Source organism: Phodopus roborovskii, unplaced genomic scaffold, assembly GCF_943737965.1.
Source record: "Phodopus roborovskii unplaced genomic scaffold, PHOROB, whole genome shotgun sequence".
Taxonomy (NCBI): Eukaryota; Metazoa; Chordata; class Mammalia; order Rodentia; family Cricetidae; genus Phodopus; species Phodopus roborovskii.
The window spans coordinates 31,322,362-31,542,768 of NW_026125052.1; the positions used below are offsets into that span (position 1 = coordinate 31,322,362).

General features: G+C 49.8%; 3 protein-coding genes and 1 pseudogene across 5 annotated transcripts; 3 read left to right on the top strand and 1 right to left on the bottom strand.

Moving 5' to 3' along the window:
- Positions 1-69,260: 69,260 nt before the first annotated feature.
- On the top strand, positions 69,261-70,565 carry LOC127221156 (alpha-enolase-like; annotated as a pseudogene).
- A 12,323-nt stretch (positions 70,566-82,888) lies between these two features.
- Positions 82,889-191,424, top strand: Tnrc6c (trinucleotide repeat containing adaptor 6C). The gene is made up of 22 exons (XM_051181604.1): positions 82,889-83,199; positions 124,665-124,764; positions 125,866-125,887; positions 138,455-138,781; positions 145,094-147,694; positions 156,208-156,420; positions 160,139-160,305; positions 161,604-161,684; positions 162,844-162,901; positions 166,492-166,634; positions 168,131-168,280; positions 169,350-169,487; positions 173,316-173,435; positions 175,542-175,625; positions 175,854-176,094; positions 179,278-179,445; positions 181,844-182,035; positions 182,383-182,526; positions 186,114-186,308; positions 187,255-187,325; positions 187,877-188,016; positions 188,545-191,424. Exons 2-22 carry the CDS (start codon positions 124,702-124,704, stop codon positions 188,903-188,905), a joined length of 5,679 nt encoding a protein of 1,892 aa, XP_051037561.1. The 5' UTR covers positions 82,889-83,199; positions 124,665-124,701; the 3' UTR covers positions 188,906-191,424.
- Positions 191,425-193,855: 2,431 nt separating this feature from the next.
- On the bottom strand, positions 193,856-208,014 carry Tmc6 (transmembrane channel like 6). 2 transcript variants are annotated; one of them, XM_051181387.1, is made up of 22 exons: positions 207,953-208,014; positions 206,899-206,985; positions 206,608-206,755; positions 206,391-206,509; positions 206,187-206,282; positions 203,719-203,877; positions 201,969-202,074; positions 201,782-201,878; positions 201,369-201,626; positions 200,815-201,005; positions 200,487-200,631; positions 199,647-199,802; positions 199,277-199,428; positions 199,003-199,182; positions 198,131-198,226; positions 197,871-197,946; positions 196,954-197,087; positions 196,695-196,871; positions 196,515-196,593; positions 195,243-195,310; positions 194,130-194,254; positions 193,856-194,024 (listed from the first exon to the last, which is right to left on the bottom strand). In XM_051181387.1, the coding sequence occupies exons 3-21, from the start codon at positions 206,661-206,663 to the stop codon at positions 194,155-194,157; spliced, it is 2,445 nt and encodes an 814-aa protein (XP_051037344.1). In that variant the 5' UTR covers positions 206,664-206,755; positions 206,899-206,985; positions 207,953-208,014; the 3' UTR covers positions 193,856-194,024; positions 194,130-194,154. The 2 variants fall into 2 exon arrangements, with proteins under 2 accessions (XP_051037344.1, XP_051037353.1); XM_051181396.1 differs by having other exon boundaries at positions 193,856-194,028.
- Positions 208,015-210,165: 2,151 nt separating this feature from the next.
- Positions 210,166-218,306, top strand: Tmc8 (transmembrane channel like 8). 2 transcript variants are annotated; one of them, XM_051181440.1, is made up of 15 exons: positions 210,166-210,441; positions 210,557-210,705; positions 210,917-211,066; positions 211,237-211,322; positions 211,736-211,872; positions 212,111-212,258; positions 213,141-213,311; positions 213,620-213,759; positions 215,524-215,647; positions 215,941-216,038; positions 216,151-216,334; positions 216,457-216,587; positions 216,670-216,828; positions 217,314-217,392; positions 217,757-218,306. In XM_051181440.1, exons 1-15 carry the CDS (start codon positions 210,242-210,244, stop codon positions 218,006-218,008), a joined length of 2,208 nt encoding a protein of 735 aa, XP_051037397.1. In that variant the 5' UTR covers positions 210,166-210,241; the 3' UTR covers positions 218,009-218,306. The 2 variants fall into 2 exon arrangements, with proteins under 2 accessions (XP_051037397.1, XP_051037404.1); XM_051181447.1 differs by having other exon boundaries at positions 211,240-211,322.
- The last annotated feature ends 2,101 nt before the right edge of the window (positions 218,307-220,407 follow it).

Below are 220,407 nucleotides of genomic sequence, written 5' to 3' on the forward strand. Positions count from 1 at the left end.
CTATTGGTTGCCTCAGGACTCTGTAGCCTGGAGTCTGGTATGGCTTAGCAGGTGTGACTCCTGCCTCGGGGTCTTCAAAGCAAGAGAAGATCAGGGACAGAGATGAAGCCACCAAACATGTGGCGGCTGGCAGTGGTCAGTGTCTTGCGGTCCACTGCTCTGAGTGCCCCAATGTTTCCAGGATTGTTGGTATGTGGGCCTCCCCAGAATGGCCTCAATACCTAGAAAGAGAGGAGGAGGGAGGGGGAGAGAGAGACAGAGAGAGAGAGAGAGAGAAGGAGGGAGGGAGAGAGAGAGAGATGAGAGAGAGAGAGAGAAGGAGGGAGGGAGGGAGAGAGACAGACAGAGATGAGAGAGAGAGAGAGAGAGAGAAGGAGGGAGGGAGAGAGACAGACAGAGATGAGAGACAGAGAGAGAAGGAGGGAGGGAGAGAGACAGACAGAGATGAGAGAGAGAGAGAGAGAGAGAAGGAGGGAGGGAGGGAGCGTCTACAAAGGGCACACTCGGAGGCAGCGTCAACGCAGCCTGGCTCTGCCCTGGCTGTTGGCGAGGAGACCTCACCACAGTGTGTCTCTAGGACAGAAGTGAGAGAGACGGGCACCCTGTCCCCAGGAAGGAGATGTGTAGCCCATTGCAGACACGGGTCTAAACTATACATGGCATGGCCAGGTGTTATCTGGAAGTTATGGACCAGCTTGTAGTGGTTGAGTTCGGGGATGGGGAGGGAGTGAGTGTGTGGTGTGGCTGTGTGGGTGTGTGGTTTATGTGTGGTGTGGAGTGGGTGTGTGGGTGTGTGATGTGGACGTGTGATGTGTGGTTTGGGTGTAGGTGTGTGGTGTGTGTGTAGTGTGTGTGTGGTGTGTGTGTGGTGTGTGGTGTGGCTGTGTGGCTGTGTGGCTGTGTGGGTGTGTGGTGTGTGGAGTGGATGTGTGGTGTGTGTGTGGTGTGGGTGTGTGGCTGTGTGGGTGTGTGGTGTGTGGAGTGGATGTGTGGTGTGTGTGTGGTGTGGCTGTGTGGCTGTGTGGGTGTGTGGGTGTGTGGTGTGTGTGTGGAGTGGATGTGTGGTGTGTGTGTGGTGTGGCTGTGTGGGTGTGTGGATGTGTGGGTGTGTGGTGTATGTGTGTGGTGTGTGGAGTGGATGTGTGGTGTGGGGGGCAGAGGAGAAACTGTTCACCTACCACCACCTAAAGGTGAGCACATTGCCAAGGCCTGCCTGTGTGTGACAGAAACACACCCAGTCTCAAGGATGTGCTGGGGGCAAGGCAGGCCCCAGTGGGTGCTGTGGGAGAAGACAGCCTGGTAAGGCCCTCCCTGGTTCTCTCCCGGGAAGCCAGCATGCTGGATGAATTTTCAACACCTGCCTCTGTCTATAAACACTTCCAGGCAAGTCTGACCTGGGAAACTCAGTGTGGCTCCTGACAGTTTCTCACAGACAACACAGAGTAAGGACCCAGCCTGGAGTCAGGCTAAGCGCTGGCCTCTGCCATGGCTAACCCAAGACAGACTGAAAGAGACAGACTCCCTCTAGGGGACAAGGGCCCGCGAGTTCTTCCTACCCTTGAAGCCCCCAGGTAGGTGAAGGGGTGTGGGTGAAGCAGGGGCGTGGCACAGGGGCGTGGCCGGCAGGCTGGGCTCGGTCTCCGTGAGCTTCCCCAGGCCAGACTGGCCGGGGTCTCCCTGGAGGCCAGGGAGACTAAGACTGCCCCAGGGTATGGGCGACGGGAAGGGACTGCAGCCACAGGTGGACGAGGACTAGAGAACAGAAGGAAGTGGACCCCAAGATAGGCGCCTGGGCTGGGGTGGGTACAGAGCTCGCCTCAGCACTCACGCTGTCCGGCATTGGAGCCCCAGCGCTGCGTAACCCTAACACGGGGTGCACACCTGTCATCTCCACACCCGGAGATGGCGGCAGGAGCATCATTTCTTCTTGGGCGCCAGGCAGGCTACTGGAGCTCTTTCTAAAGGCCTCGGAGGGGCACCCGAGGCCTGGGGCCGTGGGCACATGCCTGCTCTGGGAGACCTGTGCCACCAAACGCATGGACAACGGTCCAGGCGCTAGAAATGAGAGCAGCCACCCCAGAAAGGGGCTGCCACTGAATTACCATATAGAAGGGAAGGAGCAGAGGAGCGTGGGAGCCATGGTCAGGCCCTGAGCTGTGAGAGCACTAGAAAGGGGCAGGGAATCGTGTCAGACACAATATGATACGGTCTTAAAGGCAGAGAGGGGCTTCCCTTTAACCTGGAAGGTTCTCCACAGACAGTGAGAGCTTCAAAGTAAGGAAGCAGCTGCTGGCTCAATGAGGTGATGACAGAAAGGTCAGCAGAGAGCCCGCAGAGAAGGAAACTCTGCATACCAAGGGCAATGTCTGACTCTGACATCCGTCCAGAGGGTGGCAGAGAGTTCCCCACCACATGACTTAGCATGAGGTATGGAGGAGCCAGGTACTGGGAAGGACCTTAATTTAGGGCCTGTGGAGGATAATACAGCATGGCTTCTTATTCTGCCCCAGAGAGTGAGCTGTGGGGTGGGAAGGGCCAGGACCTGATTGCTTCATAAACAGTGACCAACGTCTTAAAGGGGCAGGACCAGACCATGCACCAAGACACCAGGATAGCAGCAGGGGTAACAGGCAGCACAGAAGGTGTGGAAGGGCCCAGCCAAGGCTTCCAGGGACGGTAGCAGGAAGACAACCCACACTCCTGCACAGGTGAGGGTAGACACCTTAGCACGATCGGCCTGGAAACATTACTATGACTTATGTACTCCCAAAGGCTTGGGAGAGCAAAGGCATCCAATTTGCAAAATTTGCATGGTGTGACCTGCATGTCATCTACATAATTTTATCAGATTGACATAAAAGAAAGAGATTCCTTGTGAAGGACGGAATTTCAATGTCCGATAGGCTCTCAAGAATTCTAGTTTTCAGTCCAACATGGACAAACAGCCACTTGGTATGATGTCGGGCCCTGCATGGACCCCGAGCAAGCCTGCCGCTGTTGGCTGGAACATTCTGCAGTGTCAGCTGGAACATCTTGCATCTCTTCTTGATTTGCTAACACACGTCTGCTGGGGAGGAACTGAGCCCGAGAACTCGCATGCTTGACCCTTGATTGTTTTCCACTGTGAGTCAGTGCATAAGCCCGCTCCTTCCCCTCAATAAACGGCATTTGGCATTCTGACATTACCATTGAACGAATGACCCTCTGCCTTGTCTTTATTTAAATCTCTAGGCCTTCGCCCGATTAGTGGAACAGATCGTAGTGCGGGCGCTACAGTATGAGAGGTTAAAAACAGCTTGAATGACCCTGCCAGTAAAAGAAAAGTGTGCACTGCCCTCCAGGACAGGGGCCCAAACAAACTACAGACTGTGTGTGTGTGTGTGTGTGTGTGTGTGTGTGTGGTGTGTGTGTGTATGTGTGTATGTGTATATGTGGTGTGTGTGTGGTGTGTGTATGGTGTGTATGGTGTGTGTGGTGTGTGTATGTGTGTGTATGTGTATATATGGTGTGTATGTGTGTGTATGTGTGTATATGTGGTGTGTGTATGTGTGTATATGTGGTGTGTGTGTATATGTGTGTATATGTGGTGTGTGTGTATGTGTGTGTATGTGTGTGTGTGGTGTGTGTGTGTATGTGTGTGTATGGTGTCTGTGTGTGTGTGTGTGTATATGTGATGTGTGTGTATATGTGTGTGTGTATATGTGTGTGTGTGTATATGTGGTGTGTGTATGTGTGTTTATGTGGTGTGTGTGTATGTGTGTGTGTGTGTATGTGTATATGTGTGTGTGTGTCTTAGCTCAGAAGTCCCCAGATGTCACCTGTACCATTTTCTTTCAGCATCTCTCCTTCCCACACACTGGCGCCAGGATGAATCTGACTCCGGACTGTCCTGGCAATAAGGACACAGCACCTGGGCTGGGAGCTCTCATCCTTGGCTTAGGAGACCCAGGACATCTGTTCTGCTGCCTCCTGAAACCGACTGCCCAAAACTGTCCCAGAAGCCTCCAGCAGCACCGGGACGCACATTTGCTCCACGGTTGCTCTCTGTGGCTGGTGATATTATTTGGTTAAGTGCAGCATCAGTATTATTTAGACACATAATTTTCAGGGCTGTTCCAAACACGTGTGTTGTTTTTCAGAACTTGTCTTGTGTCACTGGACTTGGGGTCTTCCTCCTTTGATCACTAATGGGGTCCCCTTTCAAGTGGAAGCCTGAGGCTATTTCTCTGTGCTTAAACATACTGAGCCCATGAAGAGAGAGGCCCACTTAACAATTGATCTACCCATCCTTCCTCCATCCAACAGCATCTAGAAAATCATCCACCCATTCCCACCGATTGCCCATCCATCAATCCATCTACCCTCCCATTCTTCAACCCAACCTCCTATCTACTTATCCATCCAATCACCCATCTATCTATCCATCCACTTACTTACCCAACCATTCATCTTCCAACCTACCCCACCATCCACCTACCCACTCACTCACTAATCCACTTTACCTCTCCCGTCCATCCATCAATCCATCCACTCTTTCATCCTTCAGCCCACCCTCTCATCTACCCACTCACCCATCTATTTATCCATTGGCCTTCTCATTCAGCAACCCACAAATTCATGCATTCATCCATCAATCTATCTAGCAAGATGTCCTTCAATCCCTTCCCATCCATCCATTCACCCATACATGCAACCAACCATCCCTACACCCGGCTGTGTCCCCGACAAGCCGCAGATACAACTCCTTCCCTCATCTAGTGGAGAAGGTGATGTTCGCACATGGGAACCAACAATGGTGAATGTGAGGTGTGCATGGAGACGAAGAACCAGGAAGTGTGAGGGACACCCTGTGCTAATGTAGACTGCCTACAGGGGCATCAAAAGTCCCGAAGCTGAATCTCCCCTGTGGGGAGGCTGGCTGGTGGTTCAATCCTCCCTTACCATCTATCCAAAAGACACAGACCATGCAACTATGAAACTTCCAGAAGGCAGGAGCCACCAGTACAAGGTGGCCTCCCTTCCCAGGCAAAGAGCTGTGCTGCAGGCCAGGGAAGCCTCCCAGACTCCCGGAGACCAGCAGCTGAGCACCCCGAAGGCTTCCTTCCTGCTGCTGTGCTAGAGCTGGGAAGAACCCCTTCTCCCCAGGGAGGCAGAGAGGCGGGGATGGGGCATCTCTGCATCCCATGCCCCTGAGAGGCCAAAAAACACTGTCATGCACAACCAATCCTAGTCCACTCTAAGACACGAAGGATGGAAAAGCAAAAATAAGGCCTGGCCTGTTTCCAGCCTGCATTTGGGAATCTGCGAGGCCCCTGGGGGAAGCTCACTGCCTCTCAGTGTCCCCTCTGAAGTTCTGGCTACATCCTGGAGATGGGCTCCCAACCCCAAGGGATCTCAATCGCTCAGCCTGTGGGGCCTGTGGGAGACACAGAGGAGGAAGAAGGGAAGACGGACAAGGCAGGGTTGACGGAAAACCTGACAAACGGAAGAATGTAGCTGCAGGAAGAGGGGGTTATGTTGGAGAGGAAGGAAGACAGGTCAATGGGGCAGCGGTTCGGTTCTGATGCTGCGACCCTTAATGACCCTTAATACGGGCCCTCATTTTCGTTGCTACTTCATAACTGTAATTTTGATGCTGTTATGGATCATAATGCAAATATCTGACATGTGACCCCAAAGGGGTCATGAGCCATGGCTTCAGGTAAATTCCAGATTGCATTCCTGGAGACAAACACACCACATAGCTCTCCCAGGCTCTCTGCCCTCCCTGACATGGTACTACCTAAGGACAAGGTGCACCCCCCCAGGCCAGAAACCTCTGCCTACCCTGGGTACAGGCTGCCCTGGGAAGTGACCTGGAGGAGACACCTGCTGGGACAGGAAGCTGTGATAGAATCGAGGCCAGGAAGAGCAGCAAGAGAGAGGGCTTCTGGGAGGACCACAGGGCCCTGGCTCTGGGCGCAGACAGAAAACCTCCCCTCCCCAGACTCCACGCAAGCTTGGCTTCAAGGTTTCAGACCCACAGCTGCCTCCCTCGGAGCCGGCGCTGTTCGGGTGCTGCCAGGCTGCCGGGCTGGAGAGCCGCCTCTATTTTTAGCCTGGCCTGCTTGTTTTATTTATTAGTGTTTAAGAGACGTCTCCAGCTTTGTTCTGCCAGCATGAGTCTACACTCACGCTCCCTCCCATGAGTGAGACTCCACACTCCAGCACACACATGCACATGCACACTCACACGCAAACACCCACATGTATGCACACACAGACCAACACACACAGATGCCCTCCTGTCCCCCCCTGGTCTCCCCAGCTCCCCCTGCCCCCTGCTTCACCCCCCCCCACTGCCGCTGAACCCCCCCCCCCTGCTCTACACAAAACATCCCCACTCCTGGTCTGATTTTGAAAATGAAGCCCTTAAAATAACTGGAAGTCCAGTCCATTCCGCAAGGGAAAACAGGATGAATACTTGTGTAAGGCCAAAAATGACTTTTGAAGGCACAGAACCCCCGTGGTTGCCAACTGGGAGGGAGTGGTGGGTGACAGTTTGTCTCGCAGTGTCTCGCAGTCCCACAGCCTTGTAAACGAGAACCCTCAGTAAGAAGCATTTCTGAGGCCAGAGGTGTTTTCTACTGCTGCTATGCTGTGGTTCATGAAGAAGCCATAGAGGTTCCAGGAAGCCAGGCAGCCCCAAAGCAGTTTGCCTGTTCCAGTTGTGGGCTTTCCAAACAGGTGTCACGCTCTAAGCTGAACACCTCTTTTGCAGACTGTGACTGACATGGGTGGTGGCCCCCAGCCAGTCGTGAGTATCTGTGTCTGGTATTTACTCATGGCTCCATTGCCTCAAATTCTTACTATGGCTCAAAGAGGGGTCGTGTGCATGTGTGTGTATGCAAGTGTATGTGTACATGTGTGTTTGCATGTGTGTGTGTGCATCTGTGTGTGCATCTGTGTGTGCATCTGTGTGTGCATGCATGTGTATTTGCATGTGTGTGTGTGCAGGCCTTTGCTACATAGTCTACCCAGGTTGGCCTCAAACTCACAGTGGTCCTCCTGGCTCTGTCTCCTGATTGCTGAGATTACAGGCCTGTGTCACCACACCCAGCTTCTGTTTGATTGAAACAACCTCACTCTGGAGCCAAGCAGTACTTGAACTCTCGATTCTCCCTCCTTAGTCTTCTAAGTGCAGGTTACAGATCAGTACCACCAAGCCTGGGCTCCCCCTCCCTCCCTCCTCCCTCCCTTCCTCCCTCCCTCTTTTCCTCCCTCCCTTCCTGCCTCCCTCCCTCTCTCCCTCCCTCTTCCCCCTCCCTCCCTCCTCCCTTCTTCCTCCCTCCCTTCCTTCCATCCATCCTTTCCTCCCTCCCTTCCTGCCTCCCTCCCTCCCTTCCTCCCTCTCTTCCTTCTGTCCTCCCTTTCTCTTCTCTTTTTTCAGTGCTGGGGTTTTCAGCCCAGGTGAGTAATCTGATTCTGATTTATCCTTTCTGAAAACTCCTCCTACTCACTTTTTCCCAGAGGAGGAGGAGGCAGAAAACGCAAATGGCCTCTGAAGCCTAGCCGCTCCTCTGACAATAGGATATGCTCGCCTGTGCTGGGCATAGAGGGGTGACTGGGCTGCATGGGCAGATTTCTAGGGGTGAAGCTCACCGTGACTCTTGAGAACCCACCAGCTCCTTCCCGCCAGCACACTCCCTGGGCAGGGCTGTGGGTTTATTCTCTCCAGGTCATCTGCTCTTGCTGTTAAAACAGAGCTGGCCTTCAAGAGGCAAAGGGCTGCGTTTTGGACCTGAGAGTCCAGCCCAAGAATTCTGTTCTTTCAGGCTGAAGATGCAGCTCAGCTGGTACACTGCTTGCCTGGCATGTATGAAGCCCTGAGTCCGATTCAGCACCACATATGCCAGGCATGGTGGCACGCTCCTGTAACCCTTCCACATGGGAGGTGGAGACAGGCAGGCCGGGAGTTCAAGGTCATCCTTAGCTGCAGAGCAAGTTTGAGGCCATCCTGGATTGTATTTAGCAGAGAACAATGTGTCTATTTACAGTGGATGATGACTAATACACAGCCCGGGCCCAGGGCCAGCCCAGTCTCCAAGCTCTCTCGCTGAGCTGGGCTCAGTCTGTCCTCAGTACCCTGGAGGACTCTGGGCCCATTGCTCAACTTGTCTTCCTTCTCCTGAGGTGGAGGATGCCTCCTGCTCAGCCTGGCCTTCGGAGTGGAGTTGGGGGAGCTCAGAGGGGAGTTTCCTTGTCAGGGTCCCCTTCCTGGAAGGACTGAGGAAGTCTTGCCCGTCTTCTAGCTGCTTTGTGTGTGTGTGTGTGTGTGTGTGTGTGTGTGTGTGTGCTGTGAGACACAGCGGGGCAGTGACTGGAGGCATTTTTGCTCTTGTGTCACAATAGGGGGTGACCTCATGTTCCCACTACCCAGAGGTTAAGAAGAACTTGGGGGATGCTAACGGGCCTCTCTCCTGCTCCCACCAGCCCTTAGAAGCCGCCAGCTCTCTGCTGTCTTCTGGGCACTCAGGAAGAGAAGTAGATGGCTGCCAGAGAGCACTCTGAGCAGAGGAGATGGGGATGGGGGACCATGAGCGACGGGAGCCAAGCAACCATACTCAGCCAAGATGGCACCTCTGCTGGCTGGTCCTCAGCTTCCTCCGCGGGTGAGCAGAGGGCCCTGCTCTGGGCACATCATCTGCCAATCACAACAGAACGGCTCTCACTGCCCCTTGGTCATAAGGAGGTTTTGGAGCTGGTTCTCTGTCCCCTGTGGGGTTGTGCCAAATCCCCGAAGGGCCTGCTGTACCCATGGCTCTAGGTAAAGTGCTTTGCTGGGCTGAATTTCTCCAGTGCAACAAGTTTGGCCTGTGACCGTTGGGGACCATCCTGCCCGTCAGTACTGAGACCCCACCTGCAGGTCTCAGCACTTCCTGTATTTTAGGCCCCAAGTACTTCCTGTACTGGGGACACCAAGGCCAGCTGAAGCCTGGATGAGAGTAGGGAGGAGGCACACGGCAGTCAGCTGTGTTCAGGCAGGCTGTAGTACAGGTCCTGAGAGTTGATCATCCGAGTCCTGAGGTCGCTGTGGATACAGGTGGCATTATGGGCTGGAGTCGTCTAGGTGATGGTTCCCATTCCTTCCTTCACATAGTGGGTTCGCTGTCCTAGTCACAGGCCTGCAGGAATCATACTCCAGGCGCCCAGTGAGCAGGAGGCTTCCCAGCCATTGGGCAGCTGGGCGAGCTGCTAAGCCTCCTCAGTGCCCAGGGGTACCCTGCTGCTGGAACTCCCTGTGCCCCCTCAAATGCTTACTTTTTACACTTATTTATTTTGTGTGTTTGTGTGTGCATGAAAGAGCGAGAGAGGGACAGAGAGAGAGCGTGTGTGTGCGTGCATGCAGGCACATGTGCATGTATGTGCTATGTCTGGTGTAAGGAGAGGCCAGAGAACAACTTTCGGGAGTCAGTTTTCTCCTTCCACCATGTGGGGCCCAGGAACTGAACTTGGCGGTAAGCGCCTGTTTCCCACTGAGCCACCTCATCTTGCTGGGCCTCAAATCCTTTTAACGTTCAAGACCCGGGCCCCTGCTGCGATTCCTACAAAGGCTGCCTGTCCATGTGGCTCTCAGACTGCTGCTCCAGTTTCTGCTTAGCCTGGCTAGATGGAGCGTGGGAGTTGGGGGAGGGAGCTTTGTGTATGTATGCCTGTGTGTGTCCACACAACTCCACCCCTCCTTCCCAGTGCCATGCACCCAGAGCCACAGGACATCTAAGCCACATCACATTCAGCTGGCTGCCCCATGTACCGCCACCTGTCACATTCCGCAGTGCCTAGAATCATAGAACAGCTCCAGGTATCCAAAAGGCTTGTTTTGGGCACCTCAGAGGTTTGCATCCACTCCCAGAGGCCACAGGAGCAGTATCTGGCAAGTGGGCCTCCTGTTCAGCAAGCAGACACTGGGAGTCTTCCCTGGGTCCCGGGACAGTCCTGCTCATCCAAGGAGGCCCCCTGTGTGGCCTGCAAACCTGACCCTGCTGCCCTCTGCCCTCCGTGAGTGAACACAGTAGGGTTCTGTGCTTGCAAGGACTTCCCCATAGCTTGCCTCACCCCGTGTAGCTGATCTTGCCTGTCTCAGGAACAAGAGCTACAGGCTTCCCATGCATTTAAGTGTCTCTGCCCTGGTCACAGAGAAGAGGTGCAGGGAGGCCAGGGGCTCCAAAGTGGTGTTGCACTGAAGGACGCGCATCTGACTGCTCACTCCACTGGGGGGGATGGAAGCTTCTGGGCTCTTTCCGGTAAGGTCTGAGCCACAGAGCAGCAGTCAGGAGGGACCACGCTACTGTGGTTGTTAGACGTCTTCCTGCAACACCGGGCGGCATTCAGTCTATTACCCAGAAGTCTCAGCAACTGTGCGAGACTCATGTTCAGCCTTGGGACGAGCTATCTTTAAGAACTGTCTTGTTTTATGCTTTTTTTTTCATTAAAATTTTTCATGCAATATATTTTGATCATGTTTCCCCCTCCCCCGATTCCTCCCTGATCCTCACCACCTCCCCACTCAACTTAATCTCTCTCTCTCTTTCATTAAAACAAACACACATACACACACACAAAAAAAAACAAGAACAGGAAGCCAAAATATATAAGCAAAATACCAGTAAAAAAGAAAATGCCCAAACAAGTAAAACGAGACCAAAAAGTCTACAAGAACACCGTTGAGATCATTTTGTGTTGGCCAACTGTGCCTGGGTGTGGGGCCTGCCCTGAAGCGTGGTTAAGATGTCCAATAAGGCTCCTCCAGAGAAAATGAATTGTCCCTTTGCCAGGGTATCAGTTGCACGCTGCTTCTTAGTTAGGGGTGGGAGCCCATGTTTACACCCCCCTCTCAATTTTCCTGTTGCAAATTTTATTTTTACAGTTACTTATTTTGTTTGTTTGTGAGCAGCTTCATGGGTGCCACAAAGCGCATGTGCGGAGGTCAGAGGACAACTTGCAAGAGCAGTTTTCTCCTTCTGCCATGAGAACCAGACAGAGATCAAGCTCCGGCCATCAAGTTCAGCAGCAAGCACCTTTACCCACCGAGCCACCTCGATGGCGCACTAAGAGGGTCCGTCCTTCCTTCCTTCCGTCCTTCCTCTCTTTCTTTCTTCCTTTTTCTCTTTCTTTCTTTCTCTTCCTTCCTTCCTTCCTTCCTTTCTCCCCTTCTTCTCATCTTATTGTACATGTATGAGCATTTTGTCCTCATGTATATCCACGAGATGCCTGCAAAGGCCAGAAGGCTTTGTGTCTCTTAAAACTGAAGTTACTGGTGGTTGTGAGACACCATGTGGGTGCTGGGAATTGAACCTGGGCCCTCGGGAAGAAGAGTTGGTGCTCTTAACCATTGAGCCACCCAGTTACTGAAAGAGTTTTCTAAGTAGATAGTGCGGAAGCCGTGATACGCACAAGCCAAATAAATAAACACTTATGGCAATAGCAAGATTGGCAAGAACCTCTTTTTCTCCCCGCCCTCCCCCCCTCCAGAGAGAGAGGCCTGGAAAGACTGTCAAGGGGCGGAAAGTGTAATCAATTCTGTGTCACTCTGAAGACCACGCTCGCAAGGCTCTCTAGGCCAATAACCATGATAAAACTTGAGGAGCTGACAGAGGACACATCCCCCTCTTGTCCCTTTAAAGACAAATCAGAATAATAGAATAGATGGCTCCAGGCCTGGCTGGTAGCTTTTCCTCTCCCGGCAGACCCGTGTGTCAATTCTGCACACGCTGGCTTGATTCAGTGACATCAGTGTCCCTGGGTGACTCCTAGAGGGATGAACTTTGTCTGGACACCCCCATTCTCCATGGAGGGTGAGGCCTGTTGCGAAAGGGGTCCCTCTGAGGTGCCTGCAGCTGACCCAGTACCACATCCAGTCTGGTGGGTGCAGTGTGCTCTCTCTCGCCACATTCATCCCCGGTCTCACTGAACTGCTCCATCTTCTCACGATCCCAGAGTGTGTGCTGCTCAGGCACCTTCAACGCTGCAAAAAGAACTGGGCAGAGCGGCTCTGGACACAACCTGAAAGACAGTCCCAAGCCCGGCCCTGGAGGCATCTGGGCAGGCTGGCTCCCACACTATGAAAAAAAAACTAAGCAGTAATTTGAATTTATTTTCCTTTCTTTGAGTTCTTTTTCAACCTGTATTGTGTGTTCTGCCTGCATGTATCAATATGCACCATATGCACGCCCTCGGAGCATAGAATTCCCCGGAACTGGAGTTAGAGATGGTTACGAGCAGGTACTGGGAATCAAACCAGGGTCTTCTACAAGCTCTCTAAACAGCGAACTATCTCTCCAGCCCCACCCCTTCTTTGAGATCGGGTCTACTAACTGTGTAACCCAGGCTGGCAAACTCCAGGTCCCCCTGCTCCAGCCACCCACTCGAGCGCTGGGAAAGCGGGCGCACACACTGCCATGCATCACCCGCCTCATGACATCCCATTTAAGACTGCAGGGCAGTACTCCCCACTGGCATGGAACTGCCCCGGGCTCAGACACTTTTGTGAGCTCCTGCTGCCCAGTCACTGCCTGCTAGTCAGCTTCCCTGCCATCAAAGAGGGGTCACAGGCAGCCCGCAGGCAGAGCGGGTGAGATTCGGAACCAGAGTTGCAGACAGAAGTAAGAACCCACACCGGCGGTGCTGGTGTTGAGGACAAAGGCACGCCCACACTGGCTTCGGGGTGGGGGGGTCTGCCCGCCTGCCATAGGCTGGGAGACCTGCCCATCACTCTAGCCTCCTCCTACACTCGGGGCTTGCCAGGTACGTTGTTTTCTTTATCCCCAACCTGTTGTCCTTGGCAGCAGATAATGATGGTTACCGGCCTTCGTGAAGCGCGCGCACCACATGGTGCTGGAGAGGTATCTGATAGGTCTACATCCAGAAAGGTAGACAGCAGGAAGAGAGAGACCCGGGCCCGGCTCGAGCACTTGAAACCTCAAAACCCACCACCAGTGACACACTTCCTCCAAGGCCACACCTTCTCCAACAAGGCCGCTCCTCCTAATAGACCCACTGGCTATGAAGTCATGGGGGCCATTTTCATTCAAAACACCACGGGACTGATGGGTGCAGAACAGGCCAGGAGCCGAGGGGCACCCATGTCCCACCTGTCCCTCTGCGAATGCAGTAGTCACATGGCCTTCCAGGGACCTTTTGCTGTTATGATTTGCTCGTTTGTTTGCTTTTACTTTCATCCTGGTTTGAGGTAGGGTCTCATGTAACCCCTACAGGCCTCAAACGCCCTGTGCTGTTGAGAATGACCTTTGACTTGATTACTTTTCCACTGTTGTGAAGAGACACCATCTCCAGGACAAGTGGAGCTTGCTCACAGTTCCAGAGGCTGAGTCCGAGACCATCACAGCAGAGAGCATGCAGCAGGTGGGCAGGTGTGCTGTTCAAGCAGTGGCTTAAACGTTGAAACAACCAGGAAGGAGAGAAAAATACCTGGGACCAGCGTGGGGCTTTGAATCCTCCAAGCTCACCTTCAGGTAAAGCTACGTCTCCCACCCCTTCCCAAACGGTTCCGCAAGCTGCGGGCCAAGCATTCAAGCATATGTGCCTGTGGGTCTGTGCTCACTCAAACCTCCACAGCCTTGAACTCCTGATCCTCCTGAATCTACCCTTGAGTGCTGGGATCACAGGTTCATGTGGTGCTGGGGATCGAACCCAGGAACTCCTGCATGCAGGCAGGTACTCCACCAAGCAGCCAGCCGTTACTGGTTTTTTCAGTGTTCCAAAGAAGACCTTTGTACTGGCAAAGACACACACACACACACACACACACACACACACACACACACACACACGCAAGCTTGTTCAACAGTTAATAGTGCACGGTCCTAACTCCCTTACCATTTGTTCCAAATTACCATTGCGTTCCTTTCTCCGTTATTGTAGCCTAGCATCTGGAAAGCACACATGTGACCCACTGACATGATGTAATGGGAGATGTACCCACCTACCCAGAGAGGTCACACACAGTGGATGTGCAACCTGAGCTTGGGGCATCATTTTCCTGAGTTTGTACACAAAGACCCTCTGTGGCAGGGCTTCGTTCGCAGACTCCAGAGGCCGGACTTTGTTTAACATGAGTCTTTTTTCTCCAGGCATCAAAGGGATTAATTTTGTAGAGCAAACAGACTTCATAACAGGATGCATGCTCTGAAAGCCTGCACCTGGCTTCCTAGTCCTGGCTGGGTGGAGAAGGAGGAGTTGAGTCAGTGCAAGCATTCACCGCTCTGCTCCTGTGGCTGATGCAGAGGCCTGACTGATCCGGCAGGGAGACCCTGGACAGTCCAGGTGAGACCGGCTTCCTGGCCCACTTTCCTGTGCCCACCCAGGAGCCCCATCTCCTGGATGACTGTGTGCAAGGATGAGTTTGCCACATTCCAGAAGGGTTTGGAGACCGTGCATAGGAAAGACAAAGATGCATGTCCCCTAGATTGGTGGGGTCCCCTCCCCAAGCAGCCTCCACTCACCTAAAGCCAAAAACTGGGGGCATCTTTGGGATCCTGAGCCCTTGGGAGTCCCCAGCTCACATACTCAGTTTCTAGCATGTTCTCCTTATTGACAGGTACCCACTTCACAACCGCAGGCTCTGCACAGCATCCTCCAGTCTTCAGGCTCAACTCCTTTCTCTTCCATCTTAAACACTAGCCCCTATATGAACATCCTTTTCTACTTCAGGACCTATCTGAGCCATCCCTACCTCTGGGGATCTACAGCCACCAGCCCAGGGGCTCTAAGAGGATAGAGCTGTGCTGGTAACTCCTTCTATGCTGGCACCAAGCACAGTCTATAAATGCTGAGTGAACACGTAAATGGAGGAAGAACTAAGGATGAATGAATGAATGAATGAATGAGAAAGCCCAGCTGCCCAAAGGCAAGCCAGTCCAAGTGTAGCAAAAATTAACAGAATGTCACCAGAGGCTCAGAAAGCTGGCTGGTTTCAAGGCTCAGTGGTAACCTCCAACACCATAAGACTTAGCATGTAGCATTGTGGGAACATGGCTACAGCTTTGACTGTGTGACCTGGAGGATCTGGGAAGGACTATGGAGGCTATGAAAGGCCGTGTTTCCTTCCAGGCCTCTTCTTCTGCCCTCTGATGTGTACACTGCTCGGAGGTTCCATGTGGCCAGCAGATGCACTGAGTAAATCTCCAACCCACCCTGTTTGCCAGTCATTCCCAAAGAGCCTTTCTGGAAATGGATCTCACACTTCCCTCAAAAGCATCTTTAGGGGCTCAGTCAGGATGAGAACCCCAGTCTGGATCCCCAGAGCCCATGTAAGGAACTGGCACTGTGGCCCCCATTTCAGCAGTCCTGGCCATGGGGAGAAAGGGCACAGACAGGCAGGACCCTGGGAGCTCCTGGGCCAGCACCCTAGTTTGATTTCTGTAATAAAATGTTCCAACAAAAACAATTTGGCTCCGTGTTAGGAGTAAGGTTTTTTTTTTTTTCCTGCCGACCTGGGCCCAGAGCTACGTCAGCCCCAAATAACACACAGAGACTCTGTATTTGATATAATGCTGTTGGCCAGGTACTAGTTTCTTATCAGCTACCTCTGTCTTAATTATTAACCCATTTCTATTAATCTAAGTATTTCCACGTGGTCTCATCTTACTGGAGAGAGGGACTGGTGTTCTGCTCTCTCTGTCTTCCATCTTGGAAGCCCTCCCTACCACTTCCGGAATCCTCCTCATCTCCTGGTCCCGCCTATCTTCCTTTCCTATTGGCCAACAGTGCTTTATTCATTAACCAATAAAAGAAACATATTTACAGAATGACATTTCCCATCATCTCCTCTTTTCTGTCTAAAATAAAAAGAAGGATTTTAACCTTAGCATAGCAAAATATATAACACAACAGTTATCAAATAAGAATCACAGTTAACAATATTTATTTCATTAACATTTAGCAAGAATTAAAGAAAATATTCCATCATCTATCCTATCTTTGTGAGTCTAAAGTCTTATATGTAATTTATCTTTAATCCTAACTAAGGGAAACTATAACAATAACTATTTGTCTTCAACTCCTTCAAAGACCACAGAAGGATAGTATATAAACTCTAGAAATGACAGAGACATCTTGCCTTGTCAGTCACCCAAAGTTCTTATGAAATGTTCCATCTTCAGCCTATAGGCCACAGTGTGTCTGGCAGACTCCTCAGAAAAGCAGGAAACTTTAAACTGTCCACCTGTATTGGCAGTTTGTCAGTCACTTTCCTCTGTGTCCTGCAGACTGTCTGGCAGACTCTTCCATGAAACAGGAACTCTGTAGCAATGTCCATCTTGAATCAGCAGTCACTTTTCTGTGGGTCCTGCATGTCCAGTTTATACAGCATAAAGTCAAACAGTCCAGACAAGAGCAGTATCTTGCTCAAATGGCTAGTCTTGCCATATTGAAAGCAAACTCCATAACGAGTTTCTTCAATGTCCATCTTCCTTTCTGACGCAGGTGGTGTTGCCAGGAGCAGTTGTGCCTCACTGTTAAGAAAATCCCTAAACCATTTTAAATGCCATCTTCTGTAAGTCTTTGAAAGGTTTGAAGAATGCCTAGTCATCTCAAATACATCTCTGTATATCTAGAAATCCTAACTAACTTAACTCTAAGTTTTTACTATCATAGGTAATTATCTATAATCTATGTTAAATTATACATTACATTTTTAAATGAGCTATAAAAACACAGTACCTAAACAAGAGGAGAAATATACATATCCCAAAATTGACCTTAAATTTGTATCAATGCATTCCAAAACAAAGTATTCATATATACCATAATCCCCTTTTTACCTTTAAAAAGAGATTGGTTGTGGTCATTAACCATTTATAACCAATCCCATTTAAATGAAAACAAACATTTATAAACAATATTTGGGAATTTGGGCATCGTTCTTTCCAAACTACTTCCTGCTGATAGGGGGCGCTGTCATGGGGATTCTATAAAGATGAAGAAATCCTGGCTGTAGTCTGCAAGGCTGCCTTGTCCCAACCTTTTTTGAATGTTGGATCACCTGGGACATTGTTTCAGGGGGGTCTTGCTTGATCAAACCATGTTAGTCTGGAAGGAATCCACAGCTTTTCATTTTCTGTGGAAACAAAAATAGAAATCCTTTTCCTCAGTAACTTGTCCTTGAACTTAAATTTTGGAGTCAAAGTATTTTTAAAATATATAAATTGGATTGATCCAGCAGCATATGTTTTAACAGTTGTTATTTCCTCAGCAGTCAAACGATTTAAAGATAACAGAACAGCATATAATATCCAGAGTTTCTCTGTGTTTTCCATCTTTCCATGGCTTTTTTATTATTCTATTTTTTCTACTTCTGTTTTTACATATCTTGAGACAGGGTTTCTCTGTGTAATTCTTATCTGTCCTGGAATTCACTCTGCATACCAGGTTTACTTTGCAATCACAGAGCTCTGCTTGCCTCTGTCTCTCAAGTGCTGGAATTAAAGATGTGAGCCACCACACCTAGCTATTCTCCGTCATTTTATTCTTTTTCTTTTTTCTCTCCCAAGCCTACATATATTTTAAAACACACTGTCAAACTTGAACGGTTTTTATTAATGTGAATCTGTCTTTACTGTAAATCTTTTTCTGGCCACGAGTCTTTTATCTGGTAAACAACAACATTGCTAAAATGAAAGTCACAGCTGTATTAGCCGCAGCCTATCAAAGATGGCGGTGGGTACTTTTACCACCAGAACTGAGAGCTGTGCTCACTGCCTTGGTCTACGCTGCCATCCAGCAGCATGCTGCTGGGTTGGAGATGTGGTCACTGCCATCACCACCATTCAGTTGTTAGCAGAGCTCTTTAAAAGCCTTGCGGTTTTTTGCCGCTTATGCTGAGTCAGGAAACCTCCCTTAAAGGAGCCGCGCAAGTCTCTGCTTGTCTCTAGCAAAACAGACTTCAACTGAGAAACATGCTGCTATCAAGCAGCCTTGCTTGTCTTTGTTCTTTTGTTTCTAAAACCATTTCTTTAGCTTTTCTTAGTTTTAAGTGGAAGTTCTTATTAGCCACGTTGCGACGCCATATGTTAGGAGTAAGTTTTCCGCCGGCCTGGTCACACTGCTGTGCCTTTTTATTTTAGACAGAAAAAGAGATGATGGCAGATGTCATTCTGTTAATATGGTTCTCTTATTGGTTAATGAATAAAGCACTGTTGGCCAATAGAAAAGGAAGATAGGCAGGACTAGGAGACAAGGAGGATTCCAGAAGTGGTAGAGAGGGGTTCCAAGATGGAAGACGGAGAGAGAATGCCAGCCCCTCTCTCTGGTAAGATGAGACCACGTGGAAATACTTAGATTAATAGAAATGTGTAAATAATTAAGACAGAGCTAGCCAATAAGAAACTAGTGGCATGCCAACAGAATTATATCTAATACAGAGTCTCTGTGTGTTATTTGGGGCTGGCACGGCAGTGTGACCAGGCTGGCAGAAAACTTACTCCTAACAGCTCCGGGCAGTGGTGGCACACACCTTTAATCCTAGCACTCAGGTACTGTGAGTTTGAGGTCAGCCTGGTCTATAGAGTGGGTTCCAAGACAGCCAGGGTTACACAGAGAAACCCTGTCTCAGAAAAAAAGCAGGAAAAAAAAGGACCTTAAAAACATTTGTTATTGTTTTTGCTAAATTCACAGGAGCATGTGATGGTGGTAACCCCCTCCCTGGATGCCTCCCAAGGCACAGAAAGAAGCCCTAAAACCCCAGCTCCTTGGGCCTCACAGGAAATCCACCCTGGCACAGCAGTGTGACTCAGCTGTGTGCTGGTAAATGCTTAAAACTTTCATAGTGAAATTATTTTGAAAGATTCTTGGCACCATGTTTCTGTAGACCTTGTTCTCAATTATGTACATATAATATCTATATTACACACACACATACATACATACATATACATATATAAATTGCATCTTCAGGTAGTCATTACTTCATAAGATAACCATGCAGATGTGTAAAATAGAGTAAATGATGGTGTGCAAGCTCCTGATAGGGTGGACCATCGGTAGCTGACTGCTGTTCTGCAAATGGCTGGCAGATGCTAAGCCAGGACCCTCCTGTCCTGTCCTGCCCTGAACCTCGGGAGCAATGCTATTATGTAAGGAAGAGGAAAGCCAGGCTATGGGAGGCCCTGCTCAGCCATCCCTGTGCTTGCAGTACCAGAGCCCTGTGCAGTGAGCCAACCTGGCCAGAATCACCAGACTTCCTCTTTGACACTGACCGAGTCCTGTGCTCCTCAGAGCCTGCTTCCACTAAAGGAGTGGAAATGAGAACCGCATCCCCCTGAGACTGAGCAAGGGTTCAGCAGGCGGTGGAAGCTCTTTTCTCTCTGCTGGAAGAGGGGAGGCAGAGCCTGTTCCTTGTTCAGGAATACCAGGCCCCACTTGTCAGCACTGAGGAGCTCAGATTGCAGAAAGTCCCAGGCCGGCTCCAGCCTGGCCGCCCTGACCACACGCATGCACCAATCCTGCCAGAAAGGCCAGGCTGTGGTTAGGAATGGCGGCCATTATGGTTTCCAGAAAATTCCTTTGTACAAGGAGAAGCTGCTTGCCATTCCTGGGGCCTCTCAGCTTGTACCAGTGTGGTTTCCAATCAATCTGGGCTGCATCACATGCACACACACACACACACACAGGCACACATGCACACTCACACACACACGCACATGGCACACATGCTTATACATTCTCAAACACACATGCATGTGTGCACACCCATACTCACACACAGGCACAAACACATGCACTCACATACACTCCTGCATACACTCACACACATATACACTTGCATGCATGCACACATGCAGTCACACATGTATACACATACATGTGCACATGTGCACATGCATGCACACACGCACGCACACACACACACCTTTACTTTAACTTTCTCTGTTTCCCCAGAAAGCTGGGACCATGACATTGTGACGAATTTTCTGCTCACTTCCTCTGTGACTCCCAGCTCTGGTTTCTGATGACCCAGGTGGTGTTTATTCTGTCCTCCAAGGATGCCCTGTGGGGCTTGGTGTGAGTAGGAAGCCTGGAAGATGGAGAGTAGGACCACACAGGACACAGACAATATGATTCCCCCTCTGCACTGGCTGAGTGAAGTTTTAATTCTGCCTAGGGTAGGAAGGGGACTGGACTCCCCAGACTATCACTATAGGTTGGCCTGGGAAGTTTCTAGGCACACACAGGTGAGACATCAGTGTCTTGGGGACAATAGGTAGAGTCAAATGAGAAAAGAGCCAAAGTTAAAATGAACAGAAACTGAAGGAGTAAAATTAGCGGAGTGGTTCTCAACCTGTGGGTCACTACCCCTTCAGGGGTTGGATGACCCTTTCACAGTATTAGATATCCTGCATATCAGATATTTACATTATGACTCATAACAGTAGCAAAATTATAGTTAAGAAGTAGCAACAAAAATAATTTTATGCTTGAGGAACTGGAGTAGAGTTACAGCATTAGGAAGGTCTAGCAGGGAAAGCAGGGGTGTGGGGGGGAGGGTGGGAAACCAGAGAAAGGGAGGCTTGAGGCTCAGGGCAGGCATGGCAAAGACAGGTAGGTCTTCCTGAGCGCTGGATTTACCTGAGCCTCAGACAGTTCACTGGAGCCAGCCAGCCATTCTAGTCTGGTGTTGAGGCAGCCAGCCTCTCCTACTTCTTCTTTCCTTCAGTGATGGTCTTCCTCATGGAGCTAACAGCCCTGGGGTGTGAGCACTCTGGGAAGTACAGCGGTACCTCCAATTGGCCCTGAGCCAAGGGACCAAACTCCAGTCACGCGAGTTCTCTGATTCCATCAAATCCACTCCTGGCTGCAGCTCAAGACCCTCCCAGCTGAACCCAAACACGATAATTGCCATGGTTGTTTTTCAATTGCTGTGACAAAACACCATGACCAAGGCAACTTACATGTTAAAAAAAAAAAAAAGTTTAATGTGGGACTCACAGTTGCAGAGGATTAGCATCTATGACCCCAGTGTCGGGGAGCGTAGCAGCGGACCGCGGGCAGGCATGGTGCTGGAGCAGTAACCTGGGAGTGTACATCCTTTTCCAGAAGTAGGAGGCAGACAGAGCTAACCGGAATGGCATGGCCTTTGAAACCTCAAGGGTGCACCCCCAGTGACACATCCCCTCCAACAAGGCCACACCCCCTAGTCCTTCCCATTCGATAATAAAATTAGCTTCTATTGATTTTTAGATCAGTATGCAAAATGATGGTTTCATTTTTAAGCAAGAAAAAAGTCATTTTACAACTTCACCAGAGTAACTCTGATGGCTTAATGGGTGTCTTAGTCCATTTTGTATTACTATCACAGAAAATCTGAGGCTAGAAAAATATGAAGAAAAGCCTTGGAGGTCTGGGAGCGCGTCACCCTTGCCAGCCTCTAGTGAGGGCCTCACACCACAGACGGTATCTCATGGTGGGAATGCAAGGCAAAGCACACACAGGAAAGAAATGCCAGGAAGGCTGAACTCACATGACCTGTACTCTCTTCCCGCTGATGGAGCCAATCCCAAGGGACCTGAGCCACTCAAGCCAGGGCATTAATCCCTTCTGAAGGCAGCCCCCCCCCAAATACCCAGTCACCTCCCACGAAGCCCCAGCCCCCCCCAAATACCCAGTCACCTCCCACGAAGCCCCACCTTCTCTTGGTGCCACTACTTTGGACATGAACCTTCTAGAGCAAACCACAACAATAAAGATAGAAACCCAGCTGAGGTAGGTGTGTGTGTGTGTCTGTGTGTATGTGTGTGTCTGTGTGTCTGTGTGCATGTGTGTGTCTGTGTGTCTGTGTGTGTATGTGTGTCTGTGTGTCTGTGTGTGTGTGTGTCTGTATGTCTGTGTGTCTGTGTGTCTGTGTCTGTGTGTACATGAATGTGTGTGAAGACCAGAGGTGGATGTCAGCTGTCTTCTTCAATCGCTTCTCACTTTTTAAAATATTTAAAATTACATTTTCTATTTATTTAGTTAGGAAGGCCAAGGCGTGGAGGTCAGAGGACAGTTTTTGGGAGTCTCGTCTGTCTACCCTGTGGGGCTAGGGATAAAATACAGGTCTCCAAGCTTGGCTGTGAGCTTGTTCACCCTCCTCCCATACCTCTGTCCCATTCTTCATCTTATTTTCGGAGTCAGGGTGTCTCTGAACCCAGAGCTCACCAACTCATATAGACTATCTGGTCAGAAAGCCCTGTGGCTCTGTCTGCCTCTGACTCCCCAGTGCTGAGATTACAGCAGTGCACAACGCCACACCAAGTTTTGTTTTTTTATGTGGATGCTGGAAATCTGAATTCAGCTGAGCTATTCCTGTGGCCTGAGAAGGATCCTTACCCTCGTTACTAGTCCACAGGAGGAGGCTGAGGGTACCGGTCAGCCCTGGGGTCTACTGAAGCTCACTCCGGGTGCCCACGCTTGGTGTCAGGCAAAAGCACTGTGGGTCCATATCTTCAGATGCGGGCTGCCTAGCGGCAGAGTTGATGCAAATATGTTAAAACTGGAAAACGTCTGAAATCCATAACACATCTGAGCACCCCCATATTCAGGTAAGGACACACAACCCACACAAAGCATTTATAGAAAAAAAAAATCATAGAATGATTCAGGCTGCCCAAGGTCCTATGGAGCCTACCCAGTCTTAAGCCCTCCAAAGGCTTCTCGGGGACAAATGCAAATGAGAGTTTCTTCTACCCATGGAACCTGTGGATGAGCTGGCTCCCTCTTGGCTCCTCATAACCCCAGCCTCTGCTCCCACCAGCAACACTGGTCCCAGCTGACAGAGCAGCCCCCAGAGCAAAGCTCAGAGCCTAAAAGCATCACCAAGCAAGGGCAAAGCCTTGTGCCTTTTTCCTACTGACCTTGCAGCTCCCCACTCACCCACCCTGTGCAAGAGAGGAGGAGATGCACCATGGGGGAAAATAAATAAAAGTCACACATCACACTAGGGAGAGGTGCACATTGCCAACCAATGGCAGCACCTGGGGGTGGGGGTGGGGTACTGAGCCGTTTCCATGGTTTCTGGTCCTTCATAATCCTCACCTAAACAGCACTCTTCCAGATCACCTTGTACAAGAGGAGAAATGAAGTTAAGTATGACAGATATGCTACTATGGGGGTGGGGTGGGGGGAGCGAGCATAGGGTGTTCCTCCAGGACAAGTGACCTGGGTTCCTGCCTGGACATTTATGAAGCCAATCCTGATCCAACTCTGATTTGTGAAAGTCCAGAGCCAAACACACAGTGGTTTAGTGGGGAAGGTCTGGGATGTGAACAATGGGCCGGGACACGGACTTCTCAGAGCCATGTCTGTATCTGTGAAAGGATGGGCAGGGCAGATAGAGTATTGAAACACTGGTGCTGAGGACAGTTCCAGCTGAGCCCAGAGCACCAGGAGAGCAGCCAACTGCAGCTTTTGGAAAAGGAAACAAAGTTTCATTGAGGTTCAGTGCACTTTGCCCCCACCCCCGCGCCAAGACCGGTTTCTCTGAATAACTCACGCTATCCTGGAATTTGCTCTAGCAGACCAGGTAGGCCTTGAATTGAGAGATTCCCCCTGCCTCCACCTCCCCAGTGCTGGGATTAAAGGTGTGCACCACCACCGCCTGGCTAAAAGGCACCATCCTTAAGGGTCCATCTGTCAGGTTTCAGTTTCATGTGTGTGGTTGTGGGGAGTGTGTCCAAGTCAAGGTAGAAAGCATCTCTATGGGCCAGACAGTGGTGGGGCGTGCCTTTACTCCCAGCACTCACTGGGAAGGCAAAGGTAGGCAGATCTCTGTGAGTTCGAGGCCTATCTGGTCTATAGAGCAAATACCAGGGCAGATGGAGTTACACAGGAGAACCCTGTCTTGAAAAAGCTCAAAGAGAGAGAGAAAGAGAGGGAGATGGAGACAAAAGAAGGGAAGAAAGGGAGGAGAGAAAACTTCTCTCTGACGCCTTGGAGTCCCCTCCTGGCCCTCTACAGTCCTTCCCATCATGGGACAGCACAGCTTCCATCCTGGATTTCTAGAACCATCAGCCTCTGGCTGCTTTCCCTTTGGGAGCTCTGAAGGCTCTTTGTTGTTGTTTCCATTCCTGGCTAGCTTTGCATCACATGTGGCTAAGTGGCAACTTTTAAAATCGTATTATTTGGGAGGGGCTGGCGTATGTGCTATGGCACACACGTGTAGGTCAAAGGGCAACTCCTGCTGTTACATGGGCTCCAGGGATGAACTCAGCCCATGAGGTTTTCATGACAAGTGCCTTGATCCAAGGCAGCATCTCATCTGTCCAGTGGTAACATTTAAATGTTTGATTATGTGTAATGATGCTTCAAGCTCTGATTCAGAGTGCTGGTCCTTTTATAATCCTACTGCTTCATCTCAGGTGTAGCTCAGAAATGACCCTGTGGGGATTAGAGAGAGGGCTCGGCCTTTAAGAGCATTTGTTGTTCTTGCAGAGGACCTAGGTTCAATTCCCAGCACTCACTGTCACCTGTAACTCTAGTTGCTGGGGTTCTGACACCCTCTTCTGACTGTATGTATACACACTCTGCACATGCACACACACACACACCTATAAAACAACATGTTTTAAAGCATTTTTTCTAAACATAATATTTCTCTGCAGCCTTGGCTGACCTGGAACTTGAATCCTCTGGCCTCAGCCTCCAAAGCACTAAAAATACAGGCATGGACTATCATCCCTAGTACTGAAACATAGGACATTCTTTTTAACCCTGGAGTTATAAAGGTTTTGATTTTAGTGTGTGTGTGTGTGTGTGTGTGTGTATGTGTGTGTATGTGTGTGTGGGCGTGTGTGCATACATGCATGCGTGCATGTGCGTGCATACGTGCGTGCGTGCGTGCATGCGTGCGTGTGTGCATGCATGTGTGTACATGCGTGTGTGTGCGTGCATGCGTACATGCTTGTGTGTGTGCACGTGCGCATGCGCATGTGTTATCCCTGAATACAGTGTTCAGGGAGAGCGCCAGCAACTGAAGAGTTGTGAGCAGCCCACCACGGGTGCTTAGAGCCGGCTCGGCTCCCTCTTCATGAGCAGCCAGCAGGTGCTCTTAACCTCTGAGCCATCTGTCTGGCCCGAGAAATTCTTGAGTGTTGGCATGTCTAAGGGTGGGCAGCATCAGGATGGCACTGCCCAGACAGCCCTCTCCATCCTCGGTGCCTGCCTGTCACACTGCTCAGCAGAGACCCAGCAGCAGAAGGATCCAAGAGGGTTTCCAGTGGCCTGCTTGCTAACCCTTTCACCCTTTCTAACTCTCCAAAATGCTCTTAGTATGAGTCAAGTTCCTATGAAAGGAAAGAGAATGTGAGGCTCAGGAAAAACATGCCCGACTGACACACTGCACCATGCGTGGGGTGCTCGGCTGTCCTGTGCTCCCCTTGACTGCTGGAGAAGCCAAGACCGGTGCCCTCAGAGCAGAGGTGGGAGGGCCTGGGGACTAAGAACCTGCCTTGCAGGGCAGAGACACAAGTGACTAGGGCTGCCTTCCGGGGACATGTGCTTCTGACCCGTGGCACACCAAAATGGGCACCACAGCCCTCCTGGCTTTGGTGAGAGCTATCCAGGGTCTGAGAGAATTGGTGTCAAGAGGACTTTTCTCACCTGCCCTAAGGCAAGGCTAGGGAAGGAAGCCTAGACTGGGGTGCAGTGCCCCTGTGAGGCAGGTTCGAGGCCCCGTCGGTCACTGTATGGGCTCAAGCCTTCACTAACTGCTCTTCCGCGTGGGCACAGGTGATGGGTCCCACTGCTCTATAGAAAAGCCAGCAGGTACCTACTGCAGGCTCCCCAGAGACCAAGTGAGTGTCCTTCCATGGCACCCCTGCCCTCCATCCCAAACTGATCCTCTCTGTAATGTCTCTCTACCCGTGAGAAGACTCAGATCCTGGTGGGTCTGGGGAGCTGGCTGGAGGAGACCCCACCCAGGCCGCTGGAGGGTGTGAGATGCCCCTGGCTGCCCGTCATGGAAGCCAGGGAGCTGGGCCAAACTGCTAGCAGAATGAAAGGGCTGTGTGTGCGCTTGTCTGCCTGGGCAGAGGAGGATGAAGCCAGCAAGCCTGGAGCTCAGGAGGAGACTGGGTGGTCCAGTGGTGAGAGCATGGAGCCAGACAGCCTGGGTTCAAGACAAATCTAATCTGCTCACTGCCGTTTAGTTGTGTCATGTGGACTGCGTGATCAAGGACGGCATGACACTTCCTCTGAATCTCTGCCCCAGTCACCACCCAGAACTCACGTGGAGCGGTGCCCAGTACACAGTAGGTGGCCAGGAAGGCCTGTTCCAAGCCCAGCATTATCTTGCAGCTAGGCCTTCCTTGACAAGCATGGAAGATCCCGCCCCAGCTGGCAGGGTGTGATGATGGAGGATGGGTGCTCCGCCACTCAGACAGGAACCTCTGACTCTTGAGGCCTGGCCTCCTGCCTGAGACAGAGGCAGAGCCAGGAAAAGCAAAAGCCACAGGAAGGCCCTAGGCTGCGGCTTGATACCCCACAATGCCCAACTCCTGGAGCCATTTGTATCAGTGATGGCCCCCGCCCTGGCAATAGGGAAGTCCCGAAGGCTGGTAGGACCCTCCCAACACTGGCCATAAGATCCAGAGGATAATGCCAAAAGGAAAAAGGCCGAGGCCCAGGTGACTGGGTGCCAGGCCTGCCTGGGAGATACAAGCGGTCCCTTCTCCTGGGGCAGGAGGCCTCCTCTCTTCCCTGGAGAAGCAGCTTCTTGTACTCCTCCCACAAAACCCCTACACACAACTTCCTCTCAGCCTCACCCCTCTGTTTCGGTCAGTTTCATGTAAGATGTTAACTAGTCCTGCACAGGGGAGACAGGCAGACGGACGGACGGACAGACGGACGGACAGACAGAAGGACACAAGGTTTGGAGTCTTCCAATGGAAACAACATTGGGAGAACCAAAGGAGAGACCAGGGGTCACAGTGACAGACAGGCGCAAGCCACTGTGTGCATATCCCACTACACACGAGTTCATGGGTATACATTTACTATATGTGCACGTGAGTGTGCACAAGTTGAGTGTGCACATGCATACACGCAAATACACAGATGCACAAGGGTGCGTGGTGTGCAAAGATACCAGGGTGATGTAAAAATGTGCAGGCAGTTCTGCAAATCAGATGTGTTCAAGTGTGTACACGAACATGTCTTGTGCAGCTGTGTTCATGTATGTGAATGTACATACGTGGCAAGCCAGGGGAGAAAGGGAAGGGAAAAAAGAAGGACATAAGCCCCACCCCCACCCCCAACCCTGCCCGCTGAGTCAACCAGCAGCCCTGATGGTCTGGTCTCTTCCCTGAGAGTCCATGGGATCTGCACACAGCCCCAGCAGTCCACTGTCCGACCCTTATGAGTCCCTGTGACAGGCAACTGGCCAACCCTGGAAGACCCACACACTCTTCTAAAGCCCTAGGTTTAGTGGAGTAAGGGCGCCATGAGGGATGGTCTCTCTCTTCCTAGAAACAGATGTCTAGGTCAAGCCTGGAGCCACACTCCCTGCTCCATCCAGAGCAGCTACCTACCTGTACCTCAGCTCCCTTATCTGTAACATTGAAGGTAGGGATGCCTTATTTGGACCTGACCCGGGGCAGACTTTCCCTCTCCAGATCCCAGGACAAGCCCAGCATGCTTCCATGCCCAACTGTGCAAAGAGCTCCCCTCTCTCTTCCACCCTTCTCCCCACCTAACCCTGGATCCTTTGTCCCCATTTTCTCTAATGGTCTGTTCCATCGTTCAGGAATGCCCCACAAACATCTGTCATCTTGCACACAAGTCTTATCTATACAGAGAGGGGACACCTCTCTTGTGAGCCTACACTGTGCCCCAGATACCCACCATCTTCCCTTCAGTCCTGGCAGACTTGGGACTGCCTAGCAATTAGCTTCCCTCCCTGGACTGTGTCCCCTTGAGGGCAAGATCCTTGTATGCCCCGTGTCTAACCCAGACCTCCCCAGCAAAAAACAAAACCCCAGCTGCAGGACCAGGGATGAACTAAGATGATGGCTGCTAGGGAGGGGGCCCTCCCACATCCACCCCACCCCACCCCACCCCGCCTCCTCCATGCACTCTTCTCCCTTACAGATCCCACCATGTCCAGCTCTTACTCCAAGGCAGCTTGAGGCTGGTGGCTCTGCCATCATCTGATACAGGCTGGCTCGTCAGCTGTTGCCATGGAGACCAGCCAGCAGTCAGCTCCATGCCCTCCTGCTGCTGGGCATAGTGAAGGTGTAGCCGCAGAGAGAATCCACCAAACAAGGGAAAGCATGTAGCTCCACACTCAGAGGACCCCAGGACTGGTCCCCACCTGCCTACCGCCTCTTCCCTGCAGCTGGTGACCTCAGGGAGTCACCTCACCTCCCCCTGTCGCACAGGCGGGCTGGTGGAATGTGGATGAGGCTGTCAGCCTCTGCTGTGAATATAGAGATGAGATGAGCCGGTGTGGTGTGTGGGGCCGACACCACGTCAACTTGGTGGGCTGATTTCTGCATTAGCGTTCTGGCAGGTGGTTGTGAGAGGTTTTGTCTCTGACCTTTACCCTAACCCATCACCCCCAGCTCAGGTATGGTTGCAGTAAAGAGGAAGAAATTTATTCATCACAGCACTTGAGGTCTTTGCGTGGCACCTGAAAATAAAGACGATGCCTACAGGCACGCTGGTCACATTTAAACATAGCCTGACTCCGATGGGCACCATAGTGTGGGCTGCCACGATGGCTACCTCCTGCAAGGACTAATGCACTAAGGCTGGCTGCCCAGCTTGGGAAGGTTTAGAGTGGCTTTGCTGTTTCCGAATGGCCTCAGAGCCTCACTGGAGAAGGGGGGAGGGGGGACTAACATATGGAAGCTCTTTCTGGGAATGGCTGCGGCAGGAACACATCAGGATGCTGTGGCCAGCCCTGGGCAGGAAGAAAGCTCTTCGGAACGCCATTTCCTCAGCTCTAGGACCCAGCATCTGACCCCAGGGCCTCATGTGTGCATGGCAAGCACTCTGCCTGGTCTTTCTTGTTTGTGGGCATGGGTCTGTGGGGACTGGGCTCCAGGTGCTTGCAGGCCATGTAGCTACTCCAGCCTGTCAGGACAAGAGAACTCTGCACCTGGATTAGGGGAAGGGTACTGCAAAGAAAGCCACCTTGGAAAAAAAAAATGTGAATTACTCCACCAGGAGGGATGGGGGTGGAGGGAGGCGGAGAATTGGAAATAAGAATACTGAAACCTATGGAAGAGAAACTGTGAAATAAGATTCCCCTTTCCAGGAGGAATGTTGGGTAAAAATGTTTGATGTGCACTCTACCCAAACACCCGTGTGCTGCAATGGCAAGGTGATCCTAAGCAATCATCTCCTTCTTATGGAAGAAAGCACAGGGGCCCTTGAGCAACAAGACAGGGGGACCCACCTCAAAGAGAGAGGGAAGCTAAAGATTTGTCGTGTGAACACAGCTCCTCTGAGGACTGCTCAGTGATGGGGACATGCTGAGGGAGCCAGCCTGGCATTTCAAATGTGTTCAGGGTACAGAGTAAATAGTGGATAGATTGCTATTCCTTTGGGCTCCTTGGCAGTGTACAGCCAGCTTCTGGGTATGTGTGGTTAGCATCAGAGCCAGAAGGCTCTGCCTTCCCCTCATTCCTGCCTGAGAAGCACCCCCTCCCTCCGTCTGCCCCCCTCCTCCTTCCCTCCCTTTCTCCCTCTCCTGGTCCCCTAGAGGGACTCAATTCCAAAGTGTAAATATCAGAGTCTGTGTAGCTTAGGGCTCCTGTGGGTGTCAGATGAGAAAGTGCCTTGGACAGTGACCTGAGAGGGAGCACACTCCGTGTGCAGGGAGTGTCACTTGACCCCAATTTTGCTCACGGGGAGAGAAAGAATCTCCAGCTAGCTCTATGTGTTTTTCGGGAGTTTGTCTGTTTCCTAGTTTCCTTTTATTCTTTTGCAAAGCTCTGCTCACCCAAGAAAATCATCTAAACACTTACAGTGGCATTTTAATGGCCCCAGGGGTATTGATCCTTATTGTGAATCCAAAAATAGCTAAGTTATTAATGTTCAACAGTGCAGGGTCAAGATATCTTTCATGGAGAATTCTGCTTGTATTTTCTCTGGATGGGGAAGGTCCAAAGCCAGGGTAAGACACTGGCCCCTAAGGAAGACAGCCAGGCTCCTATGTGGGTGATGCCCAATGCTCCTTAGACTCCTCTGTCCTTCCCCACGTTACCCCAGTCTGTGCATCCTCTCTTGAGTCCCACTCCATGACAGATACATCTTGGCTTAGGATATCCCTAACATACACCCTGGGGCTCGGGGTTGGAAGACAAACACAAAGCTAAGTGTCCATGAGTGGTTGTATGTCCCCTCAAAGGTCATCCCAAGTTCTGAACTTAGAGTTAGGCCTAACTGGGAACGGAGTCTTTTCTGGTGGGATCAAGTGAGGATGAGGTCATAATGTATCCAGGTAGTCTCTGGTCTGATGACTGGTATCCTCAAGAGAAAAGGAGAGTTTACACACAGATCACCGTGGCAGAGAATGGAGTGACAAGTCTTCAAGCCAGGACAGACTGAGCATGGTGAGCAACCACCAGACATAAGGAAAGCAGCGTGGGACCACGTTGTCCAAGAGCCAATCCTGCCAACGGACACCATGACCCTTGTCTCTACCAGTGAAGCTCCATCCATGGTCCCTAGAAAGAAACAGGGCTGCACTCGATGCATGCTTTTAGAAGCACTGTTAAGGGGACATCTGTGACCAATAGGACATAGGACTTGGAGTCGGAGCCCTGTGCAGACCAGCTCAGAGTCTCGGGCTTGGGCAAGTGTGATCGCAACATCCATATCACAGTATCAATCATGGCACTCACCAGGGCACCGAGCTTTGGGTGGGCACCCTGCTTAGGATACCCTTACTGTTTCCCCCTTCAGGGTGAGTCTGGGTGTCCCAGACCAGGTGAGCTCATTCTGGGAAGAGGCTCTCTGTAACCTCCTAGGGTATCTTTCCATGGGCTGAGATCAAGGCATCAGCTCAGCGTCACGTCTTGCCAAAGCCATGCGTTCCATTGGCAAGCACTGGGAAAGGCTGACTTTACTAAGACACGAAGGACTACATGATGGTACCGGGCACAGAAGTTCCAGGAGCCTTTAAGGCCAGCTTCAGGGTTCTCCAACTCCAGCCCACTTCAGCCTTAAATGCCAGAGCACTGGGTTCCCACCCTGCTTCTTCCAGCTGCTGGAATCACCCAGCCATGTGGAGAACACCCTGGTCAGGACAGACACCTCCTGGGTCTCTTCTTGCCTTAGAGCTGTTGCAAGGCACGGCTGACCAGGGCTTCCGGGGAGGCCACTGAAGACTGCTTGTGTATCAGTGGGTCACCAGCCATTAATCACTCTTTCCCTGCTGTCAACCCAGACAACCTCCTGTAGATGCCACGTAAACACACTTCACCTTTAAAGAGCCCGGGGTGCTACTCGGAAAGAGGGGGGAGAGTAGAAAGGGAGGGAGGAGGAGGGAGGGAGGGAGCAAGAAGCCGAAGCCTCCCCCCACCCCCAAAGGCCTTCAACGCCCCCTCCCCATGGGACTTTATGGGAAGGACTCTCAGGTCACAGAGGGGAGAAGGTTGAAAATAAGCCTGGGTGGTATCTGTGACCCCCCCTCCCCGCTCTATCCATTACAATGACAGGACCCTGGCCTCTGGAGTCCAGGGGGCTTCCAGGCATGACAAAGGCCAACAAAGACGTCAGCGTGCACTGAGGAGTCTGCCTGTCACCACTCTCCAGCAGCTACTGCCGCTGTGGTCTCCGGTGGCTACGCTTTTGAAGCCAAAAAAAAAAAAAGGGAGCCAAGGATGGGGAACGGAGCCCACCGCTCCCTGCCTTCCCCTCACACATCTACACCACCAAGTTGTAGAGCAACCGCCATGCTCTCGGTACAAAACTGAGGCAAAATAAAGGGCCACGTCTGACCCCAGGGGAAACTGAGGGACCCTAAGGCATCGTCCAGATGGGTTGACACAAACCACAAAACGGCAGGAGGGAAGCGCTGCGGAGCCTGAGGGGTGGGGGGGCGCTGCCCTCCGAGCTTTTAGGGTCGAATCCCAACAATCCGAGGTTTTGCTACTTGTCCCCACTGCTAATAAAAAAGACAAGTGTTAGAGAGATCAAAGAATTTTTTTTCCCAGTGTGGCCATGTTGGGACAAATGGGGTTAGTTTGGCAAAGGTGCCTGCCGGGACCCAGTGGTGAAGGACAGGACGGAAACTCACAAGCTGTCCTCTGACCTCTTACACACACACACACACACACACACACACACACACACACACACACACACCTCCGTAAATAAATGAACAAAATCTAGAAATCATATAAATCATATAAAAAGGGACAGATGAAGGGATCCCTCCCTACGTCCACCTTTAGGGTATGACACAAAGTTTAGGCTTAAATAGAGGGCAAGAGGTCTGGACAACTAAGAGGTCAAGGCATGGCGTGGCCCTGCCCAGGACTGACTGACCATCATTGCCACCCGTCATTGCCTCGGTTCCAGCGGGTCCAGCAACAGAATCAAATAGCCAGAACCGTTTGAAATCCCTTCCTGGGAAGCAAGCCTTCGGTCTTCCCCTCCCCCAGCACGCGACTCCTGCGGAAATGTTAACCCTTTGGGGCCCTTAGTCTCTATAGTCAGGTAGCTGATGTGTCTCTCTTTAAACTGTCCTCTCTCCTGCCAGGATGGTTACAGAGTTCAGTGGCTGGAGAAGCTAGGGGTTCTCTGTCTGAACAACAGCCACAATTGACCCTAGTTAGAGCAGGAGCTCTCCACACAAACACAGGCAACCTAAACAGACTAGAGATAGCTGTGGCTGGAATCCTGGTCTCCTTGGAGGGGTAAGCCAGGCCAGCTCCAAAGAGCTGCTACAGTCTGGACACTAAGTTGTATCAGGCACAGGGTGCTGAGAGATGCCTTGCCCATGGCCAGACCCTCCCCAGTGGCCACAACTAAGGGCTAGATGGGAGGTGGGTGGCCAGCTCAGGGTATCACCTGTGACTACCCACCTCCCCCAGCTCTCCAGATTCCTTCCCCCTTCTGTTCCTTGCCCTCCAACCCCAACCACATCCCCCAGGCTCCATCTGCCTCCCAGAAACCAAACCTGCAACCTCCCTGAAGGCTGAAGGGAAGACCCTGATTCAGAATTAACTAGTCCATACTCCAGATCCGAAACCAACTCCCCAGTGCCTGGAAACACAAAAGTTTCTAATTTCACTAGGACGAGACTCTTTCTGATGCCAGCAGAACCCCCAGCAGGGATCTGAGACCTCCCGGGGAGCTGCTCTCCACACGGAGCTCACAGTCCCTAAACTAGGACACAGAACCTTTAAGATGATGCCACTGGGCAGACAGGGACTGTTCTGCAGAAAGGCTGTGCATACGTAAGAGGTGGAAATAATAGCGTGTGGAGCTTTGGTGGTACAGCTACAGCCATGGCGATGCACAGGGCCCATGCTAGGACAGGACACGGAATGAGGACACAGAGTGTGACTAAGAACATCTCCAAATCTCCTCTGAGACAGCTACAGAGAACAAATGCCTCAGGGTGGGGGGACACTAGGGAGATGGCTGGGAGGGGAGGTTATGAGTTTGCTTTGCTCTGGCAAAGGCTCACTGAAGCTCCAGGGGAAGCCAGTGCCTCCGTGGGCATTGCACATGCCCACACAGAGACACACCATTTAACAAGTGAAAATAAGTCTTCAAAGGCCACACGGGATCTGATTCCCTGCCACAGCTTGCTCTCCCAGCCACAGGCAGAGGACAACTGAGTCACCTGAAGAGTGACACCCATCCTCTCCTCCTAGGTCCCTGTCCTGTCTGAGAAGTTCTAGGCCCTAGACAAATGCTTCACAGTGCTCCCGGAACTGCCCAAGATCTGTCAATCACACTTGCCCTCCTCAGGCCATTTCCACCGACTTTCCAGAAGCATCTGCTGTCCTACAGGTGGAGCATTCATTCACCCTGTGCTAGCTTGGAGCTGCTGGAGGATTGTGCCTGTCTGTTTATCTCCAGCAAGCTCAGTTGCTAGGGATTTGTTGAATAAAACACTATGATGTTCTGTTCACTAGTTCTGACCTGCCTGGCATCTTCATTTGCCCCTTGAAGAGAGAGACTTTCTGTCCTCTGGCTGTCTAATGTGCCTGGCTATGTGACAATGACTTACAGATTCCAGTCTCTGCAGGGATAACTGGTTCCTGTAACAATGGCCAGGTAAGCAAGTGTTTCCCCTGGATCTTCTCCTTATGGGATATGCGGGGTGGGCTAGAGAAGTCTCAGGATAAGGGGGGGAGCAGGCAGAGACACACCCCTCCGGTGAAAGCAGGGCCTAGAGCAGTTTAGGGAGTGCAACATGATGCTGTCTTCCTGGCTGGCTAGATAGGCAGGACCCTCCGGGGCAGCAGGAGCCAGAGTTCTCTGATCTAGAAGCACCTTACCCCACAAGATCATGCTGACCTTAGAGAGAAAGGTCATGGAGAAGCTTGGAAAAACCTAGGGGCAGACAGGAGGAAGAAGGGGCTTTGTGCCAAGGAAAGCCTGGGTTCCATAGAAGAAGAGCCTTCCCTCTCTTGTGGCGAGCAGCAGGACCCCAGCAGGGCCCTCACCCCACCCGGCACAGAGCTTTTACACCCTGAGCTTCAAGCCACCCACCAAACCAGGCTTCCATCCCAGAGGGCCAGCCAGCAGAACCCGCAAAGACCAAGAAAGGAAAGGCAAGGGGCAGGCAGATGTGTGTTCCTGTGGGAGTTCTGAAGTCAGCCAGGAGAAGCAAGGGAGACTCTGGTCCCCAGGAGCCACTCAGGGCTCAGCCATCTCTGCTGCAGCAGCCTTTGAAAGTGGCCTGAGTGGCATGTCATGTGAGATTGTTTATGAAGGTGGCTTCCTAGCTCCGCCCACAGCAGCCCTCCTATTGGGCTGCGCTGGGAGTTCTGCCAGTCAGAACCTGTAGCCTCTTGGCTCTCTGATCTTTAACTTGAGACCACAGCTGGGGTCAAGGGTCAAGTTCTCCATCAGGCACTGGACACCTGTCTGTCTTCTCTGGCTCACTGAATTGAACCTCAATTTCCCTAACGTAAATGAGGGAAAGGAATGATTAATGTTGGTTGTTTGAAGAAAATGGGAAGGTGACTCAGTCGTAACAGCACCAGCTGTGTAAGCCTAAGAACCCAAGTTCAAATCCCTAGGACCTATGTGAAAGGCCAGGCACAGTTTTGTGCACTCGAAACCCCAGAGACTGAGGGGGGAGGGGGAATCGCCAGGGTTTGCCTGCAGGGTTCAGTGAGAGACCCTGTCTCAAGGGAATAAAATGGAGAGCCACAGAACTGGACTCCTAACATCCTCCTCTCTGGCTTCTCTACCCATGCACCATGCACAACCATACACGTGTGCATGCATGTGCCACACACATACATCAGACAGAGAGAGAGAGAGAGAACATTCTAAGAAGAGAAAAAGGGAATGTCTCTCTCCCTGCCCCAGACACGTTAGCTGTGTTTAAATCCTTGATGGGGATGCCTCACAAGCACCCATCATTCCCACACCAGGGTGGCTGGCCCCGTGGGGTGCAGATGTTGTGCAGGTAACACAGCAGCTCTGCCACATCTGTGTCACGCCCAGAAGTGAGCATTGCACACTCCTATTCATTTTGTTACCAGGGACAGCTTTGGACCGTGCCACACACGGGCGTGGGAAAAACACAAGTACTCTTTCTCTCTTGAGCAAAGCGGTTCAGGGTGGCTGGTAACTCCAGCTCAAAGAAGCCACGTAGGAGAATGTGGGGATGCCAGGTGGCTCCGTACTTCCTTCCCCTGGAGCCGTGGTACTGCTGACGATCCTCCTGCCATCCAGAGCATAACAAGCCTGCCCCTGGAGCTGGGGGCACGAGTCCAGCAACATTCAGTATCACTGGCGATGATCCTTCCCAGGGAGAATGAACTACCTGTGGCCACCCTTGGGTGCCTTCCTTGGGCCCTTGTCTCACCTGGGAAGGAGGCCAGGCATGGAACTGGTCCCTGGGCCTGCACAAACTCTTGGGAACATCATGGTCCGATTGGTCCATCCTGCCCGATTGTGACTCACTGGATCAGCAGCTACATGTCTACTTCCAAGACTCGGTCCCTAGCCTCCATCTCTTGCCACCATGCCTGTCTCTGCCCAGAATCCCAGCTCCTACTGACCAAGGGACATTAGCAGCCACCGTTTGAGTCTCACCCTGCTCCTCAGTCACCATCCACATACCCAGCTTGCTCCAGGTACAAGGGCGAACGGGCTTGCCATCATTATAGACTATAGCACAAAAACACAATAAAATACCATGAATGTTTTCTCGGCATAAAAAAAAAAAAAAGAAAATCCATTAGATGAGTTACTGTTGTAATTTAATAATGGGATGGGAAACTACGGCAAATTACCGAAGTATATAATTAAAGTAAATCTATTTTAAAGTCCTTTATTGCTTGATATTTCTCAGCACTCACCCTCTTTCATCTCCACACCGCACTGTAACACCCCCCCTTCCCTTTTCTGAGCAGGAGGGGGTGGGGAATGACAGATGCCTGTGGAGCTCCCTACCTGCCTCCGCTGCAAATGCTGCTCTCCACTTGCCTCTCTCTGGTGGACAAGTCTGGTACCTGCAGTGAGATATTCACACACACCCCTCCCTCCCCCGCACCTGTAGCACTGACCACGCCCATCCGGGCGTGGCCACAGGTGTGGATGTGACCAGTTAAAAGGAATGAACTGGGATTAGGAAGACCCTTCTTTGGGTTGCGGAGAGCATTCTGGTGGCAGGGTCTGCATGCTTGGAGCAGCGGGAGCCCGCGACCGTCATTCATTTCCGGTGGAAGTTATTTTCTCCTAATAAAGCCCACCTCATCTTACCGGTCAAGCACCCTGATTTCCATGCGCAATAGATACCCCTCAGGTCCGGGCTGCTCCCTTCCAGGGTGAGGTGAGGTCTGCCTCCCATGGTGCTCAGGACCACCGTTCCTGGAACCTCGGAGCTCAGGGGCTGATTTTCGAAGAGCGCCTGGGCTGGGGAGATGGCTCAGAACTTGCCACACATGCTTGAGGACCTGAGTTGGGATCCTCAGCATTCATGTAGAGGCCGGAAGTGGCTGGACACACCTGGCATCCCAGTGCTGGGATAGATTCCCAAAGCAGCCTCGACAGGCAATCTAGGCAAATGAGTGAGTGCCATGTCCAGTGAGAGACCCTGCCTCAACAAATAATGTGAAGCACATCTGAGGAAGACGCCCACTATTACTGTGGTCTCCATGGGCGGCCACACGCGTGCACACCCACACAAACATGTACATACAACACACACACACACACACACACACACACACACGCACAGACCCGAAGCTCACACACGAGAAAAGAATAGCCTTCATGTGGGGCGGCCATTGACCTGTGGGCCTCAGATTTGCCAAAACTCTTCCAGAAAAGCTTAGCCCTCACCCGGGATCACACAGCAATAAGTGGCAGGACTGGGATCTGATCTCACCACTTGTGATTTAGCCAGGAAGTGCCCATCTGGGTGTTTCTCTGCTGAACAGCAGAGCTCTGAAGTCAGGGCTGCCAGGGGCTCTACGGAGAAAAACAGCAGAGGGGCAGCATGCAGCAGTCGCTCCGTGTTGTTTCTACTTTCTAGAACCCAGTGTAAGAGGGGGAGGCAATCAATGAACTAGACACGGCAGCTCATGACTAATTTCATGGAAGGCTGAGGCAGGGGGCCACTGAGTGTGAGGCAAGCCTGAATTACAGGATAAGAGCCTGTCTTAAAATAAGGACGGGGCGAATTACCTTCACCAGAAGGCCTAGGATATGTCTGTCACCCAAGGTCTCCGACCTTAAGCTTGAAAAGGGAGATTTCATAGCCCAGACAGGATAGAGCCAGCTGAGAATAATACGCCCACCTCAAGTCATCTCTGTGAAAACAATTTCTTTTGGAAGCATTATCTCCTGAGCCCAGATGAGCCTCAAACTCACGGAAGCGGAAGATGAGCTAAAGATGACCTTATACTTTTCCTTCTACCTCTACCTCCCTTGTGCTGGGATTATGGGATATGCCACCCCACCCAGTTGTATGTGGAGCTGGGAATGGAACCTTGGGCTTTTTGCATGCTAGGCAAGCACTCTATCAACTGAGTTACATTTCCAATCCAAAGGAAGAACGTTTATGGACCCTTCAAACTCAGGAAGACCGGTTCTCCCTTCCCACTGCCCCCAGGCTGCGCAGGGGAACCAATCAGCAGAACTGATGAGACAAAGCCATGCGCTACTTTGTTAGCATGGAGAGCAAGCACTTGGCTTTAGAGGAAAAAAATGCCCCCCAAGAATAGCAACTAAAAACAAGCCAGCATGTCCTGAGGAGGCTAGAAGCTGCACGGAGCCATCACCCCAGCTCAGCCAGTGGAGGTTCTGCCTGCCCTCTTGGCTAAGCACAGAACTGGGTTTATCCTATAGAAGGGACTCAAGAAACCCCAGCCACTAGGAGAGGAAGGAGAGAGCTTGCTTTAACAGGCTGGAGGTCTATGCAAATGAGATGCAAAGTGGTATGCAAATTGGACCTTGTGTTTCTGAATCTCTAGTGTTTCCTGGGATGAGCCTCTGCAGCCTTCTCTAATTTCTAAAGACCTCCTCTCCTCCCAGCTCCTTCTACATCAAAGCCAGAACCCCAAACTCAAGCTGGCAGGTGAGGGGGACTTCACAAAGGGCAGGGGGGGGGGCAGATCAGCTGCAGACTTAGCCCAGGCTGACAGGTTCTGCTGCTGCAGCCTCTGCAGCTTGCAGCTCTCCTGCCATCACTATTACACTTTCCAGTTCAGGCGAGTGCATAGAGATGTGCACAGAAAGCCCCGGGGATGCCCGAGAGCGGTCAGGGCAGGCACACGCATGCGCCTGAGCCTCTTTGCAGTCTCAGGACGGTGTGCTGAACCCGGACGCTGCAATATACGTGGCCTTCTCCACGAAGACACCCAAGAAACAGTGTAGCGTTGTTTCCAGCATGGAGAAAGAGAGCCGGGTGGCAAGTCTCAAGACAGGAAGGAGAAAGACTCATGGCCGTGTTCAAGGACAGGGAGGAGACAACAATCAGGAGAGGAGAGGCCTCCTCCTGCACCCCATCCCCAGGACTAGGTGGTATGGCCCTTATAGGAAGGGATGCGGAGAGTGAGGAAAAAGAGAGAGATGAGAAAACTTCAGAAAGGCTATGGGGGACATCCCCCTGCCCCATCCCACAGCATGGCTGAGGCCAGCTGTCCTGGCCACCGACCTGATGAGGGTCTAGGCTTCTCATGAAGGCCATGGCCCCAGTTCTATTCAGGGTCCTCAAAGTTGGTCAAGGATTCTTCAAGGATGCTCCTCACCCTTCATTCCTCCCTGAGTCCCTTCTCTGGGTCCCTCTGATACAATGGGCAAGCTCTCTGGATGCTGTTATCGAGCTAAGGCCCCGAGTGACATCAGAGACCACAGATGTCCCCTCCCCTATGCCAGTGTCACTCTGCACTTGGTCTCAGGAGGCTGCCTCAGAAACAAGCCCCACCCTGATGCTACAGATGCACCAAGCTCTGACAAGGACAGACACACCCGGACCACACAGATTTCCCTAACATGGCAGCAGGGGCCTGGGCCAGCCTCCGGTGGGAAGGCTGAGAACCAGGCCCCTCTCCCTTCCCCTGATGTCTACACCTGATCAGAGCTTGCTGCCATTAATTTCTAAAACACCCTTCCATCTCGCCATCGTGGGGACCACCCTCCAAAGCGGGTGTGAGCTTTGGCAGAAGCAAAGCCCTGGGTGACAAGGGACGCTGGCATCCTGTCATTGAAAACTGCACGCCAGCGATGACCTCGACACTGACCACCAGCCCAGTGAACAAAGCAGGTACTAGCAAAGTCCTCCTGCCACCCTCCTGCTCACAGCTTGCTTCTGGCTTCACTGTGGGTCCACCTGGGGCCGGAAACCGCCAGCCCTGTCTTCTGGGTGCACAGCTCAAGATGCATGTCTTTGGCCTGTGAGGGGAGAGGAAGGGAGCATGTGATGGTTAATACTGTCAGCTTGATAGAATCAAGAATCAACTGCCAGACAGTCCTTTGGGCCGGGGTCCTGCCCTTGGGCTGAGGTCCTGCACTGAATAACAAGGAGGAACAGAGCTGAGCACAGCATCATTTCTGCTTCCTGACTAAGGACTCCATGTGACCGCTGTCTCACAATCCTGCTGCCATGCCTTTCCCACCATGTTGGACTGTACACCCTTGAGCTGTGAGCCAAATAAACCTTCCTTTTGTAGGTTGCTTTTGTTGCAGGTATTTTATCAACAACAGAAAAGAATGCACTTCCCAGGCCAGGCTAGTTCTGAGCTGCACAGGGGAACAAGGAAGCAACAAAGGGGATATGAGCCACGATCCCCAGGCTCTAGGAGGGTGCCCCCCCTGCATCTCCTGGAAACCCCACCCGCTCTACAACCTGCAGAAACACAGCAGCTGTGGACCTGAGAAACACCTTGTGCAGGAGTCGACCCCACAGACCAAGTACCTCTAGGTGGGGATGTGGACGGTTAGTCGAGCTGGCCTTCTAATTAGCCCTATAACTCTCTTCCTCTAAATTTCTCTCGGCTTCCATTTCTGCATCTGTAAAGCACAGAAAACCATGCCTTACCAGTGAGCATCCCAAAGCCGGGACCTAACAATCAGGAACTACAGGGTGTTTAGTTAGGCGATTGCTCTATTCCTTCTATGAGAAAAGGGAGGGATCAGTACCACTTCCAAACTAGAAATGAGAAAACTCAAGCCCATTTGTGCATTATCACCCAGCAAAGATGTGATGGGCGGGGCTCTCTTCCAGGTACCCTGATTCAGATCCCTCAACTCAGACAGTTTCCTGGTGCCAGCCTTGCTATCCAGCACTGAGAGAGAGATGGACAGAGCTGCTGCTCTCTTAATACCACAGCTCACCAGTTTGTTTTAGACCTCCCATGAGGACCCGCCAGCTCCCAGATACTTTGTAACAAATGGCCCCAAGACAATTGGGGGGGGACAAAATAGGATCCAGGGGTCCAGGCGCTGTGGGGCCAGTTTGGAATCTCATGAAGCTGCCATGGAAGTCTGGACTGCCAGCCAATCATCTGAAAGAATGAGCAGCCTCAGACTCCCTCAGTTCTTTATGGGCTGTGGGTCTGGGGACTGTGCCGGCTGTTGAGCCTGTTTCTTTTGCTGGCTAACAGCAGGAGGCTACTCTCTACCTACTAGCTAAAAAGCAACTTAGAGCTTATCCAACTGCTTAGTCAAAGCCAGCACAGAGGGAGGGGGTGTATCCTGGCCAGACAGTATGACAATCTTATAGTAATCGTGCCCAATCAGGCACAGTCCCACCTTGAGTCCTGGGGAGAGGACCACACTGAGATACAAAGGTGGTAGGAGTCACGGAAAGCAATATGGTGGCCGCTGTGTGTCACACAGAAGCTGGAAGAATGTCAAGAACAGGCAAAGGACACATCCAGGCTCAGTGTAGTGTGACAATGCTCCCCATTCCTTTGATGCCACTGAGCTGTACGGAGGTGGACTGCTACCCTGGCTGCAGCAGATCCAGAGCAGAAACCGCACTGGCAATCTGTAACTATTCAGCGAGTCAGTCCTAGGCTGCTGGCTGTGGGGGCCGGGAGACTGAAGCGTCCCTTACTGCCGTGGCCTTACCACCTAGAAGCCACGGACTTCACAGGGTGTGCAGTCAGCACCGGCTGACTAAATACAGGTGGTTGAGAGTGGCCAGGGCCCTGCCTCTATCCAAGTGATCAGTGTGTGAAGGGAGGTCATCAGGCCTCAGCTGCACACTGCTGTGGTTTCAAATTTGCTTTTAATTATGTGTGTGAGTGTGTGACTGTGTACAGATCTGTACTCCCAAGTACAGTCCAAAAGAAGGCGTTGTTCCCCCACCAAGCTAGAGTTATGGGTAGTTGTAGGCCTCTTGACTTGGGGTGCTGGGAACTGAATTCTTAATCACTGAGTCATCTCTCTAGTCATCTACCTCCTGTGAGTGCGCGTGCTTGTACAGGTGCGTGTGTGCGCGCTTGTTCATGCATGTGTGTGTCTGTGTGTTCATGTGTTCATGCATGTGTATGTGTGTTTGCGTGTGTTCATGCCTGTGTGCACGCATTTGTGTTTGTGCGTGTATGTGCATTTGTGTGCATTTGTGCATGTGTATGTTCATGCCTGTGTGTGTGCGCGCATGTGTTTGTGTGTGTGCACATGTATTCGTGCATGTGTGTGCATGTGTGTGCATTTGTGTGTGTGTGTACGTGTGTGTGCCTGTGTGTGTGTGTGTGTGTGCATGTGTTCGTGCATGTGTGTGCATTGTGCGTGTGCATGTGTGTGCATGTGTGTACGGGCATGCGTGCGTGCGTGCGTGTGTGTGTGTGTGTGTGTGTGTGTGTGTGTGTGTGTGTGTAGGCCAGAGGGTGACCTTAGGCGTCATTCCTTGGGTCTGAATCATGCCCTGTCACACTTGTCTTGTTTGTCCATGCTGCTGTTGTTGTTGCTTAAACATGGTTCTGAGTAGCCAGCTGTGCTTGCAAACTCTTTGCCCACCAAGTGTGTCCCCGCCCACTGAGTCATGCCCCCAGCCCACCATTTGTGTCTTCATCACAAGTGGCTGAGGAGAGAATAAGGCTTCCAAGGAGGCAGACACATCCTTCCTTCCCACCTCACCTGTTCTGCCCCTGTTCTAGAATGGCTAGGTTCACACTCCGGCTCTGGAGGGCAGGTAGAAGGTTGAAACTGCCTGGAGCCCCAACCCGGCTCCCAAGCTGAGCCTTGGGAAGAAAGGCCTTGTGTGAGGCAGTAGTGGGAGGGAGGGCGAGCATTCTCCCTCCCTGAATACAAAGCCTGCTGCTGGTGATATCTAATGAAGACTTTTAGGATTGTAAAAAGAAAATCTTAAATCAGTCTCAGTGCTTTCAATCCAAGAGCTCATTTGTCCCCTCATTCATGCACTAAATAAGCCCCTAATTAATCTCGAAGCTTGAAGAAAGGCGACTAGATTGCTGCTTTCTCTGTAAGGACACACTTCATATTTTGGGGGAGTTTGAAGAGGCTCTTGAGCATTTCCTTTGGTGGTATTTTATCAGGGTTTTAGAGCGGCTTCATTAGGCTGTCGAGGTTGCTAATTGCATTACCATATTTTTAAGCCTCATAGGTGCGGGTCAGGTTTGACATCATCCAAATTCTCCCATCCATTTGCCAGTTTGGCATGTCAGAGACTCCCTGCACACTTTGCTTCCGGAGCAAGGGAAAGCTAGATGCAGCTGACACTTGCATCTCGGGTGCCTGCTGGCCACCACTGGGAGGGTAGCCAGGACCGGGCCAATCTCACGGTTCAGACAGAATGTGGCTACAGAATCAGCCTGGGAGTGAGTGGCTGTAACTTCAGCATTTAAGGAACTGAAGCAAGGGCTGAAAGATGGCTCAGTGGTAGGGTACCTGCCTCCAAGCCTGAGGACTTGAGTTTGATCCCCAAGGTCCCCATGGTAGAAGGAAAGAAGATAGAGGGAGAAAAAGCATAGCTTTAAAAGTTACTATGATGTCATCCTATGAAGAAAAACAAATCCCTCCAATACCCTAGCCAAGGAGAAAGAAGCAAAATCAGCCATGTGTGCATGCACGCATGATTGTGTATAGACATAAACTCACGTGCACACGTGTGTTTACACAGACATGAATATCTGTATATGTGTGTTTAGACAGACATAGAAATGTAGGCATACATGATAACTGTACATATTTATATGTATGTAGGTAGATAAAAATACATATGCATATATATGACTATGTATTTAGGTAGATATAAATATATGTGCATATATATGAATAATATAGCTATGTTTATGTGGATATAAATATACACATGTATGAATATCTATATATTGCATAGCTATGAATGTAGATATATGAATGTAGATATATATGCATATAAATATATGCATACGTGTGCATAGACATGAATATACATACATATGCTGTATTAGTTATTTCTCTCATTGTTGTGGCCAAAATAGTTGACAAGCACTGAATTAAGGAGACACAGAGATGGCTCCGCAGTTAAGAACACCAGCTGCTCTTGCAGAGAACCCAAGTCGCATTCCATTTACCCATCTTAGGCTCTACGCTGCCTTGTGACTCCAGCTCCGAGGGATATGATACTGTCTCACGCCTTCCATGGGTATTTGTACACGTGTAGTATTCACTCACATTACTTACAAACAAAAACTTTTCAAAGATTTTCTTAAAGGGACTGGGGAGACGATTCAGGAGTACAGAGCACTGGCTGCTCTTCCAGAGGGCCTGGGATCGTGAGCACCCACACGACCCACATGGTGGCTCACAAGTGTCTGTAACTCCAGCTCCAGGGCATCCAGTGCCCTCTCTAGCTTTTCTCAGGCACCAGGCACGAAAGTGGTGTCCATACATAGACTCAGGCAGGACACCCATACACATACATTTTTAAGCATTTATAGTTATTATTATCGTTATTATTTAAAAAGCAGGAAAGTGATAGGAAATGCCACTGGGCTGTGCATCTCAAGTTCTGCCTCCCCAGAGGGCCACTTCCCCCAGCCGCACCCCACCTCATAAAGGGTTTATAAACAGCAACACTGCAAGCTTCCGTGAGGAGTCACGAGCCCAACCCAGATGCGAGTTTCCAACAAGCAGCTCCGTCCCCTGAATATCCATTCCCCGTCTGCCTACAATGTAGAGAGGTGATGTCCACCTGCTTAGGTGAGAAGCTGGGTGTGAGACAGTGTGGACAGCAGTCTCTCTGCCCTGGCCGCTGGCCTCTCACAGGGCTCAGCCCCGACCATGCACAGCTGTAAGCAGCTGAGCACCCACCCCCAAGGCAGGGACCCCTTCAGGCCACAGATCTCACCAACAATACTTGAAGCTGGGTCCCGCTGACCAGCACACTGAAGACAGCAACTGGTTCCCCCGTTCCTGCTCCCCAGACCTCACCCTTGAGTCTAAATACACACTGTGGGGGTCAGCTCCCCATTGGGCAGAGGAGAGAGTCATCCTCCTGCCCCTTCTGGAGCATAAGACCAGCAGCCTCTGCTCATCAGGAGGCCCCCTGGCCCTGGGGACCGATGGGCCTTCTCCAGGCTATGGGTTCCTACTCCAAAGGAGGCTGCCTGGAGAGAGCCAGTCCATCGAAGGTCTGGACCACCCTGATGGGACTAAGGGAAAGTGCTCACCTGGGGTGGAGGCTCTCTGTGTTAACAAAAGGACAAAAGGACAACTGTCCATGCTTAGTCACTCTAGGAACACAAGGCTTTCGTCCCATTACTTCCCAGGGCTGCCTGGGTCTTTGTTAAAATTCCTGTAGATTTCCAGACTATGGGTTCATCAGGTAGCCAGGATAAGGCTTTGCCAATATTCCCACCTGCCAATGGCCTGCTTCCCAGGAGGCTCTCAAAGGGAGCCCCAGCAGCTACTGGGTAGGCTGAGAGGTGCTGGATGCCCTGTGAACTTGGCTGGTCCTGCCTCCGAGCTTGATTGGCAGGTCTAGGGGGTGTACAGAGAGCTCTTCAGTGTGTTCTGTGAGATGCCCCGCGCCCCACACCAGAGTGACGTAGTGAATGAAGTCGGGAAGCTGCTCTCAAACAGGTCCTGGGAGGCAGAGAGTGTAGTCTCAAATCTGGGCTTTGGTGTCTGAACTGCACCGTGTGCTGGGAGTGAGAGCATCCACCAGGAAGCCTGGGTGGCTCCCTCACCCCCTCCACAGCACCCTCCCCACTGCCACGGACACACGCACAAGTCTGCACACCACAGCCAACACCAAGGACACAACCCCTCCCTCCCCTCGGTCCCTTGCCCCCTTCTCTCTGTAGCCCGGGCTACAGACCTGCTGGCAGACGTGCACATGGGACTTTTTAATGACTATTTGCATGCTTCCAAGGTGATGGGCTTTTCAAAAGACATTCTGGGACCTTCCATTCTCTCAGAGAGTCTGCTTCCAGGTTCCTGGGGAGCCAAGGAAGGAGGGTCAAATTCCACACCCGACTCAAGATGTATAATTTATATGCCTGCCGCCTGCCTTGGGGACCTTCCCAGAGCCCACCTCATCTTCGTCTACGAAATGAGAGAGTGACAACTCCCAGCAGGCTGTGTCTTATGAGAAGTCAACGACCTGTGTCGCGCAAGACTTGGAGCAAAGCTTGTCTCACTGTGAAAGTCATTATTGCTTTTGTTGTTTTTATGTGTACGGGGAAACAGGTACCAAGAGTGGGACCAGCAGCACACAGCTACAACCCAGCACACGGGAGGCTGAAGGAGGAGGATCCTGAGTGCATCCAGCCCGGGTTACATGGCACGTTCTAGGCAGCTTCAGCTACGCGGTGAGACCCTGTATCAAAAAAACAAAGGCAGACACTAGGGAGGCAGCTCAGTCGGTGAAGTGCTTGCCATCTGCCCTGGCTTGCCTTCTGCTGATGTGACAGACACCAAGACCAAGGAGCAGCTTGGAGTAGAAAGGTTTGTTGTTGTTATTTTATTTTATTTTTTTTTTTTTTCACCTTACATCCCACCAGGCAGGGAGCCGAGGCAGGGGCCTGGAGCAGAAACTAAATCGCAGACCACAGTGGAGCACTGCTTACTGACTTGCCTCTCCTAGCTGGCTCAGTTACCTTTCCTGGCTAAAGCCCACCCACTTAGGAGTGGCCCCGCCCACAGTGGGCTGGAACCCCTCACATCAATCAACAACCAAGAAAAATGTCCTACAGACATGGCCCGCCCGCCAGTGTGCTGGATCCAGTTCCTCCGCTGAGGTTCTCTCCTTCCAGATGGTAGCATTAACCATCATACCACCCGCGACATTATCTAGCATACCACCCGCGACATTAACCATTAACCATCATATCACCAGAATGGGAGGATAGAATTCAGATCCCCAGCACCCGAGTAAAAATGGCATGTGACATGAGTGTTTGTAACTTCAGCACTAGGAGGTGGAGACGGGAAGACCCCCCTCTACTCCCCCAGAACACTGGCCAGCTGGCCCAGCCAAATCAGCAAGCTCTAGGTCCAACAAGAGACACTGCCTCAAACCCTAGGGTGGAAATCCACTGAGGAAGACGGCTGTCTGATGTTGACCTCTGACCTCCACACGTGTACCTGCATGCATATGTACACACAAACTAGTTCACACACACTTATACAAAAAAAAAAAAAAAAAAAAAAAAAAAAAATGGAAGCGTTGCGGTCAAAGATAGTTGCTCAGCTGGTCACCTCCCTCCTTCCTGAAAACCCTCCAGGGCTCACAGTACCCTTCTTTCAAAGCACTGCTGGCTGGAGATTTGTACTCCTCACCCGCCCAGCCACTCCTCCAACTCCATCCTAGGGTAAACACAGCTACTCCCCTCGAAAACACCCGAAAAATAAAACATGTGGGCCCAAATCAATTCAATTTGGCAGGACCAGTTTGCATCTGTGTCCAGCAGTAGCCTGTGGTTTTAGGGGGAAATGATAATTCTGGAATTAACAGAACCTGAGATTATTTCCCAAGCACGAGCATTCTCTCTGCAGGAAACAGTAGCAACCGTATGAGGGGCTGTGCATACCCTTGGCGGGGGGTGTGAGTGTTATTGCAGGTGTCTTATCTCCTTCAACGTTATTATTTCTCCAGGATAAAACAGCAATATGAGCCTATCAGAGCTATCAGCCCTCTACTGCGGCTATCTATACTTTGTATTCACGGCCGAGACAGAAAAACCTTCTAGGACTTGTGAAAGCAACCAGAATTGTCGGGAGGGGGTGGGGGGGCAGGTATATTAAAAAAAAAAGGGCGGGGGGGGGGACCAGCATGGGAGCCAAGTAGTAAAATATTACCTTGATTATGGTTAAGGGGGAACCAAGCACTAAGATTCAAAATGCTTCCCCCCCCAGCCCCCACCTCCCTGGAAATCATATCATAACTAATACGATTTCCCGAGGTTTTCAGAGCAAGGGAAGTCACCAGGGTTTCCTCTGTTATGTTTATACCGACAGAAATGAATCTCTGCCTTCGGAGGAAGGCTGCCCACTTGGCCCAGGCTGTCTGGGGAATCGGGCTGACCACACCCCAACTCCCCTACCCCTTGCCCTCATCAACCCTCTGCGGATGAGCCCAGAAGCCATGGAGCAAGACACACTTTGTCCTTATTGCTCACCAGGCTGTTTCATTACCTCTGTGGGCCCTAGATCAATAACCTCACAACAACATAACAGACCTTGTAAGAAAATCAATTAAACAGAATATTCTCTTTTTTTTTCCCCCCTTCAGAATTGAGTCTGCTCGGTCCTTGCGTCAATGTGGGGTTTAAAGTGTGCAGCGCAGCTCCGTCCGAGAGCCCTCCCCCAATGGGTGGGGCCAAGGCCAAGCAAAAGTACACAGGCAGCAATAAAAACCGGCTGAACGTGAGACGGAAGAGGAAAGCAGGAAAGCAGCCTGGCATGGGACGGCCTTGCTAGGGAGCTGTGAGTGACCCCACTGGTCACCTTGCCTGATCCCTGCAAATCCTTCTGTGGGGGAAAAATACGTCAGTGTGCCTCTTTGATCTTGATTTAAACGACACAGAACTGAAGCTTCTTGGGAAGCTCAGACCACCCTGAATTTCCCATCCGGAAAGCAGGAGGAAGCTGGGGGGGGGGGGTAATAACATGAAATGCAGCTGGCGAGGTTTGCCACTGCACGAGCACCCGGGGCTCTGGGGAGCTGGGCCCCGGCTTCGCACGAGACGAGGAGGCTTCTGACACCAGTAGCACCCACCCCTCAACTGCTCACACGCTTCTGGGGAGAGATGCAAAGAAGTGGGGGGGAGGGGTGCGTGTGTGTTGGTTTGTGTGCAGGTACACCCACGCACGGAGGTGCACATGTTCCAGGAGGCTCCTCGGACACCTTCCACCTTTTGCTGTTCTCCCAGTAGCCTGGAAATCTGCCGGGTACATTGTGCTCCTAGCTAGCAAGCTTCAGGATTCTTCCTGCCTCGGCTTCCCCAGGACCTGATTACAAGTGTGAGGCACCAGCCCAGCAGCTTGGGCCTTTAATCCCCGCACTCCCACTCGGGAGGCAGAGGCAGGCGGATCTCTGTGAGTTCAAAGCCAGCCTGGTCTACAGAGCGAGTACCAGGACAGGCTCCAAAGCAATACAGAGAAACCTGTGTCGAAAAACCAAAAAAAGAAAAAACAGAAGAACCAAGTATGAGGCCACCACACCTGGCTTTCCACTGGGGAAAAGTTAGGGTCCCCATCTACACTGAACTGACAGCGCTCTCTCCCCAGATGCCAGGCTTGTAGCTCGCTCACACGAAAGCAAATCCAAGGAGCGCCCAGGGAGTGGAGGGGCACAGAGGCCCTCAGCTGGTGGGGCGGCCCACTCATGATTCCCTCTGCTTCAGCCGGCTCCGCACCTGCTTCCTGGTCAGCCAAGATTATGCACGATGCACACTTTAGAAGAGGAGGAGGAGGGGAGGAGGAAGAGAAGGAGAGGAGGAGGGAGAGGGGGGAAGGAGAAGAGGGGGAGGAGAAGGAGGGGAGGAGGGGAAGGAGAGGGAGGGGAAGAGGGAGAGGACGGGGAGAAGAGGGAGAGGAGGAGGGGAGGAGGAAGAGAAGGAGAGGAGGAGGGAGAAGAGGGGGAGGAGGAGGAGGGGAGGAGCAGATTCTCTTCCTGCTTCTGGCGACGCTGAGATAAACCACTCAAATGGCCATGGTGACGTTGTGTGGAGCCCAGCAGGAGAGTGGCCAGAAGTCCACGGCGCTGCCAAATACAGGGAACCACGTGTCCCAGCCCATGTAGAATAAATAACGAAGTCGTAAACTCCACAGAGAAGCAGAGCGCTGACATTTAAAATTCTCCCTCCTGGTTCATGTCATCAAAACGCTGGGATGGAATCTCAGCTGTAATTTATATCCATTTCGGGGTGGATCTCACTCACCGACCGGCATTGCCTCCTGTCTGTGTCTGGCTGTCCTGAGCCTGTCCTTGGCTAACTTGGGTGATCTTTCTGGGCCTCCCTTTTTGACTCAACCCTGGGTAGATACTGAGAGTTAGCTTGTTTGTTTGTTTGGTTGGTGTGTGTGTGTGTGTGTCTGTCTGTCTGTGTACCCCTAACATGTGAAGGCCAGAGGACCACGTCAGGAGTCATTCTTCTAACACTGTTCACCTTGTGTTTTGAAAATGGTCTCTCACTGGACTGGAACTCATCAGATGGGCTGGGCTGCCTGGTCAGCAAGACTCAGGGCTCTATCTGCCTCTCTCAACCCTCCCAGTCCTGGGATAGCAAGCGCTTGCCACCACACCTGGCCTTTTTTCCCAGGTGCTGAGGATTCAACTCAGGTCCTCAGGCTTGCACTTTACCAAGCCCAGACCTGCTCTGTGACCGTCACCTGTATACATCAAGCCTGTGCTTTGTATCTTCTCCTGCAAGCCCCCTCCAACCTTCCCACCACACCTGTCTCGTTTCCTTTGGTGTTTGGAAGATTATAACATAAAACCTGCATTGCAGATGGGCCTTGGTGGCACACACTTTTAATTCGGGAGGCAGAGGCAGGCAGATCTCTGTGAGTTCCAGGCCAGCCTAGTCTACAAAGCTAGTTCCAGGACAGGCTCCAAAGCCACAGAGAAACCCTGTCTCAAAAAAGCAGACAAACAAACAAAACAAAACAAATAAAACCTGCATTGCAGTAAGAAGCTGGATTTCTCCATGCAGGGCTAAGAAAATAATCTGAAAGACTCCCAGACAACCCTCGAGCCTGGAGAGCAAGGCTTGACTGAGAATGGGGTAACACCCCATCATGCCTTGCTAGTGTGCGAGATGAATGGCTAGCTGCCCTGGTCATCGGCATCCCTCCAGAAAGCGGTGCTAGGGAGACTCCTGGGATGCTGGGGTACACGTCCTATTTAGGGCAAGGGAAACTGCTAGAAAGAAATACAAATGGAGGTCTTGTAGAGCCGGGGATTTGGGCGTGACCATCTCCAAGGCCGATGTATTGTGCTGGGGGGAGACTCCCTGAACAAGACAACTAAGAAAAGAAAGTAATTAGGTTTACAGCTTCAGAGGGTTAGAGCCCTTGATGGGGGAGCATGATACTGGGGACAGCTGAGAGCTGGAGTCTCCATGTACAAGCAGGACACAGCGAGCACACTGGGAATGGCAGGGGGCTTGGGAAACCTCGAAGCCCACCCCCACGGCACTCCCCTCCCCCATGACACACCCCTCCCCCACGGCACACCCCTCCCCCACGGCACTCCCCTCTCCCCACGGCACTCCCCTCCCCCACAGCACACCCCTCCCCCACAGTTCACCCCCTCCCCCAGGGCACACCCCTCCCCCACGGCACACCCCTCCCCCACGACACACCCCTCCCCCACGATACACCCCTTCCCCCAGGGCATACCCCCTCCCCCACGACACACCCCTCCCCATGACACACCCTCCCCCACGACACACCCCTCCCCCACAATACACCCCTCCCCACGGCACACCCCTCCCCACGGCACACCCCTCCCCCACAGTACACCCCCTCCGCCCACGGTACATCCCTCCCCCACGGTACACCTCCTCCAACAATGTCACACACACATCCCCATCCTCCCCAAACAGTTTCAACAATGTCTGGGGCAGGGGGGGGGGCACTCTCATGCAAACCACAGAGGGATTTTAGTCACAACAGTGTTCATAGTAACTGGAAGGGATCTTAGCCAAGGGCTGACCGAGCCATCCAAGGAACCACACTGAACCTTCCACACTGGACCACTCAAGAGATTCGGTGCCAATCCACACAAACACTGGGTTCTGAACCTCTCGGGGACCGCCAGAGGTAGACACAGCAGCATCCCATAAGAGAGGTAGAAACAACGTTCCCCTTTGTGGCCTATTGGTACAGTTGTCCCTAGAGAACTGTAAAATGTTGTCTTATAGGTCTTACTATGTATCCCTGGCTGAGCTAGAGCTCACTAGGTAGACCAGATGGACTCAAGCTCACAAGGATCTGCCAGCTTCTGCCTCCTCGGTGCCAGACATGCTCCGCCTTGCCCAGTGAGAACTTCTTCTTCTTCTTCTTTTTTTTAATTCTCTCAGAGATGAACTCAACCAGGCAAAGTATCACTCAATAAACATACAGAGGAACCTTCTACATGCCTTGAGTCCCTCCCAGGAAATATCCCCAGGTCAGCCAGGACAACGGGTCTGCCTGCCAGGGGCCTGTGTGCTTTGAGTGAGACTGACCAAGGCTCCCCAGCAAAGTGTTCCAGATTCATCACTCAGCCCCCGCCCCCAGCCAGAGGACCACCCTGAGTGCAGTGCAACTTGTTAACAAAATACCTGATGCCAGGTTAATTATATAAACAAAGTTTATTTAGCCTGTAAATTGCTTTTTGCTCTGGGAGTGCTGTTTGTTGTTTGTGACAGGTCTCTCTGTGTATCACAGGCTGGCTGGCCTTAGACTCATAACTGTCCTGTATGGACCTTTTAAGTGCTGAGGGGCTAAAAGTCCATCAGCGCTGCATCTGCCCTGGAAAGGTCTTCTTGATGATATCACAGCACAGCAGAAGCCATTTCATAAGAAGACAGAGGCCTGAGCATAGGAAGGGGTAGTAGCAATCTTCCACTAAGCCCTGCCTCCCAACGTAATCACAGTGAGTACCACACTCTCAACCCGTGAGCCATTGGAGGGCATCCTCAAACCATGTCCAGACCACAGCGCACCCCTGAATTTATGAGTTGTTCAGACTTTATATCACCCTGTATCAGGCTTATAAATGACACGCATTGTGGGCCAGGGGTGGGGAACGGCTTAGCTGGTAAAGTGGTTGCTATGGAAGCTTGAGGATCTGATTCCCCATCCCCAGCACCTGTGTGAAAGCTTCAAGTTCATTCAATAAGAGATTTTGCCTCAAAAAACAAGGTGTGGAGTGTGGTGATTTGAATGAGAACTGGCCTCTGTTGGCTTATGTACCAGTAGGTGGTGCTGCTTGGAGCGGCTAGGGGGCCTTCAGAATGCAAAGCTTTGTGGAGGTATATTCAACACTGGGGGTTGGCTTTAAGAGTTTATAGCCTTGCCCCACTGGCAGCCGGCTCTCCTCTTTATTAACATTAGATGTGATCGCTTAGTTTCTTGCTCTGACCACCAGATGCCACGGCTCCCCTCAGCATGGTAAACTCCCTCTCAGGGACCATAAGCCAAAATAAACTCTGGCTTCCACACACATGTGCACCCACAAAACACACATATGAGACACATGCATTGTTCTATAAGAGCAAACATAAGGGCCCCTTATTGGAGTTAGGCAGGACCGTATTTTACTGACCTCAAACAACCTTTGCACATCGTGCAATCAAGGTTATGGACCATAAGCATTCATGTGCAGAGTACATGCCATGCGTGCGCACATACACACACATGCATGCCAACTTATGTGCATGCTTACCTCTGGTTTACATTAAGTGCATTCTCAACTCCTCCATCCTAGGCATTTCCTGCCAGGTCCGCCTTTATTTCTTCCCATTCGGCCTACATCGGTGGTTCTTGATCTTTGGTTCTCAACCTCTGTAGGCGTCACATTTCAGATATTTGCACTATTGTTCATAACAGTAGCAAAATTATAGTTACCAAGTAGCAATGATATAATTTTATGGCTGGGGTCACCACAGCATAAGGGACTATAATAAAGGGTCGCTGCACTAGGGAGGTTGAAGGCCACTTGGTCTAGACTGTGTTTTGGCTTCTGTTGTGTAACAGTTTCCTCTGACATTGAAACAGTCCATCTGGCAGAGTAGCTCTGTAAACAAGTCAAAACATCTCCAGGAAGTTCCTGAAACTGAGCAGATTCACTAGGCCCCTCCCTGATGGGAGATGTCATTCTGTAAATATGTTTCTCCTATTGGTTAATGAATAAAGCACTGTTGGCCAATAGGAAAGCAAGATAGGCGGGACTAGAAGACAAGGAGGATTCAAGGAAGTACTAAGGAGGAGCCAGCATGGGGAGTCTGGAGAGAGCAGAACACCAGCCCTCTCTCCGGTAAGATGAGACCACTTGGAAATACTTAGAATAGTTAAGACAGAGGTAGCCGATAAGAAACTAGTGCCTGGCCAACAGCGTTATATCAAATACAGAGTCTCTGTGTGTTATTGAGGCTGGCAACGCGGTGGGTCCAGACTGGTAGGGAAAACCTACTTGTAACACCTCCCTGCCAGAGTAGTGAAAGCTGAGAGTAGTCCTCCAAGGAAAGGGAGCTGAGCTGCAGAGAAGACCTTGAAAGAAGCACTCAGCTGCCAGGAAGAGGTTTAGTCACCTTGAAAGGACACTCTGCAACCTGCTGAGCTACCTGCTGGCTGTGCCGTGAACTCCAGGGTCCCACCATCTTTTGTGAGCTGTCATCCATGCTGGGTGGGCTTTGGTGATGCCGCTGTTTTTGAGTCATTTCTGCTTCTGTAAGTAATCCCCATAAAATTCACCAGTTCACCACATTGGACTTGGGTGGTGATGTGCTTTGGTCTGTTGTGGGACCCCGGTCTGGAGTGAGTAGATGAATGTGTTGCATCTCCCACTCCTCTTCACAAGATCACTGTTAGGGTGAACAAAGGCCCCTGAGAAATCCGGGTCCTGTTGCCACAGCCCTCAGCTGCTGCTTATATGCAGATGTGATTAAAGTTGAAGATTTGGGGCTAGGGAAATGATGGCCCAGCTGTTCTTGCAGAGGACTTGAATTTGGTTTGCAACATCCACACTAGGCAGCTCTCAGTTGCCTATAACTCCTGCTCCAGGGGATCAAGCAGCCTCTTCTGGACTCCTTGGGCACCTATATCCATGTATACATACACACGCATGTACACAATTAAAACTAAATTCTAAAAAATTTAGCTGGGCAGTGGTGGCACACACCTTTAATTCCAGCACTCGGGAGGCTGAGGCAAGCAGATCTCTGTGAGTTCCAGGCCAGCCTGGTCTAAAGAGTGAGTTCCAGGACAGCCAGGGCTACACAAAGAAACCCTGTCTGGAAAAACCAAAATAATAATAATAATGATGATGATGTGAGGGTTTGCAATGGGAGGTTATCTCAGGATCACAGAGAGCTCTCAGGTAGACTAGTATGAGAAGAGTCCAAAGGGAATCTTAAGAGTAGACACGATGCCTTCAAAAACTTAGATTATAGTGGAGATGGAGGCTGGGACCATGAGCCAAGGATGGCAGGCAAAGTTGTGTCAGAATTCGCACTGGAGTCTCAAGGTTGATAAAACCTTGATTTTCTTCTGGCAAAACTCTGAGAGGCCAGGCGGTGGGTTAGTACTAGTATTTGTGCCTGTCATGCAGGAGTGTCGGGTTACATTCCTACCCCCCCCCCCAAGAAATGCCCTAGCCTGTAGAACTAGAAGATAATAAATTTTATTATCTCAGCAACCAAGCTTTTGGTAATTCGATCCAGCAGCTGTAGGGGACTAATGCAGCAGTACAGCGCGTCACAGTCGCTCTTTCTTTGATTTGTGATTTTTAACAATAATTTTAATAGGAGAATAAATTTTCATTTAAAGAATCAAATTCAATAAAATATTTCATGCATGCACTAAAATTTGCATTTACCAAACATAAATATTTCTCGCCACAGTTTGTGCTGTTTCATTGTTTTAAAGTTGAAACAGAAATAATAGCTATGTGTGCTCCTACAGATTGATGGGATCAGAGCCAAGTTCTGTTTCTACAGTAATGCCAGCACGGTGCAGTCCCAGTTCATTTCCACTCTGCCGTGGGGGATGGGATTCGAAGGGGGGGCCATATAACGACACCTGGGGGCGGAGGTAAAGCCCCTTGCCACAAAAACCTAATGTTGTGAGTTCAATCACACCAACCCAGTGCAAAGTGGGTGTGGTGGTGTACATCTGTGACCCTAACACTCCTGAGCGAGATGAGAGACAGAGACAGGCAAGCTACCCGAAATCTCCTGGCCCAGCCCAGAGTACACAGCACACAGGCAGGCAGAAACAAGAGAGACCTGCTTCACTAAGGTAGAAGAGAGAGGACCAGCTCCTGGAAGTTGTCCTCTGACCCCTGTGTGTACACCTGAATATGCTCATGCCTGCACGCTTAGGCACTTAGATGCTGCCTAAAAATTTTAAAATATTTGCTTTTGTTTTGTTTCTCAGAAAGGGCCTCACTGTGCTTCCCTGGCCAACCTAGAACTTGCTGTATAGACCAGTCTGTCCTGAAACTCACAGAGACCCACCTGCTCCTGCTTCCCCAGTGTTGATATTAAAGGAGTTAAGTCTTCATGCCTGGCTCTGTGTGTGTGTGTGTGTGTGTGTGTGTGTATGCACACGCGCATATGTTTGTTTATTTATGTGTGTATGTTTGTGTGTGTATGTATGTGTACAGTATATGTACATGTGCATTTGTATATGTATATTATGTGTGTATGTTTGTGTGTGTGTGTATGTATGTGCACTTGTATGTAGGTGTCCATCGAGCCTAGAAGAGAGGGCATCAGACCCTTTGAAGCTGGAATTACAGGGTATTATGATTTGCCCTGCATGAATGATGGGAACCAATTTCTGGCCTTTGCCAAAGCAACAAGTGCTCTTAACCAGTGTTCTATCTCTCCAGCCTTGACAAATATTGTTTTGAAGACAAGCTAGGCAATCCTCCTTTTTAAAAAGCAAACCATAAGGAATTGCTTTCCAAGTGAATACAAACAACCATTCTGGTGACAAGGGCCAAAGGTACAAAGTTTTACAGTGTGCTCATTCGAAGCTTACGTATACATTAGGACTCCACAGGGACACAACATGTTTCAGGGTAAACGACTGATGCCAATCAGACTTGGTCAGTATGAAGGTGTGTGGCGCTTAATAAAGAGCAGGCCAGCTTCCCATGGGTTTTATGATTGTTTGGAACTTGCTCCAGGTACTGCCTGTTCTCACTGCCGGCGTGTGGGACGGACAGCTCCCGTGCCGGCCCTGGTACCACACTGGCTTCTGCATGTCCAGGAAGAAGGAAGGGCGTTCTCTTGGCTGGGAAGCTTAGCTTCCCTTGGTCGCAGGGGTCTGGGGCACATCCAGGGCAGTGGCGGATCTCTGGGGGCTGTGATGAGAGAACATGTGGGCAGAAGGCCAGCGGAAGAGGGAGTTCCATGAGAAGGCCCAAGCCCTTCATGGGCAGAGGGCAGCAGAGGCACTTCTGCCCTGCGCAGCTTGCGAGGGGTCTATGGAAAGGGTCGGCTGGCCTTCCAGCAGCAGGTGTGTCCCTGTGCCGCCCCTTCTTCTGGGGGGGGCACCCAGCCTACTGAGCCCAGCCCCCCTGACAGCCCTGCTGAGGCCACCAACTCTTAGATCCCACATATAGGCCTCACCCCTAAAGGTGTGCCTCAACCAGGAGCTCCTGCCATGGGCCACTTGCTTCTGATTGGTCCTGCAAACCAGGGCATCTGGCTGTCTCCGGCATGTGCCAGGCCTGTGGAAGGGTGAAGTCACCAGGAAACAGAAACAAGGGGAAATGTAACAGCAGGCCACTCTGGCCAGCATCTCCACCTGGTTTTCCCCTCACAGCAAGCATGCTGTGACATCATCACAGTCACCACAGCCCACTTCCTTCTCTCCAGGGCTCCAGACCCAGGTGGCCTCTCTGCAGGAAATGGGGAGGCAGGCACCTGTGGGCTTCCTGAGCTGGGAGCCGACAGGGCTGTAGGATGCCCTGGCGGGCCTTGACAGCAAGCAGCCTGCACGCTGCCAGCTTCCCGTACACTGTCCCTATGACAAGGCTTCTTGGTACAACCAAATGGCATCTCATATCCCGAACCCCTTCTCCTGGTGTTCCATCCCTCAACCAAAAAGGGCCTTTGCATACTCCTTAAGTTCTTACATTTACATTTATTTATTTGCATCTGTGCGTGTGCGCGCACATGTGTGTGCGTGTGCGCGCGTGTGCATGTGTGCTCATGCATGTGCCATAGCATGTGCATGTGCATAACCTGTGGAGGTCAAGGGGCAATTCTCTTCTACTATGTGGGTCCTCACTGCGGTGGTCTGGCTGTTCCCATTGAATCACCTTGCCAAGCTTTGGCCTGTTTGATTTGATTTTAGGAAATAGGTCTCCAGATATAACTCAGGCTGCCCTGGAGCTCACTATGTAGACAGACTGGCCCGAGACTCTGCAGTCTTCCTTCCCCAACCTCCCCAGTGCTGAAATAATAGACAAGAGCTGCCACTCTAGCCACAGCTTTGGCCTTTTACCAGAGCTTTCGGGAGAGGTTCCGACTTTGAGCAGCACCCCTGCCGGGGAACACTCAGCACACACACCCTCCACCGTCTGTTAAAGGCTTGAGGGGGTAGTCCAGGAGTGACCAGGGCCAGCGCTCCATTTTGAATTGGGCTGGAGTGGGAACTGGATAGGATGGGGGAACGGCGGGCAGGAGTATCTCCCGCCCTGTCGGGATGCAAATCACTGGTGGCTGAGATGAATGACCCTGCGGGATCGCAGGCAGAGCTCCCGGCGGGAGACATTTGTCATTCCCACTCACCAGCAAGACCCCCACCTCTGCCCTCCCTCCTCCCCCTCTCCCATCCAGGTAGCTCCTCCGGGGCACAGGTGCCCCAGACAAACAAAGGCAGCTCCCCGCCCCCATCTCCTCCTGTCAGAGGAGGCTGTGCCTGACCCGGCGCCACCTTGGATGTGGATTGTCCAGGCTGTGCACCAGACAGCACCTCTCTGGCATCAGGCAAAGGCCCTTTGTCTTTTCAGGGACGAGATGAAGCCTCATACCTCTCTCCTCTGTGGGCTTCTCTGCTAATTGGCAAGTGTGTGTTCTGTGGCCATGCAGCTAAGATTTTCCATGATGTCAGCAGAGCTCCAAGGTGCCTGGATTCACCCGTCAGGCGTAGAGCAGGGAGAGAATGCCAGGCCTGGTTGCATCCCAGTGAGGATTAGCCTACCGCTCGGGCCCCTCCCGCTGCTGCAGACGTGGCTGATGAAGGGATGGCTAGACAACCTCCCTGAGACTAACATTGCCAGAACAACACAAACCATCCCGCCATCTCCTACTCAGAGTGCCTAGTCTTGAGAGCAGACAATGGAGAGCATCACACACGGGACAGGACTCAAGTGTTCCAGACCAAGTGCCAAGAAGTAACAATCTACAAAGAAGGAACCCTTCCTCAGTCACGGGGCACCGCTCCACCTGGCCGGCTGCCTTCCAGTGCTTGGAGCTGGTTCCCCAGCGATGGTGGACTGGGCTGGTGCCTCGAAGCCCTCCCCCTCCTCCCCTGCCCCTCCCACCCTTCCCTACTCACAGCCTGCCCACATTGGGGGGGGGGGAAACCTAGTAAACATTTCCCTGTTGAATCAAAACGCAAGCACAAAAAGCTACTTGTAGGACTGAGGCAGGGCAGAGAGACAGGAAAAAAGGCTAGAGGAGAAAAGGGAGCTCTGGGGAGCTAGTCTGCCCTTCCAGCCAGTGAAAGTCAAGGGATTTCAGGGTCTGCCTTTAGGATGGCTCAGCAGGTAAAGAAACTTGCCTCCAGCCCTGCAGGCCTGCATTCAACCTCTGGAACCCGCGGAGTGGAGGGACAGAGCTGGTGCCACAAGGTGCCCTCTGACCGCCACATGTATGCTGTGGCACATATATGCACATACGTGTAAATTAATATATCCATAAATGCGATTTTAAAAGAGCAAAGAAACTTCAACATAACCAACAAAGCCAAAATTTCCATAGAGAGAAGCCCAGAGACTTCTTCAACATGGGAGCTAAGGATAACAAATAGGGACCCCAAAGTCGCCCTCTGACCTCCAAAACAGCCCAGTGACAAGCATGCGCACACACACACAGAGCTACATGTATGCACACACATGAATACATTAACACAGGGTGGAGGGGCATGGAAGAGGGGTGCAGACCCTGCCGGTGTGCCCATGTGGCAGCTTGGCCTTGACCGCCCCTCGTATTGTCTCCTGCCTTCCTCCAGCCTCTACCCCAAAGCCCTTCTGGCTTTCATCTCCCCTTTTGTCAACAAGTGATGCCAAGTCTCTGAATTAATGAAGGAAACTCAATCTATTCCTTTCTTGCTAGGCTTGTCTCTCCCCTGCTGGAGAGAAGGCCGGGTCCACCTCACTCCTGTCACACCCCCAACTGCCCCAGCTCCCTCTGGCCCATCCCTGCCTCCTCTCCAACCCGATGAAGCCTCACCCTGCGAACACTCCACTCTGTGGAGATGGATGGTGATGACTGTGGGCTCAGTGGCCTGAAGAGAGATGGGGTGGGGTGCACTGAGAACAGGGAAGAGTGGGGGGTACTTCCGTAAATGCAGATGCTTTTAAGTCCCTGTAATTAACTGCAACAGATACTGTGAATTGGAAGCATGAACGCTAAATGAGCGTTTCGCTATTTGTCACATGCTTAAAGGGGGTCACTGGAGAGTAGAACACAGGGCCGCGTTCCTGTTTAATTCCAGGTTCTCGTTTTCTTCAGTTTGCTTCTGCCTGGTAAGTGATCTTGTTGGGCAGATGTACACACACACACACACACACACACACACACACACACTCCCTCTGTTTCACACTCGCATAGGAACACTCAGCACACACACCCTCCACTGTCAGCGGGTCTGCCCTGAGGCAGTCTTGGCTCAAAAGAGAAATGTGGTGACACAGGCTGGAAGTCTTGACTCTGACCTCCTCAGGAAATTTGCTCAGAGGCCCTAGAGTCTCTGTGTCCCAGACCTACCTGTGTGGAGAGAGGGAGTGTAGGGGGCATATTTCCCAGGGGACATACCCATCCAAGCTTGGCTGCTCACCTCTGAGCACTCCAGTCAAGGGACGTATCCATGGACTTGCTGCCCAACTCCTTCTGCAGCTGATAGAAAGGTACGGGCAGGCTGCATCATCCCCCCCTTAGTCAGGCACCACAAAATGCCCAGGCACTTTTCGCTTAGTTTTGTTCCTTCCTCAGTTCAGGGAGCAGGGACGAGTCTATGTCAGCTGTGGCCCGAGGAGCTCTGAGATGCTTTGTAAAATCCCTCTGGAGAAGTTCCTGTTCACACCTTCCTCTGAGACCCCGGTGCATTGGAGAGGCAGGACCTGTGGTAAGAGAAGGCAGAGGCGTTGAAGAGAGGAGCCAGGTAGCTCTCACTCACTCTTAGCCTAGAACCAGCCTCGTGGAAGGAAAGCCAGAACAGGGTTTTTCCGGGGACACCACCCTGTGTGTCCTTGACATCGATGGTTCTGCTATAGGATGAGGCTAGGAACCTGAGGTGTGGCCACTTAGCCTACCGCGTGCCCACACATTGTCCTCACACTAAGATTTTCCTCTTATGTCTCTGGCTCGGTTCTTTCTCACACACTGTCGCTGGGCCCAGGGGAGGGAGCCAGGGAGGAAGTCAAGGGCAACGCAGCAGCTTAGATGTTCTCAGAAGGCCTACGAGACTGGAAACTTGCTGCTCTTGCTTACGGCTGAGCCAGCAAGGCCCTTTGGCTCTCTGGTCCTGCAGTAAGGTTGTAGGGATGTAGGTACCTTCTGAGCCAGGCCAAGATCCCATGGCTTGAAGAATCAGGCTTTGGCAGAGGACAACCAAGCTGGGCAGACTCAGAGCTGGGAAGCTTAAGCACATGACCTTGTCTCCTTTTGGTGTGGCCGCGGGCGAGCATGCCAAACCCCAGCTGCCCTTCCCTGCACTTCCATCCCTCCCTCTACCTCCAGAGCAACTCCAGGGCTGCATCTTTCAGTAAAGGGCAAGACTCACAGTCAGAGACACACACAGTATCTCGGGAAGTAACCTATGCGCCTGCTTGTCTCTAAACCAGTGAAATAAACGTATCACAGAACTTCCCCTTCGGCCTGCGTGCTGGTATGCTGATTCATCCTGGCTTTCTCTTTTCCTGTTTTACTTTATGCACGTGTGTGCATGCTCATCTGTGTACAGGTGCATGTGTTGGGGCTGTGCACATGCATTGTTTTGGTTTGTTTTGTTGAGACAGGGTTTCTCTGTGTAGTGTTGGCTGTCCTGGAACTCAACTCACTCTAAGACCAGGCTGGTCTCCAATTCACAGAGATCTTCCTGCTTCTGCTTCCCAAGTGCTGGGATTAAAGGCATGCACTACAACCGGACATGTCCTTTTCTAATCTATCACTAATTTTCGCAATCTAATGATAAACCACCTGCACGCGGAGAGTCACCCCCCCCCCACTGAGACTCACACAGCTTCCTGTTCCTTTCCCTCTCACTGATGGCCCAGAGTCCAAACACAGATGAATGAGGTCTTTTGACAAGTACCAGCTTAGGCTAGGGAAAATATGTGGGTTAGGCTCATATGGATGTTGCCTAAATTCACAGGTCCTCACTGTCATCCCGAAGACCCTACTGCAGCTCTGGTGTGCCTCAAATATCCTGTCCCCATGCCTAGCTTTCGTCCCTGCCTTACATTCTTCCGGCCTCTTCAATGAGTTTCATTACATGGAGAACATGTCAACGCCGCCACCTTGAGAGACAACGGGAAGAAAACCTGTCTCCTCTGTATTTGAGGGTTCCATTTGCACATTTGAAACACAGCTTGACATTCATTACACTGCTCTAGCCCCAGCCAGTCAGAACTTTGTGGCAAGGGCTTTGCAGATAAGAGAGGAGTTGAAGCTGGCTGTGGTGGCACATGCCTTAATCCCAGCTCTCAGAGAGCTCCTGGATAACCAGAATACACAAAGAAATCCTGGGGGGCAAGGAGGATGAGTATATTTTCTCCTTTATTGTTGATTTTGTGATGTGTGTGTGTGTTCCGCCTGCATGTCTGTCTGTCTGTCTGTACACCACACACACACACTGTGCCTGAAGAGGCCAGAAGAAGGCATCGATCTCCTGGGACTGGAATTGGGAACGAGTTCTGAGCTGCCACGTGAGTGCTGGGAATTAAACCCCGACGCTCTGGGATATCTTTGCAGTCACAGACCTGAGGGCCCAGGAAGCAGTCACTTCCAGGCATCCTACTACATGTTATCTCCTCATGCCTTAGAATATAGAATTTTACCACCTCTGTCCTGGGAGAGACAGGGCAGTTACTCAAGACTTCGGATACCGCTGCGGTGAGGTGGTGAAGAATCACAGGTCTGCCTAAGGATATCAAAGTCAAGTTCTCTCTGCTGGGGCTGCCGCCACCACCATCACACACACCCACACCCACACCCACACCCACTCCCACACACACACACACACACCGGGGTTCGGTGCTCAGATGGCAGAATGTGCCTGCAGGAAAACAGGGTTATTCTGTTAAATGACTGTGAAACAGTGTTTCCTAAGGGCTCTCAGCATCCTTCCTAGCTTAAGCCAAGTGTTCCTACTGTATTCCAGAACTCTGAGGGATAGGAAGGAGGGAGAAAAGGAGAGGAGCTGTGAGAGGGATGATGAGACAAACCTTAGACAAGATAGAGGGAGAGGGAGGTCGGGGGACACTTGAGAACGCATGTTCGCTCTATAAACGAAGGTGCATTTTATAACTGCCATCAAAACAAGTTTATCAGGGGCTAAAATGTTATCTCAGTCTATAAAGTGCCTTCTGAGAAAGAAAGAGGCCCTGAGTTCAGGCCCCCAGAACTCTCATTATAAAGGAAAATGGAGAAATGGCTCAGTAGTTAAGAGCACTGGCTGCTCTTGCAGAGGACCCAGGTTCGACTCCCAGTTTCACATGGCAGCTCACAACTGTCTGTAACTCCAGTTCTAGAGATCTGATGCTTCTTCTGACCTCCATGAGCTCCTATACACACTCGGTATGCTGTACATCCGGGCACACACATTCACAAATAAAGTAAATATGTTTTTTAATTCAGGTACTGCAAAACACACCTGTAATCCCACAGCAGGGGGCAAGGAAAGCAGGCAGATCCCTGGAGCTCATTGGCCAGACAGACTAGTCAACTAGATGAGCTCCAGGTTCAGTGAGAGACCCTGACTCAAAAAAGGGGCAGTGTGTGTTTGTATGTGTGTGTGTGTGTGTGTGTGTGTGTGTGCGTGCGTGCGCGTGTGTGTGTAGTGTGGTGTGTGTGTATGTGTGAGTGAGTGTGTGTGTGAGTGTGTGGTGTATGTGGGGGGTGCGTGCGTGCATGCATGTGTGTGTGGTGTGTATGTGTGGTGTGTGTGTGTATGGTGTGTGTGTGAGTGGGTGTGTGTGTGTGGTGTGTGTGTGGTGTGTATGGTGTGTGTGTGGTGTGTGTGGTGTGTGTGGTGTGTGTGGGGGGGGGTGCATGTGTGTGCGTGTATGGTGTGTGGTGTGTGTGTGTGGTGTGTGTGTGAGTGAGTGTGTGTGTGGTGTGTATGTATGTATGTGTGTGTGTGTGTGTGAGTGAGTGTGTGTGTGGTGTGTGTGGTGTGTGTGTGGGGGGGTGCATGTGTGTGCGTGTATGGTGTGTGGTGTGTGTGTGTGGTGTGTGTGTGAGTGAGTGTGTGTGTGTGGTGTGTGGTGTGTATGTATGTATGTGTGGTGTGTGTGTGTGTGAGTGAGTGTGTGTGTGGGGTGTGTGTGTGTGTGTAGAATGACTGGAAGACACCAACTGAGCTGCTTGTGAGCTTCCAGATGAGCTGCCCATCACCACCTTCAATCTCCCAGGATTTTGGCACCCTGGGGACCACAGTGTAGAATCCAGCTTTTTCCGTGCATTCCTGGGATGTGGGCTCAGGTTATCAGGCTAGCACAGCAAGTGCCTTTACCCTGAGCCATTTATGGCCCTAGCTGGGTTCTACACCTTTCACCATTCCATCATAGAAAACAAAATTTGTAGCCACAATTTTAATTGATCTATAGGGGGGTTTTTGTTTGTTCTCTTGTTTTTTCCTGACGGCCGGCATTTCTCTGAGTAGCCCTGACCATCCCGGAACTCACTCTAAGGAGCAGGCAGAGAGCCACACTGCCTGGCCAATGTATTTGCAGTTTTATGTATCTGGGCCGGTGAGATTGATCTGCAGCTAAAGTAAAGGTGCTTGCTGCCAAGCCTGCCTGACAGCAGGGGTTCAATCCCTGGAACAGACCTGATGGGAAGAGAAAACTGGTTACCCTGCTAGTTGTCCTTTGACTTCCAACTCAGACCTTGGCATGGCTGCCTCTCTGCCTCACTCACACTCACACACACACCCTCTCTCTCTCTCTCTCTCTCTCACACACACACACACACACACACACACACACACACCATTTTTTTACAATTATTTTTTAAAAAGTCGTATGTGTCTGTTTTCCAATGTATTTTCCCTCGAAGATTAGAGGCTTGTTTTATTTTGTTACTATTATTTTTCTTTTCTCTCGGTGGTAGCAATTAACCTGACAAACCTCTGTCGCATTACTCTCCACAAAGATGAACCACTTCAGAGGACGGGAGATAAGCCTGCCGCTTTGCATAGCGGGCTGGAGGTGCCTTCTGAGAGAAGGCTGCCTTTGCAGAAGCCTGCAGAACAATGGGGCTCGTTTTAACTGTGAAATCTTAGTAATTAGAGAGAAGAGGTCCCTCAGGTAACTACTGAGAAAGGTCCCTTAATTTGACCCTCTTTCACGCAGTCCAATTTTCAATAAAACAGACACTTCACCTCATCCCTCAGGAGGCCCACCGTAAAGCCTGCATCTTCCTGGGTCTCAGTCAGGTGGAAGGCACCCCCCCCCCATCACATCAACCAGCCCTCCCAGTTTCTGTCTGTTTCTCACCTAGGGACGGCTGTGACCCAGCCCCCATGGCAATATCCGTCAAGTTCAGAGTGTTCCTCCTTCCTCCCTCGACAACCACCCTTATTTTTGATGATCTGCTCAAACCTATTCCTACTGTCAGTGGGGACGCAAGGCAGTATTTGATGGTTTATTCATTATTTACTTATTTATCGACTGATATTTCTATTGCAATTACTGTTTTACTGGAAGTAAAAAAGAAAAACAGACACCAGTTTCGAATTCCAGAACGCCCCTCACTATTTAAACACAAGTCTCCATGTGGATGCTTGTAGATCACAAACTGCCCAAACTGTGCTGTGTACAGTAAGCTCCGGATTTGTTTCTGGCCTCAGCTCCCTATCCCCACCCCACCCCACTCCACCCCCGATTTTGATGTTTGTTCCAATAGTTGAGGATGGAGGCAGCCACTGCAGTCAAAGGTCAGCTTCCTTCAGGCATAGACTTTCCCTTCCAGTACCCAGGAGACACGGGCTTTTCTGGGGACCCTTATCCGATCTGAATGTTTGTCTCTGTGAGCAGGCTTTCCCACCCAGACCCTTCACACGTCTGGGACTCACTCGGCACCAGGGAGCATATCTGGTGTTTAGGACTGGCTGTCCATAGACACAGTACTCAGAACAGGACGACAGCCTTACCGGCAACAGGTAGGTGGGGCCCTGAGTGAAGAGGAGTGTGTCCACTCCCCGCTCCCCTTCCTCCCTGGCCCCTTGACGCACCCCGATGGGGAACGGTGTGCTTGTGCGCTGGCCCAACACGTTTGCAGTTGCCCTGGGCTCCCTTCATTCTTCTGTTTTGTTTTGTTGTTTGTTTGTTTTGCTTCTTAAAGCATTTTAAATGCAATTTAATTTTGTACACATGGGTAGCTGACTGCGCACATGCCACAGTGTGAGTGTGTGGGGGTCAGAGGGCAACTGGTCTTCTCTCCTACCATGTGGGTCCTGCGCATCCAACTCAGTGGCCAAGCTGGGCTACAAGTGGGTTCGCCCAGAGAGCCATTCTCCAGCCCTATTGTTTACTTATTTGTTTATCGTTCTTTTAGACTCTGTAGCACTGACTGGCCTGTGACTCACTATGTAGACTAGACTGGCCTTATTTACAGACACACACCCCCACACGCAGGCTGCACCTCTATTCTTGAAGGACAAGCGGTGGAGCCTCAGTGGGAGAAAAATATGGCTGCCCAGTGTAAGCAAAATGCCTCCTTCTGAACCCCACCCAAGTCATGCGACCCAGTGTGGTACACAGCTTATCCCATGATTATCTGACTGTATTCAATGCAGTTTTTCATGATTGAAACTGGATTCTTTCTTAATAAACGTGATACAGTGGTGTTCCTGAGCCCCCGGGGAATTTAAGATTATCGTGGGCAACAAAAAAATTCCATTTTTTTTTTTGTTTTGTTTTTGTTTTTTTGGGGGGGGGAGGGTGGAGACAGGGTTTCTCTGTGGAATAGTTCTAGCTATCCTAGAGCTAGCTATGTACTTTATACTCCCAGAGATCTGCATGCTTCTGCTTCCCAAGTCCTGGGAGTGAAGGTGTGCATCATCACATCCAGCCATAACTCTATTCTTTAAAAATACAAAACAAAACTGGGTGTGGTGGCCCAAGCTTTTAACCCCAGCACTTGGGAGGCAGAGGCAGGCAGATCTCTGAGTTCAAGGCCGGAAAACCAGGGCTACACAGTGAGACCCAGTCTCAGGACAAAGGAAACTAGTGAATAAGCAACGATTTAAAAAATACAGGGTTTGCGGAGTAAAAGGAGTCTTTGATACACAAAGATTAATTTGTTTTAATGTGATATGGTCAGAGGGGGCTCTTTCTATGTGTGTGTGTGTGTGTGTGTGTGTGTGCAGTGCATACAAATGTGTGTGCCCTGCATGCATTGTGGAGACCTGAGGTCAATGTCAATGTCAGTTGTCTTTCAATGGCTTTTTGTTTGTTTTTCGAGATATGGTTTCTCTGTAGCTTTGGAACCTGTCCTGGAACTCACTCTGTAGACCAGGCTGGCCTGGAACTTGCAGAGATCCACCTGCCTCTGCCTCCCAAGTGCTGGGATTAAAGGCATATGCCACCTCCATGCCTGGCTCCCACCTTACTTTGTGAAGCAGGTTCTGGCACTGAGCCTGGAGCTCACCAATTGGCTGGACTGGTTGACCAATGAGCACCTGGGATTCTCTGGTTTCTGCCTTCCCAGGGTTGGGACTACAGGTACTCCACCAAACCCAGATTAGACATAGGTGCTGGGGATCCAAACTCAGGGCCTCTCACTTGCACAGCAAGCACAGTGCCAGCTGAGCCCTCTCTCCATTTCTGAGGCAGGGTCTCATGCAGCCTGGCTGACCTTGAAATCAGTGTGATGTCAGGGATGACCTTGAGATGGCTCAGGCATTAGCGTCAGTACCACTCCATGCTGCCTAACCCTCCCATCAGGCAGTCAGATGTCACCATTAAAGCTCTCTGGCACTGGTCATCACCTACTCCTACTCAATCCAACCAGTCCCTTTCGCCACAGAGCAGGTGGTGGATTTTATGACTTGGTTCCAGAATGTTCTCCCTCCTTTTCCCTCTCCTACCAGTTCCCTCCTCTTCCTGCCCATCTTAATTCATTTTCCCATTGCTGTGATGAGTATTCTTAAAAAGAAAGAAAGAAAGAAAGAAAGAAAGAAAGAAAGGAAGAAAGAAAGAAAAGCTCTGGTTCACAGCTGGGGTGTAGAGTACGGTCCACCATGGCAGAAGACAAGGCTGCCAGAGCTTGGAGTAACATCCACTCCATGTCAGGAACAAAAAGCCACAAAGACTAGTGCACAACTCAACTTCTCTGCTTTATACGGGTCAAGATCCCCATCCAGGAATTGTCCCCTCCACAGTTAAGATGAGTCTTCCCAACTCAATTAACTCAACCTAGGTAATCCCTTCCAGGTGTGGCCAGAGTCCCATCAGCCAGGTCATTCTAAATCTCCTTATTTGACTATTGAGATTAACCATCGAGCTGCCGGTTCAACACCATAGCCCTGGCCCCAGACTTTGCTGCTCCATAGCTCTCAGTGAGTGACATTTTAGCCATGAACTAGGACCTCTGTAGGGATGGCACTCAAACCTACATGCCCCCTTGAACCCAGTCCCGAATGAGGCTGTCCTGCTTGGAAGACTCTGCTGGCAGCTTCCCAGTGCGGTATAAATGCCTGAGACAAGCAGCTTAGGAAGAGAGGAGTTTGGACCACATACATGATGATAATAAAGATAGAAAATAACAGTAAAAATGGTTACAAATAATCTCACCACACAGCGACAACTGCTAGCAACGAGGTTCTTCTTCCAGCTTCTTTTACATTTAATGTGCGCGTAGGCAAAACACCCATACACATAAATAAACTTAGAAATTCAATAGTAAGCTCGGGAACAGAGTTGTGCCACGTCCGTCCTAAACGTTCTCCAGGGTGTTAGCAGTAACCTCTGTTCTTTTTCTGCATGGCCACCCGAGTGCCAGAAACTCGCCATGTCTATTCTCAGGGTCCATGCCCTAGAGATGTCTGACTCCCGTGGGAGCCACTGTTGAAGTTGATCTCTACACCTCAGAAGGTCTCAAGTGATGCTTGCCCACTTGCATCTATGAGGCCCCGGAACTCTGTGACAAGGATAAGATGTGCTACATGGGGAAGGGTGTCCCAAAGGCTGTTGAGCATCTCAAAAAACTGTTGCACCTGTTCTGGTTAGCAAGAAACTGAACGTTGTGGAGAAGGAGATGGAGAAGTTGATGACTGAGATAGACTGCACTGAAAAGAGGTCTAAATTTGGTGCAAATGCCACCCTGGGAGTGTCCGGGCTGTCTGCGAAGCTGGTGTCGCAGAAAATGGGTACCTCTTTACCATCACATGGCCGACTTGGCTGACAACCCTGAAGTCATCCTGCCCGTTCCAGCTTTCAATGTGACCAACGGCGGTTCTCACACTCGCAACAAGTTGGCCATACTGGAGTTCGTGATCCTTCCGGTGGGGTCGTCCAGTTTCCGGGAAGCCATGCGCATTGGGGCAGAGGTTTACCACAACCAGAAGAGTGTCATCAAGGAGAAATACAGGAAGGATGCTACCAATGTGGGTGGTGATGGCAGGTTCGCGCCCAACCTCCTGGAGAACAGAGAAGCCCTCGAGTGGCTGAAGAAGGCAATGGGGAAGGCCGGCTACACGGACCAGGTCGTCTTCGGCATGGACGGCCGCCTCTGAGTTCCTCGGTCTGGTAAGTATGACCTGGACTTGAGGTCTCCTGGTGACTCCAGCGGGTCCATCACACCTGACCAGCTGGCTGACCTGTATAAGTCCTTCATCTGGGAGTATCCAGTGGTGTCCATCGAGGACTCCTTTGACCAGCATGATTGGGAAGCCTGGCAGAAGTTCACTGCTAGTGCAAGCAGGCACCCAAGTGGTTGGGGACGATTTCGCAGTCACCAACCCCAAGAGGGTTGCCAAGGCTGTCAGTGAGAAGTCCTGCAACTGTCTCCTGCTCAAAGTCAACCAGATTGGCTCTGTGACCGAGTCTCTGCAGGCGTGTAAGCTGGCCCAGTTCAATGGCTGGGGCATCATGGTGTCCCATGGTCTGGGGAGACAGAGGATACTTTGATCACCGACCTGGTGGTGGGGCTCTGCACTGCCACTTGCCAATCTGAGCGTCTGGCCAAGTAAATCAGATCCTTAGACTCAAGGAAGAGCTGGGCAGCAAGGTCAAATTTGCTGGCAGACGCTTCAGGAACCCCCTGGCCAATGCCTGCTGCTTAGTCCTTGATGTCATTGTGGCGTCTCAGGGCTGACCTAATGCTTTTCCCTCCCATGCCACGCTTGGCTTCCTTAGACATCCTTGAAGCCACACATCCTGACCACCTGGAGCCCTGCTGGAAACCCCAGCTTTGTAATTATGTGATTGGCTGAGTAGTGGTTTCTGTCAGCTCACTTCCAAGCTAGTGTGTGGAGCCCAGTGTAATTAATCTCTAGGGTGACCACAGGCAACACCCCCCCACCCCAGTGGCTCTACATACAAAATAAAAGCCTCCTCGAAAAAAACATTTAAATAGTGAAATTATATACATATCAAATAATTGTTTCAAAATGCATTTATTTGGGTTTTTAGTACATGTTTGATTGGTGTACCTATTTTATTTATAATTTTTAAAGACTTTTTATTGTATGCATTTGCCTGCATGTATGTCTATATAATGTGTATGAAGTGGAAAATTGAAAGCAGCTTCTGATCACCTGGAATCGGACGTACAGACAGTTGTGAGCCACCTTGTAAGGATTGGGAACTGAACCAGGGTCCTCTGCATGAGCAGCCAGTGCTCTTAACCACTGAGCCCTCCCCCCCCCACCATATACCTGTTTTATATACCCAAGGTGGTATAAACATCTCTCAGATAAACAGGATTGCAAATGTTTAAGAAGCCCTAGTATGTATGTTTCATGTATTATTTCTTTTTAAAAATATTTATTTATTTTTTTGTGTGTGCATGCACATAGGTATGTAGGTATGTACCATAGCAAGCATTTTCTCCTACTATGTGACTGTTACAGCAGCCGCCAAGCACCTTGACCCATCCAGCTGCCCTTACTTCCTTTATACTTTCTCTCCTCCCCCACAGCTTTGTAAACATGTAACAGCTGTATAATTAACAGCTGTATAATAATACATTGAAACGATGTGCATCAACCTGCTTGTTTTGTAAAGAGTATTTTAAAACGAATGCTATTATTCTTATCTTACTATTTATATTATTTTATTTTGACATACGTAGACAGGTTTGTTTGTTTGTTTTTTGGTTTTGGTTGTTGTTGTTGTTTTGTTTTACCAACAGAGCCCATCTCCCCAGCTCAAAATGCGCTATTCTGAAAATGTAACCGGAAGTGTTCTCAAAGTTCAAACTAGGAGACCAAAGAGACGGCTCAGTGGGTAAGAGTTCTTGCTGCTCTTCCAAAGGGCCCAAATTCAGTTCCCAATGCCAACACTGGGCACTTCACAACTGTTCTCCGAGGGATCTGACACCTCTTCTGACCTCTGGGCCGTGTGTCTCACACACTTGCATACACACACCCCACATACACACAAAAATAAATAAAGTTAAAACACTTTTAAACCTCAAATTGAAATGAGGGCGCCATGGCCGCCATCTTGGTGATCTCCCACCCTGGGGCTTCCTCAGTCCACCTCTTCCTTGTTCTTCCGGAAACTCTGTGAAGAAGATGGTTCATCTTGGCATCCCATGGGCTTGCAGCTTCACCCAGGAACTCTCAGGAATAAGCTCATGGGAGTCATGGCTCTCTTCCCTATTCAGAGACCCACTCTTGCCCTCTCTGACTCTCCCCCTTGTGGGCTGGGATGACAACTCCCTAAGCCACCGAGCATAATTGATGGAGCTAAAATAGGACACTGCCTCGATATTTTCTCACCTTCACAATTTTAACCTAAGTCATCTAATGGATCTAAGTTACTGTAAACTGCCAGGAAAGTGGGCGGGTGTCTATAAATCCCTCAGAATAACAAGAGGTCCTGCCCTCTACCTGATTTAGGGAGCTATGAAGAGACCCAGAGGGAGTCTGCTCCCTGCAGGCTCAGGACAGAAAGCAGCTGGCAGATCATGTGAAAAGCACCAAGCACTGGTCAGTACAAAGCAACCAGGCAGCGCTAACCTCCGGAGCTCCATCAATGCGCATCCGCTCCTCTGGAGAGCAGTAAGAAGCAAAGGCACCACCTTTAATCCTGGCACTCGGGAGGCAGAGGCAGGCAGATCTCTGTGAGTTCGAGGTCAGCCTGGTCTACAGAGAGAGTGCCAGGACAGGCTCCAAAGCTACAGAGAAACCCTGTCTCGAAAAAATAAACAAATTTAAGGAAGAAGAAGGAGAAGCAAAGGTTGAAGCGGCCGTTTGGAAGCTACCAAAGGTCTTGAGAGATTATGAATGAGTTGTCCACTGATTCGTGCCATCATTTTAAGGAGTTGCTTGGTTTGTGCTAGGCACCAGGGAATCCAGCTAACAGGGACTGCCCAGACCTTCCAGAAAGTCTCATGGCCACTGTGTGGGAAGAAAAAAGTCTGCAACCTCACAATGACCATAGTGACGAATGTACTCTTGAGGTGAAGTAAGCTAGCAGGGCCAGTTTCAAGTGCCAGCAAGCTTGGGACCTGTGCCATCTTGCACAGCTCCACACATGGAAGGTTTAGCCTGTGGGCATTGCTACCCTTCCTGTTTATTCCAGATTGATTGACACTCTACTGTGTGCAGGGCCCTTCTCTGGGCCCTGTAGACAAAAACGCTCAAACCACTGATTAAAGCATGCAGAACCCCAGCTAGAGTAGGCACCACAGAAAAAAGCACCTACTAATCACCTGTAGAACCCACAAACACTGAGTGACCACCTACTGTGTGCTACCTATACACCATGGAGATTGCCCTGGTCAGTTTTATGCAACTGTGACTTGGTTAGAGTATGGTATTTAATTGTTTGGTTTAACACCTCTTACATATTACATTGAAATGTGCTGTGTAGCCAAGGATGACTTTAAACTTCTGATCCTTCTGCCTCCACTTCTCAAGTGCTGAGGTTAAAGGCATGCACCACCGCACACAGTTTGTTTATGGGGTGCCAGGGATCAAACCCCGGTTCTTGTGTGTGCTAAGCAAGCACTCTACCAACAGAGCTACTCGCCCTGTCTAGATGTGAGTCGTGTCTAAATCAGTGGGCTTTGAGTAAAGAAGGTCATCCTCCACGGGATGCAGAAGACCTCATTTGAAGTCTGCTTGTTGAAGGCTTTAAAAGAAAGTAACCCAAGGCTCTCAGTAAAGAAAGAGGTCTGCTCCAAACAGCCTTTGCATTGGAGATGACGATATCAACTCTCATGAGCCTCCGGCCAACAGGCTTGTCCTGATACTTACCAGCCCCACAACTGTGGGTTGTTAGTCTCTCTCTCTTTCTTGTTCAGAAGTGATAAAGCAAGTCACCGACTCAGCTACACTTTCTGCCTCCTACTTTTGGTCAGAATTGAGATGCAAAGGAAAAGTTTGCCTGGAAACTTCATGCCCCCATATTCCTGCTGCAAGTAGGTGGGGGGGGGGGTGTCCCAGCCCAGCCAGGGCTCTCTTAGCTGGCCTTTTATCAACAGCCTCAAGAACCCCACCTGCAGAAGCTCCACAAGCTAACCCTCGCAGAGCCCAACGCAGCTGGACACGTGGAGAGTGTAGGCCCTTCCTCCCCGGTTGCTCTTGGAACTCCAGCCACTTGGTCCAGGGAAACCACCCGTGACAGTCACTGCCCTATGTCCATGACACGCCTGCAGTCTACAGCACATTCTGGAAGGTTGCAAAAGGGACAGCAGCCTTCCAGGTGCTGGGAGAGTCCAGCCATGAGGACAATGCAGGACAAGGTCTTTTAGAGACAAGTACATGATTCTAAAGAGAAACTGCTGAAATGTCAGACCCGGTGCTCCATTAAAAAAGAAAAATTAAAGCATGTGTCATTGCTGCCGATCTGTGCTGTCTTCTGGGAACAAACACAGAGGCCATTGTGTAGGCCACCAGTTAAGAGCCATGTTTGACAACACAAAGGCCTGCTTGTGCCCCAGTGGATCTTTCCACCTAAGTCTTGGGACAAAGGAGTCTGAGTTGGTCCCTCAAGGTCTGGAGAGATCTTTTCTCCTGTTCTGCTGGTTTGTGAACAGCAAGGACAGCACAAGGGTAATCTCTGAGTTCTATGTCATCATTCCACTGACAGTACCCTGTCAGATAGGCTGTTCAAGGGTTACACTCTTCCTAGGGTGAACTATTCCTAAAGTGGTATGGTGCATCTCTGCAGAGCTGGAGAAGTGTGTGTGTGTGAGCGCGTGTGCGCGTGTTTGTGTGCGTGCATGTGTGTGTGTGTGTGTGTGTGTGTACACCTGTGTACGCCTGTGTGAAGGACAGAAGCTGATATCAGTTATCTCCCTCAATTGTTCTCCACCCTGTACTCTTCAGGCAAGGTCTCTCACTAAAACTGCAGCTTGCTGATTGGCTAGACTGGCTGGACCACAGGCTCCAGGGATCCTCCGGCCTCTTCCTCCTCAGTGCTGGGATTACAAGCATGCTGTTGCAGCTAGCTTTCACATGGGATCAGATCCCAGTCACAATGCTTGTGTCAAAAGCCCTTTCGTGACAGAGCTGTCTCTCCAGCCCCAGAAGGAAGACTTCCAAGAGCGGCAAGAAAATCAAGGCTGACCAAGGCTCCAGCTCTGGAGAGGAATAGCACATGCTCCGTCCAGCAGAAATCACAGGGCCTGGGCTCTGTGCAAAGATTCAGGCATGGGCATGCACGCTCGCTCACTCGCTCACACACACACACACACACACACACACAATATAAAGACAACAGCAGAATGTTTCCACTGACTTTTTCAGTAAAATGGACTCACTGATTTTTCCTGCATTGAACAAGGGCCTAACAGAAGTAAGAGTCACTTAGATAAACACAGTTCTCGCTAAAACTACGGCCTATTCTTTGGGGGTAAATTTTAATTGCTAAGTGGGTGGAGGGAAGTAAAGGGAGACGTTTCTCCGTCATATTATAGAAAACCAGTGCCGACCCCTCGGAGCCCCACACGAAGGCTGTGGAATGTCAGCATCACTCTATGACATTAGCTCTCCCAGGTCCCAGAGAGGAGGACTTGCCATCCACACAACAGGTTTCACATTTGAAAGGAAGTTCATTGCCACTGAGCAAAACAACAGGCCTGCTGTGCAAATGTTTTACATAAAGTTATTAAACTGGTATGAAAGACTTCAGTGTGGAACTTTTCTCGTTTTAAGGTTGACTTGTTTTATGTGTATGTGTGTTTGCTTGTATGAGTTTATAAGCATATTGTGTGCAGGAACCCATAGAAGCCAGAAGAGGACATTTGATCCCCTGGAAGGAGAGTTCAGACAGCTGTGAGCTGCCACATTGGGTGCTGGGAACTGACCTCAGGGCCTCTGGAAGAGCAGTGAGCGCTCTTAACTGCTGAACCATCTCTCTGGCCCATGGAATATTTCTTATTCCTAGACTGAGTGAGTTTCTCTTCCCCCACAGTGTTCAAAACAACTTGTGCTCTATTTCCCTGCTTTGAGGGGTGTGTGTGCCACACATATGTGGGTGTATGAAGACACCAGGTTGATGTCAGGCATCTTCCCTTCCTGAGGCTCTCACAGAATTCTGAGTGCTCTGATCAAAGCTACTCCCAACTAGCTGCTTCTTAGGATTCCCTGTCTCTGTCTCGCAAGGGCTAGGATTACAAGGGCATTTTCCTGGGGGCTGGGAATCCGAACTCTTAGTCACTGAGCAATTGCCCTGGCCTTGTTTCTGTGGTTTCTAAAATCTATGCCAAGACATGAGTCTGGAAGGGGACAGTGTTTAAGTAGATCTGCCTGGCCTAGAACTCAGTATGTAGACCAGGCTAGGCTCCAACTTAGAGAGATCTGCCTGCCTCTGCTTCTTGAGTGATGGAATTAAAGGTGTGTGCCATCACCAGCAACTTGTTTTTAGGGACAGGTTTCAGGTAGCCCAGTCTGAACTAAGTTGTATGTATAGCTGAAGGAGGCCTTTAACTGCCTCCACCACTTACATACCTTCACAGCCAACTGGAAACTCTCTTCAGTGTGAACACAGGCATCTTTCAGGACTGGGGACAACGGAGCATTGTTTGTCTTTCCAGCTTTCTGTACTTTCTGCATTATTTCATGGAATATATTATTTTATGTTTGGAAGGAAGAAACCAAAAGTAAACAAACAAGTGGTCGTTATGGTGAGAAAACTGGGTGGGGACTTCATTATCTAGCCCCCCCCTGGACCCAGTGTCATGTTCTACCCATGGTCTGACAACTAGCCTCTGGGAACCCTGCCCAGACTGTCCAAGGCGAACACCCAGGACCGCTGGCTGACTCCAAATCGCACTAGACTCCAAATTTAGCAGCCTGGCAACCTCTGAATGTCACCGGGCTTCGGTTTTCCTTTCCCCCTTCCTCTGGCTCTGGCCACGTGATCGCGAGTACTTACATGAGTGTACAGCAGCATGGACACGCCTGGGCTGTTGGGATCTGTACAGCAAGGCACAAATGTGTAGGGAACTCCACCCTGCCTCCGCAGATGGAGCAACTGCCATCGCTTCTCAAAACAACACTGGCACTTGAAACCTGCTTCTGGTTCCCGGGGTAGAGCTTTCCAAAACAGAGGTGGCATGCTATAAGGTACAGCGGGCACCTCCGTGGTGGTCTAAGGATGGGTGAGGTCTGTTCCTGGTGGTGATGGTGCAGAACACACCCGTAATTGGGGAGACAGGCACACAGTGTGACTAGCTCCCGGTAAACCCACCCCATTTCCCCAGCCCACCAACTGCTTGGAGGTGGGGCCCGGGCAGCTAAGACAAGCTGGTAAGGTTTGGGCCCTGTTCCTCTCCTTAGTCAGCCTACTGGTTCTAGCAAGGGACTGCAGCTCTCAGTGTCTGAGGTCAAGCTGGTCTCATTCTGCAAGCTGCTACTGCAATCGGCTGTCCAAACTGCCATGTTCACTTTTCCATGTAAGGGCCTTGAGCCCGGCATGCCACTCCGGCCACTCCGGCCACTCCGGCCCTGCTCCCTACACACCCCTTCATTGCCAGGGGTTTTTTAGACAAGGTTTCTCTGTCTAAGAGCCTTGGCTGAAATTTCCTTGGTAGACCAGGCTGACCTCAAACAGAGATTCACCTGCCTCTGCCTCCCGAGTGCTAGGATTAAAGGAGTGGACCACCACACCAGGCTTGGGTTTTGTTTTTTTTTTTTAATTACATCATGTGTATGGAGCTTTGCCTGCATGTTTGTCTGTGCAGTACACGTGTGTCTGGTGCCTCTGGAGGCCAGAAGACATAGGCTCTCCTGAAACTGAAGTTACAGATAGGTGTGAACCACCACATGGATGCTGGGATCAATTCTGGATCCTCTGGAAGAGAAGCCAGTGGTCTTAACTGCCGAGCCAGCTCTCCGGCCCCTTGTTGCGTTTATTGAGACTGAGACAGTTTCTCACATAGCCCGAAGGCTGGCTGAGAACTCACTGTGTAGCTGAGGATGAATCTGAACTCATGATTCTCCACCTCCCAACTGCTGGGACCACAGATGTGCAGCAGTATTCCCATCCCCCAAAGTGAGAAGTTGTGACACTGGGTCAGAAGAGTCAGGAAGGAGGAACGTGACATTAGTTACAGTGATAGCGCTCACCTGCAATAACCTCAGCCCTCAGAGGCTGAGGCAGGAGAACCCCAAGAGTTCAAAGCCAGCTTGGGCTACATAGCTACTGCGTGACAAGAATTTACTGCCCTACAACAACAAAACAAACAAACAAAAAGCAAAACAACAACAAAAACCCCACACAGGCATGGCAATGCAAGCCTATAAGCCCAGCACTCTAAAGGGTGAGACAGAAAAATCGCTGTGTGGGTGAGGTACACAGTGAGCCCCAGCACAGCCTGGGCTACAGCGCAAGAAGACTCAGAACAGCAAAGGGAAAAGAGGCGGTGGAAAAGGCTCAACCAAGAACTTCAGAACAAGGAGGCAACATTGTTTCTATATTCACCACGCCCTGTCTGCTGCAGACTGTCAACAGTCCAGGCAGGCAGATTTCTGTTCTGTTGTGGTCTGTGTGAGTTATAGCATATACCGGCTCAGTGAGTGTTAAGAACCGAGGGGCTGGCCTAGATTGAATTCAGACAGCCATGGATGGATTGGGGAGTTATGACATAAAATCCCATTCCCGGTTTACCACTGGCTCTACCGTGAGAAGTCCCTGGACGCCTGCCCGCCAAGCTGAGTCTCCTTAGCTCCCCCCCTGGGTACACCAGATCCATCAGATCATCAGTTTGGCAATACTGAGTCAAAGAAACGGCAGCACCCCTAAGCCACCTGCCTATCATCTCAGGGCTCAGGGAACTGGGGGTTCTGGAAGCGCTCAGGACTCTGTGTGGATGACCTGGTTGTGACTTCAGAGTCTAACTGTCCCCGTGTGGCCTGCTTCAGCCTTCACCCACCACCCACTAAGACGGGAAGCCAGACCATGTCTAACCTCACCTCCTTACCCACCACGTGTATCCTCCCAGAGTCTAAGCAAGACTCATCTGTCCAGAGCGTCCTGTGGGACCTCAGTGCTTCTGCGTGGTGTGGTCCAATCCACACTACCTAACGGGCTCCTACCCAGCACTGCCGTCACCCATCTGCTCCTTCTCCGGGTTGTCTGCCAGTGTTTCCCAGGAAGGGTCATAGCAGCCTGGAGTCCCACTATCTTCAGCTGCAGGAGCTGCGGTCTGTGACCCGCCCCCACCCACTCCCATCACCTATTCCTCAGCTTCTGCAGGCCCTGAATGTAAGAAGCACACCCTGAGCAGAGCCAAGGAAACATGCTTTGGCCCTGCAACCAGAACCAAAGAAATGCACCCCGGCCTTGAAGCCAGCGCCAGAGAAACACACTTTGCCCCTGGAATCAGAGCCAGTGAAAGAAATTAGAACCAAAAGACTAAAAAGGATCCGTGAAAGAAATACATTTTAGCCCTGAAAGCAGGGGCAAATCAGACCTTAAAACTGCAGAAAACCAACCAATCCCTGAGCACCAGGTTTAGCCAGTCTGAGCTCAAGGATTGACATCTGACCAATCCCCACCCTGGAAATCTCCCCAGGAAAACTCTACTTCCTAAGAATCCCTATGTAAACCCTGTGCCCGTTCATCTTGTGGCTGTTTGGCCTGGCCTCCCTGGCTCTTTTGCTACCCTGTCAGGGGGCAGCCATTTTCCTGGATTTTTACCTCCCAGTGAATCTCTTAAATGAGGTTTGGGTGAGACCTTTGGCTACTTATGCAGGAGTAGAGACACAGAGACCACCCTGGGGGCATCAGGCAAAGTGAAATTGTTATACTCCACTCTCAGGAGCGGAGATGTTACACTGGGGAAGCCTTTCCCTGGAGCAGGGCTGGGAGCTGCTACACTTACTGTGTGTGACTGTGGTATTCCTTGGCTCCTGAGTGCCAGAATCCCTTTCCATCCGAGCTGTAACACTCAGTATTCTGGCTCCCAAGTGCCAGAGTCCCTGCCCATCTGAGCCATCAAAACGCCTATGCTGAACACTGTGTTCCAGGCTGCCTTGCTGGGGTGGTTTCTCTATTCTGTGTTCTTCCATGGGCTTCTATTACTGTTTGCCTGGCCTCTCTCAGAACTCAGGCCGTAGGTCCTCTGGGAAGGTATCTAGGAGACAGGCTACTTTCCTCAACACCTTCATGAGAAGTAAATCCATTTCTTGTGTATTGTGGGTACACATACACACGAGTGCACATACGTACCTGTATGTGGAGGCCAGAAAACAACCTCAAACATCATCTACCTTGATTTTTTTAAAAGTTTTTAACTTTTTTACAGTTCTCCTTCCCACATCTCTTCCTACACCCCCTTGACTCCTCCCATCCCCCCTAGCCAGCCCCCCCCCCCCCACTCCTCATGGCTAAGGGAGGCTAAGGGAGTCAACATAGTCTGGCACAATAGGTTGGGGCAGGGCCTGGCCCTTCCGCAATGCACTAAGGCTGAGCATGGCATCCCACCATAGGGAGTAGGCTCCAACAAGCTAGCTCATGTACAAGGTTTGTATTTGATTTTTGTGTTTGTCTCACTATGTAGCCCTGGCTGGCCTGGAACTTTCTATGTAAAATCAGGTTGGCCTTGAATTCAGATTTCTCCTTGTCTCAAGTGCTGGGATTTAGGGTGTGTACCACAACAACCTTGTTTTTTGAGACAGTCTCTCCCTGGCTTGAAACTTATCACGTAAACTAGGCAGACTGGACAGCCAGTCCCTGGAATCCTGTCTGTTTCTGCTTTTTCAGCATTGAAATTACTGATATGTGCTTTTTAATTTGTGTGTGTGTGTGTGTGTGTGTGTGTGTGTGTGTGTGTGCCTGTGCACCTGCTCTGGGGAAGGAACCCAGTGCTCAGCAAGCACTCTACCACCAAGCCTCAGATAGTCCTTCTATCACCGCAGGTCCATATGCCAAACTATGAGTCTAATGTAGAATTAAAAAACAAAAAAACAAAAACCAGTTCACCTTTTCTACGGTGTTTGGAAATCTAAGATAGGAAGATCCTCCTTGTGCCTGGCTAACCCCCCCCCCTTGGGGATGGGAAAGGATAACAAAGGAACCTGGAAGAGGAAAGGTCAGGACCACAAAGTCAACACCAAGGACAAATGCTGAATGAAGTCATTTTGGGTCAATATTCCAATAACTGGAGTTTGCAGTGCTGGTCCTCCCAGGTCCTGGGCTCCTCGCTGGTTTAGCAATCTGCCTAGTGCATGCTGTGTGTCTGCAGGATGCTATTTGTACTCCTGCCTGGATCATGTGATAATATCTGTACTTTTGAGGAACACAAAAGATGCAGGTTCTCAGCAGTCAGGATTTAAACTGAAGTCAATAAAACGCTGAATAGAAAAGGCACCAAGTCACTGTGTGAGCCACGTTTGCAGTCAGATCTTTCTAAGGGATGTGGGTTTTCAGGATGGGAAATACACAACCCAACAGGCGTTTGAAGCCGACTTCGGAGAGTAAGTGAATCTGACGATCGGAGGCCTTAAAGATAAGTGTAGGGAGCTAGCTCATGGGGCCCTGAAGGGAAACGAGAGCAGGGAGTCTGTGTCCCTTTCATCCACAAACATTTCAAAGCATGACACTGGCGGCAGCAAAACTGTATCTCGAAGGTACCAGAGCGTTGTCTCTCCTTGCAGGCGGGTACACATAGACAAGGAATGGCCCCTTACAGCACCAACAACTTTCAGAAGCATCGCCGATTTTCCAGAGGGGTGGTGGAGAGGAATTAGCCTCCTCTCTCTCTCTCTCACACACACACACACAAATATCGGAGCTTTCAAAATCTTCTCGTGGCTTGAACTGAAACTTGAAAGGGGACTCTTAGGAGCGCCCACTACGCCGGACCTTGCCCACCACGTTATTATTATGTATACCGAGGAGGAGCCAAAGAATGGAGGACCGCGGCGGGCTACCGAGAGCCAGGAAGGAAATGCGGGGTGTGTAGTAGCGGGAGCCCAGGGCCTCCGGGTGGGGGGTGGGAGCTGCACAGAGAGCAGGCCTCCCCGCGGGGATGTTTCGCGGCCGGGATTGTTTGGCTCGCAGCGGGGCGCTCCCCGGGGAGCCACAGAGCGAAGGAGGGGGTGGGGGGTACAGGAGGCGGCTGCCAGGAGCGCGCAGTGAGCTTCTAGGCCGCGGCCCGCGCACGTACGTGTGTGCACCGTGGGGAGGTGCAGGGCGTGTGCACGGCACGGGCAGGACGCGCGCCGGTGCGTGCGCCAGGTTCAGGGCGCCGCTGCGCAGAGGGCCAGCGCCGCCGGGCGAAAACGCCGCTCAGAGCCGGGGCGCCGCGGGGCGCAGACGCGGAGAACCCGGAGGCCGCGTGGACCCGAGTCTGCGCCCCTGCGGCGGGCGTGCTAACGCGGAGCCACAGTGCCCAGGCGCGAGGAGTGGAAGCACTGCGCGAGGCTCTCCGCACTGGCCGGGAAGGAGACGCAGCTCCGGAGGGGAAGGCGCGCGTCCGAGGCGCGCGGACGGCGGGCAGCTCGCACCCCCGCGCGCTCCCCGCGCGGTCTGGGCAACCACAGCGCGGGCGGGTATTAAGGGAGAAGGAGGAGGCGTGGTCTTCCCGCGACGAACCAATGGGCTCGGGAGTGGTGCCCGGAGGCGGAGCTCAGCATCAGGGAGCCGATTGGCCGGATCGCCCTCCGGTATGCAGATGCGGCGTGGGGTCACGTGCCGGGGGCCGGTACGACTTCCTGTTGGAGGCCCACGCGGGGCGGGGCCGGGGGCGCGAGCGCCGCGTCTGGCTGGAGCGGGGGGAGGGGGGGTTCTTGTCAGTTAGAGCAACAAGATGGCCGCGGTGGCAGCTCCGCACCTCAGCGCGACGGCCCCGGGAGCCGCAGCCGCCGTCGCCGAGCGCGTCGCCGCGCAGCCCTGAGAGCCGCCGGGCAGCCCCGGCCGTTCCCGTGACAGGCCGTCCTCGCGCCGTCGCGCTCCCGCCGCCCGCCACCGCGGGCCCGCCCGAGCCGGCGGAGCCCGAGCCCGAGGCGGAGGGAGCGGAGCGGCCCCGCGCCCGGCCGCCCGCCGCCGTTGCCGCCTCCTACCCGGGCTGCGTCCGAGACGCGGCCCGCAGACACTGAGGAGCGGGACGCGTCGCGGCGTCGCGGGCACTGGACCTGGACCTGCCGGGACGTGCCGCCGCCCACCCGCCGCCTGCGCCGGGTCTCGATCTCGCGGCGTCGGCACTGAGCGGGCCCCCACCGCCCGAACCCGAGCGCCTCCCAGGGCCCCGGGCGGCCGACAGCGACCTCGCCACCGCCAGGCCCGCGCCGCCGGAGCCCCGCGGAGCCGCCGCCGGGGACGGAGCCCAGGTGAGCGCGCCGCCGCCGCTGCGCCCCGAGGTCTTCGGGCCCTTTGTTCGGCCGAGCCGGAGCGCGGCGGCCCCGAGCGACCCGCGTGCGACGCCGGCCGGGGCTGGCGGGCGGGAGGAGAGGCGCGGGCTGGGAGCGCCGGGCCGGGCTTGCGGCGCCGGGATGGGGACCCAGGGGTCGGACGCTTAGCCGTTCCAGCATCTCCCCCCCCCCGCCCGCCCGCCCGCTCGCCCGCTCGCCCGCTCGCTCTAAACTAACGCAGTGGATGAGACTCGGGGCTCCCTGCACGGTCCCCTGCAGACCGTGCGGTTTCCAAAGGGTGGCACGCACCGATCCGCAGTGTGGCGTTGTTTGGCGAGCCGTAGGCGACCCCGAGGGCCCCCTGCAGTTGTGGAAGGAGGTGGATTTATGTGTAACGGTGTTGCAAACGGACTGCGGAGTGCTGCGTGCGGGGAAGACGCGCCGCCGCCACTGCAGCCACCCGGGCCCCGTTAACAGATAACGAACCCCGAGCGCCCCGACGCCGCCTCCGCTTTTAGGGGATGCTTGGTCCGCGCCTTCACCAAGTAGGTGAGATGTAGCGAAATGCATCCGCAGCAGTTAAAACCTGCAGATGTGGACGTCAAACTGTCCCCCCACCCCACCCCCCTGTGCGTTGGCCCGGCGAGGAGGCGGTTGGCGCGCGCGCTGCGCGTAGCTGGAGGAACCCTGATGAAGGAAGGCTGGTGCTGGGACGCCGTGCGGGAGCCCTGGGAGGAGGAGCTGGCTGGGCTCGGCTGCACCTATGGCGTTCCGAGACATCTGACAGTGCTGATGCCTCTGTATGTAGTAACTAGTTGAGTTGTCTCCAACCATTGCCTTCTCCAGTTGAAACCTCCATTTGACTGGTCTGCTCGTTGGCTTCTGGGTATGAAGCGCAGATTCAAAACTCAAAATGGTGCTCCGTTGATGACCAACTTGGGCATCTTGAAGGAGTTGCACGTCGGAGTCTCCTGGCTGGTGTTCGCCATTGTGTTGTCCAGCTTCTGGGTGGTGGTGGTTGTTTTCAGGGCATCTGGTGTGCACATTAACCGGCTTGAATCAATATAGCTAGACCGTTCATGACCACGTCTCTGATTGGCACCTGATTGTAAATATGCTGTTATTTTATGCAGCTTCCTGTTTTTGTATTGGAATATCTATATGATTGGGTTGAGACCCTCGAAAACGTGACTCGAGTGACTTCAGAGGACAGTTTGAACTGTGTGGGGTGCTCACAGTTATATTCCTGGATAGCAGACTTCCTTCCCTACGAAACGAGAGGCTGAGTTAGATAGGACAGCCCAAGCCAGTTGAACTTGGCTGTCAGAGGGCACCTTGAAGAAAATTACATTTTTCCAGAACAGAAGAGGTGAGCCTTTGCTTTTGACATTCAGTGTGGCACCCACGAAAATGCTTTGAGGAAAATTATACATAGTGAGTCTTTTAAAATTCAGGGTCCTGTTATATTGACTGAATTAATTTTATTGTTCATGGGAGCTCTGAGTTGTTGGAACTTTACCGGTACTGAAAAGATTTTTTTTGTCTTCTACCGAAGTATTTTAATATTTGCATTCTCATAAGATTCTTAGGAGTCAGCCTTTAATCCCAGCACTAGGGAGGCAGAGGCAAGTCGATCTCTATGAATTCGAGGCCAGCCTGATCTACACAGTTCTAGGACAGCTGGGGCTACACAAAGAACACTGCCACAGCCCCTCCCACCCCCAAAGATTCTTAGAGTCTGTTTTCCTTTTGTATTTTGAATAATGAGAAATTAATAGTTCAGAAAGCAATAGTTAAATGTATGCATACTACACATATGATTGAATTATGTGGCTCTGATTTTAAAACTTATGACTTGTCCAAAGCAATCTGACAATGACCTCTTGTGCTAGTAAGGTGTCAAGTTAAAGCTCAGACCCTGCGATTGGCAAACAGTTCATCTTAATTCCACTTGGGATGCTAGCTAGCGTTTGAGTGTGCTGGTGACTGCTGGGACTCTTGTAAATGCTGGTCTTTCTCTCTGTGTTTAGTGTAGTTTTTGTCATAAGTGGCAGATATACTTTAGTAAAAGGATTATTTTGTAACGGTTGGCTTATATTTATGCTTAATGGACCTGGCATTTTGAGGACTATGCTGGAGTAAGATGCATTGTTTCATTTGACATCATTGGCTAAAAAGTAGCCAAGCCATTTGGAGACTATTTGAAACTTTAAAGGACAGTGCTTCTCATCATTTTCATCTTTTTTGTTAAGCAGTGGGCTTTACTGAGATAATTGTGTGCTTTTGCAAATACTGTTACCCAGAGCTAAGCCTTGGAGGAAGTTGGTGTGGGATGAGGGGCAGCTTTTTCTTCATTGAAGGGAGGTTTATGTGGGAGATAAAATTTCTGCAAGAATTGAGTGGTTACCCCACCCATTCATGTCCATCAGCTGGGGAGGAGGCCCTGCCTGTGAACTTACTCTTGGTGGACCCCGAGTTGATATGGGGAGTGGGGTGAGATTAGTAAAACTACTTTTTTTGTGATCTGATTTGAGCGTGTTAACTGTCTTTGGCATCATAAATAGCTTCATCACAACCTAACATGTTGAGAGTGAAGAGTTGTTTTGTAGACTACCACTTTTTCCAGTGTGAATTTGATCCAGGAGGGAGGGAGTGTGTGTGTGTGTGTGTGTGTGTGTGTGTTGACTGTTAATGACTCAGTCAAGGCTTACTGTGCAAAGGTGATATTTGAGAAGATCTTATAAGAAAGGAAATTGGTTGCAAGTCTAAGGTAAGCCTGAAATATACAAATAGCATCTGAGACAATGGTGATTTGGGGTTGAAGCTAGCAAAGAAAACTTAGTGTGAGGAAAGCATGGAAAGGAGATGAGGAGGTTGGATGTACAATGTACAGCAGTCCTTGGAGCCCAAGAATGTGTGGGTGGAGGGAGCAAAAGGCAGAGTCCCCATCAGGCAGGGCTTGGAAGGTTCCAAATGAGCTAAGAAAAGCCAGTTTGTTTGGTTTCCTTTGACTGCCAGATAGGCTTTTACCTCTCATTCAAGCCTTCTTTCAGAGGGCCTTGCTGTGTGTAGGTGAGCTGGAGGGAGGTCTCTTGAGAGATAGAGCAGGTGATGAAGTCCTCTGTCAGGATAAGTGGCTTCAGTAAAGGGGACTTAACAGTACTTAACATCTTAATCACTTGTTTGAACACCATAGCTTTGAGTAAGGAGAATGGAACATCGTTTGTGAACTAGTCAGTATTTGGGAGTAGATTGTTTAACAGATTTACTTTTTTAAAGCCAGTTTGATTATGAAATTAAATTTTTACAAACTGGCTTTTAAATTCTTGTGTTGTTGTGAGAAGAGTGCTTTTAAAGATAGACATTTAACCCATAAATGTATTCCTGTTGATAAAGTTTTAGGTTATACACAATTTTTCAAAAATATAATTAAAAATACGCAGATTACTTGCCAGAAATGATTAACTTTGCAGAGAATGCATGTGAGTGATTTGAAACAGAAATGATAACCTCTGCCCAGAGCGTGTTTGGTTTATTTTTCATCCTCCACTTTGATATAACATGGTTTTTGCATGTGAGGGTGCTGTGCAACTCCATACACTTTGTGCCATTTTTGGTGTTGCACTAAAGTGACTTCTTGGCCTCAGATGCTTCCTTTCAGAGAATGAAGAAGCTATGCAGAGATGGAGAACTGTTTGTTAACTTAAGAATGCATTCCTCCCGTATAGCCCTACAGAGCTGTGTGCAGAGCTAGACAATCTGGGCACCCAGCCATGAAACATCCCTGAGGCAGCTCAGACAGTGTGCACACTCTCCTGAGCCTGCCTTCCACAGCTGCACACAACAGCAGGGTCAACCTTGTGAAAGCAGCTTCTTGCTTGTGTAAATCTTGTGGCTCTCAGAGTCCCAGCTGTGATATAGTTGTGTTTAAGAGTGGCTAAGAATGTGACTTCTGAAATACATGCTTCGTGCAGGCCAATGGATTGAAATACTTTCTTTAAGAATTAGAATGAGGAGTTGTCATCAGGCCCTCCCCCTTTTCCTTTTTGTTGCAACACATCTTTCCTGTGACAAACACATGAGCTCACCTGGCCATGCATTGTCTCAAGGCTGAGGAGTCCTGTGGGAGATGGGTTCCCCAGAGTACAGGCCGTGTTGGTTTGATGGGCTTTACTTTCCATTTTGCCTCTTCATAAACCTTTCTGCCACAACAAATTTTTCAAAATTGTCAGTCCACTGTCATTGTAAGCTGATAGCATTCCTTGTAGCCATCACCTTTTTGTATAATAAATGATCCCCCAGGAGCCTTCTAACGCCTAAACAGGTGCCTCATTTCTCAGTCTAAAGACATTCTCTGTCTACGTTCTTTACACCTGCTGGTAGAGAATATTCTTCATGTAGTCATGCATCCATCCTCAGAAGGCTTGAGCTATGGGCCTACCGTATCCAAGCATCAAGTCAGATTATTCTCAGAAGCCAGAAAACTTTCACAGCAAAACTGTCTTGTCTTAAGTTTGCATTGTGTACTTTCTATTCCCAGAGATCATTTCTTTTTAATTACTCTTTGAACTAAGCAGGAGGATCCAAGTTAAAAAAGCAGGTGGGAATTGAGCTAGATCTGCAGGTGGGAGCTGGCAACACAGGCCCCATGGATTGTCCTCTTGCTGAGATGAGGTGAATGCTCTTGTTCAGAAGCTGTGGGAGAGGGGTGCAACCGTGTTCTTGGGTCACATGCTATTTTCCCACAGTCCATATGAAATGGGAAATACTGAGGAAGAGGAGGAATGCAAGGAACAGGCTTAGTTAAGTAAGCTTTGTTCTCCATGAAGGAAGCTGGGGGCAGATAGTTGGAGCAGGGATAGTTCTGTCAGGGAATACCCTGAGGAAAGAAGTTGGTGGTTCTAAAGCCCCTAGTGCCAGAGTCACTGAGGACAGTTGTGAAGTAGGGGAGGTGGTCAGTGTTCTGTCAGTCAGTTCTCCATTTAAGCAAAGTCTTAAAAAATGCATAACAAGCATTCACTGTGGTCCCATGTCAAGACCGTGTTAATACTTAACTATATCCCTTAAAATAGTTGCCTTTATTGCTCCCATTTCACAGGTGAGCACATGGAAGAACAGAGGAGGAAGGGATTTCCACAATGGCCTACAGTTTGTAGGAATGCCAGCATCCAAACTCAATGTACCTCAAAGCCCTCACATGTAGCAGTAAAGTAGTAACAGTGTGGCTTTAAAATGGTCTCCATCTCAGCTGCTTTACCCAGTGTCTCACACCCTGCTGCTGGTATTGACAGCATGCTTTTTGAAAATTTTCTGTGTTAGCTAGTAAGTATGGGCGTCTGGTCACGTATACACGTGAAAACCTTATCTGGTGTAGGTTGAGTTGCTGCTGCCAGTCAGCCTTGGTATGTGACTCAGGCCTGTGATGCCAGGGCTCCTTGTTACCCTCTCCTGCCTTCTGTGTGCACAGCTACAGTGACAGAAGGAACTTCTGGACTTTTAGAGTTGGCCTGCTAGTGACGGTATGTACAGAGAGAACAGTCAGGAAAGGTTTGGAAGAAGCCACAAACATCCATACAGGAATTTGCCAAAAATCTGTGGTTGATGTATACTTATGCCATATCCTCTTTGTAAGGTTGAGTTTCAAAATAGATGCTTAGAGAAGTTCAGCCCAGTATTTCCCAGTCTTCCATGACCACCAAGCAGTTTCCCTCCAGACTAACTTGTAGTTCAAGGGAACTGCCCTGGCGAAATGCTAAGGGTGTGCCCATCAGTCAGAATCGAAAGTGGCTTGACGGGGTGATGGTGGTGTGGACACACAAATGTACATGGCTTAAAAGTCTTGGTCCTGAAAGATGGAACTTCCTTGGCTGGAAATGATAGCTCTATAATGAGACAATGGGCAAACCAAGTTTGGGGAACACCAGGGCTGAGACATGAAGGGATTCGGTGTACTGGATAGCTTAGTGAGCACTGGGACCTAGCTTTTGTGTTGTTAGTGAGCTTTGTGTTAGTTTTATGTTGTTAGTTTTGTGTTGGTAGTGAGGCTTAATAGGGGCAATATTGGGTAGAACCCTCCTTGTTTGCCTGCATGAAAACTATTGGTGGTTGTTAGTGAACTTGACATGAGTGTAGTGGATGGGACCTTCCCTTAAACAGAGGCAGTGTTCAAACTATGGGCACCGTGACTGGCTGTGAGAGAGGCCGCCCGCCTGGGTTCCATAATGATGGAGTGGAAGTGAAAGGTGTTAAACATTTTCGGGACATAACACGCAGGGCTGGTGTGGGTTGTCAGCAGGGAGGAATTCTAAGAGTTGAGGCCTTTGCCTTGCTGTGCTGCTCTGTGTGCCTGGAAGGCTCAAAATTAGGTCCCCAAGAGGTCATGTTAAAATGTCCCGTTAAATACAGTGCATCCTTGGTAGATATGGTTGGGGCAAGAGAGTTTATTGTGTGATGTTCTGTCCTGGGGTAGAAATTTGCATGACAGCAAAACCCAGAAATGCATTGGGCCATGTGAGTGTGGGATTCTGCCGTCATAGTGAATACTGTCAATGAAAGCAAATTTTCTGGGTGTCATCATAAGAAATTAACTGACAGCTTACATAGTACCCCAAGATGATATACTTTAAACTTTATGGACATAGACTATTGACCAAAAGGAAGGAAAAGCAAATATTTTCAAAGTTGCAAAGAAGCAAGCTTGGGATATCACAAAAATATTACAGTATAGCTACATTAGTAGTTTTTGTTGGGTGTTTTTATAGATTAAAACATTAGACAAATGTAGCTTCTATAAGCTTAAGGAACAATAGATTATTATTTAACAAAGACAAAAAGATTTAAAAACAAAATAAACTTTTCCCTTTTTTACTCCCTTAGAATAGAATAAAGAAGCTTTTTATTTGTGGGTTTGTTTTTTTTTTTTTAAGACAAGGTCAGGCTAGGCTTGAACTCACTATTGTTCTGCCTCAACCTCCTGAGTGCTGGGATTATAGGTGTACCTACCACATTACCTTGGGGAAACTTCAAAACAGGTGAAATTATTTTTCTTTTATGCAGTCAGGTGAGGAGAATCTTAGCCGTCATTGTATTTAATGTCTATTAATTCTTCAACTGGCTGTACATTAGAGCGGAAGTCCTCAATATGCTAATCATTTCTTTGCTAGACTTGAGTTACTTGAATAACCTATTCATCTTTGTAATCCCCACAATCTCTGTGGTATTTTGTAAATATTAAGGTAAGATATTTTAGAGGCTGGAGAGATGAAGCAGCGATTAAGAGCACTGGTGGCTCTTGCAGAAGAGCAGAGTTGTGTTTCCAGCACTCGAGGTCTGCTCACATCCTCCAGGGACTCCAGCTTCAGGGTGTCTGCCCTCTTCTGGCCTCCTTAGCCACGTGCACACGTGTGGCCTATGCTCACACGGACACATTAGTAAAAATAAATCTTTAAAACTATATTTTCAGGGGCCACTGCTACAGTTGGTTACTAGAGAAGTTTCTCTGTGTAGTATACTAATAAATAAATAAATATTTTCAGTCATGAGTCATGTATTTCTTCAGAGTTGCTGCTTCCACAAATGATCCTGAGCGACAGAGGGGAGTTGGTAATTGGATATTTCTGCCTAGGTTTTAGCTCTTAAGGTAATGTCTGAGCCTGTCACTGTCAGCCTGGTTGGGGGGAGCAGTAGAAGGGTGCTGAGTCCATCTCAGTGGATATCATGGAGACACTTGCATCACAAGTCCCTGAAGTAAAACCAAGAAGGAACAGCACAGGGTATTTCTCACAGACATTAAAATTTTAGGTTTAATAAATAGTAACAGTAGTATCTGTTGTGTCAGCACATCGGATGACTATCTTTAGATACAAGCCTACTGAAAACATGAGCACATTCCAAGGAAGGACTCATTCTGGGCAACCTGAATTACCTGGCAAGCATATATGTTAAGCTTATTGTTCATTTAGTAAGAGGATTTTAAAAGGATGTTGCCAAAATTCATTGAAGTAGTTTTTTTGTTGGCTCTTTAGTACTTGTCAAAAATTGTTCGTGTACTTATTTAGTTCACTCATACTTGTGGTTCTGAGTCTCATGCATGCCAAGCATGGTCCTTCCCACCAAGCTATCTTCCCAGTCCCTAGATAGTTATTTAAGTAGCCCCCGTGTGCCTGCCTATTTAGCCTTGGATGACAGAACTTTGATTTAGTAAATCCTAAGACCAAATAATTTTTATTTTCTAATTTGTGATTTTTCTGAGTCAGTCTTACATTAGTCTAAGACACATTGGTTTTTTGAATTCAGCATTTAGATATGCTCAAAATTCTCATTGGTTTCTCTTGCAAAGCTAATTGTCCCTAGTCCCTTTCCTGTTTGCTCTCTTGAAGTTCTGTACATCAGAGACAGAGGAAAGCCTGGATGGGAGAGCTGTGTACAGTCAGTCTGTCAAGCCAAAGACTGCAGCCCATGAAAGGTTCCAGATGTCACAGTAGCACAGCTAAGGAGTGATGGTCAGTGCCAAGTTCAAATCTCTAAGTGAATCACCTTGTTTATCCTCCCTGCCTTCAGTTCTCCCCAACCCCATGTGTCTGTTACACTGCCTTATTCAGTCTGGCAGAGCGATGTTGGTCAACTCTAACATTTAGGGGATCTTTGATACCCCATATTTGATCTGAAGTGTCTGGCCCATTCATAGCAGATTGCCTAACCATTGGTACATGTGTCCCTAATGATACTGGAAGTTGACAGCCCTAGTCAGTGTCATTTGGGACTCTAAGTGAAACGACTTTGTGTGTAGAAGAAACATTACTCATGTGAGAACCCTGGTGTAAGTGTCCTTTCCCCAGATTCCTGACTGTGGCATTAAGCCTGCTCAGGCAGGAGTGTGCCATCTTAGTACAGAGAGCTTGTGAGTTATTTTTATTCGGCCACAACAGCAGGTTTTTCTTATAGCATTATTTGAAAATTAATATTATTGAGAATTTTAAGTCCAAGGATTCTAGTTTTAATACAATTTGTGAAGATGGGGAACACATTTCTGTGAAGGAGGAGGAGGAAGAATCTGTCACCTTGAAACTGGACTGCTTTAGTTGACGGGCTAAGTGCAAAGGAAGCTGAGCCTTTGATACACAAGAGCCGTGTGTGAATGGGTGACGCCCGCCTTCTCCTGTCTAATCCAGTCACTTCCTATTCAACCTCAGACCTCAGTGGGAAAGCCGTTTCCCTCACGTGACCCATTTTCTACAGCAGTGTATCTGTCCTTCACAGGGATGGAGTATTGTAAGCCTCACAGTTTCACTGGGTGGGACAAGCATATTATCCTTGTTTGTTTGGCTGGCCTTTTCATTTTTCAGTTTGCTGTGGTGGTTTTCAGGAGAGACAACTGTTAAGTAGTTGAAATTGGTATAGACGCAGGAGGAGCATGGAAGCCCAGGGGTTTGAGACCAATCTGGGCAGACACTCTCTCATGCATCCCTGGCCTGGCCTTGAACTCACAGAGATCTGCCCATCTCTGCCCCCAAGTGCTGGGATTAAAGACATGCCCCACTCCTGGAAAAGAAAACAAGCCATCATTTGTTAGTAGTTAAACACCCCACTTTAAATAGTATAGATTTCAGTGGACATTTCATCAGAGAAGATCCACAGATGGCTGACATGCACTGAGATACTCAGTCTCACTAGACATTAGGGAAGTGAATTGAAATTAAATGAGGCTGCACTTGACACCTGTTAGAACGGCATCATCAAAAGGCAGAACGGGAGGGATGGAGATGGTCCAGATGACTATCCACTGGTAAGTGTATAAAGAAGTATGTTGTGTGCTTAGGAATGCTACTCAATAGTTAGAAATAATGAAACTGAGCATGGTGGCGCACTCCTTTAATCCCAGCACTCAGAAGGCAGAGGCAGATGGGTCTCTATGAGTTCTAGACCAGCCAAGGCTACATAGCAAGACTGTCTCACTCACATACTCATAAATTAATTAATTGAGCAGCAGCAGCAGCAGCAGCAGCAGTAATGTAACCCTAGAAGAAGGATGAGTCCTGAAAGAATATTGTCTGGGGTGTGGTGTCTCTCAGTGGTGAAGTACTTTCCCTGAGATTGAGTCCATCACCACACAACAAAGCAGCCAAAATATACATACCAAGTAAAGAAGCCAGAGTTCACATGGATAGTGGCTTCAGAAAGGACACGTCTGCAGAAACCTAAAATATATCAATGGCTGCCTGGAGTAAACATGAGAAGGGGCTGGCTGAAAGTGGGCATAAGGGATCTTTGGGAGATAATTGTGTTTTAAATCCTAAATGAATTATAATCCCTGTGACTTCACAACTCTGAAAATTTACTATAGGTCTTGAGAGAGAGAGAGAGAGAATCTTGTATCTCAGAGCTTTGGTACATACTAAAGTTGGTGATGCTTCTATTTTACTTCTGACATTGTAGGTTTTTAGGTTTGCATCAGCATTGCTGTTTGATGTTCTGTGTGATGTAGTCATGCTGATTGACAGTGGCTGTGTTAACTAACAGCAACAAACATCAGCACTGCTTACCTGCTGGGTTTCCAACCATCTGTCTTAACCAGTGTAAACTATTGAAAACTATACTTCTAGGAGTGCTGTAGTGCTTCCCTAGCCTGCAGAAGGCTTTCTTTTCTATCTTAGCACTGATGAAAAGAAAAGAAATTACATAGTTCTGTAGAGAAAACCCAGAACAAAGAGTGGCATGGCTTACTAAGGGCAGGCGGTCTTGGGGAAGCCAATTCTGTGCCTTTTGGCAAGGACAAATGTCAAAAGAAATAAATTTGTAAAGCATATTAGTGGACAAACATTCTTTAAATTCTTGCCAGTAACCAAAGAAAAGTAAGTTGGCGAAATGTAAATTCAAGCTTAAGGAAGATGAGCAAATAAATTCTCCCAGTGGCTGGTGATGGTGCAGTGGAAACAGCTGTGGACAGCAGGGTGGAGAACTATCACGCCTGCTTTATGGGCTGAAAACTGCTTTCCCCTCATGGGGTTTTCTTGTTGTTTAGCATATATTCTAAGGGTTTTTTTCCTTCATAAATTAGTCTGTGCATGTTTAAAATATACTAGTCAGTAAATTTTGATAAGTGTGTACTTGTATTCACAATCAGGATAGTAATTATGTCTGTTGAGGTGAAGTTTTGAATTATATGGGTGAAAGGAAGGCAAGATGTCTTAAAAGTCGGCCTCTCTGAAGTGACTGGAAGAGGGACTAGGGAGGCTCCTAGAGGAACAGACCTGATAGAATGTGTGATTGATACATAGTTTAAAAGAGTTTACTAGAATACCTGCAACTAATAGGGGCTGGGCAATGCAGCTGTGGCCATCTGTCGGCTGGAGAGTCTGAGGACCTTGCAGTTCCAGTTTCCAAGATGGGTGCTTCAGGCGGTGCATAAGATGTGAAAGCTTTGTTCCTGAGGCACCACCAGTCTTACATCAGAGAAGCTGGAGTCTGATGTCAGTGGGAGATGGCGGGGGAGTGGGGGGGGGGGCTAGTGCACAGAGCCCAGCAAGCAGGGAAAGCAGGCATGCAACACAGACTTCCCCTGGGACCCGTGGGGCCCCTGGGACCCGTGGGGCCCCTGGGACCTGTGGGCCAGGTGTCTTCACTCTGGAAGAGGGTCTCTCCCGTCAGATAATTCTTCTAGAAATGCCCTCACAGCCCCACCAAGGTGGCATGGCTCTTAGTTGATTCCAGGTCCAATCAGGTTGACATGATTAGTCATCACAGCAGTCTTGTGGATCTGCCTTATAAAGGAGCAGTACATAGCTGGAAAATGTAGCTGTCATTAAAACCATTCTTCTAGGAAAAGAATAATCTCAAAACTTACTTCATCTTTTTTAAGTAAAGTCTGTTTTCCTGTGTTTCTGAGATAGGATCTTGTATCGTTCCGGCTGGCCTGTAACTCACTATGTATGTAAATTCATACATACACCCTCAGCCAACCAAGTGCTAAATTACTGGCATGCACCACCATGCCCAACTAAATGTTCTTTTGAAAATAATAAAGCCATATGTGGTGGTTCACCCCTATATCCCTAAAAGTTGGAAGGCTGAGGCCAAAGGATTGCCAGGGTTCGAGGCCAGCTTGGGCTATAGAGGGAAGGAGGGAAGCGGGAAGAGGGCAGACGTGAGGGTATAGAAAAGCATGGTGATTGTGAGACTATGGGACTTTGTACACAGTAAACTTTCAGCAAAAATAGGAGCTAATATGGTGACTATCTCTTGTTTTGTTTTTTTCCAAGACAGGCTCTCACTATGTGCCCTGTCTGTCCTGACTATAGACCAGGCTGCCCTTGAACTCATAGAGATCCACCTGCCTCTGCCTTCCAAGTGTGGGATTAAAAGCGAGGGTGGAGGCTTTTATTTGACCCATAAGACATGTTAATAGATATCACATCCATTCTTTACCATTCCTTTGTAAAATAGAGTATACTGTCATGCAGAGAGAGAGAGAGAGAGAGAGAGAGAGAGAGAGAGAGAGAGAGAGAGAGAAAGGGTTGTTTTGGCTCAGGCATGATGTGGAAACACAAGCTGCTGGTCACATGGCATCCTCAGAGGGCAGAGTGCTGGTGCTCCGCTGGCTTCCTCCTTTCTTGAGTCCAGGACCCCAGCCCATGGGATAGCCCCTCTCCCCATACACACTCTTTCTTCTTCAGTTAAACTTCCCTGAAAACACCCTACAGGCATCCCAGGAGTTTGTCTCCCAGGAGACAGTTAAGGGTAAGGATTTTAAATACCATCTTCCAGCATGGTCCTTGAGTTAGGAAGAATAGTTAAGAAAACTTCACCTTATCCTTATTTCTCTTTCTCATCAATTGAGAGCCAGTTTCTGACAAGCACTGTCAGGTACTGTCTTGAGAGTGTTACTTCTGTGTTGTATTCCTAGATACGTCACTTGTGAGGTAACTGGCTTACTTTCTGGGTGTCTGTGCTATCTCAGCTGGAGGAGATGCTTAGTAACGCACTCTGTGTGGTGAGAATGTGCTTGCCGCACAACACACAGACACATCAGGTCTGTTTCTCACAGTCACACCTCTGCTCTGAAGTTACCTCCTCACTCGTGTGTGTTAAGTGACTCAAGTCTACAGAGGGGTATTAGTTTAACCCTGTCATGAACATGGCCATCGTAATTGATTAGTATAATTTGTAAGGTGGGGAGGAAGTTTCTTTACCCCGAAAACATCGACATATGCTGGAATACAAAATTATTCAAGAAACAGATGTGGGATGGAAATTGTAGTCTTGTTAAGACTATAACATTAGTTTCACTTCCTTCATTTCACAACAAAAACCCTGTCAGGGTTTGAGAAATACTTACAAATCTGCCTCTTGTGCACTTAATTTCTGTGATGTGGTGGTGGTGGGTACTTCAGCAGTAAATATGGTGCCTGAAAATGCATAGTTGCTCTTTGTGTGTGTGTGTGTGTGTGTGTGTGTGTATAGCTTATTTTCCTCCTTCATTTTACACACACACACACACACACCACAACAAGGTTTCTCTGTAGCTTTGGAGCCTGGCCTGGAACTAGCTCTGTAGACCAGGCTGACCTCGAACTTACAGAGATCTGCCTGCCCCTGCCTCCCCTAGTGCTGGGATCAAAGGCGTGCGCCACCACTGCCGGGCCTTCCTACATTTTAAGGTGCACGGAGAAGAGAAAAGGTAGAATGTTGTAACTTAGTGTTGACACTTTGCACCAATGTTCAGTAGCAAGTGTTTCAGTGTCTTTCTTGGGGTACCTTAACTTTCTCTTCTTTGCAACAATCATAGATTTCTATCTTTTTGCCTTACTTAGATTATTAATCTTGTAGGCAAGATTTTTTTGTTTTGCTTTGTTTGTTTAATTGAAACTTAGCTTATTGACTTGTGCCTGGCTGATTAAACACTGAGTGTTCATGCTTTGGAGCTCTGTGATGACTTACCCTGGGGAGTCTGCGGTTCCATGAGACCCGGATGATAGTGGAAGTACAGTGAGCAGCAACATCTCATTTCAGTTCCACTGGTCTCTTCTAGATCCCTAATCTCCAGGGTTACAATGTTTGGGATCATAAAAAAGCAACTCCCTATCATAGAATCAGAAAATAATTTTTTATGACTGCTTAAAAAAAAAATCAAGAAAACCTTTAAAAAAAAAAAAATGCTGGAGATGGAACCCCAGGATTTGTGAGTGCTGGGCAAATGCTCTATTGCTGAGCTCAGTGGGATGGGTTTAGGGTTCTGTGTTTTGTGTTAGGGTCTCAGTCTCAGTCCATAGCTCAGGCTTACCTCAAACCATCAATCTTCTGCCTGCTTGGGATGAGAAGTATTACGTTATCACACCTGACTGCCCCCCCCCAAAAAAAAGAATCTTGAGAGATGGCTCAGCAGTTAAAAGCATTGGCTGGCTGTCCTTGAAGAGTCCTGATTTCAGTTCCCAGAACCCACATGTGGCTCAAATCCGTTTGTAACTCCAGTTCCAAAGAATCCAACACTCTCTTCTGGCCCTCGAGTGTACCAGACACACAAATGATGCACGTACATACACAGTAGGCAAACACTCATAAGCATAAGGTAAAAAGAAGCCTTTTTAAAAAATAGATTTGTTCATTTTATGTGTGTGAATGTTTAGAATAGAATTGTTCATTTTATGTGTATGAGTGTGTTTAGCCTTCACGTATGTATGTGCACCTTGTTTGTGCCTGATGCCCTCAGAGTTTAGAAGATGGTGTCTGGTCTTCTAGAACTATAGTTAGGAATGGTTGTGAACCACCATGTAGGTGTTAGGAAGTGAACCTGGGTCCTCTGCAAAAGCAACAAATGCTCTTGACCACTGAGCCATCATCCCAGAGCCCAAGATTTATTTATGTATGCATTATTAGTTATTTTGCTTGCATTATTGTTTGTGTACCACATGCATGCCTGGAACTGCCATGTGGGTGCTAGGAATTGAACCCAGGTCCTCTGGAAGAGTAGCTAGTTCTCCCTTGGATAGGGTGTTGCTAAAGTAGTTCTCCCTTGGATAGGATCTAGCTCATAGTTAACACATGCAAGGTCTGAGTGTCCAGTTTGTAGCATCAAAAGACAGCCAAACGAGCAAACCAACCTTAAGTTTCTCCTTTTCAGAATTGCCTATCTCTTCATGTTTTTGTGTGAGCCATCTGAAAACTTGGAAAAAATGGACTGTCTAGCTTATTTTATGAAACAAAAGTGAAAAATGATAGTCAAAATAATTTAGTTTTATTATAAAACTTCGTGTGTTTTATAATTCTCTAGAGGAACAGAACTTATAAAATGAATCTCTCTTTCAGAGAAAGGGAATTTATTAGAATTGCTTATAGACTGTGATCCTGCTAATCTAACAGTGGCTGCCTACAAACTGATAGGTCCAAGAATCCAGTAGGTGTTCAGTCCATGAGGCCAGGTGTCTCAGCTGGTCTTTAGTATATGCCAGAACCCTGAAGAAGTAAGCCAGTGAAGGGATAGACGTTAGCAAAGGCAATAGCAAACAAGCAAAGAGTGAAGCTTCCTTCTTCCTTGTCCCTCATACAGGCTGCCAGCAGATGGGACCCAGATTAAAGGTGGCTCTTCCCACCTCAGAGGTCTGAATTGGAAGTGGGTCTTCTGCCAGGCAGTGACAGCACACGCTTTTAGTCTCAGCACTCAGGAGGCAGAAGCAGGCAGACCCAGGGCCACACAGAGAAACCCTGTCTCAATAAACAAGCAAGCAAAAAAGTGGTCTTCCACTTCAAATGATTTAATTAAGGAAGAAAATCACACCCAGATATGCCATTTGTGTTTTAGTTAATTCTAGATGTAGCCAAGTAGACAACCAAGAATAGCCATCACAGTTAATCAGAAATGATGATTCCTCAGTATTAGCCATTAGTCTGTCTGTCTCTCACTCTCACTGTGCTCTGTGTAGAGTTTGGGCTGTGTGTGTGTGTGTGTGTGTGTGTCCTTGTGCCATGCCACCTGTGTAAAAGGCTAGTGATAAACAGTCAGATATCAGACATATGTGGTAAGTACTTTTACCCTGAGTACTCCAATATTAGATAGTCCTCCCCTCCCCTCCCCTCCCCTTACTCTTTTGGTTTTTCAAGACAGGGTTTCTCTGTGTAGCCTTGGTTGTCCTGGAACTCACTCTGTAGAACAGGCTAGCCTAAAACTCAGAGATCCACCTGCCTCTGCCTCCTGAGTGCTGGGATTAGAGGTGTGTGCCATCACCACCTGGCCTAGTATTTTTAAAAATCTGATATTTAAGAAAATTTGAGAACTGCAATGGCATACTAAAACGATAGGCTGGGGACATGACTTAGAGGTAAGGTAGAGACACTGGCCTAGCATGTGTGAGACCCCTGGGTTCCATCCACAACCCAGAAAGGGGGGGGGATATTAAGATGAAGAAAAGTTTGCCTTTGAACTACAAAGAACTCTACTGATATTCTGTAACAGGTCAAGTGAGGAAATCTGTAAGATTATCCCCATGGCTTGCTGGAGAGAATTGCCATAAAAGCCAGTTTCCTTTTGGACTTCTGCTTCTTCTGGGTTGGGCAGACCAACCTTCTAACAGACTGAAAAGGCCAGGCATGATTTTCCCTGTGTTTGAAGTGAAGGGGTTGGAAATTCTCCCCCACCCCTCTCTCTCTCTCTCTCTCTCTCTCTCTCTCTCTCTCTCTCTCTCTCTCTCTCTCTGTGTGTGTGTGTGTGTGTGTGTGTATACACTTAAGAGAAGTTAGTTTTAAGGATGCAATAAACTCTCGGTACCATGTGGCTCTTCAAAGGCATTTATCAACTGCACACTCTGACTGAAGAGCTGAATAGAAAGGCAGAATTGGGTTAAAGAGAGTTACAGCAAACACACAAACCTGGGACTTAGGAACTATGATTTGGGTGACAGAGAAGGGGGGACCCTACAAACAGCCCAGCTTTTGGATGGAAACCGTCTTGGGGAGAGGGGACTTTCCCATTCAGTCAGGGTAGGGCAAACCTGAAACTTCTGAATCCCCTGTAATTGCTTATGTGAATCACCCTAGCCTTAAATGCCTATCAGAGCAAACTTTCACCCTGTCTAGAGGAAGGAAACCGGTCCTGAAGCTTGCATAATCTGTAACTTTCTACTCCTAAAACCAGCAGTGACCCAAACCCAAGACAAGCATGAGGTTAAGGACAGGCGGGCAGCAAGGTGTCCCACTGCAGATCCCGTCGCCAAAGTTGTCAGGTGAGGACCTCAAAGGGGTGCTGATTAATAACATGGTTGATGAATTAGATGACAAGTAGAGAATTCAGCCAAAAACCGAAAACTATGAGGTTATTGCTAAAATTCTATGATTGAAAAGTACAGTCTCTCAAATTAGAAATTTTACAAGAGGACTTGAGTTAGTGAACAGAAAGAAGATAGACCAGAAGAAAATCTTCATGCCCCAGCCATGAGAAAGAAGGATGCTAAGTGAACATAAAAGAAAAAAACAGTAATACCCAAGAAGTAAATGTGACAGTTAAAAGTCTAAACTATTTAGAGTTGAAATCTTAGAATGGAGAACGAATAAATCAGGAGCAGTACTTAAAAAAAAAAAAAAAAAAAAAAAAAACAGTGACTGAGACCTGAGAGGTGGCTCAGTGGTTAGAGCACTGGCTGCCCTTCTAGAGGACCCAGGTTTGATTCCTGGCACCCACATGGTGCCTCACCATCTCTAACTCTAGGTCCAAGGGATCTGATGTCCTCTTCTGGCCTCCACAGGCACTGCTTGTATGTGGTGTGCAAGCACACTTTTAGGCTAATCACCATACACATAAAAATAAATCTTTTTTAACAATCACTAAAGTGTTTAAAAACTAATTCAAGCTGTCAGCCAAAAGTTTAAAGATTTAAGAGTCATCTGTGCAGAATGAGGGCTGGACAAAAGGAGGAAGATGGCTAAAACAAAATCCCAAAACCTTGACCCTGACATCAGCCCGGGGAGCAAGCCAGGCATGGTAGGACACACTTGTACTTACAGCTGTTCAGGAAGTAGAGTCCAAAGGATCTGTTGAGCCCAGGAGTTTGGGTCAACCTGGGTAACATGGGGAGATCCTGTCTCAGCCTTCAGCCAAATGAGGAAGACACATTGCCTTCAGAGGAGTGATAACATAGACTGAAGACCGCTTCGTACTCAAATAGAAATCAAGGTGGTACAACGCTGAGAAAATACTGCCAGCCTAGCAATCTGTATCGGCAAACATGCCTCTCAGAGGTGAAGGGAGAAGACAGGTGCTTCCAGACAGACTGAAAGAAAAGCCTGAGAGACTGCATCGGCAGATCCTTGCTGAAAGAGTCATAAAGACATTTCCTTGTGGAGAAGGACAGTTTTTCCCCAGTGGAAGCACAGGAAAACAGAGAGGCTAAATAAATAAGAAAGTCTGCAGTGCTGCTAACTGTGAGACAGCAAGAAACAGTGAAGGATGCAGCACTGAGCACCGGAAACCAAACAGCTGAGGAGTGCCATGGCCCCACAGCCTGTGCTGGGCAGTCTTCCCTATCCTGGGCTAGTGAGAGAATCGAACTCTGTTGTCCAAGGACAGGGATACGTTCCAGCCCTTCTTTGCAAACAGTGGACTGTTGGTATACAGTAAGCCCATACACAGCACATGCTGTCTTTATAAACCTGTGGTCTGTACATCCTTGTAAGAAGAGACATAAGACAGCTTGTTTCCCTCTGCTCTTCACCTGTGAGCACAGAAAGAGAAGGCAGGCATCTACAAACCAGAGGCCCTTGCCGTAGCCCAGTCTTGGTCACCTCTACCTCTAGAACGAGACATGTTATTTGAATCACCCATCTATGATGCCTAAGTCTCTATGTTAAGTCATCTGTTGTCCATGATGAATTAACTTTGTAGTATCTAGGATGGTAGAAGCTATGTACTATATTCATAGGAAATGAAAAGAAAGATGTCACTCAGTATATTTTCTGCAGGACATAATTATTTTTAATGGAACTTCAAGGTGAGAGAAGCAAAAAACCATAGCTACCAAGCTAATGTGGAAAGAGAGAGAGGGGAAGTAGAATAGTAACTGTTCAGAAGATGGAGGAGAAAGATATAGACTAGGTAGGTCAAGTTCAGAAAGAGTGACCTGATCAGTTTCCATGGCAACAGATCCCTCCTTCCCCAGAAGTCAACAGCATCGACGGAGGAAAAGACAGGCTCTCTGTGTCTGTGAGGCACAAACGCACAGTCCTGTTTCCAAGTGATAGCAGGTAAACCCTGAAAATAGTCCCACTCTTCACCTCTAATAACTCACCCAGAATGCCTTCTTGTTATCCCAGCAACACTTTGAATTGGGCTAGGATTTGAAATAAATATTTCTACTAGTAGTCACAGAACTGTCTTGTTGAGTTGGGAAATAAAGGCTATACCCGCTTAGAGCTCTTTGTGCCAGTGAACCAAAAGCAGAAGAAAGATAGCTCTCCCGCCTAGGATGCCTAGTCCTGGTGACTGAGGAGAAAGGGCAGAGACGCTGGGCCCGGAGGCCAGGGCTCCGTACGGGGGACTCCCTGGGATGGTGGTAGAACTGTTCGTGGTGCTGAAGAGTAATGACCCTGCTGCACCCTCTGTCTGGGTGAGAGCGCTGGCCAGCTGAGGCTCTGAAGGAGGACAAAGGGAGCATGGGATAGGCAATAGGACAGGAAGCCAGGCACCCTTCTCATGGCCTGGGAGCTAGGAGCACCTGTGCTTTGCTCTTCTGTCTCCATGTTTTATATTCATACATTTGGAAGTTAATTCAACAGTTGTGTCTTTAGAGAGGGACTAATTAGTGGGATTGTGATTGAACTGTAATGTGTAATTAAGTCAGCTCCTTATCTAGGGGAGAAGGTCAGAACATCATTGGGTACAAATGTTTTGATGTTTTTGTGAATTCAAGTGCATGTTCATTAAGGGTTTATAGAAGCCAGCAGCAAAGGGGAGAGACTGCCAATAGTCACCTGTCTCTAATATCCCAGTCTGCTAAATCCATATCATCTGCCCTGCTGGAGGGGGCGGAGGGAGGGTCAAGACAGGGTTTCTCTGTGTAGTCCTGGCTGTCCTGCATCTAGCTCTGTAGACCAGGCTGGCCTCAAACTAACAGAGATTCCCTTGCCTCTGCCTCTCTGGGATTAAAGGCATCCACCACCACTGCCTGGTTTGCCCTGCTTTTAATGTAGCCAGAATTATGAACATTTCACTTTAATTGGCTGGCTTCATGTTAGGCTTCAATAAAAGTCAGTGCAAGGACAGCAGAAGAGATAGAGGAGACGTCTTCCCTCCTTCTGTATGCTTGCTTCTGATGGGTTACTAGAAGAGTCGTCTAGAGGAGTTTGCCAAGCACTTACAGCTGTCCTCACAAAGCCTCTGCCTACTTATAAGACTCTACACAGACCTGTGCCCTGAGCTGGATTCCTTCATCACTCTGATTGTAGAGCAGCTGTGTGCCCTATGGGGCTACATCCTCTTCAGCCCTGCAGAGGGATGGATGCTCCTTTCAGTTCTTAGCCCCTTCCTGATTCATAGACACATGTTAAAAAGCACGCACGCGCGCGCGCGCACACACACACACACACACACACACACACACACGCGCGCGCGTGCCAAGACATTTGAGGTGATGCCTCCCACAACACAAAATAGAAATAAGAAAGTGAAAAGATAGTTGTTAACAGTTTGAAAACCCAGAAAAAGCAACTGAGGATTTATCTGTTTCATTTATTCATTTTATGTGATGTTATGTGTGCCTGAGTGTATATATTTGTGCCACCTGATGCATGTGTCCACTGACACCAGTAAAGAACACCGTAGCCTCTGGAACTGGAGTTCCAGGCAGATTTTAGCTGCCTTATGGGTGCTCAGAGCTGAACCTGAGTCCTCTGAAAGAGCAGCAAATGCCTCTAAGCACTGAGTCATCTCTCCAGCACCAGCTAGCTAGTTTTTAAATGAAAATGAACATACTAAAATCATGAAATAAACATGCGAACTTACTGTATATAGAAAGTGCATTTAAACAAAACCAAGTGGGTAACTGGTATGGAGATGGCCCTAGGTTTCATTATTAACACAAATAAAATGATAGTGTCACTGGAAGAGGAAAGAAATTGATGGAGAGGTGCTCATAAATATAGAAATTAAGCCAGGCAGTGGTGGCCCATGCCTTTAGTCCCAGCACTTGGGGGCTGGTGGGGGCCAGAGGCAGGCATATCTCCAAGAGTCTGAGACCAGCCTGGTCTACAGAGTGAGTTCCAGGACGGCCAGGACTGTTACACAGACAAACCCTGTCTTGGCGGAGGTGGGGGTCGTGTTGTAAAATAAATCCTACAGAGTTCAGTAAGTTTAGCTTTACAAAACAGTTCTGGGCCTGACTTTTTGAGATGAAGTTTTGCTTTGTCTAGGATTTGAGGTCCTGGGTGCTGGGAATATAAAAGCTTTCAATCATTCCTGGCTAAAGAAATTCTGATTTTAATTTTATTTATTTTGAGATTGGGTCTTATTATATAGCCCTAACTGGCCTGGAACTCTCTTTATAGACCAGTCTGGAGTTGAAATCACAGAGATCTGTCTGCTTCTGCCTCCTGAGGGCTAGGACTGAAGGGCCACTGCATTTGTTTCAATATGGTAATATTTTATTATCTAACAAATAAATAAAGCTTGCCTAAAGATCAGAGTGCAGAGCTAGCCACATTAGCTAGCCATCGAGGCCAGGCAGTGGTCACACACACCTTTAGCCCCAGCACTTAGGAGACAGAGGCAGATCTCTGTAAGATCAAGGCCACCCTGGGCTACACAAAATTGATCCAGTCTAAAATAGAAACAGAGCCAAGCAGTGGTGACTCCCACCTTTATTCCTACTACTTGGGAATCCCAGCACTCAGGAGGTGGAGATAGGAAGGGATATGGCTGGGCAGAGAGAGGACTATAAGGCAGGACAGGCTATCTGAGGATGCAGTCTGATTGTTCCTGTGGTCTGAGCATTGGTAGAGGTAAGCACTCTAGTGGCTGGCTGCTCTGCTTCTCTGATCCTTCAGCTTTCACCCCCTTAATAGCTGACTCCAAGTTTTTATTACTAAGACCAAAGAGAAGTTGTTCTACAGTTAGATTCTTAATCTTAGGGGGAAAAAAGTGTTATTGTCTGTGAAAGCTGGTGTGTGTGTGTGTGTGTGTGTGTGTGTGTGTGTGTGTGTGTGTGTACACACATGTGTAGAGGAGGTCAGAAGACAGCTGTTGGGAGGTGATGCTCTCCTTCATTGTACGTTCTGGGATTGAACTCAGGTCATCAGGTATAAGTGTCAAGAGCTTTTCCCTGCTAAGTCATCTCCTGATGGGAGATGTCGTTCTGTAAATATGTTTCTTGTATTGGTTAATGAATAAAGCACTGTTGGCCAATAGGAAAGCAAGATAGGTGGGACTAGGAGACAAGGAGGTTTCCGGGACAGGTAGGAGAGAATTCAACATGTAGGACCTAGAGAAAACTCCAGACCCTCTCTCTGGTAAGATAAGACCACATGGAATTACTTAGATTGATAGAAAAGGGTTAATATTTAAGACAGAGCTAGCCAATAAGAAATGCTAGTGACAAGCTAACAGCTTTATATGTAATACAGTGTCTCTGTGTGTTATTTAGGACTGGTGCTGCTGAGGGACCAGGCTGGTGGAAAAACCTGCTCGTAAAAAAAATGTCACCCATAACGTGGGTACTTAAGAACTTTCACTTAAAACTTGACAAAAGCTTTTTTAGAAAAGGGTGGGGGGGGGTTAAAAACAAAAGAACATACACAAGCAGTCATAAATAATATTTTTCTTTTTGAAACATATATTTCACTTGAAAGGATAAAATAATAAAGACTTTTTCAAAGGGGAATAGTGTCAGTAATTGCAATTTTATGAAATTGGGGTGTTAGTATAGGTCCCACAGAAGTGTGCAGGTGTTAGTGGAGGTTCATCTGTCACAGGTATTCAATAAAGGAAAACAGGAAGTCAGGGTCATTTAATCCTGGGCACTAAGTGATGGCCAGGGGTTCTCTTAGACAGAAAAGTAGAGCCTCTTCTCTCCTGATATTGGAATTAATTATAAAGAAGGTACTGTTTGTGTAAAAGAAAATAATTAAAGGAAACTGGAAAAATGGCAAAGTTTCTGCGCATGAAAATCTCAAAAACTTTTGTGATGCCAGGCAGTGGTAGTGCACACCTTTAATCCCAGCAGGGTGGATGTGGGGGCAGAGGCAGGCAGATCTCTGAGTTTGAGGCCAGCCTAGTCTTCATAATAAGTTCTAGACCAGCCAGCGTTACTTAGTGAGAGCCTGTTTCAAAAGTGCATGCATGCATGTGTGCTTTTGTGCATGCAAGAGGACTGGAGAGGCAGCTCAGTGGTTAAGAGCACCTGACTGCTCTTTCAGAGGACCTGGGTTTGATTCTCAGCACCCATATGACTGTTGACAGCCATCTTTAACTCTAGTTAAAGAGATGTGGCACTCTCTTCTGGCCTCTGTGGATACTCCACAGGTCCATTCATAAACATACACGCACACAAAATGCCCATACACATAAAAATAATAAATCAATAACATGAAACCATTTAAATTGTATTTTCAATTATGTGTGTAATTACAGGCATTTGTAAGCCACCTGAGGTAGTTGCTAGGAACTGAACCTTGATCTTCTGTGAGAACAAATCTTCTTAACCAATGAGCCCTCTCTGAAGCCCAGTGAGTTGTGTAAAGTAAGATGGCGCTCCACTTGTCGCTGTGACGTCACGCTGATAGAAGTGTGCAGCAGCTATGTACCCCTGCATCACTGAGCCCTGGGACATCTCCTCTGCACCTGTCTACCGGTCCCCGCACCTACTCCCCCTGGGGTTACTACTGAATTTTCATCTGCCGTCGCATTAGAGAGAAACACACATTTCCCTTCAGCCTTTGCTTTGTTTTGCTTCTCTGTCTGAGTATTTGTAGAACTCAAGATTCAGTAATTAGCATCTTAGCCCAGACTCTCTAGTGTACATTTCACACTAGAATCAACTCATTTTGTTGGGTACTGCATATTTAAATTTTATCTAATGGTAAGTGTGTGTGGAGATAAGTGACAGTGAGGTAGTAACATTTATTTTTGAGGGAAATTTTAATTGCATTTTATTTCATTTATTGTGTATGTATTCATGCGTACTGCAGCATGCATGTAGAAGTCAGAGGATGGCTTGGCTTGGGGAGTCAGTACTCGTCTCCGTCTTCCTCCAGGTTTCTGAATGTGGCCCCAGGCTTTGTAGGAGTCCACCTGTACCTGCTTAGCCACCTTGCTGGCCCAGGAAATTTTTCATACTTTTTTTCTAGGGGTTTCATGTAGGCCAGGCTGGCCCTGACCTCAGTATGTAGCAGAGGACAGTTTTTTATTTGAACTTTTTATTTTCCTGCCTCTGCCTTTGAAGTGCTGGGATTATAGGCATGTGTCACCATACCCAGTGTTAGGTAGTGCTAGGAATTAAACCCAGGACTTTATGCATTCTAGGCAAATGCTTTGCCGTCTGAGCTACAGCTACAGCCCACGTTTTTATACTGTACTGAGAGATGTAAAGTTGTATAGATGTAAGATGTTGAGATCTCATTTAGGACCCCATTGTTTGAATAGCTGTGCTGACTGGATCCTTGAGGACAGGAGTCAGGCCTTCAAGAGGCACAGCGGAGTCAGCCTCAGAAAGCCCAGAAGAAGATCAACTTTCCATGTTTGCAAAACTGTTTCTGCTGGGATTCTTTCTCGTGGAGACCTCAGTGTCCCTGTTTCTCGGCATCTGTGGCATTAGCATGAGTTACTTCACTGCTTAACGAGGATAGTGGCAGCAGAGGAATCATAAAGCCTGCTGAGTGAGCCTTAAGGAGCTGGCCACAGTGCTGTTGATGAGCAGGGTCTGGGGCCTTAGGTACTGTGTGGAGCCCCAGCCAGCTCTGTGCTGCGAAGGCTGTCGTTGTACCTGTGCGTGCGTGCGTGCGTGCGATGTGTGGCACCTTCTCCAGGAGGCCACTTTTGTGTTTACAGAAAAGATGTGCTTTGTCTGGATCTTTCTTTTTTTTTTTTTTTTAATTAAAATTTTAATTAAAAAAAAAAAAAGATGTATTTATTGTGTCTGTATGTATCCCTGCAGGCCAGAAGAGGGCACCAGACCTCATTATTGATGGTTGTGAGCCACCATGTGGTTTCTGGGAATTGAACTCAGGACCTCTGGAAGAGCAGCCTCTTAATGTCTGAGCCATCTCTCCAGCCCTGTCTGGATCTTTTTTTAAAGCTCCTCATTTACATCGGTGTCACTTAGGAAATTGCAGTCACAGTGACACTTTAAACTTCTTAATTTGGTGGCACTAGAGGAAGGGAACTGAGCAGCCCACCTGTGTTTGTTGCTACCTTGTGGCTGTGATGTGACCAGCTGATAATATGCTGATTTTTGTAAGAATAACAGATAACATTACATGATCCTTGCAGGGGCACACATTCCGGTATTAAAGTTGTCACTTCAAGGCAGTGACTTCCAGACAGGAATTTGAGGAGCAGAAACAGCAGTTGGTGGCAGGAAACACTCTTTACAAAGTGAGGGTCCTCTGATCTCATCTGTTTGGGCCAGTAAAGAGTATATGACTTTGTGTTTGCTGAACAAAATGACTAACGATCAAATTCCGTTATTTGTTGCAGGCTTCCTCTAGATCCATGGTTCTCAACCGTCCTAATGCTTTGCCCCTTTAACACAGTTCCTCATGTTGTGGTGACCCCAACATAAAATTATTTTCATTGCTCCTTCATAACTTTAATTTTACTACTGTTATAAATCATAATGTACGTATCTGATATGCAGGATATCCAATAGTGGCCCCTGTGAAAGGGTCGTTCTCCCCAGAGGGAGTTGCAACCCACAGGCTAAGAACACCTGCTCTAAATCTCTTCAGACTTTTTTCCTCCTCTGATCTGAATCTTATGTGGAATTGAAAATAAATAAATAAATTAATTAATTAATTAATCATCTTAACAGGTGATGTTCAAATATTTTCTAAGAGTCTTGACAGTTCACGTTTCAATGGAAATGATCAGTAAATGTTTTTAGTAATAATGGTTTTCTTTCCTATGGTTACAGTTAGCCACAGAAACCTTTTTAATTTGTTAAGTTTCATTATAGAAACTATTAGCCAGATATCTATCAGCTGTGCTGGACATATTACACCTTTGCTTATTTTGAAGGCAAGCCCTAAGCTTTAGGTGTTTCAGCTTTAGATCAGGGAACAGAGTAGAGGGCAATATCATCTCTTTTTATATTTGATTTTTCCTTTGCGGAGATTGTCATCAAGCTATTTCAGCCCAGGTCTCGTCTGCCTCCTGCCTCTCCCAAATTAGAATCCAGCTTGAGCACGAGTTAGCTTAATGACTCCTGAAGCTGGATGTTGGTGTTAACAACCCTTCTAGTTCACAGACTCAATCGCATGGGCTTTGACAGGCAGGTCTGCTGGAGACAGGTGACTGGCCGTCAGTTCCTGTACTGATGGCCTGCCACGGGATTGCTTCATCACTCCAGTGCTGGCCTGCGGCTCTGGCTGAGGCTCTGTCCTCTCTTTCACAGCCATGAAGGGTGAGCCTTTCCTAAACCCATGTGTAGCAGCCCAGTCTTAGAGCACAGACATGACATAAATTCAACAGGGCTGCTTCCACTCAGCCTGTTGTTGGTCTCAGATCCCAGTTTTATGTGGTAGTAGTTAATTCCGCTTATAGCTTTATACTCTGGCTTAATGTGTTCGTTATTTAAACACATCTGTGAATTTGTTTATTGGTGTGATAGTATTTTTAAACTCCCAGTTTATTGGCAGGCTTTGAAATAAGCTGCCATTTGAAGTTTCTCTGTCAGTTAAGAGAAAGCAAACAAACGTGCATTCATGTGAACAAGGAAGATAAGCTGCAGAGTCTGGAGTGTCCCAGGGCTGGAGAGGTGGGGAGATGAGCTGGCACCGTCAGTCCTCAGACCTGAGGCGCCTGCCGTGTGGACCCAGCTTGCCACAAAGCCTCAGTCCACTCTGAAAGCAGTTCCCGGGAGCCCCTGTGCAATGTGCTTGCAGGAGCCTGGTTTGGAGCACCCACTTGGGAGGAAAACTTGTCTCCTTCTCTCCAGCGCCCTCTGCCAGAGAAGCTGGACATCATGCCAGCTGGTGAAGGAAAAGTAGTCAAATGTCACAGGGCAGGCAAGGGGTAGAAATTGGCAGTAAATGAATAGCTGGCCAGTTCCCTGCCTCCAGACACTCCAGCCTCATGAGTATTTAGTGCATGTTGTCGGATTTCCTAGCAAGCACAGAGATCTTGTCTTTGTTAATAACCAACCACTGTAGTATGAACAGCAGGATGAGAGGTTACTGGCTATCAAAAATGAGTTGGGAGTTTCCTTTCTATAACTTTAAAGCATATTCAAAGTACATATATATTGACAATGGAGTGCTGTTAAATTTATACTGTGGTTTTAAAATTTGAGACTGGAGGCCAGGTGTGGTGGTATACACAGTTAATCCCAACACTAAGGAGGCAGAGACAGGTGGCTGTTTGTAAGTTTGAGGCCAACATAGTGAGTTCTAGGACATCCAAAGCTACATAATAGAGAGACCCTGCATCAGAATTAAACAAATAAATATAAAATGAGGGTACCTTGAACTTAATTGTGAAATAAATAACGTTCACAAAGGCCAGGTGTGGTGACAGGAGGGTCAGGAGTTCGAGGCCAGCCTGGGCTACAGGAGAGTCTATCCCCCAAAACAACAAAACAAAAAACAATACATGTCACCCAGCCTGGGTAGATGACCGTCAGTAGAGTGCCTGCCCTAAAAGAATAGGGCCTGAGTTCAGATTCCCAGCTCCTACATAAAAACAAGTGACATACATCCATAGTCCTGCAAGAGGAGAGACAGGTAGGTGTTTGGAGCTTGCTGGCGAGCCAGTGTAGGCAATCAGTGAGCTCCAGATTGAGTGAGAGACCCTATCTCAAAAAAAAAAAAAAAAAAAAAAAAAAAAAAGCCAAACAAACAAAAATCAAGGAGGTAGAAAATGACAGAGAAAACATTTTTGTCCTTCACACATGTATGAACAGAGTTGGGCATGCTAATATAGCAATGCCAAGGTAACTTTTTAGTTTACTGAATAGATTAATTTTAAGGCAAAATGTAGTTAATGATGCTGCATCCGGTCAGTACTTAGACTTTCTGGGCAAGCTTAGATTAAATATATGGACTGTTAATAACACTGTCTTTTTAGAGTTCTTAAGTTACATGTGGCAGAAAATAACAGTAATGTAGGGGAGAACAAAATGAACTTTGATCAGGTAGAGGTAGCTGCAGGAACTGCACAGATAAGGAACCAGCAGCTTCCCAGAGACCTCGAGCAACAGCCCCTGGTGGATGGGGTACCACTAGCAATGTAAATATGCTCCCAGCCAAGCGCTGTCTCCTCCCGTTTTAACCTCCTGGTGTAGCTGAAGCTCTTCCCAGCTTAGAGAGCAGGCTCTGCACTGGGCTCAGAAATGTGTTGTGACCATACTCCCGTACAGACCAAGTTCAGCTGTCGTTTGTTGGCGTCTACTCCTCAGTGTGGCCTACACAGCTTCCAGCCTGTACTTCTGGGTAGTCCTTGTGTCCGAACATCCCTGAGTCCATGTACTGTAACCCGGGTACTGTGCCACATACACAGTGTTTCCCTGAAGCTACTGCCCCCTGGATTGAAGTAGCTTTGTACAAGAAATGGAGGCATACAGTTACCAGTGCAGAAGGAATGGGCGTGATATGCAAGGTGAGCACCATATTTTACAGAGGAAAGCCGGCAAAAGTAAAAACTGTTGTTAGCAGGTTAAAAACAAAAAAAGGCCATGCAACCGAAGGTCACATAGAACATATAAGAACTCCTGTAGGAACAACTGGTGTCCAGGAGACAGGCCTCAGAGAGATGTGTGTCTAAGGTGGGTAGCTGGGGGCACTCGTCAGGCTGGACAAGGCAACCCAGCAAGAGGGCCAGGTCCCCAAGGCCAGCTCTGCTTCTGTTGCCAGGAGCCCCACAAATAGACACATGCTCCTTGGCTGTTGGTTCAAACCCTGTGAGCTCCCATGAGTCCGGCAAGCCATTACTGTGGGTTTTCTGACCACCCCCCCCCCCCGGGCTCCTATAGTTACTCCTCCCTCTCCTCAGCAGGACTATCCAAGCTTGGTCTAGTGGTTGGCCATGGGTCTCAGAGTCTGCCTCAGTCAGTCACTCACTGGGTGAAAGCTCTCTGATGACAACCAAGATAGCCTGTTCAGGCTGTGTGTCCACTGCTGCCAGGAGCCTTAGCTGGGCCGTCGCTGTGGACTCGTGGAAGTTTCCTCTGCCCCCCCTCTCCAGTCATCCCTCTCAGTACTCTGTCCACCCCTGACCTGACCCCTCACCTACACACGCCCACCCACCCCCGTTCAACCAAGCCTCCTGGGCCCTTCTTGTTGCCTAGCCTCCCTGGGTCTGTGGGTGTACGGTTAATAACCACTTATGAGTGAGCACATAAGCATATTTGTCTTTCTGGGTCTGGGTTACCTCATTCGGGATGTTTTTTTTGGCTTTTTTCTATTTCCATCCATTTGCCTTCATATTTCCTGATGTCGTTGTTTTTAGCAGCTGAGTGATGCTCCATGCATAGATACTCACAGAGATCCACCTGCCTCTGCCTCCCGAGTGCTGGGATTAAAGTTGTGTGCCGCCACCACCACCCAGCCTTTACCACATTTTCTTTATCCATTCTTCAGTTGAGGGTCATCTAGGTTGTTTCCAGGTTCTGGCTATTACAAATAGAGCCACTGTGAACATAGTTGAGCAAGTGCTCCATAGTAGTTAATCTTAACAACTGAATCTTGAGCTGAATCCCATCTTTAGCACCAAAGTAAAAGTCACAGTTGGGTCTAGACTGTAGTTGACTCCAGGCTCTGCTCAGCACTCTAGGCCTCCATCTGCTACTGGGGAAGGGGGGTGGGGTATGTGTGGCTCATTTGGCACTGGGGACTGGGTTTGAGATTTGGAGGGGTGTTGACTTGCAGAGGTCAGCCCCAGGCTATGATGCTAGTGGAACTTAGAGAGCGTCTTTCTCTGGCTGACTCCTCCCTGACATCACTCCATCCAACTAGCTCTCTGGAGCCTTCCACTGTCTCCCCCCTCCCCCCCCCCCAGAAAAGTGGGTTCTGTCCACTTTAGCCATCTGGGCCACCCCTCCCATAGCCCAGCTCTGAGGCAACCTACTCCCTGGTCAGAGGGAGAGAGATGAGAAGGTTAGCTCCATACAGTTAAGTTCCTAAATTTCAGCTTCTCTTTGTGAAGTCCATTTCACTTTGTGAAGTCCACTGTTTGCATTCTGTATGTGGTTATAGCTTGTATCGCTGTAAATCAGCAAGGAGGAGAGGCTCGTGCTCTCTTTTAGACCAACCTCAGAAGTCCCTCAGAAGTCACTCTCTGCAATTGCTTTTTTATGATGGCTAGCAAGTTTTTGAGCCTGGTGGCTTACAGCAGTACCTATTCAGTGTTTGACAGCTTCTGAGGGTTAGGGGCCTATAGGCAGGGCTGGGTTTCCCCTGAAGGCTCCTATGGGGAAAGGTCTGCCATAATTGAACAAAATTCAGTTCCTTGCAATACTAAGATTCACAGTAAGTTGTGTCTTCAGGGCCCCCAAATCAAGAAGGAGGCTTCCAAGCCAGTGTGTTAGAACCAAGTTTCTTGTCACATAGTGACTGAGGGAAGTGACAGGTGACAGGCCTTTACTGTATTCTGGTGGTTAGAAGCAAGTCACAGGTTGTCTTCCCACCCTCAAGAAGAAGGGAGTCTGTCAGCTTTGTTAGCTTTTGACCCTCAGGGGAGATCTTTCTCACCTTCCTTCCTGTCCTTCAGAGCCATTTAGTGTGTGGGTCCTCACCCTGCTTCATGCTGCCAGGTGACCCAAGAGGCCTAAGCACTGAGTCCTACTCTGTTCTAGTGACTGGACATTTCTGTGGAACCCAGTGCCAAGGCTCTGGTCCTCAGGACTGTGGATAGTCTATCAAGTATTGAATGATACTCAGGCCATACTGGGCCTGAGCAGTTAGATTTCCTTCTAGAGACCTTCGGCTGTCCGGACCCATTCTCTCACACAGTGCTCAGCAGCTAGCATGGGCTTCTGAGTACAGTAGGAAGCACATGAAATGAGAACCTTAAATATGTGTGATGACTGGACAAGATGTTATCGCCCACCTCCTCTTTTTAGTTTGTTTGATAACATTTGCCAGTCCCTCCTAACCTAAAACTGCAAGGAAATTCTTCCTGAATTAGCCAGTTTTGGGGTTTTTGGTTTTTTTTTTTTTAGACTGTTGGTTTTCGAGACAGGGTTCCTGGCTGTCCTGGAACTCCCTCTGTAGAACAGACTGGCCTCAAAGTCAGAGGTCCACCTGTATCCCCTCCACCCCCCCCAGAAGGCCTGCACCACCGTCACTGGCTGCCCAGATTTCTAAATGATGATATACCTCTCACCTTCACAGAGTGAGCTAGATAATGCTTTGATGAGTTGAGCTTGGAGTATAGCCAGGTTAACCCCAGGGTGTGGGCTCTTGTGTGTCTTGTAGATGAAACTCAGGATGATAAATGGTTTCCATTTCAGGTAGCTAACCCTTAGAGGCAAACACCAGCCTAGTCCTTTTATTGACTCCTACTTTATAAATACAGGGAATAATCAACTAACAAAAAGTCAAAAAATCTGGAGCAATTCCTGTCTGGATTGGTTTTGCATTGAATAGCTGAGTTCCCAGCCTGCTACATAATTTCTTTTGTCTTTTAAGACATTGTTTCTCTTGGGACATGTGGTTTCAGACAGCTGACATGCTACCCAAAGAGCCTTGTGAAGAAGCTCTTCCTTCCCTCCCTCTGGCTGCCTTCTCCACCCTCTGATCCCATGGCTGTTAGACTGTTTGAGCATTAAAGAAATGCATGTAGTGAAATCTCAGACTCTAACTCAGGCCAGAGCCATCCCCTGCCCTCACCACCCACCAAAATATGTCTCAAGGTGCTTCTTGCCCAGCCTGGCTCCAGCCATAGAGCAGCATCATGCTGCCTCCTCACCCAGTTCCCACTCCAGAAGCGGAAGCTGCACTGCCAGCATTAAGAGAAGCTGGGCAGGGGCAGGAGTTCTTTGTAGTAACTAACAGGAAGCTGAAAATAGAGGGAGCATGTATGAATGGAGGGGTGATTGAGTGCATTGTGAGAACATTCACACCACAGTAGATTAAGGAGCCATTAAAAAGAGTAGGTTTGATTGTCAGCTGTGGAGGGAGAATTCCTTCACCATAGGAATACAATAAGACAAGAAAGATGCAAAATGGAATGTGTAGCAGGGTCCCAGTTTTACAAAACAACAATTAAATAAAGTCCTTTGTGAAAACACAGGTGGATGGAGACTTGGTGGTTGGTGCAGGCTGTCTGGAGGTGGGGGAAAGAGGATGGAGAGTAAAAAGAGTGAGCTAAAGTATGTCAAGGAGATCAGAAACAAAGGTGCCTCCATCTCTAAAAACAGCTAGGCTTAGTGTGGGGAAACAAGAATCTGGACACATGGGCTGATGCTGTTTATTTGGGGAGAAATCACTCTCACCAGAAACAGATGACCACCGCGGGTTCCCGCCCCAAGGGTGTCCCCGATGCTCTCTGTCTCCGACCAGGAAGCTAGAAAATGAGCTGGGCCCCCCCAGACCTAATCCCCACAGGTCACAAGCACCCCCACTGGGCGTGGTCAGTGCAACAGGTGCAGGCAGGGTGGACATCTCATAACAGCTAGGTGTAGTGTCTCTAAGGAGGAAGAAGCAGGCTATTTGTGGTGTCAGTTTAAGGCTAGCCTAGTCTCCATAGCAAGTTCCCAGCTAGCCTGGCTTACATATGAGTTTCTATCTATAAAATAAAAATTAAAAATAAATAAATGAAATTCTAGGACTGTGAAGCTGGCTGTGTGTGTGTGTGTGTGTGTGTGTGTGTGTGTGTGTGTGTGTGTGTGTGTTGGGGGGGAGGGGTGGAGCCTGCCTGTAATTCCAGTACAGGAGGTAGCAACAGAAAATTAGTGGAGCTAGGGCAACCTGGATAGCTAGACTAGCCAAACCAGTGAGCTCCAGGTTCAGTACAGAAAATGGAGAAATTGAGGACAACCCCTTCATCAGCCTCAGCCTCTAGAAGCATGCATGCATGCATGAGCACACATGTACCTGTACACCTACACACAGAGATATGAGCGTACCCACACACAAACATTTTAAAACACTGACTTACTCTCTATTTAATCAGTACTTGCTAGCTTTTTTTACAAAACTGTCCCATAGGTCCAGAAACTTTCCAAATTCAAGTTTATAATATTATTAACCCCACAAGAGAGATAGTAACTTACTAATTGTTACTTGGTCATTATCAGAAAAGAATGTATGCTTATGAGAGATTTTGTCCTTTATAAGCTTTAGCTGAAATTATATGGAGGAGGAGGAATCTTTAAATGGTTCTAGGTTTTTCTTGGCACCATAGTGACAGGAGAGAGGCCTACCCACCAGGATACCAACAGCCCAGAAATCAGAGGAAGCCTTTTTGGGGGTGGGGTGGGGGACGTTTCAAGACAGGGTTTCTCTGTGACTTTGGAAGCTGTCCTGGAACTCGCTGTTGTAGACCAGACTGGCCTCCTCGAAAGAGGAAGCTATTTTAAAGCTCAGAGCACACAGTCTCCTTGGCTGTCCTGCAGCCCACACCTCAGGCCCCCCAGATGTGCCCTGTGCCACCCTGACTGCCAGGCAGAGAGCGGTGCTGTTGATGGTGAGTCCTTGAGTGTGTGGGGGGACCTGCAAAGCTATTGGCCGGAAGTGTGAGTTACATGAATCAGTCCCTCCCTCTTCAGTCTGTTGTCTCCCTGAACTAGTAGCATGTTTTTCATCGACGTGTCCTTCTTGTGATACTGGGTTAGTGAACATGCAAATTGGTCCTGAGATTTTAGTCTCTTAAGGAAGGCAAGTAATGACAGCAGCTTGGAAGTACATGGAAGAGTCAGGAAACAAATTTCAGTGAGGATCAAGAACAGACACAGTAGAAATAGGATAGGATGGGAAGTTAGAGCCAGGGTACAGGAGAGTCTGGGACAACTCCAGCAATGGGCAGTTCTGGATGGCTGGGGTCTTGTATCTAATGCTAAATCAAATGTGTGGTAACCAGGAGGAAAGAGTGTGATTGGCATTTGAGGCTGCTCTAGCAAACAGCCAGCACCTTGACTGGTCTTTCTAAGAGTCCACAATGAAGTAAATCTATTCATGTACACAAAGCTCCTCGGTTAGAAGGGAAATGTGATTTTGTAGGAAACAGACAGCTTTCCTATCTGCAGCTGGAAAAGAGCAGGTTTTACATCTGCAAAGCAATGACAAGGTGTTGTGGGAACAAAGCATTCAAGGAAGTAGACAGTTTAGATGATGATGATTGTGATTGTTGTTCTTAGTAGTAGTGGTGGTGGTGGTGGTGGTGTCGTCTGTGATCTGTGACAGGGTTTCTCTGTGTAGCTCTGGCTGTCCTGGAACTTGCTCTATATACCAAGCTGGCCTTGAACTCACAGAGATCCTCCTGCCTCTGCCTCCCAAGTGCTGGGACTACAGGTGTGTGCCACTACCACCCAGCTCTAAATTTTTAAGTATCCATAGATTTGGAGGACCTAGGAAAGCCAAAAATGCATACGTGTGCACACACACACATGCACTCAAAATGGTAGAAAATAACTTGGGGGGGGTTGAGACAGGGTTCCCTGTGTAACTAACTTGTTTTGTGTAGACAAGGCTGGCCTCAGACTCACAGTCTGTCTCCCAAGTGCTGGGATTAATGGTAAGGGCCACCACCTCCCGTATTAAAAAATACCTTCTGAAAAAAGGAAAATTACACATGGTCAATCCAAGACTGACCAAGAGGTTTGGTGTGCTCTTTTAAAAACTGGAGGATGGTCATTGTGGTGTGTGCTTGTATTCCCCAGCATGTAGGAGGCTGAGGGAGAGTAATGGAAAGATTGATTTCTGCTTGAGTTATACAATGAGATCCATCCTCAAAAAGATGAAGAAGAGAAGCAAAGGAAGATACTTTGACTAAGCCAGCACAGAGCATGGTAGCTCGTGCCTGTAATTCCAGCACCTGGGATGCTGAGACAGGAAGACTGCAAGTTCCAGGCCGGCCGAAGCTGTGAACAAGACCGTACTTACCTCAGTAGCCAAGGTCTTGCTTAGCTTGCCAGGACCTGGATTTTGTTCGTTTTGGGTTTTGTTTTGTTTTGTTTGGGACAGGTTCTCATAATGTAGTTCTGGTTGTCTGGAACTCACTGTGCAGACCAGGCTGTCTTTGAACTCACATAAATCCTCCTGCCTCTGCCTCTGCCCCTGCCAGGATTAAACTACTACTCCTAGTTTAGGACCTAGATTCTTATCTGCAGCACCAGACACATACACACAACACACACAAGAAACAAAGCACTGACAACAAATTTACCTGGCTTAAAAACATCCGGCTACCAAATGCTAAGCATGAATAGTGAGCACAAAGACCACTGAAGATGCATATTCATGAAGTTTCACAACTCTAGAGTAAGAGACTCATATGTATCTGCAGGAAAAAAAAAAAAAAAAAAAGCATGTGGCCCAAAAGGGATTTTATGTCCAGTGGCTGTGCTGAGATGCGGCAGCATGGTGCCTTCAAATCAGTTCTTAACCTGACATGTTGAACCCATCGGGCCACCAGTCTCACAGACATGAAGCATGCACAGTTTCTAGAGATTCACCTCTACATATCCTTTCCTTCTTCTTTTTTGACCCCTTTATTTTTGTGTGTATAGGTGTTTTGCCTGTATGTATGTCCATGCCCCATGTGCATACAGTAAACACAGAGGCCAGAAGAAGGTGTCAGAGTCTCTGCGATTGGAGCGATAGGCAGTTATGAGTTAGTGCGGGAATCAAACCTGGGTCGTTGCAAGAACAGTCAGTGCTCTTAACTGCTGGGCCATCTCTCCAGTCTCCTTTCTCCCCCTCCTGAGACAGGATGGGCCCCACTGTGTAGCTCTGGCTGTCCTGAAACTCTCTATAGATCAGGTTGGCCTGGAACTCACAGAGAACCGCCTGCCTCTGTCTCCCGAGTGCTGGGATTCAAGGGCGCACACCATGCTGGCTTACATGCACCTCTTCTTAAAGGACACTTTTATTTTCCAGCAAGATGAGGGAGCAGTTACACAAGGGCGAATCAGGAATGCCTGAGTTAAAACATTGAACTGAACAGCACTGGATAGGTAAGGATGCCAGTGGTTCCCTGTGCGCGGTCTGTGTCCTCTTCCTACCTTGTCAGTTTGAATTAGATCAAAATGAGTGATTCACGGGCTCAAGATAGAGCTTAGCAGCTAAGAGGACTTATTCTTGGAGAGGACCTGGGTTCATTTCCCAGCACCACATGGTGGCTCACATATATCTGTAACTCCAGTTCCAGAGGATCAGATGCACCTCTTCTGACCTTAGCTCATGCATACACACGGTGCAAATACATACATGTAAGCAAAACACTCACATAGAATAAATACAAAGTTAAATGCGAAAAGTTAACTAGTATGATACTGGAAACAAGCATGAATGCCAGTAGCCTAAAAGAGCGTCTCAACATTGCTGAAACCATAGGATTAGAATCACAGCTGAGTAAGTGAGTTAGTATGGTCAGACCCACAAAGAAGGGAAGTAGAGGCTGGGGGGGGGTGCACAGGGTTTCTGTTTTGAAAGGGGAAGCATGCTAATTACATGACATTGAGGAGAATAACACTACTAGGCTATGACACTTATTTGGAAAGCAAATTAACATGCAAGTCTTTTACGCTAATGTTATGCATTAGGCTTGGAGTTATTTTAAAGTGTCGCACGTGAGCCCTGCATCTGTATCACTCTTATGCTACTCCTCCTTCTAACTTCTCCCATACTCCCTCTCTCCCAAACTTACAGCCTCATCCTTAGTTATTATTGTCACGTACATGTTCATATATGTGTGTGGATTCTTAGATAAATACATACATGTATATGCAATCTACTGAGTCCTTTTAGCGTTGCTTGTTTGAACTTACGTTGGGATTGGACAACCTACGTGGGAGCTTGTCCCTGAAGAAAACTGACTCTCCCTCTCTTAGCAGCTCCTCATCTAGGGTAGGACCTGTCCGTGTTGGCATTTCAGCTGGTGTGTTGGTCTTGTTCAGGTTATCATGTTGTTGAGAGTTCACGGGTGCGTTTCCCTGTCATGTCTAAGCAATGCTATCTACACGCGGGTGCCGTGGTCTCCTTCCTTTCCCAGCCTTGCTGCCCCCTTCCATGATGTTTCCAGAGCTTTGGGGGGGCATGGCATTGCAGGCATATCCGTTGGAACTGGGCACCGCACAGTCAGTTGCTCTTTGTATTTTGGCCAGTTGTGTATCATTGTACTAATCTGCATCTTTCACAAAAACAAGATTCTGTGATAAGAGTGAGAGCTGTGCTAGCCAGGCTTGATGGATTGCACAGACAGACCTAAGGTGTATGTATGTTAAAATGCTTAAAAGGGAGAACTGCACCATACACTTCTGCAGAAGTTTTAACTTTTTTAAACTGATGTACCTGTCATGTCAGTTCTAGTAAGGACTGCTCCCAGCTGAATGGAGTTAGATAGAAAGCTCTAGAAATATCAGCACTTGAGAGACAAATGTACCTAAATTACCATTTGAAGGTCATTGTTAGCTACAGAGACAGTTAGTTCAATGCCAGCCTGGATTCACGAGGCCCTATTTTTTTGTCTGTCTGTTTTAAAAGGCAGGGTTTTAAATTCTAGGTGAGAGGAGATGTGTAAAATACAAACAAATATAAGAAGAATAAAAGAGCAGCAATTAAAAACTGCAAACAGAGGCTAGAGGCATGACTGATCAGTTAGGATCATCAGCTGCTCTTCCAGAGGACCCAGGGTTAACTCCCAGCACCCACATGTCATGACAGCTCACCACTGTCTGTAACTCCAGCTCCAGGGGATCTGACACCTCCACACAGACGTACATGCAGGCAAAACACCAGTGCACATAAAATGAAAACAATAAATCATTTAAAAAAACCCAAAACCATTTAAAAAAAAAAAAACCCTTTCGAGACAGCAGCTGAGCATGGTGGAACACACCCTTAATCCCAGGAGTTGGGAGGCAGAAGCAGATGGATCTCCATGAGTTCAGGCTGCTCTGAACTACAGAGTTTGTTCAAGCCAGCCAGGGGGACAACACAGTGAGAGAGACCCTGCCTCAGGAGGGGAGAAAAGGGTCCACAAGAAGTACAACAGTGACCTCCGTGTGTTACATGGGCACATTCACGTGTTTGATGAAACAGCAGAGCCAGGCCATAGGGTAAAAGGTCCAACCCTGCTTCTGGGTTTGAAAACTCACCAAAATTTACAGGTCCGTGAGCCTGAAATCCCAGCAGTCCCCGCTCTGGAAATTTCCACCGTGGAAAACGAGAAACACACGCACGCGCATGCGCACACACACACGCACGCGCACACACACACACACAGAGCAGTTTCCTTCTGCTTCTCTCCTGAGCAGCGCCCTCTTGCATGACTTGTGGTACTCCTTGGCTCCTGATGGTCAGGATGCCTTTTCTTTATCCTCCAGAGGTGGGGAAGCCTTCCCCCTCAGAGTTGTAGCATGCACATAGGCCCCATCCACCATTACCAAAACCACAGGAAAACGAGCCCCATATTCACTGGAATGCATCATTAAGTAACAAAGAAGAGAGGGAATGTTAAGTACATCTCATTTAGTATTTTTAAAAAAGAAGTACATGGGCTGGAGAGACGATGGCGCTCAACCATTAAAGGCTAGGCTCACAACCAAAAATAAAAAGAGACACATGAAGATTTTTTTGGTTTGGTTCAGTGTTTTTTGTTTGTTTTTAGGCTGGGCTCAATTTCAGGATACCCTTGCTTCCTGGGATTTGCAGGTGAACCCATGCTCTGCCACGGCACCATGCCCCCCTCCCCTGTCCCACAAAGAGCTCTCCTGGTACCAGGTAACTTCGAGTACACATTGATTGCGTCTAAGATGACTGCAGCTTACACGCAAGGAACAGTCTTTACTTTCACCTTTGTAGGATGTATGTTTGCCATGGGCATGTACTACATTACAAAATAAAAATGTCAGTAGGTGTTGACTTTTTATGACTAAAAAAAATAGCAGCTGTACAGTAGGAGTAAGAGATGAAGGTACTTTGCCATGTACATATGAGCAGTCAAACAAAGGCCTTAATGGCTTTAATTTGCAGAAGTCACTTTACTCCTCCTTCTGTGGAATACCTCTGTAACACAGAGCCCCTGCCTACCCTTTGTTACCTTTCCTCTCTGAAGATAAATTTAAGGGTCTCAGTGTGCTGTAGATTAAGACAGCCTGACTGTAAGAGCAGACAGGCACAGTTGACATGGTTTTAATTTTCTTCCTAGATGTGTAACTGAAGCTGTGTGGTTGGAGCACACCTGGTCACACTCAGGCCACTTCTACCTAGAATGCTGTGCACACAAACGGCTCAATGTGTACACACCTTCACCATGAAAACATTCCTGGGGAGTTTCTCTAGGTTCATGAATAGTCATTTTCCAAAGCTGATAATGTGCAGAGATTCTTAGTCCTCTGGGAGCTTTACATATGCTGATGGCAGAGTTCTGTCCACAAAGATCCCGGCCACATGTCCTGCACCGCCGTGGGTTTGTCGTTTTTAAGCTTCCCAAGTTAACTCTGACTGGAAACCAAAGACTGAGGAATCATTGCTTTGATGAAAGAATATTCACAGATAACCCCACCATATCAATTTAAGTTGGTTTTATTATGATAGTATTTTGTCATGAGCAATCTGCCTCTAGGTTGAAATTCCGTTCATATGTAGTTGCATATAAATAATGCATTGGTAAGTTCGAAAATGCAAAGTTATTAAATATAAAGCAACATCTATGCATGGGTAGACAGTGCTTAGCCGAGGCTTTGGGGCACATTATTTGCCCTATATATCTGTTAAGTATGCCTGCCCACCTGTATTAGTCCAGTAGAAACCTTACAGGGTTACCCCAGCACTCAGGAGGCAGGCAGAAGGGGGGGGGGGTGTCTCTGAGTATGTATAGTGAATTAATTTCAGGGTCGAATGGTGAGCCCCCTTCTCAAACAACAACAAAGAATTAACTATAGAAAGCGGTGTGGCCCCCTAAACTGAAGAGCTGCCTTAGCAGGGAGTCCTCACATGCTGGCACATGCGCTGAGCAGTGGACAGGTTCACTGAGCTGATCAGCAGGAAGCCCTTCTTAGACCTAAGCCTGTCACAACCAGCTGCCCTCAGCCAGGTGCTTGCTCATGTGTTGGAAAGTAGCCTTGGGTGTGTTGATGGCCAGGTGTGTGGATTGGGGATCTGTGCAGCAGGCTTGGAGCCCAGTGTTTCTTTGAGAGTGCCACTGATTTGGAGACCCGTGGGAGACAGATGGCTAGGTGGCTAGTAGCAGGAGGCCTGGAATAAGATCAGTGTTGGGAGTGACACTGGGTGGGATGCTGGACCGCCAGAGCTGCTAGGTTGCCAATGCTATGCCTGGGTCTGTAGCCATCATCAGGGGCTTCATACCCACACGCTGACCCTATAGTACACCGCATCAGGGGTCAGGAGAGCCCTTCATCCTATAGTTCCCCCTAATGAGAAGGCCCCTCATGTCTCTGACTGAATGAAGTAAGACCAGAGCCTGTGGTTGTTGGAGAACATGGAGCTGTCAGGCAATAGTTAGTGACCTCTTGGGCTAGCTAGACTCATGAGCTCAGCAGCCCAGTGGCTAAGCTGCTGTGACCTTTTAAAGCAGAGTACCCCCATGCTGTGTGTCTTGTAGTAGCTCTTCAGCTGAACAGGGCTCTGTGTAAAAAATAATCCTTTTGTCAGACAAACATGAAATTAAGTTTACACGGGATTCACCTCCAAAAGCCTGGTTTGTGGGGCGGGATAGAAACCACAAATGGGCACAGTGATGATAGTCTGGAAACAACACTAGTCTGGTGGGTTGTACCTCATACAATGCGCAGCACTGGCGTGGTTCTCCACAGGTGTGGAGCAAACAAATGAGACAGCCGAGACACTGTAGCCCTGGGTGAACCTCCATTTCTGACATCCTCTCGGCAGCTCCTTCCTATGAATGTCTCGCTCAAGACCTCTCATGGACAAGCAAGCAAGCACATGTCTACATTCAGCCCTTCCCACACCGCTTGGTTGGTCTTGAACTTACCCTGTGGGCCAGTCATGGTCCTCCTGCCTCACCTTCCCAAATAGCCAGGGTTGTAGTCCTGTTCCACCCGGTCCAGTTGCTCTTGCATTTTTTAATCGGATTTAAATTAGTCATCGTGCTAATACACTTTTTCAATATTTAATAGGGTAAAAGAACAGGAAACACAAGAAGAGGAGCGTTTGATGGAAGAAAAGAAAAAGAAAAAGCAGGAAGACAAGAAAAAGAAGGAAGGTGCTCAGAAAAAGGTTTGCTAGAATTCCTTCCTCCACGCCCTTGCAGACATGTGTGCCACATCTGTGTTACCATAGCTAGCTGTCTCATGACCGTGTGTGATTCTGTGTGAAATCATAACGCCAAGTCTGTGATTAGTAAATAATGCACATTAGCTAGAGAAGTGAGTTTAGGGTGCATCTGCAAAATGTCTTTTCTAAAGGGCCAGACATGCCAGAGTCTTGTTTCCAGGGGCTGTGTAGTTGATGTGTCAAGAATGTCCATGCCTTCTTCTGAGAGTGGACTGTGTCCAGCCCAGAGCAGCCCCATCGAAACATCAGGAAGGGGCATGACACTGGCAGCATTAGAAAAGCAAGAGATATTATTTGCAGCCTTGGCAAATGTTCATTATAAATCTTACTTATAAGCAGTTGTGTAAACTAGTCTAAAGAGATGACTCAATAGTTCAGCACCTTTGCTGCTTTTCCAGAGGACCCAAGTTCAGTCCTAGCACCCACATTGCAACTCCAGCTCCAGGGGAGTCAGCCCCCTCTTCTGGACCTTTGGGCGCACAGCGTGCGCGCGCGCACGCGCACACACACACACACACACACGCACGCACACACACACACACCCCTGCTTTTAGAATTCTTTAAACCTTATAGTCATATTTCTGTTTCATTGCATGTAAACCAAATTATACAACCCATCTCATCTTTGCTTTCACCTAAGAAATGTGCCTTGTGGTTTGAAGTATCCCTTCTAGAATGTGGCAGATAGGGAGCGCCATAAAAACTCTTTTTGCCTGTAACTTAACACTGTCATGTAATCACAGCATGTAGACAAGTATTGATTTTTCTCAGTAGTAAATTATCTGAATGAAAGATGGATGTGCTTTTAAAATTTTAAGAATTAAAAGTCTTAGTCCAAACACTTGGGAGACAAAGGCAGGCGGATCTCTCTAAGTTTGAGGCAAGCCTTGTGTACAGAATGAGTTCCAGTATAGTTAAGGCTCCATGTCTTAAAGAAACTAAAAGAACAAAACCTAAAACAATCAAAAGTCTGCTTATGAACTTTCATCAATTGTGTACATTCCACACAATCCTTTCTAAAGCATTTTTGATTTTTTTTTCCAGGCTGCTGATCAAAAAACCAAAGGTAAGTTGTTTATTTGTTTTTAATATACATTTTAGGAGGGGCATACTTTTTATAGCAGTACCAAACTTTGCAGTGAGGTGACTTTTGTAAAATTTACTTTATGGATATTTTCACCTGCGTGTGTGTCTGTGCACAGAGTGTGTGCAGTGCACACAGCCCACCCAGAAGAGGGCCGTGGAGCCTCTAGAGCTGGAATTAAGATGGTTGTGAGCCACCAGGTGGATGTTGGGAATTGAAGCCAGGTCCTCTGCAAGAGTGTCAGGCGCTGTTAAACACTAAGCCCCAGAAGGTGACCTTAAAACAAAGCATCTAAGTCTGTCTTTGATTCTACCTTTATTATGCATTATGAAGCTCTTCATTTATGACTGGTTTTATATACTACATTTCATTGTCATTAGGTTAATATGAAACTGCCTAAAAAAATGTTATCTGTGTTTTAAACAACACTTTAAATTTCCTTTTAGTTTAATTCCCACCAAATAAAGATTGAACTCAGGAAGGTGATTCATTTGGGATGAGACCCAGAGAAGCCTACATTTCTTAAGGCTTGGGATTTCTTGCTGTCAGATGTCCCCTTGCAGACATGGTCTATTTCTTTCTTAGTGATGTGTGAGAGGCTCTTTCCATAGCTTGCTTGCCAGTCTGTCTGTAACAGGGTTGCTGGAAACACGCTCAGATCACACTGGGTGTACTGGAGATTCAGAGTGAGCTCCGGCTCTCAACTTCACACTCAACAGTAGGGATGCGCGTGGGTCACAGAGACCAACTCTGTTCCCTCCGTGACAGGATACTTCTTGAAGCTTCAGGTATTGCGTTTTTAAAATGAGAAATGTGTTGGTTTTTTTTTTTTTTTTTTTTTTTTTTTTTTTTTTTCGCCTTATACCGTTGAGTGTCACTGATGTTCAGGAAAGGGTTGCTGTACTTCACCGTTGCCTTGGACACGGCCGAACCTGCAGATGCTGGCGTTACAAGGGCTTAACAAGAGTCCTCAGTTGCAGTCTACACGAATACTTTATTTGTGGCTGGCATCTGGCAGTTGTCAGGTTAAAATTATGTGATATCACACTTGAACTTTGTAATTGAACAGGACTTATGAGTTGTTGGTTTTGTTATAGTAGAGGCGTAACCCGGGGCTGTCAGTCCTTACACCTTGATACTAGAATCATGTCTAGAGATGAGTCAGCTCGTATTTACATGGCTGTTAGAAGCAGCAGGGTACAAGGGCCTGTCTGCTCTGTCAGAATCTTTTCAAAGGGTCCAAAAGGACTGGCTGTGGCTGTATTTGAGTTTATGATTTCAAATAAACAAAAACAGCAGAACCCTTTCTACATCATTCTTCCGCCCACCCCCTGTTAAATGAGCCGTTTTCACAATCTGTTTCCATTGTAATTTATTGTTTACTTCCCAACAGTGACTGCTCACCCTGCATGGGTGGGATTCCTGCTCTGGTTACTGTGCTGTCAAGCACCTGACTGCTTCTGTGTTCTCTCTCCTGAGTGGCTGGTTCTGTGGGAACACTCTGTCAGTGACTACAACTGTTCTTTGGTGGATTTGTCCTAACAACAGACGTTAATGTCCTTATAAACAGAACAAGCTAAAGTACTTGTACATAATTTTTTTAATTAATTATTTCTATTTTATATGTATGAGTATATTGCCTGCATGTTTGTATGTGTACCATATTGTTTGCCCGGCACTCATGGAACCAGAAGAGGGTGCTAAATCCCTTGGAATTGGAGAGCGGTTAGGAGCTGCCACATGGGTGCTGGGAACTGACCCTGGTCCTGTGCAGGAGCAGCCAGTGCTCTTACTCACCGAGTCACCCCTCCAGCCCAGATTGTTTACACTTTCCTCAGTGTAAACAGATCCCGTCAGAGTCAGCTGCTGTGAGGTGGCACTTTTGCCTAGGCACTGGTGTTAGATGGGACATGGCCTGGTTTAGTGATAACATTTGTGCACACATAAGACAGGTTTGCTTTTATTACCTGCCAGTGCTCTGTTTCCCCTCTCAGGCCTAGCAGTGCATAGGGGATGCGTCTCCATGTTCTGTCCTTCCTGCCCAGAGCCCTCAGCTACTGCCTGTGTGCTAGGCCAGTTCAGGGTCCTGGCTTAGTGACTCTCTTTGTTGCTGCTATTGTCACCAGGCTGGTAATCCAAAGCTACAGAGTTCATTACAAAGCAAAGTCTGGGATCACAGCAGACCCTTGTGCCTGTACACACACACGTGTGTGTGTGTGTGTGTGTGTGTGTGTGTGTGTGTGTGTGTGTGCATGGCTGGAAAAGAGAATGTGCCATCCCCCGGGGCAGGACTCACTGACAGTTGTGAGCTGCCATGTGGTGACAGGAATCGAACTTTGGTCCTCTTTAACCACCAAGCCATCTCTCCAGCACCTGGCTATTCTTTTCAAGTCCTGGCTTTTGATTTCTTTGTAGGAGTCTTATTCTTGTTTTAAAGAGCAGGGCAAGTAGATAAGTTGTAGAAGAAGCAGCGTTTCTCTGGCATCCTGCCCTTAACTTGTACCAGAGGAACCCTGTTTTCTCTGTAGACAGCAGATACTGCTGCTCCTCTCTGGAGCTCTGCTTGGCCTCTGTCCTTAAGTCAGCTCTACATTAGTGCCTTCCTGAGTGCAAGGGTTAGCCTTGGCTACAGGACAGAGACCTTGCCTAAAGGGTGAGGGGAGATCCCAATAGCTCAGTTGGTGAAGTGCTTGTTAAACCAACACCATATAAAAAACTGGGTGAGGTGGCATTTGCCTGCACGCCATCTCTGGGGAGTTAAGATAGGAAAATCCCTGGGACTCTCTGGGCTCCTTCTGCCAGTTGATGAGCTCCAAGTTCATTGAGAGACCCTGTCTCAAAAACTAGATAAAGAATGATAGAAGATGACACCTGATGTCAGTTTCTGGCTTCTCTGCATTCACATGCACACCCAAGCATGTGTGTGCAAACACGCGCACGCGCGCGCGCACACACACACACACACACACACACACACACACACACACAGTGAACAAAAAATCCTAAGAGAAACTTCTACATCCTAAGCGATTTCCCAGTTAATGCTTATTAGCCATCCTTTACATCTCATTATGTATTCATATAAACACAGAGAATTCAGTGCTTTCCACAGTTCATACTCCTCTTATGCCCAAACACAAAGCCATTTAAAAACCATCCTGCCAGCCAGGCAGTGGTGGCGCATGCCTTTAATCCCAGCACTCTGAAGGCAGATGAATCTCTGTGAGTTTCAGGCCAGCCTGGTCTACAGGGTGAGTTCCAGGACACAGAGAAACCTTGTCTGAACAGAAAAGGAAAAGAGAGCTTCCTGGCAGCCTGTTGAAAGAATCACTCTGCTAAGTTCTCCTGCACATTATCTGTGCATTAGTGACTAAAGAAGAGCAGCTAAACACCCAAGCCTCCTGACTCAGTGAGGTGGGACCCTCAGTGATCCTGACACTGGGGAAATGGGCCTGCCTTGTTCTGTAACTGGTGTCCAAATAGCAATCTCTTTATTTTAGGTCCTGCCTTAATTTAGGTATAGACAACGGAAGCTTTATATGTGAACTTTGTGAGCCTGTTGTTTTCTGGGGCTTTGTCATTGATTTAGGAGGTAGAGGGCAGAATTAACCACAGTAACATGGTACTGTTCATAAATGATTGATTTAGCTTGATTTTTTTTTTTTAATGTTCATGAAATAAATAAGTTTTCCTATAAAATGTTAGAAGTTAGTTACAGCATCTATGAAAGCAAGTGTTTGGTCATGAGGAGATGACAGGGCTCCTGAGTTAAGATCTTAGTGGTGTAGGTGTGGGGCTGACGTGTGTTCACTTTGTACTGCTGGTTCCCAGAGAACATTTTCTACATTTTGTTGTCAGTGTAACCATCTGAAACCATATTCTGCTGAGCCTTGCCTGGGTTAAGGTTTCAGAGTCACAGAAACACACAAGCTTGTTATAGCAGTGTGAATGAAGGATTCTGAGAACCTGCGTTTCATCCTGACTTTATGGTGTAGAGATGAAAAGATCGAGAACTCACGGTCCACGTTCACCAGTGGGTGGCACTTCTGTGTAACTGAGGCAGCCATGGCTGCTGTCCAGTCCTCTGAACACAGTAACCACCAACTAGTCTTGATAAAACATCAGATCTGTGTTTTCCTGAGCTAGACAATGAAGCAAAATGGCCAAAAGTCTCAGACCTACACTCATTTCTTCCTAAGCTAGGAAGGGTTTGTTTGGAGGATGTGGGTGTCTTCTATCTTCTAAAGGCAGAAGCTAACAGTCTGTTCACTGGGCCCAGCACTGCATTTTACTTTTTGTGACACTTTATTTGCCTGTCTGTGAGTTAACTAAAATCTTGGAGTTGAAGGCTCCTTCAGGATCTCCCAGCTCCCATAGTGCTGAGTGAGGAAATGCCATCCCAAGGAGTTAAATGCTTTGTGACAGCTCATGAGTAGCAGAGTTAGAACCTTGGTCTCTATTTGTCAATTGCATATTGTTTTTGCTACCACACAACTGGAAACACAGTCTGTGTATCTGTTAGCTGTGTAACTGCTGACAGTTGGAAGGAACTTAGGTGCTTTTATAGTTTTCAAACAAGACTGAAAAAATTTATTATGTGAAGGATCTTTAGGGACCATCTCAAGGCTTTGCGTGTTAGATTTTTCTTTGTTTGCCTCTGTTGTATGTTTAAGGGAATTTTTACAATTCTACTCTGCAGCCCAAGGGGGAGAGATAATAATAATAATAATAATTTCCCCATAGGAACAAAGGAAAGAGTGTTAAGACTTAGGGGTGTTTGTCAAATCATAGACAGTTTTTAAAGATAAAAACACACTGGTAAACCCAAAGTCTGGTCAAGGACATGGACATTTTAAAGAAAGTCAGCAAAGCCGCATGGCCTCAGATTGAGCAGGTGACACTTAACCCTGGTCCCTGTGTGCGTGTGTTCAGCTTCTGTGGGCCTGAAGGTAGGACATCTCTACACTGGGTCTGACTGGCTGCGGAGACTTTAACCATTTAAAGGCGGTCTCCCACATGAGAAATTACAGTTCTTAATTCTAAAAGGGAGCTGGAACTGACGTCTGCTTTAATGAGAAAGAATTTGAGAATATGCTAGCCCTGTTTGGCCTCTTTTAGAGAGAGGGGGGGAGAGAGAGAGTTAACTTTATTGAGTTATAATGGAGACGCAGTACATTGCAGATATTTAAAGAGAACAGTTTGCTTCATATTGGAACAGATGCCCCTGTGAAACTGTCACTTCCATCAAAATGACACTAAGCAGTTCCTAAGAGTGTCTCTGTCCCTTTCCCCCCCATTTCTCCTGTCTCCTCCTTGGCCATCTGTCCCTGAGCAGACACTGACCTGCTTCTGCCATAGAATTAATTTTCAACCATAATACACAATAAATGGGATCATATGCTCAGCAGAATTCTTGGGGATTCATTCATGTTGTGTGTGTCACTTGGTTATTCCTTACTTGCTGGTTAGTGTTTCATTGTGCAGGCATACCAGCAGTTTGCATATCCATTCACCTGGGAAGTTGAAGGTTTTTTTCTGTTCTTCAGCTTTTTTTTTGGAGACAAGGTTTGTCTGTGTAGCTGTGTAGACCATGCTGGCCTCAAATTCACAGAGATCTGCCTGCCTCTGCTTCCCAAGTGCTTGTTCTTCAGCTTTTATGAGCATTTATGTCTTGTATATAGTTGGATTTTCTTGAATAAACACATGGAAAAGAATAATTATATTACCCTTTTTTTAAGAGGCCACAAACTGTTTTCCAAAGTAACTGTACTGTTTCACAGTCCCACATTCCACCAGCACGTGTTTGGCCCGTCTTATGATTCCTAATAACGAGTGCTACTTATCTCAGGTAAGGTTCCTATTGCTGTGATCAAATGCCATGACCAAAAATCAAGTCAGGGAGGAAAGGGTGTAACAAGAGGTTCTTTGTCCCAGCTGGTCCCACTGCCCTTCAGCCCCAAATGAACACACAGACGCTATATTAGTTATAAAACTGTTGGCAGGGGGCTAGGGCTTCTTATTGTCTAGCTCTGTCTTAATTATTAACCCATAACTACTAATCTGTGTGTTTCCATGTGGTCTTGGCTTGCCGGAGAATGCCCAAATCTGTTAACTCTTTTGGCAGCTGGCTGGCTTTCTCTGCCTACCTTTCCCAGAATCGCCCTCTCTCCTAGTCCCAACTATCTTCCTGTCTTATTGGCCAACAGTGTTTTTACTCATCAACTGGTAAGAGAAACATATATACAGAAGGACATTCCCATCAAAAGGGTTTCTTTGGCTCACACTTCCACATCACTGTTCATTAGTGGAGGAAGTCAGGACAGGAGCCCAACCAGGAGGCATGGAGGATGCTGCTCACTGGCTTGCTCCCCATGGCTTGCTCAGCCTGCTCTCTGATAGAACCCGAGACCACCAGCCCAGGAATGGCCCCACCCACAATAGACTGGGTCCCCATCAATCACTAATGAGAACACACCCTACATACAGTCTTCCGGAGTCATTTTAACATTGAGGCTCCTTCCTCTCAGGTGACTTTAGCTTGTCAAGGTGACATAACCCAGCCAGCACAGTGTTAACAGTGTTTCATGTCCTTGTCTGTGATCAGTGTGTCTTCCTTGAGGAGTGTCTGTTTCCATCAGCTGCCTGCCTTTATTTTACTTAGTTACTTGTGATTCTCAGCTGGCCCTTGAGCATCACAGAGAGGCTCCGCACTGTATCCTGTTTGCCTGACATCTCTGCCGTTGTTGTCCTCTTTCTGGATGTGCAGTGACTTGATTACTTTGAAAGATGATGGCATTCTTGCACGGTGCAAGCTTGCATTAGTCACATTTGGCTGCTGGAATTGACTACTTAGGTTATTAGCTAACTAACAGTAAAGACCTATTGGATGTTCTAGGTAAGTTTCGTGTTCTCACAAACATTTTAGTAGAGCGATGGATACATAAGCAAGTGAATTTAATAAAATTTCTGGATACTGTGATTTACTCACGTCACAGTTTGTATCTGAAAAGATTCTATAGTCACTTATCTTTTCATTAAGTATTTCTGTCACTTTAAGGACTGGAAGATTATCAGCTTATAAAAATAAATGAGAAAAGCTGAGCGGTGGTAATGCACACTTTTAATCCCAGCACTCAGGAGGCAGAGGCAGGCAGAGCTCTGGGAGTTTGAGGCCAGCCTGGTGTATAGATCGAGTTCCAGGGCAGCCAAAGATATACAGAGAAACCCTGTCTCAAAAAAACAAACAACAACAACAACAAAAAAAAAAAACAAAATGAAAGTGAGGTGTGGTGATGCGCACATTTAATCCCAGGTCCCCCCCCCCCCCTGCCCCTCTCTCTCTCTGTATTTCAAGGTCAGCCTGGTCCACATACTGAGTTTTAGGACAGCCAAGGCTCAGAGAGGAGGGGTAAAAAAACAAAAATGAGCACACTGTGCTTGTGGGCCTGGGTGTCTTACAGAGGATGGACAAAGGTCCCAGCCATCTACTCCATGTGTCTTTGCTAACTGCAGTCCCTGCTGTCCAACACAGTGCCGTGGTTGGATGATGAGCAGGTCAGGGAACCGGAGGTAGCTGGGGAGTTGTGGGAGGGATCTGAGCAGCGCTGAACAGAGAACTAAAGGGTGACTGAGAGGTAATAAGCCCGGATGAGAGAGGGGAAATAAGCTTTGCCTGAGTCTGGGGGTAGGTCATTTTCTAGAACTAAACAGAAGGTTGGCATGACACTCAGGGGCTAGCAGAGGGGAGAGTGTGAGCAAGCTGCTGGCCTTGTCAAGGCCTTGCCTTCCCCCTCTCCAGCTGCTTTGGCTGTGTCAGTGATTTGACACGGGCTCCCTCTTCTGGCAGATTACAGTTTTATATTTTCTAGGAAAGGGTCCGAGATTTTAGCTTTTTTCATACGCTCTACCAGTTTATTAAAGATAGTGTGCACAGCCCTACAGGCAGTGTGTTCAGTGTATCTGTGTCTGAGAAGAACAAGCCTCTTTCTGAGATGGAGGAGCCTAGCTTGTCCCAGAACTCAAATGCTTGAGGGTGACCGTGAAAAGGAGAGGCAAGGGACCTGTGCGGGCGTCCTTGGCTGTCTGCCCAGTGTGCTGCCTTTAGTGGAAATGGGCATGGGCAAGAGATGAGAAAGGCCAGTAGCCATTTAGCTTTAACAGGACGGTTTCCAACCTTACCTTCTTTTGAATGAAATTACTGTTAGTAGCTACTATTAAAATAACTTTACTTTTAGCATTAATGTTATCTAGTGTACTGTATTGAGAGTAGCACTTAATTTAATTTTGATACCATTTCAGAGTAACTGGTAACGCATTGGGAAAGAATATATCCAAACATTGTTTCTCATGTCTACTGGACCACACCCATAACCCCCTAGCCCTCTAGCTGCCACATCCTACACCCCAGGCCAACATTGGATATAAATGCATGAATGAGCACCTCTTCCTCAGAAGACCTAGGTAGTTAGGGCTTGGGTTTTAAAGAGTGGCAGCAGTCTGTGCACACTACATTGAACCCTGTGCAGCCTTGTCACTTAGGGAGGAATGCCTTGACGGCAGGTGCCATCCTGTCTCTGAGGCCACAGCAGTTTGTGGAAGCTGGGAGCCAGCTGAGGGTCAGACCCAAGCCCAGAAGGACAACAGCAAAGCAGAGGGAAGGCTGGAAGCACATGAAGGCCCGAGCGTGAGCATGGGATGTGGCCGCGGCTGGAGAGGCCGCGCAGCAGCATGGTGAGGACCAGGGCTCAGTTAGCCAGGGCTGAGGCACAGCTGGTGTTTGTGCTCTTAGAGATGCTGAGACTGCTGGCAGTTTGTTTGTTAAGGGTTCCCAAGTCACTGCAGCCTAGTCTGTGGGACTCAAGGGCTGCTTGGCGGGGTGTGACTGTGCTGCTGAGCTCCCTAATGGCAAACCAAAATGTACTTCTTAGAAAGTCGTTTTCCGAGACCTGTTGCCAGCAGGTATCACCCTCACTTAAGACGTGACCTGCTTAGTACACGGCGGAACTGAAATTTCTAGCTTGCAGAAAGTTCTTTTATGACTGGTTTTTGTAATGTGTCCCTAGATTCATTCCCCTGAAGAAGAGGATGGCAGAATGGTCTTGACTTCCTGTTTCTAGGGGTAGGAATAGAATCAGAAATTGAGATCTGAAAAGAGCATGTAGCCACTTGTGGCTAACACTTTTAGAGAGACGAAAAATATTGGCTTAAATCCGAGAAGGCTTATCAGCACACGAAGGAGAGGCCCCTCAGAGCAGCTGGCCCCTCGCCCTGCTCAGAACTGCTGCCTGGCCACCTCACTCCTCACTGCTTTGCTCATCCAGGCTTCTCTTATTTGGGTCCCAGGTGACCAACTCGAGGTGTTAGCACTTGAGGCAGCTGGAATCAATCCATGAAAATTAACACATAGACCAAGCACTGAGCATGCTCACTTTACTCTACAGGACCCTCACTCAGTCTTTTCTCCAGTGAAACATACAATAAGACACTCTTTCGTTGGTGAGACAATACGCTAGTACCCAGGTGCGGAATGCAGAGTTTTAAGTGAAACCTGTCACCTGGAGCAGCCTGTGACCTCTCACAACTGCTAGGCTCTTGTTCTCTGTTTCTGTTTCAACCTTTAAGAAAACAAATCGTCTAACAGAAACATACTGTGAGGGGCTGCTGGCTGGTTGGTTGGAGACATGGTCTCATGTAGCCTTACACTTTGCTGTGTAGCTGAGATCACTTTGAACCCCTGACCCCTTGGCTGAGATGATAGTCCCGGCCACCACACCTGGTCTTGAGGGTGGACCCTGTCTTATACGCACAGCATACCTCAGCACATGTAGCACTCAGTAGCTACCCCCCCCCCCAATTTGGTTCATTTGGGTAAGAAGCCATGGGTTGTGTGTCAGTGCTGTCCTATAGAAAGAGATACTTGGCTCATCCCCAGGGACTTGTTGCTCCTCTCTTGGATATCTTCATTTGGAAGGGAAATAAATGACTTCCAAGTGGCCCTGTCCAGCTGAAGATAAAGCAGGACTCAGGACTGGACTGGGGTTGCATTATGGCTTCAAAGAGGGATGGGGTAGTCCAGGGCAGGACCGAGAACAAGAGTTTGAAGTCTGTGGGTGTGAAAGACCCAAAGAGTGTAAGGGATGGACAGTTCCTCCTGACTAGCCTGGTGAGCGTGGCTCTCTTGTGACTGGAGCTCGCTCACTGCTGGGATGGAGAGAAGGAACTGTGTGTAGAGAGGAGCTGACGCCTCTGGGGTGTGGCATTTCCTGTGCCTGTCTCCATTCAGGGTCACCTCCCCTTTCCCTTCTGTGGTGATGAACTCTTCCCAGCAAAGGATGGTGGCGTGTGTGTGTTCATATTTATTCATAATCATATGCTCTGGGCAATGTGCAGGAGGCGTGGAGATGCATGGCTGCAGTCCTATCCTGGGGGACTTTGTGTCCAGTAGTCTAATAGAACAGATAGTCTCTGCTCCTGTCAGGAAACAGCACACTTGTCCTGTGAAGGGCTGGATGGTAACTGGCGGAGTTGGGAGACAACTGGTCTCTCATGCATTCTTTGGTTTCTTCCTCCATCCGTCAAAGCTGTGAGAAGCTCCCTTACTTTCTGCCGGTCTCTGTCCCCACTGGTAGCAGTTATCAAGGGGAAGGGGAGGCTTCCTGGATGTCAGGCACACTCAGTGTACCAGACAAGCAGCACAGGAGGACTGACTGTTTTGTATTCAAAGGTCTTAGAATTGGAGACTTAAGACTGAAAATAAAGTGGCCGTTTCTCAGCATTTGCTTACTTAATGTGAGTTCCTTTTTCCGTGATGGGTTCAACAATAACAAAACTAACAAAACGTAGCCCTGAGTCCATTCTTTGGTCTAGTTGTTAGTTAGTGGGCATCGCACAGAACGTGGTGGGTGTGCATGCCACAGTCGCACATGGAGCTCGGGATTTTGTGGGATCCTTTTTCTCCTCCTACCTACCTTTACATGGGCTCCAGGAATTGAACTCATGTCGCCAGGTTTATATGACAAGTACCTTTACCTGATGAGCTGTCTTCCTGGCTCCTTTGGTCTTTTGTAAATAATAATAATAATAATAATAGTGTAGTAGGAAGAGACCTGGACTGACGGTTTAGTTTCTAGCTCTGATTCAGTGGCTGTGTTGTCGTGGGCTTAGTCAAGTCATCCTTGTGGCTTGGGGAGTAGGAAGGCAGACTCAGGAAGACAGGAGTAGCTCTCACTGGTGACCACAGGAGAGGGTTTTTGGTCCTGAAGACTGAAGTGAAAACAGAGAACACAGAGTCAGAATGTGGCGTTGGATTGAGGCACCAAGAAGGCATTATCATTTTGCACAGTGCGGCAAAAAAAAAAAAAAAAAAAAAAAAAAAAAAACCCACACTAGAGAGGAAGGCAAGGCAGGGAGAGATGGGAAGTAAGGAGTAGGAAGAGGTAGCTTACACAGACTCTCCAAGCAAGACATGTGACTTCACAGAGGCTTTCCTGATAGGCACAAGTGACAGAGATGGGAAGGCCCCGAGGGCACTGACAGCGAGCGTAGTGGTTACAGCAGAGCCCACACGGCAGGCAGGCCAGAACTCAGGCTAACTGGAGCTGCTGATAAAAGGAAGGGAACCCTGCTTATAGACCCCCATGTTGTCTTACCGTAGCTGTGCCTCAGAAGGGCTTACTTGTACCTAAGACAGGCATCTGAAGTGGCTGGAGAGACTTGTCAACCCACATTCCATTCCCAGCACCCACACCGTGATGCACAACTGCCTGTAACTCCAGTTCCAGGGGCTCTGGCGCCCTCTTCTGGCTTCATGAGCACCAGGCAGGCACATGCAGCACATGAGACAAAATACTGCAGCACATAAAGATACCTGAAATTCTTTCCTTCCTCCCTCCTTCCCTACCTCTCCTTACCCTGCCTCTCTCTTTTCCTTCCGGGGTGTGTGTGTGTGTGTGTGTGTGTGTGTGTGTGTGTGTGTGTGTGTGTGTGTGTGTGTGTCTGAAGAGACAGCCATGGTGCTGGGACTGAACTCTTAAATTTTTGGTTGTGAGCCTAGCCATCTCTCCAGCCCTATACCTGGAATTGTTTCTTAACTCATTTATACAAAGCTTTTATTCAGACACAAAAGGAAAGACATTCACTAATTAAGTAGCGGTAAATTTTCCATCTATATATTCTGGATAATTATTCAAGATGAAGGTGGGTAGGGGGTCTGAGTATTCCAGGCCAGATGTTTTGCACCGGACACAAAATGTCTTTTTTATTGACATGTTTGCTAGTGTTGGTAAAGCAGGGCCACCTGTGCCCTTGTCAGCAGGTGTGCAGCAGAGCCCAGCAGGGTTGCAGGTATGGTTTGCATCACTCTGGTATTGCATTGCTAGCATCAGAAGTCACGTGGATGCTTGTACCTCCATTCACACAGGTGTGGGACTTACACGTGCACTAAACAAGAACAGTGTGTCCTTGGGAGCTGTGTTTGTTTACTTGAGTTTTATTTTATTTAGAGGTTACTAAAGCTTTGGGTCATTTTTTTTTCCCTTTGGGTCTTTTCAGTGCCAGAACTTACTAAGACCTGTCCGAACCAGCCCCAGCCTGCCGGTACCGGTACCGGCACTTCCACCAGCACTGTCTGTAGCAGCAGCAATGGCAAACGTGCATCTGCCTGCGGCCAGCAGCCCGCTGCATCCCGTTACCTGCCTCGGGAGGTGCCGCCACGCTTTCGCCAGCAAGAACAGAAGCAGCTGTTAAAGAGAGGCCAGCCATTGCCTACCGGGACTCTGACCAGTGTGAGCCCCGCACAGGCTCCTGGACCTGCAGGAGCAAGTCCTCCTCCCCTCCCTGGAGCTGGGACACAGCAGCATCCCAGCAAACTCCAGCCAGGTAAACAGTGTGGGATATCTCCTTCTTCAGGGCTAGGGGTGGGACCAGGGCCTGGCTCCTTACAAGGCAGATGCTTGGCTACGTACTGCTCCCCAGTGCTGAAGCTTTCCATCTATGTGCCTGTGGTCTCCACTGCTCAGCCTGAGGCGAGAGGACCTTTTGTGTTCCAGAGTTTGAGACTAGCCTGGGCAACATAGTGAGACACACACACACACACACAAACTGGGATTGGAATGTAAAAAATAAATTAAAAAAAAAGGGGGGGGACAGGTATAGCTCTGTGAATTCAAGGCCAGCCTGGTCTATGTAACAAGTTCCAGCCAGGCATACATAGTGGAACCTAGCCTCAAAATAATAATAACTGTTATTATTACATCTGAATATTTGTAATGCTTAATAATATGATGTGGCAATGAAACTTAGTCAGGTTTAGAACAGAAGCAGACTTATTACCAGTTAAAGCTCTGTATTCTAGCGTCAGGCTTATGACAGCGAGTTCTGTGCTTGCAGAATCATGTGCACTTTAGTTGTTTTTACTCTTTTGGCTCTACTCTTGGGGGCTCCCACCCCATTCTGGGATAAATACACACAGAGAGACTTATTCTTCTTTATGAACGCCTGACCTTCACTTGGCTTGTTTCTAGCCAGCTTTTTAAAAATTATTCCATCTACTTTTTGCCTCTGGACTTGTACCTTTCACTGTCTCTGTATAACTTTTCTTATTCCGTGTCTGGCTGGGTGGCCCCTTCTCTCGCTCCTCCATCTTCAATGTTCTCTTCCCAGATTTCTCCTATTTATTCTTTCTACGTGCCAGCCCTGCCTAGCCTTTCTCCTGCCTAGCTATTGGCTGTTCAGCTCTTTATTAGACCAATCAGATGGTTTAGACAGGCAAAGTAACACAACTTCACAGAGTTAAACAAATGCAACATAAAAGAATGCAACACCTCTTTGCATCATTAAAGACAAATGTTCCACAGCATGAGTGATCACATCTTCCACTAATATTTTACAACATGCAGTTTACACATAACTTTGTAGGTGACTTCCCTCATGGAAGCTGAGCTTTCATATATAAGTGTGCCCAGTGACAAGTGACAGAAGCCTAGAGATGCCCTCAAAGTGTTCAGGAAGACACTGAGGGGAGACCACCCTAGCTGGAGTCGTGGGTATAGAGAAGACAGGCCTACAAAACTGAAGACGGGCCACAAGCCATGACCTGGTTAGGGTGCGCTCTGTGCGAGTCTGTGGAGTCTGTGGACTGGGAAAAGAGCGCATTTAAGCAACTTGGAGGGAGCTGCCCTGCCCTGGTCAGATAAAGAGGCACACCGAGAGGTGCTCACAGAGGCTTGCTTTCCCTTCAGACTCTGCTCTACAGGGGTTCAGGCTCACTCCAGCTTGAAGCACATGAGAACTTTTTTCTTTTTGAGGGGCGGGGGTTGGAGTAGGTGGGTTTCAAGACAGAGTTTCTTTGTGTAACAGACCTGTAGAACTCGATCTGTAGTCCAGGCTGACCTCGAACTGAGTGATCCGCCTACCTCTGCCTCTTGTCTCCCAAGTGCTAGAAATTAAAGGTGTGCACTACGCTACCACCACCAGGGTGAGAACTTTTTTGTTTTAAAAAAAAAAAAAATTTTTCAAACCTTTCTTCCTTCTGCCTTTAGGCAGAACAGTTTATTGTATTTGTGTTTACTTTGCACATTAATAAGCAGAGACTCTGACTAGAATGTGGCAGTGTCTACTTCTTAGACCCTTTTTGGATTGAGACAAGAAAGTAATTAAGAACTAGGACTCATGCCAGTTTACTTATGGACATGGCTTAGAATATTACAGTGCTGGTCTGCAGGTGTGGAGGGCTCGTGTAGAGGAGGGCAAGGAGGGGTGTCCAGCAGGGGTGGGTGGGGAGATGCCGGTACATCTGCCTTCAGCCAGTAGGTGAAATGCTATTGCTCTTTATGCTGGCTTTCAGAAAGAAGAAAGAGGGGTGGGGACGGCTCTGGTGCTGACTGTCATTGAGCCCTGAAGTAGAATGCCTTTGACACTTGAGAGAATTTAAAGGGGAAGGAAGATCGGTTTAGTGTCAGCTACAATTAAATCGTCAAAGCTTAAAGAACCCGTCCACGGATGCCTCCACTTCTGCTAGAAGGGGGTAAGATGGGCCAGTTTTCTGGTGCCAAAAACATCTCCAAGTCCCTTCCAGGCTGGCACAGTCGGCGCCTGCAGGTAGCTTGAGCCAGGCTGCTGGGAGCAAGCTGACAGTTGCACAAGAAGTGGCTGTCATGTTGCAATCAGAGCCCAGATGCCAGAGGCTACTCTGCTAGAGAGGGCAGCTCCTGGGAGGTGGGCTGTACTGTCTGCAGGTATCTCTTCAAGCCCTAAAGCAGGAGAGACAGGACAGGCCCAGAGCCTGGAGCAGCTGCTTTTCCCCAACTGGGGTGTGTGTGGGTTCCAGCTCGTGGTGGCAGCTCTTGGCTACAGTTGGCATTGGAGAACCTGGGAAAGCTGCACCATCTACCCTGCTACCCTGGCACCGGTCAGGCACAGCCTTCCTACATCATTTCCTTACTGTCTGTTTGTCTTCTCAACCTTGAGAGGTCATCTCTTTTACAGAAACACCATTTTGGACACCATTGATTACAGCAATTTTTTGTTTTGTTCCACCTTACTGATTGCCTAGGCTTGTAGCAACTGACAGGTGAGATGTGGGAGGTTCCGCCCCTTGATGGAATTTGGAACACAAAGCACTTTGACCCTCAGGTTTTTACATGAAATGTAAAGCTTGTATGTGCTAGAGGGGGAGGGTCTTGAGAGCTGGAGACAGTTGTGACATTTGCCCTGTCCCCAAAAACTAGGTAGCAAGGAATCTGTGCTCTCGGTAAATATTAAGGAACACACACTATCAACCCTTGGAACCACCAGGGACTGACGGCTCTCTGCAATCTGTGGGTTATTGCTTTGTGAGTCAGTTGAACAGCGAATGCCTGTCAGTGTGGTTGCAGATTCCAGCACTGGGCACGCTGTCCTCACTTCCCTCACTAATTAAAACTTTGCTTATTGCCTCTTTGGGAGGTGTATATTAACTCCTTTGCCTAGAAAATTCTATCCTCATCTGGTCACATTTGGATATTTAAAAAGCAAGAGGGAAGCCTCTCCCTTCCTGCTAGTATTTAATCCTTTTTTCCTTAATCACTTAAGACAGGTTGCTTAGATTTTCTTATAGAGACACCTATTTATAGAACATAAGCCGTTTAAACACAAGGAGAAAAGAGAATTTAGCGTTACACTTGAACCACATTTATCTTTTCTTCTTTCAGGGGAGTTGTGTGGAGATAGCAGGAGAGCCTTGTTGTGAAGTGTGTGTTTTGGTTCCTCACTAATTAGGTCCCAGACTTCAGCTAGTCACCCATCTCCCTCACCTGTCCCTTCCTTCTCTTGTAAGATGGACTTGGTTTGTTTGTGAGATTCACTTAAGCTGGTGTATGTTGGAGTCTTCAGAGTGCTGGTCGGTGTGTGAGGTCTAAAGAAGTAAAGATTCTCACTTGCCAGCTCTCAGACCTGCCGCACCTTGGAATGGTAGATTTTAGCCTTTGCAGTGCCGTGTGGGGCTGGAGAGATGGTCCCAGCTTGTCTGCAGTAGACACCAGTTTCCAAAGAAGTGAAGGGATGGACTTGCTAGAGAGAGCAAGCTGGGTAGTGCACACTTGTTTTTTCCATGTCCTTTCCAGAGGCGCCTGCAGAATAAAGTGTGTTACAGTGTGTCTTCCCACCTCAGGTAGCTTAATGAAGAAAGTCCCCCACAGGTGTGTGTGTGTGTTTGTACCTACCTGCTTGGGTTTTAGTTAATTCCACAAGCGCTTGACAACCAAGGATCGCCACCACAAGTACACCCCTTGTCAACTTAATACATAGTCATATCTCAGCCATCATTGTGCCCGGCGTGATGTAACTGTTCCATGTGCAGTCACATTATACAATTAACCAGGCCATAATTACACCTAACGTGATATAGCTCTCCCTTGTACAACCACAAATGCATTAAAAATGTTAGGGAAGGTGGCAATGTCCCTTGAAGAACATTCTTATTTTTTAAAATATTTTGTGTGCGTTGGTGTTTTGCCTGCATGTATGTCTGTGTGAGGGTGTCAGTCACCATGTGGGTGCTGGGAATTGAGCCCGAGTCCTCTGGCAGAACAGCCAGTGCTAGCGCTCTTAACCAGTGAGCCATCTCTCCAGCACCAGAACATCTTTTAGAAATCTTTAATATGATAATCGCTGATACTCTCTTAATTGATGTTACATTACATCAATTGAGGAAAGGGCCAGGCGGTGTTAGCTCACACCTTTAATTAATCCCAGCACTTGGAAGGCAGAGGCAGACGGATCTCTGAGACTGAGGCCAGCCTGGTCTACAGAGCGAGTTCCAGGCCAGCCAGGGCTATTACACAGAGAAACCCTGCCTCAAAAAAAGACAGAGAGAGAGAGAGAGAGAGAGAGAGAGAGAGAGAGAGAGAGAGAGATTGAGGAAAAGATACACATTTTTTTTTTTAAAACACATTCTTAACAAAATATGACATGTTTGGTTTGGTTTGGCTTGGCTTGGCTTGGCTTGTTTTTCGAGACAAGGTTTCCCTGTGTAACTTTGGAGCCTGTCCTGGAGTTCACTCTGTAGACCAGGCTGGCCTGTGCCTCTCCAGTGCTGGGATTAATAGTATGCACCACACCACCTGGTTGGTCACATGGCCTTACCTGGTAGTTACAGCCGCCTCCCTCCATTGTTACCTGTTGTGTATCTCTGCTGATCACCCTGGGGAATGGCGGCATATCTGGGGCTCAGGGTTGGTTTCAGCTGTGGCCAGATCAGCTTTGGTGAATGAAAATCCATGTTTCAAGTGTGGTCCCCATATCTGCCACCATGGCCACTCTGTTCATGGGCCCATTGGGCATTGACAGGGATGGCTGGGAAAAGAGGCTGTCTGTCTGTCCACAGAACAGCCTTCCTTCCTATCTGCTTGACTACTGAACTCCTCCTCTGCTTTGGATCAGCACTTACACGGGACATAAGTATCTTCACATCCTTTGCCTGTTTGGAGAGATCTAGCCACATACTCTTCCCCAGATGTCTTTCTCACAAGTTTTCCAAGTCCCTTACCATCCAGCCCATCCCTTGACTGCAACCCACGAGTCAGTGAACAGTTGCACATGTGGTCATTTCTCCTTCTAAACAAAAGGCATGGCCATGCGTGTACGCCTGGAGTTCTGCCCACTGAAGATTTCCCTTCGCCTGTATCTTTCAGCGTTGTCCCAGCACGGTAGTGCTGCAGCTGTGCACTTCTGAGTGGTGCCTGTATGATGTGCAGAGCCGTCAGTAGACCAGCCTTCTGATCTACCCGTTAGCCAACCAATCACAGGGCACATTCCGTGAGGCCACAGGTGCCTGCTTGACAGCTTTGCAACAGCAGTAGGAACCATAGGCGTTTGGGCAATTTCTTCATGCAGCTGGCTGGTGGCTCAGTCGCGTGTATGCCTCTCCCACTGGGTGATAGATTGCTGCTGTGCACGTCCTTCGTTATGACTGGGTGGGTCAGATCGCACCCAGCTCATTATGGGCAGCTCACGTTGCATGGTAACTTGGTGGCCTGCTGTCAAGTGTTCAGTTTCTAAGGCCCAATAGCAGGCCAAGACCTCTCTTTACAATGGAGAATAGTTGGATGCAGATGATGGTGGAGCCGTCTCTTCTATGTTTCACCTAAAGGGACTTCCAAAGGCTCAAACAACATCGCTGTCCACCACTGACATCAGGGATCAAATGGTCCAAGAGGTAGAACAGCCTGCACATCAGCCTGGACCTGTGGAAGAGCCTTCTCCTGTTCCAGGCCCCATGCAAAGCTAGCAGCTTTGAGAGTCACTGTGTATATGCGGCAAAGTTCTTTCTTGGTGGTGGGAGGGGCCAGGCGCAGCAACACACCCTTCACCTTAGAAGGAATATCTCTGCATGCCCAAAATGCCCAAACTAAGGATTTCACTGAGGTAGAAGATTTGGTTGCTACCGCCTGCTCATTTAGTTCAGTCAGCATAATGTCATTAATATAGCTATTAAGAAAATACGCACAGTCTTCAGGGTTTGTTTGGAGTTTTCTGAGCCACACCCGTGGTCTCGTTAACACTTTTTGTTTGTTTGTTTCATCATTTAGAATTGAGAACTTGAGATTAAAAAGTAATGATTTTCTCCCCAAAACTAGTGGTTAGAGTTCTTAGTTTATTCATTGGCAAATGGGAGAAGAATATAATTTTGAGTTTTATTTTATCTTTTTTCAGATCCTGGTCACAGTGGATTGGCAGATCATTATGAAAATCCCCACTGGGGACAGCAGCCCTCTTACAGAAGTGACGCCAGCTGCAGCTGGGATAAAGTAACGATAGACAGGTCTGACCAGGAGGTGTGGCCGTCCATCCCCGTCACAGAAACAGAGTCTGCCTCAGAATGTGCTGTGGACACTGACTGTGTGTCCCCGTGTGGCTCAGAGAACAGTAGCATGGCTACAGGGAGCGCCCAGGGCAGCTTCACCGGACACCCCAAGAAGACGAATGGCAATAATGGCCCCAACGGTGCCCTCGTCCACAGCCCTCCCAGTCAGAGTGCCCTTGGGGCAGGCGGGGCCAGCGGGAGTGGAGGCGTGGCCAGAGTGTGGGGTGTAGCCACAGGCTCCAGCTCTGGCCTGACTCACTGCTCTGTTGGCGGTGGCGATGGAAAAATGGACAACATGATTGGAGATGGGAGAAGTCAAAATTGTTGGGGTGCTTCCAACTCCAATGCGGGCATTAATCTCAACCTTAATCCGAATGCCAACCCAGCTGCCTGGCCTGTACTCGGGCATGAAGGAACTGTGGCAGCGGGCAGCCCTTCCAGTATTTGCAGTCCGGTCAGTGCCATAGGTCAGAGCATGGGCAGCCAGAGTGGGAACCCAGTGGGCACCCTAGGTGCCTGGGGAAACTTGCTGCCCCAAGAGAGCACAGAACCACAGACGTCCACTTCTCAGAATGTGTCTTTCAGCGTGCAACCTCAGAACCTTAACCCTGATGGACCAAATAACACTAACCCCATGAACTCTTCACCAAACCCTATCAATGCAATGCAGACAAACGGACTGCCAAACTGGGGCATGGCTGTTGGTGTGGGGGCCATCATCCCGCCCCACCTGCAAGGCCTTCCTGGTGCTAATGGATCATCAGTCTCTCAAGGCAGTGGAAGTGGTGGGGAAGGAATGGGCAGTTCTGTGTGGGGACTGTCCCCTGGGAACCCTGCCACAGGAAATAGCAGTTCCGGGTTCAGTCAGGGGAGTGGAGACACTGTGAACTCAGCATTAAGTGCTAAACAGAATGGATCCAGCAGTGCTGTGCAAAAGGAAGGGAATGGAGGGAATGCCTGGGACTCGGGACCTCCCGCGGGTCCTGGCATCCTCGCCTGGGGGAGGGGCGGTGGCAACAATGGCATTAGTAATATCCATTCAGGAGCTTGGGGCCACCCCAGCCGGAGCGCTTCTAATGGTATGAATGGGGAGTGGGGGAAGCCCCCAAACCAGCATTCCAGTAGCGACATCAATGGGAAAGGGTCAACAGGGTGGGACAGTCCGAGTGCGAGTGCGGCCAGCCAGACACCTGCCTTGCAGCCTGGCAGTGAACACATGAACTCGTGGGCCAAAGCCACATCTTCCGGAGCTTCAGCCAGTGAAGGGGGCAGTGACGGGTCTGGCAGCCACAGTGAAGGAGGCGCTGGGAGGGAAGGGATGGGAGAGGGCAGGCGGCGAGACAAAGGGGTTCTAGACCAAGGGCACATCCAGTTGCCAAGGAACGATCTCGACCCCAGGGTTCTGTCTAATACTGGTTGGGGACAGACCCCTGTGAAGCAGAACACTGCCTGGGAGTTTGAAGAGTCCCCCGGGTGCGAAAGGAAAAGTGACAGCGGCACGGAGGCCTGGGGCAGTGCAGCTGCTCAGCCCTCAAGCGCGGGCAAGGGCGATGGGTCCATCGGGAACAGTACAAATACCTCTTCAGTGCCCGGGTGGGCCAGCTCGCCACCTGCCGCCATGCCAGCAAACACTAGCTGGGGAGACAGCAACAAAGCGCCAAGTGGCCCAGGAGTTTGGGGGGACTCGATAAGCTCTACTGCTGTTAACAATGCTGCTGCCACCAAGAGTGGCCATGCTTGGAGTGGGACCGTGAACCAGGAGGACAAGTCACCCACCTGGGGTGAGCCTCAGAAACCCAAATCCCAACACTGGGGAGCCGGACAAAGAGCAAACCCAGGCTGGAGCGCGGGAGCGGGAGACTGGGCAGACTCGCCATCTGTCCTTGGACATCTAGGGGATGGGAAGAAGAGCGGATCTGGATGGGATGCCGATGGCAATAGGTCAGGGTCTGGTTGGAATGATGCCACGAGATCTGGGACCAGTGGCTGGGGCAGTGGCACAAATGCTAAGGGGAATCCAGGTACAAATTGGGGGGAGTCTCTCAAGTCTGGTCCCCAGCAGAACTGGGCACACAAGCCCCCAGACAACCACGTGAGTAACTGGGGAGGAGCTGCTTGTGTTAGGCAGACGGGGACAGGGTGGCTTGGGGGCCCACTGCCAGTCAAGCAGAAGGACAGCAGTGAGACAACCGGCTGGGAGGAGCCTTCTCCACCGTCCATCCGACGCAAAATGGAAATTGATGATGGTACCTCAGCTTGGGGGGACCCAAGCACCTACAACAATAAAACTGTAAACATGTGGGACAGAAACAATCCAGTCATCCAGAGCAGTACCACAACCCCTGCCACCCCCACGACCCCCACCTCGAACAGCACCACACACCAGGCCGAGACGCCGCCTTCACACCAGGCTGGTACTCAGCTGAATCGGTCACCACTGCTCGGGCCAGGTATGCTGGGGCCAGGTGTGCTGGGGGCCAGGTGTGTACTCTGTGTCTATGTGTGAATCCTTGGACTGATGCTCAGTAGCAAGTGACTAAGTAGTGTAGCTGTTTCCAAGGAAATGACAAAGCAGGACCCCCTAGTAACTTTCCCAGGGAAAGAATCACTGGGCATGCTCAAGTACAGCCTGGGTTTGTAGCCAGTTCGGTCCTTTTCATCATCCCTCCAGCAGCCACAGGCTAATTTGTTTCAAACTTGTGCTGTGCTCTGCTTGTCTGGGTTCTTTGTCAGTAATGGAACCATTGGGCAGTTGACATCCTTGTAAAGGAGTAACAGAAATCTTCCTGCCATGAAGCTAAGCTGTCTGCCTGTATCACTTGGTGGTTTTCTGCATCTTCTTGGCCTTTGCCCAGTTGATGAAACTTTACTTAGTCTTAGTACCACAGTCAAGTTACAAGCTCATTCTTCTGCCCTGTACTGTGCAAACAGTCTGGGTCTGCCCCATACCATAATCCAACCTTTGCACCACAGGGCCAGCACCAATGAGAATTGGGAGGAAAGACACCCAGGACCCCTTGCCTTAATGTGTCCTTTGCAAGATTGCTTTATTACTAGATAAAACAGGTGGTTCTCAGCCCCAGATTTCCTTAAGCTGCCTTGCTTGGCACCTCCTGAGATGGTCTGTCAGTCCCAGAGAACCTGACTTAATGGTTCTGTCTTCACTGATAGTTTTTAAAGTTCGTCCTGAAAAACGAAACGACGTCTGTAAAACTTCATTACACAAGTCGTATTTTTTGTTTTAGTGGAAAGACTTAAGAGTTGTGTTTGGAGTTTCTGCTCTGTGCTAGTGGAAAAGGGGATGCTGGGATAATCCAGCCAGAGCCACAGGTGGCTTGAGCAGTTTTAAGAGAACGGGAGCCCATGTTAAAGCGTGGGTGGACTTTGGAGGACCAGCAGGAACCTCAGATTTCTGTCTGGAATGTTGGTCCATGGTACAGAGTACTGTGCTCCAAGCACGGAAGCCTGAGTGTGAGTGGTTTGTGAGGACTGACCACGGCACTCCCTGTGTGTGGAAGGGAACACTGGCCAATTCGTGGCACACTGTGTTCTGAGGGCTCTGATACAAGCGAGGAACTAGAAGACGCATCAAGAGGCCTTGCCATGCAGACTGACTTTCTTCTTAGACAGCCAGGCCCAGAATCAGCCTCGTTTCTGTAGTTGCACTGAGAATTCTGTCCTTGAGATGATAGTGCAGAACGTGAGCGGTTGACTGAGGTTACGTTGTCTGTCTGTCCAGCTATAGGAGCTTCCCACTTTCTTCAGCGGTTTCCTGTGGTTATGATTTCTGGGGTTTGAAGGGTGCTGTGCCGTCAGCAGAGACGGCAGCTCTGTCATCCCAGAAGCGCACTCTGAGCGAACTCGGATCAGCCTTAACGTGTGGTTACTTGGTAAAGCTGTTCTGTCCAGAGAACTGCCATCCACAAGTGTCACTAGGTCCCCGATGTAGAGCCCTCTTCCTCCAAGTGTAGAGAGACCTGTTGCCAATTTTAGTGTTTCCTTCCTGTTTTGTGTTCTTTGTGATTGGGGGTGGGTAGTTTTGTTGGATTTTCTTAAGGGGTATATATTCAGTATGCTTGTGTGTATACACATGTTCATACTTAATGTGGACATGTGAATGGAAAGGTGTACGTGTATATTATTACTTGTAGTGGTGAGAGGTTGATATTAGGTGTCTTTTTCAATCACCTTCCACTTTGCATATTGAGGCTCACCAGTGCAGCTAGTCCACCTAGATGCTTGTCCCATGGATTCCTTCTCTAGCTCCTAAGCACTGGGATTTCAGCCATCTTCATGTTTGTCTGGCAGCCACTTTACCCACTGACCCATCTCTCCGGGCTTCCTTTAAGTTTAAATGGACCATAAAAGACAAGAGGAAGAAGTCTTCCCTCCTAGGTATGTTACGGGTTTCTCATGGTCCTGAGCCCACTGCAGGAGAGTGTCACTTCCACTCAGGCCACTAGAGGAGGTGCTCTGGGTGCAGATTGGCTGCCAGCATGTAAGGTACTGGCTTAAGTGGCCTTGATGTGGCTCAGGGGATAAAGGCACTAAGCCTTGAAAACATGACTGACCTGGGACCTGTATGGTGAAAGGGGAGGACCCACTCCCAGAAGTTGTTCTCAGAGTCTCACTGTTTCCCTTCCCCTCAAAACCAGTCAGAGCACTGAAGAGGGGCTGAAGAGACTGAGTGGTGGGCGTCACGGAGAAGGCCTTACTTGAGCAATCAGCAACCTGAGAAGAGGCCCAGGGGCAGATGAGGCCTTTAGTAGGCGTCTGGGCTGTGTCTAAAAGCTCCAAGAAACGGGAAACAGTTGTAAGAAAAGCTTGAAAAGTTGGGCTTACTTTTGTAGAGCTGGTTGCTCTTACTAGAAAACCAAGATTGGGTCAGTGGGAGTGTACATGGCAAAGCAGGCGAGCAGGCAAGCAGGCGACAGTAGCCTGGAGGGAGAGAGTGGCGGGGAGAGATGGACGGTGCTTAACAGGAGCAGTGGCCGGGAAAGCAAGCAAGTGGCTCGGCTGTGGCCCGGCACAGGCGATGGTGCTCTCCCTGGCATTTCCAGAGCGCAGGAGGCAGGAGGTTCAGGCGAGAGGGATGGCACCTAAGTATGTATGCACATGAAAGGTGGAGTCTCAGCGCAGGGCTATCAGAGATGAGCTGTGGGAGAGTAACTGTGAGTAAGTAGTTATGGTCGACAGAGAAATACTTAGAGGCTAGGACTGTGGCTCTGTGCACAGCACTCTCCACTCTCCTAACATGCTGAAGGCCCCTGGGTTCAATCCCCAGCCCCACTAAGAAAACTTAAAGTGGCAGAACTGGACACATTTAAAAGTCACCAGAAAGGCACCCGTAGAGAAGAGCATGGATACCAATGGAGAGATCTCAGTTTACCCAGGCTCCAGCCTGTAGAAGAGGTAAAGGGCAAGTGGCCAGGGGCCATCTCAGTTGCCAGGGGCTTGAGGGCACCAATAGTAGCCATGGGAGAAGTATGCGAGCAGAGATGTGATGTCTGTGTTGAAGACAGAACAGATTGTTGCCCATGCCCAAAGGGCTGCCAGGCCATGATGGACCCAATAGTGAATAAAACAGTCATTGTTGAGACCTTGCAAGGCCGCCTCTGGGTTGGGCTGTGTTCATGCTAGAGTCACAGAAGGTAGCAAAACAGCCAAGCCCCTGCAGGCCAGGAAGGGAGGGTGATGAGCACTCAGGAGGGCCATGCCATGGTTAAGTCTGAAGCCTGGGCACAGAGCACATGCTGAGATAAAAGGAGTGTCCCCTTCTGTGCTCTCTTGCATCTCTCTGTCCTGCACAATCTTCCCCCGTATGTTTGCTGCACCCCATGTTCACTGCACCTCCAAAATCACTCGCTGCACAGGAATCCTGGATGGGTCTGTCTGCACCTCTGTCCCTGAATGATAAGCCACAGATTGTACCCAGACCCACAGATGCTCCCAGTTTCTGCATGTTTTTCTGTGAGCCCTGAGTCTACTGGACTGAGAGACCGTGTACACGCACACACTGTGCCAGCCCAGAGGACCCTAGCTCTGTAACTTGAAACATTAGCCAGACATTCTGGGCCCAGTTCTGCTGAACCCAGCTACATTAACTGGCTGCTGCTTCGGCATCTGAACCTGTGGTTCCTGGGTTGTTTGTGAGTGAGTGAGTGAGTGAGTGAGTGAGTGAGTGAGTGACGGGATGTGTCTGCCTGTGGCTATGTGTTTACATGAGTACAGGTGCCCCAGAGGCCAGAGGCGTGGATACCTTGGAGAGGGTCACAGACCAGTTGTGAGTTGTCTGACGTGGGTGCTGGGGGTTAAGGTTGGGTCAGTTGAAAGAACAGCCAGTGCTCTTAACCACTGAGCCATCTCTCAGGTCCCAGTCCCTATTTCTTTAATTGATAAATGACTGTTTTTAGGAACTCAGATTTTAAGGACTTGAAGAATGAGGAAAATGAGGAGGAAAGATGGTGGGGAGGGGCTTGGGGTGAAAGAAGCCATGCAGCCAAGTGCACATCTTTAATCTCAGCATTCAAGAGGCAGAGACAGATGAGTCTCTGAGTTCAAGGCCAGTGTGATCTAGTTCTAGGAGAGCCAGAGGAGGAGGAGGAATTTGAAAATTAAAATGCAATATATGGAGCATATGGTATAATCAATAGCACACTCCTCTAATCCCAGTCCTCGGGAGGCAAAGGCAGAAGGGTCAGGAGTTTGAGGCCAGCCTGGAATACGTAAGTTCTAGGCCAGTCTGAGCTGCACGTGAGAAGCTGATTCAGAACTTAGTGACAAGTGACATTGTCGTGGGAGACGACAGTAGAACCAAGTCTCTACACTGTGATCTGTGTGTGGTAAAGACAGAAGGACTCCAAGAAGAGTTAGCACTTAAAAAAATGGCCACTACACGATGAGGGTGATGGTTCACAGCTTTAATTCCAAGGCTTGGGAGGTAGAGGCAGGAGAATTGCTGATTTGTGGGTCAACCTGGTCCACATAGTAAGCTCCAGGACAGCCAGGGTTACATGGTGAGACCCTGTTTCCAAAAAAACGAACAGGGTCACCGCCATGGCCCTCACAGCACGATGAGTAGCCCCCGATGCATGCATGCACTTAGGAGCATTCGGGTGCATATTAATGTGTGAGGGCAACCTCAGGCATCATCTAAAGATCTACCAGGTGGGGGCACACACCTCTAATTCTAGCACTCAGGAGGCAGAGGCAGGCAGATCTCTATGAGTTCCAGACCAACCCGTTCTACAGAGCGAGTTCTAGGACCGTCTCCAAGCTATACAGAGAAACCCTGTCTTGAAAAACCAAAAGAAAAAGGAAAACGCACCCATGACTACCAAATACGAAAGCAGAAAAATGTACTATGACACACACTTCAAAGTCACTGTGTCCCCTTCAGTTCTAGAGTTGTAACAGTATCATAACAGTATCACAGGCTGCTGTGGATTTAGATACCATTAACAGAGACCAGGATTTTCCTTTTTTTTTTTTTTTTTTTTTTCCCATCTGATCAGTCACTATGTGGAAACTGTCAAGATTAATGTGTTGTATAGTGATGACATTCTGTATTTTTCTTAGAATATCAGTCTCTCTTCTACCATGGTGGTACTCAGATCTCAGACCTAAAGCAAACCCCCTCAGAATCTGTGGCCACCAGAGTCTGTGTCTTTGCAAGCTCGTTAGGTGAAGCTGTTCTTTGACCCCAGAGGAGTAACAAACAGCTGGCTGACAGCCACAGCAGCTGCCATGCTGGATCAGCCGAGGCTGGGGTACAGGCACAGGTTCTTCATGGCTCTACTGAGACCATCGTCCAGACAGAAGACATTGTTTTTAGTGGCTGACCACATTTTTTGTTGTTGATTGACTTGGTATTTTGTAGGTGTCTACTGCTTTGCTGTTGACCTGTGCTAGTTTTCCATAACCCTCATCTGCACCAGAGTTTGGATTTTAAGTTGCTTTTTAAATTGCTAGTCATGAATAGTAAAGTATTAGTCTCTCCTGTCTTACAAAATATAGCTTCTCCATGAACATAGTTTTGTGTAATCAGTCTTGTTAGGGTAAGTGCTACAAGACAGTTTTGTCCTGTTCTTACATTGATAATAATAATCTGGGAGTCTCAGTAAAATCCATGTCTGTTAGCAAATTCTTTGTAGCTTAGCTAACTGGCTTGTTTTGACCTACTCACCCCCACCCCCAAGCCTTGGGATTAGAACAGCAGTAAGAGCCTGAAGAAATGTCTCTGTGCCTGTCATTTTATCAGCTTCCCAACTGCTGTGGAGGGAGCACTCACAGGCCATGGTGACGTTACCTGACTGCTTGCTCTAAGTCAGACTGACAGTGGATCTGGGGACCAGGCTGCTGTTTTGACCTCTAGGGGGAGGTTACCAAGAACAAGAAAGAATAAACGCAGCATTTATGTTCTAAGCGGTTAAAGCAGATTCTGGTCATGTCAGGCAGTGTGATGGTCTAGTGTATTTGGACATGGTATTCTAGGGCAAGGAAGTAGCTTGGAGACAACACAGTAAGCAGTAGCTGTTGCGGGCTCAGGTCCTCAGCAGTAGTGTGGTCTCTGAGTGCAGCTGTGGACTTGACTATGCTAGGTGGTGTTGGTTTGTAGGGAGTGGGTATCTGAACCTGCAGTGATCATCCTGTCCCTGCCTTCCGTCCGCCCTGAGCCTGGCTTTCAGAGCCTGTTTATCCCATCCGTCGGCACTGCCGTTTCACCCAGATGCTCTGATCACTTTTAGAGGCATTGGTGTTGGGGAAAGGTGCGTGTGGAGGGCAGCATTGTAGTTGATCCAAGCAAGGTTGAGTGACCCCCATGGGCTCATGGAGGCAGAGCTGTTGTCCAACTCCAAAAGAAGTCTCAGTCTGTCACATTTCTTCCGGAGCCTGGAGACACACAATGGTGTCAAAGTCAAATACTATCTGCATGTGAGAGTCTTGGAACCTGAGCACTTGAGCTTGTAGCATCCTGCATCCTGCTGACTGCCTGCTCTTACTTCCTCAGGGTCGGTCTCCTGTGATAGCTGCAGGTTTGAGGCTGCTCACCACTGCTACTTTCTCCAAAGCTTACTTTTCTGACAGAAGTATTATAGGGTTTTATAAAAACTGAGATCGTGTGAGTTACTCTCGGAAAAGGCATGTCTCCCATTCACCACACTGAAACGTGGGAACATGGGGCTCCACCTGGGTCGGGGATTGGAGGTCTTTGAAGGCCTAAGAGTAGCAAAAACTAGAGAACCCTGCCCTTGCTGCAAACCCTGAGGCCCTCCCTGGTCCTAGGAACTTTCTCCACTCTTACTCAGTGTGAATCAGCAGTGCACCGCCGTGACGCTCGCATGACTCCCCAGTCACCGCCAGAGGGACTCAGTTTTCAGCAACACTGCAATGGTTTTTAACAGAGAAGTGGGTCTGAGTGATTTGTGCTTTTTATAGCTATGGGTAGGGTGGGTAGATTTTGCTTCTCTGTATTTTGTAGGGCCATGGGGATTGGCAGATCTGCTATTGAAGTGAGAAGGGTTCCCATGTGTGAAAGCCATGAGCCACGAACACAGGCTACGTCTTCAGACCTTCATTTGAAAATGATTAAATGGGTAACACAGTGGGCCCCACTGTGTAGCCCCCAGAATTCCTATGAAAGTGAACACACAGACATACACACACAAACGAAAAAACTGTTTTGGCAAAAAAAAAAAAAAATCAGAGGGGTTGTTTGGTTGAGTTTTCTGTGGGATGGTGGGTGGTGGTTTTGGGGTGCTTATGGTAGAACACGGGGTCTTGGGTGCTTTGCACACTCTCCCACTAAGCTTCATCCCCCAACCCCTGAGGGATAATTTTCTTTATTTTAATATCAATTTTTTAAATGTAAATAAAGCTTGGTCTGCCTGGCCCATCCAGCTTTTTTTACCAAAAGATGTAACGATTGCTCTAACAGTGACACTAAACAGTAGATGTTATTTTAGTGCTGTGCGCCTAAAATTATGTTCTGTACACTGAAAGTGCTTGTTTTGCACCAGAACTATTTAATATGTTTCAGTTTGTCACATTTCTTCTGGAGGCTAGACCCTGGGTCTGTGTGAGTCTTGCCAGAGATCAGCTTAGCTCAGGGAAACTTGATTGCTTGGTTTTTGAGTCAACAAGTACTATTCCACTTAACCCTAAGGCTTCAGATGTGAAGGTGGTGAATTCTTTGCTACATACAAATGTTTTGTGGGATTTTTCTACTGATTTTCAACAGGAAACAAAACTTGACACAAACATGGATTAACTGATGGCTATGGTCTATTTATCCTTAGTTCTAACTGACTTATTATCCTGTTGGTAGTTTGCAGTCTGGCCTTGCAGAAACAGAGCAGGGGCCTCCCTGCCTGCCCTGCTGCTGACTCAGTAACACCATCAGCTGTGGGGATGCTCTCCATCTCTTCATTTGTTTGCCCCTGAGAGTGGTAAAGCTGCATCTCCAGTTTTGGTCCCTGCTTTCTGTGAAATTACAGGTAGCAGCTGCCAGCAGTAACTGACTGGGCTAATAACTTAGCTGTTATTATTGACAGTTTGCTTAAACTGTTACTCAGCAGACAGCTTGTAATTTAAAATGATTCATAGGTACATGTCCTTTTATCATTAATCTGGGTTACTGCATTTTATTAGGGGGAAAAAAAAACAAGAGTGTCATGGGTACCAATTCCATGCCATCTTTAGTAAGAAAATTAACTAATTTCACAATTGAGATAATACTCATGGTGAGACCAAGCAATGTAGAACTGGCCACACCCTGTGCTGTCTTCCCTCCAGGCCTCTCTGAGCTAGTCCACCATGGCAGTGCGGGCATCGGGCACTGTCCCTGTCACCGTTGGCAACTGTCAGCACTGGCAGGCACTCCTTGGAGGTGCAGAACGATGGGTTTACATTGATTTGGAAAATCACAGCTTGACCTGTCTCTTACATCCTCCCTCTTCCCCAGTTTCATCCGGCTGGGGAGAAATGCCCAGTGTTCACTCCAAGGCTGAGAACTCATGGGGAGAGCCATCCTCCCCATCTCCCCTGGTTGACAACGGCACAGCAGCGTGGGGGAAGCCTCCCAGCAGTGGCAGTGGATGGGATCATCCTGCTGAGCCAGCGGTGCCGTTTGGAAGAGTCAGCGCTCCTGCTGCTGCCCCAGCCCTGTGCAAACCAGGTAAGCCAAGCCTTCTGCATGCCTGGGCCTGGCAGTTAAACGGTTTGTGGGGCATAGAATATTTACTGTGCAAATATAAGGACCTGAGTTCAATCTCCAGCACCTACATAAAAAGCCAGGCATGACTACACATACCTGGAATTCCAGCATGGAGGGAAGGGGGGAGGCAGACACAGGTGCACCTTGGGAGCTCCCTGGCCAGCTAGCATAGCCAAAATAGCTAGATTCAGATTCAGTGGGAGACAGCATCCGAAGGGAATGAGGTAGAAAGTGATAGAAGATGATGACACCCGATGGAATCTTTGACCTTCATATGCACACACATGAATCTGTAGATTTATGTGCCTGTCACGCACACGCGCGCACACACACACACACACACACACACACACACACACACACGCACGCACGCACGCACTCACGTTCTTACACCTTAGCTTGGCTTATTTCTAGCCAGCTTTTCTTAAATTATCCCATCTGCCTTTTGCCTTTCTCTTACTCCTTTCTCCATCCTTCCTCCTTGTTCTCTTCCTTCCTGGCCCCCCTTTTCCTCCTATTTCTCCTCTCTGCCTGCCAGCCCCGCCCGTCCTCTCTCCTGCCTTGTTACTGGCCCTTCAGCTCTTTATCAGACCATCAGGTGTTTTAGACAGGCAAAGTAACACAGCTTCACAGAGTTAAACAGGTGCAATACATCATTGCATCATTAAAACAAATGTTCCACAGCATAAACAAATATAACACATCCTAAAATAATATTCTACAACAATGTGCTCTTTTAGCTGACCTGGAACTCATATGCAGGATGGCTTCAAACTCAGTGTCTGGCTCTTTGTATTCTTTTATGGTTTGTTCCATTTGTTTGTGTTTTTTATCTTTAAACGTTTGTTTGTTTGTTTATTATGCAGTGTTCTGTCTGCATGTGTGCCTGCATGCCAGAAGAGGGCACCAGACCTCATTATAGATGGTTGTGAGCTACCATGTGGTTGCTGGGACTTGAACTCAGATCCTCTGGAAAATCAGCCAATGCTCTTAACCTCTCAGCCATCTCTCCAGCCCCTGTATTCATTTTTGAAAGAAAGAGCATGGATTTCAACTAAGTTCCTTTGTTCTGGGATGTGATAGTCCATGCCTTTAACCCTATCACTTGGGAGGCAGAGATGGGGAGAGCTCTGTGAGTTCCAGGCCAGCCATAACTACACACTGAGGCCCTATCTCAAAAAATAAAATAAAAGGTAAAATCCACAGAACATCCCTTTTTATAATATCCATAATGCTCTAGAATCTGGCATTTTTGAACATCAACATGACACTTGACGTAGAAGACCTCATGTCTTACATCATAGTTAGACTAAGCAAAAACAAGAAAGAAAGAAGTTTATTCTTTTACAGCTTGGAGGCTAGGGTGCTCCTGAACAACACAGCCATCTAGCAAAAGCCTCTGGCTTCATGGTAACATGGCAGTAGACACCACACAATACCTAAGACTGCTATAAAATCACCAGGCTGAGCAGGATGGGCTGCCACACAGCTTTAGTCCCATCAGAATCACGAGGACTTTGAGGCCAGCCTGGTCTACATTGTGAGTTCTAGGACAGCAGGCAGCTAGGGCTATGTAGAGAGACCCTGTCTCAAAATTATCATTATTGTCATCATCATTACTATACTACTGCTATTACTACTACTACTACCACCACCAGGCTGTGACGCAGTGGCAAAATGCTCGCCTAGTTTGCCTACTGTCCTGATACAACACAAGAAACAAAAACAAGCTGGCCAGGATACAAGCCTTTAATACCTGGGGTGAAGGGGGGCGGGAGGGAGAAGTCTGGTCTACAGAGCAAGTTCCAGGACAGCCAGGGCTACACAGAGAAACCCTGTCTCTAAAATAAAAACAAACAGACCTAAAAATTCCCTTCATGTTCTGGGCCTGTAATTTTGTCTACCTTGCACAAGACTCTACCTGAACTTAACCCCTAGAACTGCAGATTATAAATAAAATTTCCTTCAGGAAATACATTTAAACTATACATGAAATATAAATGACTTTCATGTTTCTAGTCCTTAACGTACCCTCTTCTAGAATCTGAAACATTTCTGTTAGCAACCATTACAGTGACAGGCATTCAACTGTGCAGCAGCGGCATCCCTCAGGTCTATAGCATTAACATCTTATAGCACCCATTTAAGTTCCTTCGCCAAGATGAACAAATGATGACATTGATTTCTTCCTGGGATTAGGATTTGGAAATATAGTAACCTGACATTTCTTGCTTTGCTTTTATTTAAAAATAAAATTCTGTTTTGGGTGTTCAAGTCTGTACTTGAACCAACTTGAATGGAGATGAGAATGGGCTGTAGTTTGGTGGTAGAAGAGCTACACAGTGTGTTACAAGGCCCTGGGTTACATCCCATTAACTAAGAAAGACCACAAACAGAAACATTAAAGTAAGTATTTCCAGGCTGCAGAATTATTCTGTTTTCTTTGTTTGTTGTTAGATGTCCTAGATTGGTTGATTGGTAACTGGCTGCCTGGCTGATTGATTGATTGATTGATTGATTGATTGATTGATTGATTGATTGATTTGAGGTAGGGTCTGACTATGTTATGTGTAGCCCTGGCTGGCTTGGAACTTACTCTGTAAACCAGGCTGGCCTTGAACTCACATAAATCCTCCTGCCTCGGATTCCCAAGTTCAGGGATTAAAAGTGTGTACTACCAAGCCCAAGTCCGCCTTGGGATCTTAAAAGGCAAACATTTTTATATATTACTGCTTTGCTAAAAGTGAGTATTTGTTTTATATGGTCACTGTTTTGGAAATATTCCATTCTTGTTAATTTTTGCTAAAAATTCTGAATGTTGAGATGTGTTGTTTTGAGGCAGGCTGTCACTTTTAGCTTTTGTCCTCAGTCCCAAATTGTTGGTTTTTATTTAAAAAAAAAAAAAAAAAGATATGTGTTTATTCTCATTATGCTCATGAATATGTGTCTGTGTTGAATTATATCACATGTGTGCAGGTACCCTCAGAAGCCAAGAGAGAGAGATAGATCCCCTGGAGCTGGTGTTAAATTGCAGTTGTGAGCATCCAGCTTGGGTGCTGGAAACCAAACTCAGGTCCTCTGGAAGGTCGATGGGAAAGCCTCTTGCCTGCTGCTGGGCCTCTCTTCAACCCCTATTATCATCTTAAACCGCCTAGTTCTTCTAAGAAGTAAACAGTGGATGGCAACATGACACAGCTTTTTTTTTTTTTTTTTTTTTTTTTTAAAGAAGGAAAAAATAACTTCTTGAAAAGAAAATTCATTAGTCTGTTTGAGTTCTGTCTTGAGTCTGTGGACATCTTGTAGACCACTACTAGAAACACAGACCCTGCCTGTTGGCCAGGTGTGGGAGCACTGGCTCTGATGAATGGTACCCAGGGGTTCTCTGTGGCTGACACTAAGATCTGAAAGGAGGACAGTGACATTTGAGTGGCATTTTCATGCTGTGAAGGGACAGCTGTCCCCCACCCCCACCCCACCCCCAGCCTCAGGACTTGTTTCTAGAATGCCTGTGTGTCAAATGGTGTGTAGTTGGTGGAGGAAGTTTGGAGTAGCACAGCTGGAGTTTAGAAGGAAACCTGTAGATAAGAGTTCATGTTTTCCCCCTCCGTGTTGTATCATGTGACACGGGTTTCTTCTCAGGGCAGGTGAGTCTGACCAGTCCCTGTCTGCTCTCTTCCAGCTTCCAAATCTATGCAAGAAGGCTGGGGCAGTGGTGGGGACGAAATGAACCTGGGCACCAGCCACTGGGAGGATGAGGATGGGGACATGTGGAACAATGCTGTCTCTCAAGAAAGCAGCTCGTCCTGCAGCTCCTGGGGCAACGCCTCTAAAAAAGGACTTCAGAAGGTAGGCACCTGGGGAGGCCTGGAGGCCAGCCAGTCTGTACTGCTCCCGATAGATAGTCTTGGGACTCTAATCCTTTCTGTAGATCTGAAAGGTCAAAACTGTTTTCCTATTAATAAAATTTTGTCTTTTCCAATAAGTTTTTTGGGGGGTCTAAAGTGGCATGTGGATTGCAACAAAATCATAAAACATGCACATAACTAATAATTAAAGCCAAGAAAAGAGGAGGAATGTGGGGGGAAATATTATTTACATAATAAAAAAGACTGAGCTTCCTGATCCTTAAAAGCACCCAATATCCCAATGAAAATGAGCTAAGAATGCAAACATGATCGGATGATCAGAGGGGAATATGAGGTGCCGTCCAGCATATAAGAGGGTGGCCGTCTCAACTCACAGAAGAGAGGTGCCATTTTTCATCCTGGACAACAGGAACCCAGAGGTTGACTAGACAGCCCTGGGAGCCGGGTACCCAGTGATTGTGGGCTTGTCCTCAAAACCAGAACACCGATGTGAGTGGGAGAGAAGCTTGTCTACCCTCGTGCTCTTTGCGGGCAATTATATTGTAGTGTCGCCTGCACATTGACATAGCACTGCCATTTGTCATGGGCACTGGTAGCTCTTTGTGACACTGGACAAGACGTGTATTTAGGAAAGCATCAGTGAGCGATGTTGCCGAGGGCATTTTAGTTTGGTTCTGTTTGGTTTTAGGGAGGGTACTCAGACATTGTTCCATCTATGCACCTGCTTCTCGTGGCACCGTCTCTGTGGTTGGCTTTTCCCCTTTTTCTTTAACATTTTCCTTCATACACCTTTCTTCTGGCCTGAGGGCCAGAATGTGGATGAGGATGGGTAGTTCTTCCTTTGTTATGGATGTATGTGGCTCTCTTTCGTTCACTGGAACGAGACGTCTGCTTTTTGTCATTGTGGAAAGTAAGGCTTATATGGGGGTAAAACCCAAGCATCCTTTAGTAAACTTCACATATCACTGAGAGCTTAGAGGCATTCCTTATGACCAGTGGAAATAATACTTACTGCGATCAAACAAATAATGTTATAAAAAGAGAAATAATGACCCTGCCTTTTGTTAACTCATAAATGGCATGCATTAACCAGCCCACGAGGACACCTGCGGTTTCCCACGGTGTTAACTACAAGATGATGTTGGGCTCTGAGGAATACCACAGTTCAGTGTACACTCATAAGATTCTGTGGCTGCAGTCACTGAGTTTGGGCTGTCGCTCATTTAATGTGACATTAAAAGTAACTGTTGGCCTTTACACTTGTCTCCTCTGTTCCAGGGCATGAAGACACCTGGCAAGCAGGACGAGGCCTGGATCATGAGCCGGCTGATCAAACAACTCACAGACATGGGCTTCCCGGTAACTGGCCTCTTGCTGTCTGAAAGCATTCCCTAGCCAGTCTGTGGTGTGTGCTAGGGAAGAGCTGGTTGTGGGATGAAGTTACTACCTAATTATTACTAAGTTCCCTTGGTCTAGGCCATGAGTACAGCAAAGAATCACACATTTCCATCAAGAATGTCTCTCCTAAATAAAAGACTATATGATTTATAATTTTCATGGACTTAGACAATTTCCTATTTTGTTATGATTCATTATTACAAGTGAGTTTAATTCCTTTATGTAGTAAATAAAAAGATTGAGCAAGAAACTGAGTACTGAGTTAAAGCCCTGTGCCTCCCTGAAGTGTCCTAACAAATCAGCTTTATTCCTGGGTTTTCAGTGAGATGTGGGCAGAGCTAAGGTGTCCCAGACGTCCCCTGAAGAAACAGCTCATTCTTCTTACTCCCTCAGGTCAGTCCAGAGAGCAGGCCATTGCCCCTGTCCTACATGTGGGCCCTAAACTGTCTCCTTCCACATTCTTGCCCGATGAGCATTTATCTAAAAAACAGTAGGTACAAAATGACCTTGTGCATACACTGGTAATTTAGCTGTGTAATTTAGCAGGACCCAATCCTGTGGAGCAGCCTCTCCCTAGAAGGGCCAGGAGATATTGTAGTAGGCATCGTAGCATGCCCCACCCTAGCCCAGCAAATATAAGTTCTTGACTCTCCAGTCTAGACTCAGTACTATCATTTTCAGCTACAAGCATTTTCTATTTATGCAAACTATCTCTCTAGCACAGAGAAGGCAGAGATGGGTGTACGTAATAAAGTTCCCAGGCCAGTCAGTGAGGCGCTATTACCCCAGACACACCACCCCCTTTTTTTTTTTTTTTTTTTTTTTTTTTTTTTTTTTTGAGACAGGGTTTCACTATGTCTCCTGAGCTTCACAGAGATCTATCTGGCGCTGCCTCCCAAGTGCTAGAATTTAAAGGCATGCGCCACCACACTTGATGAGACCCTATCTTTAAAAAAAAAAAAAAAAATACTGTCTCTGACCTCATCGGCAGAAAAAAGCATTTCCAATTCCAAAAACTGTTGCTGATAGCCACTTCCTTCTGCTGGAGGACTGAGCTGTTCAGGAGCTACTCTGGCTATGTGTCTGTGTGCCACTAACGAGAGATCTGCTTTGCCCCTAGAGAGAGCCAGCTGAAGAGGCCTTGAAGAGCAACAGTATGAACCTTGACCAGGCCATGAGTAAGTAAGGGCATCTGTTTCCAGGCGCTCTGGGAGGTTTTGCTTTGTAAAACCATTTTCCTATAGGCATAGGTAACCCTGAAGGCAAATGCAGCATCAGCATCCAGGGAAAGAGCTACCACAGAGCACACCACCCACATGGCAAGGGTCCAGGGGCAGGCGAGCTGTGGAGACAGTGTACTGAGTTGGCCGCCTGTTTGCCTTTTTCATTTTGGTTTCTTGATAGCAGCACTTCAACATATAAATGGCTCGTGTTTACATTAGCTGGCTCTTCTTATTGCTGTGACTAAAATAACTTAAATGGAGGAAATATTTCTTTTTGTTTTTTAAGATTTTATTTATTATGTTTACAACATTCTGCCTCCATATATATCTTCGGATCAGAAGAGGGCGCCAGATCCCATTTCAGATGGCTGTGAGCCACTATGTAGTTGCTGGGAATTGAACTCAGGTCCTCTGGAAGAACAGCCAGGGCTCTTAACCTCTGAGCCATCTCTCCAGCCCGAGGAATTACTTCTTTTGGCTAACAGGTTCAGGAAATTCAGTCCATGGTCGCATGGCCCTTCGCACTTGGACAAGAACATGGTGGTGACAGGAACATGTGAACATGTGGCTGACAACCTTGTTCACTTCCTGTAGGCAGGAGGGAGAGAGGGGTACAGGAAAGGACCTGGAGAGACATAGCCCCAAGGACACACGTGTGTGAGCTGCTTTGTGTGGGTGCCACCTGTTCTACCATCTTCCAATAGTGTTGTCATATTATGAATCCATCTCTGAAACCAGTCTCACAGACACAGACATGTGCCTTACTTACTAACACAGGCATTCTCAGTCCGGAACAGCTGACGTTCATCTTCACTGAGCTGCTAGCATCCCAGGCCAGGCGAGCACGCCCATCCACGCTCGGCCTGGGGTAGTCTGGGAGACACAGAGCCGCAAGTACCAGTCGGGATTAAATAACCTATTCTTGAGCTACTAAAAAATCATTGTTGATCAACTTTCCTATAAAGTATAGTATATTTTTAGCTAGCTATGCTGGCATATATCTTTAATCCAAGCACTCAGGAGACAAGCAGGTCTCTATGTATTGTAGGCCATCCAGAGACCCTGTCTCCCCTCTCCCCACAAAAAGAAAAAATGGAAATTAGATGTGTGTGTAGTCTATATTGTGGTTATTGTGGTGATATTTTGTTTATGATCTAACAAATAAAGCTTGTCTGAAGATCGGAATGCAAAGCTAGCCACACTAGTCAGCCATACAGGCCAGGCAGTGGTAGCTTACACGTTTAATCCCAGCAGCCACACTAGTTAGCCGTAGAGGAGGGGCAGTGGTGGTGTATTCCTTTAACACCAGCGCTAGAGAGGAACATAAGGCAGGAGGAGACAGCAGTCGGGTCAGTCTGCACTCACACTGAGCCTTGGTAGAGGTGAGAGCTCTCTAGTGGCTGGCCGCTTTGCTTTTCCGATCTTCAGGTAAGCTTTATTTGTTGAGTCATAAACAAATTATCACCACACTGTGGCTTTTAAAAGTTAATAGCAAACTTTATTTCCACTGATATTTCACTATGACATAGTTTCATAACAGCGCTATGCAGGTCACACATCACAAATGTCATCAAGAGATTCCACTCACTTCTGGGCAGAACATGTGGCTCTGGGGTCCCCAGTGCTGACACCCAACATTTTGCCCCTTATCTACGAGTACAGAAAGAGAGACCTCATCACACAAGAATGAAACTGCATGAAGGCAATGTTTGCCTCAGGGTAGACACTCGCCACCTGTAACAACAGTAACAGCTCATCTCCACGTGACCATGCTCAGCATATTGCAAAATGTCAGAATATGTAAACATGCTCCACTTTTCTGTTGGTGCTTTGTAAATTCTTCATGACCGAAATCAGGCATGTGGTTACGATGGATGAGGTGAACTCAACATACTAATCCCAAGTTTGGCAACTGTCAGCAAAACTGGCACCTGCGATTAAACCTGCAGCCAGAAATTTCCCAGAGTTGTGGAATCCCATTCCCATAATGCTAGCCAAGGTCCCAAATATACCTAGGAAAACCCACACATCCCTGGGATCTGGAGACAACTGGTGTCTTAGTTAGAATTTCTTTCTTGGTTTTTTGAGAGAGGGTTTCCCTGTATTGCTTTGGAGCCTATCTTGGAACTAGCTCTGTAGACCAGGCTGTCCTCGAACTCAGAGATCCACCTGCCTCTGCCTCTGCCTCTGCCTCCTGAGTGCTGGGTGCTGGGACTAAAGGTGTGTGCCACCAACACCCGGCCTTAGTTAGAATTTCTATAGCTGTGAAAAGACAACATGACCACATCAACTCTTACAAAGGAAAAACATTTTGTTGTGTGTATGCATGAAGTATCTGTGAACACATATGCAATGGTACATGTGTAGAGGTCAGAAGACAGCTTTTGTGGAATCAGCTCTCTCCAACTTTTACGTGGATTCTGGGAGTCAAACTTGGGCCACCAAATCTGCAGAGTAAGCTCCTTTACTGCTGAGCCGTATTGCTGTATTGCTGGTGTCCCTGTGCCTGCCTGCTTCCCATGCTGTGGGTGTTAACCCAGGACCTCCCAGATAGCCTCGTCGTAAATCCTTTCCTTCTCCCATTTTCCTGTTTCCCTCGGTTTTTCTGCCAACACTGAAGCACACTCCTGGAAGAAAGTGACTTGGCGTGTACACACTTTGTCTGCAAGGCACAGCTGGCTTTCTTGCTTGAGGAAGCTGGCTTGCTTGCACTGTATTAGGGGGATTTTTAATTCCAACATCAACAGAAACCACACCTCTGTGCAGAATATAGCCCCAGACGCACCACAGAGCCTCTCTGCCAAGAAGAAGGCAGAGCACTCCCTTGTCTGACCGGAACTGGACACTTGTCAGTGGTCAGGGTTTCTGCCAACCTACAGGGCTCCACAGGTGACATGCTACAGTGAATAAGTACAGAATTCATGAATGGCAGCGACAGACTATAGAACATACATAGTTTTGGTTGTGAGCATTGCCTTTAAAGACTGAGCCATCCCTCCAGCCCAACAGTAGTACATCCACATAAGAATGCCAGATCATGTTGTACGTAGTGTAAGGCAGGGAAACCAGGCAGTGATGTCCAACAACTTAGGCTTGGAGAATACAATGAAAGAGACCCAAACACAATTGACTAGGCCAAAAGCTCCCTACAGCAACAGTGGGTGGGAAGCAGGGAGCGTGTGGTAGGGAGCTTTCTCAAGTCCTAAAGGGGAGGCCTGGGAATAGCGGCTTGGAGGAAGGAAATGGCTTCATGAAAACCTGGGGAGCAGAGGAATTTCATCCCAAGGTAGAGAGGGTGATAGATGACTGAGCTCCCTAGATGACTGGCAGAGGACAGTGTGGCCAGAGTGGGCGGGAGCAGGGCCAGTCACGGGTGTGCAGGGTGGCGGCGGTGGTTGGGGAGCAGAGCAGCAGCTCAGGCTCACGATGCCCCTGCTGCTTGCCAGAAGCCAGGGGGCCACGTCCTTCCCGAGGGGACACCGCCACCGCCTGCCCTGTGTGTACCCCTTTGTCTTCAGGGTTGCTCTCTGTATGTTATGCCCCAGGCGCTCTGCTGGAAAAGAAGGTGGACATGGACAAGCGTGGACTGGGAATGACCGACTACAATGGAATGGTCACCAAACCCCTCGGCTGCCGCCCACCAATCTCCAAAGAGTCTTCCATGGACCGCCCCACCTTCCTTGACAAGGTATGGATCTAAGCCACTGTCTTGTTTCTGCCTTCAGCAAGAAGTCTGTTTATTAAAGCAAGTCAGGTGGAAAGTTAGGACATTTCAGTGGCTTTTGCCTCAGTTTTCCTTGCATGTAAGAATGTTTAACTCAGAGTACTGTTGTATTACTATACATGGTGTCATGAGGCTTGGAAAGTGCTGGGATTGAAAATTGACTCTTCTTGTTACTACACGACCTTGACAGTTACCTGTTCCATTATGCATAGGCCAGGGGGCTCGTGTTGTTCTGTCTCGCTTGGAATACTCAGTTCTTCCGATTGGGGTTGGTACCTATGCCTGGTGGCCCTTCCCACCAGTGGCCACATCCAGTACCCATGGGAAGGAGGCTCTTTGGTAGTTTTAATTGAGTCAAGGCGCTGCCCCCTTAAGTGTGATCGTGGGAGAATGCCTGTTCCTCAGTGATAAGACTTCAGAAGGAGGAAACATCACACTAAATTCAATCTAAATATTGAACCCTGAAAGTAAAACTGAAGCAAGAAAAGACAAGTGTTTGAGAAAAAAGTGAGGCTTGGAGGCACTCGCTTCTAATCCCAGCTACTCAAGAAACTGAGGCAGGAGGATTTCAGATTCAAAGCCACCTTATATTATGGGCAAGACTCTGCTTCCAAGTAAAGGGAAACTTTCTGGGGATGTTAGCCTAGTGGTAGAGTTGTTGATTTACATATGCGCTGGAGCCCAGATTCCAGCCGAGCTCTGTTCCCTAAAGGGCCCCTGACACCCTGATGGGACTTGGTATTCCCAGAGTCCCCCATGATGCACATAGGCAGATGTGTTGTGCCATGCCATGCATGGTCAGAAGCATTTATACTAAAAATTACTTGTTTATCTGAAATTCCAAATTATTGGCTTCCTGGAAATTTAAATTCTTGGCTGACCTCAAACTCAATCATCCTCCTGCCTCAGCCTTGGGGTGCTGATATTCTAGATGTGAACCACAACATCTATTTTTATTTGCTGAGTCTGGATGTATAAATGGGACCTGAGCTCTTTCTCTAAAGTGTGGAGTAATCTATGGGTTGGTTGTGCCCCAGAGCCTGGCACTTTAGTGTAACCCGGTGAAGCTGAAGTCAGCAGGGTCTCCTGTCTGTGACACTAAACCGGGTGTTGTGTGGAGGCAGCAGTTGTGCTTACCTAGGGATCTCCAGTTAGGCTTGCAGCTGTCTCTGTCCCTCCCCACTAGCCAGGCTGGGGCGCGGGGGGGGGGGGGGGGGCAATGCTAGAGACTGAAGAAGTATGTGCTTGTCGGTGTCTTAGCAAAAGCAGCGTCTTAACCCTGTCTCTCTCTCTCTTTCCCTCTTCCTTTTGCCATGTCCTCCATTGCCTCATTATCCACATTTGTTATCCTTTAATTCTTTATCCACCCATCCCCCTCTCACTATTCCCGTGGGAAACTGTTTGGTGCTCTGTGTGCCGGCGGGCACCACACACAGCTCACCCTTTCTTTCTCCAATCAGGATGGCGGCCTCGTGGAAGAGCCCACGACTTCACCGTTTTTGCCTTCCCCAAGCCTGAAGCTCCCCCTTTCCAACAGTGCACTCCCCAATCAGGCCCTGGGTGGGATTGCCTCAGGGCTGGGCATGCAAAACTTGAACTCTTCTAGACAGGTAAGGCTGTTGGCAAAGAGCAGGCAGTGTTCTGCCTGCACTGTTTCTCCTAACTTGTTACTCTTACAGAATTGTATTGTTTTCTGTTTTTTTTTTTTTTTAAATCTGAAGACACGAGGGAATATGTTTAACCCTGGAGTGTTGGAGAGCTCACAGTGTTGGAGAGCTCAGGAAGCTCAGAACTGAGATTTAGCTACTCTATAGCAATGTGTCAAGGTTGTTTTTACACTGAACTGAAATGTATTTAAGTACCTCTCTGCACCCAGGATTAACTTGCTGCTAAGTGGTCTTCACCATGGGATCCCATGAAACAGGAGGTCTGTGAGATTTGCAGAGCCTTCTGGCTGTTTTACCTATTTGTTACGTCCTGGAAAGGCAGTCCCTGAAGTGTTTATGGTCCCTGACAGGTTATCATGGACCTGTCTGTCCGCTCTTAGCAGCTCCTTGGTGAAGTTTAGTGGCAAGTCTGAACTCTAGAAACCCACTTGATCAAGACACAGCACAGACATAACACGCCCTTCTGCCCAGTCCCTCCCAGTCTGCTTTCCAACAGAAAGAACCATCCTGTCAGCTCACGCACCCTGTTAGCTAGGTGGCTCCTGCCACAGCATGGAGAACAAGGGTAGTCAGTATATTGGATACCAGCTTAACTTGTGACTCTTCTGACCCAGCTTTGGGGTTGTTGAAGTAAGCAAACTCTGCCACATTTCCCATCGAAATAGACGCCTCTGCCTGACTGAACACTGGGAAAAAAGTTTGTCATCCAGACCACATGTCTTTTACTATTATTTTTGAAGCGTTCTTTTATCTCTTTCCCTGTGACCGACTTGTCTGGGGACACTTTAAAGGCCACTGTTGTGTGTGTCCTGTGATAGAAAAGCATAGACCACTTCGTAGGCTAATGTTTCCATCCTCTATAACCTGCACAAATAGCACTTATATGGTACAGATAGGGATAAGGTCGAAGGGGTAGGAAACAGGGAACTTGGCATTGGTGGTGGGAACCATGGCGCTTCACCCCTCCCCAGCCTGCCTACCCCACCTCCTAAAAGCTGTTCTGTCTCTGCAGATCCCGAGTGGCAATCTGGGTGTGTTTGGCAATAGCGGAGCAGCACAAGCCAGGACCATGCAGCAGCCGCCAGTGCAGCCTCTTAACTCCTCCCAGCCCAGCCTCCGAGCTCAAGTGCCTCAGTTTCTAACCCCTCAGGTCTGACCCCGGGAGCCTTGCACGCTGTGCTTGGGTGGCTGTAGTGAGATGGCAGTCGGGGCTGTGTCAGGGTGCACTGCACTGGTGTGGTGGTACACACCTTTAATCCCAGTACTCAGGAGGCGGCGGACGGCCAGGGCTACACAGAGAAACCCCATCTTGAAAAGAAATAAAAAGTGTGTGCTATAGGTTGGGAATTACATTTACTATTTAGTAGCTGATCCTTTTTGGCCTGGTGAGATTTTTTTTTTTTTTTTTTTAGGGTAGGAATTGTTTGTTTGTTGTTGGGGTGTTGTTGTTGTTGTTGTTGTTTTTCCAGACAGGCTTTCTCTGTATTTGTTTGTTGTTTTTATAGTGTTTGTCCTAGTTTGGGTTGTCACTGCTGTGATGAAACATCATGACCAAAAGCAGTTTGGGGAGAAAAGGGTTAATGCCTTCCACTTGATCATTGAGAGAAGCCAGTTCAGGGACCCAGGAGCAGATACTGCTTAGCCTTGCTGCCCATGGCTGCCTCAGCCTGCTCATGCTGGATCGCCATCCCAGGGGCTGCACGGCCCTCCCCACCAATCACGAATTAATTGAAAATACAGTGCAGACTTGCCTACAGCCCAGTTAAGGAGGCATTTCTCAATTGAGTCTCCTTCCTCTCTGATGACTCTAGCTTGTGTCAAGTTGACATAAAACTAGTCAGCACAGTTTCTTTTCTTTCTTCCTTTTCTCCTTTCTTTCTCTCTTTCTTCCTTTTAAGTTTTCTTGCTTGTTTGTTTGTTTATAACAAAGTATGTACAAACAGGATCTACGTAGACCAGGCTGGCCCTGAACTGACGAGACCCATCTGCGTCTGCCTCCACCTCTCAAATGTGTATGTCCTCAATACGTCATACAGCTTGTTCGTTTTCTGTAACATTACTTGTGTATGTGTGTTTTCAAAGCTGGCCATTTGGTACTGCATAGTCAGCTGGTGTGCCCTTCCTGGTGAGGACAGTTTCTCTCCGCATTCCTTAGTTGCCGGTCGTTGTCTAGGGTGAGGCCTCATGAGCTTTCCCTTTCCACATCAGCTTATCTGTTGGCATTGTCCTTGTTCAGATCATATTTAGGCAGCCGTGTTGGTGAGACTTCATGTGTATAGCTTCTCTGATATTCTAGGAGACACTCCCACACTTACAGCAAACTTCCTGTTTTTGTGGCTCTCATAGCCCCAGCCCTGTCTTCAGTGGCCCCGAGCCTTGGGACTGGAGTTACACTGTAGGTGCACGCGTCGGGACAGGGTTACACTGCAGGTGCACGCGTCGGGACAGGGTTACACTGCAGGTGCACGCGTCGGGACAGGGTTACACTGCAGGTGCACGCGTCGGGACAGGGTTACACTGCAGGTGCACGCGTCGGGACAGGGTTACACTGCAGGTGCACGCGTCGGGACAGGGTTACACTGCAGGTGCACGCTTCGGGACAGGGTTACACTGCAGGTGCACGCGTCGGGACAGGGTTACACTGCAGGTGCACGCGTCGGGACAGGGTTATACTGCAGGTGCATGTGTTGGGACTGGAGTCATGTTGTAGGTGCATGTGTTGGGACTGGAGTCATGTTGTAGGTGTATTCGTTGGGACTGGAGTTATATTTTAGGTGTAAGAGTTGGGAATGAACTCCATGTTTTGCATTTTGATTGATTTTGATTTTCGCAGTGGCCTCAGTCTGTTGGAAAGAGAAGTTTCCTTGATGAGGGATAAGGACAACACTTGTGGGAATAAGAACAAATGTTTGTAATTAGGGATTATGTTGGTTAAGTAAAGCGATAATTGTAGGTTCTCCTCCAAGGTCCAGGACTTCACGAGCTCTGGGTAGCTGGCTGTGTCCCAGTACCTGGACTGACTTTCCCCTTGTTGAGTAGGAATTCGGCCCAATTAGAGATTTGTTGGTGTGTGTGCCACTGCTGTGCCCTGAAGGCCATCAGGCCATTCTGAAGACTCAGAGACTGTTAAGACTCAAGCTGACGTGTAGCACTAAATCTGTTTTTTCATATCAACACTGTTTAGTTTTAGACCATTAATAATTTTAGCCTTTGAACTATTTTTTAAATTACAGAATGACATTCTTTATCCCTTGTTAAAAATATTAATAATGAGCCGGTTGCTGGTGGGTCACACCTTTAATCCCAGCAGAGGCAGGCAGATCTTTTTAAGATCTAGGACAGACTGGTCTACAGAGCAAGTCCCAGGACAGCCAAGTTGCAGAGAGTGGGGGAGAGAATATTAGTAAGGAGTCAGTTCATATTTATGCTGTCTTTGAACCTAAGATAACCCAGAGCTCTAATCAATATATAATTGTGGGATCCTGCAGAAGGAGCAAGAGTATCCTAGCACTCTGTGACAGATACAAAGCTGCCTTCTTATGAAGACCTCTGTTACCCAGAAGACGTTTGGGGTTTCTGGAGAGCCTTATGTCTAACCTGTTTTAAAAGAGAGCATGGTAATCCTTCACCTCCACACTTGTGATATTTAAGCGCTATGTGATTTCTTGAAATTAATAATTTACAAGCGTCCTGTAGTTCTGACAGCTGTGAGTCCAGGAGCAAGGATGCAGAGGGTCTGGCACCTCTGAGGGCTCATTCATCGTAATGACCACTTTTCTGCATCCAGAGTCAGCGAGCAGCAGGCGTCCCTGGGTATCACTGATAAGGCACTGGCCCCACTCAGTAGAGAGCCCTCATAACCTAATTACCTCCCACATCCCCTTCTCCTTTTTTAAGTTGTTGATCAAGCTTGTTTTATGTGTATGAGTGTTTATGCCTGGCGTACAAAGAGGACAGGAGAGGGTATCTAGAGCCTGGGACTTGAGTTACTGAGTTACTTACAGACAGTCGTGGACCATCATGTAGGCACTGGGACTGAACCCAGGTCCTCTACAAGAGCAAAAGTACAGTGAACTGCTGAGCCATCTCTCCAGCCCCTGACAGAATTCCCACTTTTGACCACCACATTTGAGAGTGTTTGAGCCTAAGAATTTGGGAGATAACATATTCTGACCTTCAAACATAGGAAGACAGTGTTGATCTCTGGGAAAGAACAGGTGTGTACAGTGAGTTGAGGTGGCTGGAACTTGGTAGGAAAATAAGTTTACATATCTTACTGAAGACGCGTCAGGTCCTGTGGAGACTGGTTGGCGCCTATGGAAGATTCTTCCTCCTGCTGAGGTAGCAGTGACCTGGTGTCTTCTCCCCTCCAGACCTTCAAGTTTCCCTCTGGCAGAGCGTAAACTAACCTCTAGGACTGGCCTCAAGCCATAGAAAGCAAATGTACAGCTAAAATGTTTAGAGGAAGAAATCTTCTGGAAGCCAGTTTGTCATGGTGGCCCTTGCCTGCAATCCCAGAACTCAGCAGGTAGAGGCAAGAGGACCCACCACATAGCCAGTGTGAAGCTAGCCTGATCTTTCTTTCTCAAGAAATAAAAAGAATTAGTTATCTTTTTATTGAGACAGGGGCTCACTATATAGCCCTGGCTGTCCTGGAAACTCACTATGTAGACCAGGCTGGCCTTGAACTCACAGAGATCTGTCTGCCTCTGCCTCCCAAGTGCTGGGACTTAAAGGCCTGGCTCACACACAGGGCTTAAAAAACAAAACAAAACAAACAAACAAAAACCTTAGTTTTAGAAGACTGGCTATCTTCTGTATCTGAACATGGTATTCTAATGTTCTGTTGGTCTCTCAAAGTTCAGCTGTCAAACAGATACAATATCAGTTAACCAGTTTGTGTCCAAAAACAAAGCTACACACAGATAAGTGAATGTTTCCCTAGAGATCGTGGTTAATGATGTTTTCTATTAAACAGGTTCAAGCACAGCTTTTGCAGTTTGCAGCAAAAAACATTGGTCTCAGCCCTGCACTATTAACCTCGCCAATTAACCCTCAGCATATGACGATGTTGAACCAGCTCTATCAGCTGCAGCTGGTAAGTGGAAAGGTCCCAGTCTAGAGACAAGGCGCCACGTCGGGAAGCAGCAGAAGCACCTTGACAGATGAGGTTGCTACCACACTGTTTCCCACATCTCACTGTCATGAACTAGGAAAGGTTTTGCTCAAGGGTATTACTAATGTTTCGAAGCTTTGTAAATGTCTCGGTTCCTTTGATCTCAGTTTCTCCTTTGAGCCACAGAACACAAAACAGTATTTCCTCACTTCTCCCAAGGATGGTGTTCACAAACACCATCATGGGGTCATAGAGGAGAAACTCTATTCAAACTCGGGTCTCCCAGAGCCTCCGTTGGGATCAGCTAATTCATCCCAGGAGTTCGTAAAAGTTGTGTGGTTTAGGGGCTGGAGAGATGGCTCAGCAGTTAACTCTGGCTGTTTTTCCAACGGACCCACGTTCAGTGCCCAGCACTGGTGGGTAGCGTGGTGGCATACAGGTGACGCTGTGCTGGAGAAGAAGCTGAGAGTCCGGCATCTTGCAGGACAACAGGAAGTGGTCTGAGACACTGGGTGTGGCTTGAGCATTTATGAGACCTCAAAACCTGCCCCCACAGTGACACACTTCCTCCAACAAAGCCACTCCCTTTGGGGGCCATTTTCCTTCAAACCAACACAAACCCCTAACTAAGGAGTCACATGCCTACATCCCGTCTATTCTGTCCCCTCCCCAAAGCCTGCCTGAAGTGGGTCACACACCTATGAAGTCACAGAAAGAATAGAAGGAGGCTGTTTTGCCCAGGGCAGAAAAGGATTACAGTAAGCTGCACAGCTTATGTCTGGGTGACACTGCAGAGCTTGCAGCACTGTCTGTCACGGGCCAGAGCTGGGCTTGGGGCTGGCCCACAGAGTATGTTTCCCAGCAGAATTTCCTCCTGTGGTTGGAAGGTACAAGAAAAGGCTGGCTTGTACCTGGTCGTACACATAGCCTTTGTTACCCAGCAGGCTTTCCTTGTATGACTAAGATGGAAGAAAGTTGTAGTATATTCTGGTCATATTTTTTTCCCAGAAAAATGAGAGAAATGAAGTTTACTACTTACTAAAGTTTTAGAACTTGTAGAGAATTCTTAAGTGAAAACCTTATCTGAAACTAATGAGGCTTTTGTTGTTATTATTGTTTGTTTTTTGTTTGTTTGTTTGTTTTTTGAGACTGAGTTTGTTTGTGTAACAGTCCCGGCTGTCCTGGAACTCTCTCTGTAGACCAGGCTGGCCTCGAACTCACAGAGATCCACCTGCCTCTACCTCCAGTGCTGGGATCAAAGGTTTGTACCACGACAGCCAGGCTAAATTGCTTTTGTTTTGTTTTGTTTGGGTTTTTGGTTTTTTAAGACAGGGTTTCTCTATGTAGTCTTAGCTGTCCTGGAACTCAAAGATCCACCTGCCTCTGCCTCCCAAGTACTGGATTTAAGGTGTGTACCACCACTGGCCAGCTAATGAGGCATTTTTAACAGCATAGTACACCGCTACTTGGTTCTGTTTTAACCAAGTCTTCTCTATGTCTTCCTGGAGAAAAAGGATCAAATGGACACCAACAACAAACAAAAGAACCAGTTCCGCCCAAGTCTGGATTGGTGACCCAGTGAGTTTATTGGCATTACTTCCAGGAGCACGGGTGACTTGGGCAGCTGTATCACTGAAAAGCCCACGCTAGCATGGGCTCTCAAACGCTCCATCCCTGAGCTCCCTGGACTGCACTGGCAGGCAGCTGCACCCGGGAACCTCCTCCCAGCACTGATCACTGCATATGCAACCTCACAGAGGGCCTTATGAATCTAGGGTTGATTTGGAAGTACCTACAGGAGTCCTCTAGCCAAAAAGTCTCCCAAAACATGTGTTGTGCAGAAAAGGAGCAGTATCTGAGATTCTCAAATGAGAAGAAAGAAGAGTTTCTGCATCAGCCATTTTCCCAACTTGTCCAGGAGTCGGTCGGTCACCGACTGCCCGAGCTGTGTAGTGTTCCACCACATTTTCTAGCCAATCTAGCCTTTAATCTAGATCATTCTAAGAATTGCTATTTTCTGAATGTTACTGAGATTGAGTCACTTGTTTTGATGGCTTTCTTTTGATGTTTGGAATTTTCTGTGTACAGGCATACCAACGTTTACAAATCCAGCAGCAGATGTTACAGGCCCAGCGGAATGTTTCCGGACCCATGAGACAACAGGAGCAGCAAGTAGGTGTCACTTAGACTGACTTTGCCATTAGCTCTAGTTCTAGAACAAACCCCAGTGGATGAACTCTCAGCTTGATGCTGGCTTCTCTCCGGTTGAGCCGCCTCTTTGGAAAGTGCCAGCACCAGCTAGGTTTGGGACAAGACTGGCCCGCTGGTAGAGGCTGAGGTCACCCGTGCACTCTGCCCCACCCCCGGCTAATGTACAGTGTGTGTGTGTTCCCCTGCCAGGTTGCGCGCACAATCACTAATCTGCAGCAGCAGATCCAGCAGCACCAGCGCCAGCTGGCCCAGGCCCTGCTTGTAAAGCAGCCTCCACCACCGCCACCCCCGCCGCACCTGTCTCTGCACCCTTCTGCAGGCAAATCAGCCATGGATAGCTTCTCCCCTCACCCGCAGACTCCCGGCCTTCCTGACCTGCAGACCAAAGAGCAGCAGTCTTCACCCAGTACCTTTGCTCCTTATCCTCTCGGTGAGTCTTCTGTGGGTATAAAAGCTACACCAGGGCAGGTGTCCTCAAGTCCCTCCTGTGACAGCCAGGGCTGCTGTACAGGAGGCAGGGTGGCAGGCTGTGCTGAAAGCGCACATCAGCGAGTGGACTCTGCGGGCTTCATCTCGGGGGAGGAGTACTGCTTTCAACATAGCCCAAGCCCCCACTACCATAGACAGGCCCTCCGCCGTGGCGTCACCCACAGCCCAAGCAGTTGGGAAGCAAGGCAGCACTGTTATGAGTGCAAGGCCAGCCTGAAGTGTAGAACAAGAGCCTAGTGTGACCTCGCGCCTAGGGCTGAGGAGTGATGCTTATGAAAAGCCTCCGTTCAAAAATTCAGTTCATTCTGGCTTATGGTTGTTTGTTTTTTCTTTTTCTTTTTTGGTTTTTCGAGACAGGGTTTCTCTGTAGCTTTGGAGCCTATCCTGGAACTCACTTTGTAGACCACCTTTAATCCCAGCACTCGGGAGGCAGAGACAGGCAGATCTCTGTGAGTTCAAAACCAGCCTGGTCTACAGAGCGAGTTCCAGGACAGCCAGGGCTACACAGAGAAACCCTGTCTCAAAAAAACAAAATAAGTAAACAAATAGATGTATTATGCCTTCATAATGAAGCCAGATTGTGTCCTCCATTATTGTTCTGTCCATTGCTGTCCCTTTAGTGGAAGAAGCACAAGTCTCCCTTGGTCTAGACCCGAATTAGCATTGGGACTTCCTTGGTGCCATTCCCACCCACTGCTAATGTTGCTTTTGCTTCAATTTTCCTGTCCATGTGAAGTAGAACTATTCATTGCACACGGTTCTTTTAAGGATTTCATGAGTTAATAATATGTAAAGCTCTTGAGTTGGACATGGTGGCTCACACCTTTGACCCCAATACTAGAGCTGCCGAGCCAGTTAGATAGATATACTTAGGTTTGGGGCCAGCTTGGCTTATAGAGTTCCTGATCAATAAAAAGTATGCGTGTGCGCGCGTGCACACACGCCTGTCCCTGAGCCTGTGGTTTGTAACAGTAATCCCACGTGACAGATGTATGGTGAACTTCTGTTTTAGGATGGTTGTGGAGAATGTACTTGGCTCTGTTCACCATCCATTCACGATGTCTCAGATCCTGGTGTGCCTGTCCTCTAACCTGCTAGACCCTGACTTCTAGGAATTACCTTGTGCAATGACTCTTTGAAATTGGATAAAGATTCATTTTGATAAAAATGTTAAGGTGTTGAAATTATAATTATAATATATTCAATATATGTGTTACAACATTGAAAATGGGCAGCTTATTAGGTATTGGTAATTTTGGAGTGGTCTGTATGTTGTGTTGGTCCTACCTAGGCTTTCTCTGTGATAGTAATGATGCTGAAGAGCCACTTAGAAACTGAACAGCCTGTGACAGGAAACCAGAAGCCCATGTCACTCTGCGGTCTCCTCCCCCTCCTCCCATTCACACGGTCCAGGCCACAGTGGTTGTTGCCTGTGGACTTGACGGTGTCAACAGGAGCAGTGATCCCATGATAAACTAAAGACAATACACCTGTGATCTCAGCACTAATCGAGCTGAGGCAGGAGGATTGCTGTCAGTTCAAGATTAGCCTGGGCTGTATAGCAAATAACAGGTCAGCCAAGTCATGTATCAAGTCCCTCCCTGAAAACAAAGAAATATAAAGACATATGAGATTAAAATTTAAAATTGAGGCCCAGGTAAGCATGTAATAGTTCAGTAAGTGATGAAGGAGTCTTTGTAGGAAACAGGGAACCTTGGTGTGCTCAGGGCCAGCCTCATGAGAGGAAGCCAGGACTGGCTCACTGACTTACAGAAGGATGACGTGGGAGAGAGGACCTTGGAGTGCTCTGACACCCGGCCCTTGTTGCTGCTTTCCCTGGTAGAGCTGTGCACAGAGCTGGAGCACAGAGGTGTGGGGAGGCAGCCCCTGGCGTCTCAGGCTCACACAGCTGCTCTTTCACAAGTATGTGACTGTGTAACCTCAGCAAAAACAGTAGGCACACCTTTAATCCCAGTACTCAGGAGGCAAACAGATCTCTTTGAGTTCCGGGACAGGCACATAGAGAGACTTGTCAAAAAACAAAACAGGAAAGAGGAAAAAAAAAAAAAAAAAAAACCCAACAACTTTGCTTTCCATTTGGCAGTACCTGTTTCCTATTTGTCCAGTAGCACCTCCTCATTTTGGCAGGGCAGAACCTATTCAGTCTGCCCTTCGTGTGCATTGCCCACACGCTCCCATGGACAGTTGCATTTGCAGCCCCTACTCTAAAATTGAGAACCAAAATCTTTGACTCTACTTGAGTGGTAGAGTCGGCTCTGCCGTGACAGATTGGAATTATGGGATGTCACACTGTGGCGGTGCAAGAGCTCACTGTCAGAGAGGGTTGGAAGCACTGGGCTGCTGGGCTGAGTGTCACCAGGAATGTGTTCTGCAGCCTCAAATCTTTATTGTCCTTGCCCAGGCCCCTACATGGTGGCTGTCGAGGTCGGGGACAGCAGCATCCACAGTTGGGAGCTCCTGGAAAGTTGCTGACCGTGTAGCTCACAAGCTCTGTCGGTGCTGGGCCGGGATTTCCCACATGGTGCTGTGGCTTCCTCGGGACTTGCCCTGCCTGAGAAGCCTCAGACCCTAGTGTCCATCCCTGAAACAGCAGTGCACAGGGCTGCGAGGCATGAGGCATTTGTCCCTGAAGACTAGTAGCATACTCTCCTTAATTCAAAAGTTTATTTATCTCAAAAATAATTGTAGGGTCTGGGGAGATGGTTCAGTGGTTAAGGGCACTGGCTGTCTCTCCAGAGGACTGGGATTCCCAGCACCCACATGGTGGCTCACAGCCATCTGTAATGCCAGTTACAGGGCATCTGACTTCTTCTGACCTGTATGGGCACCAAGCATGCAAATGATACACAGACATACATGCAGGCAAAACCGTGTGTGTGTGTGTGTGTGTGTGTGTGTGTGTGTGTGTGTGTGTGTGTAAGCACATGGCTGTAACCGGGAGTAAGGCAGCTCTGTGCACTGGAGTTCCAGGCCAGTGAGGGCTACGGGGGGGGGGGGGGGGTTTCCATGGAAGTGTGTGGCTGTGTCTAAGGGTGGAGGGTGACTCTCAGTGAGATCTTTCTTCCAGGGAAGAGGCGAATTCTAATAACGCCTGTGTTTTCAGCTGGATTGAATCCAAACATGAATGTCAACAGCATCGACATGAGCAGTGGTCTGTCTGTGAAGGACTCATCTCAGTCCCAGTCCCGCCTCCCTCAGTGGACGCATCCCAACTCGATGGGCAACTTGCCTAGTGCTGCTTCTCCTCTGGACCAGAACCCCAGCAAGCACGGTATGTATGTCCTGGCCGGAGCCTGCCCACCGCAGGGGCAGTGCACTTACTGATGGGACAGCCCGAAGCATCGCATGTGCATCCCATGCATCTTCGTGAATGCAGCTCCCAAATCAGAAGACGGCCTGCCATGACCCAGTGCCTGCAAGATCAATCACCATTTCTTAGCTTCAAACCCATGAGTCATTGAAAGTGCCCCAGAGCACCAAAGAGGCTGGAGAGACGGTCTGCAGTGAGTGCAGCTGCTGCTCTTACAGAAGACCTGAGCCGAGCTCTGTCACCTGCACTGGGTGGCTCACAGCTGCTTGTAACTGAAGCTGTGGCTCTATGGGTACCTCGCCTTTCAAAAAAGTGAAGCACAAAAAGCTCAGGAAGGAGCTCAGGTTGGCCTAGAGAGGGTTAGGGGTGGCTCAGTGGCAGGGCACTGGCCTCACGTGCATGAGGGCCTGAGCTCCAGCCCCTGGGCCAGGAAGGAGCACAAGCAATGTAATTAGGCATATAGTCTTCTCTTGATATAAAGTCATGTAAAAAGAAAAGCAATGCCCCGATGGTTAATTTAGCAAGGAGGCCTCCATGTGACGCCTGGGCCCTCTACCTCTAGCCCTGCCCTTGTTGGTTTTCTCTGTGTAAGTCAGTACCCACTTGGTTCTTGCATAGTAAGAGCACCACTGTAGAAAGAAGGCATGTAGAGATACCAGCAAGCATGCTCATATTTTCTCCCCAGAAGGACTTGAGGATGGGCAGCTTCCCAAGGTATAAAGATTTCCAGCTTGGGGGTGGGGGTGTTCTGTGCTCACCTGTAATCCCAGCCCAGCAGTTGGGAGGGAGAGGTAGGAGGACCAGGGGTTCAGGGTCTTCCTTGGCTACTTATAAATTGGAGGCCAGCCTGTATTTCATGACAAAATTTTTTCCTAAATAAGATTTACATTGTGGCTGGAGTATAACTTAGTCAATGATAGTCCAAGAATATGTGTCTGTAGGCAAAGCACAAAAGGCATGGTAGCGTATGCAGAGACAGGCAGATGTCTGAATTTGAGGCCAGCCTGGTCTACATAATGAGTTCCAGAATAGTCAGGGCTGCAAAAGGAGACCTTATCTCAAAAAAAAAAAAAAAATCCCAGTATTCACTGGACATGTGACATGAATTAAGCTGCTCACGAAGCCAAGACATACATCACGATCACTTGACTTGAGCCCAGGTGTTCACACCTGCCTGGGCAATCTCCTAAAAAGGGGGGGGGGGCACTGGAGAGGACCCATGGTTCCCATGGTTCAATTCCCAGCATCCACATGGCAGCTCACAACTGTGTAACTCCAGTTCCAGAGGATCTGGCACACACACGCGCGCACACACACACACACACAGGCAAACACCAGTGCAGTGGGGGAGGGTGTCACTGGGGAGATGGCTCAGCAGATAGGAGTGTCTGCGGCACAATCGTGAGAACCTGAGTTCAGATCCTCAGAACTCAGTAAGATTGTGTGTGGTTGCATATGCCTGTAACCCAGTGTCCCTGGAGCAGGGGGAGGATACCTGGGGCTTGCTGGCCACCGACCTACCTCCAGGTTCAGTGAGAGACTCTGTCTCAGAGGAAATGGCCTGATGGCCTCTGTCCTCTATGCAAGCACATAGGTATATACACAAATCAAAAATGTTGCTAGTTTCTGGCCTAAGGCTACAGCTCAGTTGGTAGAATGCTTCCTGAGTTGCAAGAAGCCTGGGGTAAAGTGGTGCATGCCTGCATGTAACCTTAGCACTAAAGAGGTAGAAACAGGGACAAGAGAATACGCAGCAAGTTCAAGGCCAGCGTTGGGGTACATGAGACAAACTAGTTTATAGTGGTACACACTTATAATCCCTACTTTTGGAGAGCTAGAAGCAGGAAGGTTAGAAGTTAAGGGTCATTCTTGACTACAGAGGGAGTTCAGATCAATCCAGACTATATGATACCATCTCAAAAAAAAAAAAAAAAAAAAAAAAAAACAACCCACAGTTCAATGGTAGAGTACTTACCTAGCATGTATGAAGCCCTTGAATTAGATCCCCCACACTGAAAGGTAATAATATGATAACAACAACAGCTTTCAGTAATGGCACATGCCTTTAATCCCAGCACTCGGGAGGCAGAGGCAGGTGGGCAGATCTCAGTGAGTTTGAGGCCAAGCTGGTCTACAGAGTAAGTTCCGGGAAACCCTGTCACAAGAAACCAAATATGGGCTGGGTTCCATACATGCTAACTGACACAGTTCTTAGAGAACCCGGACAGCTTAAGGCTGACAGTGCATATAAGCACAAAGTGTGAGAGAGACCCTGGGCCTGGGAAGAGAAGGCCGTAGTGTGTCATGCTGTCTTTGACAGAATGTTTGTTCACTGGGTACCTGGTTGCCTGTTCCGTAGGTGCTATTCCTGGAGGTCTAAGCATCGGGCCTCCAGGTAAGTCCTCCATTGATGACTCCTATGGCCGGTACGATCTAATCCAGAGCAGTGAGCCACCAGCGAGTCCTCCCGTAGCTGTTCCCCATAGCTGGTCTCGTGCCAAATCCGACAGTGATAAAATCTCAAACGGCTCCAGCATCAGCTGGCCCCCAGGTAAGCTCACACGACACTGGTGGGCAGAGGAGGTGTAGGTGTGCCCTCGGCCTAGGGGAGCAGTTAGAGCTGAGGGACTTCATGGACTGTGCTGCTGTCGCGCATTGTTCTGTAGCTTCCCTGGTCAGGTAGAGTGGGGAGCAGACACCAGCTTCTGCCTGGTAAAGGCGCTCACGCCGAAAGGGGGAACACCTGATCTAATGAACTGTTCAGAGTTGGTTAGATCTAAACAGGGAGGGCCTAATTATCGGAGTTTCAAATTTTTATAAAAGTGAAAAAATTAGTTTTAAGTGTCATGATGCAACATGAAGGCGCTGTAGTAGCCTTGTTTTGCTTTCTATGAGCAGAATTCCACCCCGGAGTTCCGTGGAAAGGACTTCAGAATATTGACCCTGAGAATGACCCTGATGTCACTCCTGGCAGTGTCCCCACTGGACCTACCATCAACACCACCATCCAGGATGTCAACCGCTACCTCCTCAAGAGTGGAGGTGAGGAGGGCCATCAGCCGGCCTTCTGTGGGCAGGCCTCCAGGCTCCTGTGGAGGGTTCGTCTGGCTGTGTGGGGGGGTGAGGCAGGTGCAGTACCAGAGGTGTGTTTGTGCTGTGTGGGCTAGCACAGCTCACATGTCCCTTAGTGTGCGTGTGCGCTCGCTCTGGACGTTTGCCGACTGTCCCTAATCCACAAGCACAAAACCCAGCCTGAAACTCACACAAACACTCTGCAGATGGATCTTCAAGCAGGAAGTCAGCCGAATCACTTTTTACTCATCGTTAGGTAGTCACAGCTCCAGCCAACAGCCTTTCAGGACAGGGTTTTTGGTTTTCATCGTCTCTTTTTTCCGAGTGGGGTTCTTTTCACACATCACACAGTGTTTCTCTGCCTAACAGTCCTGGCCGTCTGTACACCAGGCTGGCCTTGAACTCCCAGAGGTCCACCTGCCTCTGCCTCATGAGTGCTGGGATTAAAGGTGTGCGCCACCACAGCCCAGCTTGTAATCTCTTTAAACTGGAAGGGAATTGAGCCTTTGTTCGACCCCCAGAACCCCCCTTCCTTTTTTTTTTTTTTTTTTTTTTTTTTTTGGATGAGGTCTTACAGTGTTGTCCTGGCTGTCCTGGAACTCACTCTGTAGACCAGGCTGGCCTCAGACTCAGAACTCCCTGCCTCTGCCTTCTGAGTGCTGGAATTAAAGGTGCGGTCAAGGTGTCTGTACTCCACCACAGCCAGCTCTGTAGCACGGGTTCTTTTATTTGTTTGGTTTGGTGGTGTGGTTGTTTTTCGAGATAGGGTTTCTTTGTGTAGCTTTTGGAGCCTGCCTGGACCTTATTCTGTAGACCAGGCTGGCCTCGAACTCCCAGAGGTCCACCTGCCTCTGCCTCCCCAGTGCTAGAATTAAAGCCATGTACCACCACTGCCCTGCTATAGCACGAGTTCTGAAATAGGTCTTAATAATAATAAAAAACATGCTTTTAATATAAGCAATAGGACAGCCAGGGCTACATACACAACAAACCTTGTTTAAAAAAAAAAAATGCTATAAAGCCCCAGTATTTGCTGAGTGCTGTTCTTGTTTGAGCCTTGAGAAGTAGCCTGCAGCACACTGGTGGGTGCTGTTCTATAGGACCATTGTGCGGGCTGGCTTCATCCAGACAGCTTTGACTTCACTGTTGAAACAAAACATTTAAAACCAGGAGGTCCCTGTTACACAGGACCCTGTTGCTCACTACAAAGGAACAGCTGTGAAGGCTGTCTTTCATTTGTGATCCTAGGCTGAGGGAGTAATGTAGGGTATAGGAGCCAGGTGGTGGTGGCGCACACCTTTGATCCCAGCACGTTTCGGTGTGTGTGTATACATGTGTGTGTGAGTGTGTGCATGTGTGTGTGAGTGTGTGTATATACATATGTGTGTGTGTGCGTGTGTGTATGAGTATGTGTATATACATGTGTGTGTGTGGTGTGCGTGTGTGAGTGTATGTGTGTATACAGATGTGTGTGTGGTGTGCATGTGTGTGTGAGTGTGTCTGTGTGTTTGAGTTAAAGAAGAATGAGAATTGCCCTGCATGTAATCCTTACCCTTTGGTTGGAAAAGCCCCATGACCCTTCAGCATCCTGGTATAGGGTTTAGCTGTCTTGTCAGTGGCTCTCTCCCTGTGACTTCACCACAGGTGACTCCCACCATTGCATAGCCCACACTATGTCACCTTGGTTTTCTGGAATTTGAAGAAGTCTGATGTAGGGAAACACAGCCCTACCTTCCTCCCTGCTGTGCTCATGCCGCTCTGCACACTGCACGCGGCCTCCCGCCCCACCGTCGTGCCTGCTGGGCTCTACGAGGCTCTCCCACCTTCTGGTCAGGGTGCTTCTTGCTGCAGGGGCAGGGAGGCCATGTATGATGAAGCGAGGCAGGAAGGACTTGAGCATCTCAGCAATAGGGACGTGCGTCCTCACATGCAGAATGGGAGTGCTAATGTGTCCTTGTGGTGTGGCAGTGCAGAGACAGGCAGCAGTGTGAGCAGGCGCTCCCTGTGTGTGAGGTGGGTTGCAGGGGAAGGCTCTAGGTGCACCCGTGTCCCACTGTCCTGCCGCTGTGCTGTCTGGAGCACTCTCATGACACACAGACCTCACAACTCTACCCAGGCAATCATTTCTTCCAGAGTAAAAGAAAGTGGAGAACTGTTTGTTACATTAAAAAGCATTTCATAGACAGGATTTCTCTAACTCACACAGAGCCACCTGCCTCTGACTCCCCAGTGCTGGGCTTAAACACATGCAGCCACACCAGGCTTTATTAAACCTTCCTTAAGACAAAGACATAAGATGTACACACTCTTGGATTTGTGGATAAATCTGTGTGCCATCAAACTCATCCAGCACAGAGCTGCCGAAGGAAGGCGGCACAGAGCAGCCCTCCTCCCCGTGGGGCTGGTGAAAGCATAAAACCAGTCCTGCTGCCTTGTTTCCACTCCTAACTTGACAGAGAAGTATGTTTCAACCTTTTACACCTTTGGAAATAGCTAAGGAAATCACTGTTCTTGATAGCATTTGGTTTACAGCGTGTCCAGCCTACGTTTACTGTGAGGCTATGGTCTTCCCATTGGTCAGGCTGGGGTAAGGGCACATCTGTGTTGTGGGTATGTCTCAGAAACACGGATGGTGGCTGTTCCAGATGATCTTGGGCAGATGAAGGAGCTGGGGGCATTGGGGGTGGCCATTCCTTTATGTTTCTCCCAGTGAATTCCAATTACTGTAACCCTACCTGGTGCTGCATCTCAGTCCAGAAGCGGTGGGGATAACTGTGTCTACAGCTAAAGAGACAAGAGGATCCCTAGACACTGGGAGATTACACTGGCCGTGGGAAGTGTCTGTCAGAAGCATTGCTACTTTGTCAGAAGACCAATGCCCCCAGAGACTACACAGGAAGCCTATGTGTAGACAATGCTTGTGACCGTGACCACCCCAGCCCAACGTGCTGATATGTTAAAGACTGAACTGCAGAGGACTGGAGTATGGCCCAGTTGGTAGAATGCTTGCCTGGCATCCACAAAGCCCTGGGTTCCACTCCCAGCACCAAATAAATCTGGTATAATGGCACGCGCCTGTGATCCTAGCCCTTGGCAGGCAAAGGTAGGAGGTCAAGCTCAAGGCCAACCTGGGCTGCACAGGAAGACCCTGTCTTAAACAAACAAACACAAACTTTAATACATAAGAAGACTATAAACTTCAGAGCTACGTTTTCTTCGCAGCAGTTGTCAGCAGACTGATGAGGTGTCAGCCGTTGAGCAGAGGCTGCACGGGGCACACACAGCACCTTTGAGCAGAAACTAGAAGAGAGTGACGCTGGTTGCAAAGTCCCTGCCCCTTCAGTGCAGGAGACTGAGGCAGGAAGGGCATCTGAACGTAGGAGTTGGCGGCCAGCTTGGGACGCCTGAGACGGGGAAGCATGAGACAGACGGAAGACAGCATGGCGTTTGTCACTGTTGATCTCTCCCATCGGCAGTGCCGGGGCTCTGCCAGCTCCCAAGCTGTAGCTGCTTCTCTGGGTGGGCACAGTACACATGCTCTGTTTTCCTCCCTCTAGGTAAACTGTCAGACATTAAGTCAACATGGTCCTCGGGCCCAGCCTCTCACACACAAGCCTCTCTGTCTCATGAACTGTGGAAGGTACCCAGAAACACTACTGCACCTACCAGGCCACCTCCAGGCTTAGCCAATCCCAAGCCTTCCTCCACCTGGGGCACCAGTCCCCTAGGCTGGACCAGCTCCTACTCCTCGGGTGAGTGCTGCCCCCTCTATTAAGAAGGGCATGTGCTTTAGGGGTGTACCTGTTTTATCCCATGCCTCTTAGCAGACCCCTGCAGCCTGGCAGGCTAAGAAAGAGCTGGAGTGTCAGACTAGCAGGGCATATATCCCATGGACTGTCGGTCCTCAAAAGACCCTTCAGCCATTCTAGGCTTCCTACCCATCTCAGCCGGCACAGGATTCTATTTTTATTTGTTAGTGCCTTTATTAGCTTTTTTTTTTTTTTTTTAACTTTATTTTATGTGCATTGGTGTGAAGGTGATAGATCCCCTGGAGCTGGAGTTACAGACAGTTGTGAGCTGCCATGTGGGTGCTGGGAATTGAACCTGGGTCCTAGGGGTGAGGGAAAGTGCTCTTAACCACTGAGCCATCGCTTCAGCCCCAACATAGGGATCTTAAATTTTTCAAAAGGTGCCATGGAAATGTAAGGGCTTTCCATACCAAAAACTAAGGTACCCCAGGTGGGTGTCTCTCTGTGGAGCCCCTCCCACCACATAGAGTCACGGGGTCCCTGCGTGGGCAGCGCAGAGGAGACGTCACCCAGGCTTCAGTCAGGCACTAACACTGAGGGCAGGGCCCCAGCCTTAGTAGCTGTCACTAAAGCAGAACTTTAGTGTGTTGTCTGGGTGTTGGGGCAGAACAAGGTAAGAGTAGAACTTTCTGTGTGAGTCTCAGGTACCCATCAAATCTGCCCCCTTCGGCACAGGCAGAAAAAGACAGGCCTCTGGGCTGGCAGGCATATTTGGGAAGTCAGATTTTCATGGGCCATGGATGGAATGTGTTGTGATTACAAGATTGAGTTTATCAGAAGGTTGCATGGTTTCCAGGGGGTCCAATGACTAGAGCTTGATATATGTTTTAGGTCAGACTAGACGAGTGGCCAGTGGATTGAGCCCTTGTCCCATGGTCTTGTCCTACAGGTTCTGCTTGGAGTACTGACAGCTCAGGAAGAACAAGCAGCTGGCTCGTTCTACGCAACCTCACACCCCAGGTACAGTGCCGCCAGATGGGGGGGGGGGCTGTCGTATCACACCCGTGGTAGCTGCTCATAGCCAGGAAGGCTCCTGCTTTGCCCCTGGAGTAGAGAACTGTCTGGTCGGGCATCTTCCTTGAGGGCCTAGAGTGGCAGAGCAAGTGGGAATGATAGGTAAGTGTGCGCAGACAGCCACGTGCTTCTCTTAGCCATGAAACATACTTCTGTAAAGAGACCGTTCATCTTACACACCTGTCCAAGGGGATTCAGCCACCCCAGACATGGGGTCAGCTTGTAGTCACCATTCTCTGGCACAGAACTAGCCTTCATCCACTGCAAGGAAGGCTGCCGGTCTAGTGTTGTGCCTTCTGCAAACTGCAGAACTCAGAACGGAACTTTGGCCCTCCCTTCTGACTGGTGGAACTGGAGTAGCCCACGCTACAGATGTCAGGCCACAAAGGCCTGCCAGATGTGTTCTAGTATGCGGAACATCCAGGTTCCATATGGCTGCTACAGAACACAGCGAGAGCTCGGAGGAAAGCATGGCCTGCCCTTTGCTTCCTCCTCAGATTGACGGTTCTACACTGCGGACGCTGTGTTTGCAGCATGGGCCTCTCATCACATTCCACCTGAATCTGACCCAAGGCAACGCTGTGGTCCGTTACAGCTCCAAGGAAGAAGCGGCCAAGGCCCAAAAGTCTCTGCACATGTATGTTTTTTCCTCAGCCCCTTCATACTGCCAGGAAGCCCCAGATGCCCAATATTGTTGGGGGGGGGGGGGCGTGAGTGAGTCTTGTGGCTCCGCCCCATGCTGCAGCTCAGGTACCCTGAGATTAGTAGTCCCAGATAAAAGTATGGGCAGACTTGGTGCCTGTAGCCTAGCTCTTCCACTTATACACAGCACCCTCTTCCTGTGTCTTCACCTAGTCACTGTTTGTACCTGTCTGTCTGTCATCTAGGAAGGGTGCAAAAGGAGCCTCTAGCCACCCAGGCTCCAGGGTCGCTCACATCAGCCCACTGGCCGCTTGAGGGTGCTTTCCATGCAGAATATGGAAAGACCTGCTCTGGAATATGGCCTATGGTGGGGACACTGGTGTCAGCTGAGTCCCCATTTACAGCACTTTAACATGTACTCCACGCAGCCACAGACCAGGCCATGATAGCCTGTGGCATGGTGATACTTGCATCTGTCGCTCAGGACATGGGTGGTATACTCACTCGGCCCCTTGCCTTGCAGGTGTGTGCTGGGGAACACCACCATCTTGGCTGAGTTTGCCGGTGAAGAAGAGGTGAATCGGTTCCTGGCCCAAGGCCAAGCCCTCCCACCCACCTCGAGCTGGCAGTCCAGCAGCGGGGGCAGCCAGCCCAGGCTGGGCTCCTCAGGCAGCACGCATGGCCTCGTGCGCAGCGACACTGCCCACTGGAACACCCCATGTCTGAGCAGCAAAGGCAGCAGTGAACTGCTGTGGGGTGGGGTGCCCCAGTACTCCAGCAGTCTCTGGGGCCCTCCCAGTGCTGATGACGCCAGGGTGATCGGCAGCCCCACGCCTCTCAACACTCTGCTGCCTGGGGACCTGCTCAGTGGCGAGTCCATCTAGGGGTCACCGTCACCGGGGAGGAGAGAGCTGAGCATGCCAGGCCCGGCTCTGAGGCCCCAGCTGACGGACAAGCTGCCCCTTGGAGTACCTCTGTCCAGTTCTGAAGATGACCCTTGGCCTCAGCCCTTGTGAACTGTTGAAGACAGTGCGGGCTATGTTTTGGTCAGTGTCACGTGCTAACGCCAGGATGTTCCTCATAGCTTTTTATTTTATGTCGTCTTATGTTTGTATGGTGTGTTGTCATTTTGAGTTTTAAGTATAAAAGCTGCTTAGAATAGTTCTATCATGAAGGGCACTTTTCAGACTGTGGGCTGGAAAGGGTTATTTTATGGCGGGGTGGGGGGAGACTTGAAGCCTATTTAAAGTGAGCCTGTGACGATTATGCACATTACCAGAGGCGGAGGGCGGGGCAGGCGGCTGCGTTGTGCGGGCACAGAGCTGAGAGGAGCCACTGCTCTGCCCCCAGACCCGCCTATGCACATTACCCTTGTTTCATTACTTTTCATGTCATTTTTTTTCCCAAAAAATTATTTTTTAAAAGTTAAAAAGACATATCAAACATGCAAATACTTGAACCCAGCAGGCCAATACCGAAATGTGAACACTTCCACGCTGACATCCGTGCACAGAAACAGGCTCTAGGAAATGTCTACGTTCATAGCCTACATGTGCGTGCGTGTGTGCGTGTGCGTGAGCAAGTGTATGTGTGTGTGTGGGCGCACACTCATGGAGCAGTGTGTATGCCCGCGTGCTTGTGCACGATTAGTGCTAACTGTGTGCGTGTGTGTTTCAGTGTGTGTGAGGGATTTAACTGGGGGTTTCCCTTTTATTCAGTACATGCTTTTTTTTTTTTTCCCTTGGGCGCATTGGTCAAATGTTCTCATTGTTGTTCGCTTCTAACTTTGCACTGAGGTGTCTCTGCCCTCCCTTCTAGCTAATCCTAAACAGTAAAGAGAATTCATGGGACAGGGCTGGTGACAATTCATGTGTAAATGTTTACTCAAGGACTCTGTTATTGCATTTAAAGTTACAGTGTATATCTCTGGAGAAATAATATGTCTATCTACCTTTAGCAGCTTTTCATTGTGGACTAATACAAGAAGATTATTGCCAGAGTATTGCACCATTTCCCATCTGGAATATAGAGTTAAAGAGATAAAATTGTCGTTGAACTGTGGCCATAGATACTTGTAGAAAATGGGTGTCCCGCAAAGCGCGGGGACAAGCACTTGGACATGGGTTGTGACTGCTTTTGGAGGAGCTGTGGTTTGGGCTCCCACCTGTTTACAGACCTTTTTTCTCCTTCAGACTTTAAAATAAAAATTTTAAAAAAAATTTAAAAAATTTAAAAGGAATAAAAAAAAAGACTTCCATCATAAAAAAAAAAAACAAAAAAACAAAAACAAGCAAACAAACAAAAACCTATTTTCAGAATGCAGATGTGTTACTTCAGAGCTCTGGGATGGGACGTGCTGGGACGCGCTGCTCCCCTCCAGCCATTATGGACTCTGTCGGTTTCTTCGCCCTTCCTCAAGGTGACGAGGCACTGTGGTCTCTGTCTTGCACATGCCGGCTCGCTCTCAGGAAAGCCAGGGCTCCGGGGGCAGCTCCACTCCATTTCATGTATTTCTAAACCCAACTCCTAGCACTGAAGACGTTATTAAAAAAGAAAAAAAGAAAAAAAAAAGGAAAAGAAAAAGAAAAAAAAAAAAAAACCACACACACAAAGAAGAAAAATACCTAATCTCTAATGTGTAGCAGTTACATATTTACCAAATAATGGACTCAAAAGAAATAGATGTTTGAAGAGTGCTTTATATATTAAAAATTGCTTTATGTTTTAAAGATGATCAATGTTTTGATTGTTTTGCAAGGAAGAAAGACAATGAAATAACACACCCTCAAGTATGTTTTAAAAAAAATATATGAACATTGTACTCCCTGCCTATGTGGTCAGGAAACTTGTGCATTACATTTTTTAATTAGCTTTTTAATGGTTTTATCAAAACAAGAAAGCAAGTCCTGCAGGATCACAGAGAAACGCTGGTTTTCTAGAGGATCGTGAACTATGCACAACTGGGTTCATTGTGTATCCCACGGAACGGCCCTCCTCAGAGTGACTGCATCTCATCATCATTGCAAGCGTCCTAGATATTTGATGTATGTATACCCAAGTATGTATATCAAATATGTGCGTGTGTGTGCGCGCGCGCGTGTGCTCCCAGGCCTACAGCTTGCCATGCTGCCATTTAGCACTGAGTTGTAGAAAAACTCCTAATGTTTTAAAACTGGGGATGGAAGTAAAGGGTGTTTGCAGTTTTTGTGGGTCCCCCCCTTTATTTTATTATTTTTTTGAACCTTTTAAATTCAAAATATCTGACTCTAAGATTAAAACAAAAAGAGTTTGTGGCGCTTAATGCCCCTCCTCATGGGATGTGGTGGTTGGACGCACGCCGGAGGTTGCTTTCAAAAATACAGCGCTTTGTTGAGTCTTAATAAACTGCGGTTTTTCTTGGCTATTTGCTATTGCTGGGTCTTTCGTCTGTAAGAGGCAGGGACTTCCTTTTTCACTTGGTGTGGAGACAGCCTACTGTGTCTGCTGAGTTTGCATTCAGTCCTGTCTAAACTTAAAGTGTCGGCTGTTGGACTTGAAACTGTAGCCTTGCTATTTGGTTTTGCTGAGACTATTCTGATCCTGTCAGTAGCCCTGGGAGGCACAGCAGCTTCCAAGTCTTCCTGGGCTGACTGACTTGAATGCATCTGAAGACAGTGTTGCCCAGGCCAGCAGTGGGTGGAGCCAGCGGCTCCAGGTTCTCCCAGAGCCACTGTCCCATACTCGTTGACACATACCCTGTACAGGCATGAAAAGAGAAACCAGAGGCAGGGGTGTAGCTCAGTGGTAGGACCTTTGTGTGCAGGCAGGCACAAGGTTCCACCCCCAGGGCTGTCTAGAAAAAATCGTGGCTTGTGCCTGTAGCCCCAGCACTCAGGAGGCTTGAGTAGCGCCGCCTGAGTCCAAGACTCAGTACCATAGCAGGCAATGCAGCAAGATCCCCAGCCTGGAAGAGGAAAGGCAGTCATGTTCTCCCAAGTGTTTTTCTTGCTCTCTGCCCCTAAAAGCGTATTGGCTAACACACACAAAACAGCAGCATTGTCAGCCGGCTTTGCTCATGGGTGGCAGCTTAACCTCTAGTGTTCCCATCATGTGCCTCATGGGAACCCAGAGACCTGAGGAAGAAGGAGACTCAGGATGTCAAGCTGCCCTGGCAGAGGGATTTCCATCTCCTATGGGTAACGTAGCCATAGCTAGAGGACCCTGCCTGTGTCTGGGAGGTCGGTCCTGTTGTCAACCTTCGGGAGTCTTCAAGACATCTGGGGAATGAACAGGAGATTTGTGAGGTGGCACTCTCCCTGTGTTGGACTTTGACAATGAGGACCAACAGAAAAGGCCTCATGGGACTGGACTGGATGAAGTAGGCCCGATGTCAGCGACCCAGGAAGCGGAAGGTTTGGAGCTACCCTACTGCTGTTTGGGGTTATACCACACTGTTCTGATAAGACTGTGCCACAGGCAGAAGGCAATGCCCAGCCAAGGTGGGTGCACAGAGAATGCCCGCAGAGGTGCACAAGACACGTTGGGAGCTGCCGTGAACTGGCCTGCGCTGCTGACGAAGGCGTCCTCTCAAGCCCTCTCATCTCCTGAGTCCTGCCAATCCCACCCTTGTGAGTAGCCTTCAGCTTAGGTGACAGATGACCCCAGATGGTACCCAGAGCAGTTCTCGGCCTTGGCCTTTTAGAATCACCCAGAAACTTAAAACCATAGAAGGATCTCTGGGGCAGCAGAGGTACAGGTGGTTTCAGAGCCCGTGTGCTCCCCTGTGTAGCCAAGGTCAGGAAGCAGTGGTGACCGGGATGCCCGCGCACAAGCCTGCCAGCGTGAGGGAGCTGCAGGCAAAGATCGGGATTTGAAGTTCGTCCTTAGCCAGCACGGACCACATGAGGCCCCCACACGGAGTTCTGTGTTCAGGGTGAACCTTGACCATCTGCTCAGCAGACGCTTGCAGTTCTCAAGTCGGGTGGCTTTCATTTGCCAGTTACAGCTGACCCCTCCCTCCCTCCCTCCCAGGCCTGCAGTACAGGCATGCTGAGGGCCGCTTTGTAGTCTAGACCCTGATGGTTATGATGCTAAGCACTCCCAGGTCCCACAGGAAGGACCGGAGGTCAGGCGGCTGGGGTGCTGACTGCCTCTGCTCCTCGTGGCAGTGCCTGGGCCCCTGTGTTGGGAGTCACTCCACACTTGGGCCTGGGTTGACAGAAGACAGTGCTGGTGATTCTGTGAAACCCTGGGTGTTTCCTTTCCCTTGTAGTGGGGTGTGACCTTGTGAGACAGAACTGATGACAGCAAAAGTCCCCACCCACCAACATCTTCATTTAGTGCAGAGCCCAGGTCGGTTAGGATGTCTGGAGTGCCCATGGGGACTGGAGAGCATCACCATCCAGCCCAGATCAGCTGGGACCATCTAGAAACTCTTCTGAGACATCCGTTTTGCTGTCACAGAACCTTTCCATGGGGCTGGCATTGGACCAGCTGGGGGTGGGGGATGGCTTGGAGGAGGATATGGCTGCTCAGCCTCAGGAGAGACCTATAAGCTGTTCCTATAGCTCAGCCTACCTCGGGCGTCTTACCCCATGCCATCCACCTTAGCCTGGCTGGGTGCTGGTGGGCTCTCTACCAAGGGCTTCTCACCCTAGGCATCAAGTCATCCCTTAGAGTCTTCCTGCTTTGCCCACATAATACCTCCACTGATTGGTTTCTCATCCTGGGCACAGCCAGGCCCTTCGTCTTGCCCAGGAGACTTAGCCCCAAGCCCTGAGGTTCCCATTGGAAGGCCTAGTGGGTCCCAGGCAGCTGGCAGGAGCAGGTCACAAACCCATCCCAAAACACAAACCCATAATGCAAAACCCATTTAATCAGAACTTTAAAAAAAAAGGGGGGGGGATGGAGAGTCGGGGCTGGTGGCACATGCCTGTGATTCCACTTGGCAAGAAGAGCTATGAATCCAAGGCCAGCCTGGTCTACATAGTGAACTCAGGACAGCCAAGGCTGTGTAAATAGATCCTGTCTTAAAAAAAATAAAAATAAAAACCCAGAGAGGAGAGGATTCCCAGGTAGGACGGGATCCCTTGGGGTACCCCACACCCCACATCCACACTCCATCGTCACCTCAAGGAGTTTGTAGAAAGGGAAGTCACTCCACTGCTGTGTCCTGTGGGGACCTCAGGTCCAGGTCTCCACATGCAGGGTCATGATGACTGGGGATACAAGGTTCCCCCTGGGTTCTGCCAAGCCTGCCGGAAAGGAGAGTCATGGTAGCCCAACTAACATGAAAGCTCCTCCAGCCTGTGTAGCCGGGGGCTCGGTGGGTGCAATGTGCTCCAAGTAGTACACGTCAAGCCTCCCAGGCTGAAGGCTCTAGAGCAGCAAAGGCCAGGCTGGCGGAGCAGCACAAAGAACTACCAGGGGTGACATTCCAGAGATCTGTGGCAAGATTGCTGGGTGGACCACATGAACTGGCCACTTTGGTGATCCAAAACTTTGGACCAGCAGTCTTGTGTGTAATGGCTCACGGTAATTCTCCTCAGTAAAGGCCCGTCATCAATGGGGGCTCAAGGGACACGCACGGATACCAGGTACACCAGCCCTGAGGACCGCATGGGGTCAAGACCTCACTACTAAGGCAGACTGCAGTCTCTACAAGGCACAGAGGCAGAGGCAGGGTTCCCCTTCGTGGTGACTGGATGTTCTGAGATGCCTCCAGTACAAGATATCAGCCTCACTAATCTGCAGAAAGGAAGGGGCCCTGGTGGTTGCAGCCACCAGAATGTGCAGACATGGCCTGGGGGAACAAGCCTCAGACTGCTGGGGCAGGTGGACTTCCGTGTGGGTGTGCCCCACTCAGCAGGAAGAAGTTCTGTTGTAAGGTCACTATAAACCTGGTGTGTGGAAAGTCAGCACTAGGGAGGCAGGGAGGGGCACTTCAAAGCCAGCCTGGTCTACAGAGCGAGTTCCAGGACAGCCAAGGACATGCAGTGAAGCCATGCCTCAAAAAACAAAAACAAAAAAACAACTGGTCTGTAGAACTGGAGAGACAGCTGAGTTTGAAGGCACAGACGTACATGCCGCTGTACATGCCGCTGTCCATCCCTGAGGGTGAGGCAAGCCAGGAGGACTCCAGGAGCCCAGCAGAACCTCACCAAGGAGACACCCCTGCAGCAGTGGAGTATCACTTTACACTGCCCTCCCCTCCCCCTCCCCTTCACACTGCCTCTACATCACCTGCTCCGCTCCCCCTCCGCGTAAACAGAGTGAAGCTTGTTGATGAGGAAGACCTTGTCCTCGCCCTCCTGGAAAGGCCAGAGCACAACGTGATTAGACAGAAGCTGCCCATCCCTGGGTCCCAGAGTTAGCCTAGTCTACACTGCCTGTGGTGCTCACGTGAGAAGTGCAGATCACAAAACACACCCTGGACCTCAGTTCAGGAGGCAGAGGCAGGCAGGTCGGTCTCCGGGGCTACATAGTAAGACCGTGTCTCAAAAATAAAAAAGGAAGAAAAAAAGAGAGAAGCAAGCATATTTGTGCCAGCCTAGTGATGAGGTAGAGGTGGGCATGTCACTGGGGAAGCCTGTGAGCCAGCCGAATGCAGTGTCACCCGCCTCTGCCTGTCCTCTTCCCACCCCACACCTGGAGAGGGTCTCACGAAGCCCAATGGTCTCAAACTCACGAAACCGGGAATGAATGGCCTTGAACCAGCCCTCAAGTGCTGCAATCAGTCAGTCACAGGTGTACACCACACCTGGCGCACACGGGCCCCTTGATAAGTGTTTTGAGTCCTGATGCCTTCTGACGGCCCATGTGCGTACACAGGGCCCCAGAGATACCTGGGCCTGATGGTTCCGTGGGAGCCCCGTGTCTCCCACACCTAAACCAGACAGCAGGCTGCCTGCCCACTCCATCCTGACCACTTCACGCCTGCTCTCTCTCTCTCTCTGCTTACCTCAGTCACACGGGAGGGGTCCACACTAACCCCAGTTCTCAGGCACCTGAGACAGGAGGGGCATTCTGAGCTACCAAGACTCTATCTCAAAAACAAAAACCAGGGCGGTGGAGATGGATCTGCAGAAAAGCTCCCTTGACCCACAAAGAAGTGAGAGAGCAAACTCCACACACAATCAGAAAAAAAAAAAAAAAAAAAAAAAAAAAAAAGCCAGGCGGTGGTGGCATACACCTTTAATCCCAGCACTCAAGAGACAGAGGCTGGTGGATCTCTGAGTTCCAGGACAGCCTGGTCTCCAGAGTGAGAAAGCATCTCAAAAACTAAATAAAAGGTTGGGAATACAGCTCATTTGGTAAAGGGTTTCCCTAGCATACACAGAAGGCCCTGAGTGCAAGATCCAGCACCATAAACAAGACGTCAGAAATCCCAGGTTACCCTCAGTACACAGGACACAGTACAGAGTGACACCCTGTCCCCAAAGGCAAAAGAGCAAGCAGGTGTGCCAAGGGCAGCCCCTCACCCTCACGCTAGGCGCACAGGCGGGAGGCACTCACGTTCCGGATCTGCTCCTTGAGCAGGCAGATGACCTTCCGTTGCCCTTTCACAACCTGGATGTTGAGGTAGATGACAGCCCTGAGGGAACAGGGTCAGGCTGAAGGCCGATGGCAGGGCCAGACCGGCACAGGGCACTACCTCAGCCCAGCCTCACCGCCTCCCGCGCCTGCAGAACTCACAGCAGTAAGGCTGACACCACAAACAGGAAGAAAGTGTTCTCCACCAGAAAGTGATGCAGCCAGGGCAGCCAGGAGGCCCCGGAGCCGGCACGCTCCAGGCGATGTACCCACACCGTGCCCGCCTCATACATGGTGTTCAGAGTCCTGAAGGGGCCACAAGTGCTTGACGGTTTCACCCTGGAGAAGACAGTCCCACTCTCAGCGAGGACAAGGCAGGTCTTGAGTCACCCCAGAGCCAAAGACACAGGCCCCCACTCACTGCCAAACAGCATAGCAGAGGAAAACCGCTGCACCCAGGAACGACGGGAAGCAGAGCAGCGTGAGGAAGACAGTGCTCATGTGTGACGCCAGCCAGGGGCGGCGAGGTGCCTGGCAGTTGGCCATAAGGCTTGCCTGGGGACAAAGGCTGTGATTCATCCAAGGCCACACCACACCCTGCCTCCCACCCTCATAACCTCTCAGCCTGACTGGGTCTAGAACCGCCCAGTAGACACGCCTCTGGGCACCCCTGGGAGCGATCCTAGACTCACTCGGCAGAGGCGGGAAGACCCACCCTGAATGCTGGCCTGGCGGCGCCATCCCGCCAGCAGAAAAAAGGAAAGTGGGCAGAGTCCCAGCCTTCATCTTTGCTCCCTCACTGAGGATATCATGTGACCAGCTGCCTTCCACCCCGGCTGCCTTCCCTGTCACAATGCAACCAAAATAGATCAAGAGGGAGGTAAGGGACAGGTGGGCAAGGCTGAGCCTGCAGCCAAGTCCAGGACAGGCAGAGACGGCACCCTGGGTCTACACTGCCCATATCAGCCTGGTGAGTACACTGCCCCCATTGTGGAGGATCAGAAGGTGCCCAGAGCCAGTGGGGGCCCAAGGTGCTGGCTGTCAGCCCGAGTCACTCCCAGGAGACTGGGGAGCCCGCAGATGTCTCCAGCTGCCTAAGATAGGGTTGTCAGGGAGGGGCTGCCCAATGCAGCAGGTCTACCCTGCTCCCAAGTACCCTCCTCCTTTTTGTTTTACTTATTTATTTGTGACAGGGTTAACTCTGTGTGTAGCCCTGGCTGTTCTGGAATTCACTCTGTAGACCAGGCTGACCTTGAACTCAGAGATCCGCCTGCCTCTGCCTCTGCCTCTGCCTCCCGAGTGCTGGGATTAAAAGTGCCCACCACCACGGCCACTCACCTTCTTGACATAGAACAGGAGCGCCAGCCTGAGTATCTGCACTGCGGGCAGGAGTGGCGAGAACAGGACACCCAGCCTGGGGACCACAGCAGGCAGCTGGGACCACAGCAGGCAGGGCTGGTAAGCATCCTCCCAACCTGGCTCAGAGAGCCACCCACCCAGGACCTCTGCCCACCCAGAACCAAAAGCTGATGCCGTGGCCCTGGGAAGGAAGGCAGTGGCTGACAGCCACCAGTAGGAGGCTCGTGAGAGACCCTCACCAGGTCAGCGTCTGCCCGTAAATCAGGTCCAGAACATTCCGAGCGATGTCAAACTCAGGCTTCTGCCTCCTCTTCAGCTTCTTCTCGGAGATGAGCCTGGACAGAGGGACCCCTGAGAGATGGGCAGGGGAGACTCACCCCCAGAACACCAGGCAGGGACCACCTGCACCCGTGCAAGCTAGCACCAAGCATCTGTCAGGACAGCGGCCATCTGGGCCTAGGAGCTGTCAGCACAGAAGCTGGAAACATGCTAACTAGCAGAGCTAATGGCAGAAGTTCAATCCCCAAGACCCACATGGCTAGGAGAGAACTGACCTGCACATTCCCCAGCACACATGCACAGAGCACACGTAATAAACAATAAATGTGTAAGAAAAATCTGGAAACCCAGCTTTTGGTGGCGCATGCCTTTAGTCCCAGCACTCGGGAGGCAGAGGCAGGAGGATCTCTGTGAGTCTGAGGCCAGCCTGGTGTACAGAGTGAGTTCCAGGACAGCCTCCAAAGCTACACAGAGAAACCCTGTCTCAAAAATCAAAAAAAAAAAAAAGAAAGAAAGAAAGAAAAAGGAAAAAGAAAGAAAAAAGAAAAAGAAAAGTCTGGAAAGGGTATGTATTCTCAAAACAAAGCACAAAAGGACTCAAGTGTCACACCCCAGCCCCCCATGACACTTTAAAGGCCCCTACCCGTTCTTCCTGTCTGAGCAACACTGAAACCTTTTTCCTTCCCAATCAGAACCTACCGGACATCCTGCCGCCCACCATCCTCATGAGCTGGCAGGGTAACCCCGGCACACATCAGCTGTCCCTGACTGACTGAGGTGGGTACCCGGAGCCCGGAGGGCAGGATGGGCGGGTCAGGCAGGGCCTCCTCACCTCCACAGCAGCTCCCCAAAAAGGGAGTCCAAGAGCGTGAAGATGAAATCCACAACTAGGAAACGGTACAGTTCCTGGCCCACAAAGTCCTCCCAGCACCGGGCCTGCACCGCAGCCACCTCGCGGCCCAACCAGTGATAGCAAAGCACAGCCAGGACAGCCATCTTCAGGATGAGACTCCTGTACAGGTAGAGGTTGTGGGAGCTGAGGGAAAAGCAGCACAACACGTGCTCCAAGGAGCCCTACCCAGCAGCCCACGCCTGCGGCCACACACCTGCAGATGGCCATGTACACCTCCAGCACGGGGGAGTCATGCCGCTCCAGAGTGGCCAGACCACGGAACAGGTAGGAGGCCCCCAGATTAAGGACACTGACCACCAGGGGCAGGGCCAGCAGCTCCAACCCCTGGCCACCAGCAGCAGGTCTCTATGGCAACAGTGAGAGGGTTCAGTCAAAACAGGCACACTACCCATGGGGACACGCCCACTGGCTGCCCTGTGGGAGCAGGCAGCACCTCCCTCCAAGACACTCAGCATGCCCTCGGCCTCCGTTCCAACTGCACAGGAAGCAAGGGCAAGCACGGACCATGGGCCTGGTGGGGTTGTGGGGGTCTCAGGCCCGGGACATCCCGTCCCTTGCCTTACCTGGATCATGACCTCTGAGAAGGTGAGGACAGCCACTGCGCAGCCCATCGTGGTGCCCAGACACAGCAACCAGCCCAGACCTAGCATGACAACCTGCCACAGCCGCTCACATGCACTCCGGGGACGCTTTCGCAGTTGCCATTCAGCCAGCAGCTCCTGCAGACGGTAGGTACCGTGTCCCTGTCACTGGGTCCCAAGCAGACACACCCAAGAACACAAGCAGGCTGCCCGAGCCCCTCCCTTTCTGAAAGAGGCCCAGGCCAGGCTTGCTTCTGCTGGGACACAGGGAATGGGAGAATGCGAGATGGCTGCCACTCGCGGCCCCTCCTCATCCCTTCACCACAGCCTAATCTCTAGGAATCCCGAGTGCCTAGCCTGTAGCGTGGATGGCCCCTAGCCAACCAGAGGCCCCAAGGTGAAGACACCTGTCCCCAGTAGGAGCTCTCATGAGTCACAGCAGGAAGGTAGAGAATTACATGTGGCCCGGGGACCTTGAAGCTGTACTAAGGGTTTGATCTCAATGTTTCAATGTCCTGTTAGTCCTTAGCCCCTGGCTACTGAAGTGTTCAGTGGCCACAAAGGGACCCCTGTCCTCCTCCTGGCCTAAGCACCCGGGAGCAATTTCTGTAACTCCAGCTCCCTCATATCCCTAGAGCTCAGCGCTAACGCCACAGGGGCAACGCAGCTGAAGTCAGGGTGTAGGAGCTTCAGATCTGCAGCAACTGTGAAAGGGAAACCACCCCAGCCGGACCCTCAAGGCCTGCTCGAAGACACCACGCCAACATCCTGAGAGGGTCTAGGCCAGGTTTCAAAGGCCACACGTGGGCTGTAGCTGCCTACCTTCAGCTGAGTGCAGATGCTGTCCTGCTGGACGCGGGAGGCCCGCTTCTGAGTTACCTTGTAGTCCCAGGAGCAGAAGACCATAAGAGCATGGATACCTCTGGTGCTGCCAACCCGGTAGCTCTCCCCAAAGGAGTGGGACATGCTAGCAAGCAGTAGAGACGGGCAGCAAGTGAGCAATGGGAGGGGTGGGTACATGGCGGGCGGGCGGACAGATGGGTCGGGGGGGGGGGGGGGACATGAACAGGGAAACGTGGGGAAGTGGATGGGATGGTGGGCAGCGGATGGAAGGGCGGTGCTCAGAGGGTCACATGACCGAGGCCATTACCTGTATACCAGAGTGATGCAGGTAATGAAGAAGGCGGCCCCCACTGTGAAGAGGTAGGCCAGTGGCATGCTGTAGGGCAGACTGCCCAACCTCGGGCTGCACTGTCCACTTTCCCGTGGGGAGGCACATGACTGGCTCAGCGTGGTGTTACTGTAGTAGCCGTAGTACATGACGGTGTGTGTGAAACAGCCCTGCCAGGAGGCCAAACAGAGTCAGGGACCCTCCCCGACCCAGCCCAGTGGCTCTCAACCTCCCTGACGCTGCGACCCTTTCGCTCAGTCCCTCATGCTGTGGCCACCCCAACCAGAAAATCATTCGGTTGCTATGTCATAACTGCAATTTTGCTCCTGTTATGGACTGTAATGAAAATATCTGATATTCAGGGTATCTGGTATGCAATCCCCACAGGTTGAGACCTGCTGCCCTAGCCTATCCTCAGGCCTCCAGAAGGAAGGGAAGCCACCCGTAGGGACACTCCCCAACAGGCAGGGGCCCACCAGGGAAGCTTGGACGGGGCAGGCACAAGAGGACAGGGCAGGGGTTGGAGATCTCACCCCGCCTGTCAGAAGTTCTAGACCAGAGAAGGTAGGGACTGGGCCTGAAGGGTCAGGCGGGAAGGCGGCCTGCACACCCACGAGGAAGGCCAGCAGAGGCAGCAACATGAGCACGTTGAAGGCCAACAAGGTCTTGAGGAAGAGGAAGTAGGAGAGGACGCTGGAACCAAACTGGCCGCCGATCTGCTTCAGAGCATAGTGCCATGGCCTGGCTGCATACAGGCCTGAAAACAATACCAGTCCCAGGCTGTGCAGGGCCTGTAGGAACAGCTGCAGGTCAGTCACAAGGCCCGGGGCGCCATGACAGATCATGCACAGCCCCAGGAAAAAGCTAGGGTTAGGAGTCCCAGGGTAGGGTGTCCCCACCCCAGCCAGCCAAGCCCACAGCAGACCTCACAGCTCAGAGCTCGTACCAGGATGCAGGTGTATCTGAGTCTGCTGCAGCAGGAGACGGCCCCACCTTGGCCCCGCTGGCCCCTCCGCTTTTCCTTTGGACTCCAGCTTTTCTCCCTGGGGACAGAGACAATGCTTACACCGCCACCGTAAATGCTTACACTGCCTCCTGGCTCGGAGAGGCGGCTGAGGTCATGGCGCACTCACCGGAGCCAGCGCTTCTCAACCAGGCTCAGGGGCATGTTCCGGACCACGTGGTCTCGCTGGGCCACCGACAGACCTTGAAGCTCCTTCACAAGCAGGCTCCGCTTCTCTGCCAGAGGAAGAAGGTCCCTGAGTGCCCAGTACCCTTTCTGCTGCACGCTGACCAGGGCCCAACACAGCCCTCTAAGACCCACCAGATGGCTCCCTCTGCCCTGACAGCCAAAGCCAGGCCCCAGCCAGCAGTCCACTGACCTCCGGCAGCCTTCTCTCCTCTCCCTCGAGCCCAGGAGCCCCTCCTCCCATTCCCACCATTCCTGGCGTCCTTGAGGCCAGTACTTCCCAGCTTTGATCCCACTTGTAGTGTGGAGGGCAGAGTCTGACCTGATCAAGGTACCCTGGGACCCCACAGACAGACTATGGGGGGAAGGGCACCGACTCAGAGCTTAGGAGCACCGGCTGCTCTTCCAGAGTCCAATTCCCAGCACCCACATGGTGGCTCACAGCCATCTGTAATGGGGTCTGATGCCCTCTTCTGGCCTGCAGGCACACACAGATGCAAGCAGAACATGGTGTACTTGGTAATAAATGTAAAAAAAAACAGTGTCAGAACCCAGTGGCATTCCCCCTCACCTGAGAGGCCCTAAGCCTGTCACAGTGGATGAATGGGGACAGGTTAGCTCTGCCTCCTCACAGCCACCCTCACGGCCGCTGGACAGTGTTAACTGTCAACCTGGCAGAATCTAGAATCACCCCAAGATGGCCCCTGGGCATGCCTGGGAGGGGTTACGTTGACTATTTTAATCAATGTGGGAAGACTGGTCCACTGTATCAGTGGACAGGAACGGTCCCTGGACAGGGACCATGGACGTGAGCTGAGCTCTAGCACACACTCATTCTCAACTGTGGACACCCACCACAGGCTCCTGCCACCTGGATGGCCGCACCACAGTGGACCACAGTTTGAGCTGTGACTCAATGAAAGCCCCGGTTCCCTTATGCCGCTTTAGGCAGAGCTCTTTATCACAACAGGAAGAGAAACTGTCACCCCACTTCCGGCCACACAGAACAGGCAGACGCCACTTTCATCGCTACAACTAGCCCGTGGGGGCAGTTTCCTAACTCCAAATCTACACATACATGATCTTCAGAGGCAGGAGGATCTGAGTTCAAGGCCAACCTGAGCAGACCTTGACCCTGTCTTCAGTCACCAAGAGCTGGAGACACACAGACCATTGATAGAGCGTCTGCCTGGGTCTCATCAACAGAGAGGGAAGAAGATGGGGGCGGGTGGGGAGAAGGAGCGAGGGAGAGAAGGTGGACATGGCCAGGTGGCAGAGCCACCCAAACTCAGAGTCCACACACTGTAACCCTCTCCACTCCCACCATCAGAGCCTTGGGTTATCTATCCCGCTCCCGAGCCTCTCCACACCAGCTGCAAAGGACACCGGGTCTGCTCGGGCCTTGGCGCTTGCCTCCTCTTCTCCAGCCACCTTCTCCAGGAAGCCTCCTTGGAGCCCTAGGCTGGGCCACTCCCTGGTGGCTCTGGTGCAATGTCTTCTTCTCTGAGTTTGTCTCCTGCTCACTCATTGTTGGTCTCACCCAGCAGGAAGTAAGCTAAGAGCTAAGTCTGGCTTTGCAGACCACCATCAAATGCTGGGGACCTCTCCAGCACTCAGTGATGGATGTCAGAGGTGGAGATACCCAAGGAGCCTCCCAGCCAGGCAGCCCTTGGGTAGCTAGGTTATTCACTCACCATCCTCCTCCAGGACGGTGTGGTCCAGCTCCAGGTCATACAGGCGAAGGCTGGGCCTGGCAGAGCGGATCACATTCCCCAGCAGGGGCCGGCTATTCCTGCGCCGGAGCCTCACTGTGCGGTTGTAGTATTGGGAGATGATGGCCCCACGGCTGCGACCTTGGGAAACAGATGGCAGAGCAGTGGAGGGCATGGATAGGACCAGCCTCACATCTCTGAACAGTTCCCATCGCCAGGCCTACCAGGGCTGGGGAAGTCCCTTTACCAGAAACCCAAGAGCCTTTTTGGTTTGTTTGGTTGGTTTATTTGGAGCCCTGACTGTCCTGGAACTCTCTCTGTTGGCCAGGCTGGCCTTGAACTCAGAGATCCACCTGCCTATGCCTCTCCAGTGCTGGAATTAAAGGCATGAGCTACAGAGGATCCAAGATTAACTCCAAAAAAAAAAAAAAAAAAAAAAATCAGTAATCCCTGCCCCCAACCCATACAGACAATAAACAGGATGAGAAAGAAATCTGAGAAACATCACCCTTTACAATAGCTACAAATAACATAAAATATCTTGGGGTAACTTTAACCAAACAAGTGAAAGATCTATATGACAAGAACTTTAAGTCTTTGTAGAAAGAAATCGAAAAAGACATCAGAAAATGGAAAGATCTCCCATGCTCTTGGATAGGTAGGATCAACATAGTAAAAATAGCAATCTTACCAAAAGCAATATACAAAGTCAATGCAATCCCCATCAACATCCCAGCAAAATTCTTTACAGACCTTGAAAGAACAATACTCAACTTCATATGGAAAACCAAAGAACCCAGAATAGTCAAAACATCCCTGTACAATAAAGGAGCTTCTGAAGGCATCACCATCCCTGACTTCAAGCTCTACTATAGAGCTATAGTCCTGAAAACAGCTTGGTACTGGCATAAAAACAGACAGGTGGACCAATGGAATTAAGACCTTGATATCAACCCACACACACACCTACGAGCACCTAATTTTTGCCCAAGAAGATAAAATTACATGATGGACAAAAGAAAGCATAGTGCAGGTATAACTGGATGTCGACATGTAGAAGACGGCAGATAGAGCCATGTCTATCGCCACACACAAAACTCAAGTCCAAATGGACCAAAGACCTCAACATAAATCCAACCAAGGTCTGAGTAAAGGAGGCATGGGGGGGGGGGCAGAGGGAGGGTGGAAGGGAATGGGGGGAGGGGAGAGGGGAGGGGAGGAGCTCAATTTAAAAAAAAAGCAGCCCCAGGAGCCCGTTTTTACCCGTGACAAGTGCCATCATTTATAGAATCCAGCAAGGGTGAGTGTGACACGGGGTGAGTGTGACACAGGGCTGTGAGTGTGACACAGGGCTGTGAGTGTGACACAGGGCGGTGAGTGTGACACAGGACGGTGAGTGTGACACGGGGTGAGTGTGGCACAGGAGAGTGAGTGTGACACAGGAGGGTGAGTGTGACACAGGGCGGTGAGTGTGACACGGGGTGAGTGTGACACAGGAGGGTGAGTGTGACACGGGGTGAGTGTGGCACAGGGCGGTGAGTGTGACACAGGGCTGTGAGTGTGGCACAGGAGGGTGAGTGTGACACAGGGCTGTGAGCGTGACACGGGGTGAGTGTGACACGGGGTGAGTGTGACACGGGGTGAGTGTGACACAGGAGAGTGAGTGTGACACAGGGCTGTGAGTGTGACACAGGGTGAGTGTGACACGGGGTGAGTGTGACACGGGGTGAGTGTGACACAGGAGAGTGAGTGTGACACGGGGTGAGTGTGACACGGGGTGAGTGTGACACAGGAGAGTGAGTGTGACGCAGGGCTGTGAGTGTGACACGGGGTGAGTGTGACACGGGGTGAGTGTGACACAGGAGAGTGAGTGTGGCACAGGGCGGTGAGTGTGACACGGGGTGAGTGTGACACAGGAGAGTGAGTGTGGCACAGGGCGGTGAGTGTGACACAGGGCTGTGAGTGTGACACGGGGTGAGTGTGGCACAGGAGGGTGAGTGTGACACAGGAGAGTGAGTGTGGCACAGGAGGGTGAGTGTGACACGGGGTGAGTGTGACACGGGGTGAGTGTGGCACAGGAGGGTGAGTGTGACACGGGGTGAGTGTGACACGGGGTGAGTGTGGCACAGGAGGGTGAGTGTGGCACAGGAGGGTGAGTGTGGCACAGGAGGGTGAGTGTGACACGGGGTGAGTGTGACACGGGGTGAGTGTGGCACAGGAGGGTGAGTGTGGCACAGGAGGGTGAGTGTGACACGGGGTGAGTGTGACACGGGGTGAGTGTGGCACGGGGTGAGTGTGGCACGGGGTGAGTGTGGCACGGGGTGAGTGTGGCACGGGGCTGTGCTGACCTTCAGGTCCCTGCAACAGAGCCTGGCAGCCCAGAGGAACTGACTGCAGGTTCAGACACCAGGGCTGGGGTCAAAGCCAGAGCAAGGCAGAGTCCCACTCACCAATGGTGCGGCTAGGCATGCTGGCCAAGATGCGGAGAGTGGCGGAGCTGTGGGCCGGGACACCGTCAGGCCTTGGCAGGGTCTGGTTACGTCTGCCTAGGGATGATGGAGGTACCTGCCGTCTCACCCAGCCCCCTGCACCCACCCCAGGCCTGTAGCACGCAAGGGCAGATACCCCAGGTCAGTCTGCGGGCCTGAGCTCACCTGCAGCCAAGGGCAGCAGCTCCAGCCCCTCCTCCGCCACCCGAAGACTCTGCTCTTGAATGAGTTGGTGGAAGGAGTCATGCACCTCACTCTCTTCATAGGGGCTGGGTTCCAGGCTACTAGGGAGGAGTGCGTGTGGGAATGCATGCTCCAGCCCTCTCCTAACTTCCAGAAGGCAGGGAGATGCATCCCAGACCACCGGCACCAGGGCACTCACCCTTCATCCCCTGTGGTCTCTGGGACATCGAGGTCTAAAGTCAGGGACTGAGCCATGGCTGTGGTACACCCTCAGCCGGTCTGCAGCCGTAAAGGAGCCCAGCTAGAGACTAGATGCGGCCTAGGGCTCTCACTCTCACGCAGCCCATCTGCGGAGACAAAACCAGCTCCCGATGCCTGGCACCCACTCCCTGGGGGCGCATTCTTCAGGCGCACACCCTGGGATCTCCACCCTTCCCCCACCCGCAGCTAAACACATGGGTAAATGAGTGGCCCCAAGTAACACTCTCACCAGTAGCCGGCTGTGGGGGAGAGCAGAAAACAGGAAGGAAGGGTGAGGCCGCAAATCCCCCATCGGTTTGCTAGATGTCACCAGTCCCTGGGAAATGGGAGAGAGGTCTGTGAACACTGACCCTTCAGGTCTGCGTGGCCCTGGGGCTTCAGCTCTCACAGAGCAGGGGCTGGGAGGTGCAGAGGACTTCCTGTGCCCGCCCTATGACCCCAAAGTGTTTCCTCTAGCAGGAAGGGCTGCCCCCAGCGCCGCCCCGCCGGCCTCCACTCCACACCGGCCCCCATGCAGCCCACCCCATCGTCGGGTCTGGGTGCTCAGAGGCTCCCGTGTCCTCGAAGTCTGAGTCCCTGCTCTGCCAACGCAGCTTAAAGCTGGAGGTGGGAGCGGAGCCGACACAAGCTCCCTTTGTCCGGCTCTGGTCACCCAGCACAATTGCAACCAGAGCATTCTAAGGGGCTCATTGTCCTCCTGGCCCAAGGCCTTAAGGGAGGACGCAGCGGAAAGAGCAACCGATCACCTGACTCCGGCAGGATTGCCCCCAGGGGGCAGGCCCTGCCCTGTGGGCAAACCCTCCCCGCCCTCACCTACGGAATTCCAAGTTTTCGGGGAGCTCCCCCGACGGCCGAGAGTCCCCACGTAACCCCGATTCGCGCCGGGCACGCCCCCGCCTGCGCAGCAGCACAGTGCAGGGTGGCAGCCGAGGTGGCACCACCCGAAAGGAGAGCAGCCAGGCGAGGAGACGCCTTCTTAGTTTCAGGGTCCCCTCCCAGGCCACAGCACTTATCAGCCTCCTCACACCTCTCCTCGCCGAGAAGCCGGGAGTGCTGTGGGGCTCGGGCCCCGCCTGGGGCCGGCCAGGTGCGCGCAGTTCCGGGACGCACGGCCCTGCCGGGAGCCAGGCCGGGAGAGGCCGAGAGGGGCAGCTCCAAGGACCGCGCACCCCAGGTGTCAGCCCCGGGCGTGAGCAGCCGCCCCCACGACCGATCGGTGACCCTGCACCAGGGTTCCGGCGCCCGGCTGGAGGGGAGCAGCCCCGCCCCCCCAAGAGGCTCACCTGTGCGCGTACCCGCAGAAGTCATTAACAGGCAGCAATGAAGATCCAGGGGGCGACCTTTGCTGGGTCCCAGACTGGCAGCTCGAGGTAGCCCCGCCACCCGCCCACCTGGCAGCGAGCCCGGCAGGTCACGTGACCTGCTCCGCCCGCGGGTTAGGTAGGCCCCGCCCATCCAAAACAGAGCTCGGTGCCCGCCAGCTTCGGACCCCACCCCAGCACTCCACCCTGAAGTCTGAACAAAGTGGGCGCGGCCGAGTGTTTGGGTCCATACAGCCCGCAGGCCGAGTCCCTAAGTCTTGAAGGACTCGGTTTCTCCAAGTTTGGCCCACTCACGTCCGGGGTTACGGACCAGTGCCCAGCCCCTCCACGAGGGGTTGGGTAATCCCCTGCTCCCAGCCCTGCTCCCCATCTCCGGCTAAGGAATGGGGTGCCGCCGCCGCCTCTGCCCTGGGCGTGGTGTCTATTTCTGAAGCTAGAGTTCAAGCCGCTTCCGGCACCCACTGTCCCAACTGCTGTGCCAATTGCCTGGTTTTCTGTGGCCGAGACATAGGCAATGGCCTTTCCATCTCACCAGCCTCCAGGTAGCCGGAGCAGGCCACTTGCTTGGCCACCAGAATGCTCCAGAGAGTCCGTCCCTTCCTCCGTGTGACAGACAGGATGGGCATGAGAAAAAAGTAAAGGGGGAAACGAGCCCCACCCCCACAAAGGGCAACACACCAGGAAGCGTGTGGGGTACAGGGATGTGGCGAAGCCTGAGATACTAGGGTCCAGTTGGGCTGGGGGAGTGGAGGGGGCAGCGGCAGATGCTTTGCCACTGTCCCTGAGTGGCTGGGTGGGGCATCCTGGCCTGCAGACCCACCCCTCTTCACCCCCCCCCCCCTGGCACTTACTCTTCTGTCCCAACTGGAAAGCCATTTCCTGGGGAGCCTTCCTGCACGAACTTTGTTGAAATACAGAGACACAGGGAGGCTCAGGGAATCCAGAGCTGAGATGACAAGGCCTTAAAAGAGGTAAGCAGGGAGGAGAGGCTAGGGCTCCCAGAACTGCGCTCTGGCCAAGACGACTCCTAAAGGTCTAGTCGGTGAGTGATTGCGTGGAGTCGCTTCCTAAGTACTAAGGCTGGGCTCTGCGCCAGGACCTACAGGAGGGAGGGAGGGCAGTGCCTGCCATGAGAGCGGGAAGTTCAGAAATAACGCAACAGCCAGGCGTCAGGGTGCTCGCTTTAACCCCAGTTCAAGACCAGCCTGGTCTACGGAGTGAGTTCCAGAACCATCAGGGCTATGCATTGAGACGCTGCCTTGAAATAGTAAAACAAGAAATAATGCCAGCGTTTTGGAGAGCCGGCAGCCGGGTGTTCTGGGACCCTCCACGTGTCTCTCCCTCCCTCTCTCCCTCTCTCTCTCTCTCTCTCCCTCTCCCTCTCCCTCTCTCTGGGGCGACTGCGGAGGACAGATAACGGGTTCCTCTGCACCCAGACAGGTCTAAGGACTGGCGGGCGGGCAGGGGGCGGGCGGGCAGGCCTGGCGCGTGCCCACCGCGCGATTTTCACCTGTGCCCTCCCCTGCGGTGTAGGAAGAGCACGCACAGGCAGAGAAAGCTGCGGGGAAGGCGGGAGTGGGTGGAGGAGACGCTGCCCCTCCTTCCCGTCACGTGACGCGTCCCACTCCTCACCGTCCTGCCGAGAGCTGGCCGCCCCAGGGCGCTTCTTGGGGAGCGCGGCCCCTTGCCCCTTGATGAGCCGCCTGCTGTGTGGAAGGAAGGACGGTGAGAGGGGGGAGAACTGAGGCCAAGGGGCTGAACCAAGCCTATGGCTTCCTCTGGGGTGGCTTGGGGGTTCCTCCTTTTCTCACGGTTGGGGATGTAGCCACGCCTCCTATTCTGGGTCTCTGAAGACCAAAGCTTACCCAGGCTGGGCAAGAAAGAACACACAGAACGGGGCGCTAGCACATCCAAGGCCGAGCGCTGCAGGGAGCGGGGTCAGAACAGGGGTGACGTCCCCAAAAAGTCAACCCGCACTCGGAAAAGCTTGGGGGCTGTTTATGACAGACAGCACACCGCGCTGTGCTGGTGGCTTCTCTCTCTCTCTCTCTCTCTCTCTCTCTCTGTCTCTCTGTCTCTCTCATTTCCTGGTGGCCCTTCACCTCCTTTGACAGGCTGGGAGGCCTGGACCGTGGTCGGAGGTGGAGTGGGACAGCCCAGCTGCAACCCCAGCAGACTTCTGTTCTCTTGTCGACCCCGCAGGGCCAAGGCGAAGCTCAGCACCCGGCGCCCTTCGTTCCTCCTGAGAGCATGGATCGCGCCTGTCCGTCCCGCGCCCCCGCTGGGATGTCTCGCCAGTGGTCGGTGCAGTCCGCACCGGCCCCCCGACGGCCTGACCTCCAGGCGGCTGCAGCGGAGGAGCTGTGGGAGGACGAAATGGAGCGGCTGTGCGCCTCCCGGGAGCCGGTGCGGATGCTGCCCTACTCCATGGCGGACAAGCGCTTCATCCGGTTTGTGCGTGCGGCTCGCTCGATGAGCCGCGGCGGGGGCGGGGGCAGCGCCCGAGGAAGCACCTGTCGGTTGGATGACTCAAGGGCGCCCCCATCACCTCGCTCCTGCCTGCAGGGAACTGAGGGAGCCCGAGGGGGTGAAGCCCTCCTGCTGGCAGCGGTGGCTACGCAGAGGGAAGGCGGCGCGTCAGCACTTGAGGGAGGCAGCGCAGAAGCTGGCCCGCGGCTTCGGGCTCTGGGAGGGAGCGCTCTACGAGATTGGGGGTAAGATCCCACGCCAACCCTTACTTCCCACCTCCCAAGTCAGCCCCTCCATCCTTATACAACCCTCGGACTCCTCCGTGCACACCTTGGTGGGTGCGGATACTGCACGTGAAACTCCGCTATTGTCGTGCGCTCGTGGCTGCTCCCACACATCACACAGCCCTGTGATTCCCAACAGGGGCGCCTGAGCCTCCCTACTCTTCTCCCGTAGGCCTCTTCGGGACCGGGATCCAGTCTTATTTCACATTCCTTCGCTTCCTGCTGCTGCTCAACCTGCTGACCCTACTGATGATGGCCAGCTTTGTCCTGCTGCCCCTGGTCTGGCTCCACTACCCCGAGCCAGGCCCTGCCCTGAAACTAAGTGAGTGCTGTAGTCGCCCTGACCCTGTGCGCGCAGCCTGGGCATGCTGCTTGGGCTAGCCTTGGACCCTGACAGTGCCCTCAGTGTTAGGGTGGATGCAATGGAGCTGGAAGACTGAGTTCACCTGTGTCCTGGGGACCCTGTCTTGTTGGTCCTCTGTTTCTCTTCAGCAGGTCTCCAGTGTTCCAGCAGCCACCTGCCCCAGAGTGGCATTCCAAGGTTCCACAACCCACTTTGGAATATTTTGACTGGCAGGGTAAGTGGGATCTCCCCTGGCTGTGTACCTATGCTCTGGGGCATCTGGGCGATTCCAGTCTAAACGGACATTATGGCTTTTAAGGGAGAGCTTATACCGGCCAGTCAGGCTACATATAGGGACACGTGCCCATGAGCCACAGAACACACACACACACACACACACACACACACACACACACACACACACACTCCAGTTCCGGGAGGCCACTGAGCCAGTATCCTAAATCCTGGACTCATATCTGTATGACCTTGGGCAAGTCACCTAACTTCTTGGAGTCTGAAACAGGGATATTTTAGATCAGGCACACTCGGGAGGCCAAGGCAAGAGGATCACAAGTTCAAGGCCAGCTTGGGACATGTAGGGAGACCTTGTCCCCGCCTCGCCTCCACATGTCCTTACTGTGTCCCCAGGCCTTCAACAACACCTATCTCTTCTACGGTGCCTACCGGACAGGGCCAGAGCGCCGCTCAACATACAGCATCCGCCTGGCCTACCTCCTCAGCCCAGTGGCTTGCCTGCTCCTCTGCTTCTGTGGGACACTGCAGCGGTGAGGGAAGACCCCCGAATTGCTCCTCCGGCATCCATCCTTGGCCAACCTCCATCAGTTGGCAGATAGATCCCTGTGCAGTGAGGGTCACCCTGGCCCCCAGCCTGCCTCCTGTAACGTGAGGCGGGTGTAGGAACAGGGTCCCTGCCCCAACTTTCTGAGGCCAGAATCCCAGCCAGGCCACCGGCAAGGGTGGAGAGTGGAGGAACGCCACAGCAACCCTTCCCCTCCCCCCCAGGATGGTAGGGGGGCTGCCACAGCAGCCGCTCCTGGGCCAGGGCTACAGGGCGCCCCTTAGCGCCAAAGTCTTCTCCTCCTGGGACTTCTGCATCCGGGTGTGGGAAGCTGCCATCATCAAGAAGCATGAAATCAGCAATGAACTGAAGGTGTGTGGGAGGCAGAGTGTGTGTCTGTGTCTGTCTGTCTGTGTGTGTTGTGATGAAAGTGGTGGGTGACAGGCTGTGTGAGTGTGAATAGAAGTGACCAGATGGCAGTGGGAACCAGCTGTGTATGAGGACATGCAAATGTGTGAGCCAGGCCTAGTGGGAAGGGTCCTTAAGCCCTGTACTTGGGAGGTGGAGGCAGGTGGATTGCCATGAGTTCAAGGCCAGCCTGAACTACGTGACAAGCTCCAGGTCAGCCAGGGCTACATAGTGAGATCCTGTCACATAATAAATAAGCAAGTGTGTCTAGGTCTGATTTTCATGTCTGTGATCTTAGCACTCAGGAGGTTGAGGCAGGAGGATTGCCATGAGTTTGTGACTAATCTGAGCTACAATTTCCTAAGTGCCAGGCCAGCCAAGATTATGAAACAAGAGCATGTAATAAACCTTACACCTTTGTTCCCAGCACATGGGAGGCAGAGGCAGGAGGATCTCTGTGAGTTTGAGACCAGCATGGTCTACAAGAGCTAGTTCCAGGACAGGCTCCAAAGCCACAGAGAAACCCTGTCTCGAAAAACTAAAACAACAACAAAAAAAAGACCCTGTCTCAACAAAAAGGGGTTGGCAAGGATGACTCTTCAAGCAAAGGGCCTTGCGGAGCCTGCTGAAGCTTATCTCTGGATCCCACCCAGTGGGAGAAAAGAAACATATCCTGCCAGTTGCACTCTGACTTCCATGTGTGCACCATGGCATTCACACACGCGCACGCGTGCGCGCGCGCACACACACACACACACACACACACACACACACTATAAAGATAAGGTAGGTGTGTGGGTGCCAGTGCCCGTAAATGATACAGGGCCCCTCCCCTCCTGCCTTCAGGTGGAGCTGGAGGAGGGCCGGCGCCTGGAACTGGCTCAACAGCAGACCCGGGCCCAGAAGGCATGCCAGCTGCTCGCCTACCTACGCACCAACGTCCTCATTGTACTCCTGGTGGCTGGAGCCATCAGCGCCATCTTCTGGGCCACCAAGTACTCACAGGACAACAAGGAGGTGCGGGACACCGTGTTCCTTCCTTTTGTTTTGTTTTCCAAAGATCTATTTATTTATTATGTTTTTAAACTATTTTACATGCATTGGTGTCTGGCCTGTATGTGTGTTTGGATGAGGGTGTTTGATCCCCTGGAACTGGAGTTACAGTTGTGAGCTGCCATGTGGGTGCTGGGAATTGAACCCAGGTCCTCTGGAAGAGCAGCCAGTGCTCTTAACCTCTGGGCCCCCATATATTCCTTTCTTTATGGTTTGCTTGCATGCTTTTCCACACCCTTACAATCTTGACCTCCCTTCCCCTGCCCCCACAGGAGTCCCTCTTTCTGGTGCTGCAGTACCTGCCCCCAGGAGTCATTGCCCTGGTCAACTTCCTGGGTCCCCAACTCTTCACGGTCCTGATCCAGCTGGAGAACTACCCTCCCAGCACCGAGGTCAACCTCACCCTTATCTGGTGAGTACAGGGGGACGATGGAGTAGCATCGAGTCAAGGTCCCCAGGACCCTGAACAAAGAAGCCCTTGTGTTCACCACTACACCAAAGGGGAGGTGGGCAGTGCTTCTAGAACATTCAGCCTCAGGACCAAATCTGAGACTCCCCTGAAGGGAGCCATCAACCTGCATGAAGCAGAGGGCCATTCGGAGGGTTAGGGGTGCTGTTTGGCCTCCGGGAGTCAAGAGCGAGCTGTGAACACATACAAAGTCTGGCAATTTGAGACACAGCTCCTGCAAATCGTGAGGCCTGGACGCCTTGCCTTGAGGACTCTCATACCTGAAGACACACACACACACACAAACACACACACACACCCCGCCCTGCCACTTGGTCCTGACGCCATTGCAAGCCCCACTCTGAGCGTTCCTCAGGAAACCCCTGTGGGCCTCTCCGGCTTCACTGGTCTCTCTCTCCTCTCCCGGTCTTGCCTTCCTTCTTCCCCCTCTGCAACACCTCAAACTGTGCCAGCCCTAGCACTTGAGAGGCAGAGGCAGGGGGATCACAGGCTCAAAGCTAGCCTGGGCTACAGCGTGGAAAAGGCCATGCGGTGTAGCCTGACCAGTTGGGCTTGGGTCCCCAGAACCCCGGGAGAGAGCCAGACATGGCGCTCCACACCTGTAACCGCTGCACTCCTGTGCTGAGATTGGAGAGACTGGAGAAGTACCCGGGAGCTCTCAGACCAGCAAACCCGGAATACACAATGAAATGCAGCCTTAGAAAAAAGAGGCCAGGGCCGGGCTGTAATCCCAGCTCTCAGGAGGCAGAGGCAGGGGGATCTCTGTGAGTTCGAGGCCACACTGGTTCACAGAGAGAGTTCCAGTGAGTCCCAGGGCTACACAGAGAAACCTTATCTCAAAAAGGGAGAGAGGAAGGGAGGGAGGAGAGAACTTGCCTTGAGCTTTTGTTTGTGTTTTTGAGACCGAGTCTTACTATACAGACCAGGCTGGCCTGGGATTAAAAGTGTGTACCACCAGCACCACTATACTAGACTTACCTTGTTTTTTTGTTTGTTTGTTTTATTTTGTTTTTGGCTTGTTTTTTTTTAAAAGAAAGAAGAAAAAACCAAAGGTACTCCAGAGTGTATAAGATTAAAAAATAAGCTGCCAGTCACCCCTGCCTGTCAGTCCCGGTTGATCTGGAGACCAACCCTCGGTTCCCAGCTTTTCTAGCCACACAGACATTGTAGTAGATAGGTAGGTAGGTAGGTAGGTAGAGCGAGCAATAGAGAAATACCTAAAGTCATCCTCTGGGCTCGAGAGGCACACGTGCAGGCTAGTGTACCCATACAGAGAGAGTGTGTGACCAGGCATGGCCGTGCACACCTTTAATGCCAGCCCTCAGCGACATACAGATATTTGCTAAGTTTGAAGCTAGCCTGGCCCACATAGTAAGTTCTAAGCCAGCCAGGGCTACATAGTTAAGGGGTGGGGGAGTAAGGTGTGTCCTGAACTGAGGCTCTGAGGATCCAGGAAGGCTCCGACTTTCTCTTGCAGGACTCAAGCTGGCAGCAGGGAAGACAGCTGACTGGGACAGTGTTTCCCAGACTGGCTTAGAGACAGGACCCATTCCCCGTGAACCATGTAATCAGACTTAAGGAACGCATTTTTTTAAAAAAAAAAAAAACCCACTGGCGGGAGATGAAGCGGCTGAAAGGAGACGGGGCTGAGCCCAGGGCACCAGTCTGTGGCCCCGACCCTCCCTCTGATGCATCCCCTGCCCGCAGGTGCGTGGTGCTGAAGCTGGCCAGCCTGGGGATGTTCTCCTTCTCGCTGGGGCAGACTGTGCTGTGCGTAGGCAGAAACAAGACCAGCTGCGAGTCCTATGGCTACAACGCCTGCGAATACCAGGTGGCAACCCATCCTTCCCCCACAACGCCCCCCCTCAAACCCTGGAATCGGGTCCCTTTCCGTCCTTGTCTTTCCCCAGGAAGCGGGGCTGCCGTACCACGGCGTGCCTCTAGGGGGCGCCCTGCACCACACCCCAGATGTGCTATAGCTCTCCTGGCTTGGGAGACTTCCAGCAAGGCCTTGAGACACTCCCCAGCCACCAACCCATCCCCAACCCCGGGAAGCAGTGGGTGAGGGAGGAGAGCGCGGAGGGATCTGGGGATAGTGATGGGTCCCCTTCCTTTGCGCTCCAGTGCTGGGAGAATTCAGTGGGTGAAGAGTTATATAAGCTAATCATCTTCAACTTCCTGCTCACCGTGGCCTTCGCCTTCCTGGTCACCCTGCCTCGGAGGTGAGCACAGCTGGAGGCCACCACCAAGCGTGAGCCAGGTCTGCCCCCCATGAGTAAGGGTGTGGCGCGCATACCCAGACCCCCACCTCCCACTCCCCACCCCCCATCCCAGGCTGTTAGTGGAGCGCTTCTCCAGCCGGTTCTGGACTTGGCTGGGCCGGGAGGAATTCCTGGTGCCCAAGAATGTGCTGGACATCGTGGCTGCGCAGACTGTCACCTGGATGGGCCTCTTCTACTGCCCCCTGCTGCCACTCCTCCACAGCGCCTTCCTCCTCCTCACCTTCTACATCAAGAAGGTGGGACGCTTGGGACAGGCGGAGCGCTACACCCGCCCTCCGCCCTCCCTTCCTGGGACCTCAGACTCCGTGGTCCACAAATCACCCCGGTTAAGTCCTGCTACCCCGCCCGCCTCCTGCAGTACACCCTCCTGAGGAACTCCAGGGCGTCCCCGAGGCTCTTCCGGGCGTCCAGCTCCACCTTCTTCTTCCAACTGGTGCTGCTCCTGGGCTTGCTTTTAGCTGCAGTACCCCAGGGCTACGTGATCAGCAGGTGACGGGGACTGGCAGCTGGGGGCTGGTGCAGCAGCCGCCACCCCAGAGCCTGACAGCCCTGCCCGCTGCCGTCTCTCCAGCACCCGCTCCTCCTGGGACTGCGGCCTCTTCACCAACTATTCAGCCCCCTGGCGGGTGGTGCCGGAGCTGGTGGCCCTACAGCTCCCCCTTGCTGGCCAGCGTGCCCTCCATTTCCTCAGCTCCCACGCCTTCAGTTTGCCGCTGCTCTTTCTGCTCAGGTGACTCTGGACAGCAGGGACTGGGGGGGGGGGGAGACACCAGCTTGTTTGTTTTCCTTCGGGGGTGGTGGTGTACACCTGGGCAGCCCCACACAGCGCCCTGGGGTGCAGGAAAGGTGATCCGAGAGGATGTTGCAGGCCCTCTGGGCTCCTGGGATGCCAAGGAGACTGCTTGGCCACTGAGGAAACCGTCCCGGGAGAGCAGCCTTGCCATGCTGGGCGCTTGGAGTGAGGGGCCGTGGGAGAGGGGAAGTCTTCAGATAAGACGCTGTGCACAGAGCTTTGCGATTGAGACGGTAGAGCTGGCGTGGTGCACACCTGTAATCCCAGCACTAGGGAGGCTGAGGCAGGAGGATGGCTGTGAATCCGGGGCCACGCTGCTCACAGAGTGAGCTCCAGGACAGCCTGGGCTTCGTGACAAGACCCCGTCTCAAAGACAGAGGCTGGGGGAGGGGACTGACCTGGAGTCCTATCTGCCTTTTAAGCCTGGTCCTGACCGTGTGCGTCTCCCAGTCCCGGGCGAATGCCAGAGCCATCCAAGGGCTACGGAAGCAGCTGGTGTGGGTGAGTGGCTGCACTTCGGCCAGACGCTTTAGGAGTGTGCAGCTAGGCTGAAGAACCGCGCTGCGGAGAGTGAGGGTGTTCTTTCTTGTGCAGGATGTATCTGGAGAGGACTGGCAGCCTACTTTGGTGGAGGCGTGGCCTTGGGTTGAAGCGAAGCCTTAGGTTGTGGGTGTGGCCTGGGTCCGGGCTGGGACGAGTTGGGGGCGGGGCCCTGGTCCGGCAGGGACCTAAGCTAGGGGCCGGGCTTCGAGGCGGCCTCGCACGCACACGCCGCGGTGGAGCCGAGGCCTCCGATTGCGTCATGGGCGTGGCTTCTGGCCAAGGCTTGCTTCGACCTAACTCTGGTCTCCGGTTTTCCCTGCAGCAGGTCCAGGAGAAGTGGCACCTGGTGGACGACCTGTCGCGGCTGCTGCCGGAGCTGAGTCCAGAGCCCGAGTCCCCTCGCTCTCGAGCTTCGCGTCCTCGGTCCTTCTGCCCCGGATTCCCGTGCCCAGGCTCTCCCGGCCGGACACCCCGCCTGGGATCCTCCACCAGGCTGAGCTCCTCCAGCCCCGGAGCCCAAGGTGCCTCGGATCCCGCCTCCATATTTCACTTCCCTAGCGGTACAGAGCTGTAGCACCGACCCCCCCACCACACACACACCCCACCCACCCTACCCCCAGTCTGCCGCAGCTTCCTCCAGTGCCTCCACCCACCCCCACCCCGCCTCTTCCACCTCTTACCCTGGTCCCACTGCCTACAGCCGGCTACAGGGCTACAGGACCTCGTCCTCAGGTCAGCAGGAAGAGCATGAGAATTTCTACCTCTCTATTTTATCAAATCCCTTCCAATGTTTTATTGAGTGTTTTATAGTGTGCACAATGGTATGTATGTTAACTCATGGATACAGTTTATAAATATGCGTTTTTTGGGAAGCATTCAAATGTCTTAGGAAGGGGTTCTCTCAGAAGTGTTTGTGTATACATAACCTCTCTCCGTGAAGCTGCAAGCCCTGGTCTGAAACAGCCCCCTTCAGAATGAGGGCTCTTCTGTGCCCTCCACATTTCACCACCAGCTAACCCTGCGCCCATCTGTGCACAAAGGTGAAGCCATGCTCCGCGAGTGGCAGGGCTGGGGCTTGAACCAGATACGTGGGCTCCGAGATACATTAAACCCGGGTGGGGCCAGAGTTGAGTGACATCTGGGTCCCTTGGGGACAGCAGGTCAGGGTCCATGGCCACACCCCTGCTGAACATTGTCTCTCAGCCTTCCTGTGACCTGCAGTGAGCCCCTGAGGGGTGACACCCCCCCCCCCCGCCAGGTTCCCAGTGGCAAGTGCAGGCCTGCACCTTGAGATGCGCGGGAGGTGGTATGCTCACGGTGACTACAAAGGCAGGGCAGGGGCGGCTGAAGCTCTGCCTGGGGCTCCTCTTCTCACCCCATCTCTTGCTGCGCTGACTTTGAACCCACAGCTTGGAAGGATCTGTGTGAACTTCAGATCTACTGGCTTTGAGGTGGCTGGTCTGGAGATGGCCGGTAGCCAGGCATTGGGGACAGTTGTTTGTTTTTGGTTTGGTTTGGTTTTTTTGAGACAGGGTTTCTTTGTAGCCCTGGCTGTCCTGGAACTCACTCTGTAGAACGGGCTGGCCTCGAACTCAGAGGAACTTAGAGGACACCTGCTTCTGCCTCCTGAGTGCACCACCACCCGGCTATTTGTTATTCTTTTCAGCCAGGTTCATGGTTCACACTTATAATTTAAACACTTGGGAAAGCTAAGGCAGGAGGATTATGAGGTTGAGGCTAGCCTAGATTACACAGTAAAACCCTGTCTCAAAGACAATACTAGCCCAGCATGATAACACATGCCTGAAATCCCAGCACTCAAGAGGCTGAGGCAGAAGGATAGATAGCCTTAAGTTTGAGACTAGCCTGGTCTACATAGTGAGTTATAGGCTAGCCGGGGCGCAGAGCAGAACTTGTGTCAAATATACCCCTAACCACCCCCCAAAAAATGGCCAGGCATGGTGGAAACACCTGTAATCACAGCACTCTGGACGCAGATAAACTGTCTTTGTAGGTTCAAGTTCAGGTTCAAGTTGGTCTTAATGAGTTCCAGGACAGCTTACAAAGCAAGACCCTACTTCAAACAAACAATAAAAACTAACTAAAAATAACATAACCATAAGATTAAACAAAACATTGTGAAGTCATGCCCCCAGAGTTAGGAATTTAGCAGAAGCACTGCTTGGGGCATTACCATGAGCAGCTGCTTTTTAGAAGTCCTTCGACCTTGAAGAGTCCTTGGGGGAAATGGTGATTTTTTTTTTTTTTTGCCGAAGCGGCCTTGCAGCCATCCCATGACTTGGGTCACAAGATGTCTATGTCTGAGGCTCTTGTAGTATTATGCATTGCAAAGGATACACAATAAAGGCTAGAGTCATGAGGGCCTGTGATGCTGTCCTTCAGCAGCATGTAAATTAGGTTAGGGACCATGGGATAAAGGAATACTTGGTGTGACAATCAATAAATATGTACGGCTTTGTACGGGTGCTAGGGGTTTAGTCCATCAGAGAGGCTGGACCTTCTTGCTGCCACAAAGGCCTTAAAATTTCATCTTGGGTTGGGTGGCGATGGAGCACACCTTTAATCCCAGTACTCGGGAAGCAGAGGCAGGCGGGTCTCTGCGAGTTCGAGGCCAGCCTGGTCTACAGAGTGAGTTCCAGGACAGGCTCCAAAGCTACACAGAGAAACCCTGTCTTGGAAAGAACAACAACAAAATTCCCTCTTCGAATGCCTTCTTTCTTCAACTGACCCAAGCTACAAGGTGCAGCCTGGCACAAAAGACAGGAGGTGGGAAGGGGACTTGAGACGAGCCAGGGGCCCGCTGCAGATGGCACCTGTGAGGAAGGGCTTGTTGGAGCCCTCCCCGTACAGCTGTGGGGAAAGGAGGAGGGAGGAGCAGGAGGTGAGTATGGGTACAGGCTGCAGCCTGGGGAAATGCCGGGCTTTGCTGACACAAGGGAGTTGGCCTCGCCC

Coding starts and splice junctions, on each gene's coding strand:
- Tmc6 (XM_051181387.1), bottom strand. CDS start 206,663: ATGGCTCAGTCCCTGACTTTAGACCTCGATGTCCCAGAGACCACAGGG. Junction 201,006..201,368: donor TAGAACTTCTGACAGGCGGG/GTGAGATCTCCA, acceptor GCCTCCTGGCAG/GGCTGTTTCACACACACCGT. Junction 196,594..196,694: donor GTGGTGTCAGCCTTACTGCT/GTGAGTTCTGCA, acceptor CTGTTCCCTCAG/GGCTGTCATCTACCTCAACA.
- Tmc8 (XM_051181440.1), top strand. CDS start 210,242: ATGGATCGCGCCTGTCCGTCCCGCGCCCCCGCTGGGATGTCTCGCCAG. Junction 210,442..210,556: donor GCGGACAAGCGCTTCATCCG/GTTTGTGCGTGC, acceptor TCCTGCCTGCAG/GGAACTGAGGGAGCCCGAGG. Junction 210,706..210,916: donor AGCGCTCTACGAGATTGGGG/GTAAGATCCCAC, acceptor CTTCTCCCGTAG/GCCTCTTCGGGACCGGGATC.
- Tnrc6c (XM_051181604.1), top strand. CDS start 124,702: ATGGAAGAAAAGAAAAAGAAAAAGCAGGAAGACAAGAAAAAGAAGGAA. Junction 124,765..125,865: donor AGGAAGGTGCTCAGAAAAAG/GTTTGCTAGAAT, acceptor TTTTTTTTCCAG/GCTGCTGATCAAAAAACCAA. Junction 173,436..175,541: donor AGCTCTATCAGCTGCAGCTG/GTAAGTGGAAAG, acceptor TTCTGTGTACAG/GCATACCAACGTTTACAAAT.